This window comes from Lathamus discolor, chromosome 2 (genome assembly GCF_037157495.1).
Source record: "Lathamus discolor isolate bLatDis1 chromosome 2, bLatDis1.hap1, whole genome shotgun sequence".
In the NCBI taxonomy this organism is placed as follows: domain Eukaryota; kingdom Metazoa; phylum Chordata; class Aves; order Psittaciformes; family Psittacidae; genus Lathamus; species Lathamus discolor.
Window position 1 is genome coordinate 38,379,276 of NC_088885.1, and position 288,358 is coordinate 38,667,633.

At 40.9% G+C, this 288,358-nt stretch overlaps 4 protein-coding genes across 17 annotated transcripts; 1 reads left to right on the top strand and 3 right to left on the bottom strand.

Moving 5' to 3' along the window:
• Positions 1–4,797: 4,797 nt before the first annotated feature.
• On the bottom strand, positions 4,798–152,564 carry CUBN (cubilin). Of its 2 annotated transcripts, XM_065666495.1 has the most exons (67): positions 152,431–152,564; positions 152,162–152,291; positions 151,701–151,793; positions 150,830–150,868; positions 149,947–150,048; positions 148,928–149,031; positions 144,045–144,171; positions 142,435–142,603; positions 141,199–141,330; positions 139,937–140,032; positions 139,258–139,379; positions 137,205–137,391; positions 134,635–134,753; positions 133,130–133,364; positions 132,407–132,588; positions 131,531–131,693; positions 131,138–131,328; positions 126,666–126,822; positions 125,866–126,044; positions 125,205–125,367; positions 124,750–124,966; positions 123,690–123,820; positions 116,603–116,789; positions 114,062–114,222; positions 113,354–113,535; positions 112,572–112,728; positions 110,001–110,188; positions 94,660–94,819; positions 85,039–85,220; positions 78,332–78,506; positions 76,516–76,697; positions 69,325–69,481; positions 67,492–67,608; positions 65,095–65,208; positions 63,707–63,832; positions 63,294–63,426; positions 60,893–61,098; positions 59,719–59,900; positions 58,109–58,298; positions 57,182–57,379; positions 56,688–56,834; positions 54,406–54,596; positions 53,937–54,120; positions 52,481–52,655; positions 51,678–51,856; positions 49,768–49,977; positions 49,328–49,468; positions 47,333–47,514; positions 45,947–46,118; positions 44,881–45,087; positions 41,702–41,851; positions 40,756–40,877; positions 38,667–38,892; positions 36,211–36,398; positions 33,684–33,840; positions 32,006–32,155; positions 24,414–24,614; positions 22,046–22,175; positions 20,932–21,149; positions 11,134–11,339; positions 10,116–10,278; positions 9,463–9,671; positions 8,654–8,801; positions 8,356–8,537; positions 7,146–7,311; positions 5,521–5,756; positions 4,798–5,124 (listed from the first exon to the last, which is right to left on the bottom strand). In XM_065666495.1, exons 1-67 carry the CDS (start codon positions 152,547–152,549, stop codon positions 5,017–5,019), a joined length of 10,902 nt encoding a protein of 3,633 aa, XP_065522567.1. In that variant the 5' UTR covers positions 152,550–152,564; the 3' UTR covers positions 4,798–5,016. The 2 variants fall into 2 exon arrangements, with proteins under 2 accessions (XP_065522567.1, XP_065522565.1); XM_065666493.1 differs by lacking the exons at positions 4,798–5,124; positions 5,521–5,756; positions 7,146–7,311; ... (7 more) ...; positions 152,162–152,291; positions 152,431–152,564 and having other exon boundaries at positions 8,398–8,537; positions 141,199–141,261.
• Positions 152,565–158,727: 6,163 nt separating this feature from the next.
• TRDMT1 (tRNA aspartic acid methyltransferase 1) lies at positions 158,728–187,993 on the bottom strand. 11 transcript variants are annotated; one of them, XR_010609919.1, is made up of 12 exons: positions 187,882–187,993; positions 179,388–179,497; positions 177,632–177,708; positions 177,135–177,206; positions 173,343–173,408; positions 171,771–171,840; positions 170,797–170,880; positions 169,938–170,308; positions 169,646–169,857; positions 168,514–168,580; positions 165,926–165,983; positions 164,917–164,947 (listed from the first exon to the last, which is right to left on the bottom strand). XR_010609919.1 is itself a non-coding variant. In XM_065666497.1 (11 exons), the coding sequence occupies exons 1-11, from the start codon at positions 187,943–187,945 to the stop codon at positions 159,354–159,356; spliced, it is 1,203 nt and encodes a 400-aa protein (XP_065522569.1). In that variant the 5' UTR covers positions 187,946–187,989; the 3' UTR covers positions 158,728–159,353. The 11 variants fall into 11 exon arrangements, 6 of the variants coding, with proteins under 6 accessions (XP_065522569.1, XP_065522570.1, XP_065522573.1 ...); XR_010609922.1 differs by having other exon boundaries at positions 169,646–169,753; positions 187,882–187,992; XR_010609921.1 differs by having other exon boundaries at positions 164,918–164,947; positions 168,501–168,580.
• Positions 187,994–200,974: 12,981 nt separating this feature from the next.
• On the top strand, positions 200,975–209,159 carry VIM (vimentin). Its single transcript, XM_065666504.1, has 9 exons — positions 200,975–201,621; positions 201,771–201,831; positions 205,695–205,790; positions 205,931–206,092; positions 206,589–206,714; positions 207,431–207,651; positions 207,764–207,807; positions 208,193–208,278; positions 208,792–209,159. Exons 1-9 carry the CDS (start codon positions 201,080–201,082, stop codon positions 208,831–208,833), a joined length of 1,380 nt encoding a protein of 459 aa, XP_065522576.1. The 5' UTR covers positions 200,975–201,079; the 3' UTR covers positions 208,834–209,159.
• Positions 209,160–229,685: 20,526 nt separating this feature from the next.
• ST8SIA6 (ST8 alpha-N-acetyl-neuraminide alpha-2,8-sialyltransferase 6) lies at positions 229,686–271,065 on the bottom strand. 3 transcript variants are annotated; one of them, XM_065666507.1, is made up of 9 exons: positions 270,768–271,065; positions 270,399–270,494; positions 260,976–261,074; positions 255,743–255,829; positions 244,613–244,757; positions 242,198–242,310; positions 240,903–240,995; positions 236,340–236,812; positions 229,686–231,335 (listed from the first exon to the last, which is right to left on the bottom strand). In XM_065666507.1, exons 1-8 carry the CDS (start codon positions 270,860–270,862, stop codon positions 236,344–236,346), a joined length of 1,197 nt encoding a protein of 398 aa, XP_065522579.1. In that variant the 5' UTR covers positions 270,863–271,065; the 3' UTR covers positions 229,686–231,335; positions 236,340–236,343. The 3 variants fall into 3 exon arrangements, with proteins under 3 accessions (XP_065522579.1, XP_065522578.1, XP_065522577.1); XM_065666505.1 differs by lacking the exon at positions 229,686–231,335 and adding an exon at positions 231,771–232,065 and having other exon boundaries at positions 270,768–270,952; XM_065666506.1 differs by lacking the exon at positions 270,399–270,494 and having other exon boundaries at positions 270,768–270,952.
• Positions 271,066–288,358: the final 17,293 nt, after the last annotated feature.

The window sequence follows — 288,358 nt, forward strand, 5'->3', positions numbered from 1 at the left end:
TGCATGGTGTTACTTACAAGCTTAAAGAGAATAAATAACCACAGAAACCACGATGATGAATGTAAAAGTACCTAAACCAGGAAATGAGAAATACTGCTGGAGGTGCAGCTTTAGCTTTTCCTTTTTAACGAATGTAGGGATTTAACTCTGGGTTGCAGAATTGAAGCACATTTATTGATAAGTGATGTTTACTACACTGAGTCCTTTCCTCAAGTTACAAGCTGTCTTTCTTACAGAATGCAGCTGGAAGAACTTCCTTTTATCTAGGTTGCTCACCAGAACACATGGTCACTCTGATGTACAAGACAGTGACATACAGTTCCTCTTTGTCTGCAGGAACATGAATTCAAACCCCTTTCCTGTCTAAGAAAATGCCCTAATTGCCAGTAGTCAGTTGTCCTAGAGACCTAGGTGCCAGCATGTGTACTGTTCTTGTTTCACAAAGAATGCATGACTGCAGGCTTCATTTAGTAGCAAAGGGTTAGGCTCTATTTTATAAATCTGTTGTCTATAAAATATAGTCCTAACTTGCTTATTCCAACAAACAGATAAGCACACGTAACTCTGACAAGATACTCATGAAACAGTGTCTTCATGGCTAGTGAGAAGCTCACCTGGCTTCTTACTGCCCCATTTATGCAGTAATAAAAAACAATACCCTATTACATTGTACGTGTCCACAGTCTAACCCTACTATAGAAGTATTTAACTACTCCCCACTTAGTAAACATGTTGCTATTACTGCCTTTTGTCAGGATTTGTTTGTTTGGGTTTTTGTTTGGTTTTGTTTGTTTGTTATCATGTACCTAATTTCATTATGTGTAAATAGTTCATGTATCACTTGCACATTCTGTGTGATCTAATTTGGTTCCTGCTTTAGCAAACCCTTCATCTGAGTCAAGGCACCAATCAATACCTTAGTCAGATCCCCGCTGGATTTGGCAAAGAGGAGTTGCTATCAAGCCTTCCTGTTAAAGCTTCTCAGCTGCTCATGAAGCACTAAATATCAATTATATGAGAAGGAGGATGGATAAGAAGTACACATGCCATGCTGTCTGAGGGTCACATTATTCCTCAATCTTGAAAGCTTAACTTTCAGGTTGCTCCATCAGCAGTCATACTCTTGAAGAGTAATTTCTTGCAGAGTGCCTGTGCCATGGCAGTAGCCCCATCTCCCCTCTCTTACCGTGTTCCAGCTCTTCCCAGTACATCCAGTTGTCTCACAACCCCTTTGACTCCAGATATCCTTAGCTCCTTCTATACCCCCAGCTAGAGGCTGGTCAGCCTGTGCTTGGGGACTGCCCAGTGAAGCTCTCCCCTCGTGTACGGTGTTTCAGCTCATACATAGTACAGGCTTTTCCAATTTAGACCTCGCTGTACTTCCAGCTACTGATTTTTTGCTTATCAAACAACTATAAAACATCTCTGATATCTGTCAGATTTGTTCTAAGTTTGTCACTTTCTTTAAATGTCTGTAGAGCAAATGCCTGAATTCTTTGCCAGAGGGTGACATGTGCCTTTTGTCCTTGGGACAGCAGGCTGACATGGGTGGCTCTGAGGTGGATGCGTGGCCAGGATGGTGTGGCAGAGCTGTAGCTGCTGTGGAGTGGTAAGAGAAGGGATAAGTTGCTCTCTGCATGGGTTCCCCTCAACCTGTTCCACCCAGGCAGCAAGAACTGGATGTGCCTTCCCTCACTCTGCTGGGGAACAGCAAGGGGATGAGCAGCTCCAATGCTGCCCTTGCTCTGGCTGGCCTAGGTGGCTCTTCTAACCAAGGAAATGAGGCTTTGCATTATTCTATTTATATCTCCTTTTTTCCTCTCCAAGAAAAGCTGTCATAACAGTTAATGGGGGGTTAGCGTACCATCACAACAATGCAGCAGCAATGTGCATCTGCAAAACCAGTTGTGTACAGCATTACAGTTGTTATGTGTGATAACTGGCACGTAGTATTTGTTTTACTGACCTTGCCTTGTAAAAGCAAACTTCTAGAATTTAGCCTTTCTTTTTATTATCAGCTAATAAATAAACATTTATTTGTTAGTAATCCTGTATTGCTGCTGCTGTTATTATGAGTAGTCAGTGCTGTGAGGTTTTGTTAGATTTTATTTTAATCAGGACTGCAGAATAATTCTGTGGTTTTAGTTTGGCAGCTAACAAAAAAATAGTTACAGTAAATGTGTTAATTCTGGTGCCTAGGACACTTACCTTGAATTACTGTGGGAAACTAAGACAGCTCCTTCTTTGCTTTATGAGCGGAGTGAAGAGTGTTTTTCAGTCAAAACTGCTTTGTAAATTCAACTAAAATTAGCTAACATTTTAATTTGACCAGCACCATGATTTCTAGTATTTTAGCTGTATATCTTCTCTCTCCTTTACTTCAAGTAACTATAACCCAAATGATCTTGTTGTTGTATTACTTCTCATTTTTTGTTTAGAAAGAATAGCCCTGCCATGTGGGAAGGGCAATTGAAAAAATACTGTTTCAGACCTTTTAGATCTTGTTCTTCAATCCTAGTCTTATTATTCATATATAACTGTCTCAAAAATATACCTCCATATAAGAACAATTATATATAGTAACATGTAGAAGACTATTTACATGTAAGTTAAAGACTTGCAGGCTCTAGGAAGTGAAAACATGCACATTCGTTATCTGTGCTTTGTCATTGGCAGGGGAAGGTTTTTTTGTAGATATGCAGGTATTCAGACATGTACAGACTTGCAGTATTCACAACTACTAAGACATTATTTATAAAATAGACAGCAATGTGCACAAACATAAAAGCAAAGATATTCACAGCAATATTGTGAGATGAAGCCATAAATATTATTAAACACAGGCTGGGTCTTTTGAATTGTACACTGCAAAAAATACATAGAAGTTTCATGGAGTAATTATTCTTAAGTTATCTGTTGTTCCTGTTTGCTTTTGCTGTGCATTCATTTTAAAGCAAGTGTTTTAAATGACTCACCTTCCAAGGCAGAAACATGGCTTAGCATCAGCTCTCTCCTCTAAGGACCTCCACTTTAATACTTCTGCAGTGGTATTTCTGTTGTGGTTCCTCATACAAAATGTTAGAGGACTGCAGTGGGTTACTTTGTTTCTGTTTTTTTAAAGAATGGGTTTGATAATTTACTCTAATTTTAGACTTTGACTATTTTTGGCAAGAGTCAGTTGGGCTAGATCAATTGAACCTTGTACCAGCAGCTTCATTCAACAGTCTGCATGTGCAGAAATTCTCTGCTGGACTGTTTGTTCTAAAGAACCTTAGGCATTTTACTTATTTGTAAATAAAGTTATACACAGGTATGGAGTATTTGTAGCGTCTAAAGATGCACCAAGCACTAGTTATTGTTTGATTTAAAAAAAAAAGAATCTTACACATTTCCATTCATAGTGCTCTTTTGTCTTCTGCAGAAGCAAGTATTTATCATATCAAAAAGCGTACAGAAACATTTCAAGTGAAACGTGCTTTTTCTGTTGCTGAAACAGATCTTTCTGAAGTACAAATTTAATTGGGTTAACTGTGGCTCCCCTCTAGAGATCAAGGCCAAAGGTTGTGTTAACAGATGGGCTCACGCACATCACAGGTCACCAGATCGCACTACGCACTATTCTCTTAAGTCATCAGCAGGCCAGCTGCAGTGTGGTGAGCATGGGCATGGGGTTGTCCTGGGGAGACTCACCTTTGTGTCCATCAACTGTGACACGTGGCTGATACCAGGCTCGCAAAGCGATTAATGAACTTCATTCATTGAAACACTGTATAGGTTTCCTTTTTTGTCAGTTTATGCTCTGTCATACTCCTGATCAGGCCAAGGTTTAACCTGAGAACCTGTTGTCTGTCAGGGCAAAATCCACTTTTAACAGGGGAGATGAACATACTGCGTAGCACCACCTACAGTGGCAGAGAGCTGTTTGGGAAGACATGCCCTTCTCTTTCACCTGTGCTTTCCAGCTGAGCTATGCTCCAGGCTGGTGAAACGCAGAAAATGACAGTGTTCTTGACAGTGTGATTCTTGCCTAAAATCAGGTGCTTCCATGACCACCACCTAGCAGCAAGAGACAGCAGCCACATCTTGAGAGGATTTTCTGCCCTGCGCCAAATCCACGATTATTCAGAGAAAGGTCAAAACAGACGTTCACAAAGCCCTGTGATGCAGCCATCCACAAGGAAGAAACAAAGTCTTTCTGATGTCTGCAGGAAAACAGCTGAGGCCATGCTTGATTGCACTTGCAGTGTTTCACATCTTCATCTGCTATATTCAGAGCTTAGTTTGTAGCTCTATCTCCAGGCAGTTCAGATGTTTGTTTTCATTACTGCTTACTGTCCCCTTTATGGGGTTTTTAATAAACTTTATGGACAAAATTTGCATCATGCCTTGATTGCAGAAATGAACTCAGTTTGGTGTGGTCTCTCATCAAAAGTTTTCTGGGCTACTAATCTGAAAATGTTTGATTTAACTATATGTTCTACTGGAAGTTCTTCAGCAAAGTTATGTGTGTAAGTGCTTGTAGGCCAGGGGCCATCTTTTAGCAATTTCTAATTCTATTCTAATTTTAATAAAACTCTTGCTAACATTTCCAAAGATACCTGGGACAAAATCACATAACTCTGTAGAACTAATCAAAAACAACTTCCTATTTTACATCCTCTTATCAACTTCATGTTGAATATTTTGTGTTTAAATTTTATCCTGGCTAATTCACTTTTCATAGCATTAAATGTAAAACTTCGAAATTATGTGGAAAAACATAAAGAAAAATGTGTTTCAAAAAGTCGCAAAGCCTCATTTTCCCAGTTGGGTAGATCAGAGTTTAATTTCAGTACAATGGGAGATGACATTTTTTTGACAGAACTCTAAATTCGTAACAGCTACACTAAGAGTAATTTTGAAAAGGGCTTACTTACTTCAGCTGCAGTTATCATAACTGGATTTCAAACTTACTTTATCATGTAAAGTCTCTTCAGTATATCAAGGAATGGTAATACATTTCTCATAAACAGTGTTCTAGCTTGTCCAGCTTAACTGGAATCCTGATGGTAAACTCACATATTCAGCATGAAATTTTACGCTGACTTGATGAGATGTAGCAGTAAATGGAGCGATGTTTGTATCCTAAAAGTAGACAAGAAAAATGAAAAGCTTTATTGAACATCAAGATCCTTTGGAAAAGCTAGTCAGAGAGTTAAAACTGAGGCACAAATTGGATCATGGTTTGGAAGTAACCTTAAGTCTCTCAAGTCTGTGCTAGATACTGCTGTTCCATTTCTCCCTCAGGTTACCACAAATATTTAAATCACAAATACAACTAAATACAGAGCAAAATAGCTTGATGCATCCCACTAGGTGTCACTATAAGGTCTGCAATAGAAGGCTTCTACATGCCTTACGCCTTCACTTATATTCATGTATGGGGAATTCAGGCCAGTACTGGGGAAAGAGTCTTGAACCTGGAAGAGTAAAGATTCATTTTAGTAACTTACAGGGTCACAGACAATAGGCAATACATACCATCCCACAGTATGGTCCAGCTGAGGGATAGCTGGCATCTGGCCCGTTGTAAAGGATCAGATAGTTGCTACTGCAATCCCCTGGGTCATCGATGCTGATGAAATCAAAGTTCACTGTGACAATTCGTCCCTTGGGCGCAGTAATGGACCACTCACAATCAGTGTTGTTGTGGTAAGTTGCCGGATAGCTGGGACTAGCAAATGAGCCAGTTCTGCCATATAACATTCCTCCACATCCTGGAAACAGACACTGATAATTAGCCTGGAAGGCTTAGTTTCACAAGGTACTACATGATGTAGTACATTAGTACAGTATTAGTAGTAGCACTGAAAAAGAGAGACACTGGGAGCTGGAACAGCCAATGTGGCTATCAGCATTATTCCAATAAGAGACTAAACTTAGGCTCTGGCTTCAGGAGCCTGAGAAGAATATGCAATGAGCATTAGACCATCACTGGATATTAAAAATTGAAACTCCCAAAACTGTTTGAAACAGGAACCAAAGTCTAAAGTCTGTGCCTTGGTCAGTTCATTTCCCAGCTTCTTCACTAGAAACAAATTGTTCTTCGGAATGAAAAAGTAATGAATCCTCATCTGATAGAAGAATACAGAGAACAACTCAGAGAAAATACTACATAACATAAAAGGCCATTTATATAAAAATTCAGTCTCCAAGAGTGGGCAGAAGCAGACGCTCTGGAAGAAATGCAGGGGTTTAGAGTAAGAATAGGTATGTGCAGATCACGCCTGAGATTACTCTCTCAGTTTCAAAATTTCTCAGCTCACATTTCCCAGACACGGCATCTTTGTATTAAATCATGCTTATCAGATGTCTTCCATGAACTTGTTCAGGTAGCCTTTGAATCCCTATAAATTTGTAGCACCCTATGGGAACGAGCTCCACAGCTTAACTGCATACTGTGTGAAGGACTGGTTTGCTTGGTTTACTTTGAACCTACCACCTCCTGGCTTTATCTGATGGCCTCTGGTTCTTCTGTGGGAAATGTCAGGGAATAGCTGATCACTATTTATTATCCAGTATCACTCAATTCTGTAGACCTGAGTAGTTTCTTAACCAGATTGAAAGTCTAAGCATATCTCACACAGAAGTCATTTTGAATCCTGAGCCCTTAGTTATAATAGTCCTATGCCATTTCGTAAGCCATTTATGAATGTATCTATGATATAGTCACTACACAGCATTATAGTTAGGTTGTTTTCTTGGGGCAAATTTCAGTCCCCTTCAGGCCTAGTAGTGCCTAGATCCTAGGACATACTACGGAGCTATTAATGGAGTAGGCTGAGTCACCACCACCATTGCTCTGTGGATCCCAAGACAGATGTTTCTGATATTAGCTGACTTCCCAGTGAAAGAAGTAGGTCTTCATCTTAAGTGGACAACCTCCTCTGGGGTTGCTATAGTCAACATTATACAGAGGGAATTGCTTTCGTCACATAAAATGGATCTCTCCCTACTGGTCTTGGGGAACATCTACCTTTCTCCAGTGACTGAATAGGTTGGGCTATGGGTGGTTGGAAAGGCCTTAAGTGTTGACAAGGAAGGGTCCAAATCTACATTCATATATTTTCCCCCTATGTGGAATTACTTTGTAATTACAGTCTTACCACTTGATGATGAAGTCCAAGTAATTTCATATCCATCATGAGCCCCGGAAAAATCACTCTTGAAACGAAGGTAGACAACATGATTTTTTGGGAAGATGGGACTGGGCACAGTGTTTCCACAGAACCTGCCAAGTAGTGGTGATTGCACATCACTCCCATTTCTGACCTTCAATGGACACAAAAGACATTGTCAACATTAAATCCCTGTGCCAGTTATACACCAGTACAATTATGCAGTGACACAGGCACAGCACAAACTATGTAGTGACTTACATGCATACTATAATTAGCATTTTGATATTGTTATTTTTCCTACTATATATTCTTGAAGAGAAGGAAAAAGAGACCATTAACCAGCCTGAGTTTAGTACATAATTGCATAGACCAATTACCATCAGAAGCAGGCAGCTAAATTTTATGGTGTGGTACATGTCCTGACTGAAAAAAATTACTTGACTAATAGCTAAGATGTGCTTTTGCAATTCAAGCTCATTTCCATAAGAAATGTTAATATTCCAGATGAAAAGATGTGCAGGCCACTCGCATTAAGTCACCTATCATATTACATAGCGCAGATGTAATCTGTTTTTTTCCTGAGCTCCAATAATGCTGGTGCTCAGATCTATTTCTTGAGACAGTAAAGAGGATATGAAAGGAGAACTAAATAATGATTCTGCCACAGACATCTGATTTTTGTCATCTGACCAGTGAATAGGGAAGCCTTCAACAACAACCTTCAACAAGCATGAAAGGACAGTCACTTCTTATTAGAGCTCCTTTTTTTTTTTTTTTTTAAGAAAAAAATGCACTTTTTTTGAAAAAAAAAAATCTTTATAAGAAAAATATCAAGCAGAAGGTATCTACTGCTGGAATGAAGGCACTCAGATTTATGGTGTTCTGTTCATGCACAGATGTTAGTATCAGATGAAAATTATCCTGGCTTGCTCTGTTAACTGTGTAACATCAGCAAGAGCTAGGTAAAGATGAGTTAGCTGATAATGAAATTATTTACTTACTGGTTTTGGACTTAGTTTAACTTTTTAGTGTAACATCTGAGTAATCTGATCTGTTAGTCTGTTACCCATAAAACAGTAACAATAAATGAGTCCCTAATGTCAGTTCATCTCAAGCTTGATCCAAGTTTATTAATATCCTCTGAAGTCAGCAGATTTTGACCCAGGCCCACAAAATATGTATACTTGCTTGATACCTCTAGGAAATCATGTGAACACTGGGCACTGTCTTCCAAACTGAAAGCATGGAAAAACAGAGAAATTGTGTGATTCAGGGGAGCTCGTAGAATGATGGAACAGTCCATATTATTGGGGTGATGACCAGGCCAGCCAGGGCTCTTCAGGTAACCAAATGGTTGGTTATATTCTCTGCTGCAACCTTGAGACAGAAAATGAGAAACATGTAAGCATTTCAGATCTCTTTATTGCTTTTCACTGTATGAAATAAACAAAAAGAATGGTAGGTACATTTTTTAGATGTTTCCTCAAGCTTACCTGTAGCTTGATAGGTAAATCTGACTCCATTATTAGTCATATATTCATCTGATTTGAAAGTCACAATGGCAGTGCGATCATAAGAATAAAATTCAGGGACTGGAAAAGTTTCAGTGCCACAAAATCTATGGACTGATCCTTGGCTGCGCTGGAATTCAATACATGTCACAAGTTACTTAATGGTAGAATTCGGTTTTCTATTTCCTGAACTTGAGGTAAAAAAATCTCTTAACACTTTCTATACCAGTTATGGAATCACATTTTAAAGTTCTCATGGAAATCACATAATAATGTCTCAACATTTTGTGTTCAATTATTATGAGAAACAGATGAAATGCAACAGGTATTTTCATGCCAAAATATGAAAATATGAAAGAAGGTTTAGAATAATATAATGCAAGGGACATAAACAGGTGGGGGGGTTTCTGGTGCTTTTAACAAGCACTCTTCTAGGCATGAATATTCATTTTTATTATGGTTCTTGGATGAGACAAAGTACAATTAATTTATGAAAACTTGCTGTTGGGCAGTATTTTCTGGGTCTTGAGTCTGGCAGCCCTGTTACTTGGTACAACTGTGAAAAATTGTCTTAATATTTACCAGGTCTATTTGAATATGTATATAGTGTGCTTCCATGATGTCTGTGTACCAGTTAACACACCTTAAGTGGAGTAGAGTGCATAATGCTTTGGATGTGCCCTCACAGAGAATTATCAGTCTGTTACCAAATGGTTGATTTGTCCTCTCTTTACAAAGAGTGAAGGGAGCTGAATATGAATGGGAAATGGTATTTCTTGTAAATTTCTTACTGTTGGGGAATCCTGGAGCTCTAGATAGTTCTGAGAGCAGTCCTGGCTGGAATGGAGGTTGAAGGCGTCTATCACCACTCTGACTTGCTGTTGTGGAGGCGCATCAATGACCCAGGTACAGAGAGTAAATGGTGGATATTCATTTGGGAAGTTAGGAGATGTTGCAGTCAGGGATGTAGAAGTTGCATTATATATTCCTCCACACAGTCCTGTGTAAAACAGTGATAAATGCATCATAAAGTGAAAACCTTTCCTACTGGGAAAGAATATTTATTGAGTAAAACCACACTGGACAATATACTTTTGTATTTACCTGTGAGTCTCTGGAAGAAAAGAAGTAAAACACATGTTAATGCTGTGTCAATGTATGTCATCAAAGTAAAATAAATGTTTGTTCCCTATATTGATGTCTTAACTATCGGTGACTGTTCCTGGTTCACACTCCAGACTGACAGCCACCCTGCAACCAGCCAAGACCAAAGAGAATTGCACCAGGGTCTAGCAGTGCTTATAAATGCTGTGATAAAGACTGTCTTTGCTCCTTCCTGAGCCCTGTATCTAGAATGAATTTTCATGATTTATTATTTAAATACCCATTTCCATAAAGAGTCACAACAATATATATGCATGCATATATATATGTGTGTACTTACTATCCACTGTGGTGTAGGTAGCATTGAAACCCTCCCTTTCCACAGAATTGTCCGTTAAAAACTTCACAGTCAAGGAATTACGGGTAGAAAGAAAAGGAGCTGGCACTGTAGATCCACAGAATGTGCCAACTAAATTGGCATTTTCATTATCTCCATCATAAAGCTGAAAGAAGAAAAGTATATAAACCACTAATAGTTTAGGCGCAACAAACAAATAAATAGAAATGAAATTCTCTGACCCCTCCAGACATTACAATTTCTTTTACTTAAAAGCACAGTACATGCTCTCGTGCTTTAACAGGATGTTCTTGATGTCTATAATTATTCATTGCTATATTAACTAATCCTGTTGGACAGTGTAAATCTCATTATGGAATATTCTGATCCTGTCTTAGCAAATCTATCAAAAAACTATTCTAATTTGGCATTCTCATCTCTTTTTTATATGTAATCTCAAAGCACTTTTCAAGAAGAAAAGTGGATTTTATTCACCAAACTGTAGAACTAATTTCTAATTTCACTGAGCTCAGTGGGATCTTAGAATACTCCTTGGTGACTCTTGTTTAGCAGCATTCTGCTATCCTACAGTTTGCAATTTGCATTTTGCTCCAACAAAATAGCTTTCGCAGGTGAGCATTGAGCATCAAGGCATATTTATTTATTCAAAACTTAATACATTTTATAAATTAAAATCCTTTCAAGCAGTTGTGCATGTTAACAAATCTGCAAGTTTAATTTCAAAGTGCTTGAGTTTTGTTTCTATTCTGTAAAATAAAGGCTCATTTATGTAGGCAGTCTAAGACCAGAAGTGTGTCCCCATAAACAGTAAAACTCTTACTGGTTTCCAAAAAGATAGGATGTCATCTGGAATAGTAATATAGCCCCACAGAAAAAAATTGATTAAGCAATTTAATTTCTTCATAAGACCATTTTCTATTAATTAAGTTTTAGCCCCACTGAGAGGATAATGGATTGCATCTCAGTCGTATTTTCTTGTTAAAGTGTACAGCTGTCTTACTTGGACATAATCATATCGGCAAGTCTGAGCAGATTGTGCTTCAAGCATGAATGAAGTGAAGGTGAGATTGATCAGTTTGTTTGCAGGTGCAGTTATGATCCAAACACAGTCCAGATTTCTCTCGTATCTTCTGGTCACATTGGAGACTGGAGAGCCAAAGCTATAAGGTGAATTGGTCAAGTAACCACCACAGCCATTCTGAGGTCCTGTTGAAGAAGCAGAAGCTTTTTAAAAGCAATTCCTGGCATTTATTTAATCTTCAACTCTTTAATGTCAAGCCAGCAGTTTTTTTCGGTGGTACAGAATTTTACTGTCCTGTCTCACAAGGACTATCTAAAGGATCAAAAGGCTTTCAATGCAATGCGTTAGATTGATAGAAATCACAATTAGATTTGGCAGAGTGAATTAAGAAAGGCTCATGTTTTCTGTTGAATATGAATCTTAAAAGGGATTGTCTGAAGACAGAGGGCAGAAATTAAATCGAAGAATAGTGGTTAAAAGGCCTTTTAATGCAGTTCTTACCTGCTAGTTGCAAACATTTGGACAGTAGGGGGCACTGGGTTGTTGACTTTGAAAATGCGGTTAAAACTGAAGTTGCTTATTTTGGCAATACGACTTCATTCGCGGAGGATTAAATTTGGCAGCCCCACGCTGGGACCAAGACTCATATTCATGAATCTAGCTAAAAGTGACCTACTTCTGGAAGCGTTTTGCTTAGTGAGAACTTAAAACTCCTCTGAAAAGCAGCGTGCTTTTCATTTGGATCCCGCAGACAGAGCCAAGTCCTGGACTTAGTCGCCGTGAAAATTTGAACCCTATAATGTTTTCAGTCACATTGAAAGAAAAGCAGTTATTAGAAGATCAGAATCCTTTTATTGCAGCTAATCACAAACAAGCAAAAAATACTATCTGAAGGGATTTTTATTTTTTTATTATTTTTTACTTTTTTATCAGTAGTTTGATTTGCAGAGGTTGGACTGAGCTAATAAATCTGTGCAATTTATTTACTTCCTTCCAGTCTGGGTCTCCTACCCAGTTATTTAACTCAGGAATTCAAATAAAATGTAGCTCATCCTCTTATTTTTGAGTCTGAGAAGGAGCTTTTGTAAACTGCACAGAGCAAAGCAGTAACTGCAACCAGCCTGGTGTCTCCCACAGCAAATCCTTTTAAGAGAATTTGATAAGAAACAAAGCTACAGCAACATGAGTGGAGTTTTAGAGTTTCATCTGCAAGTGTGAAATATGCTTGTCTGGTGGACATACAGTGACTTAACCTTGACACACTGACACATGTCCAGTCATACAAAACTGTGCCCTACTTGAGCTGCAGTATTACGAAAGATCACTCCGGAGAAAAATCAGCATACAAGTGTCAGGATTGCGGCAGAAAGAGCCCCGTCTTGCAAGACTGTAATGGTTAAACTGGAGTGACTAAGGCTGAATGCTGTCCTGCTCTACTAACCAAAGCCGGAAAAACCCCACCCTGCAAAGAAGTTTGCTTAACACCAAAAGCTTAATAACATCAGATTAAAGCTTTTGCTATAGCTAAAAGTGAACAGAAGAAACATTACAAAGTGAAAAAGTCAGGAATTAATAGATTCAAGTCCAGTTTTGTGGGCTGTTAATGAAGTTACTGTTCATTCCAATGCCACCGCAGAAGCCAAGAGCAGTGGGGGAAATGCAAGCAATAAATAAGGTTCTTACAAATAGTCTAGGAAGGAGGAAAATGTCAGACAGGAGGGTGCCTAGGCCTTATTTTTCACCCTTCTGCACAATATATTCAGTCCTCCTGGAACAATCTTGCTGGAGCCGTTTCCTGCTCAGCATTCTGGACACTGGCTACTAAACATAACATTAAGCATATAATCATGAGGCATAGATCATAGTCAGACCTTCCAGCTTTGCAATACTGAGCCCAGAGTGATACATGGATCAGACAACTTACAAAGCTTCCCTTCATCTTTTTCTGGGTTAGAGCTGCAGAGATGCCAGTCAGAGCACTGCAACAGGAGGCAGGGAATTGCCACACAGGCATGCAACAGCAAGGCTGTCAGTGCTCTTTTGGATATCAAAAGTCTGGACCTTTGCAATGGTGCACTTCAATGCCAGCTGTGCAGCTGTAAAGACAGGCCAGATGACAAAAAATACATTTGTGGGTAAGATATATTTGTACAGCACATAAAATGGACCTGACAGAGAAACAGGCCAAATCCTCATTATCAGAAAATTTATTCTAGCTAGTAGAGCCATTAATAACACCTAAATGGAGATAAATAGCGAAAAGCATGACTTACAGTTAATAAAACTGAAGTTTCGTCATTAGCTTTCACAATGCCTAGCCTAGCCTGCTCAGACAGGGTTGAGTCAAATGCTTGCAGGACAGTACATTATCAATATTGGCTAGACTGGAAGCCAACCAGATATAAAGTAGGCCTGCATCAAGTCAAATAAAGAGCAGTCCTTGTTGAAAAATCTATCCATCATGGTGCTTTTTAGTACTGATCAATGCTCCATCTGATTGCAGCCACTAGAAGTTACAGAATAATGAAGCTGTGTAGGTCGAGGGAACACCCAGAAGTAAATGAAGGATCAGCTGCTTAATAGGAGGGAACTCACGCTAAGAGAAACACTATTGCATTGCATTGTAGCCAGGACAAAACTCGTTGTTTGAAAAATCAGCACCACTTCTGAATAGAAGGCCAAAGAGTAGCCATTCAGCCTGCTGGTGATCATTAGTGGAATGATACTCATTGCTGGCTAACACAGCCAATGAAATTGTAGCAAAAATTTAAGCCAGATCTGGGACTGAAAAGTCTATTAATCTGTAGAACAGGCTTTTAGATATTAAAGGCTAAACTTTGTAAAAATAATGAGAAATGTACCTTATAGAACAATTTGTGTGGGGGCAGATGGACTGACTACATGGCTGACTGTGTTGTTTCAGTCTCTGGTTTCTTATTTAAAATGAAAATCATAAGGTCATCGTAAATCAGATTGCAGTCTTGTCCTCCCCATAAACAGCTTGCCAGGGAACACAAATTATCAGAAAAACTGGGGCACACACTGTCATCACTAATTGCTTTTGGTGGGAAGCATTAACAAAACTAAAAGGCTGAAGGACCATTCAGAAAAGAAGGACTTGAAGGTTCCCTATGGCAAATATAATTACAGCAGAGACCAAGCACGTTTCTCTGTTAAGTTACATTCTGTAGATAGGGAATGAAGATGAATCTGTGAAGCTGTCTGCTTTTGAAATACAGCCAATGGTAAGGTTCATTTACACAGGTATGGATGCAATGAAAGGGAGCCTACTGAGAAGTTTTAAATCTAGCAGAAACAACTAAACCAATGACATTTCAAAACACAACAAACTCATTTTGCTGCCCTTCACTTCTTACTAAATGAGCAACTACTAGAAGACAGAAAAGCTCTAACTCTGTTAGAAGAGTAATAAAAATCCTCTCCTAGATTTCTGAGTCACATTTGGTCTCACCTCTGCCAATCCCTGGGAATTCTAGGCTTCTCTGTGGTCTGAACTGAAAATCGGAATAAGCAAAGATTAACTCTGCCAAGACTAATTCTTCTTTCCTGATGGGCCTTATTTCCAGTGCAGAGGAGTGGCTGCAGTAGTTAGCTCGTAGTTTCTTTGGTTCATGATTTCAAACTGTAAAGCTGAGAAGGACAAGGGGCTGGAGGGAAAAATTGTACTGTTATACTTTGTCTCATGGCTGATACTGAAGGTTGGTAAATCTTTGCAAGCTTAGCTGAGCTGTTCCTGTGTTTGGCAATCATTGTACAGACATTGTGACTTCGGGAGGCAGGATGCTGACAGCAGTGCCAGCCTGACCGCAGTGCCTGCAACGTTTCAGGAACAGCCTTCACAGGACTCTTTTTAGTCCTTAGCCTCGCCTTTACGCAGAAAGGATTTTTTGACTGGACTGGTGCCCTGGCAATGGTACCAGCAGTGACATTCAGAATTATGAAGTCGCAGTCCCCTGCTTTAGCAGGATTTCACAAATGAAACAGACAAAGTTTGTATTCTTAAGTTTTTAGACCATTGGCTGATCCCAAATATAACTGTTGAGACCTGCCCTGTGCAAAGCCTGCCCTACTTCTGCAAAACCCTAATGTATGTACCTTCCTGTCCATCTCCTTGATACTTGTCTGAGTGACCACTGGCAGGCATGCAGTCTGGCCTCATTCAAATAGTGCATTAATGTACTTGTTGGCATCACAGCCACCCAGGCCTTTGCAGATCTCTCTGTGATATGAAACAGAAACTTCTCCTCACCCTTTGTTTGTACACACCAGAATAGATATTCAGCTAAAGTCATTGACTTCAGTCAAGCTAAGACAAATCATACCAGCAGAGTTCACCCACGCCTGTGTAAAGTGCCTTTAATCTGAATATCCCAACAGCTTTTAACCATTTAGTCACTGCAGTTATATTTAATCAGTGTCTGAAAATAATTTTTCACCTCATTTTATCAGATCTGTCAGAAATGTCCTACTTAAATGTGTACCTCTCTTCTTGTCTGTCTGGTCTGAGTATGCAAATCACTTCTGTTTATTCTGCTGTGGGAGGAGAAATGTCACAGACATTAAATAACTGACATTTCTGAGAGGCATTTGTAGACTATCCCTTAGCTCAACAGTTGTATTCTTTTCAGACATATTGAAGAGATGTATTTTCACACTGCAAGTGCTTTCTGAATTTAATCCGATTTCAAGCTGATGCATATTTTTATATTTGAACCCCAAAATATATTTAGAAACAGTCCAGGAATTGTGACTTATTAGTATATATTTTGAGCTTCTTATGGATGTTCTTATTTTCATAGACTATAATAAGATTAAGAAAAGATATTATTAGCCAAAATTCATTCATTATTTTAATAGATTAAGCTATACATAGTTAAGCCATGACAATGTAATGAATCTTGAAATGTGTAATATTAATGTGTAATGCATTTTGTAAAAAGCTGTGTGAACCAAAAGCCCAAAGAAAGTTTTGCAAGAAGACTTATGACTTTGAGGCAAGTTGATTCTCAGATTTGCCTCTACAGCACCAGGTTCTAAGTCTTGATATCTTGAGATAACGCCCCTGGAAGCGGGTTTTAATGGGCTGTGAAATCTCTGCCAGGCACTGCTGCTTTTCCAAAGGCACAAGAAGGTGCAGCAACACTCACATGCCACAGCTGATGGCCTGGAGCCACCTACAGCAGGTGCTAACATCATTTACATAAATCAGCGCAATGAATTATTCCTGGTGGTGTAAGAATCTAGAAATGACTCACAGTAGAACACCTAAACATGACCTATGCAACGGAATAACCAAACCAGTGTTTTACCTTATATTGCCAATTCAGAACTGGGTTTTCTTGTCAGCGATTCTGAATAATCCAAAAGACCTCCACAGCAACTGTGCTTGCTGAGCACAGCTGAAAATCTGCAGCTAGAAGCTGAAGACGGAGCGAGCCAAGCTTTCAGTTTGCAGGTCAGAACTGGACTTAGAACTATATTAAGAATTTTTTTGTTGTTGTTGATAAAATAAAATAGCATAAAATGCCATGAAAATTCTACTGGATCCATTTTTTAAAAGTACACTTTAATTTCATTAGGGGAGAGCATAACACTAAACCCATTAGTGATAGGCACTTGCTGTATTGTATTCCAAACAGGAAATAAGTAATTCAATACACAGCTAATAGAATAAGGGCAGGGAGATACCTCCGGATGATTTATCAGGTAAGTTACAGATCATTTTTTTCAGGAAGAAAAGCATATAAATTATCATCTATTGCTATGACAGGCATACTAGATTATTTATATGAATTACCTATAGCATTTTTCTAGTATATCAGAGAAGATTCTTTTTTCCAACTGTTTTTCTTGTAAACTATACTTACTTATGGTGTTTTCCCTATGTAAAATGATTAAAATTCATTCAATAGAAATGCTTACTTGAATAAAAAGGAGAGAGGGATCCTTGAGGATAAAACTGGGAAAACTGAGGACAATGCAGAGGACAGGGTGTTTTAACAACTTCACATTCCAACAGCCTAATGGTTGCCAAAGGTTTTGGAGGCATTTCTTCTGCCTAGAATACTAGTTTTCTCATTGTTGCCACCCTATTCTTCTTGCCTGTCTCTATCCATCTGGTTTTCCTCATCTTGTGTTTAAATCATAATCTCTTTGTGACAGCAAATTGTTTTATTCTGCCTGTGCAGTGCCTAGCCCAGTGGACTCACAGTCCATGAACTCATAAGCCCCAAGGTAATGCAAACAAGGGATGATATTAATTCAGTACACGATACTGCTCGTTCACAAATCATGTAAGTTCTTCTGCATGCTCACAAGAGATAGTATAAAAAAAGGGAGGGGAAAGAGCTGGCTGCAGCTTGAAGTCAAGCAGGATTTAGGGCTGTAGAGAAAAAGCAGGCAGCCTTCCTGCCCCTCTCCACCACACCTTCCCTACCGTCCCAGCTGTTTCAGTTTTGCCTGTACTGTGCGAAGAAAGCTCAGGAAGAGCTTTCTGACTCAACCTGTTTATTTAACCATGTGTAACACTTCTTGTAAATTCATATGGATTCCTTAGACAGCCTCAGTGAGCAGACCTGCATTTCAGAAAACTACATCCTTCTCCAATGGTTTAGAATGTGATATGTATTTCATTACTGAGACAACAGAAGTATGTACATGAGCAGAGAGAGCTGCCAAGGAGAAATGATGTGCTGTTAATAAGGTCACAGCTACATTTCCCAACAGGCATTGCTGACTCTTTAAAAACATGAAAACACACAAAACCCATATATGTCTTCTCAGCCTTTGTATTGTAAGCCTCAGAGGCATCACAAACTGGGGTGAGAGGGTCACTCCATTGCCACACGGGAATAGGCAAAAGTTCCTTTTATCACCAAAGTGCAAAGTCGCTGCTATCACAGCAGAGATGGCAGAGGTATGTGCGGACTCTATCCCTACCAGCCAGGGTCAGCTGTAAAGCTCAGGTCTCCCCTTAGAGCTGGAGAGGTAATCAGAAGATCTTTGTCTGAGTCACAAGCTCAGTACATACAGATCTCATTCTTTGGGGCAAAATCTTAGCTTTCCTTCCTTCACAGAGACATCTCATGTAACCAAACGCCTTAAACTGATATTGATTTATCTCTTCTCATCCTTTTATTGATTGCCTAGAGGAGCACACGCTTGCTGTGGAAAGGAGAAAGAAAAGACATTTAAAAAAGTAAAGGTGAGATGTTGCTGTACTATCAAATTAATACAATTTCATATTTTATGTTAGTCTCCTTCTTCTGACTGGGGGGGACCTTGAATATACTAGTGGGTGCAGGATCAGTGATGCAAACAACTTGTAATTAAAACAGCATGTTTTTCTACAGATATTTCTGGGTTTACCTCTTTGAATGCCTGGTTACTGTCAGTCTTGCTATGCTTCTCTATCCTCCCACTACAGTGGTTGTCAGATGGACTTCCTACTAATAAAATTCACAAGAGAAAGAATGGCTAACCCTGGATTTTGGCAGTACCCCTGAGAGAAGCCTGATCAGGAAAGAAATTGGAAAAGCTTGTGAGGAAAGGAAATAGCTTATTTTGCTACATATGAGAGTACTGTTTCTCCTCGCTTCTTTCCAATACATCATCAGGGTCACTCACAACATTAAACAGAGAGCAATAATTACATTATCCAGTTGTGCTTCCCTAGGGTAACTACAGAATAATACACTCACTGTCATCCAGCAGAGAATGGGGCCTCTTGTTCCTCTACAGATACCATCTTCCTTATCCAAGTGATTTATCATTATTAATTGTCATCTGATTACATTTGTACCCTGTAAAACCACATGGGTTTTATCTTTTGACAGATAGGAGGGAGCTTCTCTAAAGTACCATTTACAATAACAGTCTTTTAGATCTTCATGGTTTTATTCTCTTTCATTTGAAGCAGAATCTCCTGCCTCATAGTATAAGGATGTGTCACAGATTTTCCTGGCTCTGTTTCTTAGACAAGTCAAACTGGAAACATTTGTAGGACTATGACTCATGTTTTCTTTTTATAATATACTTTTCTACTTTTTGGCCATTCTGTACCAGTATGGGACTGTCAGGGTCCTTCCTAGTGGCTGTGTGGTTTAGTCAGTGTGGTTCGCTTCCTACCGTGAAGAAAGAAGACCTACTATTAGGTTAACATTTGGATTCTATGATATTAAAGGTCTTTTCCAGCCTAAACAATTCTGTGATTCTATGATCATGCATCTTGCCATCATGGCCTCTTCATCACATTACCCACATGTCCACATGACCATCTTTTCCAACTTGCAACTCCATTGCTCCTGAGTAAACTCATGCAACACCACAACCTCCCTTTTCTTGGGAGCCTGCAGAAATGACCCTCCAAAACTGAGCCTAATAGGTGTCAAAGTTTCTTCATAAAAGGCTTCTCCTCACTCTAGGAAATTGTCAGGCACGGTTCTGACTTGACAAGCTTGGCTTTTGTTCTGTTGTGTGTTTAAGCAGAATCTCTGACAACTCACACAAGTAAAACCAAAGTCAGTGGCTAAAAAAAATTGACTATATGCCAACAGGAAAAGCAAGAGCTTGGGGAGTTCCTCGTGATCACACCCTGGAAACAGGAACTCAGGCTGCAGGGAATCTCTGATAACTGATGCCTAAGGGTTAAAAGACAGCAACATGTGAAGCAACATTATGTTACTTGAAATAACAGTCCACAAGAGTGGTCTTAAGTATTCTTGTAGCAATTACTTTGAGTGAAGCAAAGGAGGAGTTAATAATAGTAATGACCATGAGGTTCTGTGGGAATATTTTTCCTGGCAAAGCCTGTAGAACCAGTTATTTTCTTTATCTGTAAATACTTTCTCAGACTGTATCAAATGAGAAAGTGGCTGGCCAGGGGTTGGGAGGGGATTCAATGACTCAGCAGAAGACTATGTTTGTTCTGCCACAAAGGCCTTTCATTCCGAACTGTGTGAGTGCCAGCTTTGTACATGGGACAATTACTTCTTTCTAGATCTCAAAAACGTAGAGTTAATTACACAGGAAACTAGTAGTGGTGAAATGAAATCAAGTTACATGTAATAATCATTTGCTGCTTATCATCCCTAAACAATTCAGATGTTATAAAAAGGTAAAAATCTCCTTTTACACCTTAATCTTAAAAATACACTGCTGAGTTTAAAACATATGTTAAGGCAATATTCAAGCTTTGCCCCTGACTCTTGTGTCCATCAAAACATTAAACATCCAGTGCCTTCTTAGAATGATCCCATTAATGTTATAGCCAGATAACCATATTGATCCCACAAAATCACAGTGGTGCCTGCAGGGGAACCCCAATCTTGGCTGAACTTTACTTTTTTAAAGTGTGATGCAAACTGCAAGGAAATGGAAGATAGATTGAAAGGAGGCATCTTTAGCACACCACCAGCCTTTGACTATAGAAGAATTAGAATTCTCCGGTATTGCCAGATTTCCTCTAAAAGAGAGGGCCTTTGGGTGCTGCTAAGGTTTGGTCACCCAAGAAATGCCTGTTCCTTCAGAGAGGCAGGAAAAGGTTAGCAAAGAATAAAAGGAATCAGTTCAGAACCGGGGCTGGAATGCAGGGATCCCATAAAGCCTAGTATTTATCCTAGTTCAGCCAGTGTTTTCAAAATCAGAAACATTCTTTTGTTTCCAGGACCCTTAGTGAGAGAGACCATAACCACTCCTCACCAAAAGAAATGACTTACCAGCAGATTCTTGGGTTTAGGAGTCTGATCATACTCTTACCTAAGGTCTCCCTGAAGGATGCTTTCCATCCCCTATCTGCTCCAAAGAAGTCTGTGTTAAACACCAGGAACAAGTTATTACTGGAGCTCTTAATATTCGGAGGCAGTGTGGAGCCACAGAATTTCCCGAGGAGAGGAGCATGGGTATCTGAGCCGTCATATACAGCCACATAGTCTTTGTAGCAAGAGGGAGATATTTCAAGTTGGAAGCTGTTGAATCTGTAAAATACATTTGGAGCTCTAGGTATCACATTTTTATTTCTATTCCTGTGTTATGTGTGGTTTTAGTGTTTGAGGAAGGTCCAAGTAACAACAATAGCCAAAGCCATACACAGACAAATCATTTCTCTTCAGGAACAAGCAACCAGAACTACCAACTGCATGGTAAAACATTCCAGTCAACCAGCCTCAGAAATTGCAACCCTCACCCAAGGGGCTCTTTGCAAGGCAAACTGTCAGTACACTTCAGGTTCCTGTGAAGCAGCAGACCTCCCATGTGCAAACATACCCTCTGTCACTTCTGCAAATTGTTCAGGCTGCAATTTCCTTGGGTACGTGAGGGGCATTTAAAATGCAGGCTCAGAGTGGAGGCCAGCTGGGTCTTCTGCTTAGCTGGGAAATGTTCTCTTAATTCTCTCTCTCACCATCAGCATATATGTGACAGAAGAATGCACCCATCTTTTACTTTCTCAGTGGCAAGATTTTGTGGCAGCCTTATCCTTCTTTTAGGCAAGACAGCACACACTCTGTATACTCTTTCCTGGGTGGGTATTTACTCGGGTTATAAAGTGAGTACCAGCCTCCTAAAAGATTTTTTTTTTTTCTTAGATAAACTCACAGGAGCCTCGTAAGTCCTCAAAGACTGACTGAATCCTCTTGATAACCAAAGTGAGAAGTTAAATTGTGGTGATGTTTTTGCACAGAACAAGTTACAGAGAAATATGAAAGGGAACCTGAGGTTAATAATGATTCCTTCAGTAGCCATTTGTCATTTTAGTGACACTTTCCCCTTGGAAAAGGAAAGACAGAGAGAAAATTTTCCATAATTGCTCTCTTTAGTTGGAATAAGAGACCTCCCTTTCCCCTTGATGACAATCTGAACTTGGATTACGTACTTGAGGGACACTACTTTGTTGTTTCCGACTGTGATGTAGTACGAACAGTTCATGTTGTTGTGATAATCAAGAACTGAATGGGCTGGACTGCTGATAACACCAACAGAGCCATAGAAAATGCCACCACAAGCTGTAGGGAAACAGAAAAAAAAAAAAAAGTGATTAGTTTCTGAGTACTAGTTTGGTCCTAATTCTCTTATTTTTTGCAGGAGTTTTACCATAAGGAAAGAAAAGCCCTTGGCGGATTAGGAGCAGTCTTCACTGCCATGCCTAGAACTGGTAAACATGAAAATGTCTGTCAGGTTGTGCTTTGCAGTGGAAAACTAGTCAGTATCAAAGTAACAGGCTGTTACTAGTCTATACCAAATGACAACAGCTCTGTGCTGGTGCACTAAAAGACTGAGCCTGACTTAGAGTGTGCTGCAGTAGGACCAGGGAGCAGCAGGATGATGTGGGTGTGCCATGCAGCAGTGTGAGTGACATGTGTCTGGAGTAGCTCTGCACCCGTTCTAGCTTGCCATGAGAAACATGGTTGATATGTGCAAAGACATCCCTTCATCCAGACCCGGGTCCCGTAGAAGCCTCTGAAATTTTGGCACTTAGCCCGCTCCTGACTTTTCCGGAATAACTGTATGCAGCTCCCCATCACCTTTCCACCTCCCAGCAGGGCTGGAACATTCCTGTAGCATTTGCTCTGTGCAGAAAGGCAGAGAGGAGTCCCCAGGTATCACTAACCCCTGGGGCTGTTCCCCACCTAACCTTGTGCTGAGACTTGTCAGCAGTGCAGGACTGCATGCTTGCTGCCTGGCTGAGGAGCAAGTTAAACTCTGCAGCCATGAACTAAAGGGACTGCTTGGCTTCTCTGGGTTTCACACCATGGATGCTGACGAGGCCAGGATGTGGCTAATGTTTGTTCCCAGCTTCAATGCTTGAGGGAACAAAAACTATTATAAAACCAACTCTAATCACTATTGTTAGCTTCAGCCTTTATTTTACAATCTTAACTTAGGAAAAAATGTTTCCCTGTGTCCTGTTGATAAATAGCTCAAAGCCATGCACAGCTTTTCATGCTTTAAAGAGCATGCCATTGCTCAAGCCACCACCTTAACAAAGGGAGTCCCATACAGGGTGCTGCTGGCTACAGCTCCTCAGCCGCACGAAGGCTAGCAGCCCGAACCACGGGCAGATAAAGGACAGGAGCTGGGAGGATAAAGAATCAGCATTATTCTACTCTAGGAGGGGGAAGCATTTTCCATTTTGTTTTCAGCAAACAATACAACTAGAGGGAAGAAGAATGTTAATTGCTAGAATCTGCTTTGTATACAACAACAAGCTAATAAGGCTGCAGTCATCTTTCTTAAATGTCAGAAGTCACAAGTCAGCAGCAACAGTCTTGAGTGTGTTATGAAGGCCTTTTCCATGAGTAACTGCACACTGTCATTACTCAGTGCCATTCCCTCTGTCTTATCTGTATAAGGCCATTCATTTTATATAAAGAATTTGGCCTTATGCTTTTTGCTGTGGCTTTGAACATAAGGAATGCATTAAGGGAAATACCAAAGCTAAGAACTCACACTTTCTCTGCAGTTAGAAAACGATGCTTTCAAAAATCCAAGGACTGTTTCTACAAGCTAAACCCAGAAAATACTAAAATTGGTTTTGAAAAGAAAATTAATCTTTTGGGATATTTGTATTAGTGCAGATGTAAATTCTAAACTCGGTTGGAAACTTCTTTTTCTAATGCGTATTTCCACTTCAAAACAAAAGAGATCTCATGCAAATGACAAAAGGTTTTGGTGAAAATATTTATCAAAAATAAAAATATGTCTAGATGCCAGTTTTTATGGACATTAATTCCTGGCACTGCAAGAGGGTCATAAAATGGAGGCATATATCTGGGTCCATTTAAATATCTTGTTCTGGTTCCTATGTTGTATAATGTAGTTTTAATACAACTAAGGTTCAAACCATTCTCCTGTATGTGACACAATCTTCTATTTAAACCCAGTTAAATAAGCTGGTGATGTTTATCCTTAAACACTGTGAGAAGCCCAACCCAAAACAGACAAAAAAACTCTCCTAAAATGGGTTGCATTTATTTTCTACAGCAAAGGAAAAGGGTTTCAGTTCCTGGCTTGGTCATATGTAGTGTCTTGGAATTGTGAGATAACACACCAGTCAGTGAAAACATGCACTAAACAGTCCCACATCCTGCTACTGGGGGCTCTTCTGGGCAAATGCCCAGGGAATATGAACCACCTTTATTCATGTAAGATATTCGCAAAATGAGGTACAACATTTCCTACACTGAATCATTCTCCAGCTGGAATATTTCCACCACCTAAAGCACAGGACAGTGTCTACTCACCAATTGCTCTGTATCTTGCCTGGAATCCAAAGCCTGCAATGTGGGAGTCGGTGTAGAAGTTGAGCAGCATAGGTCCAAAGACACTGACTGGGGCAGGGAGCTCATTACCACAGAGCGTGATGAGAGGATGTGGGGTAACCATTGTCCCACTGAAGATGCTTAATCCATCATAAAGACAAATTCTGCTCAAGAGTGCTGGGGCTGCATGGACATATAATGCAGAAGCATTAGCAGCATATTTTGCATGTGAGAAGTTTACTGAGCTGCAAGTAGCTAGACCTCACAGAGGATAAGAATTAATTTTTATATTAGTTTCCATTCCAGTAATGGAATCTCATTGGCCTGCTGAGGAAGCAAATGTCAATTTTTAACATGCAAAAAACCTGAGTCAGAAGAAGGCAGAGACCTTGTATACAAGACATCAGATTGGGCTCATTCAAGAGATCTACCATCTGGAAAAGGCTCCAGGCCCTTTGAGTTCATGGCAGTTCATAGCTGAGTAAACACCATCTATGAGGAGATGAGAGTATCTTAACAGAAGCCTGGATCACCTCTGCAGATCAAAGCAATGCACCTTTTGTTACAGGCAACCAGATATAAGGTATTTCTTCCCCCTAATGTAGAAGTCCTCACTCAGTGCAGGGAATTTTAAATTATTAAGAGTGAGAATTTTGGAAAACTAAAAAAAAAAAAAATAAATAGTCCACACACTGACTTGTTTCAGAGCTTTCTTTCTGCCTAAATTCCCCCCAACTTTGCAGTAGCTAAACCCAGATTATTCAGATTGAGTTAGAAGACAAGAAAAGTGTAAAATTAATCTTGTAGTTTGCCAATGAAATACTGTAACTGTGTCAGTCAGTGGAGATTTGGAGATAACTGAGCAACAGCAAAAAAACCCCAATGACTTTCATGAACAATCTGCTTTAGGGGAAAATCTGTGCAGATTTTAGGGTGAGTGTAAAGCTGCCCATTCAGAACCACTAAGAAACGGAAATGGGAAATGTAATATTCTACTATTTTTCTCCATTGTTTTTTAGTTTCCCATGTGCAGTTAGGTTTCTGCAGGAATGAGCCGTTCCTAACTCCCTGCCTTCCTGACTTCCCAGCCACCTCACAATTTGCAACCAGATTCAACTGAGACAAGAGGTCTCAAATGTCCTGAGTGCATACAGTTTTCACAAAGGCCAGTATCTGACTTAGCGTGCCAGAGGGATGTCCCCAAAGAAGGACAAGCTCTGCTTTCAGTGCAAGGGCTGTGAGTTCAGTGCAAGGGCTGTGCGTTCAGGCAGAGACCTTCTGAGCACCAGCCACCAGCACCCTGGGAGCTCAGAGCCATGTCACCACCTCCCTTCCCAGCTGGAAGCCATAAGCATGGGGAGAAGCTGGTGGTACTCAGGGTGGTACCCCCAAAGGAGCAGAAGGGACCCACATGGATTATAGAAGAAAGCTGGATTAATGCTGTCAGTGAAAGACACAGCACATCTACTGAAAAATGACCTTCATTAGTTGTTATGCTTTTAGAACAACTTGATGTTTGCTTTATCATTTACAAGCATAATGGAAGCTGGGGTGGCGCATGTTTGTTGAGGTTAAGTTACCATGTTTAGCGACCTGTTAGCAACAATGGGGGGGGGGGGGGCAGTTACTTAAACTGCAAAGGATTAATAGGGAATTATCTAAATTTAACAAGAGAGACGCTGAGCCTACTGTTGCAGTGGAGTGATTCCTGCAGATTGTCCAGACCAAACAAGCTGCTTCCTAGATTTGTAGGAAACAGGATAGCTCCTATTGAACAGAATGACAAATAGGCATGGGGTGATAATCTTGTTTTACAAGAACAACAGAGTGATCCCAACAGTCAGATACATTTTAGATCCTCTCTGGAGGTTTGATTCCTTCTCTCTTAATTAAGACAATGTATTCTAACATGCTTTACAATTATGCTAATATGGAAATATGGTGCTTGTCTGACTCTAGTAAGAGCATCTAAGCTGAAAACAACTAGCCACATCAGATAGATGCTTGCATGGTTAATAAATTAATTAATTAAAAATATTCTTAATGCCCTACCCAATTATGAGAATAATGCGATACAATGGAAAAACAGAATCAATTTTAAAATACAAAAAAAAAAAAAAAAAGGAGAAAAGTGCAATTTCCAAATAAAAAAGATTAGAGAAAGCCACCTGGGTCCCTTTCTGAAAAGACTTCAGAGAAGGGCATAGAGCAAAAGGTATTTCCCAGCAAAGCAAAGGTCCACAATACCAGTCAGTCACAACTTGTTTTGAGCTGCTGCACTGGAAAGAATAAGATAGTTGAAGTTGTGAGCAAAAGGCTTAATGTGTAGCTTTAAATCCTCATTGTTTGTGCCAATATCATTTATGACCAATGAATCCTGTCAGGACTGATGGCTGTTTAATCTCTAGCCTGTAACTCATTCTTTTGTTTCCACTTTCCTTAATTTCTCACCATACTGAATACATTATTCTGTAAATAATCCCCAGACTCAGGTTCCTCTATTCAGTCTCCTCTTGTACTTCCATCCTCTACACATAGCACATCATCATCAGTTCTCCTCTGTGGTTTATTTCCTCTAATTCTATCATCTTGTATGTTTTCTAGACCAATTTCTGTCCCTTGCACTACAATGGAACAATTTCTATGAGTCTCCAGAGCGTGTTTCTTAGCCAGATGTCAGACCCACATCCTCTGAGCTGACAGGCACTTTCCATACAGCTAGCACTGATTTTCTTTGTAAAACCTTGTATACTAAGGGCTTTTGCTCATCCTTCTGGTATTACTGTATTCTCTCTTCTGATTCACCCATGAGGATTCAGTGAGACATCTCCTCTCCTGACTTTCTCTATGTCCATATTAGCTCTGCATAATCCCATTTACAAGGGCAGATGCAACTACTATCTCTATGCTGATGACCCAATAAGTCTACTTCCATCCTCCAGGCCTCTTCAGACTAAAATCTTATTTATGTCTGTCAATGAAACCACAGGAGAGCTTTTTTCCCCTCTCAAATCTTCCCTTGCATTTTCTTTCTTTATAGCCTCATCATTTTGCCTGCCCTCATTAGATCCATGCCTATAATTTGGATCTCTCTAGGTCTTCACATCCATGCCAGATGTAAATATTGTCAAATGTTTCCAGTTATTATCATTAAGATAAACTCTTTGCTACCCTTTCACATATCTATGACTTTCACCTGAGAAACAGTGATTTTCCTAACATGGTGACGTGGTTTAAGCCCAGCTGCCACACAGCCCACTCGCTCACTCCCCCCCCTCCCGGAGGGACGGGGATGAGAATCGAAAGAATGTGACTCCCACAGGTTGAGATAAGAGCAGCCCAGTAACTAAGGTATAACACAAACCACTGCTGCTACCACCAATGGTAATAATGATAAGGGACATAACAAGGGAAGAGAATACAACCGCTCATCACCCACCAACTGATATCCATCCCGACCCTAGCAGTGATCTCCCCTTCTAGGTAAGTGCCCCCAATTTATGTAGTGGGCATGCCGTGCTGTGGTATGGAATACCTCTTTGGTTAGTTTGGGTCAGGTGCCCTGTCTCTGCTTCCTCCTGGCTTCTGCTCCTCCCTAGCAGAGCATGAGACTCAGAAAGTCCTCGGTCAGAGTAAACATTACTGAGCAAGAATTAAAAACGTTGGTGTTATTAGCGCTGTTCCCAGGCTGAAAGTCAAAAACACAGCACTGCACCAGCTACTAAGGAGAAAAATGACTGCTACTGCTACTGCTGAACCCAGGACACATGGATACTGTACCACTTGTTCCTCTAGCCTTGAAAAAGTTTCTTCCAAATAGTGTTGGATAGATGAATTATTTGGCCTGACTTTACGAACATATCCCTCTGTCTTTGAATTGCTGAGTGTATTTTCTTTCAAGGCCTTTTGTTATCTATCTGCACTCTTTATCGTCTCTTGGTACCACTCAGCATTGATACATTGACTCCTGCCTCCAAAGTTCATATAAGAGCTTCCGTTGTCCTCACATTACATTCTGAAATAGACCTTTGTGTTATCTCATCTCCTTCACATTTAGCAGACATGTCTTCTCAGTCTCATCATTATAAAGTTATGTATTTGGTATGATGCATACACAAAAACCTTGACTGAATTTGGCCCCCTAACTATCTGATCACTAATAAGTGTCCTTTTTCCATCTTTCTGTCTATAGCCATAGATTCTGTTTAATTTGGTATTGAGGCAGAACCTGTGGGGTTTTTTAAAGTCTGTAAAATCTAGAATAATAAAATTTTGTTTCACAACTGTAGCTTCTGGTATAAATAGTAACACAATTTGTAATTACTAATGTAGGGGAAGTATTCTGCAGTTATATACTACTGTGCAATATATTAACCAGCTCCATAGCACAATATTTTGAAAGCAAGGAATTACAAGTTTTTCATATATATATATATACACACACTACGCATATGCACACACATATATATACCTCCTCTTTCAAAATAATCTATTGCTAAACCTATTTTCTGAATTGCCTAGTAACAGCTAAGCAAGCAGTTAGAGAAGACTCCAAAATGAAGCTGTGACTTTATCCCAGATTGCAAAATTACAGTTGCATGTTAAAAAAGAAAAAGAAAAAAAGGATAAATAAGTTACTAAAACATTTTCCAGGTCAACGTGTTATCAACACTGCAGTTGTTTTGTATGGACAGAGTATTAATATTACAGCATTCTAAAAGCAGATATTGCAGACATATCCCTTAATTTCCCATTATTTGGAACTCAGACTTTATTGGATGTTATACCCATACTTGAAATGCATTACAGCCCTGTCATAATACAGTACTGTAGCTGTCCTAGAGGTGTATTTGTAGGGATGTTCATCTGAATTAAGCTTATGAATAAAAGGTGGATGTTAATTATTATTTCTTGGATAGTAAGTCTACTGAGATAAGTTTTTTTTTACTAATTACATTTTATTTATGCAGATCTTTGATACAAGGAGAGGGACAGATGGAAAGTGACATTTATCACTGTTGCAGAAGTGGTGCTGAGTAAATAAACTCATCCACGTTTGTTTGGTTATTTATAAAATAACTAAGCAAACAATGCAGGTGGTACTACCAGAAGCAAATGGCAACCTATGCAAGTTCATGAATCAGTCAAATCAAAATGAGGCGATAAATCTAGATAGATGATAATCTAAATTAGATGTCTATTTTCAGGGTCCCAAAGTCAGATAAAAACAATGTTTTTACTAACAGCAGACAATTTAGATTAAATTTTGATCACAACATTAAAAAATGATTTTTCCTCCAGTTCTCTTTTGCCCAGTTACTTGCTATATTTAGGCTTAATACATATTTAATATTTAGTACATGCATGTCATGTCCATTTGGTTCCAGATACTGACATTGTATTGCTCCTGTGGGTCAACTGCCTCATTTGAAGTCATTCTTTATAATCAGAACAGGTGTTTCATCATACTTGAAAACATAACTACTCTACAGCAGAGATCTGTGACTTACCCTTGAAGTCATACAATTTGGTACCAATGTGTCACTGCACTATAGCCAATTACCTTCTGCCTTCTAATTTTCTGGAAAAGATCTCTGAACCAGTTAAAGGCAACGAGATGTATGCCTTGAAGGCATCATTTTGTATAATTCATTACATTACTAAACAGCCACAGAAAAAAAATGGATTTCTTTTGAGAGGTCAAATAGGTAGTAAATTGGACATGTAGCTAAGCTTTAAAAACCCAGTTCAGAACATCTGTACTAGTATGGTTAAAATTTTAAAGGCCATACTCAGTGACAGTCTCAGCAGAGTATGAATATAGAATAGCTAGAAATGTTTTTAACAGATGCTGCCAAACATTCTCCTGCCTTTGCAAAAGAACTAAGGGAATTCATGCTGGAAACCCTTAGACACATGTGCTAAACATATTGAGTCAGACTGCTGAGTAAGTTTTCACTTCTGCATGACAGTTTGTAAGATTGTAGAATCATAGAATCGTTTGGGTTGAGAAAAGACCTTTAAGATCGTCGAGTCCAGCCATTAACCTAGACCTGCCAAGTCCACCACTAAATCCTGTCGCTAAGCACCACATCTACACTACACATCTTTTAAACACCTCCAGGGACAGTGACTGAACCACTTCCCTGGGAAGCCTGTTCCGATGCTTTACAACTCACTTGGTGACGAAATTTTCCCTAATATCCAAATCTAAACCTCTCCTGGTGCAACTGATTATATTTCCTCTTTTATAACCAGATGTCCTTTAGCTCATATCCAGTTATTTTCTTCCATGTGACTAAGGACTTTTAGTTTGTTTAGCCTAGGAAGCCTATAACAATAAAGGAGCAAACTGACCTGCAAGAAGTAGAATATTTTTAGTATTTGTTTAGCTCTATGTTTATTATTATGTCTGTATCACTTACCTCTTTGCTTCAACCTTCTTTAAAATAAAAGCTTGAATCCATTTATAAATTGAGTGCACAAACAGAATAGAGTTCAGTAATGTATTCATAAAGTTGTCAAAACTGGCATCATCTGATTCAATGAATGTTTAGTCTGTCTGCTGGTCTTCTACATAAAGAAATTCTGTGGTTTACATTTAATTAAAAAAAAAAATCTTAAAGTAGCAGTTTTAATTAGGGGATGAAAAAAATGTTTCAAATATAATATAATCAAATCTCTTTCTCAGACCTAAATTCAGTTTGGGCCAGAATACTTTTAAATTCAAACCAGTTTGAAAACATAAAAAGAAAACAAAAGCAGCCTATTTTCTGACTTTATTGCTTGGTCTGAAGGAAAATTCAAATTACACACCCCATTTTAGTAACAAATTACTCAAAAATCTCTTTGTCTAGGTGACTTCAAGGGAACAAAATTAAGATGGCCTCAAAATATGTGATGCCACCCAAATAATTCAGACATGCTGATTCTCTGTGCTATCAACACATCCCACCAATAAAAATTTGATCCTACCAAAGTTGGGAAAGTTTTATCATTCACACCAATAAGACCAGGATATTATACTTGTTATTTCTTGGCTAAATGCTTCTGTGTTTTCAAATCTCAAGAGGAACTTTTGTTCATGCATATATATAGGGTAGCAACTTTTATATGTTTTCAGTTACTGTGGTCTTTCACCTAGTTTCACATTTATATGTATGTATATCCTTGTAAAACACCTGAGTATATTTATGTCCATGTTATTTGTTATGGAAGCAGAAGCACTGAAAAGCAAAACAGGTGGCCTATGATGAAAAAGACTAATACTTAATGGTGAAAAAAAGGCAGGAATAAAGACCAAAATTGGCCACAGTCACTCTTACACTCCAACAGCACGGCAAATCCACAATTTCATTTTTGCAAGATATTGAGTAGGTGAAATGTATCTTCGCTCTTCAGTGACACAAAACTGACCCCTGGAAACGATCTCTGTAAAAGTTTGTCTGTAATGATTTTCAGAATGGGCCAGCAAATTTAACCACTAACTGTCTTCCATGATAGAAGACTTGTATTGTTTTCAAGTGAGAAGCTGCACTTCACAGTACATACTGAAATTATCAAGAACCGCTTACCTTCCAAGTGGAAAGTCTCAAACTCCAGGATGACCAGTGACTGTGGTCCCTGATCTATTATATAACTGCAGTTCAAGTTGTTATCATACCGACTAGGATAGTTGGGAGAGACAATACGACCTGCAGGGCTGGTGAAATTTACTCCACATCCTGCAAACAGAAATAAATAAGACACAGTTATAATCCAGGTGATAACAGCATTTCAGTTTTGTAGTGAGAAAAACAATAATGTACACAAGGGCCTCATCTCTCCTTTAAGAGGCTGGTAAAAAAAGAGAGTAGTATATATCATGGTAGCAAAGGCAGCTTATGCACACACAGAGCAGTGTTTTGGGGAAATGCAGAGCCTTCCTGTCTACAACCTCACACAGGGTCTTGGAGTGTCTTGGATAAGACTAGCCCATAGCCCCTCAGCCCACTGACCAGAAGGACACAGCACTGCTGTTCTTATAGGTTTGGAGCCTGCATGTTTCAAAACACCTTAGTAACTGACAAATGCATCTGAATTGGATGGGAGGTTATTGGGGTACATCATAATTTTAGCCTTATTTGAAAATGCCCATGTTAGCCCAAGTGGTACCATTCTTGCTTCACACCCAACAGCTTGGAGGATGAAGTCTGCTCTAGAGCCATCTCTGTGTTGTTTTGCTACAGGCAGAGGAAGGAAAGGTTTGCCACCTTAAACCTCTCAAGCACACATAACTGTTCATTTTCACGGAGCTCCTGATTCCAATGACTTGTATGGCCTTGGGGTTTCTCTTTATTTTAAAATACAGGCTTAAAAGAGTACAGTGCACAGTGAAATGCTGGTATAAGATTAGGAGCAGGCGTATGAAACCTGTCTTTGCCTTTGCTAAGAGGTTATTAGTTGTTACTGACAACATTAGCGCAGACACAATAAAAACAAAAGCAGTTTCAGTTCAGAATTCTGTATACTTCAATAATGTCTTCTTCTAAGCACCTGATCTCTCTCTGTTTTAATCTGAATCCAGTGAAGGGAAAGTGGTTTCATTTGGCAGCATCCTACAAAAAAACCCAAACAGTTGATGGCAATTGAGCACTACCTCCTAAACTTCTGGTGGGTTTGACTGTCATGAAGCACACGCCATGGTTAAAAAATCGGAGAGGCCCACCCAAGAAAAGCCACTTGGGCTACATGAAATGCAAGTACAACACAGCAAAGCAAAACAAAGGCCAGAGCAGATGGTGAGGAGTCATTTCTTCTCCTGAGAGCAGTTTTTGTGATGTGCATGTGCTACCCCATACACAGGAGAAATTACCGCAGTTTCGGTGTGTTCCTTGTAAAGAAGGAGAAAAAAATCCTAAAGGAGGAGCAGATCCTGTTCCTTTTTAGGAAGATTATAGCTTTAGCTTCCAAGCAGTTCAACTACAGGGAAGAGAGTTCTTAAAATTAAAAGCCTTTTAATTTCTTTTCAGTGCATTGAAAAGGCAAAGGTGTCTATGAATAACTGCAAAGTTATAGCTGCATGGAGGGGGTTTAGCAAGTCAAACACTGGACCACACAGTAGCTCCATTGCATTTGGTAAGTAAACTCTTGGTTTCAAAAACTGGCAGAGGCTTCAGTGCCTTGTTGGACTGAGGTCTGAATTACTACACACAGATCAAACGAATCCAGAATGGACTAATAAAGCAGCCATCTGGCTTTAATATTACTTACTGCTTGTGAAAGATGCAGAGAAACCTGGCCCTGGAGCATCCTGAGACTGAAATACTGTAGTTATCACATTGTTTGGAGCAACAACAGGATCAGGAGCTGAACTTCCACATCCTGTGGTTAACAAAGCTGCTTTTTCTTCAGAATTTCCTCTCCACACCTGACAAACCCAGATGGAAATGGATTAGTGTTTTCAAAGCCCATGCAGTTTGTGGGGACCCACCAGGAACTGCATATGCAATTGTTCTTTCCATAGACTTTCAATAGGTTTCAATCTCAGAGATTTAAATTGGAGCTAGTCACTCTGCATTTACTCTGCAGTCAGTGGAGACAAAGGAGAGTTCTCCAAGAAGTGAATCACAGTGCATAACAGATTGCCAGGGATCTCTGAAGGTCATCTAGAGGTCATTTGCTTGAACCACTGCTGATAGTGAGTCAACACAGATCACGTCCAGAGAACCAGAGAAAAACATTTTATGCGCATCATTATCTACCCCCATTTTGTCTCTGCTCACTTATCTCCATACACGCTATGAACAAACACCCATGTATACAATGAATTATTAAATGCAATCCTTGTATTATTCATAAGTCAATAAAAACCAAAGCTGTCATGCTAGGGTAATATAGAGGCTCAAATTAGAAGATCTGGATCCTTAATATCTAGTCTTGCTGATCACAACTTATTCCCATTTCTGTTATGTTGCATTTAGTTGTTCTTGAATGACAAGTATCAAATAATGTAGAGGATTAACAAAATAATTCACAAAAAATATAATTAAGAAAAAATGCTTTTTTTTTTTATATTACTTCAACTGAACCAATAGTCCATTGAAGTTCAATCAAACCATGCATTCAAGAAGCACATGCAAGTTTAGGTAGGTATTGAAATGAAACCCTCTTCAGGCAGTTACTTATATGTGTACTGGAGGCTCACAGTTTAAACACTGGATTTCAACACATATAAAGTGAAACATAGGCATGAATGCTTAATATTTCTAAGTGCTTAAATAATTTCCTGAATCAGGATGTTTATTGCCAAACATTTAAAGTGGTTTAATTTAAGAAAAAAGAAAAAAAATATTTAGTCTAATAATAAATTCATTTTTTATCTATGTTTTTGAACAGATTTTTACTGGTAATGCATATTAAATATATATTGAAACCAAATAATGTTTGTTTTTTTAAAGAATGTGTTAAAAGAAGTCTAGTGGAACTAGAACAGCCACATGAAATTGTGATAGCCTTAAGAAACATTCTGGAAAGAGTTAGCCAAGGGTTATTTTGTAAGTATAGGCATATGAATCACCTCATTCATCAGGCCAGGTGTTTGAGGCAATGGATGCTCAAAGGATTAATATAAACAGTCTATGGCCTGGCCAAGTTTTTGCAAAGTCACTATTGATTTTGGATTCCTCTTTTTTGGCTGCTCAGCTTGGAATGTGTGGAAGAAACTTACACATGTTCCACACTTTTTCATATCCAGCCACCTTCATACACCTCAGATTGGGCATTCAGAAATGGAGGTGGACATAACCAACATTTTCATGTTTTTCTCCATGGAGAATATCTCCAGTTGACATAGTTTGACCATGTCATTTAGGACAGTTTATAAATTTGAAATTAAAGCACCTTTACTGGGTGGCATTAAGACTTTCATACTAGAAAAGTTTATTGTAACATATTAATTGTTACATCATTATTGTTACATTAATCATATATAACATCAAATTATTACATTAATTATTGTAACATCAATTAATCAGTGGAGCAGGCTATGAAAAAGCAAATCAAAGAGTGTTCTTTTCAACAGCCTTAAAAAATTAGTGTGACTGTGGTTTGTCAGTCAGTAGGTACAGATTAGATGTGCAGCTGCTCAAGTCTTCCTACATGTTGTCAAATTATGTTTGCCCTTTATTTCAAGTGGGAGTTGTACTGCTGTGGAGAAAATGAGCACAAAATCACTGAACATATGCCAAATGCCTGAGAAAAAAAAATGACACTGAAAAATTCAAAGCATGTCCATTCCATTGTATTGCTTTGAAAACAAGTGCCTCTTGACAACCTATGAAAGATAAGAATGCTATCTTTGTTTTTTGAACCAAAAAAAAAAAGAGGATTAGTGCAACTTGGACAGTTTGTACACTTAGGAAGAAGTTTTGTAGAACTGTAGAGTGAAATTCCTGGGTTTTTTTACTCACTGGCATAACTGAAGGGTCTTTTCTTTACACTATATTTTCTTACTATATCTTGTTTCTGAAGTCACGTAATTTTTTCATATTTTTCATTTTTGGAGCAGTATGTAGGGTGATGAGACACTGCTGGAGGTGGAACTTCAAGAACTGATAAAAATTCAAAGTATATACAAGCCAGTTCACAAGGCAAACAGAAAACTGATGGTATTTGTACAAGGATTTCAGTTTATGTTTTGTGCCTTGGCAATCCTAACCATGATAATGGCAAAACAGGATTCTGGAATTATGACTTCTTAAAGCACTGCTCTGCTGATCTAGTGCCAAGATCATTTTACCTTCACATAGCTGCTCTGGCAGCTCCCATTGCTGTCTGGAATCTGGAAGTTATTGTGGAAGTTCACCTCCAAGTGTTTGCTTTCATGCGTAATGATGGTCCATGTGCATCTGGTGTTCCTGGGGAAGTTTTGAGGCCAATGTGGAGACTTGATCATACCATTATCTGAATGAATGATTCCACCACATCCTGGAAAAAAAATAGCAATAGGTGGGAGAAATATTCAAATATTTCCTGTTGGCATCAGCTTGGAATGGCTGCTTGCTTCTGTGGCTGCAGGAGTGAGAGGGGAAAGCCCCAACACCCAATCAAACTTCCTACTCCTTGCCAGTTCCTACCCTTTTGTTTTGGTCCATCTAGATACTCCTGAGAGTCAGAAGTGAGTATTGCTTAGAAAGAGAGAGAGTAAGGGTCAGAAATACATTAAATGAGGATCTTCTCTTAGTACTGTGCAGGTTCCTTTCCACACCCCACAGCACGCACATCATGACTGAAAGCATTCAGAAACGCACCCTAGAGAAATAAAAAAATCTCTTCATCTACTCCTGAATTCTTTTTATTCTTTCTCTGAAACATGCAAATATTGCAGTTCCATATGTGAATCTACTCAAGCTACATCTGTTTACCATGGGTGAAATGGTGACTTCTCCTCCAGCCCAGGCAGCCCTGAGGATCTCAATGGAATTATGGAGAGGGCTGAAAAACATGCTTTTAAAAGTTGTTAACAGTTTCATTTATAAGGGGGCAATAGCTGGTTACAGCTCTGTGGCACCTCATGTTCTTATACATAATATGCTTAGTTACTTTGAAGCATACTTGCAAAAATCATGCCAAGAATAATTTACTAGGTCTATGCAGAGAGTACTAGCAACCCACTGTTATTTCAGAGATGATGTAGTAAAAGGCTGAGTAAAGAGCAAAAAAAGGTTTCTTACATTCCTTTTTTTTTCTTTTTGCCTCAACTAAAAAAACATATTAGCTTTAAAAGAAAGATTATTTTTCATTCTTCTGTGTTAAAGATGCCAATTGTGTTTAGAAAGATATAAGGCCAAGTTTTGGTCACACATACAGAATGTAAACTCAGAGATTCTCAGTGGACAAATGAGAAGAAAGCTGATGAAAGGAAGCCAGGTATATAAAGAAAGAAACCTCCTTTTCAGAGAGAATGATGCCTATGCACACTGCTAATGTCTACTGCGTCACTGAAGAGTGGCCTTCCTTGTACGTGAAATCTCAGTGCCAAAACCTGCTTAAGTGTCAGTGTATATTCATGCAACCACAGACTACTGATACATTTAAGAAAGACACTCCATCAGCTGACTGTGACAATACTGCTAGATCATTGACTGATGGAAATGCAGTCAACATCAGCCAGGTTTGCAGGTGGAGGTGACAGCAGGGAACACATTGCCAGCTCCTTACTGAGATAGGAAGGCAAATTTTGCCCTGCCACCAGCCAGGACATCTACACTTGCCTTTAGTCACCTCCCAAATGACAATAAGTGAGTTGGCTTTTCCTTTTATTTGTTTGGTTTTGAGTTCTTTTAATCCAGAGAGATGGTAATTCCAACAGAAGGAAGGTAGCTTTTCAAAATATACCAATTCAATCCTGCGTGTGTACTGCCTTCAAAAGTGTACCAACATCTCCACTAAAGTGGAATAGTTTGAGGCTGTTGTCAAGTGTGCTGTTTGAGAAGTTTTGTCTGCCTCTCTGTCTTAAAACTGACCTCTTTGTAGTTTTAAGTGTTTAAACCAAATCAATCTGTGAAACAATTGTTATTCAAGAAATGAAATGTCTCATAGTCACTGACAATAGATACCACTGCTGGGAGGATAATGGGCATGGTATCAATTTACAGGCATCAAGAAACAGCCAGTGGGAGGCTTTAAAAGTACAAAATCAGTCCAAATTTAATTTCATTGTGTGAAATCAGACAACACTGGCTTAATACTTGATTTTTTTTAGTGCTGGCTTCTCTCAGGAATGCTGAAAGTATTGGCATGTATTTCTTTTATTCTTTAACCCAAACTTAATTAAAAAGGAGGAATACTATTTCATTGAGAAAGCCCTGAGGAGAAAGACTTGACAAGAAGCTCAACAGGCCCCAGCATGTGTGCTTGCAGCCCAGAAAGCCAAGCATGTGTTGAGCTGCATCACCAGCAGTGTGGCCAGCAGGTCAAGGGAGGTGATTCTTTCCTCTGCTCTCCTGAGACCTCACTTGCAGTACTGCATTCAGCTCTGGGGCCCCCAACACAAGAGGGATGTGAACCTGTTGGAGTAAGTCCAGACGATAAGGGGGCTGGAGAACCTCTCAATGAAGAGAGGCTGAGAGAGTCGGTATTGTTCAGCCTGGAGAAGAGAAGGCTCTGGGGAGATCTTAGAGCAGCCTTCTAGTGCTATATATTCATGATGTACTGCGAAGTTAGACCTGACAAAATCAGTATTTTTTTTCTTACCTAGAGATTCTGCTGTCCATGTTGCATAAAAGCCACCTCCTTGAATTGAGTGATCAGAGTTAAAGATGACAACTAGCTTGTTGGAACCAGACCGAATAGTCCCAGGGGATGAGTTTCCACAATACTTTCCTATGACAGGAGACCCAGGAGATCCACCATTTAGGACAGTAACAGAGTCCCACTTACAAAGCAACTGATTTTCGACGTGGAAGGCTGTGAAAGTCAGCTGCAACACACAAAAGCGACATTCAGGAGCTAACCCTAACCACTCTAGTGGGGGTGTTAAAACAATTTCAGCCAGATCTTGTAGCCATCCTAGCACAATGATTTCTGGGTATGCTCGTAAATCTGACCCTCACTTCACATTGATGCTTTCCTGCAAGTACTGCTTGGTGTCTTGCCACTATAAGTAACAGCAGCTACTTAGCATGAAACCAGAAATGAAAGAGAAATGCACAGGTTCAAACCTGGTGTTACTGAGACTTTACCTTATATTTGAAGCTAAGTATATGCTTCTAAATGGTCTTGAATATGCACAGATGTCGAGCCACTTTCCTGCTCTCAAGGCTTCTGTCATGAAATCTGAAGTTGCAGATTCAAGTATGAGTAGCTACGTAAGCAGAAAGCCTTGGATTTTTTTCTTCCTGTTATTTTGAATCAGAGTACTCCAGCAGCAATGATAGTTTCAATTAAATCTGAGAGAAAGAGTTGCATGTTTTGTTCCTATGGGCCTTGATGCATCACACAGATAGGCTGGGCTGTGCAGGCAGCTTCTGACCCTATCTCCCTCTAACACTGATGCCGCTTGTCCTTGGAGTAATATGCACGAGTGGTATTTCCTGTTCAAAGATTTAGTTTGCTGACCCAGTAGCCTTCTGGATTTGTTGATGTTGAAATATTGATGTACACTAATGACTGCCTGGCCTTGTTGCAATAAGGTATTTTTTTACCAGTTCCAGCATATGGATCTTTGTGGAAAAGTTTAGCAAATATACAGTACTTCTTCCTGGGTGTATTAATTTCCAAAAGAACTCTGCCTGAGGCAAAAAACAAATTTAGCTCAAATGGTTTATGTTTGGAACCTTACCAGCAACAGAAACTGCCAGCTTATACTGGAAAAGGTTTGTCTGCCTTTGCTGAGGGGCTGTTATTCAGTCCTTTTAAACCAGAAATCTACTTACATCTGATTCTGATTAAGATTAGTTCTGCTTTAAACAAATCTGTGGCTTAAATAGAAATTTTGTGTTCAACTAAAATAATACTGTATTCTCTGAAATAAGTACCTAAGCAATGGTCAGAATATCATGCAGAAAAATTAGGACTATAGGTTTGCATTTCTAAGAAATAATGTTTGTTGTTGTGAATAAAGAAAACATGATAGGGAAAGTAGTGAAAGACATTACTTATGAAAATCTGCAATTTTTACAGAATTGCTTTTCAGATATTATTCTGACCTGACCCACAAACATCACTGATTGGACCTGTTCTCCAGAGGATCAGTCAAATAATTAATTGAAAGAAGTTTAGTACTGCTTGGTTATAAAGTAGTGGACCGATTTAAGCACAAATTGGTCTCTCGACAGTTTGGCTCAAGAAAAGAGCACCTCAGGCAGCCTGTTAATAGTTATTGGGAAATAAGAGGAGCATCTCATTGATTTAATTTGTACCAGCAATCATATCATCTTCCAGACTAGCCATTAAGGCATGAAAATAACTTTCTAGTGGCTTGTAACTTTTCTGCACAGATGAAAAGATTTCAGCTTCATGTTAATTCACGTGATAGTGAGACTATCCATGCATATCTAATAACAGGAATTATTTTAGTTTCCTAAACATAGAAAGTAATCGTTTAAGGGAAAAGTTGGTGCTATGTTTTGAGGTCAAGTTAGACCAGAATCCTTTTCCTGTTCAAAAAGCACAATTTAGTTCAGTTGTATTATCTTTGTTTCCTCCTCTTTCTTAGGTAAGGCCAATGGGGAGATATTTAATTCCTCCACATTTCTGATTTTCTCAAATGTGTTTGTCAAGACTCAGAGGGTGCTTCTTACACTGGCAGCTGTACACCCAACCATGATGTTGTGTTACTCACAGTGATGGTTTCACCTTCAGGGGCTTCCAACAACCAGGAACAGTGATTCAGATTGCTGTAAGGCTCTGGGTAGTTAGGGCTTGAGATAACTCCACTTTCACCTGACTGTATACCACCACAGGCTGAAGAAAAAAAGTGACATTTCAGTACACTTTAGGAACTGAACACTGTAAGCAAATAAGTGGAAGATTATTCAGCTTGCAAGGAGGAACAATTTATCTGGGAAAATTCAAGTTTTAAAATCTTTGTCACTGAATAGCGAGTAAACAGATCCAATGACCTTGAAACTTTGTATTTATTCTGATCCTTAATATAGCTCTGCAAAACCTGTGCCAGCTGAAACAACTGCCTCTTCCGCCTTATCTCCAATTTATTTATCTCAGACTCCTAAGCAAACTAGTGCCACTCTTGGACCAACACAATCAAGTCAAAAACTTGCTGATGTGTCTACATAAGCACCAAGGCTAAATTCAGCTCTGACAGGAAGAACAGTTGTGCTGGAATGTAAATGGCAAAGTGGTGTAATTTGCACTGATACAGTTTTAAATGGATTTCAAAATGAGTGCAAAGGTTCAAGCAGAAGAATGCATTTCAGCCATGCTAGCACTCTGGAGGCCTATTTGAAGTAAATCAGACTTGGCTGGTGTTACCTGTTACATCCCTATTCCCAGGAGCAACCAGCTGTTCTAAGTGTTGCACTGCATTGCAAAAAACTCAAACTCAGTTCAGGGAATGGGAACAGTAATGCAGAAAATAAATCCAAAAGTTCAATTGGTAGTATATGTGTACTTTAGATGGATATACATAGGGGCAGACACTGTGTAACTTCTGAGGAACTCTTTCAGAGTTGAGCCCATACTGTGTATTCTCAGTATCACCATATGGATGGCAACATTCCCCAGAAGTGCCTCAGTCAGCAAAGGCCACAGCCTGTCAAGCCATTTACCTTCAAATGTGTAATGGGCCAAGAATCCTTTATCTTCTGTGTTTTCATCGCTTATAAAGTGTACCCAGATCTGGGGGGCAGCTATGACTAGTGGCACAGGTGGTGCAGCCTGACCACAAAGTCTAGCTATTAGTTCTCCATCAGCATCCCCTGTGTAAAGAAAGAAAACAAAAAGACACTTTTTGAATCCTAAAGGAGCTACAATAACATAGATAGGGAACAGAGAGGTAAAACATGCATTTCATTTTGGTTTGACAAGAGCAGTACAGACAAAGGTACATATCACACTTAATAACAGATTATTTGTTATGGGTATAGGTAGAGCACTGCAGTTCATTGCTAGGATCTAAATCTCAACAAGGAAATTCCCTCTAAAGCTGTAGTAATGAACTTTTTACTATCTTGTGCTTCTCTCCCTTCAATGCCACCCTGAACACTTTCATTTTGTATGACCCATCAGTCCCAAAACCACAGAAAATGCCCCAAACTTGCAGACATTTTGGGGCAGAACAGTGGGAAGAAATGCCCTGAACACCTGATGTCATGGAAGCTTATTAAGCCTATGTGGTTTTGACATCCTCATTAAAATCAACAGGGATTTTAAGTTTTCTACCATATAGGCATGTTACAGGGATTCACATCCATGAACAAGCTGTCATTGCTGTATTAATAGTGGGCATCTCTTTCAACATACCGCCAGCAGTTGCTCAAATCATTGAGACCTAAAAGGAAAACACAACACAGACTGCTGCACATCTGTGACACTGAATGTTTGCTCAAGTTGGTGTAATGTCTTATCCATCACACTGGTAAAAGTATCAGTTTCTCTTTATTACTGATTATATTATATACCGATACATTCACAGGAGAAGGAAAATAATGTTAATAGCATTTCTCATGATATCCAGGCAATGCCATTCCTACATTTGTTTCTCTAATAAAAGCATGCTGCTGGACTTAAAAATCTCTGTTCAGTAGCAACTCCTAGGTCCACATAGAGTGGCAGGCTGTTCTTGTGAAGAAGGCAGCAGAGCAAGAGGGAGAAACTTTGGGTGCTCTTGAAAGCCTTTTCGCAGTTATTCCAGTTAACGTGGCTGAGTAAATTCATCTTTCCATCATATACAGTGACACAGCCACTGCAATGCCTTGAAGCACAGAGATAAATGGTGACATATAATAAAATTCTATTAATGTAAATTACACAGAGAAATGCTAAAACCTGCCTTGTTAACATGCACTAAAAATGACAGTGAGCTGTACAAGCAGAAGATGTTCATGGTAAATTATGGTTTGGAATAGTAATAACTACTTTGAGCATTAGAATGTGAAGTGAACCTTCATTCTTTGCACTTCTTGTGAGGTGACTGAGTATGTGTCAGGTGTGACCCAGATCACTCAGTCTCTACTGCGTGAAAAGAGACACCAGTCACTGCTTTCATGAATGGCCAGATGGCCAGAGACGGAGGCTTCTGATAAACAGAAAATGTAAACAGTGGGACTGTGCTGTGAGATTGGGTTCAAACTGAAAGGAATGGTCTGAAAGGCAGAATCAAGAGGCTTCCGCAGAAGTCAGAAGTTAGAAGTACATTTCACTTCAGCAATATGCTCAGCTGTGCTACCATTTACAGACTACATGCACATGCCTGATAATTTAATAAATCCTTACCCTAAGGAATTTGAAATATTTGTCTATCCAGATTAAATATTTCTCAGTGAATACACACAATTCTGCCTTTTTTTCCTTTTTTTTTTTTTTTTTTTTTTTGTGCGGTACCATGAAGTGTGTTGCATGGGTAACTCAAAAGAATTTTACACATCTCATCTTCTTTTGGGGTCTCCTGGTTAACTTACCATTGAATTGGACCATTCCCCAAATTCACATCTGTTTTGATGAGAGACTTAAACAGCATCTGCCTGAGTTTAGTGATACTATGCACTGTTTGCATCTCAGTGCTCATGAAATGTTACTTGTCAGCACAGATGAATTAGAGCATTTTGCCTTTGACATGAGACTGATTGTGAAAATGAAGGTCTGTTATCATGGCCAAAATGAACATTACTCTTTAGATAACAAAACTGTGTAGACCAAAAGACAACTACATTTTTATCTCTTTCTTTTGACTGTATTGCCTGGAGGCCTGAGGTTCACAATAAAGTGAGAGTAGTGGCAACTGAAGAGTAATAGGACAGATATATTTTAGTATTTCTTTATCTGAGTTGTCTTTCTATCATTTCCCAGTTCCAGCACTTACGTGGCAGGAAACTGATAGGTAATGCAGCCGTGCATGATTTGGCTCTAAACAGGACAAACTGATGCTATACAACCCAGAACTCTCATTCAGTGAGTGCAAAGAAGGATGTAACAGATTCCTGCTCTCAACTCCCCCACCACCTTTCAGAAAGAATTTACTGGCAAATTAGAACTTGTTCTCTCTGGGACTCACAGATACAGCCTGTCAGCAAAGACAACAGCTGGAGCTTTCATACTACATTTGGCATTAGCTGAGTGACTTTCATCTGACATTTCCAGTTGCTTGTTCCTGCGGATAGCTAAAGATGCTCAAATATGCAGAGATATTACTGGTGCATTAGTCCTGTGACTGTTTTCCTTTTAAATGCTGTAGTTGGTATTTTGTGATGCAGTCTTATGGGAAATACAGATCTGCTTTTGAAGAATCATCTTTTAGAGTACAAAAACAGGGTATGAAGTGAGTATATAGCCCAGAGGCTATGAATAATTGAATTTACTCCACTCCTGCTGTCTCTGGAGATATTTCAGGAGCAGGAAGAGAATGGGCTGTGGACCAAATAAATTATTTGATGACTCCAGCTTCTGACTGCCATCTTTCAATGGAGATGAAGTGAAATTCACATTGTCCTTTGTAAAGAGAGGATCAGGTGTGTACTGCAACCAAAAAAATAATTTATCCCCCCAAGATACCTATCCAGTTTTCCATTTTCTGCCCTGAAAGAAAGGGTGACCAAATCCATGCATCTAGTACTGAAATCCCACTCCTGGTCTAGGAGGCAACGAGGACCGAATGCATGTGAACACCTTCTCAAATGAACAGATCCTACAACAATCACTTTCTGCAAACATATATGAAGAAGATTTGGCACACAGTTGCACATGCAGAATCTTGACAGGCTTTACCCATGCTCCTGATAAATGTACAAACCTATTCGTAACTCCAGGTAGTCGTACTGGCAGTCCTGGTGATGTTCCAAGTGAAAATCCTCAAAATACACATATATGGATGAATTATAGTGGGAAGGGTTTTCAATGGTCCATTCACAGTTCAGTTTACTTGTGTAATTTTTGACTCCATCATAACCAGGAGAAGAGAAATTCCCACCTGCATATCCCATCAGGGTTCCACCACAAACTGCAGAAACAAAATAGAATTTATTTTAAATTAGTAATAATTCTTGCAAGAGGAGAAATCTTGCCCCTGTTTACTCAGAGGCTTGCTCATGCAGCAAGCAAATGTGCCGATTAGATCAAAAGTTCTTCCATTTTCTTCCTTTTGTTTTTTTTTCTATAATTTATTGACATGTACAAGAGAATTCTCTCCTAATGTCCTGGAATTTATTGACTAGTCTTTAAAGACTTGTAAATCAAAGAACAACAATTATATATGGTACCAAATAAAATATTTCAGCAGCACCGTCAATACAAGAAGTATATTTAACATTCTCATACAATCCCACTGCAGTTCCACTTCAGTGTTGCCCCTACCCATTACCTAATTCTAGACTCAAAAGAAGATTCTTCTGGAACATACCCTCAAGCACAGTGCACTTGTGCTATTATAGGATGCTCCTGGGGGAGTTGGAAAACTCGTTCTACATTAGGATGCTTGGGGAGGAATTGGAAAATCAAGTTAAAAAGCGTTAATAGTAAGGCTCTGTCAGCTGCCTCCTCTCTGGAGGCTGAGCTTGCAAAAGTAGGTTAGCTGCAATCTTTCACAAGCTACAGTAAGTTAATTACCCTCCTGAGTAATATGGAAGCACTTGAATTATTCAATTTGTCTATGGCACTATGCTTTTTGGATCTTTTAATGGAATAAGGCCGCTTTATTACTCAAGACTAAGTACAAAACAATAAATCAGTAGTAATGTAAGAGAAGAAAAAAGGTATCAGAGATTTTTTTATCTGTTTAGGTTATTTTTTGACATGTGCCAGTATTTAGCTATGAAATGAATCACCAAAGATCAGTCGCTTAATTTAAAAACATACGCTACCTGCATTTTCACTAGATGTGTATGACACACTGAAGCCTCTGGTTGCATGGGACATATCTGTCACCAGAATTACTTTCATTGTGTTTCCAGAGGATTTCACCTCAGTGCCTGGATTTACTTCACCACACAGCTTGGCCAGGCGGGGGGAGTTCTGTCTGAGGCCATTGTAAACCTGTTGGGTCAAAATCAACTCTTATGAGACCAAAATACAGTCTTATAAGCATCTCTTCTATCAATTAACAGTAGTTCACATCTTTAATACAAGGTTCATTGACATCTCTCAGAGTAGGCTAGTTCCCAAATCTACTCAAAACCTTGGAACAAAATTCCATTGCCTGGAGTGGATGAGGATCTGAAGTAAAACTTCAAAAATGCCTTGCTTATTTTGGTGAAACCCAAACATATTCCCTCTCTCCTTTTTTCTTGGGGAAAAAAAAAAAAAAGGAAAAAAGAAAAAAAGAAAAATAAACAATTTTATTGGAAAAAATACTGTATTTTAGCTTAATATTTATATCTTCAATCACTTAATAATGCCAGCTACTGATCATATTCATTCAAACAATCATCTTTGTATTCTTGTTAAAGCCAACATCAACTTTATAAAAAACTCTTCCAACATATTGAGTGCTGGTGGGCATTTTTTATTAATTCAAGCATTTCACTTCTTGATGGTCCAGAGGTATTTTTCTCAGTTTCTTTCATACAGCTTTTAGCCTAGGAGTTAATTTCCTTCTTTCTACTATGATCTCAGCTGTGCGAGCTAGGCAGAAATGATGTTTCCCACTGAGATTTGGAATATGTTAGTGTTGAAGACACAAAAGCTGGCAAAACAGATCTTCCTTTAAGAGATCATTACTTCATTAATCAATGCAAAGCCAGCTCTGCATGGTCTGCCTACAGCATCTGTGAAGGAAAACAAGGCAATTCATCTATGAATCTCAAGGGAGGGCTACTTCACCCTGTCATACATGTACATGGCCTAGCTTCTGATCATACTAAAGCGAATTCTCATGTTTGCACTACTAATCTGAACAAATGGGAAACTTAACTGCATCTCCCATTCCTCAGTTTCACAGAGGAATTGTATTTTTGAGGCTTTTGTACATTTGACCAGGTCCAGTTCTGTGTGCCAGGTTTGATTTCTTTTTTTTTTCACTAAATAACCAAAAATCCAAAATAACCATGATAAAGCAACCCATATCTATATTTTTGGAAATAAGGGGTGATAAAGAGGAAGAATTTTCTACCTGTTTTTCCCAGATTAAATAATAATTTGTATTAAAACCAGACATAGACCTATAAATGACATTTCAGCTCTATTACAACCATTAAGGCTCCGAAAATGGATTAGGAAGATCATTTTCTGCCTTCACACCCAGTACTCACAGCCACATAATCTGATGAGCACCTCCAGTGTTCTTCAGTTTTCATGTCATTAAAGGTTAGAGTCACACGTCGGCCTTCTTCCACTGTGATCCTCCATTCACACACTCGATTATGTGGGTATAGGTTGGGATAGTTGGGTGAAGTAAATGTCCCAACAGGGGCAGTAAAATCCCCACCACATTCTGAAATACCCAAATATTGGGACACTTAGAGTGAAGCATTGCTTATAGAATTATAGCAAAAAACCCACAACACATTCATGATGCAAGAAAAAGAGATGCTAAGAGGTTGGTTTGATGTGCCTATCCTGTCCATGTTTGCCTGAACAGCTAAGTTCCTGCCAGTTTTTATCATTCACCCATAAATTGACCATAGAAGCTCCTGTTAGTCTGATTATTAATGTTCCCTTCTCTGAAGGGCTCATGCCAGGCTTCAGAAGCCAGAGTGACCCACAAGCCTTGATGTCAAGTGATACAAACCTCTAACTGTGACAGGAATGAGAATTTCTGCCTTTCAGATGACTAGGCAGAGCTACACTGACTAAGCAGAGTCTTAGACTGGGTAATGATGAAGGATATGTTTTTCCTCTGCTGGTTAATAGAGGTAGAGAAAAAGGAAAAAGCTTTCAAGGATTTTAAGTAACACTTTTTCAGTACAGTTGTATGTGGTTTTGTTTTTGTTTTGTTGGGTTTTTTCTTTTTTTTTTTTTTTTTTGTTTCTTTGTGTTTTTTTAATCCTACTTTTGTATGAATATCAAATTATTGCTCTAAGAAAAGAGGACTAAATGCCTTGGGAATACAGTGCATTTTTCTTTTTCTGAGATTAATGGTATAATTTTACCAGCCCACATTTGGTTTCCTTTTAAAATGAAGACATAGTTTAATGGAATACAGTGGGAAATTTAGTCTTTTAGTCTTACAGACTCCTGCAAAATAGTCTGATCTGTGTATCCACCTGCATTACTTTTTGCTAATACAGTTTCTCTTCTATGATTGCTAATACAGTTTCTCTTCTATTGATCTTCTATTGGGAGTGGAATAACATTCTTTTGGCATTTGTTTCCCTGCTCTGTTACTTTATTGCGGAAGCAAACATCAAGAATAAGGAAGCTTCAGCTGAGCTTTTAAATGAGCTGTAAGGAGTTAAGAGGGCTTGGCAGGAGATTTTTCAAGACCACCACTGCAATGAATTTCTTTAAAAGTAGCCGTATTGTGGCAGGACAAGCATTGCATGGACACTAAAGAATGTGAAAGAGAAGTGTGAAACAGGAATAAGTCTATGTCCTTAGTCCTGGTCAGAGCAGCTCTTTGAAGGCATTGCGCTCAGGGTAAGAGGCAATGGGCCCAAATTAAAACACATGAATTTCCATCTGAACGTATGAAAACACTTGCCACTGTGAGGGTTGTTGAACACTGAAATGGGTTGTTCAGAGAGGTTTTAGAGTCTTTATTCATGGAGACATTCAAAACTCAACTCACCACAGTTCTGGGACACTTCCTCTATCTGCCCCTGCTTGAGCAGGGGGGTTGGAGGTCCTTTCCAACCTCAGCAGCTCCCCAGTTCTGTGATTCTGCTTAAAATCTATTGGTTAAACCTTATTTTTAGGGGGATTTAAGAATACTACTCACCTCAAAGGGACAGAATATCATAAAGGAAAACTACAGGGTTTCTCTACCTTCCTCCTCATCAAGAAGGATGTGGGGAGGGATGGTAGGACATCTCTGGACTGATTGCTGGAGAGAAAAAGTGTGGAAGAATGTGCTTTTTTGTGTGAGACCTACCACTGACAGCAACATCAATTATAGTGGGTGGCTGCTTGCTTGTCAGCATTTCAGCTCAGCTAAGTAGTGATCAGAGAGCTCCATGCATATCCCAGAATTTAAATTTAAAGGCAAATACCACTCCAAGAAAAAGTGATCTACAATATACACCATATTAGTGCCATTATGGTGTATGTTGCTTCCTGAAAGTAACTTGCAACCTTACAAATCCAACCTTCAGTACTGGAATCAAAGCGCAGTCTGAATCCTCGGGCATTGACTGATCCGTCAGTGACAAACTTGATATAAGCAAAAGTGTCAGAGGTGTCCACAGCATCAGGAAGAGTATTACCACAGTACCTGCCCAACAAATTTCCTGCAAATATCACATATAGAAAGACAATTTTATATTAATATATTATATTTTTATTGAGGGATCACTTTTCTATTAAACCAGACAGGCAGGAGTAACGTCAGGTTATTGCTGGGAAACAGAAGGGGTTTGCTTGCCCTACTTTTCTTCAGCAAGCAAGGTAGTCGGAAGCAAATACTTTGTACAAATGTACATTGAAAAGGCTTACTTTGTACTCAAAGGGAAATGCTTTCAGGAACCTCTGGTGAGGTTTTGGAGTAGTACTCAGGAAGGAAAGACAAACACTGAAATAATTCTCTCACCAGAAGCATTGTATTCTCGGATCTCCACAAAGTCATTTGTGCAGTTGGAAGAGTGTTGAATATCTAGGTCTTCTAGTCTGATGGTAAGATAGTGGCCCCTGGGACCCTGCAGAAACCATTCACACAGCAGGTTGTCTTGATAATGAAGCTCAGGATACCCCATGCTTTCAATGATGCCAGTTTGTCCTATCACTGTCCCGCCACAGGGAGCTGCAAAAAGAAGAACATTGTTTGGCTGACTGAAGGACCTCAAAAGGATTATTTTCCTCCGAAACAAGACTTAAAGCTAAAGCACAATGGACTCATTTTCTACCTGTGGTAATAAACCAGGAGTTGTCTTCCAGGTAAAAGTCTTCTATATTCTCTTCTAAATCAACCAGGCCTACTTCAGACATTTTTTTTCCCTGCACAGCCTTTACCATTGGAAGCACCCCTTCCTCTCTGTCATATCTATTATTAATTTGAAAACTTACAGTTTCAAGGTCTATATCTAATCTCTACCCGTGTTGATGTTTACCAGAAGATCTTGGAAAGAGGTATCAGATAATTACAAAGAAATTTAGTTTGCTAAATGTGGATCTAAGTCTTTTACGACTGACAGAAGTCGGTTGCTGGTTTGAGTCCCAGGCTGTGGTTCAGATGCCTCTTTCCTGTAGCTGCTTCCTTTTCATATTCCACTGTTTGCAGTGCTTGATAAGTGATCACTGCAAGATTCAGGAAGCAGCTATTTATTTTTAATTTTCTCTCAGAAAACTCATTTCTCTGTGGTACCTGCAAGCATAAGTTCACAATACTAAGGCTTACAGCAAATAATATGCCCAGGTGGAATTTAATGGATTTTACAGTGTATTCTGCGTGTCTACTAGTTACAATCTTTTTGTGGCAATAACAGTAGTGTTCATGCTGTCTGCTGAGTGATTCGTGATTTGTTTCAGGATGACTGGCATACAGCTGAGATACAGTAAATGTGTTATGGATAAATATAAACTGTGTCTGTGGCTTTGTATACTAACACCGTTCTCATGCAAGTTGCTTCAGTTTTCACATTCAGAAATATAACAGTACACTATTTTGGCTTAAGTGCTTGAGATCTAACACAATCAGCAAAAAACTTTGTAAAGCAATACAGTCCACTACTTTGCCTTTGAGAAATTAAGCCCTAGACTTTCCTATACGAGTGATACGAACATAACAGCTGCTATTCTTTGAAGATTATTAACATTATCAAAATAAAAAGGTAGCATATTTCTGAATCTGATCAAAGACATTTTTATTTCATTTTAAAGCTTTGCTAGTGTTTTCTAATCCTGGTTTGGTTTGTTTTGGTTTTGTTTTTTTCCAGTTTGAGAGCAAATAATTTTCCTTTTCCAGAAAGTTATTTCTTTTCCCAGCTAGCAAATAATGGTTCTCACTGTTCATTTCTTTTTCAGCCCATTGTTGTGTTGCCCCATTTGTCTAGCAACATTGTTATTTACATTTACATAGAGAAGCTCCTAATTTGTTCTTCTCCTACCAGCTCTCAGCTGATCTTTGCATTCCCCTTCAGGATCCTGCTCATGAAAGTGACACGAAGTTTACATGCTGAAAATCAAACCATGTTACGTTACTTTATCCATATTGGCTTTTTTTTTCCTACTCCTCCTTTGATAATTGCCAGTGACGAGGTTATTCAGTTGTTGTTTCCACTGCTGCAGACCTATGAGCACTTTCCTATTTCTATTTCTCCAATTTTCACCTCACGCTGAGGTTAACCCGTATGATGATTCTGATGCCTTAGCTCTAACACTAACTGAAAGAGGCATGTATCTATCAGTCTACCTTATAGGTATGATTTAAGCCCTATTACAAAAGCCTAACACTTCGGACCAAAATCTCCTCTAAAATAAGCAATTGATAAATGCAAGCATTACCAATGGAGTATTTGGCAGTGAATCCCACGTGCGTGGCACTGTTGTCAGACCTGAACCTCAGGTACATTACAGCTCCTGAGGATCTCTGTAAGCCCGGCATCAAATCTCCACAGAGCTTGGCAATGATGGGGGCAGTGGAGTCAGCACCATTACGTAGCTCTAGGTAACTGGAACTGCAGCTAGAAGAGGAGAGATTTTTCGGTTCAATGTATGGCAGTAATAGTTTGAAATCATCTCAGTATGTGCATAAAGCCAGGAAGCTGTAGTGATTTAGATCAGTTTCCATTCAGTGTGACTAGGACAGAATCAACAAGTTAATAATCCGTGACAGTTATGTAATATTTGAATCAAAAGTGCTAAAAGCATGGAGAAAGATTGATTCCAAGCCCAGTCTATGATCAGATCAGATCTGACAGAAGCAAGTCCTGGGGAGGGGTATGAGCAGCACTCTTCAAGTAGCTGTGACCATCATTAAACTACTGGTTTTGGCAGCATTCAGATTCAGCAGATATTCCCTATTAAATCTCATTGATGACTATTGAATTAAGGAACAGATATAAGACACATGAAGGGAATTAAAATCCAAACATGAGGTCTTACTTAGGTGGGCATAGAAAGACCCAAAGTATCTGCAAATTCCTAAGAAAGTATGCCAGTGGCCTGATAGATTCAGTGATCTCAATAATTTCCTAACCACTTTTGATTGTAAATCTGGAAGTGCACTCTGGGGGGAATTAAGAGAAAGTAAAAGGGAAAGAATGGAGTCTCTGAAGAAACACAGGCAAAATAATGTGGATATATACTTTGGTGAAGGTTCAATGTAAAACTGATCTTCAAACTGCAGCTCTACTGCATGTCCATTAGGAGCAGTTATGGTCCAGACACAGTCAGCATGTGGAGGATAATTGCTTGGATAGTTGGGAGAAGATGTATATCCACTGGGGTTGAAATCATTGATATAAATATTCCCTCCACAAGCTGGGAAAGAAAAGATCACCAATAAAAACCACATGTTAGGGAAACGTGGGAGGCATTAAGTACATGAGTTATCTCTATATTCCAACAGTTTCTTTGTCATATAGTTATATCAAAACCAAATGCATTTGACTGCTTACTATAGGAAAACATTTTAATACAGTAGAAAACTGTATTCCTGTGCTCCAGCTTACCTAGCCCTCCTCATTTTCAAATGTTCAGGGCCCCAAAATCAACTGCTATTAGTTCTTCCTTGGATTGCTTCTAAACCAAGCAGGAAATGTATTTCTTGACTTGTTCCTACCCCAGTTCCCAAGAGCTAGAAAGCCCGCAAGTCAAACCCATCAATACTTCTGTGAATCATTCCCCACTTCCGCTTTCCAAAACCTGAAATCTCTGTTTGAGACAATAATGAATGTGTGAGGAATGCCAGTCAGAGCAAACATAAGGATTTCTTCAGGTCCTCTATCCCACAGAAATACCTTTATTTTGACCAGAACCTTTCTGTCAAAACCCCCCACTGTGTTCTAGCAATACTGGTTTAACACAGGGTTTTAGTCAAGATTCATAAATCAAAGTGGTAGAAATACTATTGTACAGCTTCACTTATTCCCTTCATGAATCCCTGACAGTAATGCTAAGAATGGTTCCTTGTGGGAAAAGTTGGCAGAAAACAAGCACTTAAGAATTTGAGTAGATTGACAGGTGGCCTCAGTTGTGTTTAACAGGACATCTCCTACTGTCCTAAGCAGCATGTGTCATGAGTACAGTGGAATAACTGCAAATGCAGACTCTGATTTATTGCTAGAACCTGAGTGTCCATCTTCTTTGTTCTTTCAAAAATGTTAGCTCTCGCAGGGAATGTTATTTTCTCAGCTGAGAGTAAAACTTGTGAGAACTGTTGCCACCTTTCTAGACACACTCGCCTAAATCATTCCTGGCATCATTTAGCACTTGCACTGTGTACTGTGTGTTCAAAATAATGTCCTCATTGCCAGATACGTGTTTTGTTTTGTTTTTCTTTCCTGCATGAATTTTGAACATCTCTTTCTAACTATAGCTGCTACTTCCCTGCTAAAGGGTTTCCCGTTAGTTTTAGGGTTTTTTAACTTTAATAACCCCAGGTAATCTAGAGCTATCTATCTCTCTTTAGAAGGAAACAGGACAATCTTGCAGACATCTGATTTTACCAGGGTTGAGACTTATAACAAGAACCTCCTTTAAGAGGACAAGCTCCAAGCTGTATCTATTGAGCAGCAGAATTTTTTTATTTCCCAGACTTACCTAGACTTTTAGCCTCATATTTCAGTTTGAATCCTTGAGCCTCATTGCTGCTGTCAGAAACGAAGTGAACAAAGAGCTGATTGTCTGTAGTATACATGGTAGAGATGGGGCTGCTTCCACAAAACCGCCCATTCCCTCTTCCAGACACCAAAGGTGGGGCAGCGTTATCTAACCCATTCTTCAGCTAGAAGAAGAGAAATCACTAATGTCACTCAGGCAAACAGCCCTGGGATGTAAATTTTGAGCACATACCATCTTAAAGCTTCCAGCCAGTGTATGTGTGAACAATAACCTACTGATTATTTAATGCACAGCAATATAAAAGAGGGAAAGAGAAATAATATCTGTGATATTTCTCTTTGGTATTCCCACCACCTGACAAGCTGGGCTGTCTTTCTGACAGTGAAATCTACAAGATTCAGTGGCTTTAATACCTTTGAGGATTTGGTGAGCTAGCCAATAACCTCACCTCTACATAATCTCCAAGGCTGCAGGAAGTATCCTCACTCTTAACCTGGAAAGGCTGTACGAAATGGACGGCAATAATAAATCCAGAGGTTACCACTACATGCCAGGAACAATTCAGATTAGGAGCATAGTCTTGAGGGTAGTTGGGGGATGTTATCACACCCCTGTCTGTATGTAAATAGCCTCCACAACCTGAAAAGTAATGAGTTGAAGCAAAGAATATTAACACCATCTATTCCCATATTCACAGAATCACAGAATCACAGAATCCCAAGGGTTGGAAGGGATCTCAAAAGATTATCTAGTCCAACCCCCCCGCAAGAGCAGGGTAACCTACAGTACATCACACAGGAACTTGTCCAGGCGGGCCTTGAATATCTCCAGTGTAGGAGACTCCACAACCCCCCTGGGCAACCTGTTCCAGTGCTCTGTCACTCTTACAGTAAAGAAGTTCTTCCTGATGTTAACGTGGAACTTCCTATGCTCCAGTTTACACCCATTGCCCCTTGTCCTATCACTGGATATCACTGAAAAAAGCCTAGCTCCATCATCCTGACACCCACCCTTTACATATTTGTAAACATTGATGAGGTCACCCCTCAGTCTCCTCTTCTCCAAGCTAAAGAGACCCAGCTCCCTCAGCCTCTCCTCATAAGGAAGATGTTCCACTCCCTTAATCATCTTTGTGGCTCTGCCTGGACTCCTTCAAGCAATTCCCTGTCCTTCTTGAACAGAGGGGCCCAGAACTGGACGCAATATTCCAGATGCGGCCTCACCAAGGCTGAGTAGAGGGGGAGGAGAACCTCTCTTGACCTACTAACCACTCCCTTTCTAATGCACCCTAAGATGCCATTTGCCTTCTTGGCCACAAGAGCACATTGCTGGCTCATGGTCATCCTCCTATCCACCAGGACCCCCAGGTCCCTTTCCCCTTCGCTACTTTCCAGCAGGTCAACCCCCAACCTGTACTGGTACATGGGGTTGTTCTTCCCCAGATGCAAGACTCTACACTTGCCGTTGTTAAATTTCATCAAGTTTCTCCCCGCCCAACTCTCCAGCCTGTCCAGGTCTCGCTGAATGGCAGCACAGCCTTCTGGTGTGTCAGCCACTCCTCCCAGTTTTGTGTCATCAGCAAACTTGCTGAGGGTGCACTCAGTTCCCTCATCCAGGTCATTGATGAAAATATTAAACAGCACCGGTCCCAGCACCGACCCCTGAGGAACTCCACTAGTCACAGACCTCCAGCTAGATTCTGCGCCATTGACCACAACTCTCTGCCTTCTTCCTTTCAACCAGTTCTCGATCCACCTCACTACTTGATCGTCAAGCCCACACTTCTTTAGCTTATCTATGAGGATGCTGTGGGAGACAGTATCAAATGCCTTACTGAAATCAAGAAAAACTACATCTACCGCTCTACCATCATCCCTCCACCTAGTCACTTCCTCATAGAAGGCTATAAGGTTGGTCATACGTCTCCTAAAAGGAAGATGTAAATGGCTAAAAGCAAATGTTGAAGCAAGTGTGTGAAGAGTAGAGGGGCATACAGCAATGCACACAACGAATGATTTCCTAAGTACAAGCTAGTAGCTTGCAAGATGACACACACCAAACATCCTGACAAGTGAGACCGAGTTCTCAGAGACTTAACAGATGAGTAAGCAGGCAGCTATGCCAAGGACCTCCCATGACATAAGCATATTGTTACACTATTGAGTACTTTGCTTCTAGCCATGGACCAAACTTCTGTCACCTTCTCAGGCTTCCAGCCAGAAAAACTTCCCCTGGCTACCTATTGTAACCCTAGCACCTTCCTTGGAGCCTCAGCCCATTCAGGAGGAATCTGTTACCATCCCTGGGTGCATGTGGGAGGAGTGCCACTGAAATTGCTGACATTCCTGCTGGAGCTTACACAGCTTTCTGCATCTCTCTCTGTTCTGTGTCTGGGCCTTGAGTCATTTATTTCTCTCTCTTAGCTGGGCATTATTTCACCCTTCAGCTCAGCCATTATAAACTTACACATACACTTTTTCTACTTCTGAAAAGTGACTGGTCTGGTTGAATCATGCTTTGTTGTATTACATTGCTGGGAAAATAGCAAATTTTACCTTTGCAGAGTCAGACATTTAGCATGCATATTCATGAATGTGAGTAGTTGGTTTATGTGATTAATCAGTTATAGACTGTAGACAGCTGTTAAAAATGACAGAGTCTTTTCTTTCCTTACCCCATAGTTAGCAGCATGGCAGATATTTATCTGGGGAGAAGAAAAACAAATCTTACTTTTCTGATAAGAGGCATTAAACCCAGCTCCAGTAACACTTGCATCTGACATGAAGTGGATGAACATCGCCTCTCCAGATGATCTTATTGGCCCAGGAGGTTCTCGTCCACACAGAGTAGCCAGAACTGGAGAAAGACTAGTGTCTCCTGAGATCAAAAGAACACATTAGTGTTAAAATCAAATCAGTTCACATCTGCCCATTGGTTGCTGTGGCTCACACTTTCGGGCAGGTGTTTTTCAAAATCTTTAACTCCTTCCAAACTGAGAAATGTTTGTATAGACCATAGACCACCATGTATTTTGCTAGACTTGGCTAGATTTTACTACTTTATTTTAACTAGATAATGTCACAGCACAGAAGAAGAGTACTGATTTAAAGCATGTTCTCACTGATATCTAGATTGCTTAAGCTCAAGGGATATGAAAATTCCAGGTATTGGGACCTTGGGTGTCTACTACATGTAGTTGGGGCAGGGCAAGATTGGCTTCTCACCATCTCGGATAATAAGTTTGTCATAGTTGCATGAGCTGTGAGATTCTATGTCAAGGGCCAGGATGTTGAACTCCACGGTGGATCCAGGAGCTCTGATAAGCCACACACAGTCAGCAGAATTTCTGTAATTCATGGGCCAGCCAGGCGAGAAGAGGAATGAAGGTGTTTCTTCAATTGTTACAGCCCCTCCGCATGCACCTGTCACATACAAGAAGAGAAAAATGAAAGCATCCTCTTTTTAAACTGAACACTCCCTCACATCATTTAAGATGACAGTCCTATAAGCACAATGGGGGCACAGTGAGGATGTGTGTGTAGTCACAGGAATGCATTTCTTCAACTTCAGTTTGGACTGGGAGTACAAAACCTGAAAATCCTGAGCTATAAGGATGTTCCTGTGCTACCTGGTGCAGCAATGATGTGACTTATTTTACCACTAGGAATACCTAGCAAAAGACCAAAGATCATCTACACAGTTTAACGCAGGTTGCACATCAGAAAGGAATGGTACCCATATAACCAATTCTACACCTAGTCTAGTGAAAGGTGTCTTGCCTATAGTCCCTTGCAAGCCAAACCATTCTATGATTTTATGTCACAATGGCCAGTGATTTAAGGTATTGCAGGAGGGATACTTCTTCATGACAGCATATAAACTGTTTAGCTTTCATGAAAATACCTGTGTAAAGAAAAACGCCTCTTTAGCAACATGCTTATTTTTAATCTCTGTAAAACAGTACATCTGAGAGTCTCTATACATTGTTTTAAAAAGCTATTAAGATGCTTAATTAAAATGTCAGTGAAAGCTTTACCCTTCCCCAAAAGAAAAGGGCTTTCTTTTGTGGGGATATTGGTTTGGAGTTTAAGTAAAGCTCAGAATATCACTGGCTATATCACTTTTAACCACATAAACAACTGAAAACCCACCTCTAGCAATGGTGCGTGTAACAGCAGAAGCATCCACTGCATACCACTCCAAAAGAAAGCCTTTTCCAGACACAGATGAATCTGACTGGAACTGGATTGTCATTGAACTGCCAGAGGATGCAAAAGAAGCAGGGTCTGCGCCACAGTATGTTGCAATAGGAAGATAATGGATGGTGGGCCCATCATAAACCTGCAGAAAGGACAACAGTGCCATTCTTCACACAGGCAGATTTTAAACCAACCAATACTCAGCAAGTTTCCAAGGAGAAAATTACTCTCTTTAAACGACTGAGGGATCATTCAGCAAATTCCAGTTAGAGAGAAGCCTCTCAGAACAAAAGGAACAAAATCTCCCTTTCCATTATATACTAGTGTTAATTGTGATGCTTTCAAAGAGGCAGGATCTTAATGGAAGCCATCAAATTCAGCTCATTCCCCATTACAGAGCTGCTCTTTGGGGACATGGACTAGCATCCCACGTTAAAAAGTCCACTGATACAAACTTGTTCCTTGCTGAGGAAAAAACAATACGATTTCCAGAAAAAAAAAAAAAAAAGAAAGAAAAAAAAGGGGGCATTGCTTTTGGGTTTTGGTTGTTTTTTGTTTTGGGCTTTGGGTTTGTTTTTTTTTTTTTCTTTCCCTGATGAACACATATTTTAAATTTTATAAGTTAAATACGCAATAATTATTTTTTCTAAATGTTAAATAAACATTCGTATTACACTGAAGATCTCATCCTTGAGCCAGGATAAAGGCCAGGCTGATTCACACTCACTGAATGTCTAGTTGATTTTGCTTTCAGAGGGACAGACACAGAAAAGCAGGCTGTTAGAAGAAGGAAGATGCTGTTAAAACCTGACATGAGATGAAGGAGAGTTATATTTCCTTTTTGATCCTTTTTGATCAAATTTGGATATCAGTGAATGAATAAAGAATTGACTATACTGAATATACTGATCTAGTACTAACTAGTGAACCAGACAGTTAATAAAAAAAAAGAAAGAAAAGAAGATATATACCTTATTTAACTAAGTATTTATGTTTAGATAAATTCAGAAACAACTTGTTCCCTCTATTGTTCCATTTTGCTTAGTACCACATGTGCTGTAGTTTTTAGCCAGGTAAAAAAAGCTAGACTGTATTACAGAAGGGTACAGAAAAACAACCAAAGAGGTACTTTCCTATGGCAAACAGCAAATTACTGATGTAGAGAGCAGAGAATGTGCAAGTAAAGGATTGTCCCTTGTAGGATTTTAAAAGAAACTTATTTTTAAAGGCACTGAGATGTTATTATCAGTGTTGTCCTCAACTGGATCAGCACAGAGCAAAGTTCAATCTGGCATCTGACCTGAAATTCTTTGATTTGCATATTCAGGATTGTACTATCGTGGACTTCTGTAAATTTCAAACTTACAGATTGGAAATATCTGTTAGGGAGATAAAGGATATGTGACCCTTCCTATAGCTAATAATTATTGAAAAGATGACACAGCAAAAGCAGTAAACCACACCAGATCCTTGGAAATTCTTCCATTCCTCTCGTAGGTTTCTCAAGCCATTATTTTTATTGAAGTTAATTGAAATAATAAAACTTCTCACAATGAAATCACCTTTAGCTTGTCATACTGGCATCTGCCAGAATTTTCAATGTCCATCTGCAGGATATGGCCATGGATAACTTGTGAATCATTAACACTTATTCTCCACTGGTAATTAGAATCGTGAGGGTAACTTCTGGGCCACTGTGGTGAAGCTATCTGTCCACTGCTTCCCACAATGTCATTTTCATACACTGAAAAACAAGAAAGAGACAACTAATGCTTCTAATTCACATAGATCAAAAGAAGCACCAGGGCCCAGCCTGGAATACATTTTCCATTGTGGCTGATCTGACTTAATTTATTTAGGATTAGACAGCACTGTGAGGCATAGACTTGTGCCTCAGACAGTCCTAGGATGCACATCTAATTATTTTCTTGTTGATAGGCTGTGGATATTTAGCTTCAGCAGTCTGCTCATGCAGCAAGTCAGACCAATGTTAGCAATGACCCCTTGAAATTTTGTACCTATGAGCTTTCCTTTTTCTTCTAATTCTGCTGCCTGATTGATGTCATCTAGATCCAAACTGGAAAATACACTTGACAGAAAATAGAGCTGTACTTCAAAAGCAAAATGAAACACTGGGAACTAAATGTTTTTTTCTTAATTTGTCAATTGCCTGAGAAATGGAAACATAAAAATTAAATACCATTCCTCACTCACAGGTAGCAAAGACATAGGGTGGGATATTTTTAACTCTAACAGGCTACTGGTAAACTAGGGATGCCATAGAAATTTTTAGTATATAGCTCTTTTTTGCATCTTCACGGCCCAATATTGCTGAAGGAAGAGTCTGAAAACCAGGTGATAAACTGTTAGAAAGCAGTCAATGAAATAGAGGACATTTTATATAATCCGTGAAACTTTCTGCTTTTAGAAAGGAAATACGATCAATCTGAATAAATATTATCTGTTACGACCATTTAAAAAGATAGAACGTCACACTGAATTCTTCTGGTTATGTTATATTTAACATACATGCACATGAGTTCTGATTTTACGTGTTTTAGATCATCCCTTTACATCCAGCAGACATTTCACAGAATATTTTTTAGGTGAATTTACAACCTTACTAACATTAACAAACATTATCTAATAGATTTTACAGGGCCAAATGATCACTTTTTTATATTGTTTCAAAAGTGTTACAACAGAATAGTTTTCAGTTAAATAACATTTACTTACAGTGAGAGAATGTGGCCCTGAAGCCAGTGTCAGTGCCTGAGCTGTCTGAGACAAACTTGACCCACAGGACGTGTCCAATGACAGATGTATAATTTGAAGGTAAGGAGCTCCCACAGAATCGTCCCACCAGCCTGCCTGTATCATTCCCTTCACGAATCTCCAGATAATCTTTGGTGCAGCCACTACTATCTTCCACCTGAAATGCTCTGTTTCAAGAGCAGTAGAAGAACATTAGCAGGCATAGAACTGGCACATGCCTCAGAGTTTGCCCTACCAAGCCACTAATCCCCCTGAAGCTGATATCCTACTGCAACAGTTAAGACGGCAGCAGCAAACCCCTCCAGTCGAGGGAAGTCACTCTCATCACCTGGTAGTACTGCAGATACAGGGCTCTCTCTTTTCTAGCCCGTTGTTTTATAACAGAGCTTCAGTTTGTAAAGCTATAATTTTTAAAGAATTCTCAAACCCTCATAATATTTCTTGGTTCTCCAACAACACCCATGAAACAAAGAAAGTCCTTGATACATAAACCAGATTTTTAGTATAAGCCCAGGTTAGACTATTGACTGGGGGCACATCTATTGGGTGCAGAGAATACTTTCAGCCTTACAAATCAGTCTGCAGCCCCTTCATATGTATGTTATTTCAGTACACTCTCTGGTGAGAAAACAATTGCCAAAAGCCTAGATTAATTTCTAGTTAATACCTCAGAGCTCAGAAATCCCTTAGCGGTTTCTCCAGATCTGTGAAATACTGCTGTTTCTTTGGCCTCTCTGAGTATCACATAGCTGGGTGTGCAAAACAATAATAATGATTGCTATGAACTGTTCTAAACCAATTTTTACCTTAGAAAAGGAACAGGATTTAGTAATCAAATTATAAATTTGTAGTTATTGCACTAAGCTGAATGATAAATATATTCAAAAAATCATGATCTGTTATTCTAAGTGAAGTGCTTTGATCCAATCCAACGTATTTTTCAGAAGAAGGCTTTGAACATACAGTAAAGATTCCAGAGAGTATCTCTTGTAACCAATGCCCCAAATATTTGTGTTTTTTAATTTTCTGGCAACAGCTCCTCCCCTCTAGTCCTGAATATAGCCATGTGTGTTCAGCATACACATGCTGTGAAATGGTTCCAACCACTCATCTGGATATCCTTCAGACTAATTTAAAGCTAACCCTCAATGCAAGACAGGCATTTCTGTTCAGACTGAGCTGAAGAAAATGAATGCCTCATGCCAACGAAACTTTATAAACTCCTAATATTAGATTAAATAAAATAAATATTGCTCTCTAACACAATTACTCCATGCTTTCCCATATTTTCAGCTTGCCTTTCAGCTATGTGTAACTGAAGAAAAAGAGTTTACATTTACTCAGTGTCACTTTATATAACTGAGTACATGTTCCACTGAGTTTCTGCCTCACACTAGATTTCTGTTTTGATTCTAAAAAGCAGTTATTCATTATTTTGTAGCAAGTATCTTGGAAAATGCTTTCAGGCTGTAGTACTTTTCTCTGCTTTGGTGAGTAAAAGAAGGAACAGAATGTCCTTTTTATGGCATTAGTGAATCAGTCCGTACCTCACAAACTGCACCTTATGCAGTCAGCATGTTACTGGGCAAATTTTCCTTTTGTTCTGATTAACTGTAAATGCAGGATTCAGAATTACTTTTCTTTTCCTGCTCTTTCTTGATTAGCTGACTGCAAAGGGTCAGTGCTCTCCTTGGCAGCAGCCACTGCTAGATGCCCGGAAACAGAGAGGCTCAGAAATCCACATCACGGGTAGAGAACAACTTAACTACCCTGCTAAAGGAGTCCACATTGTTCTGTGGATCACGTGTAACTTTCCTGTAAGTCTTCAAAGGAAAGTTACTTTGCTGAAGGGAAAACAAAATTCCTTCACTCTCCTGGCCCCTCTTGTACCTCCACTGTTGTAATTGCTGGAGAAGTTTTGAAGAGTTTCATATCAATTTTAACCCTAGAATCTGTGGAGTATCTTGGTCCTCTATATTACTCAGCTATATAATAAATACTACAATGAATTCAGTAGTTAGGGAAACAGTAAGAATTTTCTTTTCTTTACAATGGCAGAGAAATGCTAAATTTCCTCTTGTTCAGAAGTGAGTGAGAACTGGCTTCTTCAGCATCCTGTGTTGCTCAAACAATAAACCGTCTATTTATATAATGCTGTATATGTCTTAGTATAAGCAATGACTAACATAGGAGAACACTGATTGCAAGCTGCCACTAACCACTGCTGTGTTCTCTTTCCAAGTTACTCTAAAAACATGTTCCAGCTTTATCATCTGGTAATCACATTTCCTAATAAACATAGAGCATCCCCTCCTTCAGGTCTGTTAAAGGGCTGAATAATAACCCCTGGCAATGCTTTTACACGAAGGACAGCTGGAGCCGGTTGCCAGGGGAACTGAGAATCGTCCAGACACACTCGGTGTTGAGTGGATATGGTTCGGGATAGCCAGGGCTGTTGAAAGCTCCTCTGTCCATGTGGAAAGCACCCCCGCAGGCTGCAAGAAGAAGGAGACAGCAGAGGCTTGAGAAGGATGACATCAAAAAAACCCACCTTGGCAGAACCAGAGCATTTGCTAATCAAGAAAGCATTTCTCTTTGTCTTGTTTGTCTTGTTCTTTAGCCTGTTGATATGCTTGCTGAGACCTTTGCCAAAAAGAGGAACGGCAACAGAGGATTTTCGAAAAGGGTATGTCAGAGAGACAAAGTGATACAGGATCTGTTCTTTTCCTTAAAAGTCAGGGGCATAAGGTAGCAACATCTGTCATATGGACTTACGTGATGACGATGCAGCATAGGTGGCATGGAAACCCCTGGCAGAAAAGTTGTTGGAGATGAAGTTCACCACCAAAGCATTACCAAAAGAAGTGACGGGATGTGGTATAGTACTGCCACAGTAACGGCCTGAAAGAGAACAAGCCAGAGAGAAAAAAAAAAAGTGTTCAGCATGTAATTACTATTACTAATTTAACAATGACTGACAGCAACCATGAGTAACTTCTGTTCTGTACAACTGCCGCTGTCAATATAATCTACATAAAAAATGAAATACTCCATTTCATTTACACAGAACTCAAGTCTGGTGGCAATTTTTGTTAACAGAGGAAGGACCTCCTGCACTCCAGGCACCCTGATCACTGGCTATTCTGTTACTGAGCTCTTTTGTGTTCACTCTATCCAAAAATTACAGCCTAATTGAAAATTAAAATAAAATCCTATCAAATGTATCTGACGGTAGTTTCCATTTCATTCACTGGGTTCTGATTAAAAAAAAAAAACAACCAAGAAACAAATAAGAGATCAGTTCTCCTGTAATGGATTGTAACATGGGGATTAAGAATATGAGTCATGATCTAGCAGAAAGGCATCTGACAGAAAAAGAAAGATAGCAGCTAGTGTTCTGGTCCTCTTCCCAAGTCAAAGCCAAAGGCAGGAGACAAAAACCCAATTCTGCTCTTAGTTAAAAGCCATTCAAATTGAGTGCAGCCTGACTCCTGACAAAAGAGCATATACAGAAGTAGAGTAACGAAAAGCGTACTCAAGTCACAGATACTCCAAATTTCACAGGATGGAATCTGAGGCAACCTCAGGGATGTGAGGGGAGTCAGGACCACCCTGCGGCCAGGGCTTTCTCAAGGCTTCCTAGCAGTATAAGCACTGAATTTTGCTGCCCGAGACTCCTGCCGCTTGAAGGTGATGGCTCTGAACAGCTATGTCAGGAGAAAGCTGTAGAAAACTTAGGAACAAGCAGAAAATCAGACTTTCCAGGGTCTGAGGAAAATCCATTTTCTGTTCCCAGAAATCTGCAGCTTTCTTTACCTGCATTTACTGTGAGCTGTGCTTATGTGTGGGTTACATTATGGTTTTGTACAGTTATTTGGGAATTCAGTTTAAACTGAATTGCTTGGTTCCCAATATTGTTCAGCTGAGGAGGAAGCAAAAGGTAGCTGGAGTCAACCCTAAACTACAGGCTAGTAGGAATACAGTCAGAACATGGGAGGACTGTGCTATTCATAATTAAGACATTCTCCATTCCCAGTCTCCTGATAAAGGAGCTTCCTTTATCAGAGAAAATCCATGAAGCAGGAGGACATTCACAGAAGAGCTTCTCCTGCTCACCTTGGGTGTAGTTCTATATATAAATGAACAAGGCAAAGGTACAATACCTTGAAGAGGAGCCTCGTAGTTATTCCCATCCAAAATTTCCACAAAATCCATTGTGCAGTTTTGTCTATTGCTTCCAATATCAAGGTCAGTGAATGAGAGTGTGACGTGGTTGACTGGCAAAAGTAAAGAGTAAAAAACAGAAGTTTGGCATTTCACAGAGAAATTGTTACATGTAAACAAATGAAATAGTTTATTCTGTGGTGCGTGGAATGAATCTGATGGAAGTACATTAATCCTTACTGAAAAGGTCCTAGTAAATCTCTTCCTATTTCAGTGCTTTCTAGTACAATTGACATTAGAAGCATAGGATTTAACACATACACATGAATCTAAGTTTCCCGGTATCTAAACAGGTTCATTATGTACTGAAAATATCAGCAAACACAACACGGAAAAATCTACACACATTCAGAAACAAAACTTCTTTCTACGTATCCATGACCTTCTGTCCCTTTGCAATCTATACCATAGATCCAGACAAAATGTGAATTGACACTGCCCTGCTCCAGGCTTAGAAAGAGCTGATTCTTTCATCGTTTTGTAACATTCCAAATGCATCAATTGGACTGGTTAAAGGATCATTAACGACCCTCAGCTATATTTGTACAGAATTGGATTTTCCACACCCTTGGACAGCAGGCTGCGTCCTGAAAAAGAGGATTTCTGACTCAGGGTAATTTTGACCCTCGTGTTGCTCTTGCTTGTCTGATATGAACAAAGGTGAAGTCACAGATGGAAGAAGAGAGGCTGTCCTCAACGCCAGTCTGTGACAGTAGTTACATCTGGCTACAGAGCTCCTATGCAGGTCGAGAAGGTCAGAAAGTCTCATGCTTTAGAATGTAACTAAGTTTTTTTCCCACATTGGCCAAGCCTGAATTTGACACAAATATTTTGCTTCTTTTTCGCTACAATTAATTAGCTACAACAAAATGAAGTGACAGACATGGGTCCAGGCGCTGCATTCAGCAGGGTGCCACTGACTGGCTTTCAGCTGCCTAGTCTGCCTTTTTGGCACTCCTTTGTGCCCTGTCCGGTCAATCAATTACAGCTATCAATGAAGGTCCTCAGGATACAAAGCTAAAAGGATGAACACAGTGGGTGGCAAAGAGCAGGAGACTTGCTGGCCTTCTCCATAAAAGCAGAGCAGAAACTCCGCGATGGTTTGTCATTGGCTAAATCTATTGTATATGGTTGTGTAATATACAGTATGTATGTATGTATGTATGTATGTAATGCTGTGTGACTGGCATGTGGTATGTAGTTGTCCTGGTGGTAAGTGGAGGAAGCCATTACATACACAGGCTGCTACTTATAAAGCATTTTTCTGGTCATACTTATTTAATTTGGGAGACAACAGTTATGCACGAGTTTTCTACCTGAACCCAGGAAAAGATTGTCTTTAAAAATAAATGTTGTGTAGGTGAGGAAGAGCTTTGTTGATGTCCTTTTCATGTATATGTATAAGAAACTATGCTAAAAAAGAAAAAGAAAAAAGTATTGTCTATCGATTTTTGTGTTGGTGCTTTCTTTGGCAAATTGATTTTCATTATATAACTTCTCAAAATAAACTTATAAATGTGGCTGGAACATTCTATGTTCTTAACAACAATGGCTAAATATCAGATCTATAACTGAAGTTCAGTAGTTGCTATTTAAAATAAATGTTTATTTTTAATTATGTCACCAGGATATTATTACCCAACTATAAATATTTTTTAGGACTCTTATACAAAGTTAAGGTAACACTGGGTATTAAAGGTAGCAGCAGTATCTGACAGCAAATACCTGGTGCTTTATGATCAATCATAAATCTGTATAAAAATTGACAGGAACATCTGAGAGGGTATTTGCAGACAAGACCAGTTTGTTTATTTTTTATTTGTACTTGAAACTGAAATTCCTCTGTACCTTATCTCATTAGTTAACTGGGCTAGGGTTGTTTGGTTTGGTTTTTTTTGTTCTCTTTTTGTTGTTGTTGTTGGGGGTTTTTTGTAGTTGTTAACAGCACAGATTTGATCTAACACAACTCTAGCTTGAGAAATCCAGACCAAAATAAGGTCAGCTAAATAGGAGTGCTATAATTGTATATAAATCACTTACTTAGATTTTCTCACAGACAAGTCCAACTTCACGTAGTATTCAACACCTCACTTATAATTGCAACACTCGAGTCACAATAAATCAGCTAAGATGACAGTTATAAACTGTTTTCCTCACTATGCACTGAATCTTTTACAGTAGAATCTGATTTAGGATAGATTAGGAGAGCCACACTCTCCAGCTACCAGGATGCAGAACTTCCTACAGAAATAAAAGAGGACTTTGTATTGTTATTACAGAAAAAATGGTGAGGATGTTAGTCATTCTAGCTAACTATAAAAGATGTTTTTACTTACATGGTTCCTGAGCCTGAATAATCCAGCTGCAGTTCTGATTTTTTGGGTATTTGACAGGATACAGAGGAGAGGAAATTGCTCCCCCAACTGAATCTGACTCAATGAAACTTCCGCATGCTTTAGAACAAAACAGACACACACAGAGAGATATTTATGTATGATACACACATATCTTAGATTCTGTAATGAAGATGAATTCATAAAATGTAACATGCTAAATCAATGTGAAATGAGGATCAAATTCATGATAGTAATTTATCAAAGGAGACTTGAGGTCTAGCTCAATGACCCACCAGCACTGGGTGTACATTCTTGACCTGGATCCACAGGCCATGCTACACCTGGATGACCATGTGAGAGAAGCCAGAGTGACCTGGGAACAGACCTCATCTTTATCAGCTCCTTATAGCCCAGAAAAGCAATCTTGGGACCATAATAACTTGGCTGTAATATACTCGTACACCCATTTCTCTGATCATTTGCCTATGTTGGCAACTGAAAAGAAAAAAAAATCATAAGAAACTCTTCAGAACATTCCAAACTCCAGAACATTCTAGTGCCCAAGGACGGCATCACATTGCATTGGCGTGATCCTCTTGCGAGCTGCTTCAACAAAACTGCAATTGTGTGAAATGTTACACATGTGCAAGAGCTTGGCTGGCTGCATAACTTTTGCTAGCAGTGCTGAGTGCTGCCATGCCTCATTTCTTGCCATACTGACTCATCATAACCCCCCCACATCTGAGTTTAACAAACAGCTGCTTTAAACAGCAAGGAGGGGAGTTAGGTACCAAAGACCGAGATTCATTTATCCTGCTGTGTTGCCTAAAACATCCAGCAGGAGATAAGACTTGCAGGGTTTCCTCAGGAAGAGGAAAGCTGGGTTGCATACATCCTAGCCAGGAAGAACTTGCTCACCAGGCATGTTTTGTACAGGGCCTAATCCAGTAAATGTGTTCTGAGAATGTTTAAGAAATTAAGCTCTCATAGTTGTTAGTCAGAAATTCCCAGTTAAAAACTTTAACTAATACTTCAACAACTGTGGTTCCCAAGGTTTTTGTTGATGCAAATTTCTGATATCTTTATTCTAATTTCTGCACAATATTTTCAAAGAAAAAAAGCATTTCTGGGAAAAGTACTAATTTATAGTGAAAAGAATCCTAAGAAAATGAGAGAAAGAGATTGTCTCTGCAAAATCTAAGTGGCTGTATCTTAGGGGAAAAGTGCTTCCGAAGTTATTGTGGAAAAAAAAAAAGGAAAATCTCCAATCATAAAATCATACATAATTTCATGAGAAGTTCTGCCCAGTTGGTGCAATTCTTCATTAAAAAGGAAACCATGTAAAGTACCAATTAGTCCTTCACAAATAGGATAGTTGATACTTGGCACAGCTTGCAGGCTGGAATTCATGGACTTCATCAACAGCACCACACAAAATTCTTTTATAGCTCTTCAGATTCATGCGCATGGATGAACATATAAAACGTTCTTTTCTCACTAGGTCAGTGGAAACTGCCAGTTGCACATTTGTCTCAGGACAGTTATGGGTAGCTTACCTTCTAGAGAGTATTAAAAAGAGGCAGCTGGCCTGTGCTAGATGCCTTGCTATAAGTACATTTTTTCCCCAGTCAAAGAATCTAAGATGATCCTTAGATTTTAAATTCCTTAATCTGCAATTTGGAAGAATTCAGTCCTGTTTAAGATAAGATACACACTGGTAGGCAGTATGCATAGAAACAAAACCTCACGTTATCAGCTGCGTTAAAAGACTGTGACTAATACAAACAAACTGGTGAGTAGACAAATACATGTTAATGTAAATGACAAAATTACCTTCAGTGAAGCGCGCACTGAAGCCCCTGTGCTGGATGGTTGTATCAGAGATCATTCGGATGTACATCAGGTTCTTGGAGGATGTGATAGGAGGAGGAAGCTGAGTTCCACAGAGTTTTCTAAGAAGTGGTGCTTCACTGTTAGGACCATCAAAAACCTGTTATGAAAAGTACAAATGAAGTATTTGGTTTCAGAAGGAGTATTGAGAAGGCTTTTATTTCTTTCCCTCTCTTTTGTTTTTACATTTGGATCCTGATACAGCTCTGGCATGGGCAGTGCAAACAGACAGCACATTGCCTATCTTAAGTCTGTGGCCATTTCAAAAATATACATGTATTGCAGGCTGAAGCTACTGTAGCTTTTGTAACAAAAATGCATGAGGTAACCATCTTCCTGTGTGTATCTGATACGAAAGCACCTCTCCTTTAACAATCCAGATATCCCTGTATGTTTATTGTTTTCTGTGAATGGCTAACATGAGTTTGCATGTAGCTTTTATTCAGTTAAATCCTGCACCTTGCCTCAGTAAAGACCACTAAACTGCTCCTATCATGAAACTAGTGCACTGGTGGAAACCATGAAAAGAAGACAGTAGTACTATGGTTTAAAGATATACACACCCAGTACCCAGGATCAGAGTCCATGTATAAATGCTTTACAATAGCTTGAGGGTGCTGAATTACACACGTACACATGAAGCGTTATTTAAGCAGAGGGTAAAGTTAAAAAAAAAAAAAAAAAAAGAGAAAGAAAGTAGAGGTGTTTGCAAACTTCACTTTTAATTTTACCACAAAGGCCTTCCTTTGCTTCCCCCCGCCCCCCCTACAGCTGATAATTTTGTTTCCTTCCTCTCCGTTTCACAATCAAGAAAAGAAGGAAAGTGAAGTTAAACCCAGTGAGTTTCTAGCTTAAGCGACATCAAAATTATAATAACAGAAACCACAGAGAGGGAAAACCAGCACATCTCAGAGTCTCCCACCAACCTTCCCTAGCACTCCAGCAGACACGATTTGTTGCTGCTGTGTTTGAAGCCACGGGCCAGTCTCAGAGCCCTTGTGCCTGGTTGCAAACAGTGATGAGCACTGGAGCCATCAGCACAGTTGCATGAGCCACAGAGGAAGAGCCTTTGGGCTACTGGGCAGCGACAACAGTTGAATTAAGTTCCTGTTGCAGCATTAATGCCCTACATTACCACAGGCATGTAATTTACTATAATCTGTGACTCAGCTACCTATAACAAATTGGAGGAGAATATGGATAAAAATATGGGTAGGAGGACTGGAAGATATTCTGGTGCTAGGATGTTAAAAGCTACCTAAAAGCCTGCTTTGAGCAAAATGTCATTGGTTTAGAAGAAATGTACTTCTTATTGAGATTGTCTTCTTTTACTTCAAAATGCCTCAAATTCCAGCAGTGCAGTATCAATGAATAAAAGATTTCTAATTAAAACTGTATAATGCAGTGCAGTGTTGCTATATATATATTTATATATATCATATATAAATACATATAAAACAGTAGCTGAGATAAAGGTGACTAGTCTCAAATAAACCTCAAAGCTGAGAAACAAAGGACAAAACCCCTGCTTAATCTACTGACGTACTCTACATAGCCAATGCTGTATTCATAAATTAAACATTTGCCCTTGGGCCTATAACACTAGCTACCTGTGTGGGACCTTGTGATGGAGTATTAAGTGTACGGCAAAGTCTGCAAAAATGAGTACCTGGTAAAGAGACCCAAAACATCCATCTATTCAACCTTCTTCTCTTGGCATCCTGCCACTATCAGCCCTGTAATACATAGTGTGCAGTGTTTATTCTTCCTCTGCACATATATTCTGTATATACAACAGACTAGAGTTAAAAACTACAAACCATGGAATGTGAAAAGAAGTAATGACTAGCAAAATAACCCTTAGGATTTTAGGTACTATCTTTCCCTAGACAGTAGTGAAAGGATTTTACCTGAATGCTCGAACTGAGAATAAGTATTGCATTGACAGAGTGTAGAGAGAGTGCCTGGCTACACGTAAACTCCCTGTTTATGTTTTGTTGGATCTGCGCCACTCTGCACAGCTGAGGGTATGACCGTTGACACATGGACTGTGGTGAGACTCTAGCAGTTGAGCTTTCTCAGTCAGTTGGGATGAGTAACACAGGAGACTAAGCAGACGTTTTATTCCAAGAGCTTTTTGGAATAATGAAGTCTTTCTGTGGTAATACTGGGAGATGAGCATGAAGTCAGCTTCTAAATCAAACGTATTTGCTGTTTCTGCGCAGCTTGCCTGAAGATAGTACTGTCTCCCCTTTCAGAAACCTGGAAATTATTCCACTTGCTAAAAATCTGATTCCAGAAACAGTTCAGCATAAGCATTAGCGAGATACAACAGCAACTCTTAGGAATTACGTCAACTACAAAGTTAAGCAGGAACAGTAACACATGGATATTTTATGGCTGCATCATTTTTGCTCACCTGCTATTTATTAGCTTAAACTATTTCATAGGGAGGATTTCAGTCTTGAATCTAGATCAGAAACCACAATATTCTCAGGAACTATCAGGAAAGAGTTGTGTCTCTCTGCAGTTTCTTAAAGTTATTTTGGAAACATCTGTGAACTGTGTTTCTGCGGCTGGATGTGTAAAGGAAAATGATGCATTTGCTTACTTAAAAGACAAGTTTTCATTTGCACTGTGCAGAGCAGCAGTTTGCTCTTCCTTTTCCACAACAAGCATAACTGAGTGATTCATTGCCTTCTTGTTCAAATGTGTCCTCCATTTGGCAAAAGCACATGACAAAAAGAAGATCATTTTTGTCTTCTGAGCTATAAAACCTCCACATTTTTCTAGCTGTCCTCTCTTGCAAGATCCTCTCTGCCAGCACCTGGAATAAATGAAGTCATACCTGCTCTCTAGCTCCCAGAGGCTTACATGTCTATATGCCTGCACACTACTTGTTACACTGCAACAGGAAAGAAAAATAACATTTACTTAATCAAAGCCACTGAAAAGAACAAACTATTTCTCCCTTCCTTTTTCAGTGCCTTGTGCTATAAACATTGCTTTCTGAGCCACATGCTCAAATCTTGAGTCCTCAAATACTTCAAACTCTTGCTGACCAGTACTCCTGGTGTAATGTCTGATGCTATACTGGTTAAACACATGGGGGAAGAAAATGCAGGAATTAGTTCATTCACTAGTTCTTTCCCTCTATTTTCTTTCAAAGAAACGGATTTGTTTGTTGTAAGACACACTCTCCAGGTAGAAATGGGCTGGTACAGAAGGAGAGATTAAAACTTTATTCCTTATGTATGGTGACAGTGACAACAAAAAGTCTTCTCAAAGACTTTATGCTTTCTACAGAATAACCGAGTTGTATTTGAAATCAGAAAAAGCAAAGGCTATGTATTCTCATTTAGTAATGAAAACATGTTCATCTCTTCTGAGAATAGATAAGGTACAGAACTGAGGCACAGAAACTGAAGAATCAACTAAATTTAGGCATCCAGGTGAATGAAGAAAGTGCTTGGCCTTGACTGTTCTCTGTGCACTCCACCCATTGACTCTAGAGGGAGCTCAGAGCAGTTACACCGTGGTTTACCATTACAGGCTTGGAATTCACTTGGCTGAACCTGCATCTGTGTTCAAATTCACTTATGATCATAGAGCTGAGCTGAAAAATGCACTAGGCTTTTTGGAGTTGCAGCATAGCCAAGAAGCAGCAGACATGACTATTTTCCCTCCTTTCATTTTACTCACATAACAAATGCACAATATGAAACATTACAGGAAAAAAAACCCAACCCAACCAACCAACCAACACACATTTTCATGTGCTCCCCATAGAGAGGAACTCATGGTAGAAATATATATTAAAAACAAACAAACAAACAAAAAAAAAAGTCTAGGTCATAAAACAAGGACGAATGAGTGGATCCCAAAAGGGAAGAATGAAGGAAATGGCCACTGGTACACTCAAGGGTGGAGGGAAGCCTCAAGAGAGCTCACAGCACAAATAAACTCCATAAAATTTTGAGTAAAAATTTGAGAAACAGAAAAGGATGGAACCACTGTGTTACTCCCACCTGCTTCCTTAGCCCATTTTTTCCATTTACACATCTTTTGGAAAGCAGTTCCTAAACCATTCACTAAACAGGCTTCCACTTACACGTTTCCAGGCGCTCTGTGCCACTCACTCTGTTCTCCTATGAGTGAGGCATATAGGAAGCCTTGGAATAAGAGGAACACAAATCACTTCCAGGTGTTGGTAACAAGTGGTTCTCTGCTTACTGGCATACCATGTAGAGAAAGAAACCCCATCCACTCCTTTCTTGCCCTCCTGATTCCTCTATATTAGCATTGAAAAGCCCTTCTCTACCTCAAACACAGAGTCCCAGAGCCCTTTGCTATCTCTTGGCTTCAAACCAGCATTCTCTGTCATCAGTTTTCAAACCACCTTCTACTTGGGGGTCAGTGATTGATGCCTGCATTAAATTTAAATCTTGCTCCCTGCACACATTGTTCTTCAGTTGTGTTTGCATAGCTGGAGCTGATGGGCAACTTCTTCCTCTACCGCCTCCAAGAAATCAAAAAGCAGAAGCAAATAACAGATACACATGTGGCAATAGAGGACAAGGGGTGTCACTGCACTGCAATGGTCTGTAAACTCCACTCATGCAAAGAGCTCTGCCACAGCCATCTCTTCTGACAGCTGAGGACTGATGCCTCTCAATGGTTAAAAACTCAGCGCCTGTATCTGGTGCATAAAGGTAATGGGAATTATGCCTGTAACTGCATGGAGCTTATGGAGTTGAATGGTCTGCAAAGTTTTTAGATAGATGTATACATCCATTGGCATCAAATTTAAAAGAGAACCTTGTATATTAGGTGTTATCGGAATTTAGCCCTTGATTTCTGAATTCTTTTTGGCATTTATACCAGTGCTGGTATTTCAGATGGCCTGTGTTTCTGTCAGGCAATTTGATTTTCTACTCCTGTGTTCTATCATAGAAGCCTTGGAAGCTTTTCCAATAGGTTTTTGCTTGCAATGACCCTCCCTACTGTAGTTAAACAATTTTTTAAAAAAAGACCCATATTTCCCTATGCTTCAGAATCAGAAAAATAATTAACAGTCATTGTACAAAGATGTTTTGTGGCCAAATGAAATCTTGGGACATGTTTCCTTTTTTCTGGTTAGGTACATAAAAGCTTTAGGAGGCAATGCTGTTAAAACTGATGTTGTTTTCAAAAGAGTTTCAGTTCCTGCCAAATTGAGTTCTCTGTGAATGACAGTTTATCAAGGAGAGGAAAGCTGGATTTGGGGCTACAGCCACTGTGCTTTATCCGACTGGTACTGATCACGCATGCCTTTGTCCCGAGTGAAGCGCAATCTGACATCAAAGGTCAGGATTTCATGTCCCTGTTCCCAAAAGACCAAGTGGAGATGTGGGTTGTTTTTCATTGTCATGCACTGATTGAGCAGCAACTCGGATTTCTGTGACATCAACAAAAGCTCACAAAACAACAGCAATGTGAAGCTTTTAACAGAGCAGTGGCTCTAATGAAGCAATTAAACAGACAGTTGAGGAGCACCTGAATAGACAGTGCATACATAAAGAAAAGCAGCCAGCCACAATTCCCTCTGGATAAAGATTTCCCTCTGTCCTGAGTTTGTAAGACTGTGCAATCTATTATATATGTGGGCAATCTGGGCTATGGCTTGGAGCAAGCAGTAGTAAACTGCACTAAAATGAGAAAGAAGGTCATAAACCCAGCCATCTATGTATGAGGTTATTCCTGCAGTACTAAATACAACTCATACCACCAAAAGGAAAAATAGAATCATAGAATAGTTAGGGTTGGAAAGGACCTCAAGATCATCTAGTTCCAACCCCCCTGCCATGGGCAGGGACACCTCACAATAAACCATGTCACCTAAGGCTTCGTCCAACCTGGCCTTGAACACTGCCAGGGATAGAGCACTCACAACCTCCCTGGCAACCCATTCCAGTGCCTCACCACCCTAACAGGAAAGAATTTCCTCCTTATATCTAATCTAAACTTCCCCTGTTTAAGTTTTAACCCATTACCCCTTATCCTGTCACTACAGTCCCTGATGAAGAGTCCCTCCCCAGCATTCCTATAGGCTCCCTTCACGTACTGGAAGGCTGCTATGAGGTCTCCATGCAGCCTTCTCCTCTCCAGGCAGAGCAGCCCCCCTATCTTCACACGGGAGGTGCTCCAGTCCCCTGATCATCTTTGTGGCCCTCCTCTGGACTTGTTCCAACAGTTCCATGTCCTTTTTATGTTGAGGACACCAGAACTGCACACAATACTCCAGGTGAGGTCTCACAAGAGCAGAGCAGAGGGGCAGGATCACCTCCTTCGACCTGCTGGTCACGCTCCTTTTGATGCAGCCCAGGATACGGTTGGCTTTCTGGGCTGCAAGCGCACACTTAAGCCAGCTCACGTTCATCTTCTGATCGACCAGCACCCCCAAGTCCTTCTCTGCAGGACCGCTCTGAATCTCTTCTCTGCCCAACCTGTAGCTGTGCCTGGGATTGCTCCGACCCAGGTGTAGGACCTTGCACTTGTCATGGTTGAACTTCATAAGGTTGGCATCAGCCCACCTCACAAGCGTGTCAAGGTCCCTCTGGATGGCATCCCTTCCCTCCAGTGTATCAACTGAACCACACAGCTTGGTGCCATCGGCAAACTTGCTGAGGGTGCGCTCAATCCCACTGTCCATGTCAGCGATGAAGATGTTAAACAAGACCGGTCCCAACACCGATCCTTGAGGGACACCACTCGTTACTGGGCTCCAGCTGGACATCGAGCCATTGACCACAACTCTTTGTGTGCGGCCATCCAGCCAGTTCTTTATCCACCGAGTGGTAATATGCCAGGATGCAACATGCGCTGCTTTCAAGAAAAGATCCTTCCACATATAAGTGGGAACTTGAAAGAACACAGAAATACATTTGTGAAGCCTGTTGCAATGGTGAAGCAACGGGAACTAGATAATAACTATTTAGCTGTAAATTTAAGCCTTAGATCATCAGTGAATAAATATGACCATGCAACTAGCAATCTGAAACTATCTGCATCCTAGGTTGCACAGTAAGCTTCCTCTTTTGTAAGCATTTCACCAGACTCATTAAGGAAACTTTTGAAATTTCTATTGTTACTTACTGCAACACTGTCATAGTAACAGGAATGGTGATTTTCGATGTCAAAATCCGTGAAATTCAGTAGGACTCGGTGGCTGGAATCAACTTGGATAAGCCAAGAACAGTCTGTGCTGTTACCATAATGTTGAGGATAGTTTGGAGAATGGATTTCCCCACTCGTAGCTTGGAAAATACCACCACAGCCTGAAAAAAAACATAATCAATTTTAATCACAAACACTTCTGCTCTGAGTGAGATTCCACATCTATTTTTAAGGTACCAACACTTCTATCTTTATATTTTTTACATTAAGCTTCTTCAAGATGAGTGCTCCAACTGTTCAAGTGTCCTGTCCGCAACAAAATTCAATGGAAATGACTATCAGAAAAGTATAACATTATCATTATTTGTGAATATACAGTAACAATGCTTGTGAATAACATTTCTTTCTAGTCCCAATCCAGTAGTAGATGTCATAAAGGCTGAAGCGTTTGTGCTGGTATTCCTCTATCCTAGATATTGTAAAAGTAATCAAAAATACCATCCATATGAATGTCACAGACCTAGCATACTGAGAAAAGCAATGACTATGCCCAGCTGAGTATAGGGCTGAGAAAACCATTTCTGAAAATACCAAGGCAGCCAGGAGTTCCACTTTCTGCATGAGCAGAAAATAATGGCAAGCCTTGAGTTTCCACTTCTCTCTCCACACAGCTGAGGGCTTCCCAAGGACTCCACCCTCAGGTATTTCTGACCAGAATAGCTCCAGTGCTCATGAATATCTAAATAGCCTGGAAGGATAGATCCTGTGTGGGAAGCGCCAGGGCTTTCAATAGGACTAAAACAAAAAAAATGAAATTTTGTATGCTGGAAAGGGATGGAGGAGGGTGAGGGAAAGATACTGGGACTGCTGTAGATGGAAGCAGTCTGCTGGAAGGATAAATCCTATACTGTTATTTCATTCTGGTCAGTGAGTATTTTAGAGGCTAGAGAGGGGTTGGAGTACAACAGGCAAGGTGCCATGAAGGGATGCGAAAGCTTCAGGGGGCCTAAGTAGAAAACATAAGCCAGAATGGGATTAATTCAAAGGACCATTGTAGACCTCTTTTATTCAAAACAAAATCTTGTGCCTTTCTCATAAAACTTGTGAGAAAGGAGACGTATAAACCTAGACAAGCTAATGAATTAGTGTGCTTAATCAAGCAAAACTGCAAGAATTAAAATCTGCCTCTACTTTTCATTGCAACTATTTTCTGATAATTGGCCTTTTCATAAGAACTCCCATGTGGAGAGACATGTGGTCAGGTCTTTTGAGCCTGTCTCTTCTTTTACTGATTACCAGTACGGCTTTGAACAAATAATCACATGTGGGATGGACCTTATAGAGTTCAGGTATTTACTAATCACTCCAAATATTTTTGGAGTCTGCCGAGTTCTCCCAATTAAGCCACGTTCCCAGATATTTTTCACTTCACAGTTTAAAACCAAGAGCATTCACCTAATAAAGGAATCTGTGTGGGTGAGTGGGTGGGAAGAACTGCTGGCATGCAGAAGTTCTTTTCTGATTACAGGAATGTCTTGATTAATTATGTAAAGAAGAAACACCACCAAGGTAGACTGTTACAAAATACATAAACAGGCCCTGTTTATCTGCTCTAGTCAGACAATTTTCTCCTCTGTGTGTTTGTCAGCATCTCTTAGTGTTAGCAAATCCAGCAAAACCCAAATTCTCCTTCAGCTTTCAGCCCTATGCTGTTTGCCTACTTTAAATGCTAGCATGGCTCATCCTTGATTCTCAGTCTTCTTGAATTTCTCATCATATTAATCAGCATACTCACCACCAGGATTTTCTTGCCAGGAGGCATTAAAACCTTTCTCTGCCACTGACTGATCTGTCTTGAAAAGGACAGTGGCTGCATTGCCAGTAGTAGAGACCCTCAATGGGTTCTGTGCTGATCTTGGAACACACAGCTGGGCCAGTCTAGGAGAAAGGAAATCAGAGCCACCATAAACCTATAAATGAATGGAAGAAACACTGTCAAAGTTTGTCAGAGACCATCTGCCACGCAGGATACATGAGAACTGTTTAGATAGGAGAAAAAAGAAATAATCGAACTATTGAAAGTGATTCCGCATTTTAAAATGTAAAGTAGCTAATAAAGTTATTTTCTCTGCAGGTTTACTTGGTACCTGAACCACCTGGCACAAGTATGAAATTCTAGATGGTTTCCAAACAGCCATGCATTAAATAAGAATTTTCTGCTATGGGGACTTTGTCACATTCTTTTTGCTCCATTCTTGCAGGGTTGGCACCTTGTTTCTGTGGGGATATAAAACCAGGCTTTTTGTGTGTTTCTGCAAACAAACCGTTATCAGCCTGTGCTGATATTTTGCACCCTTTATGTTTAAAAGCGCAGCTAAGACTGATTTTTAAATTGAGGACAGATTTTATCACTTTTTCAGATAAGACAAAAAACATTGCAATTTTATGGACTTCAGTGGCAGAATCAACATCTGAACTGTGGGATTTTGGTGAAGTAAATAATACATGTGTATTATAAATACATATAATTAAGCATTTTGATAATACTCTTTGGAAACAAGGATATATATCATACATATTTACCAGAGAAGACTTTTAAGAGTAATTATTTCCTACTCAGAAGGCTCTGCCTCAGGCAGCTATAAATCAGAAAACCACCTCAAACATCACCAGCAATATTGTCTACTTTATAATGCATTTTTAAACCAATTGAAGTGAATTAGGTGGCAGTGCTAAAACCTAGTTAATCCTGTTTCTTGTTTTCCAGACTGGATGTGGCATTTTAATTTATGCCCATTTATAACTGGTGGAACTGTCTCATCTTCCTTAATCTTCCTTCTCAAAGCTGAAGAAAACACGCCTGCTCAGTGTGATTTTCAAATCCAGTGATTTTGGTGCCTATTGCCTTCAGCGGATGAATTTTTTTGGCTTCTTGCATGCTAATGAAATGCAACCTGATATTAAGACTCTCCCGCCTTCCATTGGTATGTCCCCGGTAGGACAGCAGCTGCAAAAGTCAGCCTGACAGTAACCTCAAATGGGAAAACTATGAAAGAGATACACTGAACGAAGAGTGTGCTATTGTCTTTCAGCAACTGAACTAGTGATAGATTCTCATTTTATCAGCATATGTTATGTATAAATCCTAAAGCTACACTAGAGAGTGGCGAGTTCTAACAACGAAAGCAGGGAACAGGAAGATAAGGCAAGAAATCCCATCAGGGTTTTCCCACCAGTAGCATCTCGAGCCTTCTCCAGTATTTTATTAGTCTGCTAAACATCAAAAAGTTCAAAACCAGCAATCCATTAATCTCCCTCAGAAAATGACAGTACTATAAGAACCAGCCTCCTATATGGCCCTTTCACCTCTGATCACTTCTAGATGAGGGAAAAATCAATATTTTAATAAGCTGTGCTGGATGCTTTTTAACCTCAGAAGAAGTTTGGGTTCTCTCCGAGCTAAATATCTGTGCAAGTCTTACAAATAGCTGAGCTAGTCCCACCACCTCCAGGGCTACGTGTAGTGCATTGCTACATAACTTGATTGATTGTGTGCTCACTTAACTGCTCATGGTGCCTGACACTGCTCTGCCGTTAGAGGTATAATGGAAAGAGTTTTTCTTTAACTAGGAAAACTACTCAGTGACTCCAGAGTAATGTGAGGCCTCAGAAGCTGAAGCTTGCACCCCCAGAAGACAGAAGGAGGAATTAAACTTTTATGAATGTCACGGTGTGTTAGATGCTCAGAAGACTGTGTTTTGCTTTGGTGGCTGCTTACACAAGCTTAATAGCTTAAAGATTTTTATTTTGACTGAGACAGCACTTTTTTGCGTTCTATAGGGAGGCTGCATGACTTGAATGGATAATGGTTCCTATGTCTAATGGATCATCTCAAGGCATTCAAGACAAGTCAGTATGGATGAAATCGCAGCTCAGATTAAGAATCTGTAATGAAGCAGTCACAGTCTGGGGAAGAAGCATGTTACTGTTACTGAGCTGCAAGCTCAGTGCCTTCAGAAAAATCTTACGGCTTGACTGCTTGCGGGGCTCCGTGACAGCTGCATTTGTCAGAAGTCTGTTCAAAATGTGAATTTTAAAATGTGTTTGTGGTATAGTCCCTGAGTCAGAGCCACAGCATGAGATCCAGCAGGAAAACATGCTCTTAATCATCTAAACCAGCCCAGAGAAGCAATGTGGCAGAGGAAACAGCAGGAATTTCTAATATGCATCTAATAATCACCATGGACCAGCCTCTCATATCATCCCTGGTGCCTCCCTGGGGCCATCTGCGCACCATGCAAGGGGACCAAACCCAGCTCTGACATAAACACTGCTGACTTCTAGTATTACCTCAGAAATGAACACTTATAGTTGACCTATTGGAAGACAGAGATGGGAAAGAAATACTGATAGAAATCTGAGGTATGTGGGTCTCCTTTGCATTGTAAACTGTGCGGCAATGGCCTTCTGCACAGTTTCAAAATAAAAAGCTCAGTCAACGGCATGATCTTTACAGTTAGGAGTGTATTTTCTTTTTTTCTTTTTTTTTCCCTTATGCCAGTTCAATTAATCAGATGCTTTCACAAGGCACAAAAACAAGTTAGAGTGTTTCCATGACAAAAAACAATAAAATGTTACTTTTGGCTACAAAGAGGAAAACCAATAGTTACCGCATAAAAAAAAGAAGAGGGAAAGAGAATGGATGGAAAGAATGAATTCCAGGGTGTGGTTCACAAAGAATCACAGGATGTCTGAGCTGCAAACAAATAAGAATAAAAACATTTACTCTGACCAGAGTACCTGATCCAGAGATAAAATTTAGTTGGATGGCATAGCAGAGATGCACGACACTGCCATAAAGCCCCTGGTTTTAATCTGTTCTTATCATTTGCTTCTGCCCCGTTAGCTCCATTTATTGCTAACAGTCAGCATTCCAGAGTTATGAGCAACAGAAAGCTGTTTTTATGCAGTTGGTCACCCTCATGACACAGATTTTCTGGGAATAAAACTGATCCCCACTCAGATATAACTGCCAGCAAAGAGAGAGACTGGCTTTGACAGAGAATTAAGAATTATGGTAATACTTGATGGTTTTTTATATTAAAATGAGAAGATCAAAGCATCTAATAAAGACTTGGAAGTGCAACAGATTGTCAGGGTAACCTCCGTTTTCAGCTCAGAGCTACATCTTGCTGTGGCAGAATATAGCCATAGTTCACAAAAATCTGGTCCATGTTAAAGAAAGATGTCATAATTCAAGAAAGCAGACATGCTCATTTTTCTCTATGTACGTATTTTCAATAGAAGCCATTTAAATGTAAAGATTTTCCTTGTGTCCAAAATGATGACTTCTATTTCCATGAAACATTTCAAGAAAATATCTTTAAGAACAATTTAAATTTTGATTCTGGATGTTTGTAAATGGAATAGAACCTGATAGGGAAGAGAGAATGAGTGTAAGAGTGTCATAAAAGAAACAAGGAGAAGGACAAAAGAAGAATATGTCAAACACTTGAGCATGCGAAAGCCACATGGAGAACTTGAGGATTTCACACACAAAATTTTTATTTAACTATTGTTGCACAGTCTTGTTGAAACATATGGCAGTTCTGGGATACCGACATGGAAGGGACAGCTTGTTTAGGAGGCATTGACAAAGGGAAGGGAAGGAAGAGAGCTGCTGCCTTTTACAAGAACAAATATGCTTCAGAAAAATGTGCAAGAGAAATAGTCAAGAAGTGATGGCATAAATACAAAGTTAGTGGCAAAGGTGCTGTAATGGGAAAGATCTCTTAGAATGTTCCTACAATTCTCTGTCCTCACAAAGGGATGAGTGTGTTTCTAAGCAAAAGTTAAAGGCATCCGTGTGAGCAGGTTTTGTGATTACTGGGGAAATTTTATTACAAGACAGCTTCTTATTTCAGAGAGTAGCGAGAGTTAATGGGACAGGGAGCAGGGTGCGAAGCTACTTTAGTACTGATTTTGACTTCCTGTTAAAACTGGAAAGTTATTTGGCTTGGAAGAAAACAGGAAGTGGTAGAACTATTCAGAGATAAGGAAAAAGTGAAATCAGGAGAATAATTATGAGAAAAAGCAGATTTTAAAACCTGAAGAACTGACAGGATACTCTTGGGAAGACAATGTGAGAATGAAAGAAGTTTGGAATCTTACTGATCATTGAAACACAATGTGGCAAAGGCACACCAGGAATCTCTTTTTTTTCTAGGACTTTTCAAACATTTGTGTGTGGTTGTTGCCCTGGACCTATGTAGACAACTACAGGAAAAAAGATGACAAGGTAGAGCAGCTCCTGAAAATGGTTAACCCCATTTGGGGTTTTTTCCCCACTAAATCTGAGTTATCATCTGTTCTGGGCAGACTTTATCAATCGTGCTGTGAATATGTAATTCTATAACAAAAGAAAGAAAGTATGTATGTGGCAAGGTACATAAACCTCCACCAAATACCTGCAGTTTGTCAGGGGAAGCTGTTTGCTGCCAGGCAGAACCTTTGACCTTGCACTAAGACATGAACCAGTTTTCCCCAGTAAGTTGATTTATGTTAGATTCTCTGCCAGCAGATCAGAGACAGGTGTTGGGAACTGGTTAGGAGGTACGCAACTTAAAGGCTTGCCAATTCTGAAGGCAGGGAAGTTCAAACAAACAAGGTGGGCATTTGTGCTGATGAATGAGTAAGGTTAGAAAGAACTAAAAGCACAGCAAATAAATTTGAAATCGTAAAGAAAGGGAACCCCAAACCTAAGGCGAATACCTTGCTCAGGGATAGAGAGCAGCAAAGAGCAGGATCCTCTTAAACAAATTCTTTAAGTAGTTCATGTCTGGCAACCCACCCACTGGTTTTAGGTCAGCCCTCCCCACTAGTCAAAAGATTGTCAAGCAAATGGTTGCCAGCCATCTCTACACTTACTGGATCATAGTAGCACCTGTGTGCCCACCTGCAGATGTAGGCATTGCCCTTGCACTAGTCAAGAAATGATCAACTACAGCAGACTTAGATTTGTAGCTGTTTAACGGATTCCTTTGGGCAACAGAGGCATACCTGAAGATCACAGGCAGATTAGCTTCAATCTTGTCATTTTAGGCATAAAGAGCAATGAAGCTGCAATACAACAGGCTTCATCAAAATCCAAACCAGCCAACACAGGCCACCTACTCACAGGCACTGGTGTCAGGAATGTGACATACAGTCATACTTGCCAATGCTGCTGCTAGAGAATTCATGGAACGATTTCGTTACTCCCAGATCCTACAAAAGTCCCAAAGCCAATAGGATACTCAAAGCACAGTGTCCACTTGGTTGATTTCCACTTCATTGCTAAGCTAGGGAAGCCTGCTTCAGAGCTGAAAAGCTGGAGTTTAGTTATACATCTCTTCTACTCATATAAATGCTTAGCAATCATCTATCATCAACTGTATATTTAGGATCTGAGTTAAGTCTTCCAGGAATATTGCTGATGAGTGCACACTAAGGAGGAATCAAAGCTACAAAGGTCAGAATAGGCAGCAGCGAGTATGTGTAGGTGCTGGACAGAAAGCTGTCTAGCTGTATGCCAGTCACACATCACATCAGCCAGGAGAAGAGTAGAAAGGACCCAGTGAAGTGATATCAGATCACTTAAACAAAATCTTTTGTGTTCATTACAAAAACATTTAAATGTCACCAATGTATTAACATTGAAAGACCCAACAACTGTACCTCCATTAGTGACAGCAAATGTCTCTAGTGAGCGTGATCTAGAAAATCTATACTTCTAAAGAATTTCTCCATGAAATTATTTCCTGTCCCTTCTTCCTGCAGTAGAAGTTTATCCAAATCTGTTAGCTGGGACTGGTCACCTGGCTACTTCCCAGCATGAGCACAAAGATAATGTATATAACAAGCCCATCCAGTTTCATGGGTCTCTGAAAGGTCACTAAACCCTTAGAGAGGTCCTTTTTCTCCTTGTCCACCACCTTAAGCAGATTAGGACACTGCCTCTTCTTTTACTCTTTTTTCTGTGTAAAAGGAATCTTCCTAGCTTTCAGTGCTCAGAGTTATAAACCTCCCCCTTTCCTTGAAAGGTCCTACACAAGGTCTCACCTTAGTTACCCCTCGGTGATCCATTATCTTCCTTTACATCAAAAAAATTAATCTCCATGGTACAGCAGCCTACACTTAGTTCTTTGTAAAAAGTGGACTTTACAAGACTGAGGTTTTCAAAGCGGTTTTGTCTCTTGTTAGGAAGTGTACAGTGTCTAGCATCATTATTCATTAAGGTATACAGACTCCAAAGGCATAAAAGCAAAATATAGTAAGAACATTGTGGCTTCTGCGACAACACCTGTGGAAACTAACTGTAACCACAGCAGAAATGGGAAATTGCAGTAGAATTCTTTGTTGTGCTTCTGCAGTTCTTGGGATTATCTTTTCCAGACAAAAAAGCATGTAACTTCTTGAGGAGTAAAGCATGTATTTTTTGAGGAGTAAATCTAATGTTCTTACCTCTAAAACATCATAGTTGCAGTCTGGGTGATATTCAACCTTAAATTCCTGAATGGTCAATTGGATGCTGCTGCCAGGTGCTGTGTGAATGTACCAGATGCATTCCCTATTGTTTGGGTATCTGTTGGGGTAGCCAGGGCTGTGAAATGAACCAGAAGGGCCAGAGAGTTCTCCTCCACAACCTGCAAGACAACAAAGCAGCCCATCAGTGAGGGGCTCTGGAAAATCTCACCAACAGCTCTGCAATGAGGACAGGCGTTAGCATCCATTTCATGCACAAATGTGTATAATGGGCTTGAGGATCTGCTCTATCACAGGGAACTGAAGTCTAGCGAGGAACTCAGAAATGGCAGGGTAGACCTGCTGGCACTTCCCGTGCAGTGAGCACTTTGCCTCACGGTTTGGCATGTTTCTCACCATACCTCAGCATCTGCTTTGAAAGCTGAAGAAACGGAGGTTCAGAGGAAAAAAACAAAAAGAAAAAAAAGACTTTTTTTTTTATTATTATTGGCCTCTAGCTTAGCTCAGCTCTAGAAAGCTGAACCAGATCCTTCCTAAACGGTTCCTCACCTCAACTAATACACAAACTAAGTTATCATGGGGAAGGCTTCCTATTGTTGTAAAAATGCCATTTCCCACTGCTTTAGAAATCATAAAATGAAAGACAATGCAATTTCCTTCAACCCACGGAGTGTGATCATAAACTGCCAAGTCACAACGGACAGACTGGCTTTCTGACATTTGGTAGATTTAATATTCTTTTTATTCAATTGTAACTGTGCAATTGTAAGACATGGCATGTTTGAAAAGTTAAGTGTTTTCTTTTCAGATAAGAAATTATTGTCCTAAACTCACTCCTCAGCCCCTTGGGTGAAGTCCTTGGATATTATGAACTAGATTTAAAAAATTAAAATATGCAAAACAATGGATTAAATGCAGGCCACAATTTGACAGGACAAAGCAGCTGAAAACCTGAGACTGCAGTTTTGTGGAGATGTGGCACTGTTCTTCTTTCCTTGAATTTGAGGGAAAATGCTCTCCCTGACCCCATCCCTGGATGCAGATGTTAACAGGGTGGGAAGGACAACAGCCCTTCCCAGTGTTAGGGCAAATTTAGATCAGCTGCATTCATGGTGAAACCTCACCTTTAGAGAAGCCAGTAGGGTGGATCTATATCTGCCACATGCAGAAAACAAGAAATTGTGGGTCTGATCTACTTGTATGGGTGTGTTGCTCTGCCTTGCAGCAATATTTTTTTCCCCTCTCTACATTACAAGCCCCCAAGTGCTTCATTTAGGGACTAGCTAATCTATTGCTTACACAGCTTTTATGGGGTCACTCGAGCATTGTAAGTAAAGCCCACACTCCATCAATCTCTTTGGCTTCATCTCCAGAGGGAAGGTTCTGTCACACAGCGAAAAAGCCCCCAAATACTTAAAATCATCTAATAAGCCATGAGCTCTATATTCCCAGAAGCAAATACTGCCTCTGGGTATGTCAGAAGTGATAAATAGTATCTACATCAGAACTTTCAGTTACAGGAGATATTTTATAACATAAACCAAATGAACTGCCTTTCTCACCTGCTTAACTAATCCACACAGATGTGTGAAACTCGCCTAATCTCTGTTCAGTCTATGCATAATTTGAACAAGATATTTTTGGCCATTACTCTGCTTAACACTTTTTTTTTTTTTTTCTTCAGGAAGCTATAAATCAAGAGCTTAAATTAAAGGCAGATACTTTCCTCTGCACCTTCTGTGACAAACTTGTGGTTATGGAAAAGTGACTGCTCATCCCCAGATGCATTTGCCATCATATCTACCATGGGGTCTTTCAGCTCCTCGCTGGAAACTTCCGTTTGGCTTTGCCTGGCTTTGCCTAGGACTTCTAGGACTGCATAATACAAATCTATGAGAGGAAAGAGCAGCAGGCCTTCAAGGGAGCAAAGCAGTAAGGTATTTTAAACTAAATCAGTGTCATCTAAACACAGATGTGAGGAAAAGTCCAGCCATGCCAGCAAGGTAACACAGATCTCTTTCTATCATCCAGTACTCACGGAAAACCACCTTTTAAACACAAGAATTCCCACAGTTGAACAATAGTTAGCTATAACCCAGGAAAACCTTTACATAACCGATGTTGACCTCACAGATTAATTGGTACAGGCCCAGCTCTTCTCCCTTTTTCCTCACCTTGCTGCACAAGATTCTCCATAACCCTGAGGAGGCCTCCATAACCTTCAATCAAGAAATAAAAGAAGCTTTTAAGTGTATCTGAAACCAATCCTGCCTTCAGTCCCTCTGGAGAGAGAAGCAGAAAAAGGTAGTACACTTACTTCCTTGAGGCCTGCCAGCACCGCTGGGTAAATGTTAAACTCCTAAAACATTGATATCCATGAACATTTCAGCAGAGAGAGAAAGGAAGAAAGCTTCAGTGTCACCCACCACCCCATTTTTTTCCCCAGTGCTATCAGAAGATGGCCTAAGTTTCCTCAAAAGAAACCAGGTCATTGGGTTTTTAGAACTGGAGAAAAAAAAGGTGTTGGCAGGGGGTGAGCCTTCGAGCTGAATTTGCAGGGGGACTTGACTCCCTTTCCTTTCTCTCAGCAGCAGGAATGACACGGCTGCTGAGGACAGACCTCAGGAGGGGAGAGCCGCCTCTCCAGCTTGGGAAACAGAACAATTTCTCAACAGACTTGATGGCTGGGGTCCTGAGGGGGTGGCAAGGGGAAAGCAGGGGAGTTTCAGCAGGCGAGAGCAAAGCCAATTGCTATTTAGCTCAGCCTGAAGAAAGCTGGGAACATTTTAAACTAAACAGGCAGTTATGACTCAGCTTCTCCTACTAAGAGTTTCCTGATAGCCACAAAGACATGGTTTTTATTTAAACCCAAAATGGCTCAGACGAGTGGAAAGCTTGTGTGCTGTGCTTTGAGGCACAGACCTTACTTTCTGTGCAACCCTCGCAGGTAGCATTCAGATCACTCACATTCCCTCTCCAGAGTGGTTTATATTTTCTCTGAGCTCAATCAATATTCTCTGGATGGGGCATGTGAAGCACATGAATAAGAATGTCAAGTTGTCTTTAATGTGCCATTCCTTTTCTTCCAACTCTAAATGTTCCCAGAAAAAGCTTTTTGTTACAAGAGAAGTGATTCTTCTTAAGTGCTCCAGTAAACTGGAGGTAAAGCCTAGATCTCTGTGATTCAGTTCTTATAATGAATGTGCTGAACTCATGTTGCCAATCATTTTTTAATTGTTTGCAAACAAATCAAAATTCCTTGAGTTTATGCCTAAGTATTCACTATTAAGAGGTAAGAAAAGGACTCACTGATCTTTGCAAATATGTGAACTTCACACCTGAACTATATTGAGTGACCTGCATATGCAAGCAGAAACCTCCATATCAGAGCAGAAACATAATCTCTGAAGTCTCTGGCCAACTGGCAGAAAGTCTATACATTACATTCCTGCTCTTACATGGATGAGGTAGGGATCAGTTCTGCTGTCCATTTTTTAAAAATACTGATACTAGGTGATTTTAACAAAATATTTACAGGGAAACTCCAGAGATTAAAACAAATGTTCCCGCCTTTAAACTCAATTACAATAGAAAAACTTGTTGAAATGCTTACAAACATTGTATGTGAAAGACTTCCAGGCTTAGAATGGAAAATAAATAAATAAATGAAAGGAATTGCCCAGGAATGTAATTTCAAAATGAGAAACAAACGTCTATCCAACATTGCAGCTTGTATTTCAGTTCCTGGAACATTGCTATTCACAAATGTTTTGCCTTGAATATTTTAAAAAGGAGAACTTAGAACTGATCCCTGATTTATTCAGTGTCTTCCTCATTTTCATTACCAACAAAATTCTTGTAGCATTATGCATTTCTGTGATTGGATCACAGATACAAGCCACGAAGGAAAACTAAACTGCAGGTGTTTTTCATACTGTTTGTGCATTACCTGTGAAGACAGATCCCCTGCCTTAAGATGCTTATTCTAGGCTTTGATATCTGCCTTGGTAGATACTTAAAATAATTAGAAAACATAGAAACAAATTACATTCATACGAATGGTGGTCAGGCTGAAGACGTAGAAGTAGATGCAGATGCCTGTTTATTTATATACATATGGATTTTGCATTTAAAGGGAAGACTTAAAGGAGAAATGCCAGTGCTGGTTTTTTGAAGCATGCATTTGCATGTACGATATCCTTTTCCTATTCTTTGAGCAAGCGAAGAAATACATTTTGATTTAACCTGGAATGTAATTTCCCTACAAAAGTAGCCTTCCTGCTTTATTAAGATTTTGAAATTGGACAAGTTTAAATGGAAATGTAAACTTCTCAGCTAATTAAACTTCTTCCATCTCTGACATCACCATTAAATGACTACAAGCCTTCTCCGAATGTTTATATTTGCCTGCAAACATCAGATTACAATTCAGTTCTATTCAAATAAATGGGATTTCTGCCGTTTATGATAACCAAGTAAAAACTATTTGGCCTTTAGGGGTAAATAAAAATGCGGAAGCAGAGCCTATAAATTGCTGCACGACTTCAGCTCTCACTGAAATAATAGTGGATAATCTGAAACCATTCTGTTCCTAGTGAAACATCTTTAAAAGTTTTTCTCAGTACAGAAATACACCGTCTTGCTTTATGTGGACAGACAGACCAACAGCTGCATTGCCGAAAAGTTTCTCGCAGCGGAGCTGCATGTGGCATATGCTCACTTTGTGCAGTCATTTTGGAAACTTCAGCCCTGCAGTTAAACTGAGGGGAAAAAAAGGAGGGGAAATACTCTTTTACTAGTGCAAAGGTCCCGGAATTCCCTTGAAAAATGCTTAAAACAACTACCTGACATGGTGTTAGTTGCTAGGAAATCAGACAACAAACAGAAAGCTCAGGAAACATGTATTTGGTGACTTTGCTTTCCTCTGGATAAAACTCTAAGTAGTCATTGAAGATTGTGCAAGGGATGATTTATAGATCTTTCCATATTACTTACTGTCTGTCTGGTTAGCAGATGGTGTTCATTAACCAAAGAAGAACCCCTATTCTCATAAATAATTATAGCTGAATAGAGAAGTGGAAACATCTATTATCTGCAAGATTTTAAGATTTATTCAGGGGTATGTTTTAGCCATATGCTAGAAAAATCCCCTCCATAAAGTTTAAAGTTAAGTGGCACTGCTCCTGTAAAATCAGAGTTAGGGAAATAAAAGGATTCAGAGTTCCATTTGTTGTGCTCATGGTAAAATATTTCAGTAACTGTTAACTGACTCTAGCTGCAAAGAGTACGAATACTTGCCTGTACTACACCCATACTTGCATGAAGTATAACTTCAGCTCAATTCTAATGTTTTTTGCTCTCTTGAGTAGGTTTAGTTCATAGAATACCACCCAATGGAGCAACTGGGACTATTTTTGTGGTGATGGTTTATGCAAGAGAGTAAAAATTCAAGTGAGAATTTGTTTTGTTTGTTTTTTTTTTTCTTTCTGATTTGTTAATCACATCTATAGCTTTGGTTATTGTTTTATCAGCTTCCTGAACCCTGGTATTTTCTTCAACATATTCCAATCTGAATTCAGTAGGATTGATAATAAGTAAAGATAGACTACTGGGGCCCAGAGACATAAAGGCAAATTGAGGCATTTAAACAGGAGCTGAATAATCCTCCAAGATAGATAGTAAATGACCATAATTCCCATATCAGCTGCCAGTGTTCAGTGTTGAAAAAAGCATAAACCCAAAACATTTTCTAACACTGACTGAACTGTTCAGCAACAGGCATTTTAAGAACATTTTGGCCTCTATTCTTATATATTATTTTGGAGAGGTGGAAGTTCCAGCTTGTGGAAGAAACAGAAATGAATTAATTCTTATCTCTCACAGAGAACATGTCCATGATTTTAATAGCCAGACTGCAATACAAAAAGCTAGCTCTGAACAGGGTAGCATCAACAACTCAGAACAACTGCTCAGGACTTCAAAAGATCAGAGCCTGTGCTTCCTTAGACTTAATGTGTCAGAAAGGCACTGAAAAGGTATAGTCACTTCAAAAAATGAACAAATGGCAATTTCTCAAAGGCTGAACAAAAAATCAACAACACAGCTATGATTCAGGCTTAGAAAATCTGGGACCCAGCCCCCTCATTGACCTGCAATGCAATATTCTCTCCAGCAATCCTAACGGATGCCTGGCAAATGTCTGCTGTGAATGACTTCTGCATCCTAATCTTATCTTTGTTTCTATTGTGCTTCTCTGCAGAAGTAAGAAACTATTTCACACTTCACCTGACATACATACTGAAAAACCCAGTCTTTAGTTATTGTATGCCTTTTAACAATTTTCGTCTTCTGAAAATACAGACCCAGATTAATGTAAACTTCTCATGAATCTAAGTGGCTTTCTCCATACCCTGTCCATCAAACATTTCCTAAGGAAATACAGCAGGAAGAACATTATGGTGAAGGAAATAGTACAATACTCTGGGGCTATGTAATTCTTTTCTCAATAGTGTTCTTTGCTTGTCTTTTAGAGGGGGAATTAGTATGTAACAAAACAGCATAGTGGGCACAAATTCTGACTATGCTGAGAAGAGGCAATTACATTTATAAGCTCTGCTGATAATCAAGCAGCCAAATGAGTAAGCTTCCAGTGACATGCAGATGTATATATAAAGCAGTCAGCTCCCACACACGCATTGCTTAATAAGGTAAGTGACGGGTCTAGGAAATATGTGTCTTCTCAGATAGTGGCAGTTGTCACTGGTGTAATTTTGCACTGAGAGACCTTTGTCCTTTTGGCCTCCTGATTTTTTTTTTTTTTTATTTTTTTCAAGGCAAGCAATTCACTTGGTGTGCTGCCTCCTGCAGCATCCAGACTGTTACCAAGAGTTTGTTCTTTCTCAAAGGGCCAATATATGCCCCCAAATGCATTTGCCTATATGAGGCTTCTTGATAAACAGCAGAAGTGTAATGGGCACCTTGCAGATTCAGGCTTTCCTCTGGTGAATAATCCTACCGAGGCCTTGGCTGCAGAAGAAAACATTAGTGATTTAGCCAAACCACAGCCTCATCAATGAAAGTACTTTACCTCAGATGAACAGTGTTATTTCAGAACCACAACCATGTTTAAGCTGAATCCTATACACTACAGCTTTCCATCCAATTTAAATTATATAGGACACTTTTAATCATAAATAACAGTGTTTTCCTAAAATCAGTTACTAATTCTATTTTTGTGAAAGCCTAAAGACTGGATTTCCTTCAGCAACCCAGATCAGCAATTCAGCAACTGAAAAATAGTGGCCCAGCAACTGGAAAGATCAGATGCAAATATTTCAAATCAAAACACTTCAAATTTGTGTCACATGTGGCAGGAAGGGCTCCTCACGTTACTTATCAATGAAGTAAGCTTTTGGCTTTTTTTAATCAGCCTGTAACTACAAGCAGAGCTGCCAGAAAGAGTGTCTGAAGTTAACATAGTATCAGGCACAGAGTGGCAAATGTAAGTGCTGCTCTCTTTTATCATGAAAGCATGTGAATGTCCTTGATATATATCTCATAGATGCTTCACCATTGCCAGCACATGGACAGCCTAAAAAATAGTTCACAGCAGCTTGAACTCTAGAGCGCACATTTGTCACTTGAGCAGAAGTAAAAGCTCCTCTCTCAGCAATATTTATAGCCTTGCTATTTTCTTGTCAGGTGAGATGTTACCAGATACAGTTTTAGATTCTCTTGGGGATTTGCCTAAGAAATACCCAACTCAAAGGCTGCCTCTCTTGATGAGTTCCCCTAGACAAGGAGACTTTCTCCAATGAGGTTTTTTTTGTGCATTTGAAAGATTTTCAGAAGGGAGAAGCAAATATAGCGCCCTTACCACAGGAAAATATCTGATTTTACCCAGGGTAGGGCAACGGTATATACCCAGACAATTCAGCCATCAAGGGCAAGTGGAATACCTATCTGGACATTACACAGACTGACAAAAAAAGGAGGTGCCTGCAATGAACAAAAAGACAACCATAGTCAGCTCTGGAAGAACTTGCACTTATATTACAGGCTATAGTGAGTCACAGCTGTGATGTTCAGAACCAGCAATGACACTCCCTAGGAGCCAGGCCTATCTAAACCCACAGATACTGCTCTGCTGCTTAGACACAGCCCTGCATTAGCAGCCTGAGCCCTGTGCAGGGTCAGGCCACAGTTTAAAGTCCAGGACTTAGCAGAGGGGCAGTGCTGTCTGACAGAGAAGTGAATGTGTCAGTGCAGAAAAAGAGTACAGGGGGGTGGGAGAGGGCTGGAGAGTCTGGGAAATGTTTAGAAGGGGACGTGGTGGGAAAGCACAAGATTGCTTACCATGCAGACAGATTCTGGAAAGCTTTGGGAGCTTTAGAAAAGCAAGTCAGCCCAGCACCATGGCTACTGTATGGAGCTGATGTCATCTGGCTGTGCATAAAAGCCTCCACTTTTTCTTCTTTTGTGCAGTCCCAGAATGACATCACCTCGAAGCACAAGAATGTACCTTTGTGCTGCAGCACTTCCCCTGCTGGCTCCTGCCACACATCTCACTCCTCCCTCGTATGTCCCTCCTTTGCCCAGAAATGCTCCTTGACCTCCACTGAATGCAAAACACCCCTGTCTAGCCAATGAGAGCCCTTTGGGAGCCCACAAATGCCAGCGGTCTGTGGCAGCATGGAGGAGCTCCTATTCAAACAACATACAGCATGCCATACACCTCAGCAACCCACAGTGGGGCCTCTGCAGCTGATTTCAGCTGCTTTACAATGCTGCCAAAGCTGAATGGTGTGAAGTGATTAGGCAGACAGGGCAACTGTGGCGATTTAATTATTTTCAAGGTTGGATCCTATTTGATGGGATGTACAATGGCACACTATTTAATCTTGTTACAGCCCAATATTGCTGTTAAATAAGCAGAGTGAAAAAGTTGCATTTGTAGCCTCACTTATGTAGAAACTGAAAACATAGTTTGCAATTGTACAGTCATTAACAGATTTGTTTATAATTAGCACGCATGCTTGCCTATTTAATAAGGCCCACGATGGTGTTTGTGGCATACAAGAACAAGAGAAAAATACCCAAGCCCTGGCCAGTGTTATTTCATGCAGAGAAGAGGGGTGAGGGGCAGCTGGAAGTGAATGCACTACCCAAGAAAGCAAGCACCACTAAATAAAACTAAAGAGAAGCCTGCACAGAAAACACAAGTCTATAGGAATGGGGCAAACTGAGGGCTCAGTGTTTCCCATTAGAAAGCCCACGTACCCCACGGTTCCCCTGTAATAGCACATATCTCCTGTTCAGCACAGAAATTATGCAGATGCAACTCATCCCTGTGCCTACTCCCGCAAATGAAAGTATATTTCACTTACAGCTTTCAGTCCCTGATTAGGTGATATTGAAGGTGTGCATGTGCAGAAACATCCACTGGGAAAGTATGTCAGAAATTATGAGGAAATGCAATGTTTTTAGAGCTGTAATGGGTTATTTCTACTTAGATGGCATAAGGTGGCATAAGCTGTGACTCCATTACACAAACAGGGAAGAAGGAAACATATCTTCCCAGAGGAAACCTGGCTAACTTACCATTAACATTCCACAGCATTTGGAACCCACTTCTAGCATTCAGTCCATCCGAATAAAACTCCACATGAAGGCTGGTCCCTGTAGTGCTCCCTGCCAGAGGAAGAGATTGTCCACAAAAAGTGCCTATCAGGTTGGATTGTAGATCAGGCCCATCATAGAGCTGAAATGAAGCAAAAAATGTATGAGTAAGTAAAGAGCAGCTCCCAACTCTAAATGTCTTGTGCAGGATGCCAAATAAAAAGCAGTAAGACTTCTCACACTGGCCACCTTTGCACAGCAATATGAGCTCTGGGAGCATGGAAAGATTTGTAGGAAATGATGAGCAAATATAATTGCGATATGTCTTTAAACCTGGCTGCACACTGTGTCCAGTAGGAAGGTCTTGCTGTTTCTGTTTTGGTGTGTATTGGGTGTTGTTGGGGAAGAAGATAAAGGGCAAATGGCAATGAACCGAAATAGAAAGAAAAGGAGGATGTCACCAGCCTGATTTGACCATGCACTGATCCTGATAGTGCCTCCAAACCCCTTGGTGACAGCTCTATTTACATCTCCATTTCTTCAAGACTGCACTCGGATGATTTCAGGACTGATTGAGCTTGTGATAGAGAAAACCAAGCAGTCAGCATCACCAGGGCCTCCCAGAGTAGTGACAAACTGAAACCCAAAACCATAGTAAAGCCTCAAAAACCACAAGGCAAACTTCACAGGTGTTTATTTATTATTTCATGACCTTATCCTGCTTTGGACTGAGACCTGCGTTCTGAACTTTTGTACTTAGAAACACTTTGTTTGATCACCTAATCATATTCTATGTGATGGCATTTTGACAGACAGTGTGTTGGCAGCCTGAAAATCTTTCTGTTCCCCAAATACAGACAAGAAATCGCCCATCCCACTCTTAAAACATCACTGATCTAAAAAGCCCCAATGAAACAAAAAGAAACCCCCCAAAAATGCTAAGGAAATATTCCTAAGTATTGACTAAGTATTCCTTAGTGTTCCTAGTATATGACTTCTGAGGCTAGTAATATTACACATTTAAATTAAAACATTTAATACATGTTTTGATAGGGTGATAGTGAATGCTTAGAGCTTTTTAAGCCTCTTTACATTAGTTGTCCCGAAACAGGTTTAAAGGACTTTTCAGATTCTAATTTTGTGACTTTGTCCAAATCCAGTAAATCACACTGAATCCACATCAATGTTCCTCACCAAATGGTCGAATTTGAGATCCCCAGGACAGTGAGAAGAGCATGCAGCAAGCTCACTGCCCTGGATTTCAAAAGAGCAGACTTTGGTCTCTTCAGGAACCTGCTTAGTAAGGTTCCATAGGATACAGCCCTGGAGGGCAGGGGGGCCCAAGACTCTTGGATGATATTCAAGGATCACCTGCTACAAGCTTAGGAGTGTTGCATGCCAACTAGAAGGAAGTGCGGCAGGAGGGCCAGGAGACCTCCATGGACGGATAAGGAGATGCTGAGGAAAATCCAAAGGAAAAAAGAGGCTTATAAAAAGTGGAAGCAAGGACAGGCGGCCTGGGTAGAGTACAGGGATGTTGTCCAGGAAGCTAGGGACCAGGTTAGGAATGCTAAGGCCCAGTTAGAATTAAACTTGGCCAGGGATGTTAAGGATAACAAGAAGGGATTCTACAGGTATGTAGCAAATAAAAAACAGACCAAGGACAACATAGGCCCCCTGAGGAAGCTCTCAGGAGAACTGGCTACACAGGATTTGGAGAAGGCTGAGGTTCTGAATGACTTCTTTGCCTCAGTCTTCACTGGCAAAAGCTCTGACCACAAAACCCAAGTCTTAGAAGGCAGACGCAGGGACTGTGAGAATGAAGACCTTGGGCCCACTGTAGCAGAGGATCTGGTTCGAGACCATCTTAAAAATCTGAACGTGCACAAGTCCGTGGGACCTGATGGAATCCATGCACTGGTCCTGAAGGAGCTGACAAATGAAGTTGCTAAGCCACTGGCCATCATATTTGAAAAATCATGGCAGTCAGGTGAAGTTCCCGATGACTGGAAAAAGGGAAATATAACCCCCATTTTCAAGAAGGGGAAAATGGATGACCAGGGGAATTACAGACCAGCCAGTCTCACCTCTGTGCCTGGTAAAATCTTGGAGCACATTCTCCTGGAAGGCATGCTAAGGCACATGAAAAACAGCAAGGTGCTTGGTGACAGCCAGCATGGCTTCACTAAGGGGAAATCCTGCCTGACCAATCTGGTGGCCTTCTATGATGGGGCTACGGAACTGATGGACAGGGGTAGAGCAGTTGATGTCATCTACCTGGACTTGTGCAAAGCATTTGACACTGTCACACACAACATCCTTGTCTCTAAATTGGAGAGACATCAATTTGATGGATGGACCACTCGGTGGATAAAGAACTGGTTGGATGGCCGCACACAAAGAGTTATGGTCAATGGTTCAATGTTCGGCTGGAGATCAGTAACGAGTGGTGTCCCTCAAGGATCGGTGTTGGGACCGGTCTTGTTTAACATCTTCATCGCTGACATGGACAGTGGGATTGAGTGCGCCCTCAGCAAGTTTGCCGATGACACCAAGCTGTGTGGTTCGGTTGATATGCTGGAGGGAAGGGATGCCATCCAGAGGGACCTCAACACGCTTGTGAGGTGGGCTGATGCCAACCTTACGAAGTTCAACCATGACAAGTGCAAGGTCCTACACCTGGGTCGGAGCAATCCCAGGCACAGTAACAGGTTGGGCAGAGAAGAGATTCAGAGCGGCCCTGCAGAGAAGGACTTGGGGGTGCTGGTCGATCAGAAGATGAACGTGAGCTGGCTTAAGTGTGCACTTGCAGCCCAGAAAGCCAACTGTATCCTGGGCTGCATCAAAAGGAGTGTGACCAGCAGGTTGAAGGAGGTGATCCTGCTCCTCTACTCTGCTCTTGTGACACCTCACTCAGAGTATTGTGTGCAGTTGTGGTGTTCTCAACATAAAAAGGACATGGAACTGCTGGAACAAGTCCAGAGGAGGGCCACGAGGATGATCAGGGGACTGGAGCACCTCCCGTATGAAGGTAGGCTGAGAAAGTTGGGGCTGTTCAGCCTGGAGAGGAGAAGGCTGCGTGGAGACCTCATAGCAGCCTTCCAGTACCTGAAGGGGGCCTATAGGGATGCTGGGGAGGGACTCTTCATCAGGGACTGTAGTGACAGGACAAGGGGTAATGGGTTAAAACTTAAAGAGGGGAAGTTTAGATTGGATATAAGGAGGAAATTCTTTCCTGTTAGGGTGGTGAGGCACTGGAATGGGTTGCCCAGGGAGGTTGTGAGTGCTCTATCCCTGGCAGTGTTCAAGGCCAGGCTGGATGAAGCCTTGTGTGGGATGGTTTATTGTGAGGTGTCCCTGCCCATGGCAGGGGGGTTGGAACTAGATGATCTTGAGGTCCTTTCCAACCCTAACTATTCTATGATTCTAAATATCCCACTGTTCAGTGTCATTTTTCAGGGGTGAGGAGTACAATTTTTGCAAAGCTGGTAAAAATAAGACATTTTAGCTAAATTGCCTTTGATTTATAGTATCAGTTTGCTAGCTTTTGTAAAGTTAGAAGTTCTTTATTATGTTGATTTCCATTACTATAATTCTTAAAATTTAGTGAAACGGCAACCTTCATGTCTTTTTTATCACTTTGCCACAGTTCATCCGACCTTCTGTCTCCCAGATCACATCTTCCTAACGCAAATTCCAGCACAAACGCTATGTCTGAACATTCGCATTGTGATTTTTTTGGCATGCTTTCTTCCAGAATTCCAACAACAACTTTTTTTTTTTTTTTGTTCTGAAGCCATCACCATAAAGTTCTCTCCATGCGAAGAATCAAAACTACAGTCTCTAGAGAAACAGCTAAGGTTTGCTTGTCTTTGCTCTCCGTTCAAATCTCTTCTCCAAATATCTCTGGTTCCACTAAAAATTCTCTTACACTCAACACCCATAGTATGGAAGTATGATATTACAGTAAATAATGATTAACCATGCTAGCTACTAATTTTCGCACGTTTTCTAGCAAACCCACATATGGAAATGAGTAATAAAACTCTCATCTTTTCTGTTTGAGATCCTGGTCTTGCAGAACCTTCAGAAATCATCTTGTTGATTTAAGACATAGTTGGGGGCAAGAACTCTACACAAAAGGTTTCAAATCCTCAAGCAGATAGTCTAGTTTGAATGTCTTTTTTGAATAAAAAATGAACTGAATGTAGTTCAGCCAGAAGTTAGGGGCAAATTGCAGAAATATTTCACTGTCTATTTTATGGCTGGTGACCATGAATCTTTAAGGTTTTCAATCCTCTAATACAACCAAAGGCTCAGAGCATGAGAAGTGTATTGGAACTTGAGAACTATCACTCCTTTTGGTATGATTTCTCTAGGGGAAACTGGAAAAGCTTGAAAGTTTCTGATTACAGACACACTGCTGAGTTCTTGCAAAGCTCTGATCAGATGTATTTGATAACAGATATGAAATTGTCATAAAGAACAGATGTTAAGAAGTTGAACATCCACCTGTATTCTTTCCAAATGTAACGCTTGAAGGACCACCTGACAGACAGATGAGCTGATCCATGCCCAACATTACAGTTATGACCTTCCTCCAAGACAGGCTGAGAGCTTTACGCATTCTTTTATGGCTTAAGTTCAGCAAAATTAAATCAAGTCAGATCCAATTAGATTTTTAAATAATATTTCCTTTGACAGCTCTGTGGTATATACTACTCATATTTCTGTGGCTTCAAGCTATGGAAACCTTACACCAGAAAAATATGAATGGTGAAGAATGAATCAATGTGGAGACCACGAATCTGTGCTCTGAATAGAAGTAAAAACTGTGTTAAGACTCATATTCAACGACCAGCCATTAGCTTTAGTGATGACAAATTAAAAACCATTCTAAAGAGCTATGGACCAATTCATACGCAGAAACTTTCAAATCCAAACAAACAGAAACCCCAACCTTCACGAGTCTCCTGCAACTTTGATTCATCAAGGGAATGTTAAATTTATCTACGACTGCAAATGTCACATTTCTATGTAATTTCCCCTTGAAACAGTTGGTCAGTTTTGCAAGACACAAAGAGTGGTTACTATGGCAATCCCTTCATGTGGCGCTGGCCCGTGGGTCTGGGTTCAGAGCAGATCTTCGCAGGAAATTCGAGTGCCTGGCCAGCTGTAACTCATTGAGGGAGGCAGAACCGCGACCACTAGAATTACTGTGGTGTTTTTTGAGCTGTCTTTCATTTCTAAATGAAGGGAGCAGCTGTGTGTTTTCACAGGGCATTCTGAACTTCTCAAACCACGTTTTGCTCTCACACAAATTCTGGCAAGTGAAACTGAAGCTGAACACAGATCTCACGAGACAGAGTTTCTCTTCTGATCTCTGAGATAATGTTTCTCATCTAAGTGCCTGCTTTGTCATCTGTGCTATCCTAAACTGTTGCAAATCAAGGAAGGATTCTTCCCCAAGCTATATGAGGCAAGGTACTCCCTTGGACTGTGCAAGACAATTGAATTTTGGAACAATTTATTAGCCACTCCAGTCCCATAAGACTCTAGAAACCCAGGACTGGGCTCTGTCCCAGCTCCTCATTGTGAAGAAAGCGCTTGCTCCCCTTCTGCGTGGATATTTGTTTCGTAATTTATTTATTTGTTCAGATCTTTTGGCCTCCATCATAAAATCCAAGGGCTCCGTAATCATTTTGGCAGACAATCTAACAGACAAACTATGCAAACAGCTGCAGCACATGATCAGATCCTTAGACTCCTCTCTAACTGAACCAATTACCCATCAGCATCCAGAGCTCTCCTTTTCATCAGGCTGCAGACCGGCACTGGGCCCAGGAGGGGATGTGGTACATTCAGATGAATTATTAGGCATGGGCTCAATAACTGTTACAAGAAACTCCTTATCAGGCTGCCTAGGAGCAAGCGTACAGGCTGACGCAGAAGGTCAGAAGGGGAGGTACTATCTCTCTAAGGAATGAATCAAGCTGTGGGACTGCCCTCCAGCAAAGCGGCAGCTGAAGAACATCTGCTGTACATTGGAGTGTGGCTGAAACAGCAGGGCTAGCCAAGGCTGCAGCAAGGGCTCGCCTTGGGCAGCAATCCCAGAGGAGACACCATGGTCACCAGTATTACATTTTGGCTCTTCTGACTCTTCAGCCTGGAAATATGCCATTGACACCCGTTATGGTGCTCTGGAGGCCACAGCTTCTCACGTCTCTTTGGAGGAGAAAAGCAAAGCAGCATGATCTGTGCCACAGAGAAGCTCATTGCCAGAACTGGAGCAAGGGCTCAAGGACTGAGCATATGGAAAATGGAGTTTCTGCTGTGTGGAAAGAAATTACTCTCAAGCAAATGGGAGGAAAGAAACTTTGAATGTGTTCCATTTGGGCATACTTGAAACAGGGCCATTTTTCCAGCTGAGCACCTTGTCAAGCTTATTCTTTCTTGCAAAGTGAGAATGGCAGGAGCCTTCCAGGTAGTAGGACTCTATCTGTTCCGTTTTCCTGTCAGAAAACTGATTTATTTTTATTTTTATTTTTTTTAATTTCTTAAGGCAAGATTTCAATTTTCTCCTGGAGAACTTTATTTCAATGAAAATGAATTTTTCATCAGGAAAATCATTACAAGGGAAAAAACCACAGCCTAACCTGCTCTGAGAAGAAAGCTGCTTACATACATTAGTTAGGCATAACACATACACTGGGCTCTATTTGCAAAACTCAGAAAAGGAGGTTGTGCCTGGATTGGTCCGGCATATCTGTGAGTGTCCCACCCATTGCTGGAGCCTCTAGGACATCCTCGGAGAGCTGTTCTGACACACACAAATATCTCTTTCCTCTAATGGAAAGCGGGAAACTTGATACGGGATTGTTTTGATTGATCTAAGCTCTAGAGGCAGTGATTACCAGTATCTGAGCAGCTCTTCCTGAATGGGTCAGGTTTTGGAAAGGAAATTTTTATGTCATCGCAACAAATATGTTACAAGAAAACAAAAATGAAGCAAAACCCAGACAATACAACCATCATCCGAATAACAGAATGCACTCCAAAGTGAGATCACCATTAATCACTGCAGCAAGAATTAACACAAATAAAAATAAACCATTTCTAAGCAACACATTTCCTTCTAGAAGAACTAGAATGCAAGCTTAGAAACCTGCAGGTCTGTCAGCCAGAGGAAAAAAACCAACAAACCAAAACTCCAGGATGTGGCACATTACGCTAGTTTAGCACCACAGAGACACACTCTTCATAGAAACAAAAGCAGCTTAAGACTCTGACTTACTCTCTAGAGCCTTGTTATGTCTGCACAAACAGGAGAATACAATAAGATTATGTTTGTGCTTCTGTGATGAGAAGTATTTGCAATTGCCACTAGTAAAAAGCCCTCCTTAAGAACTCAGTCTAAATAATGCTTTAATACGATTATTTAAATATGTTTATGCCCCAGATGACCTTTCATAAAACTCCTTGCTCTGACCACTGTACGTAACTTTCTTGTCTCCACACAATGACATGCTTTCATTATGCAACCATTTTATTCTACAGTACAATGGAGTTTGATATTGTGCATCACTACACATAAGCGCACTAGTTAATCTCACTGGGATTTATCCAACATATGGAAACACATAAATGTCTAGTTTTCTAATAGTAAGAGTTGCATCTGAGTCTATGTTTTGGCTCATAACCTGAGCCTGAAACACTCAGAGGCCTTTGAAAGTTTCAAGCACTGTTAAATTCCACACTGGACTGCAGTGATATTTTTTAAAAGAATTTTTCATCTCATACATTAACATTCGGTATCTGCTCAAAGAAGACAAGAGGTTTTTAGGGGCTGTAGTGGCAAGACAAGGGGTAACAGGTTAAAACTTAAACAGGGGAAGTTTAGATTGGATATAACGAAGAAGTTCTTTACTGTGAGGGTGGTGAGGCACTGGAATGGGTTGCCCAGGGAGGTTGTGAATGCTTCATCCGTGGCGGTGTTCAAGGCCAGGCTGGACAGAGCCTTGGGTGGGATGGTTTAGTGTGAGATGTCCCTGCCCATGGTAGGGGGACTGGAACTGGATGATCTTAAGGTCGTTTCCAACCCTAACCATTCTATGATTCTATGACTCTAACCACAGGCAAATCTGCTCATTGCTGTCTTTTTAGGAAAGGCTTATTTCTGCAAATGATATAAAAATAATAATTTTCTTTCGCAAGGCTCTGGGGTTATTATAACAATGTAAGAAATGCAGGGGTGTATCTTTGGGTGAAATCTTAAGATTGTTTTTGATACAGAAGGAGAGAACAACTGCTGGTTAAGAAAGGAATGCCTAGGAGACATCCACCTTGTTTGTCAAACCCAAGACCTGTGCTGAAAACCTTATTTGTTGAGCATGATATTTTAAATCCTGAAGCCTGTACAAGGAGAGCACCTTCACCTAACTGCCATGCTGTCTGGATGGAGAAGGTCTCAGCCACCTGCAATGGGGCAGTCCTGGAGTTTCCTGCATGCATGCCAGACAGAGCAGACTGAGTTGAAAACAAGGCAGTCCAGTGTAGGAGTGCGTCCAAAAAGCCTGCTTCTCTGCTAACCACTGTGGGTGCTTTGACCTCAAATCATGGCCACATTGCCTGGGGCAAACCCAGACTGTGCCCAGTCTTTCTATTCCTGACTCTGTGCCTCTTCTGAGCTGCAGGCAGAGGTTTTGTGTCAAGGCCAGCATTCAAATTGTCCATGAAGTGTCTCTCCTGCCTTTGCTGACCAAGGGGCTGCCTGGGGATCCACAGCTTTGTGGCAATGAGAGCACACCTGCCTTGTCACAAGGCTGTGGCTATTTTGATAAAGAGCCTGCTTGCGTCAACGCCTCAGAAACTCAGGTGGTTCCTTCACAGTGAGAAGCTACTCGTGGTGAAGGGAGCAGGACTGCTTTTCAGCTTGGGACAATAATATTTCCAAACTTATTCTTCAGCAGAAGGCTGCTACTGCGGGAAAAGCTCCTTACAAAGAGATGGAGCTGTGCCTATGGACACAGCAGTCAGGGCAATGGAGAAGGTGCTCATAGTCTGAAAAGGGCAGGGAGGTCTGAGCAGTTTGCAGTGCTGCTGACTTAGGTGCAGGGCTGAGTGCTGCTCCTCACATGCTTCGCCGACCCGGATGAGATGAACTGCTGGAGCAAGCACCAGAGGCCAGATGGGGCAGGATCCTCTCTGGGAATCCCCTCATGTGAAAGAATTTACATCATACATAACCATGGTAACTAAGGAGAGGTAAAGCTTGGTCTTGACAAAAGAAGATGGGAGAAAAGGGGAATATTCCTGACTCTTAGGCTTTCAGAAAATCATGGGAACATGGGGAGAGGAAGGACAAGACCTTCCTTAAAATTACATGTGTTTTTTTTCTGAGTCATCTGGGGACTTCCCTTTGATGATGAGAAGCTTTGACCAATTCAGACTGGGTTTCTCCAGCCACCATGTAATTTTGTATTGCGATGCCTGGGCTGAATGGGATAAGCCACTTCATTGCACAGACAGGCTTTCCAGCAAAATTTGGAATACAGAAGAACAGAGGGGAGAAGAATCCAGCTGCTACTTAGATGAGTCCATTCCCCAACAAGTGCCATTCACACTACCATCATATGGTAGTATTTCACAGTCATTTCATTGTACCGTGCTTTTTCCTGAAGGTACAAGCAAAGTCACATTGCTCTGAGCTGGCAGGGTGTGGAAAATGCTGAGTCCATGAAGGTCTGACTCATTTTGTATGTGTAACAGCAAAGTCTGTGCTGCCTTCACTCGTGCTTCTTGTCATTTGAGGTTTATGTAGGCAACATGCAACCCTTTCATTGCAGACAAATTTAGCTGTCTTGAGGGGCAGGACTTTTTGTGTGCAATTGTAAGCCTGCTTTAAGTAAATTTTCAAACATCAAAGCCAAAGTGTACTTTGATTCTGTCAACGCAGGCAATTGGGGAAACAAAAATCTGAGCCCTGAGCCAGTCTTCCCTAGGGTGGGTAGCTTTTTGGACCAACACTCTCCTTCTAAGCATCTAGATGTCTTACTGAAATCAGTGCAACAGCAAAGATTTCCTTGTGTACCAATGGTGAGGTTGGCCACAGAAACACAAGAACTGTCGCTTTTATCCTTACAGTCTTACACTGAAGGGCTTCTTTTGGAGGCCTAGAAAACCCTGAAGGAATTCAAGGATAAGCTGGCATACTGCCAGCTTGCATGGTAATAGGTTAATGGATATGACTGCAGTCTGGCCCGCCGGCTGTAATTTGATGTCGGTCTGCAGAACCTGGATGGGTATATTTAATATATCATCTGCTTCCCCAGGGTGATGGACCAACGGTGATGTTTTGTAAATCAATGCACGGCCACAAGCAAAGTTATACTCTGTGCTTGGAGAATTCCTGCAGCAATTTCAAAAGACACACTCATAAATAACATGTAATAATGTTAATCTCCTAATATGGTTTAAACATATTTACTAATTACAAGTACAAAAGGGAGTAAAACTAGAAACAGGGTAAGCTTTGTTTTTCCCTATGATCAGCTAATAAAAAAAGAGTATGACCAGCTGAGTGCAAGAAACAACTATCTAATGCAGTATTCCCAGATGGAGAAAAAGGATATTATGGCACATCCCTGGAATCCTACTGTGGTTTAAAAAGGGAAAAAAAAAAAAAAAAGGACATATCCTGTTACCAGCAGAAGGAAATGAAACAGTTCTCAGGAGCAGATGTCATATTAATCACTGTACTCATAAGATAATATTCCACGTATATGGGTGCAAGAGTATTTTGACCACTCTGAACCTAATTGCTGAAAGAGTCTGGACTGCTTAAGTACACTGGCAGTAACCAAGCAAGGAAGTGCTTTATTTCAAAGAGGAACTCAGTCTTGCCCTGCAGCAGAAGGGAGGCTACTGTTGTTATCAGGCAGTTGTGTGCCCCCATAAGATGTTCTTTTGCATGAACCCAATGATAATTCTGTCCTTGACACTAGATTAATGTGCTGCACAGACAGAAGGGGTGAGACTCAGAGAGCTCTCAAATTTATCTTGCTGTGTGACACAAGTTTATTATCTGCTTATCAGGCTGGTGGCGTCTTGCAAAAGGCTGGCCAAGGTCTTCCTTATTAAAAGCAGATGCTTCTTCCTTGTATTTATTAAAAGCAGACGCTAAACAGACTGGACTTCAAGGGACAGTTGAACTTTGTGAGCAGAAGAACATAGAGGGAGATTGTCACTGAAGGACAGAAAGATTAAGTGGGTTTCAAATTATATTTCTCTTGGATATGAAAGGAGTAAATTCCAGTCCTACTGCAAGATTCTAATCTTTGGGGCAATGACATGACATTTTTACTTACAAAAAAGCTTTGCCTCTGTGGAGATTATGTTCTGTCATACTAAATAAGAAGCAAATTCATGATTAAAGATGGGGAGTTAAATATATTCTTGTTCAGCTAACAACCTGGTGAATGTAGAGGAAGGAATGACATTTCTATGTCATTGTCTGCAATATCTCACTTGCTACAGCCTGATGGCTCCTCTAGAAAGACTAATGTTAGGTTATTAAGCCAAGACAAGGCACACAATATAAAGACCATCCAATCTAATTACAGTTAGTGCTGCATCACTGAGAAACAGTCTGCTATTTGGTATGCCTTGTATTACATCATTGCCACTTCTGTATGTCTTTATCAGAAGCAATTCATCTCATATTCTTGAAACTTTGTTGTAAAACTCCTTCCAAAATGTCGCACATCCCTTGAGCATTACTAGCAATCAGACAACATCTTCTGACAGGCCATGAAACACTGTATGCTGCTCATTTGTTGAGAAAGTGCTCATATGAGATTCATGCTGGAGACTGACATTATAAAAAACCCAGTTTTGCCTCCCTCCCACACTGCCCCTTCTCAGTTTCTGGCATTTATGCACAGGGGAAAAAAACTGCCACCAAGTCAGAAGAAAAGGGTATTTTCCTTCCTACCTGACACAGGTATAAACAGTTGTATGTGCTGAAGCAGTAGAGATGCCTGCCCTGCCCAGGTCAGATTGAGTCAGAGTAACTCAAGGCTCTCTGCAGAGAGGGAATGCTGCTCACCATGAGTAATACCAGGCAGCTGCTACAAACAGCAGTCTGGCTCACAAGAAGCATCCCACGGTCAAAGGACAAAAGGAAATAAGTAGCACAATGCATAGCTGACTTCTCATTGTACAGCTGTGACCGTATTTCAATCTGGGACAGCCACTGACTGTACTGGCATTTACTTGTACTCTTTAGACATCTGACTATCTTTTTCCTTGACCTATATCTGAAACAGTTATTTGCTCTAAGTGATGATAGTATCTTTGATAACTGACAACCACTAGGAATACTTGTGTGTAGAAGAAGGTTTTGGTTTTGTCACTATTCTACATGTTTAATTTCTGACTTTTATGCAGACCAAGCCAGGGAGCAAATAGCAAATTAATACATTCTGTGTATATCAGACTGAATTAGTCATGAGACAAAATGCTGCTCTTGAATACTACATGTGTTCTTGGGTCAGAAGTGTAAGTAAGTCACAATTAAACTCAAAGCTGAAGAACAAGGCCTTTTCCAGCATGGAAACTGGGACCAAACCCTGGGAGACCAGCAGGCGAAGACCAGCAGGATTTAGGAATGCACCTTGCCCAGTCTAGCTGACCCCACCCCACCAAGCACCATGATTTTCTCCTTCTGAGTTCAGAAAGACCTCAAAAAAATCAGAGCTCTAGTTTGAGACATTTGCAATGTCATAATAGTATGTCCACATGCATTAAATCTGTTTCTCTCACTGTTTTTTTTGGGTTTTTGTTCCAGCTGCCATACCCCGCTCAGGCACGTCAGCTCTGTGCCATAACACCCCTGCAACATTTAACCTCCATCACATACCACTTTTGCTTACTCCGTCTACCACCACAACTGTGATAATCACCTTATCCCACCTAACAGCTAACTCATGTCCTTCCCATCCCCAGCGTTCCAGCAAGTAGCAGCAAATATTGTCACCAAGCCTGCCATCTGCTAGTTGCCACGGAGCACCTCAGGCTGCTACTGTCAGGGCTGTCATAGAGCTAAGGAGACAAGTAGAGTGTTGCTGCCTGCTGCAAGGGGCTGAGGTGGGACAGCTGCTGCCACCAAACCCAGAAGGGGCACCTAAAAGCTCCTGGGGAAAAAGAGCACCCAATCAGCACCAGTGCCCACTCTGGTTTGTAAGTGCAGATACATGGAAACTGCCTGAGCAGCAGCTTCCCATTTCCCCCAAGAAGGGCTCTGGCACATGGTCCACTCACCACTCACTTGGACTGCAGTGAACAGGATTATATCTCTATTTTCCCAGTGTTATACTCAGCCAGGGAATCAGATCTTTCCCCTTTTAGGCCTCTTTGCAATAAAAGAATCTCAAAACTAGTATGTGGCACAAATTAAGTTTACCTTAGCTGAAGAGCTAGAAGTTGGTTTGGGTGTTTTTTTTATTAACCTTTATTCCAGTTTGCAGTGGTGTCAGACCCTGCATGGATTTCAGACAGACAAGTCCCAAGTATCTGCAGTCCACTTAGAAAGTGAACTGCACACTTGTTTCAGCTGATTCCCCCTTTCCCCTACACCACAGAGCACTCAGATCCTTGCCAACATGCTCCCCTTTCGCAAGACACAGGGTGCGAGCAAACACTATTCAATTCTCTGGCTGGTTCAACCTTGTTCTCTTTTTTACACTATGGCACATATTTGTGCAGCATGCAACAACCAAACGAGAACATCTTTTCCAAGTGGTATTTCTTATTGGTATTTGGAGAAACATTTGTAAGTAATGTCACACGAATTGCAAATTAAAGCCTCCTTAACACACTTCTATGACTGTTTTTTCCTTGCATTTTCCTCTTTATACCCTCTTTGAGTCTGTATTTTCTTTGACTGGAAGCACTGAAAAATTAAAACAAAGAGTGCAAGTACTTTTGTGCTCCCTGTCTCCTCACTCCGTCTGATATATTTTATTTCTGTCCTTTTAAAAGCTTTGGATGAGGTCTTGCCTCTGGCACTATTCCTTCAGCCTTGACTTATGTCTAGAATAGCGTCTTCTGGCAAGCCTCTTGCTCCTCACTGGCTGGCTACTGTGTGCAGGGCTCCTGCTTTTCATGGATCAAGGGCTTAGGCATCTTGAGACTAGCACTGGCCTCTCCACTTGGCTCCAGTGTTTCCTTTTCAGTCTCCTCACAGAAATGAACCAGGGTTTAATAGTTTTCAATACAGTGCTCCCTTGTTTATTTTCTTCACGTCTATTCTTTTTTTTCCATTCCTGACCACAAAGAGAAGAAAGCTGGAAGAACACCACTTTTGCCAGTTTATTACCAATTTGTGAAATCTGGCATAGTAAGGAGGTAGAGGGAGCAAGGGAAGACATCTAGAGGGAACAGATTAGCCCTTCACCAGGCCTGTTGGTGGACCTTCTGCAAGACCCCAGTATAAGTAAGCGTCCCCAGAAATGTGGGCATGATTCCTTAGCCCTCTCTTTGGCTGTAAGTAGTCTTCTCTAACATATCTCTAAGCATCAAATCCTCTTGTGCAAAACCTAAGTAGAGTACAGGGGCTAAGTTCTGTCATCCTGTACAGGGATGAGATCTGAAGGATGGATTAGTTCAGTGAAACAGCAAATCTGTGGGCAGGAGATTATAATCCTCAGTACAGTAGTGGTCATAGCTACACTCTACTTTCCACAGTACAAAGTACAAAACTGAGAGAAAATATCTTTTCAGTTGCCTTAGAAATAAAGATTTTGAGGAAATGAGAATAAAGGGTATTTGGCTAAATTTTTTTCATTCTGTTTGTGGGTAAATGCAGTTTCTTTCAGTTCCTTTAAAGAAGCAGATAATTTATGAAAGGGAAAATATGAACAGGAATCAAAGCAACCCTCCCTTTAAAAATGCAGAAATAACATGTTTTAAAGTTTTTAAACATCCCCCACTCCTTCTCAGATAAAAACAAGAGGAAAATAATTGAGTACATTGCTTTTTTGCAATCAATTTAGTAATCTCAGGATTTCTTCTTCTTTCAATGAAGGTGTCATGACATATCACTTCAGCCAGAAAAGCCAGCACAACCAACCTATGGTGGTAGCTAGATTCTCTGTAGCAAATCTAGGCACCTGCAAAGTGATTCATCTTCCCTGTTGCAGACTTGTCTTTAGGCAGGATGAACTGCTCTCTGACAATGCTTCACACCCTACTGATTGCAGAGGAAACAGTTTCAATTTAATGTTTGAGATTTCATGGCCAAATTTAGATAAGATAATGCATACCTTTAAGAAGTCACGGTCACAATCATGTCCATCTTCTAAATCGAAGGCTATAAAACTATAGTTGAGTGTGTTCCCCTTTGTAGCATGGATAGTCCAGTTGCAGTGCTCATTTAATGGGTAGTCATTTGGATAATTTAAACTTTCCAATATGCCACGGCTACGATTAACAGTCAGTACATTCTGGCAAACTGAAAAAGAAGCGATAATAAATTGTATTTGTGCAGTGCTTACTAATCCAGTATCTCAAAAAATTACCAATTGAACTTACTGATAGAATTACAAGGTGAGAAATATTTTTACTCACAGATCAGAGAAGAGAAATCATGAAGAAAGAGAATGGTGACCTATTGAAGAACATATGCATATGATGCAACCAAAATCTAGGCTTTCCAAACATGAATCCTTCAGCTCTGTGATGTCCTTCTTTTATGACACTTGCAGATTCATCAGTTTGGGAAGGATGCTTAACAAAGACTGACTAATGGATTAAAGTGGTTTATTTCAGCAAGCTGAAAAAAAATTGTAATGCCTGGCTAAAGCAATGAATTGAAAGTATGCTACTTGTATTGGCTTTTTTAGCTTCAAGAACCAGAACTGATGATTAAATTCTTTAAAAAGGAGCCACGATTTTCCTTGTGAATCATCCAATAGCATCCTAATATAAGAACTGGATGATCACCTGGAGTAAAGACAGCTTTCCTCGAAGTGCAGAAACAATAAAAAAACTAAACTAGATAAAGAATGAAATTGCATTAGGTCAGTGAGTCTCATTTTCCTGTACCCCTCTTTCACAGAAAATACTGATGTGAGCAGTCCCTCATCTGGAGACAGCATACAGTGAATAACAGGAGCAGACCAGTGTAATTCAGAGAAGTTGTTGGCAGGAAGCGGGAAGTAAGACTTGCTGTTTGCTCTATACAGCAAATCTGCATTGTTTGAACAGCAGAGATAGCTGAGATGAGCTCGCAAAATTCTTCTACTGTCTGTCACTAGGGACAATGCACCTACCTCCTGCAAAGTTTTTGATTCTTTCTAAATTATTTACAGAGCATCAAGGTCTGTTTTTTTAGGGCTTCAAAATGCACAGGATACAGCTGAAGGTCAGGGTCAGATGAAGTGGAGCTTGTCTGCAAAGCTACACTGAAGCATACAACTGTTTGAAAGGACAAAAGGACAAGATGAAGAGCACAGAAGGGATTTTGAAGAATGCAAGATGGGTAAAAGCTGCTACCCCCTGCCATCAGGATTTATCACAAACATATCAGACACAGTGGTGCCTTTGAATGTTAACCCGATTTCATGTTTTCGTTTGCAATGATTTTCAATTCATCATTACATTTCTTTCATGTACACATAAATGCATCTGGCATCTAAGCATCCTTATTTTAGACCACTACTTCCTACATAATTTTTAGCTTTTGGGTAAGATATTGAAAGCTTTCTCTGATGCATTTTCAGGAGTTAAATATGAATGTAAAATGTAGTTCACATTATCTGATAGCTCAGGTTCTACATCTGAGTACTTTGAAAGTGCTCTTTCTATTTAATTAATGGAAGGGGGAGAACCCTTTTCTAATAGATCTTTTTGACTTTGCCATATGAAAAGTACACGGTAGATGAAACTGTGATACCTTTAAGGAATGAGAGAGCCAAAGTTCCTTCTCTCTTCTAATTATTTTATGTGCCATGCATGGATGAATAGCTTTAGGTTTTTTATAATCCATTTACTATTGTCCAAAACTAGGACAACTCAACGTCTATAAACCTGCAGCAATCCCTATCACATATCATACTTAGGGTATGCAAAAATGCTTGCAAATCATTTTGTGTGAAGTATCGTCCTATATACATTTAACCACATATGCTAGAGAGTATAAGGAGAAAAGTAAACACTGGGATGATGTTCAAGCTTATGAGTGAGAAAAAATAGCTTTAATTTTCCATGTGTCTTCTTGGATTTTTCTCCAAATGCTATTATTCTGATACTTCTGGGGTAGAAATATTTAACAAAAGAATGTTTGCAAGAAAAATGGAACCTTTTCCATAAAATATAAAAAATGAAACTTTTTGAAGCATTCCAGGTAGGCTAAATGATCCCAAGCACCCACAATGATCGTGGGTGGCTCAGGGTAACTCATTTATCCTTCGCCATCCTGCCTCACAGGCAGCTAGAAGGGCAGAGAAGCTTGTTGTATCTGCTTTCTCTGTTAAAAAAGTCAGGAGGCTGGGCGGGCAGAAAAGCAAGAGCAATCCAGTCTACTACATTATGGACTTCTAGCACTTGTTACTCTGAGTAAATCTGGAGTGGTAAGTGCTAGTGGTGCAGGTAATAGAAGTAGAGCCACCTCACCAGCTTTCTTTCAGGGAGGAGATAATCTCCATCACAGGTAAATGGGCAGATAGTTTTTAGCTCTCTGTTCTGTGACCGTAGCAGACGAGAAAATCTGGGTCAATAATATGCTCTATACATTGTCCCCTGCTCATAAATAGGCAGCAACATGGGCTGCAAGAATCAGTTTCAGGAACAAGCTGAACTGTAGAAACAGGTTCTTCTCATTTTCTTTTACTTACCTTGTTTGTATGTGGCTAAAAAACCTCCACCTTGTAGACTGCTATCTGTCCTTAGTTTTACATACACGTTCTCTCCACTGGAACGGATGAGTTGTGGTATCTGACTCCCACAGAATTTACCTAGCTGTCTAGCATTACTGCTGTTGCCATCATACACCTAAAACAACAACAAAAAGAGGATTTAATAAAGCTGACAGCATTACAAATACAAGTAATTTCCCCCTGACAAATGTCTGCTGAGTGCATTGTTACACTGTATAGAAGAGACTAAATTCTATTTCTGCTCAGAGGAAGCCTGACAGGCATTTCGGAAACAAGCAGATCAGTAGAAAAACAGGAAGCCTGTAGCCAAACAGTGGTAAATTTTTAGGGGCTTATCCACCAAGAGGGGGGAACTGCAGCCCATTTCAAATCTATTAAAAATATTCAAATTATTTATGCAGCAATTCAGATATGAAATTTGGGATTAACAATAGGGTTACTGACACTGTTGTGAATTTTTCCTTGCAATTTAGCAAGAAAGCATACTAGCGCCTTGGCCCAAAACACAGGAAATTTAAAATGTATAGGCAGATTCTTGTTTCAGTGGCCTGTTCTATCTGGACATAAACTCTTGTCTTACCAGCATCTACACAGACACTGCTGCCTTACCTCTTATTGCTCTCATCACATACATCATTTTGTATGTGGTGAAGTTCCATATTTTCCTACATGCTTTTAACCATATATGCATGTTAAATGCACATATGCATTTATGGAGCTAATTGTCACAAGGTACATACCGCAAGGTAATCAAAGTTGCACTGTGGGTGTTGCTCTAGATGGAACTGTTCAAACTGGATTTCAAATGGGGTTCCTTGGTTTCCTCTGAGCAACCAGTAGCACTCTGAATTGTGGTAATATGGCATAGGGTAGTTGGGAGACATCAAGATACCAGAGGCTGTTATGAAAGTTCCACCACAACCTGGAAATGGCAAAGAAACCAAACCAACCTTGAACACCTAGAAAAGCAGAGAATCAGACATGTTGTGCAAGAGTCACACTACTGACCTTCATATGCCCTGAACACCTTCAATGATGCTCCAAAAAGGTGCACCTTACCAACAGTGTTGTGAGCAGAAGACAGCCAATAGCACCTAGAAATATTAACTACCTAATTTGAAGAGTGCTCCTGATTCACAGTTTATCTTCAAATAGAAACCTCTCCAATAAATTCTTGGTTACTGTTCTCTTAAACATATAAGAACATTGATGCTACACTTTATCTAGGGAATAGTATATCTTTCCCTGTGGAGAAAAAGAAAGCCTAAGGATCAAGAAAGTTGTATCCTTGATCTTAACATGACTATATGTTACTATGCAATTAGCAGACAGATTTTGGAAGATGGGAAGCAGAAAAGATGTGGGGAAAAACGTGAGAAATTAAATACATATGGGGGATCAAAAATGAGATGTGTAAAATGGCTTTATATTTGATGTGGTCTTTTTACCTGATGATGTACCGTCCCACTCTGCTGAAAATCCCCTTCTTGTGCCAAAGCTGTCACTTACAAACTTTATCCACAGCTTGTTACTATGAGAGATTATAAGAGGAGGCAGGTCTGTGCTACAGTATCTTCCAAGAGAAGGAGAAGTTTCATAGCCTCCATCTCTAGAATGGTAGACAAGAAATACCTTTCAAAGAGGGAAACCATGAGAAATGTTAACAAATCAAAAATCTGGGGATTCTTTCAGGCCTGGGAAAGACTAATCATGGCTCTTCATCTTCCACAAAAATACATCTACCAAATACTGGATGAGTCCTGCTACTCGCAGTAAGAAGTCCCACTACAAGCACCTGCTTGCTGGGTATGTCCACCCTCTCATCTCAGCAGCCTGTCTAGAGTCTGTCAATATAATGACTTAAGTGTCTCAAGTAGACTTGATGCTGCAGAGGCAGGACTTCCTCCATATTCTACGAGGTACCAGTCATTAGTGTAACCAAAATTATATCTTCTAATTTGAAGAAATAAGATTGCTCCCTTCTTACTGCTTAGTCTGTCATGAAATCAGATGAACTGACATATTAAAAAAAATGCTTATTTGCCACCACACAAATGGGAACCCATTTCTCAGAACTGATATGATGCGTGTTTTAAATACTTTTTTAGCCTTCAAAATTGTTTTTACAACCACTCATTTCCTATTTTTAAATTAAGTAATATTCCCTAGTACCATAATCAGGATGCACATCTAATGTTGGTTTGCTACATGCCTCATGGGATTAAAAAAGATGATGACAACCTGATTATCAGTTGCTTTGATACGATCATAGAATGCTTATGGTCGGAAGAGACCTTAAAGATCATCCATTTCAATCTCTTGCCATGGGCAGGGACATCTTCCATGAGACCAGGCTGCTCAAAGCCCCATTCAACCTGGCCTTGAACACTGCCAGGGATGAGGCAGCCACAGTTTCTTCGGGCAGCCTGTGCTAGTGCCTCACCACCCTCACAGTAAAGAATTTTTTAAACCTTATCTTTAAGCACTTTCATATTATAAATACCATACATAGGAAAATAATAAATACATTTACACGTGCATATGAGAGTGATCTTGATAGAATGCTTTTTAAGTGGACAGAAATACTTGCAATTACTTTTTCACATGTTTATAGCTGGTTTTGAGAGAAATTTCTGTTTTGACTTTGCCACTCTGATTTCTTGTCATCCTTCCTGCTTAAACTGCTCGAAGGTGTCTCAGGTTACTGGCAGTTGAAGATCTGTGCCAGAACCTCCCCACACTTGCATCACGGCCTCTGCAGCTCTGGTCAGATGAACAATTTTCTTAGTTGACTGAAAGCAATTTATCAGAGGACACCTCAGGACAAGAAACCGGAGTGGCACCTCACCTAAGACTTATATAGCTGCTCCATTGAACAGTATCAGATTTGATGAGACATTCTGAAAATCCAGTTAGGGTAGAAGCCATGTGCTGAGTTGCACGTAGCAGTGTTCTGGCCATGTCTTAAAACCTCTTTAATGCTGCTGTGCTCTTCACACTGAAAACAGCATTAGATTTATTCCATAAATGAATGTTTTCAGTTCTTGAGGTGAAAAAGATAAAAGAACCCCAGACCTGGGGTTTAACAGGTTTAACAGGCATTAACTGTTAGAATAAATTAGATTAAATTTAATCTCAGATAATTGTTATTTTAAAATTAAAAAACTTGAACACTTTACTTAGAAAATACTGAAAAAGCCTTTCAGTTTTTCATAACTTTCTCCAGTTTGCATGTACAGCTGAAAACAATCTACTCTAATTCGTGAGGAATTCAGTGGGAATCCAGAATCTCAATACTGCAACTTCTGCAAGCAGCTTTTTGCTTGGTTCTAAAAAATAAAACACTGTTTACCAAAGAATAACCCGTATAGAATATCTGGTATAATATTCAGAATTAGTTTTATTGTGGTGCTTAACAAGGCAGTGGAGATTCATGGCATGCTCAGAGTGAAAAAACACACTGGCATTCTGCAGACATGGTTCCTTTAGAGAGCTGGCTTGTGAGGATAAAAATGGGTACACAGACACTGCCAAGATCTGTTCCCTGATCTTCCCAGGCACAGAGGTGAGGCTGACAAGTCAGTAGTTTCCAGGGTCCTCCTTTCTAGCCTTTTGAAAAATGGATGCAATGTTTCCCCTTCTCCAGTCACCAGGGATTTCACCTGCCTGCACGACTTTTCAAATATGGAGAATATGTCACAAAACAGGCAATAAAACTTTTTTTCTCCGCTAAGGAAACCAACCAGATGCAGTACATGGGAACACAGTACACATACTCTGCTTGCTCTGAGAACTGGAATTTAAGCAGTGGAAAAGCCAACAGAGGAACAGAATGAGAGGAGGAAAAGGTAGCCTTGAAGGTTCCCTGTTCTTTCCCCACATTGACAGCACAGGTCTATAGTTAAAAATTAGCTTCTGAGCATTCCTAAGTGGATTTGGACAACTTCCAGGTTACCAAAAATAAGGACAAAAGAAATAATTAGGCTTGCCTGATTTCTACATAATCTTGTGTACAGCGTTTATTCCCTTCCAAGGTGAAGTCGGTGAAGTTCAGAACAATCTGTCTGTTTATTTCCACGGTGATGGTGTATATGCAGTCTGTGTGGGTAGGGTAGTTATTGGGATAGTTTGGAGATGTTAGCACACCAGTTTCAGTACTGTAGTTGCGTGAGCACACTTTGAAAAGAAAAGAAGTATGGATTAATTTAACATGTATCTCAAATTAACAGGAAATTTCTATTTCCAACAGACAGAAGAGCAAACATCCTGTGCTCCTGTGTGTTACAACTCTTCCTGGACACATCTTGCTTACTGTCATCACTATAAACTAAAACCAGAATACAGCTGTTTATATGGATCTCTTATATTTCAGTTGATTTGTTCAGCTTTCACCAGAACACTGTGTCTAAATAGGCAACGTAAGAGTAGGCTCAGCTGCCTAAATTGGCTTTGACCTAAAACCTAGGTAAGCAGAGAAAAAGGGGTGTCTTGACCAACACAAAAAAAAATACACACAAAATTGTGGGCTGGATCTGATGACCCTGGAGATTCATTCTGATCTTCCATTCCCCTGCTTCAGGTTCTACAGGTTGTAAATATAACAAATGAAAGTAGATTTCTTAAATACTATCTATCAAATACACAGGATTGGACTAAATATCAAACGCAACTGAAAAAGCAAGAAAAATATGATTATACTCATTTTAAGCTGGTTGGCACAGATCTCTGTAATCTTTCTCACACAGCACAGCTGCAGTTTAGCAATGCTTGTGCTTACCACTTCAATATGCATAATAACCCGGGGGAGAGAATGAAGTTACAGTTCAGGCCCTCCATGTCTAAGGTGGGTCATTTCCATGTCTATTCTCCATTCATTCTAACTACTAAAATGCTTTGGCTCTTATAGGTGTCTTTGTAATGGTATATTTCTCCCTTCTTGGTCATCTGGAAGGCCTCTGTTGAAAATGTTTTCTGTGAGATAAATAGCCCCAATGCTAGCTACCAAACTCAAGTTCCTAATTCCTCACAAGGAGAGGAAAGAATCATGACACAGAAACAGGTCAATAATTTTCTGCCATTGGGCTGTACTTTGGTATAGACAAGTAAAAAAGTTTTCATGCCCTAGTTTACCTAAAATTATGATCTATTAAATCCTCGATCTAGGATTTTAGTCATTTTTGTGTTCCATCACAGATACACTCTAATGTATGCATATAACAATTAGGGTAGACCTGGTCATCTTAAAAAGCTTGTGATGCTTTAGAAACCTTTATAAGTCCCTTGCAGTGCTGCCAGCTCCTGTGGTGTTTCAAGACATGTAGGGCTTACCACCAAACCCCAGATCCTTAAGTCATATGATTTCTTGAGTAACCTGCCTGTAGGATTAGAAATCTGACCCAAGTTCTTTCCCAACAGCTAACTACACAAATGCAAAATTAAAATGAAAATGTGTTTATTAGATTATTTACTTTTAACTAATTATTTCTTTCTGATTTTGGAAAGGTAAGTGCCTGACTCATGCACACATAGTGGTTAGAGCTGTTGTAATACTGCCATTCCTTATCCACTCAGAGGCTAAGACCATGAATACTAGCTTTCAGCCTGGAGAATATTATCATTGATGTACTAGATAAGGGTCTTTAGGGTAAAATGAGTAACATAGAAGCCACGATATTTTTATCAACCCCTTTAAGAACAATTTCCACAAAATTGTCCAGGATCCCTCCCTCACCAGTTTGCTTTCTTGGGAACAATCCATACAGAAACTCATATCCCATGTGTGTTTTTTTAAACTGGATGCTGCATATTGCTCTACACTTCACATAAGAATCTTCTTTATGAGCTAAGGGATAAATACAGAAGGTAGAACAATGACTGACTGAGAAATGTCAGACTTCTGACTGCAGTGAAATAAATCCAATTGTAGACAGAGCATACGCTGCTATGAGGATTAGGAAAAGCATAAATGAACCCATGGTTTTTGAAAGCCAACTCTCTTCTGGTAACTGGATTCATCCATTATGTTCTACTCTCAGCAGTAAAATTGACACTCCCCTTTTTCACTCACCTCACTGACACAGCATTTGGGAGTGTGCTTGGGCAGTAATAGTTCTTCCAGTGAAAACTGTTAGCAAAGTTAGCAGAAAAAAGTACTCTGACGCATTTGCCAAATTTCAGAATGCAGTCTAATGCCACAATGTGATTATTATATGCTTGGAAAAAGATGAATTGAGTTTAGTTTGAAGACATTTACCACAGCTTGTGAAAAGCAGAAAGAGGTGGCAACTGTCGAGGACAATCACACATCTTGCTTTGGCAGTGTGTGAGGTTTTAAAGCTATCCAGTCTGCTTCTTGGTTTTGATACTGACTGCGTGCTCTTCTGAAAAAGATGCCATAAACGGCAGTAACCCACTGTAATAGCCAACTGTAACCCATGTACAGTAACCCACTGTAATAGCCAATAGCGGAGGAAAATGACAGGTTTTGTACCACCCACTTGTGCAACCATGCATACTGCAGAAAACTATATCCATGTTTTTTCCCATAAGCTGCGACAAATCTAATTAATCCAAAATAAAACTACAGTTTAGTATGTAAAGTGGGAGTTTTCTTTTGACCTCACTCTGCCAAAGGAAAACTGGGATCCCTAACAATTAGATCTTCATGTAATATTATGAACTTTTAGAAAGAAAAAGTAAAAACTAGCACATGAAGTATGTGCCTCTCCACAGGCAATGGAAAAGCACATCTGCACTTCAGGGCCTTCTGTTACTGCTGCTGGCAGATACTAACAGGCTTAATTTTTACCAAGAAAGCACACAGAGGTCCTTCGTAGCATTTCAGATCCAAACTCCTTGGAAACACTGGGTACAGCTGTTCAAAAAGCATATCTGACCATCTTCTGCTATTTTACACGTGAACACCCATACTATAGAGTCGCATACGCACAGACAGGCCTAAATAAGCAGACTAATACCCTGGTCAAACATAACCAAGTTACAGTGGCCTAACAAGTGGTCAATGGCCAGGTGATTGAGCTTTTTTCCTGAGACTTGGGATGAGCTGAGTAGATGCCCAAGATGCATGCAGGACTTCAACTTTTTCTTCTGTCTTAGCTCAGCCCCATTCAACTATGCCCTGTATCTGCGCACACATATTTATAACTTTCCATTCTTGTCATTGCCCATTCAGATGAAGAGAAAAGCGAGCCAGCATCCTCGCTGGGTTCAGTCAACAAGATGGCAACTGTGATCTCGACTTGCACTCAGTATCAATAAGTTAACAAATCTATACATTGATTTCAGGTGCACTTTAAAGCTCGTGGGTTCACAAACGTTTTTCTGTCTTTCCTCATCCTTCTCAAAGTCTGACTTTTCCAGTCAGTCACTGTCAGCTAACATACACCACACAATTAAGCTATTTAAAACCAAGTCACCCCTTTTGAGAAATAATAGGAATCACAACTTAGGATGAAAAGGAGGAAAAATCTAATCTTTCACCAAAGCCAAAGAAAGATCAGGAATAAAAACTCTGTCAATAAGGCAGTCTGTTAAAAACCTTGCTAAGGCTGAATTTTCTCAGCAGAAAGGATGAAATGAAGCCTCTTTCATGAAACAAACAAATGAAAGAAAAAGGAAAAACAAAAAAATTTTCCATCCAAAACCTTAATTCAAAGTAAAACAAATAAACTCCCACTTACTTCCTGAGGGGAAGAAGCTGAGGACAATAAAACAGATACAGTGACCCTAGGGCTATTATTATTGGAAAATTGTGGCCTGGATCTTTCAAGACCCTGAGCCCTTTCAAAGACTTTTCGGTAACTCTACATGGATTGCTTGTGGTGTGGTCAGCCAAAACGGGCAAAGGAAACCCCTAAAATCTATCTTAACACTTAGGTGGCTGTTGTGGTATTCATCTACCTGGTATTTGAGACCTGGACTCTAGGAAGTAACTCAGAATATTACCGTCCTTTCCGTGCGACTTTCCCCTTTAAAAGACAGACAGACAAGAACTAAGCACTTGAGGCACAGATAGTTTCAGTGGGCGATATACACTTAAACAACTGTGTATCACATGGTCATGTTTACTGAAGGATTCCATTTGCATTGCTGCCATATATGCTATGCATGGCTACTACTTGGCAGAGTGTTAAAACAATTGTTTGCACTTCATGGATGATGGCCATGACTGTATCTTGAGGCATTCAAATTTTTTGGCAGAAAATAGAGCTTTGCCATTATTTTTAAGCTAGTTTTCAACTAATTAATGTATCACAGATAAACTATGCTAACAAAAACAGTGTTTGCTAAGATGCAGGGAGAAAAACATTAGCTTTGTTTTACTTAAAAATATTTTTCACTCCTACTTATCCTTTTTATTTAACTCTTATTTTTTCATTTTCTTAAAAAATCTTGTCAATTTTGTTAACAGTTCATTCTCTGTAAAACAACCCTAGGCAAAAGCCTATTGAAATGTCTAATATGAATCAGAACAGCTTTGACCAGTTCTGATATTGGTTACACTCTAGCTGCCTAAGAAACCATAGCTCAAAAATATGAGTCTTACTGCACAAGAAACATTATTAGTACCATATTTTCCTTAGCAGAAAAATGAAAACAGGCAGCAGATGTAAAGAAAAAAAAAACAAAACTCTATATAGCTTTGGTAAATCTCTCAGATATGATTATGTTCAGCAAATTGCTACCTTAGTGTAACTGGTTGTACGCAAGATGAATATCAGGCCTAAACATCTTTCAGTGGGAAAACTAAACTTGATATGATTTCAGGGAAGTGGGGAGTTGCTTCTCACAGCAAAGTCCACATACACACATCTGCTTGCCTTCTCTCAGGCCATAGAAGCTTCAAAACACTTTATTCTTAATTAAAAGCAAACAAGTGTTAGCAGCCCAGTATTTATGACAACTTCATAATATTGCTATGCTTGTGCTGAGACCAAAAGAAACAAACCTGTGTAAAGAAAATAGATCATAATTTCAACCTCCATAAGTTTATTACTCTCAGTTTCAGTAGTTACCTGCTTCTTTGCCATATTTATACAAACTACAGTGCTTGAAATGAAAAAGCATATACTCTAGGGATCATAGTTCTAGGTCTAAGTGAGAGTAATTGAGAGTTAGACCTGTTTAACTGAAGATGATTAGAGATATATGTGTTAATTATGGGAAAAAAAATCATGCCTGTTGTTTAGAGTTTGGATAAAGGTGTTCTATAGTTCTAATTTCATATAAACATTTTATACAGTGTCTAGTTGTTGACAACATTAAAGAGAAAAGACTTGCATTTTTAAGGCACAGTTTGAAACCATTCCAGGGACAGTGTTGATGCAGCTAGAACCTTGCATGATGCATACAGCATTGTTCTGGATAAAAGATGAGAAAATCCAATCACCACGGTGGTGGTAAAGGAGGGGAATATGGAAGAGAGGAGGTAGAGCAGCAAAGCTGGACAGCACTAAGGTGACTAACAACCAGAGAAACAGATGAGGTTACACAGAGACAGAAACAGATATTAATGCTGAGTAAAGGATATTTTGATCTTGACAAGCTGTGAGAAGAACTGCTACAAGAACAGTCAGGAAGGAACCAAATCTACCCATGAAATATTAATCTGAGGGAAAAGGAAAAATATCTCATATTTGCAGAAGTTAGTCTGCATCTGCAAAAACAAGATCATAAAAGATTTTATAAGGCTGTCAATTCCACAATTTCCTACTAGTAAGAACTCAGGTTTTAAACTACAGAGTCTTTCTTGAAAAGATTTTCTAAAAGTAGAACTTGGTGTTTGGCCTATTACTTTCTAACAAACAGAAATTTCCTCGTTGGAATAGTTCTCATTAAATCTCAGTTGTTTTTACTGGCTTTTTGGTTTTCATGCCAGATAACTCAATGAACGAATGCAGCTGAGAAAACTGATTACTTGGATCTGTAAGTTATCTGATAGTGAATAAACACATAGTGGCAAAATCTGTACCAGTCTCACCTACAAACATGCTTGAGAGATTAAATAATAGCGAAATTTTCCAAGGTGTCATCAAGAAAGTTGTTATATTTCACAAGGCAGAAATTGGAATTTTTTCTAGTTTTAAACAGGTTGGAGAAACTCAGAAAGTAGGAAAAAATAAATTATTGAAAACTAAGGGCAAACAAGAAGCAGCTGTAAGTACGATGAATTTCGGGTATTCATCTAATAAATCGCTCATAGTCTGCACTCATACACACAAACCACCTAGAAACTGATTAATGATGGATACGCAAGTAACCCAGCTACTTTTTTTTCATTGTCTTACTCTGCGTCTTCTGCAGTTTAATTCTGCTAGTAGAACTGTCCCTCTCCTACTACAGATCTGCGTGCAGCAATGAGTGGAGCAATAGCAGACCCATGGCTATTGGGTCTATGAAACTGGTAATTACAGTCTTTTACCAAAAGGCTGCTTTTCAAAGTGCAGAGAACTAAGGAAACGAATGGCCCTTTTTCTCTTCAGTAGTCTTTTTCCCCTTAAAAGGGAATACTCAGAACAGTTTTAAGGAGCCTTGAACTAGTGGAGACAGAAACGTTGCATTCTGTTGTAATGAAAAGAAAGACAGCTTGAGCTTTCAGGTTATTTTTCTGCTTTATCAAATTTCATCCTATATGACCTTTTCTGCTCATCATCAATATCGAATCTTAATAGCGACTAAATAAATTTTATGGCACCTGAGACTCTCCCATGCAAGTGAGCTGTTCACAGTAGCAAAGCTTCCTAGATCACACATACTCAGCTAAGAATGGACAAAGCAAATTCAGAAAATATTTTGCCTAAATAATTAACATAGTTCTGCCATGTCAGCTCTTACTGGCTTTTTAAAGAAAAAGGCAGTTTTGCTTATAGAAATTGCTTTCTGCTTTTCTAGGGAAGAAAAAACTAGTGAATAAAGCAGGATAAATAAGAAAGGGTAGAAGAGGCATCAAGCAGTCTTCTGTTAACACAGAAAATAATATTTCTGCTTTGCATAGTAGTTATTTACAGTGACAAATGAAAACATTTAATTTGCATAATGAACAGACTGACATATTACCTTTTGATGCATCCAGGGAGATATAATTAGCTGAAAATCCCTCAGATGCAATGTTGTGATTGGTCACGAAGTATAATGTCATGATGTTGCCACCACTAGTGAGTGATGGTGGAATTGATCTTCCACAGTACCTGCAGCAAAAAAATGTCCCAGATCAAATAGCAGTACTTAATGAAACGTCTCTATTACTGGAAGGGGACTCAGCTTTCCTGGGAAGTTTGAACAGCTACACATACACAAATTTCTCCTTTGTATGGCACAGATCCCAGCCATATACCCTGTATCGTGGGACTAAATAGCACATGTACAAGGAAGAGTACAAGTCTAACTTACGGCAAAATCAGAGAAGAAAGAGTTCATCAAGTTGCCAAACTCATATTGAAATTATTCTATGCTGTACCTACAACATATTCTCTTCTTTTGTAGGAGTCAGAGTGGCTGGCCAAAGACTATGGCTGCAAAACACTCTCCATTATGGGAGTTGTTTGCTTCTTATTTTCCAAAATACTGCCATGTCAGCCAACTACTTTACAGTCTGTAGCTGCATCTGAATATTACTCCCAAGGAATACAGATGTTCTTGAATTCTATGGTGGCAAGAAAATCCTGTGTATACCCCAAGTGGAGAAGGGGGAAAAAAAGAAAATATTCTTCCCTAAGAGAAAACCACACATCAGCAGAAAGTGAAAACAAATTCCTATAAATTGCAGATTTTGGTTTAGATTTTGCTGAGATCCAAGTGCACAATCTTTTAATAATCTTTGTTTCACTTCTGCAAGTGTTTCACATCACGTCTTTCCTTGGGCACAGATATATTAATACTTATGAATTTATTTCCCATAAATCAAAATGTTAATAGCACTGGACAATGCCAGATATTGAAACCTGTCCCTAAAAAAGCAGCCCTTTTGACACAAGTTAGTTTCAGTATAATACTTAATAAATGTTCTTCTCATTCCATGATCAAAGAAGGCAAGCTGCTTTGAACTTGGATGTCGAGACCTACAGAACAGCACTCACTCTACAGTAATTCAGCTCAGTAAGCTAATGGACATATTCACCTTCCCAATATTTCCACAGTGATGTTGTCATATATTTCAAGATATTCACTTCTGCAATCATAATCAAATGCCAAGTTAAATGAAGTAAAAGTCAGGCGGATAAGGTAGTTGGGCTCAATGTTGATAATCCAGGTACAGTTAATACCATGTGGGTAGACATCTGGATGACTAGGACTTGCAATGGTTCCTTCCGGCTCAGTAAGCATCTCTCCACATACTGTAGGGATTTAAAATATCAGGTTAAATGACACGTCTATAAAAAAGTTAGGACTTACAAAATTTGTTCTCTTTCTGAAATTTCATAGTCTTTTTTTCCCTCGATGCATACTATACGGTAATTGATTCGCAGTTTATCTCCCATCACACCATCATAAAACTTGATGGCTAGCTGTTTTCAGTGTACAGCAAAATCTGGTGAGTCCCAACACAGAAAAACAATTAAAAAAAATCTTTACCTGTATCTAATGGCCAGTACTCAGCTCTGAAGCCAAGGTTGGAAAAAGAGGAAGCTCTGAATTTGATATAGAGATTGTTCCGTGTGGATTGCACTCTAGATGGTACAGCTGTACCACAATATTTTTCCAAAAGAGGAGCATCTGTGCTGTTACCATCTCTGACCTGAAGAACAATGCATTAAAAATATCCCATACAAACTTCTATTATATCAAAGTTTTAAGCATAAATGAATTCATAAGAACTATATGAAGGAGACCCTCAGTAAGTCAAACCCTACACTTTCCTCAGCATGGTTTCTACTATATGCACATGCAATGCGACCTTATGACTGTCAGAGGAACACTCTCCTACACAAAGCATGTCACATGAATAAAGCCGAGATGTTACACCGTCAACAGTAAGCAGCACATAAACCTCCAAAACCAGGGCTGTCTATTCAAAAACACCTCATTCTTGTCTCTGATTATGAAAGCGATCATACGATCTTCAGAGAATGAAGAAAAGGTTTAGGATCCCATTATGAACCTGGAAGAGCTTTTATAACTCCTAGAAGAACTGCTTGCCTGTCAAGCAGCTCAGCTTTGGTGGAAAGGACTACAAGAATGAATATACAGATAGGAATCTATCTACTATTCATAGTATATGTGTATTATTCTTTACCTCAATGTAGTCCAAGTCACAGGTGGTTGTATTTCGAATGTCAAAGTCAATAAAGTTAAGAATCACCACATTGCTAGCTGGCTGGGAGATGATCCACTCACAGGTCTTTGGGTGAGGGGACATCCTGGGGTAGTAAGGTGAATGGATGGTGCCTGTTCCAGACAAGGAGCCTCCACAGGCTGCCAAGATACACCAAGAACAAGTACTTGTGAAGAATGGTTTCAAGGAACGTATAACATGATGTCTATAAATATCACTATGAAATTAGAAGAAAACCACCCCTAAAAACCTATCTTCTCACATCATCTACCACTGATCATCCAACTAGTATTAAAATGTATTTAAAATAGCATATGTATAGCAAAAACATGTATCTACAGATACTATCAATCTTGCCGTACCATGGTAACTAATGGATTTGACTCATTTCTTTCAAAAACACAGATAGATTTGTTGGTGATTAAGAACTGAAATATAGGAAGATATAAAGTAAAAATATTTAGTAAAAATTATAGCTCTATCATCTTTAGTATGCTAGCAGTAAGTGATTTATCATTAATAGAGGCAATGAGGGGTGCACTTCCCAGCAAGCATGCTAGGAGTGCTTACAACAGACCTACTTCAGACATCATCTTAGCATTTCCAAAAATAGCAATAAATAAATAAATTGACCTTATTTTTTTCTTTTCTTTCATTTGAATTTTGTCTTAAACCCATTATATGGATAACATAACACTGAAATGGATGAAAACATCCAAATTACAGATCAGTTCATTGTGCAAGTCACCAGTTCCTCTTACCAACTTGATAAATGGCCCTGAAGCTAGCTCTTTGCACAGACGCATCAGACTTGAACTTGATCCAGAGACTGTTGCCGGTAGAAGTGATTGGAGACATGAGTGTACTATGACAGAATTTGCTAATAAGAGAAGAGATCTCATTGTCACCATCTCGAACCTAGTCATCGAAAATAAAAAAAGAAAAACATCAGACCAGAAAAGCATTGGGATCTGATATGCAGACAAAATTATAATCTCACTAAGGATACTAAACAACAAAAGGAGTAACTAGTTTACTTATTTATAAGAGAGAAAAAGAACCATCATAGTAATCAGCACAAATACAAGATTTACAAGAGCTCAAAAGAAAGATTGGATGATCAGCACAGAAGACACATACGTTACTATCATAGGACACAAAGATGAAAGAGGTCTTCTCTGTGAACCACAGCTTTAACACTATTTGCTGTCAAAAGTGACACCTTTAGCATGAAAGAGCCAGGCAGAGTGCTCACTAGTGATAGTTATGAAAATCTTGCCAGTACTAAAACCTGCTAGGAAAAAAAAAGGGGGTGGGGACTTGGGGGGGTGGTGTATTTGTGATTTTCTTGCTTTGGCCATGAAGCTTCTAGTGATTTTTCAATGTCACTTGTCTAGAACAAGTACATGTCCAGTCACACCCTTACAGCAATGCAGCCAGACAGCTCACTTACAGGAGATGCAACTCTGAGTCCCCAAAGCAGCGAAGAGGTATACTGACATCTTTCTATTACTTTATCTGAAGGGTCCAATGCATAATAATGGTAACGAAGGGAATCACTTCCAGCTTTTACCTTCTGCCCTGCCACTCTACTGACCTCAATCAATTTGCTAATCGAAGGAGAAATGTATCTTGTGTGTTTTTCTAGAAGCTGATTATAAACCTTGATAATCAACGGTACTAGAAAGGAAAGAGGTATTTGCATATCTGAACTTCAGGCCCTGAACCCACAGCCTGTAAGAACAGGTGCTTCCAAGGGACCAGGCAAAGCACTGGGATAGCCAAGGAGCATAGAACACTCTCTGAGGTGCCCATCTAATTCCAGGTGGGCAGCCAACAGATGAAGTCCAAAAAAACAGGTCCTCTGCTATTTACTCAAGCAAATAAATGCATTTTTTCTCCCAAAGATTCTCCTGAAAATAAAACAGCTCTTTTCTGCTGTAAAAGTGGTGGTAGCTCATGTAGCTGGAACCGCTTTTAAATGCACCTATGTGCTATTTATCCCCAAAAAATCATTCCAGTGAAAGCACTGGCAAAGACAGAGACATCCAGTTTTCAGGGCCCCTCTCATCACCTCTTTCCTCAGTTGTATTCCTGCACAGGCTGAAAGAAGGCAGGGAAGCCTCTGGTGAGTAGGTGGCAGTGGCAGGCCTGCCTGCCCAGCTTTGGCAATCTCAAGCTGGTGAGACGGCTTTCTGACTAACAGATGTATTTAATTTCCCTGGAACTCGAGTTTAAGGTGACAGAATTGTTCTGATTTACAGTGCAGCAACTGGGATCAGAATTTGTGCTGGAATGTTTAGAAAATCTTTGGACAGCAGTGAAATTTTCCAGAACTATGGTTCACAGGAGTTTACATTTTTTTTTCTTGAGCTAATTCTCCTTATGTTTTTGGTTTATAAAGCTCAGTCAGTAGTGTTAAAAATAACAGGTTCATTAAAGTATGTCAGTAATTGCCAGCTAGAAGAATGGCATGGAAAAGAGGCTGTCTTGGTTAACACCTTACCTCTGCAGCACCATGTCTCAGTCTTTCTTAGATAAGTTTTATTGTCTCTAGTTTCTTATTGCAGATCCTTGGTCCCAGGCTGTTCCTTCCTTAGTAAGAGACTAAACATCCCTCCCTAAGCAAGTGCCCGTGAGCTGTGTCTGGTCCCTGTGGAAACTCTGCAGGTTTCCTGGTATCACCCGGGACAGGAAAAATCTGCGCCTTTTCAAAATGACAAAACAGGTATTGGAGAGTGACTTTTAAAGTACCTTAAGCACCAAAAAGCTACCTCCCTAGATGATCTTCCTTACAAAAAGCACATATGTGGAAAATCAGGCCTTCATAAAAGAACTCAGTGCTTTAGTGACACTGACTGTCCTTGTCAGAAAATGTCGGTCCTGTTTCTTTGCCCTGGGCTGAGCCACTGAGTGAGAGGACAGGAAGAAGGGAAGGACAGAAACACAGGGACACTGAATGGCTTGTGACTGATCCACAAACAGTGAGGTAACTGCCTTGCTGAACTAATACAAACCGACTGCATTCAACAGAAATGGTTTTGTCTCTCTGGCTGCTGTGAATTTAGCTGCTGTTCTGCCAGCAATTAGGCAAGAGGAGTACTAGGCCAAACAAACAAAAGCTGTCTGTTTTCATTAAACACACTTCCCCTCTCATTCCAGAAATTAATTACACTTCATTCCAACCAAAGTCTCTGCACTGGAGGAGGACGGAAGGGAACTATATCAGCACAGTAACATCTTTTAAAAACAGATTCAGTACCTGCATCTCACAGGAGCCTATTCCTGACTTGATCAAGAAGAGATTAAATACAAAAGCAAACCCGCGCTGCCACTTAGCTGTGTAGCCAGCAGCGGGGGACCCAGCCCCAACCCCTCTGGGCTGCAGCGTTTTCTTTTAGAGCACAGGTCTGGTGAGGAATGGCTGAGGGAACTGGGGCTGATTAGCATGGAGAAGGGAAGCCTCAGGGGAGACCTTACTGCTCCCTACAACTACCTGAAAGGAGGATGGACAGGGGAGGTGGCTGGTCTCCTCTCCCAAGTAACAAGTGATAGGATGAGAGGTGACAGCCTCAAGCTGTGTCAGGGAAAATTTAGATTGGATATTAGGAAAAATTCTTCACTGAAAGGGTAGTCAGGTATTGGAACTGGCTGCCCAGGGAAGTGGTGGAATCATGATCCCTGGAAATGAAGAAACATGTAGATGGGGACCATGGTGACATGGTTTAATGGTGGACTTAGCAGTTGTGGGGTAACAGTTGGACTTGATGATCTTCAAGGTCTTTTCCAACCTAGTTGAGTATATGATTCTATGATTCTCCTACCTGCTTCAGTTGTGGCAGCACCTTCACTAACAGTTTTACTTCTGTTTACCTCTGTGTGGTACAGCCACAGCTTTATAGAAGCAGGAGTACCCAGGAGTCATTCCATGTAGGATGAGGTAATACGGCAGTATGGAGAAATACAGGTATGACAGCAGACATCGACAGCTTTGAGTTGGGGCACAAACCAGAGGAGAACAGGGACAGGATGACAGGAGAAGGGTCACAGGGCACCAACATAAGGAGCCTTCCAGGCCCTGGGGGCACCATCAGGACTCACTGACAAAGCCCTGCCTCTCCCAGGACCCCCACACCCTGCCCAAGGCCAGGATCTCATGTTGACCCCCAGGGCCATGAGTCCCCACCCCAGCAACACTGCAGCAGGGAAGCCTCCAGTTCCCATAGCCCTTCCTGGACACAGGCTCTGATAAGCCAGGCTCACTCGCATGCCCACATACCCGCATGGCCGTGGTCCATCCCCATCCCCAGAGAGGCACCTGATGTCCAGGGCTGTCCTGCTCACCGGCCAGGGCAGAAGGCCCTGTTTTGCCTCTCCAGGGAGGCTCCATGGCCCCTGGGAGCCCAAGCCAAACCTCTCCTACTATCAGTTAAAGAAATGCAGACTTGGAACTGGAATGCAGACTAAAAACTGGATGACAGAAAAAAAACCCAATCAAAAAACAAACCAAAGAAACCGCAAAAGGCACCCTATGGTAGCAAATCCAGATATAACATGAAGCTGCAGACCAGTGAAGAGAGAGCAAACACAGAAATCGCCTCAAGTGGATCCCAGTTAGTACTAACATGGCTATTCTAATTATCACATTTTCCATAGAAACATTCTAATGGTACTATTATTTTTTCTATAATTAGATTTAGACTGATAGCAATTCTTGAATTAGACTTATAAGATTTTAATTATGCTAACAATAAACTCCTGGTTTTACATATGTATATATGTACATATGTATGTGTGTGTATGTACATATATGTTTGTATATATACATACATACATACATATATTGTGTGTTTCCTTTTTGTGCCAGAACAGGATTTTCTGAATAACACCATGACTCCAGAAAACACTGCATCGTGGCTATGGTATTGTTTCTATTTTCTTGTGTTTGGCATGCATTTAGCAAAGGTCCAAACTCCAACTTAATCATATATAGCCAATTAAGAATTACTGTTAACCTAACCAGATTTTCTTATTCTCTTGCCTTTGCTTCATTCCAGATGTAAGGTCATGCTTTTTTAGCCCCGGGGACTTTTGAACCCAAATAAATTGGTATAGTTAGTCCTATATTTAACTACACCTATTTCTGTAGTGGCCCTTGGGACAGAAATGATGCAGTATGGTTTTGTACACACATGTAATCAAGCTCCCATATCAACCCATTGAGAGAAGTCACCTCAATATAATTTGATGAACAATCGGTGTGACTCTCCAGCTCCATATGGGTGAAGTTGAGGTATATTTTTTCATCCTCTGGTTGTCGGATAATGTAGATACATTGTCGGTTGCTGATATAAGGGTTAGGCCAGAAAGGGGATGTGATAACCCCTTCACTGTCTGTATAATTTCCTCCACAACTTGGATCTGCTATATTAAGAAAAGAATAAATCAGTTGAGATATTCACAAGTATGGTAACTCTTTCAGTTTAGGCTGCCTGTGTACAATGGCTGCAAATCAAAGAGGATTTCTGTATTATTAGATAGCAAATGTTAATTCCATCCATTCATGTGTTGTTGGCTATATCTTGGAAACGTCACAGATCAACCTTTAACACTGAATTTTACTTACCAGGAGATGTTGTATAGAGAATGTGAAAGCCTTTATCAGTAACAAAGTCATCAGAGTGAAAGTGAATCCATGCATATGGACCAGTGGTTTGGAGAGGAGGTGGAGTCCCAGTACTACAGTATTTAACAAGGACAGGGTCTTGTGGAAGAAGACCATCTCGAATCTAGACAGAATGATAAAACAGCATTTAGGATTATTAGATTTGTGCCAACTGTGAACAGTACTAACACTCTTAAAGTTATCTCAGGGGGCCTAGGAGATATTGTAGATGGTAAGTGGAGGGAAAGCTCATAGGAAGTTTCCTCCAAACACAGGGGAACCAAGAAATAGACCCACCAGCACAGCTGTGATTGTGTTCCTAGGAGGAGTTTTGTAAAAAGAGAAAGAAAGTATCAGGAGATATGCTGTTGAACTGCTTTCCTGAAATCATTGTCTGCATTGCCCAGTTTTGGAGAACATGCTATTCTAAAACAGCTTCTCATGTCCACAACTGGATACTGGTGAGTTCTGTAGCCATTACACTTGACAAAATGCCTTAAGCTCACACATCAAGTCATAGACTGAATCTATTGATGTTAGATTCCTTTCTGTAATAGTTTACCTTAGCATGGTAATATTCTGTGGGCTGACATCTGACAAGGAGTTTGGAAACTGAACTTTGTAAGAAAGTGAAAGCTTCCCACCAGGGAACAGGCTCTCACCCCCTTTCTGTTATATTGCCTGTATCTGATGGTGCATTTATGGCTGAAATAAGTACAAATGATCATTTCAACCCAGGACTGAATTTTCCCTTCTGTATGTACAAAAGTTTTGAAATATCTTGTTTTGCAATAACATAGCCATAAAATGTTGTCATAATCCACAATTACACTTTACCTCTAAATAGTCGTAACTGCAGTTTTCATGGTGTTCTAGGCTTAGTGTGCCAAAAGCAAATGTGATGAGGAGGCCAGGACTGGTTGAGATGGTCCAGAAACAGTTCCTGTTTACAGGATAGTTACCAGGGTATCCTGGAGAGCTGATTGAGCCGTAAGTACCCGTCAGCTCACCACCACATTCTAACAGAAAAGCAGACGAACACCACATGTAAGGTCAGATGAACTCTCCAGTAGTGTCAAAACAAAGTACCACTTGGGATTCAAAATAAATTGAAAGCCGAACATCAAACCGAACAAACCAACAAGTTACTTTATTTTTTTTTAATTTTACCATTAATTCTGCATCTTGGCTATAAAAGCATAACTGTTCCCAGTTATGATGGAAATATCTTTAGGAAAATGGTCAAAAGCACCATGTTTTGGATTGGATTTAGAAAATTAATCTGAATTTCTGTACTTCACAATCAGTGTCCATGTTTTATCCTAGCACAAAACTGTTTTCATTGAAAACCAAAACAACAATTCCAGGCAAAGCTGATTTATATAGCTGTAATCAGAAAAAAATTTGGATTTTAAATATTTTAAAGTGACATTTCAGCTCCACTCCCTAGTGAAATGCTGTCCTGCCTCTCCTAATGCTTCCTAATCAGAGGAAACAAGTCGTTCATTTTGCTTCAAAGTTGCAAAGATGCTAAATTACTCAGCATTTCATCAAACTTACCAGGATCTCGAGATTCCCACTGAACAGTAAAACCTCCAGATGTAACAGTGTGGTCTGAGTAGAACCAAATATACAGGGAGTTGTGGGAACTGAAAAGCTCTGCAGGAGGTGAGGAGCCACAGTATTTCCCCAGCATGTGCATTGACGCTGAAGGCCCATCGTGGATTTGAAGGAAGTCAGAGTTACACTCACTACTTGACTCCAGATGGAAGAATGGGAAAGTAATACGCAGAATCTAATGGGAATTAATAAAATAAGAAAACTCTGGGTTTTTTTCATCTGCTGAGACACCCTCTAAAGAGCAGATACATGTGTTCATGCAGCTGTGAGAATCTACAAGCTTTGGAGCCATTATGCCATTTCCTGAGAAGTTCCAGGACAGAAGAATATATTACAGAATCTTGAAGGTCAAAAGGAAAGAATTAGGAAGTTGTCTGGAAGGAGAATTATTTCTATAAACTAATAATTGAGACCATTTGCCTGTGTTTGTTGTATTTGTGAAATATAGATATGTATCTATTTCAAGCCATGTGAAAGGCTTGACATACAGCATAAAATACATTATTTCAGGTTCCCCATGGAAGTTTTCTCATCAGATAAGCAACATTTCTCATTCCTTTTATGGTTAAAGTATTGTCATGGCAGTTAAAAAGATTAAATTATCCTTTGTTTTTTTGCACACATAAAAGAGTGTATCCCAAACCTACTCTGGATACTTAGCAACATTCACAGCTTTATATATATATATATGTTCAGATTCCTCGCTGATTTGCGCTAAGATAGCTCTGCTGATGACAGGAGTGGCTCTCAGGCTTAAAGCTGAGGATACACATTATATATGCATATATTTTATACATATATATAATGCTGTATAAACCACTAGCAACCACTGGTTTATGAAGCTACTTAATTCATGTCATGAAATGTCAAAAATAGATCAAATATTTAGATCCCAAGTAAGAAATCTAAGTGCTAAAGTGTGAAATAACATATTTTATAGCTGTTATTTATACACAAGTAGAACCGTTAGTTGCAGATCAGAATCAGAATGCACATTAAAGTACAACATTTAAAAATTAATCCTTAAATTTATTCAAACACTGTCACTACACAAAGCCATTGATAATACGAATTCCACATTTCTGGAGCTCAGAAATCAGAAACATAAAATTTTTTTGGGGTCACTTAGGTCATGAACCAACTGTGGAGCCCATCAGAGCAGAGCTTTTCTCATGCAGCTATTCACAGATCACATCATAAACTAATGGCACCTTCTCTAGCTGGTGGTAGATGAAAAAGCCTGAAAAGGTAACCCAGGCAAATTCTTTAGCTAAGGAGCCTGATGGCTTGTAGGGATCTGAAACTTACTCTTTTTGCAAAGCTATTTATTCTGAGGGGATTGGATGACAATATTGGAATATGTGGCATGAAGATGGTTGTGTTTGCTCTGATGAGCTGCGGGGTCCTGCAGAGTGAGGGTCTCTTTAACCTGAGCTCTATTTTACCTTGCTGGAGTTAGCTTGGATAACCCAAGCACAGCTGACTCCACTGTTGGACCGCTGACTGTTTGGGTTGTTAGGATAACTGAAAGTCCCCCTGGAGCCTGAGAGATATCCTCCACAAACTAAGAAAAAGACAGAAAATTAAATGAATTAATTTGTGCTATCACTGTACAGACTTAAACAAACCCCTAACTTTCTAGCTTCATACACATCTAAAACAAGGGTGAAAGATACATCTATAAAAGACTCCAGGATTTCCTCTAAAGTAGAATGACATCACAAAATACTGAGCAAAATTATTCCCTGAGAGAAAAGTAGTCCCTGGAAAAAGAACAAAGATTTTCAGCTGGAATATATGGATACTGCCAAGAGATGTTGATTCTATCTCAGGAAAATGTCCATAAACTAATTTGTTTCCAAAAGGCTACCTCCAGATTTATTTTTTCTCAGAATTCTTTAAATTCCTTAAAATTTCTCCAGAGTCTTTAAATTTTTCACCTACAGTGAAATAACATTTTGAAGCTAACATAATCTAAAATTGTCTTTCTCAGTAGTGGTCCATCATTGAAGTTATCTTTCAGGTGTTTTATTGTCCCATTTATTCTTTTTGGTCAGATTTCTGGGTCTGATGATACCTCTCATGAAATGCTGTTGTCTCTTGTCTCACTGAGTCATTCAGTGAATGGGAGCTGTGAACTAGAAATCCCAAACCTACAGAAAAATATGTCTATAAAGCACCCAAAATACAATGCATATATAGCTATGGTGTACAGCAAGCAGCTCCAGTTAAATGTTGAACTGATGCTAAAGAAATACTTGATTCTCAACAAACTGAAGTATTTTGTTTCAGTGAGTGATAAAAAGAATCTAAGTGTCCACCTGAAACATATCACCATTTCTCAACCACATCCAGAATTAACATGTCATAAAATGTATTATTTTTCCCCTGATGAGGAACTAAACCAAAAGTTGATACTTTCTCACTGGATAAAACTTGGTTTTATATCCCTTCTATTATGAATGGTTAAATATATATATACACATATTTTTTTATATGTGCTTGATAATAAAATATTATTAGTTAGATATTTAAGGAAATAGGAAAAAGCCTGAAGTAGCATAGAATCATAGAATCATAGAATGGTTTGTGTTGGAAAGGACCTTAAGATCATGTAGTTCCAACCCCCCTGCCATGGGCAGGGACGCTTCACTCTAGACTGTCACCCAAGGCTCTGTCCACCCTGGCCTTGAACACTGCCAGGGATGGAGCATTTACCACTTCTTTGCTCAACCTGTTCCAGTGCCTCACCATAGTAAAGGACTTCTTCCTTATAGCTAAACTTAACTTTCCCTGTTTAAGCTTAAATCCATTACCCCTTGTCCTATTGCTACAGTCCTGGCTGAAGAGTCCCTCTCTGGCATCCTTGTAGGCACCCTTCAGATTTGGAAGGCTGCTCTAATATAGACCATATTTCACAGGGGCTCAGTGCAAGTTTTATAGTCTAGATTCTGTGAAAATTTCATCTGCTTTCTTCACAGCAACCTGCAATAAATACAAGCCATCTAACAGATGGTTGCCACACGGATGCTCACTGAAATGCTATTCTGACCTTGTTTAATTAAAATTAATGGAAAAAAAAATCCCAGACAAACAGAAAAAGCGATATTGAGAAGAAATGTTAAAGACAGGACCTTTCAGTCACTCTATAAAACTCGGTCTCACATTTTCGGTCATAATATTTCTTTCATTAAATTTATGTTTGGAAACTGTTCCTGGCTTTCCCTCTTGACTAAGAATGTCAGGACATCTCAGCTTCACAACAAATGAAATAGTATGCATAAAATAAACATTAATATATTCTCTTGTAAATCTGTTCTGCTTATATCAGATCTTAGAATCGTAGAATTATAGAATAGGTAAGGTTGGAAAGGAGCTTAAGATCATCAAGTCCCAACCCCCCTGCCATGGGCAGGGACATCTCACACTAGACCATGTTGCCCACAGCTCTGCCCAGCCTGGCCTTTAACACTCCCAGGGATGAAGCATTTACCATTTCTTTGGGCAACCCATTGCAGTGCCTCACCATCCTCACAGTAAAGAATTTCTTTCATATATCTAACCTAAACTTACCCTGTTTAAGTCTGAACCCATTATCCCTTGTCCTACCACTACAGTCATTAATGAAGAGTCCCTCCCCAGCATCCTTATAGGCCCCCATCAGATACTGGAAGGCTGCTATGAGGTCTCTGATCTTCTTTCTCAACCAGCTTACCAGACCACTTTCTGAGGAACAGAGATCTGATTTTAGTATATCTGGCATCTAGTCAAGGCCAGTGTGCCTGCAGATCAATTGTTACACTCCCACAGTTAAACAAAGCAGCTATAAACAAAACTCATGGAAAACTCTGACATCAAGGAACTTTGGCTTGGGACCTGTAATCCACTGACAAGAAGACTGGGTTTTTTTTCCGTCATAACTTGTTTCTTATTCACATATTAATCATACATATCAAGCATCTACTCTCTGCAGTCTGGTGGCCCATTTCTCCTGGGGAGGAAATTCTGGCTGTACCTTGTTGGGCAGTCTGGCACTGTGGTCCTGTCCAGGCACTGGTGCACTCACAGGAGTAGCCATTGACCTCATCGGTGCAGGTCCCTCCATTCTGGCATGGGTTGCTAATGCATTCGTCAATGTTCTCTGTACAGTTAAGGCCTGTCCAGCCCACATTACACAGGCAGAAATATCCAGAGATCATTGCCTACAGATATAATCAAATGCAATAAACTCGATGAGAATGAATCACCTAAAGGAATCACTGCAGTTGGCAGAAAGATTGGTATTTACACTTACTTTATGTGGAGATACCAGAGCAAAGAAAAAAAATCTTCAGAATTTAACGGCCTTGATAGTCACTGGTGAGTTCCAAAATAAACCTAAAGCTAAATCAGATTATCTAGCTCTTTCTTTTTCTATTAAGTTATTTCTTTGCAGGGCTCTTTCAAATTACTTTCTAAAAAGCCAAAATCTGTATTCATTTAGGCATTCAGGGAGCTGTTTTCTTGGCATTGAAACAATCACCCTATAAACAAGTCAATCATATTATCTAAACCTTATAAATAGCAAGTCAAGATAACAGTGGTTTATACGTCATTTATGTCAAGCCTGTTTTCTAAGAAGTCTGCACTGCAGTTATGTGGGCTGTTAACTTTCATTTTCAGCCTGAGGGATATTCAATGGAAACAATTTTGTTGCCTTCTCTGCATTATTCTTTATTCTGCATGTCTCTTCCATTTCTTTGTCTCAACCTTTACTACTTTTCCTTATAATCAGGTCTTTCTGTATACTTATCTGTTTTAATTTTATGTCTCCCCTTATACTTCTTGTTTTAGAGGCACATTTTTTACAAGTAAAGAACAATGTGTTCCAAGGTACATGCTAACAATCCCACCTCTGATGACATACAACCAATGTTCCATATTCTCTATTTCCTTCTGCGTTCTCTGTTCATGTGCTTTGTGTCCTCTGTTCATGTGCTTTGTGTCCTGAATAGAGATCTTCGATGTGATGGAAGAGGATTTTGATGTGTATTTAGTGCTCTGAATGCTGCTTTAGAAGGTGAAAATGTGTTTTCTTATATTTAATGAATGTTACATTTCATTTGTCATTACACTGGCCAAATGTAGCTCTGCAGTTTCTCCATTTTATATGTTCTTGTAGTCCCTTTACTGAAGTATTTGACTGTGTTGTTATCTTTATGGAGCAGTTCGTAGCCATGACTGCCTACAGTTGTATGTTAGGGTAAATTTAGGGGAAGACGTAATGTTTTTTAATAGACTGACTAAAATAAATAGTTCCTAAATAGTCAGAAAGAGTAGATTAGATTAGATCATCTGTGAGCATTTCTCCAAAATCATCATCATAAATGTCCTCCAGAACAGAATTACAAAAATCCCTAGGTCTGTAGCACAGACTTTCCTGAGCACAGCGCACATGGCTGAGAAAGCCAAAAGGCCTTCACAGTGTCCATATGAACAAACTAATGGTTGCTGTGCATGAGAATGAATTCACACCACCAGTCAGTTAAGATCCAAAACACTTGGCTACCAGCAGGAGTACAACCAATCCCCATGAAGTACCTTTTCCATATCCATATATACAGCCTGAGACTCCAGGAGGGCTCTCACAACATCGGCCTAGGCACACATAACTAATTGTACTGGATATTGACAGTCTGAAGTCAACAGGGTATTGGTTTTGTTGTCATAGGTAACTCCCCTGTGATACAAGGTGGTAAATTACTTCCCTGTCCCACGGGGGACTGCCGTTCATCAGTTCTCCCCTACCAGCACCAGCATCCCATTATTAGCTTGGGGTACCAGCTACAATCTCTCAAGTTGCTAGTGCCAAGATTGCTGCATCTTCTTCAAACACAAAGAAATTGCTTGTGTGCCCTGAAACTCACTTTTTTCCCCAGCGATATATCTGCTGATCTCCCACTACCCACTGACATTGCCTCATTACATTTAGTAAGTGCGCACTCAGCTTTCAGTCCCACCAGGCTCCCTGTTGTTGCTGGTTAGAACTACATTACATTGTCACTAATAGTCAGGAGCCAAGCACTTACCAAGCACTGCCCATTTGAACAAGGGTTTTGCAGCTGACAGATATCACTGAGAGGAGAGCACCCGTTTGGCCCATATCCACTTCCAGCGTACCCAGATGTGCAGGAACAAAATGGTATTGACCCTTGGGAAATGAGACAAGATACAGAAAGTAATTCAGTTCTTGTTACAACAACAATACCAATGACAGTAAAGGTCCTTGACATTTTGAAGCAGAGCTTTTATATAATTCTAACTTATTTTATCTTCTGATACATTCCCTGGTCACTGTTCAGTTTGACCATGGAAATATCTTAGTGTTGCTTTGCTGGGAGCACCTGAGAGCCCAAGGTCAACTTCATCAGAAGTATTGGGAGTAGTCAAAGGATATCAATAGAGAGGAGAAGAATAGTAAAAGCAGCTGAAATTGGAATACCCCATCAAAGAGGTAAGGTGAAGATCTCCACATGTTTATGATTAAATCTGCACTTTGATGGAGCCTAAATCTGTTTCTGTCAGTGTTGGTTAAAAGGCCTGCTGGCTTTAGCTAACCTGCCTGTAAACCTCTTTTTGATGAAGCAAAACTGACTGTGGAGAAGGGGCTGCAATCTAAATATGTTGCTACAAAGTGGATTCAGCCTAACCAAACCCTCCTTGGGGTTCACATTGGTATTACTTACAGTTCGTAAGAGAGCATCATACCTGGACCTGAGGTACAAGTAGCCAAAGGATGGCACCCTCCATTATTTATTGAGCAGATATCAACCTGCGTACATGTTTGTCCATCTCCCTCATAACCTGTTCAGAAGTAAATAACAGTTAGTCTGTAACAAACTGTGCTCTCTGAGAATCGACATCAAGGTAATCATCTGGTGAGCAAAAGACTAATTTGTGGTGTAAAATCATAGTCTTCTGCAGCTAAAAGGGTGGAGATAGCCACTGAAGTAAAACCTGTTTTTCCTCCATTGCAGGGATGGATTCTGATTGCAACTAAATCCTCCCATGATTTTAGAAAAAAGTTGTATTAGTGCTAGACAAACACAGGCGAGTTCAGTGAGTCCATAGAAGCTCTGCTGTTTCAGTCACCATGTGCTGCCCTCCCTATGCATCTGCCAACCACGACTACCCCCAGGCTTCCCACTGCGCATCAGAGCTGCTCTCGGGTCTCAAACACAACACACAGCTCCTCCTGGGAGGCTCTGCGGGAGCGAAGCACTGGAGCACAGACGCTGCACTGCCAGAGATGAGATCCGCTGCACCACATCAAAACTCATCCAAGGCCACATTTCTAGCATGGTGACAACCCTGCAGCACTCAGTAACTGAGTCTTCACTACCTGCAGTCCACTGCCATTTAAATAGAAATTGGAAGGTCAATTAGAAAGCTTTTTCCTGCTAGTCTCTCTAGTGTTGGTTGCACGCATTTCATACAATATTTTCAATCATAAACTACATATTATAAAGATGTCATGACTTCCACTGTATGACTTGTACCGTAACAGACATACTACCTTCCTAGACAGCATTCAGAGCTTGAATTATCAAGGGTTTTTTAAGACAGACAATACGGCTGATTTATGGCACACAGGATATTCTTTCAATTAATACAGACAACAAAATTACTATCATAGTTATGCAATCTTTGTTTTCCATTAATAATCTTAGAAAGGAAGTACTTCATCAAATGAATGCTCACAGAGAAAAGGGCTACCTAGTACAAAAGAAATGCATTTCAGGGGATCATTGTTAGAGACATACTCTACAAAATTTTCATTAATAGCTGAAACAGTCTGAATATATGTGTACTCTGCATTCTATATTACAGTATTGCTTTGCGTACGTGATACTTCTTTACAGAAAATCAATCTTCAGCTTCTTAACTCTACCATAAGAAGCTCAAATGTGTTGAATCTTCATCTTTTAGGTCTTTCTATAGTTTCATCAGCCAAAAAAAATCCATTTTACCTGGTGGACAGACCCCACAGTGGAAGGATCCCATTGTGTTGACACATTGAACCATCGGTGCTGTTGAGCAGCCTCCATTATTATTTTCACATTCATCAATGTCTTGGCAACTGTAGCCATTTCCTTGCCAGCCTAAGAAGCAGCGCAGGAAAGACGTTAAAATAGAAAATGTGTGGCCTTTTCATTTTCTGCTTTGACCAGATCTTTTCAAAAAGCATAAAACTGTGACTTCTGACACTTCACTAACACAAGAGGAGACCTGTCCTTCTCATAACTGATGAAAATTAATACTGGTCTGAAAAAAAGGTCACCAACACAACAGGGTGGAGATTTGCTTGCAGGAATGTTTTATTTTTAATGTACCCTGGATATTCCACACTTTAACTTAAAGAGGAGACTGTTCTGGTCTAGTGCACACATGTACAACTTGCAGCAAAGCTTTATCGGAACTCTGGTTAAATGCTTCAAATACTCCTCCTATACCCACCTCAGGAAGAGGAATCACAGGTTGTACGGCTTGAGGGGACAATTAGATTTTTATATTGCCTTAAGGCAGTGAGCATAAGCATATAAAACTGCTGCAGACATACTACATGAAGGTAATAGGACATGATGAACATAGAATCATAGAATCATAGAATCATAGAATAGTTAGGGTTGCAAAGGACCTCAAGATCATCTAGTTCCAACCCCCTGCCATGGGCAGGGACACCTCACAATAAACCATCCCACCCAAGGCTTCATCCAACCTGGCCTTGAACACTTCCAGGGATGGAGCACTCACAACCTCCCTGAGCAACCCATTCCAGTGCCTCACCACCCTAACAGAAAGAACTTCCTCCTTATATCCAATCTAAACTTCCCCTGTTTAAGTTTTAACCCGTTACCCCTTGTCCTGTCACTACAGTCCCTGACAAAGAGTCCCTCCCCAGCATCCCTATAGGCCCCCTTCAGGTACTGGAAGGCTGCTATGAGGTCATGAAGGTACCTCTACACATGAGGGTACACCAGACCTATTTATATGCTTAGTTTAGGATGGGATAAATCATACATTAGAATAGACTGCCTGTGTTACCTAGATAAGACACAACCTACAGATATTTATTCTCTAGAACACAGACCAAAGCATTTCACGGAGTTACTCTCATCTGGATCCCGTGTCTGTGCTTATGACATAGAGGCAGTACTCCCTACAGCCACCCCCTACCCACCTGAGAGTATGAAAGGACATGATACCTGTGGGGCAGAGACCACAGGAGTATGAGCCTGGTGTGTTGAGGCACTGCACAAGTGGATTCTGCGAACACGGTGGATTAGGGAGGCTGCATTCATCTATATCAGCACTGCAGGCAGGGCTGCCAGGAGGGGACATCCAGCCAGTGTCACAGATACAGCGGTACTTGGGCTGCCACAGTAAACATCACATTACATATTTAAGACAGAACAGACAAGAAAAGCGCAGGAGGAATTCACTTTATAAAATGTCTTTTAAACTATATCAGGAAAGCTTTCAGAGCATTACATGGTTTGCACATTCTCTTTTACAAGTTGCTTTGGTAGTTTTCTTTATGTCTTCCTCTGAATATATCTATTTAGATTACAGAAGCAACAACAGGCTCATTCATTATGTTCATAAAAGAAACCTGCAATTTACCCCAAAGCTCCCAGAGAAAATGAACGGCAATTATGAACTGTACATAAACATAATTAAAAGTCATCAACTTGCTTTTTAACCAGGGTAAACAGATCAGTGTAAGCAACCTGAAATCAGCTCGTCTGTTTTCTTTAAGGAAAACTGCTCAGTATTCTGTGCAGTGTGCAGCACTAACATTAATTTCAAATACATGTTTTATTTGAGGAAAATAATTTTCTCTCTGGTAAATTGTACTAATGGCCAGATTTCAGCATTTATCTTGCTTTGGTCCAATTAAAGCTAATGGGAGCTTTGTTGTTGACTGTCACAGGAGCAGACACTGTTAAGCCAACACAGAAACCTTTTGAAAAGCTTCTTCCACAAAAAATAGGCAGAAAACAACTGATGAGTTGTGAACACTTTTACAAATTGACCAAAGAAGTTATTTTACAGTACAGCACAAAGAATACGCGGTGTGTCTGGAATGGTGCTTGGGTATATAGGAGTGTTAAGGAGAAAAGGTTTGGCAAGGTAGTTTAGGAGGGCTGCTGGAAGTGGAAAGAATCAAAGCTGGCATGTTCCATATGTCCCTTTGGAGTGAACACCCTGTACCCAGATTCTGTCCCAAAAAGAATGAGCTGGCTTGCTCCAGAAGACCATTCAAGTGTATGCTATCATCCACCCAGTGCAGACGCTTGGAGAGCTTGGGCCTGGAATTTGGGAACAAGTCCAGCTGACAGTGAGGAGCACCAAAGATAAGCAGCAGCCGTGCAGCTGCTATGCAACCCCAGCAGCTCCCAGGCCACAGAGAGTGTTCCACAGGTACGACTTTTCCCAGGAAAAACAAGATTTATTATGTCTGTCCTTCTTAATCATTTAAGTAATAAAATATTCTATCAACTTAGAATGCCTCAAATAATGACCACTAAAGATATTATGCTTCAAATCAGATTTTGACTTATTCAAATTGTATTCCTAAGCTCTTTATGATTAGTAGTAGATCAGATACTGTGACAAGTACTTCTAACAAGACACAAGGCATTTTCAATCCTTTCTGCTGTCCTCAGGACAACAGAGAAGTTAGGTTATGTTTTACAGTGGCATTTCTTGCTGGTTTTCAGCAGCAGTATGTGCTACACAGTTCTGTGGTGCTCAGCATCGGTTTATTCATGCTGTGCTGTAAAAGGAGACTTACTTACACATTGTTCCTTACCTTGTTGGGCTGATCCCTGTCTGCATCTATGCAGATGCCATGCCCACAGAGTGTCTCAGAGTCTCCTTGGCAGTCATCAAACTTCGAGGCACAGTGAGGCCCGTAGGTTTCTGGAGTACAGGAGCAGCTAATGGTGAAAGCAGACAGAAAAATCAAAATGCTTTCTTCTCATAGCTGTTAAAGATCATATATTGCCACAGTAAGAGACCATTCCCCACTCTTCCATTTATCATAGAATCATAGAATAGTTAGGGTTGGAAAGGACCTTAAGATCATCCAGTTCCAACCCCCCTGCCATAGGCGGGGACACCTCACACTAAACCATGTCACCCAAGGCTCTGTCCAACCTGGCCTTGAACACTGCCAGGGATGGAGCATTCACAACTTCCCTGAGCAACCCATTCCATTGCCTCACCACCATTACAGTAAAGAACTTCTTCCCTATATCCAGTCTAAACTTCCCCTGTTTAAGTTTGAACCCATTACCCCTTGTCCTGTCACTACAGTCCCTAATGAAGAGTCCCTCCCCAGCATCCCTATAGGCCCCCTTCAGATACTGGCAGGCTGCTATGAGGTCTCCACGCAGCCTTCTTTTCTCCACGCTGAACAGCCCCAACTTCCTCAGCCTGTCTTCATACGGGAGGTGCTCCAGTCCCCTGATCATCCTCGTGGCCCTCCTCTGGACTTGTTCCAACAGCTCCATGTCCCTTTTGTATTGAGGACACCAGAACTGCACACAACACTCTGAGTGAGGTCTCATGAGAGCAGAGCAGAGGGGCTGGATTACCTCCTTCGACCTGAGGAGGGACACTACTTGTTACTGATCTCCATCCAGACATCGAGCCATTGACCACAACTCTTTGTGTGAGGCCATCCAACCAGTTCTTTATCCACTGAGTGGTCCGTCCATCAAATTGATGTCTCTCCAATTTAGAGACAAGGATGTCATGTGGGACAGTGTCGAATGCTTTGCACAAGTCCAGGTAGATGACATCAACTGCTTCACCCTTGTCCATCAGTTCCGTAGCCCCATCATAGAAGGCCACCAAATTGGTCAGGCAGGATTTCCCCTTAGTGAAGCCATGCTGGCTGTCACCAAGCTCCTTGTTTTTCATGTACTTTAGAATGTCTTCCAGGAGAATCTGCTCCAAGATTTTGCCAGGCACAGAGGTGAGACTGACTGGTCTGTAGCTCCCTGGGTCTTCCATTTTCCCCTTCTTGAAAATGGGGGTTATATTTCCCTTTTTCCAGTCATCGGGAACTTCACCTGACTGCCATGATTTTTCAAATACGATGGCCAGTGGCTTAGCAGCTTCATTTGCCAGCTCCTTCAGGACCCGCGGATGGATTTCATCAGGTCCCATGGACTTGTGCACGTTCAGGTTCTTAAGATGGTCTCGAACCAGATCCTCTCCTATATCCTCTCCTTATTGGTATTCCTTATGGAATCTGTCTGTTGAGCTATACTGGCAGCCCCACTAATAACTATGCACAGAAGCAAGGCTCCTGCTCAGCAGAGATTCAAGAATCACGTGGGACTTGTGCATACCCATGATTGTCTAATCCTATGGGTGATTCCACAACCTTTAGAAATGTCCAGCATGAGCCTTCAACAGAATATGAGCCTGGAAATCTGCACTTCAGTCAGAAAGCACCTAAACTTTGTGTTTCAGTTTATGACACTTGCGGTGCCAAATGCCTAACCCTTTACCCCTAGCAATACGCAGAAATGCCATGTCTGGGCTGTCCTGGGGAGTGGGATACCTTCACACCCACACCTCTGCATGTGGCAGCTGCTGTCTCAGCAGTAGCCCAGCTCTCAGGCAAGCATGGTGGGCAGGAGGAAGCATTTGGGGTTCATGGGGTGAAAAGAGCAAAGTAGTGGGCTGAAGGGAGGCATTCTACTGCGGCAATCTGGCTTGCAGATCACGTTGTCACTCATAGGGGCACACTTTAGACACAGCACTGTACATATGAGGTGGAACTGAAATTGGGAACTTCTGCGCCATCAGGTAAACATTTCCCTTTTCTGTGGCCCTTTATTTTCACACAGACCTGAAGCTCTGACATACAGCTGAAAGGGACACAAACCTATAGGAAGCCTCCTCCAGTTCACCAGCTTTTTATTAAAACGACAGTGAGACACTTATTTGGATGCAAGTTATATGCTGCAACATCTGCTGATGTCTGCTTCTCATACAGATTTATGGCAAGCGATCCTTGGATCGCTTTTAAGCTGGCTAAGGAAAAATACCCTATAAAAGCATTTATCTGCAGAATTTGAATAAAAGGTATTTGAGTGCAGCTGATCTGGACCTTGGAGCAATATCTCAATAGGCTGCTACTGTCCCTGCCAATGTCACATGCTCAGCTGAAACACTAGTTTGATAAAGCAGTTGCAGGTAACTAAAGACTGCACCCAGGACAAGCAACCCACATAAACTTAGGTTTCAAAAACCCACGACAGCTTAATGCTTAACTGCAGTCTGCAGTTAAGAGTGAGACAGCAAGTTCATTATTGAAGAGATGCCAGAGAGACCAACACCATCTTGCCAGTGCAGTAGTTCAACCAGGGCAAGCACAGAGGCAACAGATCAGGGAACCAGATCACCTTTATATGTTCAAAGTACATTCAGAGCTTCATGTTCAACTCCAAAGGACACAGCAAGGCAATCTCACTGGCTCCAAAGGAGGAGGACAATGGCACTGTCTCCTGCCTGGTCTGACAAAGATTAACCTGCTACCCCTCTGAAGTTTCTCAGAGAACAGCTTGAAGAAGTAAGCCACACTGCAGGGAGCTTCAGCCAGACTGTGGTGCGCTGCTGCTTGGCACTGCTCCGGTTCTCTCCCATCGCTGACAGCACATTGTGATGAGGCCCCTGTTATTTGGATCCTGACACAAAAATGTGATAGACTTGGGGACTCTCACAGCCTTTCACCCAACTAATGCAATGTCTCCTTAAATGTCTTCCTTTTTCAGGAAGGCATTTCTTGGATACCTGTTCTTTTTCTTCATACTTCAACGCTTTCCTGCATTACAACTTGAAGCATGCAGGTGAAGAATCTGAAGAGGGAGTGAAGACTGCATTATGCTCCATTTCACAGTACCTAATCCAGAACTGCCCTTCCCCTGCCGTTATCTGATGGGAAGTTAAATATCACCTTTTTCCTTCCTCACACTGGTGAATGTAACTACACTACAGCAGGAGTGGGGATACCTGGGTTGCTGGGTCCCGGAAAATCTAGCAACAATGTTCCCACAGTTGCTGAAAAGAGCTGTGTCACCTTGTACCTGGGTTTGGATTTAGCATCTGGGGAGTGCTCAGAAATAAGTATGGGAGACTGTGAAGGGAGACTGTGAAGACAGTACAGTGGGACTGGGGAAAGGACCAATCAATAATCCTGAGGGTGCAATGAAAAAGCAGTAATATTAAGATTTGGATGACTGATGAAGAGGTCTTTGCTCATTTCAGGAGGCACTGATTCAGCAAGTACCAAGGAGGACAAGGATTACACTGGGGAAAAAACTTACAAGAGTCATGACTGCACTAACACAATGACCACATTAGTGAGAAAGCAGAGGGTTTGTCCTCACAAACATTAATTTAGTCACACACCTGAGCTCACATCCCTGAGCTCAGTAAGAAACAATAGGTAAAGGCAGGCTGCTTTGTGTGTAGTTTCCTTGGCAAATGTCAGTGCTGGGGACAGCTGCAGGCAATCCTTTAAAATCAAAGAAAAGCTTACAGGAAGGATCACATACCAGTGACACCTCAGCAGGCTCTGTGCTAACGCTGAAGTGTGAAGAGAACAGCAGGAGAACTTCCTTTGCATGAGGCTCTTCCAAGAGCTGACAGAGCACTATAAGCCTGTGTGATGCCAAGTAAGTATCTGTGGGCGCTAAGATTTCCAGGCTGAAGCAGGAGTCAAAACTCCTTGCAGAAAGCCGTGGCACACTCTCCAGCCTGCTTGTTCCCATTGCACAGGGACACTTCGTATTACATCTGAAAGTTAGTTATTTACCAGATTATTTGATGTTTTGGCAAATAAGATACAGAACACTCAGGCTGGCTTGCCCTGTGAACAAGAGCATGTTTCTTAAGGAGCTGAGCACAGCCAGAGGATATGGTTCAGGGACCTCGTGCCTCTGGGGCCTGCAGACAGGCAGCCCAGGCACCCTTCTGTCCAGCCAGCTGCACACAGCATGCCTCCTCCCTTTCACCCTGGCAGCATTGTGTGTTGCTTGCTCTGCTGCAGTCTCAGCAATGCCTGCATTTCTGGAGGAGTGAAGGCATTTCTCAGGGTTATGCAGTCTGCTGGGAATGCCAGTGATCAAGGGTACTGATATACTCAGGAGGCTTCCAACAACACAAAGCCTTTGCTGGGCCAAAACTGTTGACCTCCTTCATTTCCTCATGCCCTTTAGTCTCAAGGGGTAGGAGCTAACAGAGGGATGACAATGTGGCTGTGCTAGGTGGGCATGTTGACGAGTGCTGATTACTGACCAACATGCAACATCTCACCGCCCCATCTATATCCCAGCAAATTCCTATTAAAGCATCTGCGCCTACAACAGAGGGACCGGTCACTGGAGCCAGCCTCCAGTTTGCAGCCTTCTTCCCCAGCACTGCTGTGATAAACCTAATTCTTGCTGCTCTTCTTGAGTCACAGCAGGCAGTGGCTTCATGGGGCCTTCTGTGCCTGCAGTAGGTTTGGTGTAAGGTGTATTAAGGATTTTATATTCTCTCAGACTGCAAGGGATTACAGTGCATAGGTATTAAACAGACTTATTCCTAAAACTCGTGCTGCAGGTGTGATACGGGGTACAAAAATAGCAAAGTATTTTACATAGGATTTTTGTGTCTATAGTTTTGGAAAGTTACCTGTAGCTGCCTGGTGTGTTCACACAAGTGGCTCCATTCTGGCAGGCTAATGCTGTTCCAGCATAAATCTGGCATTCATTAACATCCACTGAACACAGGAGGCCCTAAGATGAAATGGAAAACCAGTTTATTTTCCAAATAACTGAGAAATGAAGCAAACCGTGGAGCCAATGTTTAATATAGTTTCTAAAGATACACAAACCATGGGCTGCTATCAACACAGCTTGCCTTATGATGCATTATAACAAAACTCTATTTTTCAGCTGTGTTTCTGTGACCCTGGTTATCAGCCAGATGGGGGATAAAATATTTCAGATGCTTGCAGAAGGCATATGGACGGCACAGTACTGTCATCCCCCCTCCTTCAAACTCGCTAGCAAAAGGCTCAGAAAACTTTCTTTCAGACTGTTTGATTAAGACTGAAAGTAATTTTGACCTAGATCTTGCTGGGACAGCTTTCAAGTTGAGAGACTGTGAGGAAGGTACAACTTTTCCATCTCTAGTGCATATACCAGCACTATGAAAGCCTTCTCCAGTGAAGTCTTTGGGTTTAAAAAACTCCTAATGGGGTTGATTACTTACACCCCTATTTGTCCTGTTTGTCTGAGCTTGAATAAATATCCTCCTCTTCCCCCATTCTCTCTCTATCCCTGTGAAAGATCAACAGCAAGGCATGCAGTTCAGTTCACTGCTCAGCAAAAACCAAAGGCTAATTCCCTGCTGTGGGAACTGCCAAGCATCACTGACTTCATGGGCCATCACACACATACAACAGCGCAGGGCCTGCCCTGATGGTTCGGACTTCGTCTTTTTTTGGTATATATTGACATTGTTGAGAAGTTAAATGTGTTGCCCTTCAACTAAACAACGAGTGTGATACTGCTCCTTTGCTGTTCAGTGCAACTCACTCTGTTCTGAGCAACCTTAAGACGCTATGCTTCATCAAAATTACCCCGAGCCAAGTATCCTTACAGTTAAAATATACACTCTCTATTCAAAGAGTGAGGCTAAAGACTCACCTGCCAGTTGCTGGGACAGAGGCAAAAGAAACCATCCAGAGAGTTTATGCAGGTCCCAGAGTTCTCACAGGGGTTACTACTGCAGGCTTTCCTCTGGATAGCCTGAAACCCAGGAAAAGAGCAGAAAATGAGGTTCCTGTTTATTTGGGGTTCTATTAGCACCTATTTTCAAAACAAACTTCTTTTCTTTTTTTCATTCTTTGTGCCCTCCCACCTTCTTTTTACTTTTCAGCAAGGCTGATTTGTAAAGGTTTTGAGCTGTTTCACTTACGCCTGTACAAAATAATGCCTGGTACGATTGCTCTTACACAGAACAGCCAGCTGCAAACACTAAGATGAGAAAAGGCCTGTAACAAGTAAACATTAATAGAGACTGCTCTTTGGCAGTTGCAGACTGTGAGACTAGATGCAGGGATATCTCACCTTTTTGATTCTATGGGTAACTCATCTGACAACTGCTTCTAATGGCAGCTCTAGCTCTGGCTTATCACAAGCTCAGTGAAAAAGCAAGTCACAGTTGAAAATTACTTATCTCCAGCACAATATAAAATCCAGTTTGTATTCTCAGTCTTCATCTTGACAGATCAGTGAAGGAAAAGTTTACTTGTCCTTGGGATCGCATTGTTGTTCTTGAGTCTACAACTGTTTTTCCTTTAAAAAATGCAGGCTCCTACACAGTTTATGTTTTGTAAGAAGGCATTTCACCTCCTCCACAAATCTTGGCTTTTTTTTTTACCTCCTGTTATCAAAAACAGTTTTCCTGAGTAACTCATCAGAGGAAGGAAATAATTTAGCTATTTAATCATTGCATTTAATCAGCACTTTATTGACTAGGGGCTGGGTTTTTCTTTTTTGATGTTTAGTTTGCTTCCCATTTACTTACCCGCTCTAAGCTTTGAAGTTGGTTATCAAGACTCGCAATCTGCAAGAGAAATGCAAATACATTGTGCTTGGTATGAGAGTGACCACAGAGGTACCTACTGGATGCTGGAAGTCAAATAAAATTATTTCCTTTGAGAGAATAGCTGGTATGTGAAACCAGTAACCTGACAATCAGGTTCAAATCCCTGCCCATGGCAGGGGGGTTGGAACTAGATGATCTTAAGGTCTTTTCCAACCCTAACCATTCTATGAAATCAGGCCCCATTCACTTGGATTTTGGTGATTTCAGCTGTGCAGAAAATGACAGCTTGAATATATCCCAGTTGGACCTCAAAAAGCCAAGACTCAGTCTTGTGAAGATGCATTCAGATGCTCAGCACTGAGAACATGAATATTGCAGCTGGACTGTTCAGGTGCTCATGTGCACATGAAGGATGGAGGTCCGAGACAACACACCAAAGCCAAGGAAAGGCTCACAATAACTCAGTGGGCTATAACCACAAACAACAAGCTGAAACTGAACCAAGGAATATGACAGATACGTATTAGCACAATTCCCTAAGGGTAGTTCTCTTAGGGTATAAAATATTTTCCTATGAGGAACTTGTGGCACAACTGTAACAAAAGACACTTGAACCAGGTCAGACAAAGGTTTCGAAATCTTCTGTTAGAGAAAACCTTCAGTAACAGGGAAGAGACAAAACTACTGCACAGGTCTTTCCCCCACAAACCCCTATAGCTCATTTCACCTATGGAATGGAATGTCTGTTCCCTGGGGTCTAGAAATACTAAAATGAAACAGGTAATGATGTTAATCCATGGAACACAAAATTGGGAATGCTGGAGGAGGGTAACACAAAGATATGGCTTACCCTGGAGGTCAGCAGAGAGACCTGCTGGGATGTGTTCTGAGAGGTACCACTGGCTTTTTTAAGTTCTTGAATCTCTGTGTTACTTTCTCTCACCTGAATAAGAGAGAGAATGTGAAACAAGCCTGGCTTTTTCAAAAGCTTGCAAATGTAAACAAGCTTTGGTTTTTCAACAGCTGAGGAAAGTTTCGTTCTTGCTTAACTTTACTGTTATAAAGAACAGTTCAATAGACAGACCTCTGTTACATATGCAACTTAGTCTTTTAATTATTTTCTGTACTGGCATGATTACTTTACAAGTCTGCAATAGCTTACTTTCATACTGGACTATCAATGTAGATAATAGAAAATAACAATCATAAAAAACACATCAAGCATTTGCTAGGACAAATTCTGAAGACAATTAACCTATTAATGTGCAAAAGTGAAACCAAAACTGTATTAAGCAAAAGTAATTATATCACCTGGCTAAAGAGTTCTGCAAGGTCTTCTTCATTGAGCTTTATTTTCCCCAGTGGTCCCGTTCTAAACTCAATGTTTTTGCTGGAGCCAGCACGGAACACTAAATTACCCTGCTCGGAGGACAAACGAGGCCTGTTGTATTTTGGAAAAAAAACAAGATCAGTTAGTTACACATATCTGCCAGAAGAGCTGCAATAAAGCCATTCTGTTCCCATTACTGGCACTCAGAAGCCATCATCTGACAAATGTGTTTGCAAGCAATGGTACTTACTGGTCCTCATAAGTGGTTCTCTTCTGCCTCTTATTTTCATAATGGTTTGATTCACAGCTCAATCCAGAAAGTAATACTAATGCCACCAAAAGCCCAGGAGCAGGAGCAGCCCAGAGCATTGCTCTCCTCCAGCTGTCCTGCTCTTGAAGTGAGACCGTTAGTGCTGAATTGTGCTGTTGTGAGTCTGAGTGCCCTTTGCTCTCACTCAGTTCTTTATTCACAAGGTGCCCATTCTGCTGTCTTGTCTTGCAAAGGTGAACTTTATCTCGGGTATCTCATTTAAAGATTGACAGCATGCAAATCCTCTAGATACTGAATGCATCTTTCTGTTGGTTTCGGAAGCTTCAAAAGACCATTAACTGAAATCTACTTGTATTTTATCATGATGTCTCTGACCTCTGTACAGCTGAACACCCCTAAGTACCTTGGACTCTGCAGCTAGCTTGCTGCAGTAATAGGGAATCTGCAGCAATGGCTTGCTCTCCTCACATGCTGTACCACATGGGTGAAGGAAAGATTATTTGGCAGCACTAAAGGACCTAGACTGTTACCCAAAAAAAAATCCCCTCCAAACCCACATAAAAAACCCCACAGTGGCTGGCAAAGTATACTCGTACTGAAAGAGAAACTTCCAGGCAGTGATTTATTTGGCAGATGACACAAACAACTTTGCAGTACCAAACAGCATCCCATGGATTACAACAGCAAACTACAATTTTAACCAAATATGGTTGCTCTGAATCAAGGATGACTCGGTCCCCAGATGCTGAGGAGACCATCACACACTGCAGTTAGTTTGGCATGTGTAGGCTGTCTTCACTGCACACAGTAGGGCTCCCAAATTCAGGGCCAGCAATAAACAATGCAGAAGACTAAGGAAGAACTCAAAGGAGGCTCGTAAGTGATTGAAAAATGCAAATCAATACGTTCTGACAGCCAAAATTTGAATCTCAATATATATTTTTCTCCACCCTTCAGCAGTACCTCACAGCCTTCACAAAAGTGTCCCACCAGATGCTTGCTGGTGCTCATCTCTGAGGCCCAGGCTGTTGCTGCTGGAAGGAGAGTCCATGCCCACCTCCCCTTCGCTTTTGCCAGAGCCTCCATGTTCCCCTTGCTGTGCTTTCCCCCCACTGCTTAGGGGAGCTTTGCGTATCTTTTCCTTCCCCATGCTAGGAGCTACCTGTGCCTCCAGGCCCACAACCATTCTTTTAGTTTTTACTAGTAGACAACCCATTCAGACTGCTCACATTTCAAATCTCTGCTGGGAAGAAAAGAGCCAGAAGAAGTTACAGCTGTAACTGGTCCTGCTGGAAAATAACAGTAGCCACCATTCACTGATCCTTCATGCTCCAGACCTTCCTGGGGGCCACAGAGCTCCTGCACTTCCTAACCCTGCCCAGTCTTCCTGCCTCATCCAGTTTGCAGTTGTTTCCTACAGCTGTCCCACAGATACGCAGGAGATGCCCTGGAGCTGGGGGACTGAACAGCTTTAGTTTTCACACACAGAAGTGTTACAAGGTCAATGTACCCTTGCAGAGAATGGATGCAGCAACAGAAAATATTCATGTCACCTCAATAAAGAGACTGCTGTGGACTGTGAAAATGGAGGTGAAGCCAGGACAGCTCACGTTTGTGGTGCTGCTGCAGATGGTAACTTGATCTTTACTGTAACTACAATGTTCAAGACTGTACCAGCTGCATCCCACCATGTTGTCTGCAGAAAATCTACACTTTCATTACATTTTATTAAATGTATTATTTGAAACATCTCGGAATTCAGAACAGCATGGTCCTGCTGACCATCTTGGTTGTGTTCACACACCCTGTGGTGCAGGATACTGCATCAGTTACCCCGCAGTTACTGCTGCTGCCTACAGATCTGGAAGGGCAGTGTGAAGCTCCTCCTGAACCCATGGCAGACAACCTGTTCCGTGCAACTTCTGCTGCAGTAGCATCAGCTCAGCTCTCTGGACATTCATCAGCTCCACAGCAGCCTGTAGCTCCAGAAGACTAAGTCTATCTGCTGCACTGCTGCCAGAACATGAGGAGGAATTTCCATGTGTTGTCTTTTACCATTACAGGGGATAATGTTTACGTAAAAACAGAGAATTATATCCTCAGTTATTGAAAACTATCCCTGGTCCATTCAATCCAAATGAGCTGTGATATTTTACACCAACTGATAAACTAACCTCCATACTTCTTCATTTACTATTATGCTTTTTGCTCTGAAAACTGGAGAGCACATACAAATTATCAATGTTTCCGTCTAGCCGAGAGGACACCTTCTGCCTCTGGCCATCCTGGTACTGTCTGTTAAACTAGTGCTCACTGCATTCTTCATGTCAGTTCTGATGTCTGCCTGGGGTTGGGGTTTTTTCTCTCTTTATGTTTTATTTTGTTTTTATAACTGCTAAGTGTCAACTTCAAGAAACTGAGCCAACGAAACCTGCACTTCTTAGCAGACTGTTGACTGTATGCATACTTCAGGGGCTTTCTTTCACAAAGTCCAGTGTATGCTGACCAATTTCAGGCTGGACTTTGGCTGTGATCCACAAAACCCTCCCTTTTCTTCCTTCCTTTCCTCTATTAACTTTCACACACTGAGCATGCATTGCCCCTCTCTGCTGCCCGTCTTGGATTCAAGCTTCTACTTCCAATTAATTATCTCCAATACACCAAATGACCAATGAGCAAGAAGCCACAGAGAATGGGGAGAAAGCTACTGCAATGAGGAAGAAGAAATCCACCTTCTCTTCATGCAGGCTTTATAGCTTAGAAAATGGTTGACCTGAAGACCAGGTGACTTTGACTATGCACAGAGAGCTCTGGACATCTATGTAAACTTTGCATGACACGCTATTTTCCATTTCATTAGACCCGCCAGATTTTAGTTAACTTATTTCTTATTCCTAATGGATGCACCTTAGGCTGGCCAAGTTGGGAAATCTATAAACCATCTTAACCAGGAAAAATAGGTCCACACCTTTTAATTTTACCAAAGTACATAGGACTGAGGCATCATTTCTGGAGGAACAGAATGGAAACCCTGCAAATGTCTGGCACAAGAATAGGCACTGTTCTTTGTAACAAGAAGAGCTGGCAAGAACCCCTCCTCTTGGGACAGATCATTCGTTACCTCACTGACATGATGGCTGAGGAAACACCTCTAAAGAGTGTAGGTTGTGCACAGATTTGGCAGGAAGCAATGGAGCATTTGTGTCTAGCCAATTCTGGTTGAAGTTCTTCCTGTACTAGCATGAACTATGAATTACCACCATCTTGTATAGCTGTGTGAAATGAAATGGTGGCTCTCCAGCAGTATGTGCTTGCAAAGGCAAGCAATCACTGTAAAAGGCAAGAGTTGACTCAGGTTATAGCCAAAAATTTAGTAAGCTTTAACTGCACCTAGGAAGTCACCTCAGATGCAGAACATGAGTCCTTGACAATGCTCCCTTTTTATATGGGGGAAGAGCATATTGATGTGAATCCCAACCTGGCAAAGATTTTAATGGAAGACTAACAAATACTCCGTTATTTTGTTCTACAGATGCAAAAAAAATCCCTGCTATTCAATGTTATGACTCAAATATTTGGCAATAGTTATAAATCCAGCCCTGATGCTGGTTTAATCCTGAGTAGTGCACATTTACCTGAGTTTTCCCTGAGCTGAGGTCATGTCTCCCAGTACTTTCACCTTCACTTCACCGGATCCTCTTTCCTCTTTCTAAGATTCCAAGGTTCAGAAGTGACACGTGATATATGAAGCACAGTTGTTACCTCCATGGTACAAGTGTGCAAATTGCTGGTGTAAACAATGTTCTGTATTGAATTCAGCACTTTCTGCGTGTCCCTATGGCTCTAAGACAACCAAGCATTAAGCTGATTATTAGCCCCTGTACAGAGGATCAGGAACCACAAGGTTTATATCAAACAAGGGTGGCTCAGAAAAACGACATTACCCTTTCTATCCCTTACTTACAAGCACCCATCATCTCTTCCTTCCTTCTCTTTAAGTGTGTCTGGAGAGTTTTATGGCCACAACAGCTTCCCCAGGGGATACAGCCAGTGCACAACTCCAATTCCCACACCATTCCTTAAGGATGTCTTTCACTTCTCAGCATACTGCCCGCTGACACCTGCCCAAGATTTTGCTCCCTCAACACGGCTGATGGAGTTAGTAAGTTACCTGCTCATGAAGTTGAACTAACCAGCTGGGAAATCTAGGGTTTCCGTTTTTAATAGCAAATAACAAATACATGAGTTCTGATCTAGTTAGCTACTTCAGCTGGAATTGATCTACCTTCCTAGTTCTCCCTCGGCTCCTTTATCACAATGAAGGCAGTTACAACATATATTAGGTTTTTAGTTTCATTACATTACTATTTTGGTTCCTCTGTCTTTCTGAGTTTAATTCCTACATGTTGTTTCTACAAACCACCAACTACTTTGATGCTTCCTATTTTCTGATTCATTCTTTTTTGAAATTAGGTTCATTAAGAGTTTCCAGGCAGTTACATTGGCTTTGTTCTTTTCTATTGATTATTCCAGCCCTATTAGCACATTCCAATTGCTTTAACATAGAGTTATTTTTAGTGACTTCCATTTGCATAGTCACCCTTTACCACTAATAACCCTAAAGCCATGAATGGACATGTCTGCACAACCTCCCTCAGATTCATTCTGTTCTGTGCTGTTGGCTTTATCAAGAGGCTTAGATCTAAGCCAAGTCCAAAAATAACTTGCTGTGTATTGATGCTGTGATTACAAACATTGGCATTCTGTCACCATATAAATATAAGGAGGTAAGTGATCATCCTGGGTTACAAAAAGATCCATCTAGGTCAGTACCCTATCTTCAACAGTGGCCAGGAGCAGAGAGTTAGGAAATGGTTAGAGGAAGAGGCAAGTGCATACAGTACCTCTCCTAGGTACTCTCTTAAGCCTCCATTTATTTGCAGCTTGGGAACTTCTTCAGCCAGAAGTCTACCTACTCAACACCCCCAAAGATTTTTGTTCCATGGACTTGTCCAGACTTCTCCTCCTCCCCATGCTTCATCTTACATACAACACAGGTACAGTTAATGAGTAGTGCCACATGATAAGCAAGATCAATAAACAGTCAAAATGCCACTCAAATACTAATTCTGAGTAGAATCCCATTTCTAAGTAAGTGTCATATTTACAAACAGAATGGGATTAGTTTCTTTCAAAAAATATATACAGGGCAAACATTTGAACTAATCAGAACTACTGATTACTGCCTAGGTATCACAAAATATATCAGCACCACCAATGTGCTTTGTTTCCAAATGCCAGGTTGTAATTTAAAAATGTTGGCGTTACAACAGCACAATGCATGGACAAAAGCACAGGCCAATGAATTAAAATTCATTGACAATATGTTTTAGATGCAGCTAGGGAACTTTCAACTTACACTTTAATACTGCTTACTTACAAGTGGCAAGCAAATCATTAAAGCATGTTTTACACATTAAGGAATTGAAAACTAATTGTTAATGGAAACATTTTACCAAATATTATTATGGTGAGGCAAAATGAACAGACTACTTACATGGTTCAGCAGAAAAGAATCCCAATTTATACATAAAATTGACCTCCTTTGGTTTCATTTCAATGTTTGGATCATGTTAGATAGCATCAGATCTTCCTTTTACTGTCTCTCTCCCAAGAACAAGACCATGTAGCAGCTAGTTATTGATCTGGCTGATAAATCTACACAATAACCACCATATAAATAGATAACTTTGGTTCATGACACTGTCAAAACCACACGTGTCCTTTTGCAGTTTTCTAGTAGGCACAGCCTAATGTTAGTACTTTTTTGCCGTTAAGTACTATAAGAGATTGGGTAAAGAGAGAGGCAAAACTCAACCTTCTCTAGAGCCTAGTCCAGAGTTCTTTCAAGAGAATCCATTCTCATTTCTCTTTTGTAGCTGGAACTTCCCAGGAGGCCCAAATGCTCTTGGAGAGTAAGACAGATCGAAGTAGGTCAACCCAAGCTTTTCCTGGTTCCTGGTTTAACAGTCCAGCATGCAAATCAAGTCTGAAGAAGAAATGCACAAGAAGTGAGCACAAGACCAAGCATGGCACAAAATAACAATACCAAGCTCATAATTTTTTCAGGTGAGAACAGCTGCAGTATCTCTGTTCTCTGTGGTCACACATGGAGTTTTTAATTCATTTATTTATTTATTTTTGTCTTTTATGCGTAGGTCTTTGTTAAAGAGCAATCAATCCTGAATAATATAAGTGAGAACAGAAACAGGCAAGTTATTGTCAAGGTTGTGATAATCCTGAAATATTTTATTCAACTGCACTTAAACAAATCATTAATGACAAATACAGTTAGGCTCCAGAATCCTGCATTTAGAGAGGCTGACACTGAGTCTTCTTAAAAATCATATACAAAATACCAAATTTAATCATTTCATTAGCTACAAAAAAACACATCAAAATTCCAGATCATATATACAATAAATCTTTTGAGAACAGATCACTGATATTTACAGATGAAGACATTTTATACATAGACCTTGGTCTTTGCACTTAATTAAAACAGCTTTGACATTTAAAGACTTTTTATACTGTACTGCAAAGATGGTTTAGTCTTATCCATTTTCATTTGAGGTACATGTAAATGCTGCTCTTTTTCATTCTGCAAACTAGAAAGGAACTTTAAATAAAGCAATCAAGTCCTGTAAATTTCCATTTAAATAAAACCCCTACAATGCAAATCCACCATAAAAGCAAGGTATTTAAAATATATCAGAACTGTTCAAAGTGTCAGAACAGAGACTTTGGTATATGTGATTTTTGTTCAGCTGCCATCAGCTTTGTCTTGAGAGATGGAAATATTTTCTGTCACCAGTCTGTACTCGTCAGATTCAGGGTCTAAATTATCCCAGTAGAATGGAGATGAGTTTTGCCACCACGTGTACATTGAGACTGTTTCCCAGAAGACGGTAGCATTGCTTTACTGTCACTTTGTCGGGAAAGCCTACAACAAAAACATAGAGTGCAACACCATTAGTCTGGGTTTGCCCCTAGCTTTTAGTCTGCTCCTTTGTTCAGGGAAAAGATCTTAATGCAGTTATCACAGGCTGCAGCAGGGCTCACCCCCTCCCCCACCACTACCATTCACGAAGTTACAAAATCAGATCCCAACCAGCTCACGGGATTTGAGGGAATTAAGATTCTGTGATTTGCATCAGTTCTTCCATTAGCAGCACTGCCAGCTCTCAGGTTTAACAAGAAGCCCCAGAACATTGCTCTATTGTGTTACTAATGCTGAGCTCCTCTTCGCATAGTACAAAACACCCAGCAGTTGCAGGGAGGGGCAGCAGCACCTCAAACACAGCCCAACATCCACAGAAGACTGTGGCTATGGCAGAAAGAAAATGTGATAATTCTGCAGATGAACTAAACTGTGTTTCTCAATGAGCTTTATATTGTACTTCCCTTCTGAGTCCCTCTAACCAACTGAGGCAAACAAATCCAATGAGTCTTGCAGTGCAATGTACCAGTACAGATGAAGCTACAAGCAAGGCTTATTCAGTGACTGGTGAAGCAGCTGAACAATTTTCCATGTAATTCAATGCTAACCCTGACAAATGCACTCAGAAATACAGACAGCATCAGAAATGTCCTTCACATGGTAAGTGCATGGGCTGGCAAAAAGAAGGAAAGCCCAGAAAAAATTAAAATGGCCCGACTACTGCGAAAGGGCTCTGTTGTGTATTGAGCACATGGTCAAAGGTGAACGAACTTCTGAGTATGAAGAAGCTGTTCAGCTGTAACTGTCATTGCTTGAACTCTTTGCTTACTCCAGCTGTGAGTTAAAGTGCCTTGAGCTTCAACCTGAGTTAAAGATGAACAGCAGTGGTGATTCAACTGTTAGGGTCATTTGCCAAGCTGTTGAAACTTGATCACATTCAATTATTTGATCATTCCCCAAGAAGAAACACTTAAATCTGACTCTGAAATAATCACCACCCAGTTTAGCTTTGATACATAGGCACAATGTATGCAAGTAGTGATACATGTGTTCTGAAATCTGCACAGCACTTCAGAAAAGGTCCTCTTCCAGGGATCGCTCAGGAGAGAACACAGTTGGACAGTTGCTGAGCCAGGGGTGGAAAGCTGCGGAGGAGGTGTCTGGGAGGTGTTGTTACATCCTTCTCTGCCAGTTATTAATGCCTCAAATGTGGACTACGTTGGTAAACACATCTTCCGCCAGCTCCATCCACTCTGCCCCGCTTCCTGGCACCCACATTTGGGCAACCGTTCCTGCTTTGGAACAATCACTTGCACTCCCACACACGCTTCCTTAGATGAAGTTTTCCATGTTACATCACTGAATAAGGTACAGAATCTACACATTCTAAAAGAGTACATAAAAATACCTATGTATTTATGCATACACGCGTGCACTTACTTATAGCCCAAGAAGCTTACCAGAACCCTGAAAATTTCAGTTTCTCCTTCTGCCTCTTGGCAACTGAAAGCCTAAACTGATTTTCAGAGCTCCCATTCCCTTCACCTCAAGCCTCCTCCATCTGCCTGCACACATTGTCTCACACCTTCTATCTTCTTGGCTCAAGAGTAGCCTATATCAGAAGGTCAGATTTAACAACTCACACTACGCTGGCACTTCCTGCACAGCTCTCACTTTATCATTTAAGTTATGCATGTTACTTGATGATGTGGTCTTTGCAATACACACTACCACACTGTGCTAGTTTTCCATGGGGCTGCCATTTGTTTCCTAAGAGCTTACATACATCACAAATGGGAAAAACGGAAAAGGCATCCTGACATCCCCCTCATGAAAGCAGGTCACAGGTGCAAGAATGCTCTTATCACTTTTAATGGTATTGCTGTGGGACCCACAGCAGCAACTGAGACAAATGACTGCAGTATTTCATTGACCTGCAGTACAATTACTATTTATACATTTAGATGTTAAAAGCACAAATAAATCTGTTAAGAACAGACAATTTTAACTCTGTATCTCACATACTGGAAAAGGCCATCAGTTTGTTAAAATATAGAACCATTTAGAGACAATCATGTTCCTTGTGAGAATACTTTAGCTGCATCTAGAAACAGCATCTGTTACAAAGCTTCCTGATGTTCTCTTCATTTTCCACTTACAGTTTTCTCATTCTTTAGCTCTTAGATCAACAATATACTTGCAGTGGGTACACCCCCAAGATTCCTGTTGTTGAAAATTTCAGCCTAAATGTTGCTGTCACTACAGAACATGGACACAGAGAAACTACAGCATATTTCTCTCTGAAAATACCACACTTCACAGAATTACTTGGAATTTAACATGGAAGAAATGCTGTCAGGGAAACACCCTTTGTGTAGCCATAAATACAGCAACTCTCAAAAAGCCCACCCCATAGTTTGCAAACCCTCAGAAGATTATAGTACCTGAGATTATAGTACATAAATTCACCAAAGATTTCAATCAGCCTAAAGCTGAGTAACACATTGGGGGTTCTAAGTACAAAGTAGGAAATGTCTTAGATTAAGCACAAAGGAAAAAATGTCAGACTTGTGAGTCAGTGAGCTGGGAAAAGCTTGGTCTGCCTATGAATCAGGAGTATATGTGAGTGGAAACCACTAGATGAAAAAAGCTTGTTTTATGTGTTCTGAAAGCTGGGAAAGTAGTATAGAGAGGCAAAGAACTGCAAGAACTGAAAAGAAGGTCCTATGATTCAGACAGAAGGGTACTACCCTCAGAGGTGGAATCTATCCCTGTCCTTCCCTCCTCAGTTCCTGGGTCACAAAAAACAAATTTGCTACATCAGCACTTCACAGACAGATGCCCTGCATGCTCTTCAAATTCAGGAGCATGACTTGTCTTCGGAGTTCAGTACTGGTTTGCAAATATATTGAACCTCACAGCTGTCCCTGAAGATAAGCCCTGAACTGAGAAAGCACGGAGTATTTCAAGCACTCTAAAATAGTAAAGGTCAGGTTTCACAAACTCATCACCCTAAATTAATGGAGTCTTCCAAACATAAATTTCTCCAGTGTCTTGGTACCCCCTCTGTAAAAAACAAGCAATATTAACTCTACTACACCTCTAAGTGATGTTGCAAAGACTGATTTAACATTTGGAAAACACAAGCTGCATTAAAATAAATAAAATAAGCAACTTTGTGCTCAAAAAAGATCTTGAACAGTGACATGGACAGTGGGACTGAGTGAGCCCTCAGCAAGTTTGCCGGTGACACCAAGCTGTGTGGTTCGGTTGATACGCTGGAGGGAAGGAATGCCATCCAGAGGGACCTTGACACTCTTGTGAGGTGGGCTGATACCAACCTTATGAAGTTCAACCATGACAAGTGCAAGGTCCTACACCTGGGTGGGAGCAATCCCAGCACGGCTACAGGTTGGGCAGAGAAGAGATTCAGAGCGGCCCTGCAGAGAAGGACTGGGGGGTGCTGGTCGATGAGAAAATGAACATGAGCCGGCTTCAGTGTGCGCTCGCAGCCCAGAAAGCCAACCGTATCCTGGGCTGCATCAAAAGGAGCATGACCAGCAGGTAGAAGGAGGTGATCCTGCCCCTCTACTCCGCTCTCTTGAGACCTCACCTGGAGTATTGTGTGCAGTTCTGGTGTCCTCAACATAAAAAGGACATGGAACTGTTGGAACAAGTCCATGGGAGGGCCACGAGAATGATCAGGGGACTGGAGCACCTCCCGTATGAAGATAGGCTGAGAAAGTTAGGGCTGTTCAGCCTGGAGAAGAGAAGGCTGCGTGGAGACCTCATAGCAGCCTGCCAGTATCTGAAGGGGGACTATAAGGATCCTGGGGAGGGACTCTTCATTAGGGACTGTAGTGACAGGACAAGGGGTAATGGGTTAAAACTTAAACAGGGGAAGTTTAGATTGGATATAAGGAAGAAGTTCTTTACTGTAAGGGTGGTGAGGCACTGGAATGGGTTGCTCAGGGAGGTTGTGAATGCTCCATCCCTGGTGGTGTTCAAAGCCAGGCTGGACAGAGCCTTGGGTGACATGGTTTAGTGTGAGGTGTTCCTGCCCATGGCAGGGGGGTTGGAACTAGATGATCTTAAGGTCCTTTCCAATCCTAACTATTCTATGATTCTACGATAAACCTATACAAGCCCAATGCAGCCCTGTTTAGCTTATTTCTTTTCATCAGCCTAAATCAATACAGAACAGAGCTATGCTAAAAACCAAAACAAAGCAAACAAAACAAAACAAACCAGGCTGTCTGCAAAAAGAACAAATCTATTAAAGAAGAGTGTCAATGAAAAAATCCTTTATGTGGGCATATAACTCAACACAGCACAGTCCTGCAAATATTCTGAAACAAATAAGCTTAGTACTGGTAATTCTAATTGCAACCTTGATAACATTCTTTGAATGTAGCAATTTTCAATATAAATGTAAGGAATGAATGAGAAGACAAGCTAAAACTGCAAAAGAAATAAATATGTAAGGACTATTAGCACTCCTCAAAGCCCTAGGTCATCAAGGAAGTCAAAGAAAAGCATAACAAACTACTCAAGGTCAGTCGTGTCTTATTCTATGGATGCTTGTGTTGCTCAGAGACAACTGCATGCACTGATGCGATGGCAGTAGGCCAAGGTTCACAGCAGCTAGTAACAGCTACACTTTCTTGCCTGCTTTCCTTTACAATTCTGGTGAATTTATTTCAGGCTTAATTCTGGTTGACCTGCGTCCAATGTAATGGTACTGCTGAGTCTTGTTCCTTGACTCCTTCATCTTCACAAAACCAGTTAGACAATGAAGTGACCAAGGGCTACAACTGCCTTTTCTAGAAAATAGAGATGACTTAGAAGATCATTAACTGAACAGTTCGGCTATTCTTGAACAAAGAAGTATCTGTATCTTCTGAATTTCCCTTTGTCAGCAGCTGCAAATGTGTGGAAGGGAGAAAGCAAGCAGATCAAACACTGAGAACCACTAATAGAATTGCTAAAACTGGCAGAATATGTTGATTTACCAGTTGTGAGTAATGTTGGCTGCTAAGTAAATAGTTTGAACTTTAAACAAAGGTATTCCTTCATTGCCATTCAGTAATAGAGCATTTCTCATGCCAAAACTTTTTTCTTAGTTTATGAAGATAAACCTAACCACAGAATCTGCTTCTTATAAAATATAAAAAACCTAGTGCAAATTCAGAGAAATTCAGAGTTAGCTTAATAACAAGAATCAATCATAAGAACTGAACAGTCAGGGTGGGGAGTGACGGCATGGGGGAGGGAAGCAAAATAAAAGCATGGGTTACTCCGCAGTAAAAAAAGGGCATTGGCATTTATAAAGAATGATGTAGAAATAAGTACTTTGCAGCACGTACCAAATTCCGAAGGGAATCCATGAATATTTGCTATTTCTCTTGGGGTGAAGTATCTAAGTTTTAGTGTTGACAATTTCATAAGCTTCTCTTCTTCTGGTAACTCCTCAATATGTTTAAATGCTGATTCAAGCTATGAAGAATATCCAAAACAACAGATATCAGCAATGCAGGCCAAATATGTAAAATTTAAGTCACATCTTAACAGAGTATTTTTTTAACTATCACAGTTTGACCAAAGACAAAAAAAACATGTTTTGCTTGAAAGCACTACTGGTGGTGTATTTTTGCAGCCAACATCTCATCTTACGGACTTGCAAGAAAGAAATCAATGTTGCCATGAGGGCATTCATCATTTCTTTCTCCAGTTGCATGCTACACCAATGCTTCATGAGGCAATCAAAAGACTAGAAATATTTGTTAATAACAGCATAGTGACTTAACTCAATAGGACACCATCTACACAAATTGAGCTGTACAGATTCAGCTGTTTTAATACATTCACTTTAAGATTATCCTGAATTCCAGAGCTGCATTCTTCTTATGTGTAGAAATGCCATATATGAGTAAGCAGCACAGAAGTGCTAAGCCTACTTTGCAGTGAACTTGGTATCAACAGTAGAACTTTTCAAAATACTATGTGTTCCCAGATAAATAATACATTTGAAATTCAAACATGTTGACTATTCAAACAATTTGATTATTTACTGGATCATATGTGTACAAAAAATGGCCCTGGATTCATGATACTGTGCTGTAGTTTATCCATAGAATTAGTCATTTTTAGTAGCTTCACATACCCCTGTGAAACCTCTGTATGACACCACAGATAATAATAGGAACTCATTCTCCATACAGAAAGGTGCAAACATAATTTTGATCTAAATAAACTGTTAAGTACACAAAGTAAATCAATTGGAAACTCAGATGCCACAAAATACAGTTTAAAAAGCTTTTTCATTCTAACATTCAGTATAACAAAGCAGAAGGCTGAAAAAAACCCCAAGTTTTAAAATAAGTCTCAAGTTTTTAAAAAAATAACTAGATTATCTTCAATGTATTTTCAAATCCAAACCATTCTATGATTCTGTGATAGTCTACACATTCTTACCTGCACATCTAATGCTGTCTGCAGAACTGAGCCTGTCCCTTCTACATAGTGCCCATACCTTAAAAAAAACAGTAACAAATGAGTATTTTCATCAGACCTCATAGTTCTGACAACTGCAAAGATGCAGGGAGGTTGCTAAGGTTGTTTTGCTCTGGTTAACAAAAAGCCTCCTGGATAGATAATGCAAAAGGCCTTGTCATTAATAATGCTATCCCATGGAGTGCAGTAGTCTCTGACCATGCTCTCTGGAGATCAGCCTGTAATCAATGCACAAGGGTTTATCCACACTAATGCCTTATATAGGGCAACCAGGCAACTATACAAGGCCAAGGAATAAAAGTGTAGTATCACCAGAAAGGGCCAGCTACATTGCACAAACCAATTTTACACTAAGGTAAAAGGCATTAAAGGTCCTAGAGGCTCAAACTTACTCTCCATATTCGAAAGAGGACCATTAGGTGTGAGCCTCCAGCTTTTATATCACTCCATTAGGAATGAAAGGGTTCACTCGGGTTTAACATTTGGTTGTATGTGGATTTTCCACAGAGGGATGGGAGATGGCCAGGCATTTATGCAGAGCAGTAGAAGAAAGAGACAAAAGAAAGAAAAGAAACCTAAATCCAGCTGAACAGTAAGCAAACTTGCATTCTAAAACCATATGATAGCTTTTTGGATGCTTTGTGGTCAATTGCATAACATGTTTACCCTGTAATCTCCTCCAGGCTATCATTTAAATATAATTATGGGTTTTGAGAAACATGCTCTGCTGGTCTAACTACGATAGTGTTTGAATGTTCTGAACAGAAAGAGACTGAGTCAAGACAACTGATGGCTTCTGCACTGTGGAAGAACTTCAGGAGATCCCCTGCATTAGAGGGATGTGGTCTACATCAATCATTTGAAGATACTCTTGAGTTTTATCTGTGCATCTATAAAGACAAGTATAAAGGTCTCTTCCTCCCACTTGGGGCTCATTCTAAAGCAAGGCCCCAGAACAATTTTTGTTTCGAGCCTTTCTAATTCCATGATGAATAAAGTAATACTCTCCCTTCCAGCACAGACACAATGACCCAGCATGGCTCAATCATGAGAATCTCTTCTTTAGCTGGAAAAGCCTATGAGCAGTTCTGCCAATACCAGTGAGAGCAACACTCGTTTTAAAATAAAGTGCTTGCAAATCTTCCTTAGGATCAGAACAAAAGGCCCTAAACACTGATGCAGATTAAAACCACATGGAATCAAACCACCTTCAATTGGTTAGTTGCATTCTGAAAATTCCCCATAACACACACAGCACTGAGGAATCCTGATCATCGTCATCTTACCGTATTTCAGATTAACATATCTGAGCCAAATAAATAAATAAGGATAAATTTCAAAGTCGTATTTTAGGGTTTTATTGGGGGACAAGAATCTTTTAATAGGATCTATGTTATAAAAAATACTCCAGTCTAAATAATCTGCACTGGAGAATTCCACACACACACACACCCCCCCAAAAAAAAAAAATCTAGTTGGTGTAAAAGTGGTTTGGGAGCAGACGAGGGGTGGGAGTGGTGGCATTTTTAACACAAATGTGGGCAGATGGCCAATGTTAGCTCTATTGTTATTAATTATTATTGCAGCTGCTGACTACAGAAAAATTAACATTCCTACCTTACACTCAGAACGTAATTAAAGATGGGAATTTTTGCCACAGTAAAACCCAATGCATTGATTTTCTGACATTTCATTACAATTATAATGACAGAAGCTGCCTTAAGAAATTACAGTCTTCAATTTTCATCTGCCTCAAGCGCTTTTTTCACCCCTCAATTTCTGCAAGCTTTCAAAAAAAGCTTTTAATTTTATACACATGATATATTATTTCTGGGTATACTGTGTCCTATATTATGCCTAACAAAAAGGTAATTTTCACAACACTAGAGTGTTTCTCTAATACTACAATATTTTTAGAAGGTATTGCTTCTTTTGACAATAGTGTCAAGCACTTGCAAGCCCAGAATGATCGTTATCTAAAGAAGTAGTTCTCATTTGCTCTGCCCTTTAAAATGGACAATCTCCTCTCTCAATTTCAGACACTACAAACATACTCCTAAAAGAAACCACCGTGTTTGTAGTCTTAAGGAACTCAACAATCATTTTCCAATTGCCTAGAAGTCCAAGGTCGGAAGGGAACACAGGATCATCTGCTCTATCCCTCATGCACCACAAGCTATTACATTTTGCCCTATACTCCACCAAAGCCTTCTGAAGACATACTGGTATGACAAAGGCAGAAAGACAAAAAGCACTGACGAAATATTGGTGAATTAGCAAGGACTGGAAAAGGCACACCCTGATCACTCTCATCACATCAACCTTGATGGAAATATCTGAAAACCAATCAGAGGGAAATTTTTCTCCCATTCTCAAAGCTGATGATCAGTATGATTTAGAGGAAAGACACAAGGCAGGCATTTCAGCAGAGATATTCTCTGTACTACTTGGAGTGCTGTTCTGCCCCATTCATGGTCCTCTTTCCTAAATCTCATACTTTGGAAAAACATAAAACCAGAACTCCTAGAACACATACAGCAGAAACTCACTCTTGGCCTCAGAAAGTGATCTGGATGAAGTCCGAGTTGTAATTATAATCCTTCTGTTAATGCAGAGCTGTAAATGAGATGATGTAAAAAAGGGGGAAAAGCCTCTCAAAAACGTGGAACAAAGGCAGTAAATCAGATTTCTACATTTTGAGCCAAGAAGAACTACCACAGCTATCTGGCCTGGCTCCTTCCACATCAGCAGAAGAGCAACAGTCACGTTCCACGTCAGACTTCCCACCGCTATATAAAAAACCTTCATATTAGCTACTCAGGAGCCTCCTTCAATGTGATTTTGATAAACATGACCACAAACTACCATGACGTATTCTAGTGAAACCACAAGTGGCCTATTTATTTTTGATGACACTCAAGGCATACAATAGATACAGAAGAGATCATTCTGGCCTAAGGTTTTTATTTGACTATTCTAGTTAAGAAATAGATCCCATGAGATGCTGACTCCCCCCCAGCTCAAAAGATTGAGGGCAGAAAAGGCATGTGCCAATGGGAGCTGGGGGGGGAGGGCTTTCCTGTTACCCATATTTTGAACTTTTGACATTCTCTTTTCAGCTGTTTTATTGTCTAAAAGTTAAAAATCGAAAAACCTGCAGGAACTCTATCTAATTTCTATGAATTAAAAATAAAAGTTGTCATCAGCTCTAAGTCATCAACTATGCCATTTTGTTGAAACATTCTGAGAAGTCAAAACAAAAACCCAATCTAATTTGAAAATACAGCTGATACTAACATTTCCCAAAAAGTTCCAGGCCCCAACTGGCATTTTCCAATGTAAAGGCATTCAGTGGAAAAGCTCCTGACCAGTTGACTGTGAGATTTCAGAACTCACCAACCTCCAGCTGTCAAAATTTAAATTGCAAGGTACAAATCAGATAACTACTAGACAGAAACGCACTGATGGTCTGCTCCATCAAATATGATTTGTAATGCAGCAGCCTAACTGGTTTTAGGATTTATGAGCAATCCACAGCTATTCTGACCTACACAGCTGAAAAATCCAAGAAATCAATAAAATATACAGAGGAGAGTTTTAATGAGGAATGGATCTGTCATGCATGACACTGTAACTTCAACAAGCAATATAAAGAAATTCATTAATGAATCACTACTATACCAGTCTACTGGAACCATATTTCCGCAGGGGTAATTAAGCTTTTGTGAAGGTCAACAACGAATGGCACTGTCTTCTGTGAATGCCTTTCTGGAGTGGGCACATGATGTCCTGCCAGACAGATTCTCATGCTAGTATTCCACCAGACCAGTGAGCACACTGTATAAGAGGATTTATTTTTCAGAGGCCTGGCTGGTTTTGATGAAACGACTCTCCTTGTTTTTAAAGGAAACAAACAAAAATACAGTTAAAATTTCAGGACATGATTCAGCAAGATATTTTCTTTGCAGCTTACCCTTTTGTAAAGCATGTGGATCTCCGGCAGGTGGGTTTAACAATGTCTAATAAGAAAGCATAGCGCAACAAGGACTTTGGTGGTATGAAATACTGACTCATTTCTTCATTTTCCTCTTCCAAGAAAGCTTTAAGCATTTGAATTGAGGAATCATTGTCCTGATCATGTTTCCTTTCCATTTCTTCTACTGTTTCAAGTTTAAACAGAAAGGCCCCTTTTGGTAAACTCTTCTTGCTGCTGCCACTGGCACCAGTGTTTGGATCCAGATTCTTCTCTTCAGAACACAAGGGAAAATAAGCTTCACCGACTTTGTCAGTGACTTTGGCCTTGAGTAAGTTTTCTAGATCCTGATCTGGGAATCTTGTCAATATCTAAGAACAAATTGTGAGAAAAAAATTGCATTTGACAAACAACTTGACAGCCAACTCTACAGTGAGTAAGAATTCCTTCACAGATGCTCAGAATAAAGCAAGTAACTGTTTGATGTTATTTTCATGAAGATTTAAAAAACACATTAGCACCAAGGTTTGCTGACCTACCAGCAGCGGTGTCAGGAACAACCACAAATAATTCCCTTTGAAAAAAGACTTTTCCAAGGGTGTGAAAAGGATAGCAGAATGAATTGTTTTCTAGCCCACTATTAGCCATTGTCCCACAACTGTTTAAACCCATCTAAGGCAGTGGCATGCACTTCAGTACTTAGAAAACTCAGTATCCATGCTGAAAAAAAGACAGAATTTAACTTTTCAGTTGATATCACCTATCCCTCTCTCCACCATTAACACACACTACTAAACTGAAAATTTAACCCTCAATCTTCATGACACAAAGCAAATTCAAATAACGCTAACAGACTCACCTGACCAGGAGCTTGAAAGGAGAATGGTTCTTGGTGAAGCTTTGCAATTAGAAAGTATCGCAGCCTTGAATTGGGAATGCCAAGCTGTAAGCAAAATCCACAAGTCCATGTGAGAAAGAGACAAAAAGTGGTCTGTAGTATCATACAAATTATCTGCCATTATATGCAGTAACAGAACTATTACACATTAATATATTTTACGACTTCATAGGTATTGGTATTAACTGATAATATCTAAACACTTACAACTTCCAGAACCAGGTTTTGTCAAGGAAACGAGTGGGCAATTATTCTTTGTACCTCATGCTTTTGACTTTGTAAATGAAGAGGAACATAAACAAACTTTCATGACAGGTAAGAAGAAAAATTACATGCAGCACAATTTCTTGGGACAGGTAATACCTTTTTCTATAAAAAAGGAAAAAGGTGTCACCTTGCCTTTTTGAACAGCTAACAATGAAACAAATGCACCACAACTGGTTTTTAAGCTAACCTCTGTCAGCTTCTCTCAGATATATATAGCAGTTCACTGATTCCATTTAGTCTTGCACAATCTGAAAGCTCCCTCAACTCTTTTCAGTTGCCAGGGAAACCTGCAAACAAAGCTCCACCTCCCACAAATAACACAGTCACATTTTCTGTGCTGGGAAATCCACAGGCATCAGCACTTCTGAAGCAATGAGGCTCCTGCAGGGAAAACCACCTTCCTGGTCACACCGTAAATTCATGCCTTCTTAAAAAGTACCAAATGGTAGCACAGCAATATGGGACTAGACTCTGAACAGCAACAGCAGTATGATTATGCCAGTATAATGCTGAGAAATCAGAAGTCATGCCCAATAGCTTTCTCATCCAAGAGTATTTTCAGTTCTGGGCATTATTCTCTCTTCTAATACAATAGATCATTTTCAAATGTTCTTGGGCTCAGTGCAGTTTTAACAGTTAAATGATACTGGTGCAATTTTTGTACTCACACAGGTTGGAGATAAGAGAAATTCTTGATATGTAAATCCACATGCTGATAGTGTTCGCAAAAGTTCATTTCTGGCAGTGAAAAGAATAAAAAAGCAATTACCCTCTTTATACAACCTTTTAGACCCTTTTTTATCCTAAATGAAAACATATTGAATGCAACACCCTGGGTACCAAGATATTCAGCACAATCAGTGAAAAACTGGACAGAGAATTTCAGATATGAAGTCATCCATTTCTGAACTTGAGGAGACAATATACAAAGTTCAGTGGTACTGTAGCAAAAAATTACTATTACACATTCACAGGTATCTCACAGGTATTTCAGTGAAAACACCCCTCAAAAAATACCCCCTTTAGAAAAGTACTTGGAGTGTATCCACATGGAAAATAACCAACATTCTTTTTACTGTGAATTATAAAACAGGAGATTAAAACCACTACAAATAGCTCACTGCTTCCTTCTGTCCACATGTATGTCATCAGCTAAGCCTAACAAAAAGGCCAATTCAAGGGATGACAAAAATTGGCTGCTTTGATAAATGAGGTGTGACTTTATAAAGTACACCAAAATCTTCTTAAAAGAGAGTTATCTTTTAAGAAGACTTATCTTTGTGGAATATCCACGAAGACTGCACTAGGCTGGAGCTGTGAGCTGTACCTAGCACTGTAAGTCACATTGCATCCCAGGTGTTGTTAAGAGAAAGCAAGGATCCTGACAGGGGTGTTTTCTGAAGTACAACTTGTTCCAAATGCTGGCCAGCAGCAAGGCACAGACTGGAGATTCACAGGGCATCCTGCACCTTTAACAGACTGTCCAACTGTTCACAGCAGACTGCTGCATGCTTAGCCAGTAAGAGAGCTGAACATGCCTCCCAGCTGTCTGCCATATTTGTTAAGGAGCACAATATGCATGGTGGCTGCTGTGTTGGTACTTTACGGAATGCTATAGAAAGATCCTACTCTATTCCAGCCAGAAATTAGAAGGAAGACCACAATCATGACTCCTACTTTGCCCACAAAAGAGGAGAATGCTCCTGCTGTTATTAGGTAACCTTATTGACAACTTTCCTCTTCCACATTTCAGACAGAGGTTATGTTATATACAGTCTTCATACTATATATCTGGACAGCTGGATGGCAACCCTGAAGCAGTGGTAATCTACTATCAAGAAAGATACTGAAGAAAGTCCCTATACTGTGCTGTGATTGTAACACAAGACGTCATGAGCTCCTGGTGAGGGATAAAACCCCAAAACCTGAATGTTGTATTTACTGTTATTTTTCTTTGAAAATTAATATTTACCCTTTCTAAAGGACACAGGATCATCAAATGAAATCAATGGAGTCAAATTGTCACAAGAGTTTATCTGCTTAGAGAAACACATAGTTATTTATCAAATTCCTTTCACAATCTAAGATATTCATTCCAAAACTAAAACAATACAGCTGCTATCTGTCCTATCTCACCTTATGTTGTTAACTTAAATTCCAGGATATAAAAATCACACCTTCCCCTTCTAACGAAAAATGTCCTTTATTAAAAACTAAAACCTGCATAAATTAGACTTTACCTTGCAGAAGAGGATTCAAATCCTTTAACATTTTCTAAAAGTATGTATTTTGGAAGTTTCTGAAGTCTACAAGGGATGAAAAAAAAATAAAAATCACAAATCAGAGTAACAAGATGTAAACTACATTATATCCATTCACAGATTTGTTTAGCTACAAGAAAGATCAAAGTATTTTCACATCATGCTAGCTGTTAAAAGTTTAGCGTCCTTAAAGTATCTCAACTTTCAAGGTTGCCTAGCTGAAATAATTCCCAAGTGAACAAAAAACATGGTCTGCTGGTGATTACAAAACCCAACAAAACCCACTTACGTTCAGATGGACTGCTGTACCCTCCAGTACCCCATGCATGTACTTCTGAAAATGCTTACCACTGTTCATTTCCTAAAGTATAATCTTATTATTCAACAGATTGAGTTTGTAATAGGAAAGATAACTGTTTGGGGTGTTTAGCCATGGAACAGAAAACTTTTGTTTTAAAGTGCTTAAACCCAAAACCAATGTCAACATGCCACATCAGCTTTATTTATAACACATCAGAACCAGTATTCATCTAACTGCTTTAAAAAATACAACATGCTTAGAGCTCAGACTGCAGATGTTCTGTTTTCTATACTCAACTTTTTCATTTTGATGGGGGAAGGGAAAGGAGATATCTGAGGTTTAGCAAGAGCAGTGCAGTGGAAATAGGCTCATTCCAAAACCAGCGTATTAAATCTCTGGAGAAAGGAACATACCCAAACTGTACCAGTGATCATTCCAACAATTTAGAAGCACAGATGATATAAGTCTCTGGGAACATTCCTTGACACTGATTAATTCTCTAGTAAAGCTAACGTAGACATAGTATGTCTGCCACACAGTGGGATCTGAAAACAGCACATAGAAACAGAATACTAATGCCACCAGCAAGTGACTTTGGACTTCCACTGGTACAAATCACAGCAGAATTTGTTTTAGCGTGTTCTTAACTACCACCAATTACAGACATTCACATGAATTAAGGACATAAAGCATTGCACAAGAAATTGGGAAACATACAAGATACTACATCAAATTTTAAAATACTCAAAACAATGCTGAAAAAAAAAACCCAACAAAAAATACCCCCAAAACCCTAAACTGAAAAAAAGCAGCAGCAGCCAAATTGCCTACAGAGGAATGGAGAACATATCCACTGGTATGCTTACCTACACATTATTGTCACCTGCTTTAAACCTTATTATTAAATTAATGAATCCAGAACATAGCCTCAAATGCAAGAGCTCATGTAGGATCAGCAGGTCACAAGACAAGTAATCACTACACAAAGAGTGTTTTAAGTACTTGGCAGGTATTAACACTACAAATATGCCTGTAAAAGCAGAACTTTTTTAGCATTAGATTTCCTGGGTTATGGTTTGGACGCAAAAAACAGACAGTATCCGGACCATCCGGGTCAGACTGTTTGCTGGCTGGGTGCTCCAAGGATTTCCCCAGTCTTTCCAGACCTTGAAACTGTCCTTTCCAGATCTCTAATAATTGTCTTTCCAGGCTACCTTTGAGCCTCATTTCAGTGACATTTCATGAGAAATGGCTGCAATAGCCAAGGATGAGAAATCATATAGCTTCCATGAACTAAAAACTCATGTTGTACCAATTTAGACTGCAAAGTGATAATTCCTATATTAAAAAATTCCCCTTTTTGGACTAAAATACTACATAGTCAATGTCTGGCAAACATGTCATATCCAAAAAATGCACAAACACTATCTCATTAAAACATAAATCTATTGGAACCGAGAAACTCTGCAGAAGCTACCATCTTGAACGTATTACAGATGTTCAAGCAACCTGCCCAAGGGAGATAACGGACATCACAGAGTCTCGTGGGGTATTGAGATAAAGTGCCACAGCCAAGCCCAGCTCCTTTGCATCATCATGATGGAAAACATATGTCCTGCAGTGTCTAAAGCTTTGGTTTTGAGAAAGAAAAGCTTCTGACCTTTATTCAGCCAAGCCCACAGCAACCAGGAAGCAACATTTCCACATTCATGCACAACAGCAATGTCCCCAGCCTCTTAACTGTGTCTCAGTTTAGCAGAAAGGAATGCTGAAGTCAGGATCCCCTTAAGGGTCAGGAAGGTACTATTATTCCATACTATTATATTCTATACTATATTATTATGAGAAAGATATAAATTATTAACTCACACACTATCTGCTGGTTTTAATTTTTCATTTTGAAAGGTCAGTCTGGAGGACTGACTTACATTCCCTGTTCCAAAAAAGACATCCTTCACAACTTTTGGATGCCCACATTACCTCCCTATTTTTGTGCCTCTGCCAGAGGCCAGGGAGTAATAGTAATAATCTTTCTTTTTACCTATTTATTGTCTAACTTGCAAGGCCACAGAATCCGTACTGTGTTCTCTGTTTTGTGTTCTCTGCCACAGATTTCTTAGGTGATCCCAGCCAAGCCACTCAGCCCTTCTGTGTCTGTGTTGTATATTTGCTGATGACAAGGGCAAAAAGGTAGTCCCATCTGATGGCTGCAAAAACGTTTCTTCTGGAAGAAGGATGAAGACTGTTTTCCCCCAGGGTTAACAGCAGTTTGAAAGAAAGGATGTTATTGGTATGGGTTTCCTTCAGTGCAGAAGGCTCTCAAAAAAAAACAAACAAAAACAAAACCAACCCAAACCCAAACACCAAAAACAACCAACCAAAAAAAAAAAACCAACACCCACCAAAAACCCAACCAAGAAAACCTCAAACAAACAAAGAGACAGGCAACCAAACCTCCTTTTCTCCTCCTCCAATTCTGAGAGCAAGATTAACCAATGAGACCCCAATATTTATCTAGAGAACAGCTGTCCCAGGCTCCAGCAGACACAGAACTGCAGGAATGGCAAGTGTCTGCTGGACTGTAACTGATAGAAATGCTCAGGCTTATGCTAATTGGTATCCAATGAACATCTCAATCCAGAGGCAGAGATTTCTGCTGGATAAATCTCCCTGAGTAACTGCTTGCTCCACTTCCCCAGGAAAGGTTCTTACAGTGCTTTGTATTTCTTCCCCAAAAGGACTACAAGCATTACAAGGCATAAGTAATACAAATAATTATGGCTATTAGGAACTGGGGTTTAACTGGGCAAAAATGACAGCTCAATAGAAAGACAAGGGCACTGTTCAAGCAATGCAGGGCTATCTGAATTCCTTAGTATTACTATCAAAACAAGGGACTGTACTACAACCAAAAATACATAATCTGACCCAAGCTATCTAAAAGTAGCACCAAAAGACAGAATACAGTTGAAAAAAGAAAACAAGGGGACAGAAGACTGTGCTGTCAATAACATATTTAAACAAACTTTCAAATGCTACCTAGTGAATAGGTGACTTAAATATTGAATTAAAGCCTTTTTTAACTTGGTATTTCAACTAATATTCATGTTTCCACAATGCCCATCAGCAAACTACTATACTACCTACTCCTGCCTCTACATAAAGTCAATGCAAGTTTGATGTTGAAAGGAAAATAACTCACTTTCTTAATTTATGATACAGCCACAGTTTAAACAGAAACACAGTAAAAAGTAAACCAGACAAATGAAAACATATACAGTAACTATGTGATTATAATGGCAATAGTAAAGTACAAGTATTATAAGTTCATGTGAAAACAAACAAGTAATACAACACAATACTAGCTATACCCTTGTAAAATGTTATAGATGACTTGTCTCACTGAAATATGAAAGACCTACTTAGTTACTACAAAGACCTTAAGAACTGGGGCAGAAGTTCATTCATACCTTGGGAGAATATCAAGGATATAGAGAAAGCTCTTTGTCCGTGGATCAGATGTATCACCTTGCAGGCCAATTCTAAGAAAGAATCAAGAAATATCTGTGTATTACTCAGAGCAGACTGACACTTGACTTGCCTTTTTCTACAGAATGCTGACACATTTTGCTTTCAGTTTCAAAAAGGGACTCTGCAAAAGCATCATGTACACACACAGAGGAGCTGCTCGCAGACGCAGTGTCCCAAGGAATGCTCTAAGCAATGAAAGGTCTCTCCCTGGAGTTCATTAGCTCACCGGGAAGTTAAAATTGAAGTATTTAGTAAGGACTATTTAGTATTTCTTTCTCCCACTTCACTAAACATCTCAGTGAACAGAGCTGCAACATTTTTGCTTAGGAACAGAAAGATACACAGATGAACCACACATAGTGTCACTCTTGAAAATAGAAAATACTCCTTTAACAGTACATACTGTAGTAACTGCACTTTAGTGTGCTATAACTACCTTGTAAATGGCTGACATGGAGGACTCATCAAAATCATATCAAAGCATAATCTGTCAAATTCTTTCAGTGTTATGCCCTGAATAAGGAAAAAAATAGAAGAATGTTGAGTGCTGTAAAGCACATGAAACTCTCAAGTCATCTTTCAGAAGAAACTACTCCTCTTACTCCCATTATATGCTTCATCAGCAAAAAACTACCTCATCTCCCATTTGACCTAATAATATATATCTTTTTTACCTTGGCAAGTCATACAATACAAATATGCATTAACTGCTTTGAATATGAACCAAAACCACTAAGTGTGTTAGCATCTATACGTAAACTTGAGGTTTTTATAAACCCATTCTTTCAGAAGAGGTGTACAGTGATTCTTTCAGTAGATCACACTGAAATACTGACTAGTTATGTCTCCCCATCCCTCCTCCAAATATATATCATTCTTCAGATATGAAGCCTTTGTACATCAAAACCAGTATTAATATATTCAAAACAGGTAAAAAAAAAAAAAAGTTACATCTTCTCAAAAGACAAAATATCTGAACAGGAAAGAATCTCAAGTGTTAAACATCATCATTTTTACAGGTCCAAACTGTGGGGTTTTAACTCTTAGGAGCTCACTACCCATGTATCCTGTAAAGTTTACTCCATTCTAGTTTTTATCCAGTAAAAATCCCTCAAAGATACTACGTGGCTGAAACCTCTACTCTTAAGAAGTATGTCTGTTCAGAGAAGAAAGGCCTGTGGCATGAATTAATTACACAGTTAGAAGTTTCTCTCGACTAAATTTTAACCAGCACTAGAAGGACAACATATTAAGGGGCCAAGGACAGAAGGATAATGACCAAACAACTATGAGCTGGACAGAGAAATCACTGCCTTATATATTTTGAGGTGTATTTACACAGCAAATGTAACATAACTGCCCACAAAGTAAAGCTGCCTTTTTTTGTTTTTTTCAAATAAATTTAAAGATCTTATTGACTGTAATTTGTGCTTATGTACTGTAAGAAGACATGGTCAAGCATTCTTCTTTCCCCATATAAAACTAAACTGTCTTTTACAGTGTTATTACTGAGTGCTGAATAAGCATTTAACCTTTAGCCACCTATTTAAGTATTACATAAGCTGGTGTCTTAAATATCTTTCTCACGTTGTAAAACTCAAAGAAGATCAAGAAGCATAAAATAATTTCTAACTAAACCCAGGGAAAAACACTATGCCTAACTCGCTCCTCATCTATTAAAACTGAATCCAATTTTACCTGCAGTCTTCTTCAAATAATCTGGACAAGGGACAGAACTCCTAAAACATTTGATCTATTGAGCCTACAAAAAAATGCAAGACTGTCCCATCCCGTGTATTTTCTTGTGTTTCACTGAGCTCAACTATAACTACAAAACAAATCCATGCCTCCAAGTAATTTTATTAAATTCTTTCAAAATACATGAAAATATTTTCTTTGAATCTAAAAGTATGATTTTTGTCATTCCTGTATTGGTGATAGACATTCCTCTTGATATTCACATACACTTCCTTAACACAGCAGTCAAGACTTTCAGGAAAAGACTGCAGTGTGAGTATCTCTCTAACTCTGACAAAGAACCATGGCACAAGAAATCAAAGTTATTGTAAAACGGATATATTCATAACAACAAAAACTAAATACTTATGTTTCTCTTATTACTGATAAGAACAAGGATGAGAACTTACTACTACAAACGCCAGACTAGAGTAAAAAGCACATTCACCACTCACCTCAATTGTCTTTGCCCATAATGGCGTACTGGGAAAGTTGTACTTATAAACTTCATTGGCAAGAGTGTTCACGTCAACAGCAGCAACAACTTCTGCAGATGCACAGCTTTCTAAAATTAAAAAAAGAACTTGAAAACTGCAGCCCCTTTTTGCTAATCTTGGAAAAACACGTTTGTTCAGCTGCATTGCAGCTATGCTCAAAAATAAAAGGGAAGTTACATGGCCAAACTCTGCTGTGCTGCCTTTAATTATATGGCAAATACTTCCTTATATATCCAAAAACAGGAGCTAACTGTGCCCTTTATAATTTCTAGATACAGCCATATATAAACCCCAAATAGGGTGCATCTTTACAACTTTCCCTTCTCCACCCAGTTGGTCTCTGTGGCCATCAAGATCCTCAGCTATAGGAATACAGTCAAACTGCCGAGCCCCTCTGTCACTGCCTGAAGCTCTCCAGCCACTGACAACTTGTAGAAACTAAATGTGTTATTTCAGCAGTATTCTACTTCTCACTGTGAAAAAAAATGGCATCAATAAATACGTCCGAAGTACATCTACTCTTGCAATACAACTAAGAAGTTGCCTGAAATCAACTGTGCTTATGCTCCAGTAAAATCTCAGGCCTTGAACACAACTGCTGCCTCCTTTGAGTTCAAGGTAGTCAAAACACCAAATTCCTTGAAGGGCATTTGGCAGCTCCTCTTCTCTAGGTATCAAAGGAAGTACATCTGGAAACTTAGAGGCATAATTGAAAAGAAGAGAACACAGGGTAACAAATCTACTGATAGATAAAATCCTGAAAGAAAAATACACTAAAAAGAATGTAAACAAGTAATGGTTAATTTATAGAGTAACAGAACAATAGTTTCTGCAGAAGCTAAAGACATAAAAACAACAGTGTTTAATCCAGTGCTTATCATGTGGTTAGTAGTAATAAATAGTGTGACAATACCTTCACTGAGGCTTTTTATCCAGGAAGATAGGCTGTGTTCACTGTTACAGCCACAGGCAGAAAACAGTGACTATACTTCCTGATACACAAGACCAGTTTCAACCACCAGGAAACTTAGATTATGGTCATATTACAAAGCCACAGATGAAACTCAGGCAATTCAATAAATTATGTTTGAAAACCAAAAGAAACAAGGCAAATAGCCATATGCCTTTGAGAAGTCTCACAACATGCTCAAGTAACACATTAACAAATGAACTCATGAGACATCTTATGAATTGCTGCTATTCACCTAATTATTTACAGTTTCAGAGGATGAAAAAACAACTGTGATGTCGCTAGTGGATTTAATTTTGAGTGATACAGTTATCACCCATCTACTATCTTTCAGGTTTTCAAGGCCATCTTATTCAAACCAAGATGAAAGAAATCTGGTTATTGGTAAGATTGTAGCACACATTTTAACAAAGACCAGCCTGGTTCTCCTGAGCTTACTTGATGCAATAGAGGACAAAAACAGTAAGAGTTTCACAAGAAAAAGACTTACAGATGACCGGCTACTCAACAGGGTCAACATACAAATCATTATTTGCATTTACTGTCTTGACTTTTAACCATAAATTGTAACTGAAGTATTAAACACAGGTGTATCCATGAGGACAAGAATGACACCTGAGATTACAGAACAGGTATATTAACACTGACACCTAGCGTGAAGAGAATGTCCCTTAGCAGGCTGACTGTCTCAATTTACAAGCATATTCAAGAGCCAACACCTTTATCTTCCTAAAACAAAGCTGTAGCACCTAATAGGAACAAACTTCACATACTGTTTAAGAGACTACTTTTCTCATCTATTCTTTCAGCTCCTAAAACATGTAGTCCTGACAAGTTGATCCTTACTATGTGTTCCAGGCATTCCAAAAATAAAAACAAAAATAAAGAACCTGAAATTATTATGTAAAATAACACACAGTTTAAAAATAACAATTGGAAAGGCAGGCAGTGTACTTTCTCTCACAACTCAAGGCTCAGATGCTCATTCTTTTTACTAACATCAATCCAATCTCTCCCTGCATACAAACAACAAAAGAAAGAAGCACTGGGGATTTGCATCAAGGGATTTCACAGGCCTCAATGCCTGGAAATACTGAAAGCGAGCATGTAGCTAACAGCCATTTATTGAATCCCTTGCAATACAATGCTCAGTCTAAACCACAGATGTTAACCAGCATGTAAAAGGAACAGGAACTTTTCCTGAACTATTCCATCCAACATGTTCTCCTCCCAATTCAAAGATCTGATAACTTTTTCAAAGGGTTTCACTCAAAAACTGTGGCTCACTTGGGAGTTCCTGTCACAGAACAGACTCCCTCTAACAGCTGATTAAGCTTATTTGTGCGGAAATACCCTAGAAACGCACGAAGGAGCTCGAGCAGACAAGCAGATCTCACACATCCAACCTAACAAAGAAAAGCTTGTGTAAATTTCAAACAGTGTTAAAATGAAACATTTTTAAAGAACTCCTCCCCCTGAAATTTACATAACTTATCAGTCAAACTGTGATATTTGATTTTGCTCAAGCAATTATCTCTATCACTTGAAAATGACTGTAGGAATGTATCATTTAAAAAGACTAAAAAACAACAGAATCAAGACCATATTTAACTATCTCCACTGACAAAAGGAACAAAAGCAGCTAATAAATATGAAAATGCCCCTGAACTGCTGACTTAGTGAGGTTAAACCAATTCCCCAAAATACACAGCAGAAGAAACAGACACCGCTCTGGAGACTTTTTTTTGTTTGTTTGTTTGTTTCCTCAGAAAGACTATGTCAATTTTTCAAAACAAAGCCTCTTAAGAGAATTAAAACTCTGCACTAGGTTAACTGTGTTTAATTAAATTAAACAATATTATGCAGACTAAGAAAAAACTAACACACATTTTTCTAAGTGAAACTAAGTAGCTGCTGGGATACTTGATTTACAGTATTCCTCAACACCACCAAGACTTCACATTTCTGAATGAGATGTTGTAGCTCAAACAGAAGCTACAGACATGATGGGGAAGTTACTGAGAGAGGTGTTAGGACTTATTTTTAGGCAGACTAAATTGTAGTAACCTCTCTTGGCTGAAAGCAGGTGAACTCAAATTTGTAGCTCCTATTAACATAGTATGATTCTCCACTTGAGGCTTAAAACCACACAGAATCCACACAGAAGAAACTCTTTTACTGTTATTTAAATTGCCTAAAGAGGCAGCAATCAAACTTTGGGTCCCAATTCTCTATTTCATTGCACACACAATGCTTATGAGCCATTTCAGCTATGTAGCAGTCACTCAAGTGAAAGGGATGCTGCTGTAATGATTGTAAGGTGTGGCATTTGAAACAAAGGAAAACAGGATACATCCGTTAGCTTTCTGATTTGGAAAAAAAACAAACCCAACAGGTCTCATCTTTAAATGCCAAAAATAAAATGTCTTTTTCCACTTCAGAATCAATTCCTTTACTATGAGGTTCTGGCAGACCTTAAAATTATCATAAATCTGTTTATATTCACCATTGTACTTTTGTAATAGAATCATCAATGTCAACAGAGCACACGAAACACAGTGTTGCACCAAGGGCACAGCCTGGCAGATCTCAGCATAATTGGAAAATCAGAATCTTTTCTATCAAGCATATGGAAACAGATGGTAAAGGGAAGATTAGTCACGTTTTGTTAGTCCTATTTCCTTTTAAAACAGAGCAAAGATTTTATTTCTGAGTTGTCAGCTCTAACATGAAATGATTAGGCTGAACTGCCCATGGCTACAGCAAACACAACTATCATTGACAGTTGCTTCCTGCAGGATACTTAGCAACTTTTTTCACTGATTTATTTGTACAGAATTTGTTCATGGTCAGCTATATAAATGACATAAACTTACATGTCAGCACAACTGGCACCATCCTATATTAAAGGTGTCTGTATTTTAGACAACAATTACAGCAAAATGAGTTTAGGTGTAAAAACCTGCTCAAAACAGCCATATCTTTGTTTTGCATTGCACCGAATGCCAAAGCCTCTTGACAGTTTCGTCTCTGCCTCTCCTCCTAAGATAGTTACGCTCTGTGTAATTTCAAACACCAGTTTATTATGCTATGCAATCCATAGAGATAATGAAATAAAATCAATAAATACAGATGACAGAGTACAAGAGACCCAAATTCTTACTCTGTAAAACTGAAACACAACAACTGCAGAGGAAAAATGCCACCAACTTCATCGCTGTAAAATTACAGTATTTTTTAGAAGATGTCCTTTCATGTTTTATGCACAGAGACATTTTTCAGTGACCTGGCAGATTACAAATGCTTGCGGCAAAGACCTGGAACCCACTTTTCATGGGAATACTGCCTAAATTAATAAACCAGTTTAAGTTTGTTTTGGTTGGGAATGAGGCTGTTTGTTTCACAGAAAGTTGCTAAGGAAATGAATTTGTAGCCATAGGCTTTGTAAAACTAAACCACTATACTTCATTGCAGAAACTCGGCACTTGATATATAAAGAATACATTCACACACATATACATATAAAGTATGGTATGTTTAGACATATATGATCTAAACTTCAACCTTTATATTCTCACAAACTTTAGGGCACAGGGTGGGAAGAAGGAAGAAATGCACTCCCATCTGCTTCAGTCTTTCAAGAGTGTGAATATGAACAGACCAGCTGACTTCTGATCTTAATCAAGATCAACTTTCTAAATTATATCTTTTAAAATATCTAAAATTCAAAATTCTGCATATCTTGAATTATCTACAACTCAAATATCAACACAGAGCTAGACTATGCCCAAGTTTTGTCTTCTTCACTTCTGAACTGAAGCCTAATTCAAGAACAGCCTTCTTTTCCCTGTCAAACAGGGCCTGATTCAACTATGTACTAGTAACTTCTATGCACTGTTACTAAACAAGTACTTAGAGTAAAAGCTTCCATGAATTTATTAAAATTTAATTATTTCCTACTGCAGGCAAGGACAATCTCGAAAACCAATTGCCTACTACTTGGTGACAAATGCATTCTACTGTAATGACAGCTGCCAAAACAATGAACATCCCCATTCTGCAAGTGTAAGTACACATCCTGTCCTAAATTAAGTTTATGAAAGATCACAGCCAAAAAGGGCTTCCAGGTAGAAAATACAGTGTCAGATTTCCTCAAAAACGCCTATTTGCCAAATGAAAACACTGCCAGTTTCATAGAGAAGTAGAAGGTTGGACTAGCTCTGTTAAATACAACTGGCCACAAAAATGGCTATATGACACAGCCAGGAACCAAAACTGAGCCAGAACTTGACAAAGCTGCAGAATGCCTTTTGTAGAACAAGTAGCTTTCCTGGAGTGCTTCCACTTAAGTATTCCATGCTCTCTCTTTTCTACATGTTCCTATTTTTCTTGGCTATATAGATTCACTAAAAACCATACCAGGAAAACAAAGTATTATACATAATCTTCATCTCTCATGTACCTGCTTTATGAAAGCACTGGCAAAATAGAAGGTTTTCTTTCAAGCTTCCTACTTATATGGGGAAAACAAAACAAAGAAAGCCTTCTAATATTTCCATACTTGATTTTAATGGAAGGTGCCAAATAATCTGCCATTTGCTAAATTATATAAAAACCCCCATTTTTTTAGACATTTCCAAACATCATGGTTTCACATCCACATATAGGCCAAAAACATATAAGAAACCCTATTATTAAAGTAGTTACAAAGGAACATTGACTTTTTTCTGTCCCATTTCCACATAAAAGCAAACACTTAAACCCCCATGACTTCACTCTGTCTGTTTAGAAACTGTGTAAGAAAACTGAATCCAGATGTCTATGAGACTTAAAAAGTGAAAACAGCAGAAAGGATCAAAATGCCTGACTAGATCAGCATTACTGAATGCAATACAATTTATCAAAACCAGTTTTGTATGAAGACTTGTCATTAAATGCTTAACTTGGTGCAAACTGCATGGAATCCTTTTTATTCAAATGGCCTGATTATTAGTTTCAACAACACCCAAACCAAGATTTTTGTCTAGAAGTGTATGGTTTGGAATTTTTTCCAAGATAAGACAATGCCTATGGGCCGAGTTCTCATATGCTTCCCAGAAAAATAAGCTCCCAGATTTGAAAATAAGTTATACTAACTGTAATGTAAATAGCATTGTATCTACCCACTTTGCAAATTTCAATTAGTATTTAACCATTTAGTACTATCTAGGATCATTTACACAAATAACAACTTGTCTCTTCTTATACACCATCCCTTCATCTGCTTCGGCTGGTGCTACTACAAAAGAATCTTAGTCGCACTATTCATATCTATTGTAATTTCTGCAGTCAAAAGTAAGCCCTGAAGAACAGAAATTACAACATGCACTAACACTGATGCAGTTGTGTCCAGCAAGCTCAGAAACAGTACGCTTGGAAATAAATGTACCATTTCAGGAAATAATACAAGGGTTCTGGTTAATTCCCTCACCCTACAAACTGCACAAAAGGTGATATATGATCTCTAGCCTTCATGTGCACAGTAACTATACACTGGAACATCACTCAATCAATCTGTCTTTTAGATACAAGTCTACAGTATCTAATAATCGTCTAAGGCTGCATTCTCAATAGTCCTATCCTTACAAGTATCTGTTGTGTTGCAAATGACACCGGCTTAAGTGGTCATACACATGGTATCACATCTGACATTACAATTTGCTAGCTATTGCAGCACATTATCAAACATCTATTATGACATTAGGAACATAGCTAGATAATATTCAGTGAAGAGTTGCCACATACATCCCCACACATGTCCTGTTTGGCCAGGCCAAACAGTCAAGTGAAGGACCAAGGTGTAGGCTAAGGTTCTGGAACCAGTCTACTTTCTACAAAAACATGGAAATTGCCAATAAAACACATAGTTCCCCATCACTTCATAAACAAGACTACTAGAAAAGCAGAGTATTACCATTACAGCTATATATAGTAGATATAACACCCTCTTCTCATTCCACAAAAACTCCAAAATCTGTAGTTCCACACAAAGGTAAAGTTTGCTCTCAATATTCTGTCTCTGCAAATAAGGAAAATGCATCCTTACAACAGGTGATTAGGATTATTTATAATAACAATGCTGGTACCTATTTTGGTATGTTGTGTATATTTATATACTATAAATACATAAAACATATACACACACTCAAGCAAAAAACTGATAGTAGAAAAAATGCTTCACTGCCAATTGTATGTTTTAAGTAAATAAGCAATGCTAAACAGATTCTACTCTGTAAGCATAACCTTCTAATATTACACAGCTCCCTGGAAAAAAATAACAAAATAAGGTGAGTTTTCACCTGACGTTTTTATGTCAAAGCTGTCTTTTGTAGAGTCTAATAGAAGGGCTGCTAATGCTTATGAAAGCTGAAGTATTTGAAGGACTGTACTTAAGAGTTAAAATTATTGTGGTGATTCTCGTAGATTATACAAATGTGTGTTGAAACCTGGACTTCAAAGTAGCAAGGCCCAGGGTACTTCACAAAGGAAATCAATAGCCCTGGCTCAATTTTTTATATGAAGAAGCCAGGTCACGGAGAGGCTACAGGACTTGCTGAAGGTTATCCAAGCCATGCTTTTAGCAGCTCAGAAAACTGAGCTCCAGGGTTCCTTGTACCAGATCAAACACTCACCTGGCCACACAGTCTAGCATGAACTCTCTATACCAGTTCAAACTCCATATTCAGTTTCCCAATTTAGAGAATGTTATACCAACCTCATGTGGCCAGGCTCACACTGGATGACGTATCAGCTGTTTACTTAACAAAACATCATGAAAACCAGGTCCATGTGCATGCATGTCTACAGGATACCCTGGTTAATTTGATTACCATCCTCTGTATCTCCGTAATGCTAACCCTATTTGCAGGAGGAGTGCGCCAGTGTTGAGACAGAGCATGCAGTAATGAACACAAAACCACACTCTTTCCCAGGAGCAGCTGCATCCCCGATTTCCATCCCAGTACGCTAAATACCTAAGGCCACCCAGCAGGCTACGAATGTTTTTAGGCACTGCTCAGTTTACAGCGACAGACCCCCTAGCACAAACATATCACTAGCGAAAACCCAGTTACACACCCCCCTTACAACTGGCCTCCACACAGCCCCCGGCACCAACCCTACTGCCACCAGGTCAGCTCCCTGCCCCTGCAATGAGAGCTTGTGCCTCCGGGCCCTAGGCCAGCCTCCCGTCCTAAAGCTTCCTTCCGCAGGGTGCTTGTGCAAGACAGCTGGGGAGAAGCGACACGCTGGGCTGGGGAAGGGCCTGCGGCCGGAGAGGGACCTTCTTAACCCACCCCCATGGAGAAGAGCGCGCCCTCCAAAGCCTCGCCTCGGGGGGTGGACCCCACTGAAAAGATGGCGCCGCGGCGGCGGGGGCGCACGGCAGGGCTGCACGGGAGGGCTGCGGAGGCTGACGCGCCGGCGGCGGGCGTTCGCCGGTACCTTTCAAGGCCTGATGCATCCCCCCGATGCCACTGTAGAGCTCCAGCACCCGCAGCGGCGCCATTCTCCGGCAGCCGGCGCCCGGCCTGGCCCTCCCCGCGGCCTCCCGAAGCGCCGCCCGCCCGTTCCGCTGCTCTTTCGTTCCCCCCTGTCTGCCCGTCTTTCTCAGGGCCGACAGCATGCAGCCGCTGTGTCGCCCCGGAGCAGCGGCTTAACTCGCCTTTGCTAATTGCTCGCTAAACGCCATAGTGGGTTTAGGCCCGGAGATCGGAGCCACCCCCTGGTTTAGATGGCTTTGATGCCCGCTGAGGTGTCCGTGGGGCTGGTGCTGGCCAGCAGCTCTAACATCCTGGGAGTGAGGGCTGAGGATGAGGACCTGCTTCCTGCCATAAATCCTCTGGGGTCAAGGGCTCCTTTCAGATAGCAATGAAATTCCCAGCCCCACTGCCCTTCCTCAGGCCCTGCATTAACCAGTGGAGGCCAAGCCCGGTGGTCAGGGCAGCACCCAGCCTGAAATAGATCGGTGTGGCTTCTGCCTGGCCTGGACACACGAGAGAAGGGGGAACGCAGGGCACCAAAAGGGGCTTATCCCTTTGTGGGGCTGTGTGTGCTGTCCAGCTGGTGCAAATGGCCCTCGGCAGTTTTATGTGTTTAATCATCTTGTGATTTCATTGTGCAGTGATGTTTTTGAGAAGTCATTTCAAAGCCTGCACCACTGGTGGAACAGGAAGGAAGGAAATAACTGATGAAATGGTTCTCATTTGCCCCAACACAACGAAATTGCTGTTGCTACATTGAAAAGGAAGAGACGACTCAAAGACATTGTTGCCCATGGAAAGTAGTTTGTTTTTAAAACAAATGTTAGACAGATACATTTGCATATATATATATAGTAAACAGAGTATTTTGCACACTGTTATGAGGGTTGCCAGCCACATGCAAGTAGACACTCACCTATGCCTCAGTTTGCAGATTTAGATTGTGAAGATGAAACATTTTTTTAAAAAAAGGAGAGAAAAAAACCCTGTGTTTCTGTGATTGTTTCTGGAATTAATCATATTTCTGTGAAGCCACTTAGAAACCTGTCAGAAATAAGGTGGATTTGAGAAATGTTTGTTTTTTCTTAGAAGCTGCCTCATACAGGCTGTCATAGTAGCTCCTACCTCTTACCTTTCGGGGGGGGGGGGGGAGGAGAGAAAATTTTTAGGTGAAACTGAAGGGCAAAAAAGAGAGAAATCTGCTGCCTTTCAACATGCTTCTCCAGAATATGGGATTCATCAACTGCAAAAAACAGTGGAATTAGAAATAAAATTGAAAAGTAAGAATATTGGTCCTTGCCAGCTTGTTCAAAACAGTCCTGTCATTCACCAGTGGATCATCATCAGTCTGGAGCTTCTGCTTTATTTGTCAGTGATGGAAGTAAGCAGGTGACTTAAAACAAGAGGTCCAAGGTCTACTGCTAGAATTTCTGAAAGGAGGTGCAGCAGCCAAGGTACCAGAGGAGAGCAGCATGCATTGCAAACCGTGGTGGGGCAGGCTGACTGCACAAATGGCTGATGGAGAACTGAGAAAGGTGGGTGAATTAATGGCGTGACACAACCAGGAACGTGCCAGGTGGAGAAGACAGTCATGGACAAAGAGAGTGATGGCTCTGAAGAAGAGGGTTCAAGATGAGGAAGGTGGCTACAAAGATCAAAGTTATCAGCGAAGATACACTTCAGTAGGACCCATTCAAAATGTAGATGCAAAGTGAAGGGAAAGAAAAGGGCAGCTTTTCGACTGCTTAGGTTAGTAAAGCGATAAATGCGTTTGAGCTCCTTCATGACTATACAGCACAGCAATGCTAGATACTGTGGTGAGTGGGAGCTGTAGGCAGCAGGGAGTAGTTCATTTTCTGGGAGCTGCTCAGTACCTGGCGCAATTAAAGCTACAGAGAAGCAGTACTTCCTTGTGTGAGACAGGAAGACATAGCTAAGCTCTGTTTTTCCCTCTTGTTTCCTTGCTTCCAAGGTTCACACTTGGGAAGGGTGGAGCCCGTGGAGAAAGTAGCAGAGATGTCTGTACTATACTGGTAGCCGTAGAACATTTCCTGCTCAGGGGAAATCCTCCACCTACCTCCTCAACCAGTAAACTGGAGAAGCTGATCAACACGCCTCCCCGCTGGCCACAATGAAATTCATAACCTAGGTTGGGATTTTACTGGCTGCTTTTTGTGAAGAATGGGGAAAAAAAATCTCCCTAGTGCTCATTTTTAAACAACTGCCAGTATTCAGTTTTGTAATTCTGTATAACTGTGCCTGCCCTAACCTGGTTCTCATTATTAATTGCTGCAAAAAAAGACCAAAATGAAAACTTGACGGTTACTTTTAGTGCTCTTCCCTTTCTAAATGTAAAGAAGGCATAATATTAGCAATCATACTTTTTGGATCAGACCTTATATAATAAGTGTTAAAGCTATGCTGCTTGTTTCAGAGACGGAGGCAATGGCTGATAAGTGCTGAGATCCATGGCCAATGGCAACTTGTGTATTTCTTCTTACAGAGGATGAGCCCTGTGAAAACGATTGTTCATACTTCACTCAGAAAATCTTGCTAACACTTGCTGTCACTGACACAGCGCAGCCTAAATTGTTGCTCACTCTTTATCTTGTGACCCCAAAGCAGTCACGTCTGCAAGATTTCCCAACTGGATCTTCATGACTTCATGACTAGGGTGGTGAGGCACTGGAATCGGTTGCCCAGGGGGGTTGTGAGTGCTCCATCCCTGGCAGTGTTCAAGGCCAGGTTGGATGAAGCCTTGGGTGGGATGGTTTAGTGTGAGGTGTCCCTGCCCATGGCAGGGGGGTTGGAACTAGATGATCTTGAGGTCCTTTCCAACCCTAACTATTCTATGATTCTGTGACTTGACTTAATGAAATTTGGATTTTGTGACAGCTTCTTCTTTCTCTGCTCTGTGCATATAGGATTAATAGGAGTCCTGTAAATCTCAATGAATGTTTCATTTGAATAACAGAGGAGATTGATATAATAGAGTTGAATGTCCACCTCAGAACTCTTACATTTTTTAGGACACAGGTATGGGCTATTTCATATCTGAGTTACGGCTCAACAGTATAGCTGGCTTTAAATAACTATTGATAGGCTTTACTAAAAAGATCTTACTTTACTCTGAATGAGCATATCTATAGAACTATGATAATGCATTGATGAAGCAGCTATTTTCTTGACTGCAATATATTTATAGTAAAAGATATTTTAAGCAAACTGATTATTTGACATTTTTAAAGCATGTGATATCAGCATGTTGAAAACTCCTGCCTCCTAGCAACTAGCAGCATTTCCTCACTGTGGAAGTTTCCAAACTGCCCACATCTCTGATGAGGGGTATGATACAGGTAATCATGCTCGATCTGAAACTGTTGCCCTGGTAACTAATAAACACAGCCAGTGAAACAGCTACATATGGTAAGAGGAACACTCAAACAAAACCAGTGCAGTATTTTCTCTTCTTAAAATGCTTCAGGAGTGTTAAAAATGTTACAGTCATAAATGCTGCCAAAAAAGTCTCAGAAACATGCAAAAAACACTGCCTTAAGATTCTGCATTGTACTTGGCAACTGAAAGATAAAATTGCAGACTGTGACTGGACCATATACTCTTGTCCTCAAAGTGAGAAGAAAATATTTTCACTGTGGTATTTCGGTAATTCACACCAGCAACAAATGCATACAACAAACATGCAGAAAATATTTTATAGGCATCTCAAGCCTTCTGCCATTACACGTAACTCCTCTCCCTGCCCTCCCATCTGCAGCAGAGCAGAGACTAACATGGCCAGGATGGCCTCTGCCTGCCCCGAGCTGTAAGCAGGAGGTTGCCAGTCTGCAGTGCATGTCACGGGATTTTATTGATGCCACAATAATGCAGCAGTACAAATTGCTTGAAGTTTCCTTTGAATGTAACCCCTCAACATAAGAGTGTAGGTAATGGCAGCTAGCAGACCTGTAGCTCTGAAGTGTTTGTGAGCATTTGCTCTATATTCAAAAAATGGAGATATACACCAGATGTTAACAGTGCATTCACAGTGATAAGCCAAAACTTCCACTGAGGCAAATGTAACTGGTGATGGATGAACAATGCTTCTTGTGTCTGACTGTCAAGTATAACCTACTAAACACCTAAGTGAGGATCAGGAAGAGTATTCAGATAGCTGTCTAAAAGGGAAGCTCATGTTCTGGGTCAGAAATCACTGTGGCTAGGAAAGAATGTGAGGCATGTAATGCAATCGTTGAATTGAAAAAAAAATCACTGAGGATGTCTAGCATAAATTGTTTCCATAACCATTGGCCCACTAGGCTACTAATAAAACTGAAAACCTTTTGCAGCTTATCAAAATTGTTCTGTACTAGATGTAATGTCTCAGGAGGGAATTTATCAGACTTGGTTTCTGCTGAAGTGATGCTCAGTAAAGGTAGCTGTCTGCCACAGATGTGGCATTTCTGGGAAGCCTGCTGGGCTGTGCCAGTATGGCTACCAAAGGCTGTGATTTTCATTTATAACACCACGCATCTGCAAGACTAGAAGTGAAACCCACATCAAACCAGGGTTGTTAGCCTCTCGCAACGCATTTCTAAGAACTCTATACAGGGGAAATTTAGCTGAAATTATTTGGAAGAGTCATCAGACACAAACATTTTTAACCTTTCTCTTTTCAAATATATTAATCTCTTCATCTGAGTATTTTATTTTCAGGTTCTGGAGCTATGCATATACTCTATAGGGAACAAGGAACAAAAAGACATTGCTTCTCTAATTAAATCTTCACTGTTCTGGTTTAAGTAAGTTTAAATCTAAATAAATCTGTCCTGTTTGTTATGTTTGGCTTGCAGCGGTCACCCTGGCTGTATGAGACACATATGTTTATATAATGTTATGACTTTCTTGTTGGACTTAAACATTCCAGTGCTTGACCAAAAAAAAAAACCCCAAAGGATAAAAAGAGGCTAGTAACAAAAAAAAAAAAAAAAAAAAATAAAAGGAAATAGATAATAAATAAAATAAAATAAAATAAAGTAAAACCTTCACTGGACTGACAAGACAGACTCCAAGCTCTATAAGGCCTGCTGCAGTCAGTCAGATTACTGCTGCAATTAATGTGTTTTGAATCACACCCGTGAAGGGTCACAGGAGATGGGTGACAGCAGGCACAGAGCCAGGTGTTCCTGAATAGGGGATCAGATCAAGCCGCTCCGGCAGGATGAAATAGTGGCATGGGGGATCCCAGCTCACTTGCAGGGGCAGGAGGAAACAGCATGATGCCTGCTGCTCTCTCAGAGCGAGGGAGAAAGAGAGAAAAGAGAGAAAAACAGTACAGATGGTGAGCCTGGATGTGCCTCTTACCATTTTGCTGAAGGCAGGAACTTTCACCTGCAGCATCGCTGTATGATTTGCAGTCTATAGTGTGCAAACCAAAAAAGACTTGTAGATTTATGTTGGTATTGCTCATGCCTCTTGCTCACAAGGCCATCTAGTATCACCTAAAGCTTTCTGTGTACCACAGACTTGTCTTTTAAGGAGTCCAGACCTTGCCCAATATTTGTTTGTTTGTTTGTTTTTTTTTTAATTCAGTCCCATGTGATGAGTTTAATCTTTGACTAAGCTGGTAGTTAGCACAGGAAATGAGATCTCTTATGCTGAACACCATGGTGGTAGGATTTCAGTAGCAGGGTTTCCTCCAGAGAGTAAGAAATCTTTAATGCATCTACAGCAGAGCTGTAACTGTGGACTTGCTGAACTATCTTGAAATGAGATAAACCACAAGTGCACACCATAAGTACCATAAAATCTGCCCAAGAAGATGAGCACTTGGTGCCTAGGCAGCACAGATGTGTCTCACACCCTGGCTATATTGCTGCCACTTTGCAAATGAGTTACTGTAAAGCTAATGTACAGCTATTTGACATCACTTTTGAACTGCAGTTACAGAAGTGATTGCACTGTAAATATTCTCTTTATCACTTTGGATATGTCTATAGATGTCAGTATGGTGGCTGGGAGATAGCTCTTTTCTACCAGAAAGTCTCTTGGAAAATGGTCTATAGAAAAGCACAGATTTGAAGAAGTCACGAGATTTTGTAAGGATCAGCTGAAATGAAGGATAAATTGAGAAGTTATTCTGAAAAGAAAAAAAAAAAAAAAAAACCAAACCCACAGCTAAAATACTGAAGTGCCATTTTTGGGTGCTAGATCTTTGGGGGTCCCTTCCCACAATTAAGTATTGCCTTAACTAAGAACAAAAAGCTTCGGGTTTTCCTAAAGTTGAAACAAGCCTTTTTTAGAACAAGGGCCATGAATGTAAAACACTGTTTTCACTGAGATAGTCTGGAGAGAGAAGCCTCAATAATTCTAACCTAAATGGGTCAAGAAAGCCTAAAATAGTTCTTCCTGAAGAAGAGAAATCTTCTTGCACAAGACATAAGCCAGTGTGGACTGGCAGTGTCAGTATTCAGCTGTAGGGAGTTGGGCTGATTTAAGACTCTAGCAAATATGTTTCACATAATTCATAAGAGGAATACAATGGGAAAATGTTGGAACTGTCTATCAGGAACCCTGCATGTCAGATAAGTCCCTGAGGATGACTTCATCACAGTTACAGTGCCAAGTCAGATGTAGCACTCATCTCCTATGGTATAGGACACAGTTATTCAAAACTGAACATAATTAAACTCAAGTAATTAACTAACTTAATTGTGCATAATTCCTATTGTCATTTCCAGCCCAAGCATCATTTATATTGTTGTAGTATTATTGTTCTACAATAATATTATATTACTAGTATTATATTAGTATTATTTATAATACTAATTATAGTCCTTCATCAGCAGGATATATCTCAAGATTTCCCATGATACCACAGGTGATTATTTTCAGAACACAACTGCAGGACAGAGTCATTACTATATGCAGGTTATCCCATGCCTCTGTTTTTGAAAGATCCTGATATCTGACCTGCATGATGTTTCATCCTGGTGTGCTTCAGACTTACATAACAGGCTTGGTAACTTCCATATCATGGAGTTTATGGGAAATGCCTGGTCCATGTCAAATAAACAGCCACAAACATTGGCAAAAGTCTTTAGTTGGCAAACTAAAGCATCTACAAAGCTCCTGCTTAGTTGCTCGTCCTTCCTCCTGTCGTCCCTACACAAGCTCCTCCCACCCAATGACCAAATTCTTAGGGAAAATTTCAGGTAGACAGTGAATTCGTCTTTGTAATGGGAAGCAGGACACCTTTCCACCGAAAAAATACGGACGCCTCCTCTCTCCCAGATATTTGCTCTTTTCTTTCTCCAGCCATATGCACCATCTGCTCTACACATACTTAATAAATTTTACATTCATTCCCTGTAGCCACAATACTTTGTGCATACTATCAACTTAAATCTGGATCATCTTCCCTCCTCAATCCCAATTGGATTAATTAGGTATAGAGCTGAAAATTGAAAATTAGGGTAGAAAAAAATTAGGCATAGAACTGGCATGTAGAAACAGCTTATCTTTTAGGAACTTGGTCTTCTCAGCTTTGGGGTGTGTGCGCCACCGCCTTCTCCCTTTGTAAGGAGCCAACTAATCTCAGAATGGCTAACACAATGTACGCTCAGTTTATGAGTCTCATTGGAACCAAGGATTTGGCACAAGAACTTGGACTGAGGAATCTACTAAAAACTTGGCCCTCGAGGAGCTCATACTATTCTGCTTGTCCTGGGCAGCTCAGAGGAAGAATGGAACAATCGCTGCATGCAATTAACAATTCTATTGCTGTGTCGTGCCTCTTCCTCAGAAAGGACTTCATCATTTCCTGGTATATCATGGCAAGAAAACATTATGCTATTTATGCTTTGTGTATGTGATGGAACTGGGGGAGAGAGAAGAATGAAATAACTTCTCAGATTTAATTGTTTTTTGGCTAGAGTAGCTCTTTAAAGAGTTTGCCTTGAAAAATGTCAGCCAAAAAGAAGTAGTAAGTGTCTAACTGACAGGGTTTATTAATGACATACTAGAATCACTTCTTTTAGCTTTTTCCAAAAGAGAGAATGAATAGATGGACTTCAAATTTAAAACAGTCATCCCAGACTAAAAGCAGCCCTGCACATTACACAACATTTTACACAGATCCTGCTGAAAGCTTCAGCTGACTATGAAAAGAATCTGGTATTTAAGTTAAATGGTCTTACTAAAGTGCCTGTTGTGATCCTGTGTGAAACCAGGAGAGCTAAAATTTCAAATTATCTACTTTTAGGCACCAAGATCAGCACTGAGGGGCTGTGTATTCTGGAAATTAGTTTTGCTTAAAGAGTTTCAGGTTGAGCATTGAGCCTCAAACCATGACAAACCTGTTGCCAGTTTGGAAAACCTTGTGCTTTACGTCTCAAGACGTTGCCAAATGTATTGCTGACATTCAGCAGTCAGTGCTATTGCTATTAAGTTAGATGGAGTAAACAGGCTGTCATAATTATTTTGTTGTTGTTTAAGGGGTGGATTAAATAAATTGCAATGCCTGTGATAGAACTGAAAAACTTATCTTCCCTATGTTGCTAGAACTGTGCATGGTATTTGAGACAACCGTGGGACTCAGGCAGAGGGTTGTACTGGCTTTGAAAATGAGTACCTGATTTGGTACAGAAACGTCCTGTTTCGATGCAGAAAACTTCCTATCTTGGCAGTTAGAAGCCATAGGAGAGGGAAACTTTATGCACGACAGTAGTAATTTCTGGAAATGTAAGTCATGCAACTGGGTGGCATGAGTCATGTTCAAAACACTTCCCTAGTGATGAAACCCCTGCCAGTTTCATATAGTTAATTTTACATTGAAATATAATATTGCCAATATTGTATTTCCAAGAGAGACTTGGCTTGTTTAATAATATAACCAAGACAGACCTAGTTAGTTTTGAGTATAGAGCCTAGTAATTTCCTTGTAAAAGTCAGCAGCCAGTCACTCCAGTTTGATGTGCTTTGCAACACTGGCAACAACTGTGGGCAACATCATTTTAAAAATACATTTCATAAAAGAATTTGCCAATTTCTTTCTTAAGACCATAATTAGTCACAGAAGTTACTCACAAGGGGAGACTGCAATGCCTCCACATTTAGATGTTCTGCAGCCCACTGGTATTCAAAAGCCTAAATCAGCTTCTCCCGGGCAGTGGGCCGGGAGATGTATTCAGGGTTCAGGAAAACCAGCTCTTCCTTGGATGCACTGGCCTTTCTTGGGGGCCCCTCAATTACACCTGGCCCCCAGCTAAAGGGAGGGACTGGCCCCTGCTGAAGTTTTAGAGCTAGAATCCATTTTTTGGAAACAGGAACCTTTCTGTTTTCGAAACCATAGCAGTCTTAGTCTTTTCATATTACAGCTGAAGGAGGAAGTGCTCTTTCAGAGTAAGTGACAGCACTCTCTCAAGTGATAGGCCACAGCACTTGCTGTGGCTGTGCATTACGGAGAGTCCCTGTTCAGTTGGCTGTAGGATAACAAGAGTCTTTCATACCCTCATGCTAAAATAGGTCCCCTTTGCCTGGAGTTTGTTCAATATTCATGGAGCCGGGGAAGTGTCTATGGCCCCATGCATACCAGGGCTTAAGGTTCCTGTATGGTACTGACAACAAAAGTGATTGCATTTGCATCACAGAATGTTTTTCGTGGGTATTTAATATTTATGGTTCATTTGACACCTCCTGGAAGCAGAAACTTTACTAAAAGTGCATAAATCTGACTAATGAAAGCACTCACATCTGCTTAGTCAAGGTCTATAGTCAGTGGAAAGCACATTCAATATTTGGACTAAATTTCTCTAGTTTCTTACTGTTTAAATGAAATGGCAATGAAAAAAAAAAGAATGACAATTTTTTCATGGATGTTTTCAGACCAACAGGTATTTGTGAAAGAAAATCTGACTGTCATAAGGACCTTTTCATTTTTAGTGTAACAGATGCTCAGTATAAAGCCATTCAGGCACCCATACCCTCTCCCTGTGCACACACAGTTTTCCTTTTAATGAGTTACACAACAACCCATTTTTTTTGCTACACTTCTAGGGCTTGATTCCATATGTCATTCTTGGCAGTGAACCAATGCATCAGTTCTGTGGTAAAGAAAAGCCAAAAAATGCCAAGATCAATTTTGCAGTGTGAGCTGAAAGGCTTACAATAAAAATACCTGTTTCTTTTTTTAAGAGTCCATTGGCTTATCTGTGAGCTACCCTCTATTAGAGGTAAGTGACACTGCAAGCTGACCAGGCATCTTACTGACTACACACTGGAATTGCAAATGCAGGCATCACAATAAAAAAACACAAGTGACACATAACAGTTGACGAATAATCCCCAACGTGGTGTTTAGTGATGCTGTCTCCTTTGTGAAAGACATGGTCAAGATCCTGACCAGCCACTGAGAGTCCTGTAGCACTGAGATAGAGTCTTTCCTGACAAGTACTGTGGAGATCTTTTTGCATTTGAAGAGGCCAGTTTTTGTTCCCCTTTGGGGTTTGGGATGCAAATGTTTGTTGAATTTATTAGAGCCTTACAAGAAACTTAGAGCTTTCTCCATTTATGCCAACCAGCAAAAGGCACTTAAAGGTTTATTGTAGTCCTGACAGCTGACAATATCTTAACATTTCTAGAAAAATTTCATAGTGAGAAACAGCAAAGAGGCAGGTGGCCAAGAGTACATATGGCAGCGGTGACATAAACATATGGAAACTACATTTAAAACATGGGGGTGTGGTGTCATATTTATTTGCTAAAACAAACGCCTCCTTGCATTTTAGGGGCAAAGCAGTTTTTGAATGAAGGCTGATTGTTGCATGTGTGTGCCATTAAAGGTTATGTGGAGTATAAGTAAGTTGTGCTCCATTAGGAAAAACAGATTGGATACAGCACACCTTTAAAAAAACAACAATCTGCTACAACTGTCAGTACTTCTGAGTAAAATATCTTTACTCTGTGAGGTTGTTGGTTATGTAGTGGTTTACTTTTTCGCCTGCTCATAGAAGGAGTGTGTACTTTTCTGCCAAGGCTCACAAAAGCTTACAGCTCAAACTTGATGGCTTAAATAAAGAGCTAGGAGAGGGCCAGACAGCGCAACAGAACTGATGCATGGGGCAAAGCAGTTGACATCGCCTACCTGGACTTGTGCAAAGCGTTCGACATTGTCCTGCACAACATCCTTGTCTCTAAACTGGAGACCCATAAATTTGAAGGACGGACCACTTGGTGGGTAAAGAACTGGCTGGATGGCCGCACACAAAGAGTCATGGTCAATGGCTCAATGTCCAAAATGGAGACTGGTAACAAGTGGTGGCCCTCAGGGGTCAGTGTTGGGACCAATCCTGTTCAACATCTTTGTTAGCAACAGGGACAGTGGGATTGAGTGCACCCTCAGCAAGTCTGCCGATGACACCAAGCTGTGTGGTTCGGTTGATATGCTGGAGGGAAGGGATGCCATCCAGAGGGACCCTACACGCTTGTGAGGTGGGCTGATGCCAACCTCATGAAGTTCAACAAAGCATGAAGACCTCACAGCAGCCTTCCAGTATCTGAAGGGGGTCTACGAGGGTGCCGGAGAGGGACTCTTCAGCAGAGACTGTAGCAGTAGGGCAAGGGGAAATGGTTTTAAACTTAAACAGGGGAAGTTTAGATTGGATATAAGGAAGAAGTTTACTGTGAGGGTGGTGAGGCACTGGAATGGGTTGCCCAGAGAAGTGGTAAATGGTCCATTCCTGGCAGTGTTCAAGGCCAGGCTGGACAGAGCTCTGGGCAACATGGTCTAGTGTGAGGCATCCCTACGCATGTCAAGGGAGTTGGAACCAAATGATCATAAGGTCCATGCCAACCCTAGCCATTGTATGAGCCTATGATTCTATGAGTTATGCTTTGGCCACTCAAGTTCTAAATTATCTAAATGACAGGGATTCTGTCATCTCCTTTAAATAACTTCAGCATCCCGATTGAAACAATCTAATGCTACTTAGTCTGAGTTTTTTTCTGTTAAATTTTATGCCATTGCTGTTGCCTTGTACATCATTCTCCTCTAGCACTGGTAGCCCCATCTTGGCAGTAAAATTGCTCTTGAAACACTGGGATTTTTGTATGGCTGTTTATGCTACACGCATAGAATATTTGTAGATCATGTCTAATGAATAATTAGCATTTTATCTATTGGGTACAGGAGACAAAAGTCTGTTGGGCACAACAGTGTGGAGACAAGCCTCTTGTTAAAATCAAGTCTGCCACTATCCCAGTTATTAGAAGGCTTGCATCCAGGAAAAGATCCTAATGGCAGCTATTTCAATAATGTTTTGTCCACACTGAAAAAGAAAACAGTTATTGCTGGGATCCTTGTTACAATGATGGCAGAATTAAGCCTTAGTTGTGTAAATGCTCCTTCAGCTACACAAAAGAAAACAACACACTTAGGCTGTAAGGGTTGTATTTTCAGCCCAGAAGTGGAATCTAAGATTGCTGCGGTGAGGGAAGCTTAAGACAGAGACATTATTTTTCAGACAGCTGGCAGCCCTTTGTGAATAGTTAGCATCACTCTTCCCTGATCTTACTCTCTTTCAGAAAGCTAAGAAAGAAAAGAAAGGAAACAAGTTCTTAAGAAGATACACCTCATACCTAAAGAGGATTTTTTTAAGCACGCATCCTGGGTTATTTACTTTGCCTGTCCCGTGGCACAGCATTAAGTCTGCCGCCCCTCCCTGCAGTCACCGCGCTAACTCTGGGGGGATACCGCGAAGCAAGGGGGAGCTCAACGCCCGCTGCTGTCACCCCCCGTCCCCGCCTTGCCGGGGCTCTCCTACAGCCCCGCGATGAAACCTGCGGGCCCGGGGAGCCGGGAGGCGCTGCACCTCCTCCCGCTCCGCAGCCCGCCTTTGTGTCCGCAGCCGCCCGCGGCCCCCCCGCATCCCCCCTTGCCCCGGGGCCGCCGCCCCCTCCCCGCGGGGCGAGGCGCGGTGCGGGAGAGCCGGCGATTGGCGGCGGGCGGCGGAAGGCGGGCGGGCGGCGATCGGCGGGGCGGGCCCCGCTGCGGGCGTCGGCCCCCCATAAGAAGGGGCCCCGGCCGGGGCCGCCGCCCTTCTTCGCCCGCCGCGCAGTCGAGCCGCTCCGCTCCCGTCCCGGATTACAAAGCCCGCACCGCCGCCATGAGCATCAGCACTAAGAACTCGTCGTACCGCCGCATGTTCGGCGGGGGCAGCCGCCCCAGCGCCGGCACCCGCTACATCACCTCCAGCACCCGCTACTCGCTGGGCAGCTCGCTGCGACCCAGCACCGCCCGGTACGTGTCCGCCTCGCCCGGCGGCATGTACGCCAGCAAGACGACGTCGGTGCGGCTGCGGAGCAGCATGCCGCCCATGCGGCTCCACGACTCCGTGGACTTCTCCCTGGCCGACGCCATCAACACGGAGTTCAAGGCGAACCGCACCAACGAGAAGGTGGAGCTGCAGGAGCTCAATGACCGCTTCGCCAACTACATCGACAAGGTGCGCTTCCTCGAGCAGCAGAACAAGATCCTCCTGGCCGAGCTGGAGCAGCTCAAGGGCAAGGGCACGTCCCGCCTGGGCGACCTGTACGAGGAGGAGATGCGGGAGCTGCGGCGGCAGGTGGACCAGCTCACCAACGACAAGGCACGCGTGGAGGTGGAGCGGGACAACCTCGCCGACGACATCATGCGGCTGAGGGAGAAGTGAGTGTGCGAGGGGAGAGCGGGCAGGGCTCGGAGCCACCTCCCGGGCGGGACCCTGACCATCCCGAGCCGGGCTGGGGGCGGCGGGAGGCTTAGAGGGGGCCGGGGGGACCCCCGCATTCTCCTCACCGCTGTCTCGGCCCTTCCAGGTTGCAAGAGGAGATGCTTCAGAGGGAGGAAGCTGAGAACACCCTGCAGTCCTTCAGACAGGTTCGAGGGGGCTGGAGGAAGGGCGGGAGCTGGAGGAGAGCCCGAGGTGGTGGTGGGACGGGAGGGTGGGACTGCCGGAGTTGGCTTTCCTCGCACAAAGGAATCCCGTCGGTTCTCACGCAAACCCTCCTTGTTTTCTTTAGGGGGATGCTGCGGTCTGCAGGGAGGGGAGGGAGACCATTGTCTTGCTTTATCCAAGTCTAGCCTGTTTTACAGAAAGCGCTCCGACGTGGAATCGCTTTCCGATCCAATAAAAATGAAAGGGGGGCCATCTGCTCGCTTGGCTGAAGGGTATTAATGGTTTCTATGGGATTCACCGTGGAATGCAGATACAGGCATTATGGCAAGTGTGGTGGCAGCAGATTGAAATAATAGATCCCTTTGTGTCGGAGGGGAGGGTGCAGTGGGCTGAATTCTTACTACATGTGTAATGGTGTGAGCATATTTCTAGCCGAAAGTGCCCATCATGTGTATGGTCCAGTTTTTACATAAACCAGAGCTCGCTTTTAATGAATCACATTGGTCAGTGCATGACTGGACAGCAGTTCCAAATTTAAGTTTTTTCATATGGGTGTTGCCTGCTGACATGCAGCAGACGATTTGTTCCTTGGGGTGAGGTCGCAGCAGGCAAGCCTGCCTCCTATGGATGTCCCTTAAGAACACAGAATTCATCCTCTGTAAAAGATCTTAACATAAGAAACAAGTTGCCTTAAGTGCTTCTCCTCTGTAGGATGTTATGTTACCAGGATAAACTAAAACTTATGTGACAGCCAGAAACAACTGTGCAAACAGTGTTCGAAAAGTGTTAAGCTCAGGATTTCACATATGCCAAACCAGCTTTCAACTTGGATTAAGCCTTGTTTGGAGTAGGAGGTATTTTGGAATGTGCTTTCTCAAAACAAGGTCTCTTCCCAAGAGCTGCTGGTGAGAAACGGTATTGGTAGCATTCCTCCTGGCTGGAAGTGATTGCTGTTATCTCCAGACAGCTGGACATGGGCTGACTTCATCCCAAAAGCCTTCTTAGGCGTTAGTGATGTCACCATTCAGGAAATCATCACTTGATCATTACTTGATTGTCTGTTTCCCTGGCTAAGGCTCTTGACTACAGTGTATTTATAGTCTCTGAAGGAGAGCAGGTCTCTTGGTGGAGACTTACTCCCGTTTGGAGTCTGGGAATTCAGAGTCTGTGCTGGGGAGACAGAAGCTTGAAACAAAATGGTTTAAGATGCTGCCTTAACTTTAGCTTCTTTTTTTTTTGACTGCTAAGCCAACAGAATGTCCCATGCAGAAGCACTTAAGCTTTAAAGAACCTAATCGGTTCTGATTCCTTGCTGAATTCAGTTGAAGAGTCCTGTGACTTAAGGCTGGCTTTTAAATGATCTTTCCTACTTAACTGGTGTACTTCAAACTACCTCAGTTTCAAACTATCAGCTAAATTTCATGAAGGCTCTAGGCTTTTAAATGAACTTGGCTTCGTGTATATTCCACGTTCATTATCCAGCTTCTCCCTGTGCTGTGGAAAAATCATTCAGGAGCTGAGCCCCTAGCAAATCTGTGTGTGCAGTACAATCAGAACTGGATCCACTTAACCTCCTGAGGTGTAGCATAAGAATCGTAAATCATTGTCTGTAGAAACACTGCACTAAATCTACTCATGATGTAACTGGTGCATTCAGGTGTGTTTGATTTGAACAACAGTATATTTAGTTTTTCCTTACAATGAAAGGATAGGCTTAACATCTGTTTCAGCATAAGTATTACTGTCCTGCAAGTGAAATTAAATTCAGAGGACACGGAAGTTGAAACATCCTTTACTTCCTATCCTACACACTCTCAGTTGTAAAAAAAAAAAAAAATATATATATATATATATAAAAAAGCACAGCTCTTTATTAAACAATTATATTCTTGAATTTTGCACTGGAAAGTTGTGTACATTAATTTGGAACACTTCAGCAGATACTTTATTGCTCTGGTGTAGCATCAAATTTACTTGATGGAGCAGTTGTATAGTTAGAAAGTGAACAAATGTTTGAACTTTATATTTCTCAAAGCTGCTTGCTTTAGAGACTGTTCAGCTCATATGTACTGTGAATTTTAATTTATTCTCCTGAGCAAAGATATGATTTTATTCATATGCTGAGGGCTGTACTGCATAAAATGAAGCTAAAGGCTCAGTGAGATCTTCTCTTTGGGACAAAGTAAGCATCACAGTTAGTGAGAAAGTTGTTTACAGCAGCTTTGCCAGTTACTCTGGCAGCAAAGAATAGGTCCTGAACCTAGGACAAGACTAACAGGTCTGCTCCTGGCTAATGTGAGGTTTTTCCAAAGTAACCATGGATGCTCAACCCTGCAAACTGTGTCTGGCATTAAAGAATCTCCTAGGATAATAAAGTCAATGCGTTGTCCAGTTGCATGTATGGATGCCTTACACTTGGTTTGCTCAGGCTACAGGTAGCTTATTAATTTGTGTTTCTCTGTACATCTAGGAAGTACAGATACATTGATTCTTTACTCCCTTGCTTAATGATAAGGTATATAGTAAAATACACACCATGCAGTCTAAGTGTCTTCAATTTAAGATGCCTTGAATTTATTATAAGCTACTAAAAAGCCTTTATCTGGTCAGTTGTCCTGAAAAAATCGATAGGATGTAGGTTTCTGTAAAATCCACTGGAAACCCTTTGGATGTCTGTGCATACATGTTGGCCATAGCCGTATAATTTCCTACCAAAATGATATCCAGTTTCCTTGGGGTAGGAGAACAAATGAATGAGAGAATTCTCTGAATTGAAAAACAGAGCCAATAAGAACAGTGTGGGTGTAACACTGAAAATGATAGGGAAGTTCTGGGGTGTTTTACTGGATAAAGAAAATGGAAGAATTCTTCTGGAGCAAGAACCTTACCCCAGAGTAAGAGGGACCCAAGGAATGGCTTTCTAAGAGTCCAAAGAAAACACTCCTTATTTCAAAAGTGCCATAAAATTGAGAACTGCTGATTAGGAATGTTTATGTATTGGGCAGTCCGAAACAGCTTTAAAGTAAGCTGTGAAACCCTGGTATATTACCAAGTGAATGTAAGCAGGAAGCCCTGTATTTAACTAGTATGAAAGTAACAGTTTTCCCCTTTTCAAGCTAATTGTCCTGCATGTTTAAAATGTAAGAAGTTACCCATCAATGTTTAGTCTTAAATTATGTTTTTGAATTCATTCAAGCAGCTCCCATGTAATATTCATGACATAGTTTCTGTTAAGCCTTAAATGAATTTTTGCTGTTGATTAAGACTATCTCCATCCAGCCAGAGGTGGAGTCTTTGGCAGCTACAGAGAGGGTGTAGGCAATGATGACTAACTGTGTCTGCGTTTATGGTCATACCTTCCTTTTCTCAAGGGACATCTGTCAAGCCACTTGGAACCACAGTAAATGCTTGCAGTTCCTGTATGTGCCTCACTAGCTTTATAAGTCTGTGGACCCAAAGGACTCTGTAGTTGATCACCAAGGAGTCCATAAGAAATTAAGCCATGTGATAGGCATGTAGGCACATGGGTTGTAATTCAAGCCCCCACTGGAAAAAATGTAATTTTACAAATTGCAAGACTAACTCTTTTTCAGTGTATGCTCTTGATCATGCTCAGCAATACACTTCAGATTCTGCATAGTTCCTGAAATCACAATAAAGGTGCACATAGTGGTCTCTGAGGCTAGGGGAGGAGGTAGAAAAAAGGTTTTTCACAGTTCTTGGTTTCATATTGTCTTGCCAAAAAGCTCAGGTGTAGCATCAGTCTGTATGCTACTGAGCCTGCTGTAAAAGACTTCTCTGCATTAGTTCTGTAAGATTGCTAATTATTGTTCTGTCTGGTCAGGATGTTGACAATGCCTCTCTGGCACGTCTTGACCTTGAGCGCAAAGTCGAGTCCCTGCAAGAGGAGATTGTCTTCTTGAAGAAGCTTCATGATGAGGTAAGCTGAATAAAAAGGTTTGTGATTAGATGCAGCCTAGTGAGCAAGTAAGCTCTTCACTAGCTCTGGCCCAGAGTCTCAATCTGTGTACGTTCCATATGCTGTCATGTAGTAACACTGAGTGTCTGCTTCTCTCTAAGGAAATCCGAGAACTGCAGGCCCAACTCCAGGAACAGCACATCCAAATTGATATGGATGTTTCTAAGCCTGATCTTACTGCTGCCCTGCGTGACGTTCGCCAACAGTATGAAAGCGTTGCTGCTAAGAATCTTCAGGAAGCTGAAGAGTGGTACAAGTCCAAAGTAAGTAAAATCTGTTCAGATGCATCAGGCACTCTAACTGTACAGAAGAGCTTTGCTGTAGCTCAGAGGGAACTTGGTGTTCCCTCTGTCTCTCTACTGGATATGAACACAGCCGTGGCACAGTCTTCTTTAAACTCCTAGTCTAGGAAGAGTGCAGCTGGAAACATTCTGTCCTATAGAAGTACAGCATCAGAGTAATGGGTCCATACTTGGAGTCTTCCCTATATTGGATGAAATACCAGAGAAAGGAGTGAATGGGTGAAAAAATGGTGAAAAGATGGGTAATAGACAGGGCAGGGAAACAAATATGAAAGGTTTGATGACAAATTCCAATGTAACAATTAGAAAGGAATTTTAAGAGTAATGCTAATATTTAAATGTCTTGGGTGTTAAGACTTGTAGTGGCTTCAGTTGCCCTCAAATGCTGTGCTCAGAAAAAGCCTGTTCTACCATCTATGTTGAAGGGTTATGCTAACCAAGCTGGGGATTTCCACAGTTTGCAGATCTCTCCGAAGCTGCTAATAGGAACAACGATGCCCTGCGCCAGGCCAAACAAGAAGCTAATGAATACCGCAGACAGATTCAGTCTCTCACCTGCGAAGTTGATGCCCTTAAGGGAAGCGTAAGTAGAAGACAGGAGTGGCTGGGACACTCTCCCCTTTGCAGCTTTAACACTGCAGTTTAATTGTTAATACAAATGTGAATGCAGCTGATCACCCATACAATACAGCTGCATATTAGTACTTTGCAAAAGGATGCTGTGATCTCAGTTTGTCCTACTATGCACTGGTTAGATTGATTATACACAACTAGTCCTACTTAAGGTATAAATGACAAGTTCATTCTTTTGCTACAATATTCACTGTTCATGTAACACTTTCTGGAAGTGTTTATGGCTTCTCTGTCAGGTACAGCTGAAGCTGTAAAAAAGGCTGGAGGAGCAGTGGAAAGGAGGTGCAAATCTTGCGACTGCTAGAACCTGTCTGCCTTAAAGGGTAGCTTGAAATAGGCTTAAATGTATAGTAAACCTGCAAATCCCCTCACTGAGGGCTACCTGCATGTTGAATTGTACTGCATGTGTTGGGCTTACTGTAAGAGATGGCTTTGCCACCTGGTAGGACAAATACATGGCACACCTCAGGTCAAGTAACAGAATAACCCGCCTTGACTTTCCAAGGGGAAGATAAGGTGATTAGAAACTTGGGACATGTTTGGGCACTTTCAGAAAGAATGCTAACACAACTCAACTTTGCTTTTAAAAAGAAGAATTTAAAGGTCTTGAGGGTGGGGAAGAGTGGCTGAGCTGCAGCAGGGCTTAACTTTGTTATTCTCTTCCAGAATGAATCCCTGGAGCGCCAAATGCATGAAATGGAGGAGAATTTTGCTGTCGAAGCTGCTAACTACCAAGACACTATTGGCCGTCTGCAGGACGAGATTCAGAACATGAAGGAAGAAATGGCTCGCCATCTCCGCGAGTACCAGGACCTGCTGAATGTGAAGATGGCTCTTGATATTGAGATTGCCACCTACAGAAAACTGCTGGAGGGTGAAGAGAGCAGGTAAATGTCACGTGCAGACACTTTTCTAAATAGCAATTACTAGAAGACACTCTAATGTCTGACTAGGCACCATGTCTGACTGTATCCATTTCTTTTTTTTTTTTTTGCTCAGGATTAACATGCCTATTCCAACCTTTGCTTCTTTGAACCTGAGAGGTAAGCTGTTTTATCATTAGCAAAAGAGTCCTGAACAATTTCCTTTAGTATTTGAACTTGTATAGGTGCAGTTGTGTGTGATTATTTCTTAGATATAACTACATTATTTTCCATTACTTAAGCTTGGGTGGGAGGAGCAACTTTGTTCCTGGGCACAGATGTTTTTAAATATCAGTGCATAGTGGGTGATTGGTTTAGATGCCTGCTGAAAGTGCTTTAAGGGGAACAGACAGAAAATGGAGAAGATTAGCTTATTATTCAGAGCAGGAGACTTCTTCATATATAAATTAGGATTCTGAAATTAGGCACTAAAATCTGTTACCCTTCATTTCTTTGAGGAAGGACTTCATCTAGACTATGACTAATGATGCATTCTGTTCTGCAGAAACTAACATTGAGTCTCAGCCAATGGTGGACACTCACTCAAAGAGGACACTTCTAATTAAGACTGTCGAAACTAGAGACGGACAGGTTGGTGGCAACTTTATCACAGCTGGTTTTACCTTAAAATACTCTCTAAATTTGCTTACTGGTCAGTGCAGCCTCTATAGGGTATTAGGTATTGAGTAGAACAGCATCTGTCAGTCTGAGCTGCGTGACTGAACATACAAATGTAGCAAATGGCTTTTGTGGAAACAATTGCAAAATTCATCCGATAATGAAACCTTAAGTGGCTGACAGTTACCTGTGTAGTGAGTGCTTAAGTTCAGCTGAGTTAGCAAGTTCTCAAAAGATTTCTCGCATCACCCGAGGAAAACGTGGCGATAAAGTGGTGCTTGTTTGGGACAAGAAACTGCTTTCATACCAAGCCAAAGTTTAAATGGTTTGTGCACACTGTTTGCCATCTAGAACTTCTCATCTAGAAGTGAGAGTTGATACTCATTTGTTCACACTTCTGTGGTACCAGATGTTTGAATTCTACCTGTAGAAAACCCAACAATCTTCCTACTAAAACTTAATGCAAGCGTCTCTGTTTATCAACAGGTTATTAATGAGACTTCCCAGCATCATGATGACTTGGAGTAAAGCTGAAGTGAAGATGCATACTTATAAATGCAGGAGAAATTCTTACCAGCAAGATTTAAAAAGTCCATGTCTTAAAGGAAGAAACAGCTTTCAAGTGCCTTTCTGCAGTTTTTCCATGAGCGCAAGATTATTATGCTAGGAAATAGGTCTTAGATCTTGCAAACTGACTCTCCCTGAAAGATTAGAGTTTACAATGGAGTCTAGTTTACAAATAGCAATATCTTGTGCTGCAATACTGTTTTTAAGTATCTGAATTCAATAAAACTGCTTTTTCCAGCACAGTATGAGCAACCTGTCGCTACTTCAATAAATCTTTGGAAAATGGCTATTGATGTGTTCTAATTTGTTAACTTCATGACTTTCTGGAAAGCCATAACATCATAATGCTGGAATTACTATACGGTTGACATCTAGTACTGGTTGTGTGGATTGCTGTTTTTTTCAGTTTAACTAGATAAACTGTCTTACTCATTTACTGCTTAGGTTTTGGAACCAACTAAAATGGACTATAACTGGCAGATGCATAATGTATTATGATATTTCTTATCACTTGAATAAAATCTGATACTTCAAGCTAATAAAAATTAATCTTGCTTTCATATACTAGTTAATCCAGTTACTAAGAGCTAAGAATGCCCAAAATACCTTAAGACTCAGCTCTATAAAACATAGTAGTTAAGTGGCTGTGAGGTAGTTCACGCAAACCCTTATCTACAAAAGCAGCTTTCATAAGTTAACAGCTGACTTCATTTTCCAGGAAAGACTAGTTCCCAAAGGCTTGTCTGTATTGCAGAAGTTAAATGAAGGCTTCAGCTGAAGTGAGGGTTAGGTGTACAGAAAATGAATGTATAGAGAGAATAACTTGCCTTACTGCTGACTTCATTCCAGGATTTAAACCCCTTTAAGTGGAGCTCTCCTTTTCAGGGGAGCCACTGTGCTTTGTGTTTTCTACTGAACATCAGCCTAACTGCAGAAGGGGGAAGAAAAAACTTCTGTTTGGCCTGCCATAGTCTTCTAGGAGACAGAAAGGAGAGGTTGAAGTCCTTTGTGAACACTTTAGAAGCTTTCTTCTGCAGAGTAAGGTATTTCTCGAACACATAGTCAAAACCTCAGCACAGCTCTTACCCCACAAAAATTGCTACTCTGTTCTGTATTGCTCCTTCTGCAAAGCCTGCTTCTTGTAAGCTTTCACTTGGACACAATTTTTGTGCAGTAAGTTCAAACTGGAGTTGTTTGGCAAGCATGAATTGCATTCAGTCTTTATTCAAGGCAATGGTAATAGTCCCATATACAGACATCGTCACAAGCACTCGGGAACTGATCTGTAAGAAAAACTACGTGTTTGTCTTATAGGTAAGTTACTGTTACCCTCATCTGATAGGGATGAGGGTAGCATCCTTGCTAAGCTCTTCCGTTTACCCCAGCGCATGACTAACCAGATGCAGTGCAGGCACTAGAGTAAGGGGGCAGTAGACTCCACTTTTTGCATCCCGGTTGTCTGCTGCGCCAGGTGGAGACCTGCAGGGAGGATGCTGAAGAGGGAGGTGAGCAGTGCCTGGGGTGTGCTGCAGTCCTCTTACGGCTCAGGCATGTTGGTGTCCCAAAGCCTGCATGTAGGGGCTTAGGCGTGGCTGCAGTTTTCATCTTTGACTCTCCCAGGGAGAAGTGCTGAAGCTGTTCTTCACTGCAGAAAAGCACCCCATTTTCCAAACAAGGCATGGTGATGCTGCTCCTACCCTGTTTTTCTCTAGTAAGTGATCACAGAGGACTTCAGCCTCTCACTTCCACCTCCCAGCAAGTCAGAGGGAAGTTTCCTCTTCCCCATTACACTGCACTTGGGCTGATGTTCAGCAAAGCATACAAATCTGTTCTGCTGGAATACGTGCCTCTTGCGCTTGGTGCTTTAGGTGCTCACCTGAGAGAGAAGTCCTGCGCTGGTCCTGCTTGTTCTGGTGACTCTTTCACACAGAAAGGCCAGAAGTGACTCCAAGGAGAGTGCCCAGACCCAAGCCTCAGGCACTGCTTGCTGCAAAGCAGAGAAGATTCAACCTGGTCTGCAATGTGGTGAGACAGTCACGTTAAAAAGTAAGAGCGAACCCAGCCTCCTTCCTGCTGGGGAGGTTACAGACACCAGGTTTTCTACCACCTATTGACATGCAGAACGATAAAAAAGCACAAACAAGCTTGCATGGGAGATACTTTCTGTGATAGTGACAACTCTAGGCATTTGCAATAGCTAAATGTGAACACTTACTAAGCTCAAGTGCGTACCTTTCAGGATAAGAGTGAGATAAGGTGCTGGTGCCCTACCTATTGCAGACTGCTGCAGTCTTTTTCTGGATCTGGGCACTGAAAAGGTTGGGCCAGTGCTAAGTGTCCTTTCTTGCAGCTGAAGCAGTGTGTGAGCCCTGGGTGGTGGCACCTGGCAGCGGGTGGGCAGGGAGAGTCAGATCAGGGGCAGTGTGAGCATCCATGGCTCTGGGCAGACACCCACGGCACAGCGTGCTGCCTGAAATGCACACTGACTGCTGGAGGTTGCCTCAGTGGGACAGTCTTTCAGGTATTGCTTCTCCCTCTGCTGCCAGCTATTTGGCTTGTGGCTTTCTGTTGCCTTTGATTGCTTCACCCACTAGATGAAAGAAGTGACTGTATGCATCAAGCGCTGACTGTGCAGCAAAGGAGTTATTTCTGGATCTCCTGTGTTTGGGGTTACCCAGAGCAGAGAAGCATGTGGCAGAGCTTTCATTGCTGGGAATAAATACAAGAATAAATAAAAATAAATAAAAATAAAACCTAGTTGCCAAGGGGATAGGAAGATTGCAGGAAGCCTCCAAAGCCTGCGCTCTGTGCGAGTGTGACAGTACCCTCATGGTGGAAAGGAGAGCAGATGGTGACTGTGACAACTTCTCACTGTTTGATCTAGGCACGGCAGCCTTGTGCTTGTATAAACTCACTGAGAACTGCTTAGTGCTGAGCCAGCAGCTGGCCTCAGAACTGCTGTACCATGGGGCAGCCCCCAGAGTGGCTGGGCACTTGTCCTACCCTCCAGTGAGCTCTGTGAAGCTGTTCCCTTGAGCTTAAATAGCAACTACCACCAAACGTGTGAGCTGCACTCACAGTAAATGCTATTAATCCTTCAGATAATTGAGTCCTTATATTTAATTTTGCTTTATGGAGACAGAAGCTTGCTTTCCTTTCCTTTTCTTTTTAATAATCCTGCAAAATATGGAAACTGTTAGCAGAGACTCCGTGTTCCAAGCCCCTGGGAACATGTAGGTAATGCATTTCTTCTGCCATCCAGTTTGACTGCTTCAGTGTACAGCAGGTGTAGTTTTCCCTCCTTCCACTGTCCTTCTTCTCTCCCTTCTGTTTCTGCCTTCTTCCCTTCCCTTAAGTTGAGGAAATAGCTGCAAGACTGCTCTGAGGTTCTGAAAACTTGGTTTACATGTGAGGTTTAAAGAGATCAGGACACTTCAGATGAGGCCTGATGGCAGTATGGTGGAAAGCTGTCCAGCAGCAGTAGTGGAAGGGTGGTGGCATCGCTGTGCTGCATGCAGCAGGATGCTACCCCACACACTGTCAGGTGTCTGGGTGCTTCATGCAAAGCCATGAAAGCACTCAAGGAACAGAGAACTTCAGAAAACTGCTCATAAGCACCTGCTTATCCCAGCCCAGTATGAAACCTCCACATGGAGGCTGGGCCAACCCCACCATGCCAGCTGCCTGTGATGAGGGCACTTACAGGGCTGTCCTGGGTTCAGCAATAGCAGTCATTTTTCTCCTTCTTAGGAACTAGTACAGTGCTGTGTTTTGATCTTTTGGCCTGGGAACAGTGCTGATAACGCCAATGATTTTAGTTGCTGCTCAAATGTTTGGTCTGACCAAGGACTTTCTGAGCCTCATGCTCTGCCAGGGAGGAGGGGAGGCCTGGAGGAAGCAGAGACAGGACACCTGACCCAAACTGACCAAAGAGGTATTCCATACCACAGCACGTCATGCCCAGGATGTAACAGGAGTGACCCAGAAGGGCTGGGACTGCAGGGTTGGACGAGGTATCGGTCAGTGCTCGGCTGGGGGGAGTGGGGCGAGTTATTGGTTGGCTGGTGCTGAGGTGTTGTATTCTTTCCTCTTGTTATTTCCTTTATCATTATTATTTTTGGTGGTAGCAGTAGTGATTTGTGTTATACCTTAGTTACTAAACTGTTCTTATCTCAACCCGTGGGAGTTGCATTCTTTTCGATTCTCCTCTCCGTCCCTCCAGGAGCAGGGGGAGGGCAAGAAGGGGGGGGGCGGTGAGTGAACGAGATTTGTGGTTGGGTTTAAACCACGACAAGGGCTCATGCCAGAAGTCTTATTTGCAGGTGTAAAAGTCAGTTACTAGGCACTCTGGGACTGGCCTGTTCTCCATTAGTCAATTAAAACGTGCTGTAGACTCTCAATCACCTTTAGAGCATGAAGAAACTTGTGGCTGACATCTCTGTCATAGGGCTGCTGGTGGCAGTCACCAAGGACCCATGTGGTTGTGGAGATCGTGTCCTGCTGGGGTTCACCTGCTCCTGGCCGGCACTTGCTTATGCCAAGTGGTGGAATGGGAGCTGCCCAGTGCATATGAATTCCCACGTTTGGAGGTGCTGAGCAGCTGAGTGTCTGGATAGAGGATCCCACTGGTGTCCTAACAGCAGGTGAGTATTGGAGATTTTAATTGAAAATCTCTCCACAGGGAAGGGAAAGGAAGCCTGGATATTACTGAAGATTTAAAGGCATTTGCATACAATAAACTGCTCTAAGAGATGTTTGCCTGAGTGCGGCCACGCATGCAGAATTAGGAAGTGCCAAAAATAAAATGACATCTTCAATCTTCATTTGGTCCCTTTGTGCTCATGCATAATGCCACAGAATTCAGCTGCAGGTTCATGGGCCTTGTCTCATTCAGTGCACATCCCCAACAGCGCTTCAGGAATCACCGCCGCTCACTGCTAGAGCATTTTCAGCCCTCCTGCCTGTGTGTTCCTACAGTTTATCTATCTGCTTTAAACAGTCTGAATGTTTAATTTCCTCTGGGCTACCCTCTGTTGTTCTTCAAGGTTCTTCACAGCACCCCTAGGGTATTATCAGCCCTGTTTTACACAAGGGGCCATGGTGCGCAGTGCTCAGGCTCACAAGTGGAAGCTGAACTTAGGGGTCTGGTTAGCACTTTTAAGGCACTTACTGATATCAGGTCCAGGTACTTTCCTAGTCTGGATCTCAGCCTAAGTTCCCAGAAAATTAAGCTCAGACACTGAGGGGTACCAAGGCAAAGCACGGTTCAAGTGAAATTCCCAGCCTTGGCAGGAAGCAGGAAAAAAATCCAGTACCTCCTCTCCAGCCTTAACCACAGGCCCCTTCTCTCTCAAGAGCATCCTTCATTCAACAGTTCCCTTCTGCTGCAATAAGGGCAGCAATGCTCTTGCCAACAGGACCCCTCACAACCCAGCCCGAAGTCATTCCCCAGGCTCATGTACTGGCCAGAGGTAAAAGCAGCTTATGGGTTGCAGCCTGTATCAACCGCATTGCTTCAGAAGAGGGCAAGCCCCCAGCAGCCAGCCCTGTGCACGGTGTAACCGTGTGTAGTAGCTCCCGTACAAACTCCTCAGCCGGGCGTTTTCTGCCCGTTCCTTTTCAATGGACGTATTGCAGCTGTCTCCCCGCGGTGGCTTACCGGAACTGCAAGGGGCAGGCAGCCTGCGCGGAGCGTTTCTCCTCTCCGGCGGGTCCTTGGCTGCAGTGTGCCACCCGGGATGCTGTGGCTGCAAAGGGAGGAGGTGCGGCTTTCCCCAGGGATCGCCCCGCAGTTGTTCCCTTCTACTGACTGTGATTCTGACGCCCATGAAGTTGCTTCAGGCTTGGCAGAGAACAAAAGCAAACATGTTGGGGATGAAGAAGTATGGTGGGTTGAACCAGCCGGCAGCCAAGCACCCACACCGCTGCTTGCTCACCCCCATCACCCCTGGTGGGACAGGGGAGAAAACAGGAAAAACAAAGCGAGAAAGTTTGTGGCTGGAGATAAAGACAGGTTAATGGGTGAAGAAAGAGGAGAGGGGAACCCCAGGAGAAAACAAGGCAATCACACACCACCTGCCACAGTTAGACACATGCCCAGCTGGTCTGCGAACAATGGCCACCTTGGAAGCCAATACCCTTCCTTCTTATTCCTTTACCTCAGTCTTTATTGCTGATGACTGAGCTGATTCAGTGTGATGTTGTGTGGTATGCGACATCCCTTTGGCCAGGTGTCTCAACTGTGTCCCATCCCCAGCCTACTCATTGAGAGGGCAGAGTGCGACACAAAGAGAAAGCCTTGATGCTGTGAGAGCACCCCTCAGCAACAGCCAAAGCATCAGTGTGCCACCGATACTGTTTCAGTGACAAATCCAAAACGCGGCACTGCAGGAGTTGCTGTAAAGATGATTGACTTTACCCCATTCTCCAGTAAAAGAATTTAGCAGCGGTTCGGATGGGTGTGTGTGTCTCTGTACCTGGCAGCTGGGCTGAGGCTGTGTATGAGGGCTGGGAAGGACCCAGGTTCAAAGTCCATCTTTTCCAAATGAGGAGCAGGATTTTAAGCCCCAAATAAGACACTCTATAGGTTTTATGGATGTCCAAGAAATGTACATGCTAGAAAAGCCCTGCCCTTTTATATAACTAGCTTCATTATATTATATGGCAAAGTGAGTAATACAGGGTGGTTTTGCTAGCTGTGGTGCTCCACGTGTTGACCAAGTTTCCACACCCATCCCTAACTAGTATTTAAATACTGTAAAAGCACCCTGGCTCCCACCTACTGTAAGCTAATTCACCTACTGTACCCACTTACTGTAATACTAATTTTGTAGTTTTAAAGCTTATTTTGCACATTGAGGATGGTAATTGCAAACATAGTTTCTGCTCTGGCAGCCCTTCTCCAGTGATGCTTGCTGGAGTGTGACAGGTTTGCTGCTCCCAGCTTTCCCTGGTGCCCTGCAGCTAGGTGGCTGTAGAAGTGCATGCCTGTACCGCTCCTGTGAAACACAGCACAAGTCTCTTTCCCTGCTGCTTTAAGCTAAAAATATTGGACTGTGATGTAGGAGAGGTCTGAAGTGGTGAATTCTTGCAGCAGGGGGATGTGCCTCTATCCTGACCAAATCTTATGCTCATGTTCTGTTACTCTCAAAGTGAAAAAGTTGCTTCTTACATTGAAACAGAATTTCCTGCATTTCAGTGCATGTCCATTGCCTCCAGGCCTGTTACCAGATACCACTGAGGAGCGCCTGGCTCTGTCTTCTGTACCCCCTCCATCAAGTGTTTATACACATTGATGCGATCCCCTTGAGTCTTCTCTTCTGCAGGCTGAAAAGTCCCAGCTATCTCAGCCCCTACTTGTATGTCAGATGTTACAAGCCCCTCACTGCCTTTGTGGCCTTTGGCTGGACTTGCTCCAGTGCATCCATCTCTTGTACTGGGGAGCCCAGACCTGGACAGAGCACTGCAAAGGGTTCTCATCGTGACTGAGCAGAAAGGGAGGATCACATCCTGCTGAAAATCTAGCTCATCCTGTAATCCTAAAATCCTAATAATCCTCATCAGTCTTCCCCTCATTTTAGTTCTGCTATAATCTATGTAAAACAAGGTGACTAAGACACAAGCAGTTTTCATGACGTGCTTTGAAGCAGCACAGAGTGACATAATGGGAACTTCTATTTTGTGCTCAGTTACCTTCAAAGTAGGTAAAAATATCCCATCTACTTTTTTGATCACTGGGCTGATGTTTTCAGAAAGTTATCCACAGTGACTCAAAGACCTGTTTCCTAAGGAATAATAGCTGCAAGGTTTCTTTGCCCCTCTACTTTTCCATCACTGACATAAAATTTTTATCCATTGTTTGATTGCCCAGTCATCCAGGACTGTGGTATCCTTCTGCAACTTTGAGCTTTGCATTAATACTGATTGCCATTAATAATTTTGTGCCAACTGAAAACCTTTGCTAGGTCACTGAGGAATATATTGAACAGTAAAGTCCAAAGTGCAAATACGTGTGCGAGCCCAGCGCCAGCTTCCTTCCACAGTGAAGGCTCTCATTTTTTTCTGCCATCTCCTACTTTCTAGCTTAAAATAGGGAGAACCTGCCCTTTGTACTTCTTAGGAACCTGCAGTGATCGCTTTGAAAAAGCTTTTGACAAAATCCTCCACCTGCATCACCTTTGCCCACAAAGCTTGTGAAATGCTATAGGTCTTTTTGCCAGACTCATGAGGCATGACTTCCTTGGGTAAAAGTGCTTGTGGAATCCTGCCCAGCACAGCTGCTCTTACAGTTCCTCCTGATAAAGCCTTTTTTTCTTACAGATCTATTTCTCTGTAGATTTCAGCATCACCCTGGAGCCTTTCTTAAAGAAGGAAGTTACAATGGCCATTGGCTGTTCCCCTGACACCAGACACGTTGCAAGTAACAAGTTAGCTGTTTCATGCTGAGTTACTCCGGAGCCATTTGATGATTGTCATCCTGTCTACTCACTGGTCAATGTACTGGTTTACTTCAAAATCTCTTCGGTTTGAGATTGTTCTTCATCTGTCACAGCAGGCTCTATCACTTTGTTCTTAATGAGATGTGTTCAAGCAAGTCTTTTCCTATGGCCTTTGCTGTGTAATTCTTCTACCTCTTGGCTGTCTCACTTGACTGCATTTCTGGAAGACATCATGGTTTGGATGTGTCTGAAAGTGGTTTCTGTTAGCAGCTTGCATCGAACTGGTATTTGACCCATCTCACTGGAGATCTACATTTCACTTGCCAGGTTTTCCTGGTTTTCCCATTTGGACATGACTTGTTGTCAAGTTCTAGTAGCTCCCTCCACTGTCTTTTTTAATTGGGCTGAGATTTTTGTGAGGGTTTTTCTCTTTTCTTTTTCTTGGTAAGAGGCTTTTCACAAGCCACTCGGCAGTTCTCAGTTAGACACGGTATCTCAAAAAGTCTCTTTGGCCTTACCAGCATTTTCATTCTTTCAGCTTCTAGGGGTTTTTTTTTCTATCTTTCTTTATTGCTGCCCACATTTGAAGCTCCCTTTTGACGTTCTGCATGTTAGAAATGGACTTTTTTCCTTCTTGGCTTGATTTCAGTACGTGCAACTGCTACATCATCCTCACCACTAACCTCTTCACATTCCACACAGGCTGTAAAGTACTTGTCTCTCTCTGTCCTTTGCCAGAAATGGTCTTAGCATTTCTGTCCTTTAACCCATAATTATCTAGTCACCCTTTCCTTTAGGTAGTGAAGCTCCTATGTACCTAATCAAACTCAGAGCAATTGCTTGAAGTTCATGGCATCTATTTCAGATATGAGAGGAGCTTTCAGATGAAAGCCTTTCAATTTCCCCCGACTTTATTAGGTGGACTAATAAAACACAGGGCCTCCATCCACAAACCTTGACCTCCATGGAAAAGGAGGTGCCTGATGTAGAGGGGTGTGTGCTCTGATCAGGAAGAACAAGTAGGTGAGGCATCGCCCGCTTGTGATGGTTCTCATTGTGCTGCAGCCTTCCAGGCTGGCTGGTATTTCCAAGCAAAACAACAGCCATCACAGGCTTCTCACAATAGATAGAGTCCTTTATATTCCATATCATCAGTCTCCAGTTGGAGAGCTGCACTTTACTACTCCACACTTCGAGATATATTGACATTAAGGTAAGGTAAAATCCGACATGAATAAATTCTGCAGGGTTTATTTGCCTGCAGTCTGAACAGAGCCTGCTGGAGCTGTTAAGGGGGTGAGAGGGAGACAGCAGCGTTTAAGCAGAGGAGGTAGAAGTGCCGTAGGACTCAGAAAAGAGACTGGTATAGGCTTGGAAAACCACTATTTTATGCATGAGACAAAGCAAAATACTGGGCTGGCCTTCTACCTTTGTTCAGTTTCTTTTCTGTGTACACAAAGCAATTTCAAACAGATGATTTGCTTTTCATCTCTCAAATATTACTTCTGTTCATCCAAGAAGTCCTTCCCCAATGCACCGTATATCATTAGGGACCTGCTCCACACTCCAAATGTTTTTTTCATGTAATAAATACTTGACATTTAGAAAAAAGAGCTTCTAAATTTACACAGTGCAGAGCTCCCAGTTTGAGATTACCCTCTAAACACCCTCAAGTGCCAGGCGCATAAATAAATATCTTTGCAAATAGATTCTCATTTATTAGTTTTGCAAGTGTATTTTCACTTCTGGGGGATGGATGATTACCGCAGGAGGAAAGAAACAGCTCCAGTTCAAATTAAATAGGAAGAAAGTGGAGGAGAAAGGCTAATCAAAAATGTTAAATTCTCCCCTTGTTCTTTTGATTTGTTTTCTGTCTTTGTAATTCAAATATCATAATAGTGCTACTATACATCTAATCTGTCCAGTTGTGCTTTATGTCATGGCCAGCCAAGCTGAAGCAGCAGCAAGAGATAAACTGCAGTTTTTAGAGAGTGGAAAAGCTGTCTGTCTGCAGTTCATACATGGTCACCATCATACAGAACATAATCAGGTCTTCAGATGAGGTGCATTTACCCCCTTAACACTACTGGGAGAGGACCAAGCATTGCTGTCCCCATTTTGACGAGGGAGTAACAGATGAGCTTGGCCATAGAGAAATCAAGGGACTGCTCTCTACTCTCCTACAGAGATATTAGATATAAAAGACCCTACAAAGGAGTCCTTCCCTCTGAACTGCAAAGTCTTGCCTTATTTCCAGGTGTATGGAAAGAGAAGAAAGAAAAGATTCCTGATGGTCACAAATTGGTTAGCACCCCTTCTTACCATCACAGAAGACCCGATGCCTGTGCTGCAGAGGCTGGAGTACTGATGCAGTTAACAGTGCCATGCAAAGATATAACCAGTGAGCAAGGTGACCCTTTCATTTACTTTGGCTGTCAGAAAACTTAACCTCTTGTTCAAGTTGTCTCTGTTGTCAGTGGAGGCATAACAGCACTGTGGGGGGTGAGATAAAGGGCCTGTTTTCAACAGCCCGCTGCCTCCAAAAGAAGGCTGTATTAGCCCAAATGGTCAGCTTAAGGCAGGCTGTATAGCCAGTCTCCTCTTCAGTACAGGCTGAGCCTTAGCAGTCAAAACCACAAGGGACCAGGGATCCTTAGCCGTGCTCAGAGGCTGAGGGCCTTCAGTTCAGTGACTGTCTGTGTTTGTCCATGAAGTCTGTGAGTCAGTAGCAGCGATGACCATGATGATTACTGACTTTTGTTTTTGTGTGGATGTGCCAAAACATTGTGTCTTGGTCAAAAGTCATCACTTCAGTGAAACTGAAGTAGTTTGTCATTTTTTTCTGGCAAATGGCAGATGAAGCCATGGGGAACAGATTTGAGTGTGCAAGTCCTAGTTAGCACAGAATTATGCTCTTGCTACTGCCTACCTCTTTCTGTGAGCATGGATATCTAGATTCAAGGATATGCTGCCCTGCAAGCTTCATGACATCCTCTTCATTCGTGTTGTATTACACTGAGTACTGCCTATTACTTGCCTCCAGTTTTTGTTCTCTCAGGAAGATCTAGCCCATGGGTCCCAAAGCCCCCTCAGACTCACAGTTACTTTATGTCTTGCTAATGAACTTATCCAAGCAAAGCAGTGACAATCCCTAAGTGAAGGCAGTTTTACTTGCGCTGCTAGACTGCAGAACTAAGCTAAAACCAATCGGATTAAGCTACTTTTAACACACCAATTCAGGGCTGAGCAACAGTTCAAGTACACAAATCCAGTACTGATTTCAACAGCGAACATTCGAGAAAGAGCTTTTGCATTCTGATTAATTTCTTGTGACTGTCAAAATTGTTCGGAGATCAAATAAACAAAGTCTGCTATGTCTGTTATTTGCAAAGGTACAGATTATTTCAGAGAATCCTTATCAACCTGATCTCATTATATGCTATCTCTAAGTGATAGTCTGCTACCTAGCTACTATTCCCCTAGTCATGAAATGTAATGCCCCAGGCGTAATGATCAGGCCATAGACAAGTCCATGACTTTGTATGAATAAGGTAGATGGTAGCTCGGCCTGAGGTTGCACCTGCCTTTCACCAGCACTGTCCCTTATGGTGGAGCACTGAACTACAGACACCATGGCCCAGCTACTCAGCCCACACTCTCTATAAACCAGCATGATTTATCACATCCTAGTGTAGGTTACCAAAAATAAGCCAGATTAATTATTCTCCACTTCTCTCCACAGACCATAAAGGGAACTTACAGTGATGACTTTGAACTACAGTGATGACATCTGCATTCAGTTACATGGAGACCACCTTTGGTGCCAAAATGCATCTACTTCAGGTCACTGCTAGACTACACAGCACTGAACTCCTGTGCTGGGCCACATCCCCAACTCTTCTTTTCCCCCGGTCTGAGGTCACTTTGCAGTGATCTTCCATCTCAGCTGATCTCTTGCTGTCTGGCTTTTGAAATTAATATCCTCAGCAAATCATTTAGCTCCTGTGGAGCACATACAACACAATCAGTATAATTACTTCATGTCACACCTCAGTTGTCACTTCACTTAAATGGACTGCAAGTAAGATGAACTTGAAAAGTGCTCTAAGTTAATGTTCTCAGAGTTTCTATTTTAGACTCTTCTGAGAGATGTTAAATATAGTCAGAAAAAGAAATTTCATCCTAAATTATTATCTATATTATAGCAGAGGGAATAGGGCCGACAGAGTTCAGAGCTCTATGATTAACACACAGTTAAAAAACTTTCAGTGTAGATGGAGAAAGGGTAGGACAGGAATGATGGGACTGATCTAGTAAGTTTAGGTATTCATGATGGAGAAATTTATACATGAAGTAGTCACCCTGACTATGAATTAGCATCCTGTGCTACTTCGTAATACAGGTCGCCCTACCTTGAATTGAAGACGGCGGGTTGGTGAGATGAGTTACAAGCTATTTCCTTCTGCTGCCAAGGTCATTATCAAGGCAGCAAACCACTGAGCTCAACTTCTTCCTCTCCTATAGGTGATTCAGACCCATGGTTCCCAATTGCCTGGCAGGAGTCCTAGGCACCCAGCTGCTGGGGGGTCTGGTGGGAGTTGGTGGCAGCCAGCAGGCAGGAGCTATGCCTATGCAGAGAAAATGGGACTGCAGCCTGCTCCTGGGTTCACGGCAGGTTTTGCACGATGCACACTGTTGAACGCAAAGGCTTGTTTTAGAGGGGCAGTTCAAACTGAAGGGCTGTTACTGGGTGTTTTTACGCTGTTAAAACTCCACACATAATACAAAAGCAATTATTGTCCTCACAGAGCAGAATAAAAGCTAAACAAAAAGAAGTCATGCCCCTGCAAGTCTGGAGTTACACAAGCAGCACTGCGCTTAGAGTTCAATCAGATTGTTTTCCCCTTAAAAGTCTCTCAAAATACCTAATAAACTAATTTTGAAGATGAAAGCTATTCCATTTCTAGTATTTATATCCTTTTCCCAGCACATCCAGCATTTCTGCCTCCATTGGCAGTGGCAGCACATGAGATTCTGCACCTGAATTGGTTCAGAACTGTTTCCCTGTGCTGTGGAAACCAGACAGCAGCTTAAATTCAGTCCTTGCTGTGTTCTCTCTTTTCTCACTTACATGATAAAAGAGTTTCATCTGCATTTATATACTTAAAAGCTAATACTTTCATTATGGTGTCTCCATTAAGCAGATGGTTTCATCTATCAGTCAGCACAGGCTGTGAGACTTCACCACTCCTATTAGCTATTAATTGGCTCTGGCTGCAGAGTGAGGATGAAGCAGACACTTGATACAGGATGGAAGAGACAAGCTAAAACTGAGACGTGCGTCTCAAGCGCCAGACACATCCAGACACCAGAACATGGGCACACTGGGATCCTTGGGGAGGAGGCGGTCTCTCTCCTCTTTTTAAACAGCTGATGATCTTCCTCAGCCCATGTGGCTGAGGCCATGACCCCAGCTCCCCTTGCCCACTGCCATGGCTGTCAGCTTGTAGACCAGGCTTTGTCCATTCTTTTCTCCTGGATGAACCCAGTGTCCTTATGTTGTACGATCTCCACATGACACTTTTTGCCTAACAGCATTTTGAGGCAGAAGGAAACCTAACCTGGCCTTGAACAATCTTGTTGCTCCTGGTAAAATTCCTTCTTAAGCCCTTCTAACAGCAGCGGCCATGTGTTTCTCATGGCAGGAGTGCCATCTTCATGGGGGATGCTGTGCCCCCAGGAGAAAGGTTTGTGCTTAGTGAGATCAGAGGTACTACAGCTGTTTGACAAGCATAACCTCAATGCATAACCCTTCTGCTCTCTTCTTGTCCAGCCAGCTTTCCCAGATTCCTCCCCTTCCAAGCAGGGGATGAGGAAAAGGCAATGCTTTGTGTGGAGCAGCACTCACTCACTCTGTATCTGGACCAAGCAGCCCTAATCGCCAGCCAGTGCTGCTCCTTCAACATCTAGCTATCATCTAAATATTTGAGATGCTTAATCTTATTCAAAGACACTTCCTTTCCACAGCAGAAATCACACTTCTGCTTTAGAAACTGCTCTGATTATGAGGACACATTTGCATCTGCATCACTCATATGCAATTCCAGCTGTCAGCGCAACAAACAAAAGAAAATCCTTGGTTTTGATCATCTACGAAAGACTCCTACTATATGGGAAGAAGGGAGGCCACAAAGATCCGGATCTTAATCTTTGGGCAGAAGCCATTTGTTTGTCTGTGAGGCCAAATAAAACCTTTCAGTTCTAATCCTCTGTTCTGGCTGTAATAAAATTTGGCAATTGCAGTTCAGTCCCTAGAGGGCCCTAAAGGATAATAGTCCACATCATAAAACAGCTCCATGCACTTGTTTGCCCTGATTGGAGGAGACAGCCAAGTTCTATTTGGAGAAGTCACGATAAGCAGCACAGAAGCTATATGGCCGCCTTCTGGCCAAGAGTAAACACTCTGAGGGAAAATTTCTCTGCAATTCATCTGTTTGAAATCTGTTCACTGCAAGTATCTGTGTATGTGACCAAAACCTATACTAAGAGAAAATCCATATAATCCACTAAAACATGTCCAGAGGTCTAGTAGATACACATCTACTAGACATGTACCCATGGTCGGTATTTGCATGAAAAATTCTGTATCAGTGGTTTACTATTTTCAGTTCATCACTGCTTTCAAAGTATTCAGCTATTTTTAGAAGCGGTTTTTGAATTTAATAGATATTTTTATTGTTTGCTTCTTTTCCTTGTTTGATTTGTCTTCAATAAATAATTCAAAAATTATTTGAAATCATTAGGAGTAACAAAAGAAGACAGTTAACTGTGTGGAACAGAAAAGACTGCAATTACATGAAAGTATTGTTTAAGCAATACGTATTTATACATGCACACCTCCCCCATACCTGTTTTAAGCACAGCTTTCTTTTTGCCTTGTACAATTTTAAGGAACCGTCCATATTTCTACTGTCAGTTGCTAGCACTGCTGTAAAGGAATCAGAGTAATGCATTTTCTACAGTGCTGTGCCTCAGAAGCCATGTTTCTGATTGTTAAAAGTCTCGGGAATCCAAAAAAGAAGAAAATAAATCACAATTATGCCTAACAAGTCTTTATTTCCAAACAGAAACTGCAAAAATATTCTATTACAGAACAGGTAACAAGTGCAGAATTCTAAGTACACGTTATAACAGTGAAACCATTGCCTCCTTGACAAACAAATCATTAGGCACTTAAAACATGAAAACAAAGTACAACTTAAATCAGCCATAACAGATGACTCAACAATACAAATTCATCTTGATTTTCTGTAATAAAGCACACACACGCTTGAGGGGCTTCCCATGCCTCCTCCTAAATCCTGCGCAGAGACACCTCTATGTTATACTGCACACATTCTACTCAGACAATATCGAGTTCACATCTGAAAACATAAATAAGTTCAGCGTTGAGAGAATCTGAGAGAACCTTTTTGGGAACAGCAGTAGCAGAGCCTACACTAGCAGCTTCACACAGAGCCTGGCGCATGTGGAGGAGCACAATTATACCAGCTCCAAGGGGGATAAGCTCTGCTTCCACAATTGCACTGAAAAGAATGGAACCAAGATTAATGCAAGCATTTTAAGAGACAATGAAACCTCCGGGCAAAAGCTATTGTGGAAACTTCATGGAAATACATTTCTGACACATGGAACAGTTTGAAATAAAACCATACATTTGCCATCCCTTAGGAGCAGCCCTGCGTAGGACCTCTCCATTCTCCCACCTTCTTGCTTGCAGGTCTGGAAGTAAATCAGAAGCAGATGTGGCCTCTTAGACCCACCTTAGAAAGGTTCATCTAAGAATCAAATGTTTAAATTACAACTTTAGATACATTCTGACAGATGACAAATTTGATACAAAAGTACCCATCAATAAAACAGTCAGATGATACCCTAAAAAATGATTTTGGGTTGTATCACTGGTTTTTTAGGTGACATTATGTAACTTCCCCCACAGTTTACTCTGGTAGCATAGAATATGAATATTTTAAATATTTTTTATTGGAATCGAAAAGAAAAAAAAATCAACATAAAGAATATATACAAAACTGCTATATAAAATGTGCACATGAAACATGCTGAAATGGCAGCTGCTAAGCTTCTGTTTCACAAGAATTTAAGACTGGGTTTGTACCATAAGCACTTCCAATAAATAGACCAAGGAGGTGACCTTAGGGACTAAGCTCGCATCCAAGCCAAGAGCTGAGAAGCCCAGCAGGTTGTTGAACTACAGACTTGCTGCGAAGAATCTCCTTTTGTCAGGGACTAAAGGGTATAGTGAGGAATTTAAAACCAGCAATATTGTCTTAGACTAGACTATCCTGTCACAACCATGAGCATGATTCATTCTAATGGCATCTTGCTATGATACCATGAATTCATGGTAGTATCATTAAATACTTCCACCACACAATTAAGTTTTCTCCCTCACTGGAGAAAAGAGGGATAAAAAAGAAGACAGGGCGCAGCAGTACTAGGTGCAGCGACAAACACCAATGTATTGCTGAAGCACTGTCAGGATTTAGCAAAACACAGATGTGACTGTTTACCTGATGACATGAGGATGTCACTCCTTGTATTTAACAGCTAGGCTGTTTTCATCCTTAAACCAGTATTTGCCAACACCCACCACCAAACGGCAGCTATTGCTCACACACACAGGAACGTGAGCTCAGCCAATTGTACATCACAGTATGAAGTTTACTCCTCAGTCTACAGCAACCCCAAGCTGGTGTACTCACATTGTGTTAAGCTCTTGTCACAGTGCTTGAACTTGCTGGACACCGGGAGCGTACTGAAAGTCTGCTACCCCAGCTGGCCCCAGGGTCATCCCCCTGGTGAGCCAGTGTTCCCCAGAGAGGAGGTATTCTGAAATGCTACTTAATGAAAGGGGACCAACAAGTAACTGCAATGGTTCCTTTGTTTAGTGGCATGCTGCAGATTGTTTCATGCTCTACTAGACCAGTATGATAATTTAGAGCCAATTAAGAAATACTTTATGAAAATCTGGAACAAAGCTTAATAGATATAAATCTGCCCAGTCATTTGTGCTGTAGCTGAAAGGCCAAAATGATTTTTCCACAGTACCCTGAGAGATCAGCAGCCTTTGAAACTCGTCTGTCCAGAAACTCAGAGAATGATGATGTTCCTGCCTAAAATGACTGAATTCAAAATCAAGAGGGCCAGGCTTTATATGTGTAAATACATATCCCTTTGTCACTGTTCTTGGCTAGCAGACCTAGAGATGAAAGAGATCAGCTGCTGAAGTACCACAAGATGAAGGATTACCTAGCCATGAATATATATATTAACTAACAACTTCTTGTATACAAAGTCTGCTGCTCCAGAGCGTGCAACAAGTGGCTATCAGCTGTCTGAAATAAAGCTCTTTCAGAATAAAGCACTTGCCAGAATATTCTTTGGGCTTGAACTCTCACAGATTCATATACATATATATATATATATATATATATATATATATATATATATATATATATGTATGTATGTATGTATAAATGGATGTGTGCTTTGTGGACCTGAGAGTCTCTGGAGAGGCTACTGCACAGATGTTCAGGATCTCACTCCACAGATTTGTCACATGAGAGTGAATGACAGGACAGAGAAAGATCTCCAGGTCAAGTCTAGGGTTTTTAAACCTAGACTGCCGACTCAGGCTGGAGCTTCACCATAGTCTGTGCAGGCTTAAGGTCTAAGTGATCAATTAACCGAGACTACTTAACCAACCCAGATACCTGCACTGGATAAAATCAAATAATACATAACAACAGGAATATTTTACTAGTAACTTGTGGAGCCCACAGAAGGTGCCAGGGCACCTAGATGATTTGGTTCATTTTCCTGCATCACACAGGACAGAGAATTTCACCCTGACTCAAGCATGGCAATATGTCAGAAATCTCACTACTGTACAAAGGTAAGAGAATCCGAGTGAGATTAACTGGTCTCAGAATTACCAGACCCTGCGCAGCTCTGTTCTCTGCAGATGCTGTTGGACATGCTGGGATTGGCAGACTGAAAGCATAGGCATGCTGAATAATGAGCAGGTGCATGCAAGTTTACTGTTAGTGGACTGAGAAACAATATTTACAGACAAAAGGGTTTGGTTTTTTACAGTTATAATTTCTGAACCTGCTGGCGGTGAACAGCTTGTTAAAATAACTGTAATGAGAAAGAGAGAAGACAGACCAACCATCAACAGTGTAGGTATATTGAGTTCCTAACTGGTTTCTGTCACCACAGGGAGAGACGGGCTCCTGCCCGCCAGAGCAGCCACCATGCTGTGATTTGCCCTTGCAGGAGCCCTTCTCTCCCCAGAGATGCCACATTCTAGACTTGACCAAAGTTTCAGGGGACCATTGGGCTTATCCAAGAGCTGTCAGATAACAAATGACCCCTGAATATGTCCGTACAGCCCCACCTGCATGGTCTCACCACCTCCTTGGCTTTGACTCTGAAATTCTCCTGGCTCTGTTGGCATGAACCAATTTTTCGCCATGTCAGCTTTTTTCCAGCTCAGTGTGCCAAAACAGCTCAGTGTAGGATCAGACAAGAGCCAAAGACGGCATGAAGGAAGTGGTGCAGCGCAAGAATGAGGACTGGACTGTGAGCCAGCCATTGCAGCTAAAGCCACTGTGGAGCTACAGCCCAATTTTAGCACCTCCAGTTATGCAATGTGAATATCTCACCACGCTGTGCCTTCCTTGAGCTGCAAACCGAATCATTTAAAGTATGCTTTACTATGCTGCAAGCATAGCAGCATTTGATTCATAGCCATACAAACTCCCTAACAGACACTAAACAGGACTACATAACGCCCTATGAAGGGAAGAGAAATAACCAGCTTGAGGCAGCACTAGGTCCTAAAGGAAGATGTAACATTAAAGATTCAGAGGAGAAAAACGAATAAAAGCAGCCAAGCAAGCTGTAATCTAACGATGCTGTAAAGCAGTCATGTGCAAGGACACTGTCAGCCTCTGCAAAGGTACACTGGAACTATTAGCATGTTGTCAGTGTTCCTATCTTCAGAATTAATCTCAATATTCTTTCCACAGCATGGGACAGATTGGAGGCTCACAAACCCTAAAATTATTATTCCTCATGTGAAGTAGAGGGAACTGAAAGGCCCTTCCTAACCTTTGGTCATGAATCCTTCATGAAAGCTGCACTTGGCTGAGTCTTGCAAGTGTCATAAACATTCCCAGCTAGGGAATGGATTCAAGATCCATTTACTCATCATTAACTTGGCACAGATGTAAAATCAATGAGAAATCATAGATGTGAAATAAAGAATTTATTTTGCTACCTGGAAAAACACCCTTTCCCACAGGGACTGTACTTCACCAAGTCTTGATCAATCTCACTATAACCTGTCACACAGAAACACCACTATTAGGTTGCCCAGCCTGTGCACAAATTAACACGACCTAGCCACCAAGCACACAGCAGCAACAGCTGTAATAAAGCCCAGTACAAGGTCTGCACTCCTGTGGAGTGAAGTGGATGCAACTAGCATCTAATTGGAACTTGATGTCTGGAGCAAGGCCCAAGAAAGCTACATTAAAAACAGGTTCTTAATTTAAAGTCTAATAAAGCATATTTTAATTTTACGAGGAGTTAAGAGTATTTGTGGGAAAGGGCAGGAAATGTTAACAATTCCTCCATGCATTTCTTGTTAGGCCTGTGCACCACACAAATCACTGAGAGCTCAGAGAGCACAGAGATTCAGGTCTTCAGGTCAGTGACAAGTTTAAACAGTGCTAAAAAGTCATAGTGTCTGTCCATGCTACAGAGCTTTCCATTTGCTCTCATTTGCGAGTGCTACATCACACTCCTTCAACTATGACCTCTTTCTGTTAAGGAAACTAGAACAGTTTTCTCCTTTAGCTAAACCTCTTTTAAAACGTACTCCAATAATCTTTCCAGTAACTAGTACATGTATGTTATAAATAACACGGCTGCACAGAAATGGTCCAGACACACGACTTCATGATGTGTCATGGTACGCTGTACGCATTCACTGAGATAATGGAATACACTCAAAACTAACTAACAAACGCTGCTGAAAGAAGTTGCTTCTCCATTGCAAATACATTTCATTTTCTCCTCTCTACATGTCCTGCTTATACACAAACACGTTTTGCCACTTCAGTCACTGAGTAGCTCATTGAATTTAATCTGAGCAACGAATGATGCCCTTTGCATCATCTCTACATGCACACAAAGCACTTACAATTGTTCTGGATACAAAGAAGGATCCTCTGCCTCTAAAAGATGTATGATTTTTTCCAAATCAAACCATGTAGCTTCTGCACAGCCACCTCACTGCACTGTGCTGGACTGGAACAAGTCACAGTCCTTGCCTAGACAGAGGTGCATCTTTGTCTCTCTAGATAAAATAGGACGTGGTTCTCCTCAACCTGTTTGCATCACCCAAAGAACAACTATGTCACATTGCACAGCTTCCAGCTACCAACACTCTGGGATAGCCTATATGAGTGATAGGTATTCCTGTGGTATAGGAGGAGCTCTTCTGGGAGCACATTTATTTTTTATCTACAACTAGGACTTGCAGTAGGCAATCATGCCTAATCACTCACAACATGGATGCAGAGTCTTGCAGCAGCCAGCTCTCTGCACATGAGCAGCAGATGCCTATGGCCAGAAACTGGCACAAATTTCATTGCTGGTGAAGATAAAATGTGGACGTGTGGTGCTGGAACCATAACAGATCACAGTAAATCAAACCCTTGTGCTCGCCTCTTTCAGTCACCAGCTGGTAACACAGATGTACTCATCGACTTTGTTTCCATTAAGAGCCCTGCTGATATTCAGAGGTCCACTCATGTATTAGCAGTGTCATTCAAAGCCTCAAAGCACCATCTACTTTTTAAAACCTTATTTTAAAATATTTACTTTATTGCTGGTGTTTACAGCCAGGAATTATGGACACTTCTCCTTGGGTAGGAGTAGTATTGGATTCTGATATCATTACCTTGGAAATGGATCACAATGCTGAATGTGTCTGAACTAAGAGACCCGCAGCCATACTGATTGATTCTAAAAGTTTCAGGACTATTATGTTATTATAAAATTGCTGCAAGTTAAGCTTGCAAATATTGCAACACAGAAATGCTCTTATGAAGTATCAGTTTAAAACATGTTTTAACCTTGTAAGTTTTGATTCATGTAAGTAGGATTTTTGTTTTGCAGATATAATCCTCAATGAGTGGAATATTCAATGCTCTTTAAAACAGTTGATTGGGGAATTACTGCTACAGCGGCAAAATGAGTTTCAGTAAACAAAATACCTGACAGTATCTGTAAAAAGAAGAAGGAGGACACTATATTTGAACTGATCTTTCAAAAGACTCTCAGAAAAGCGACTGAAACTGAGGTTACAGGAGCTGTTATCACAATTTTTTGTTTGGTTGGGTTTTTTTCTGCAGGAAAACATATCAGCAATAACATACAAGCAGCCACAGCTAGGGCAACAACTGCTCATGGTAGCTCCTCTAAATGTTAATGTGACTCTTTCCACTGGGCTGATATTTCACTTTCTCTAGTCGCAGGATGTTGCTCCCTGGGTACTCTTGGACCATCTGGAAACTTAAAGCACAAGAACTGCATGGGTTTTAAATTCAGGGACTGTAGGGTCTTGTTCTCATATGTTCTGCTACAGAAGAAGAATTTGGGGTCGACTATAAAAGCAACATTCTTCTAATAATGCTTAATGCAGTTTCCTTATCTGTAGTCACATATTGGTCTGAGCTATGGTTGGTGAAAAAGCAGTAGAAGCAATGATAGGTTTGGTACCTATCATTTTTCTAATGAATGATCCATCTCATGTCAGCCGAGATACAGAGCTGGGATTGCAGGAACGTGTGCAAAGTCATGTCCTACCAAGACTCTGGGGATTGCAGCATGGAACCTAGTTCATTGTTCTCATTTGCAGCTGAACGGGACCTTAGACAGAAACACAAGCAAGAAGATGGATTTAAAAACAATTATACAGCTCTGGCCCTTCAAACACTTGTTCACAAAATTAACATCACTCACACATATGAGTGATCCCCTTAAAGCCACAGCAGTATCTATTTCCCACAAAATGAAAACCCACAAACAACTTTACTACCTCCAACCTGGGGATTTTTGAATCTGCGCACCCTGGAACAAACTAAGAATGACATGGCTCAGAATTAATTACTCCACTGTAGCTCTTCCCATCACCTTTCTCATGTAGGCAAATGCTAGTGTTTATAGGATCAAGTTCTTAATTGAAAATTTCCACTGCCAACTCATGCAGCTACCATACAGAGACTGTTGCCTGTATTACGCGATACTAACAAAACCAGAGATCTCATGTCAAAATATTTAATGATCTTTTAAGAAGCAAAACATGTTGAAGGTCACATATTGCCACCATCCTGAGATTGTGCTTTGCTGCAACTAAACCAATAGGCAGGAGTTTCAGAATTTCCCAAATAAATGTTATTTTGTATTTAAAAAAAATGATTACTTGAAATTCAGAAATGTAGCAGTCACTGTATGAAAAAAAAATCACTCTCTTTTCTCCCCAAGCATAAAATGTTTCTCTATTGTAATAATGCAGCTTAATGCTCACAAAACCCCATCAGCTCAAATCCAACACTGAACTGCTGAGATACACACAAATTGCCTCCTTAGGATCATCACCCTGGAATTAAAACGGTAAAATATGTTATTGATACTTCTTGTACACCAGCAAAATAGCTTATTATATTCAAAATAAGCTAAGAGCTTAGTCTTGTCTGTGTGCCTTTCATCTTCTGCATCTGCTTTTTCATCCTTATTTCAGACTGGGACTCTGTGACATTTATTATACAGCACCACAGACTCACAAAATTCTCCTGGGTAAGCTGGACTGCTAGTGCCAGATTTAGCTTTAGTGTCTGCTCTTTCTAAAGGAGGACTCCTTCATTAGAACACCCCCTGTTCACACTTACCCCTTCAGAATTCCTAAGACAACCAAGGCTGGGTCTAACCAGTATCTTCATGGGACACATCCACTGCTAATCTATGCATATGTTCTAAATTCATTACCTTAATCTTATTTTGAAATAGCTAGCGATTGAAATTATTCCGTTTCTTCAATAGGCTAGTTCTGCTGTGGGAAACCAAACCAAAACCAAACCCTTCTAGATCTCTAAAGACTTTTTTATTTGATTCAAAAATAAATGTAAATTCAAATTTGCTTTTATCTGTATTTTTCTATTCTGGTGGATTGTAACTAAACCACACACAACTTGTTGCATTACTGACATTATTCTTCATACTCAAAATTAGTGGCAAAAGTACATGCTTAAAAGCTATACTGCATGGGCACTAAAGCAGACCTTTCATTCAGTGTTGTATACAGCTAATAATTTCCTGCTGGATAATATTTGCCCAAGTCAAGGACAGGCTGAAATTTGGCTGCCTGACAGGAACCTGGAGGTGTCCTTATTTTTAAAATGTGGTATCATTTTTCTCAAGGTAATTAAAAATTAACTGTGGGGCAGTTCATATTTCTCTAGCTACACTGAGGCACCAGAAGCATGAAAGAATTTCAGCAGAACTTAAGCTCATGTTGGTATCCTACTGTTATATAGATGGGTTATTTATAACAATTATATTTATAAATGGGCTATTTCTAACAGTATTTATCACTTATTTGGATTGCAGCAACTTTCAAGATGATTAAAAAAGATAACATGCTGATAAGAGTTTGGAACAAAATGATTCTCTTTGATGTTAATTCCTGAGGAATTAAGCAGGAAGCACCCTGATTTACAGGATGCTGCCATGTTAACTCCAGCCTGAGTGGAGGGCTTCACTGCTGCTCTGTCAGAAATAGATGTCTTTTAATCATCTGGTTGGAATTAAAAAGCCCAGACCCAATTTTTACTTTCTAGATAAGATACACTCACACTCAGTCGAAGGTTCAGCAGTTCTCACTCCTTAACCACCAGCACACCTCTGCTCAGCCTCTCCTCCTTCAGTCCTTCTGCTCGGACGACTGAACACTATTCTCTCTCCCAGACTCACTGAATCTCAGTTTCATTCTTCCTTTCCATGTTTGTTTTTTTTTTTTTCCTCTGTTGACTGACTCCTTCGAGCAGCTGCTTAATATTACTGTGCTGTATGTCAAAGCACCACATACTCATTTTCCCTGCTGTCTCTTTGTAGCGAACAGAAAACTTGATGGATTCTTGGTCAGGCAAAACCTGCATCTTAACCAGGCTTCTGGGCAATCAGATTTTTACCAGTTGGATCAATTTATCATCTGACAATTTGTGTAATCAGATTTTTCTGTCTATTTTTAAATATGAATCAGGCCATTTCCCCTCCTTGAACGTATGTTTACTTTAAGCTAATGACATGCCCTTCAGGCTTATCAGGTTAAACCAATGCTCAAACAAGACTTCCTTCAGCTGCAGGGCCACAGCAAAACTGATTTGGTAATGTAATAAAAAATAATAAAGACCATTATTTTAATTACATTTTAAGATTCTGGTGATGTCTCACTTTCCATTTTACCATCTATGATAGGTATGCATTTACTTTAGCGGAGGAGGTATCGACACGCCTGTTGAACATAACTGTAGAGGGGCAGGAGCTGATAATGAAGGCAAATGGAGCTCCCATGTTGTTCAGCACCACCTCTACTGGACTCTCATCCAAAAGTTCACCTTTACAATGGCAAAGATGGTGCTTAGGAGCAATACTACCAAAATGATTCACTGGGATGCAGATATGCTCTCCCTGTGAGGTTCCAGAACGTGCTATCTGCTTGCAATATAGGTGCTTGCAGCAAAGCAGCTTCCTTCACTTTTTCTTCCTAGCACCAAACTTTCATGTTCCACTAATGGGTCTGCCTGAGACTTCTGTGGACACCCAGTGGTGTAAGGAATCTTCTTCAGCTACTCACTAACAGGGAAGAGCACAAAGCAGAGAGAAGAACATAAAAGGGAAATTGAAAAGAGCAAGGAGATTGTTCAATTTTTAGAAAAGGTCATCTTCAGTAAAATACACTCATTATAGAATTTCAATTATCTCTAATAGCTGATAATAGTAGCAGAATGGTAGCTCATACTGAAAGCATTTAATTCCTTTGGTTTTAAAGGACTCACTTTTCTTTGTATTAATGTAAATTAGGGCAGCATATCTTACCCTTCTGGTGGTTTTTTTCTTTTGCAAATTTGGCAACAGAAGTGATTTTCAGTCTGTCAAGCATGGACAACATTTAATTAACCCATACAGACGCTTAAACATTTTTGTGGCTTCTATCGGCTTCTCCCTAGATTAAATATTCCTAATGAGCTGCCTTTCATTTTCTTAGCTGGTGTAGTTACTACAGTTAAAATTGCATGGTATGTCTCCAGCCATTTATATTACAGGAAGAATGAATACAATGGAAACTGCAGGGTATAAACAGCTAGGGTATAAACAGCCACTAGGAAAAAATGCATTATGTATTTCTTAACGTTTCCAGTATGCTGCAACTTTTCACAAGTGAAAAAGCATACCTTAGCCTTGTGAAACTGCATACACATACACCTCCTCCTAGGCAATCTCCAGCCACAGACTAGGAGAGCAGATTCACTAGATTGCTTCTAAGGTCTCTTCTTACACATTTTATATCATTCTAATAATGTATGAAAGCAGTTTATTCTCCAAATAAAACCAAAATTAAATAAAACTGTGCCTTCTTGGTACCAGCAATCTGCTAGTTTAAAACTTAGCGGTCTCTGACGACGAACCAAGTGTGAATGTATCTTTGATGGCACGTTTTCTAATTATCATCAAAGGAGACTTTCAAATAAATTTCACATAGCCAGAAGAAAAGCTTTTGAACTTAAAATTTCTGGCTTGAACAAGTTGATGCTATTTTCATTTATTTAACCTGAGCAATAGAGTTGTGAGTTTACATCAGTCCAGTTAAAGCAAATTGTATACAATGGTAGTTCTACCACACATTACACTTACTGTTACACTAATTTGAATCCCTCGGAAAAATACAGGTCTGTAAAAGGCACATCTGACAACAGTATTGTGAGCTGGAATTTGAGTTAGCTTAAAAGATGGAAGTATTTATACAAATTGATCACAAATTGATCTTATTTTGTGAACTGGGCAAATCAAGATTAAAAACACAGAGACAAATATTTTCAAAGTAATCTATAATCTGTACACGGTAAACTGGTTTAAGGTCAGAGTCCAGACTCTGGGCTGCCTTTCCCTGAGGCAATACATAGAGATCCAAGGAGGATGGGACAGTTAGAAAGAACAGAAGAAAGGGAATGACACTTCTTCCTATATTTGTAACTTCCTATATTTGTAAGCTGCCTCAAGGTAAAATCCTCAGCAAGATCTGCTGCAGTGTATGGCAGCTTCCTCACTGCTGTCCACAAGCTGTGCTGCATCCGCTGCTCTGAGAGCTCACTGCTCTAAACTCATCTTTACCTAATGAGAGGGAACAAGGGTGCATATGCATGGTACTCCTTCATGGGCAATCTTAATCCTTAATCTGCCCCCTGTACACATCTGGAAAGGCTGTGCCAGGATCAGGCGTCTTCTCTTGTACATTATGGTATGTGACTGCCTTTAATAGAGTAATTCACAAAGGAGGCTGATTCAGGGGAAGTGATCTCAAACCAGACACAGGTTGCTAGAGACACATATCTGAGATAAGGAAACAGTACCGAATGACTGTGAATTATGGTGGCAATGTGTATTTACCATGCTCCCTACCTAAAGTTCACAATTAGAAAACATTCCTCTGTAGTATATTTATTCAGAAAACTCTAGACCTTTCACTTATGAACACAACTTTCACTGAGTGTAAGGCAGAAATGTCTTCCTAAGGAAGAACAGACCTATGGTTCACAAAACAAGTTTTCCCTTGACACATTACTTAAAGACACTTTATGTGGTAAGAATGTGACCTACCTTTTTAGTCTGATTCACATTTACCAAACTGCAACTTCAAAATGCCTTTGCCATGAAGCTGAAGAATCTGGTTGTACTCTTTGGGCATTGCATGGAAACCTGGTTTAGGCAGCTGGTTGTCATAATAGTGGTGGCTGATTGGCATCTTCTCCATGGATTTTGAGAAAGGCCAGAAGCCATAGAGCTTCACATTCTCACAGAGCTCAAGGGCAGCACTAGTGATCATAAAACCAGATGACAACCGGTAGGCTTTCACACCCTTAGTTCTCCAGAACTGGGCAAGACTTTTCAGGTAACTGGGGTGAAAAAATATTGCCCTTTGGGTTGCTTTGAACTCTTGCAGAGTGTGATACACTTTAAAGGAAGTGGCTGTGTTGCTTCTGAAGGAAAACGCTGGCAATAAAAGCAAAGCATCTCCATAGACCGCAATGTTCTCCAGAAATTCAGCCTTCTTTTCATTTAGTTTGTTGTATCTGCAAAGTACAACATTTCAGGAAAAGACTGAATGGAATGTTGGAATAGTTGCATATATGAGTTATGAACTCTGCTGCACCAGTTCAGCCTGTCTATACAGTCAATTTATACCAACCTGTTGTATGTTGTCATATGTGCAGTTATGAAAATCAATCTTTATTTTATAATAAGAGCACATTCCATAGGATTGAATTGGCAACATGGGAGTTAGTGAAGCAGATCAAACTCACTGCTAGTAAGACCAGGACCTGCTTACAGAATTAATCAATTCAAGAAATTTCAAAGAAGAATGGGGAAAAAAACACCCACGGCATTTTTATTTCCTGTGTTTAAAAATACATGCACTATGTATTTTCATACTATGCAGAGTATGATATGTACTGCATGTGCTTGTGAAATGTGTTTCTTACATCAAGAAGTATATAATAACCTCTTTTCAAAACCTGGGTGTCAGCCCCGTTTGTAAATGCATGTAAGTACGCATATGAGCAGTCTTGGAGCATTAAAGAGTAGTGTGTGCTCAAGTTTCACAGAGTCTTAACTGCTTTTGATATACTTTTAAAATAGCTAAAAATATAAGCATATCTATTTATCTCCTTTGACTACAAAGGGAACATATGGAGTTAAGAGATCTAACTTCACAAATAAATAGGATTTATTCTCAGATGCTTCAGTTCCCAACAACCAGCAAGGAGACTTGAGTTCTCACAACTGACTAATTCCCATGCTCCCCAACATTGAACAGCGAACCTTTAGAGTTACCGAAGAAGTGGTACAAGACACAAGGGGGTCACTCACCTAGTTTCCTCTATAGATCTGAGTTGTCTGAATCACGTGAACATATGGCACTTGAATCCCTTTTAGGATTCAAAGCACTGAGTCCTCTTTTGTAGGTAGTTGTCTATCTATCTGAGCCATGTACCTTTTAAGGACTACAAGAGCCCAGTTTTCACAAATGGCTTCAGCAGAAGTTGGAAAATTTGGTTTAATTTCTCTTCACAACTTGAGTAAATTCAAACCCTCTTCCTGTGGAGCACTTCAAGACAGGGGAGAGCGGCTACCATCATTTCCATTCAAAACCCTCAGGGAGGGCTTGGTAGTTACCTCTTGAACAACTGAACTCCTGCAAGGAGTTGTCGTGGTTTAAACCGATCCACACAGCTCGTCCACTCCCCCCCCGCCCCGACCCTCCCCACTCCCGGAGGGATGGGTAGGACAGTCAAGAGAATGCAACTCCCACAGGTTGAGATAAGAACAGCCCAGTAACTAAGGTATAACACAAATCACTCCTGTTACCACCAATGATAATATTGATAAGAGAAAATAACAAGAGAATACGATACCACCGCCGAACGAGTTCGACCCCCCCCGAAGAGAGACCGTGCCCTTCCGGGTAACTCCCAGTTACCTCCCTGGGCATGACGTGCTGTGATATGGAATACCTCTTTGGCTAGCTTGGGTCAGGTGTCCCACCTCTGCTTCCTCCCGGCCTCCCCTCGTCCCCGGCAGAGTATGAGACTCACAAAGTCCTTGGCCAGAATAAACATTACTTAACAACAATTAAAAACAATCGGTGTTATCAGCTCTCTGCCCAGACTGGAAGTCAAAACACAGAGCTTGCACCAGCTACTAAGAAGGAGAAAAACAGCTACTGGTAAACCCAGGACATGAGTGATACTCCTTCTCAGGCTGAGGGGATTTAAACTTACAGCTCTGCTTCCCCCAGAAATGCCATTATGTCCTGGCTTCAGCAGTAGCAGTCATTTTTCTCCTTAGTAGCTGGTGCAGTGCTGTGGTTTTGACTTTTGGCCTGGTAACAGCGCTGATAACACTGATGTTTTTAGTTGCTGCTCAGTAATGTTTACTCTGACCAAGGACTTTCTGAGACTCATGCTCTGCCAGGGAGGAGGGGAAGCTGGGAGGAAGCAGAGACAGGACACCTGACCCAAACTAGCCAAAGAGGTATTCCATACCACAGCACGTCATGCCCAGTATATAAACTGGGGTCAATTACCCAGATGGGTTAGATCACTGCTTGGGTCAGGCTGGGTATTGGTCGGCAGGTGGTGAGTAGTTGTATTCTCTTCCCTTGTTATTTCCCTTATCATTATTATTATTGGTGGTAGCGGTAGTGGTTTGTGTCGTACCTTAGTTACTGGGCTGTTCTTATCTCAACCCGTGGGAGTTACATTCTCCTGATTCTCCTCCCCATCCCTCCGGGAGCTGGAGGGGAGGAAAGGGGGAGAGTGAGCGAGCGGCTACATGGTTCTGAGTTACTGGCTGGGCTTAAACCATGACATATTACCATCAGAGTCTGAAGCAAAATGAAGACAACTCAGGCTCTCCTGTTGACTCCAGCCCCCTGTGCATGCAACAGCCACACAGCCAAAGCAAGCAAGAAATGCCCGAGCATGTTTCTAGGAAGAATGGCTGAAGGGTGAACTTCACGCCTTTACTACAAGAATTTTCTCTATTTCGACTCAGTGTAAAGTACATAAAGAGCCTTCGGGACACGATTCAGATCTGTTTTTCCATAGCTAGAAACCTGTAAATCTCAACTTTATCTCGTTTTGGGGGTTGGACTAGATGATCTTTTTAGGTCCCTTCCAACCCTTGGGATTCTGTGATTCTGTTTTCTTTTTCAGCTCTGCCCCTGTGAGGTGCAGTGTAGCCCAGCTCCATTTGGACACATAAGAACTGTGCTTCTCTCCCCCAAGAGAGTTCACCTACATTGTACACCTTGACAGGCACAGTTCAAAAGCTGATTAACCTTAACAATAACAGCAGACACACCCAGTACCCAAAGACAGAATTAGAAACTAGAGTGAGTAAAGTCAGAATAGGTCTTCTGAGGCAAGAAAAAAAACTTAGTTCTGCTAAATCGTGCCAAGTTGCTTCCTGCTCCTCTTCCAAAGGCATTTACAGTGTTCTCTGAGAATTCAATTATTTTTTTAGATTTTTAAATCTTAAAAGTCCTCCCAATCTCATTTCAGCCTCACGCAGATTTACCTCCTGTTTCCTTCAGTGTAACTGCTATGAACCCTGATGTGACTACATTGGGTTAAAATATGAGTGCAGCTGTGGCAGAACACATTGATTAAGCCCAGACAAATCATGCACCAGGTCAGTAGCCACCAATGATGCTGAGTCACTGGACAAAGTTTTCCTGCCTCATATTGCTGTGCAGCCCTTCTAACATCAATAAGCTAAATCTGGTTTTGGGGAAGCAATAACTCATCTTCATTTAAGTCAAAAAGGCCTGGGTAAGCATTAAAATAGTTAGTACTGACTGCAAAAATCACGTTCTATCCTTGAATCAATAACAAATGCTTGTTAGCCATTTCTATGCTCACTATAATTTCCCCTTCTTCCTTTAAAGGAAAAAATAAAAAGCTCTGATGTTGTGTATTTGACAAACACAGCTATGACAGACAATAAGATACAGTAAGATCAGTAAGCAGTAAATAACAGCAGTCCTTTTCATAGATAAGCCGCAGTTCCAGCCTGCTGAAGATGTCAGATTACTCAGCCTGGCCTTATTAGATTTTCTTTTCATCAAGAAGGTGCAAAAAAAAGAACTTTGCTGAGAAAAAAAAGTGAGTGAGCAGCTTTTACACGGATTGAGAAAATGGATTGCAGAAATTGGGCCGACATTCAGGAAACAGCCTTCATCAGAACAGCTTCTAACATGTGCTTACAGCCCTACCAACAGAGTCAGACACACATTTCCAAGCTTTCCAGATTTACGATTACAGTTCCTTTCTTATGCTGGGGGTCATAAGGGTCACAGGGGGAAAAGAAGAGGCTTGGGCTTGCAATCGTCAGTTTTACTGTCATAAATTGTGGACTGATGCTAACCAAGCCACTTGCTAACATGGGTATTGCTGACTACTTCCTGCTCCATAAAAGGCCAGGTTTAACAGATTTCCATTTACACTGGTACATATTTTACATGGAAACTAAAGCTTAATGAAGTAATCTGCATGCACTGCTCTCTATGCTGGTACCCCAACGGACTTCCAACAAAATCTAAATCATGTCAAACAATTATGCAATATTGCACCAAAACAGATTTGCAGTAGCACTTACTTCTGAGCGATGATACTCGGATTAACAGTCACAAGGTTTGTTTTATTGCCAACATCTTTGCTAATGCTTCCCACGGTTGGAGGGAGGTTACACCTGAAATTGAGAAACATTTACTTTAACAAATGCATACCAGAAATGTTGTACAGTTAATATTTGCAAATTCCTCTCTTGCACAATGACACTTTCACGTCAGCTCCCAGAGATCTCTAAGCACTTCACAAATATTAAATAAGGCTTACAGCACTTCCAGTAAAAATATTTAATCTACTGTACAGATGGTTAAAATAGGGCACAGGGAGCTCATTTTCACAAATCATCTCACAAATCAGGAGCAACGCTAAAATCCCAGAAGGCACCAGTGTATGAATGCCCTCTGTTAGGTGCTAAGGCATAATTGCCCCTCTTGCCTAAACAATGCATTTCTTCTGGAAGTCTTCTATTATGTCTTCTACAACAACAATGGAATAACTTGACCAATTGCAGGAACAGTGGTTTTGTAAAAGGTAAAGAAAGCATTTTTTTTCAAACCAGTCAGTAAGTTTAGCATCTTACTATACCAATTTCCCATTTTTATGAAGACAGTTACATAACTGGAAAGATTGGTGGGGTTTTTTTTATGTTTTGCTTTGTTTTGGTTTTGTTTTTTTAATTTTAAAAGCCCAAATATTAGTCAAAAGTAGGAAAGGAAATAAAATCCAGCAGACTGAGTGACTGGACATCACTGAGAGAACCTGCATGCTGTTACTCTGTTCCTCTGCATGAACTACAAAGTGTGACTCACACACTAAGAGAGTGCGCCAAACTACCCTCTAAGAGCGCCTGATTTTCTCCCCATTCTACAGAGGGAGGCAAAAAACCCCACTTCAATTAGATTACTACATTTTTAGATGGCTAACAGAAGGTGAGACAAATATTGGGGCAGTTAAATAACTGTACTAGTGAGCCAACATAAGGGTGTTGTTTAACAAAGGGTTTGTAAAGCCTTTGTTAAACCAAAGGTAAAGGTAAACATGTGACATTTAATGCCAGTCTTATTCAGTTTCCGGGTTTTCTTTATTCTCTTATCTTGATTAAAAATAAATATCCCTGCAATCACAGGTCATGCATGTATCCCTATAGTCCTCTCTTTACTTAAGAAGCAGTGTTGTGAAATCTACGAAGCATAAGGGTATCCTTAGGGAGGTAGCAATAAAGAATGGGCAAGATCTTGCTACAGACTGGCACTGGCATGCTTCCAAGCCTACCAAGTTTTCAGAAACACTGGACACACTTCAGTAAGAAAGAGCAGCTCTTACCTAAACACAAAGTCAGAATGATCAATTTCAGCTCCACAACTGGAATTTTTCAGAATGCCCCCATTTCCAACCACAGCACAGGTCTTGAAGGGATAGACTGAAAGAGGAGAGGACTGCAACAAATGAAAAGACACAGCCAATGCCTTATAAATCCTGCGATTTTTTCTTTGCACCTTCAGTCATTTGTCCTTGTAGGTTTAATTCGGGAAATCCCAGTGAAAGCATTCACCATTTAGCACACACGGTTGCCATGCCTGGACAACCAAGAGCCAAAACTAGGCACCAACAGACTGAGAACTGCTACTTCTGTTGTCAGAACTTTGAAGAAATAACACAGGATTGTTAAAACTAGATTAACATCTTTTAAGACACATAACACAAAAGTTACCCAGTAGTGGACTGAATGTTTTACAAGCTAAGGACCTAACTTGTACTGAAGACAGGTTGAATTTACCCATTTTCCTTTGCACTGTAACAGACTGGGGGTTGTCACAGTCATTGAGTTTATCAGCTAACAGAAGGTAACTTTGTAAATGTGCATTACTTTGTCATCACACAATTACACCTGATGTAAAATAACCAGTTTAGGGGAACCTGAAGATGCTGTTAAGGACAGTCATGTGCCCTGGTTTAAGTTATGGCAAATGTGATAGCTAACTGAAGAAGTCACTGTTTGTGGCTGCTCACCCTCTACTCCTCTCCTTGTTGGAGGTTGCTGTCTTGCAGGGGGAAGCTGAATGGGGGCTAAGTGCAGCCACTTGTGAACCAGCACAGACCACAACCTAGCAAATGAATGTAAATTGTTGGCTATTTCATTTGACATTAATATAGTTGGCTGTTATCCCAGGGCCTCAGAAACATCTCATACATCTTATTCAGCCTTTCCTGCTGTGGAAGCACTGACATTCAACAGAGAGGCCAATAGCTGGACTACTTTCACCACAGAAACTGAACTCACTTGTAAAATTGAGTCAAAATTTGCTTACAGAAAGCATTATTCTTCCTCCTTCTCTCAGCAGCTTACCAAAAGAGAATCAGGAAGTGACACTGTTATGAACAAGGCAAGAAGTATGGGGAAAGTAGCAGAAATCAACAACATGTTCAAATGTTTTGCTCAATTCTGAAAAGACAGTAGGAAAACACAAAGGCCAAACAACTCTGGCTAGCTTAGCAAGTATACATTCAGATAAAACATACCACTTTTTTCTTCCACTTGGTTTAAATTTGGAGCCATAGTAACCTCTGTTGCAATGAAGTTTTTAGTGATTCACAGTGGCATTAGAAAGGACTAGACTCGTAGCTGGCATCTCACAAATTCACAATGGGTAATAGGGCTCCTTTGTGCTCTTACTTTTGAGAAATTAAGTACATATCTGTGCCCATCTTTGTCTCATTTTCAGAGCTTGTATGTCTGTAAGCGACTGTAAGTTCCTTGTACATCAGGACTATAAGTCCTGATCTACAAAACTGCATTCCTCTGCTCAACCTGTGTTTCTGGCTGCAAAGGCTCCACCCCAGTGGGCAACAAAGCTGGTGAAAGAGCTGGAAGCAATGTCCTATAAGGAGCAGCTGAGGACTTTGTCATTGTCTAGTCTGGAGAAAAGGAGGCTGGGGTCAACCTCTTTGCCCTCTACAGCTTTCTGAGGAGGGGATGTGGAGAGGGAGGTGCTGAGCTCTTCTCTCTGGTATCCAGCGATAGGACACATAGGAATGGTTCAAAGCTATACCAGGGAAGTTTAGGAATAGGAAATTAGGAAGCATTTCTTTACCAAGAGGGTAGTCAAGCACTGGAACAGGCTCCCTAGACAGGTGGTCAATGCCCCATACCTGTAAGTGTTTGAGAGCTATTTGGACAATCCCTTAACAACATGCTTTAACTTAGCCCTGAATTGATCAGACAGACAAGATGATCATTGTAGGTTCCTTGCAACTGAAATAGTCTAGTCTATTCTGTTCTGTTCTATATCAGGTTTACCACCAAAACAGCTTTCTTAAGTTATATGCCCAGAAATGCCATGGGAATATGAGGAATATGAAATGTTGTTCCATACTGAAATGCCTTTGAAAATGGGAATGAGAAAAGCAAGGCAAACATGCTCAAAGTATTCACTCCTGAATTCAGCTGGCTGCCAAATCAGGGTGCAACTTGTGTTCGTTAGCAACTCTGCCTACAATCTGATCTATGGTACCCTGTCCATGCCTACATCACTGCAGAAAGCAGTTGAAAAATAGGTCTTATGAGGTGAATGAATACGTGTATACAGGAGGTGAATGGCCTCTTCCAGAGGAATCAAAGAAAGCAGTTCATTTACTAACCCAAAATATATATGATACTGCAATTATAATAACAGGCTCTTATACCTTATTCTTATACCTCATAACAGTTTCTTTATATCTTATAAATACAGTTCTTACCACAGGCAGCATCTTAAAAATGTCCTCTGTAATGAGGATGGTCTTTTTACTGTCCACTTCATAACTCATGTTACTTCCCAGTGGGCTGTTGTTTTGAGAAGCAATAAAATTGTGAACTGCATCACAGCAGGAAGCTAATTCTGACCTGCAAAAAACCCAAACAAAACCTGCTCAAAGACAGGCAAATAAGAAGGAAAATGTCGGTAGAGAAGTAGATCAATGAAAAACAGTTCTAATAAACTAAGCAACAAAATGCTATATGAACCGTTGACTTACTTTTTAAAGCAAGTCCCTTTTCACAGCAAACGTTCAGAAATAATCAGACCAAAAACCTCTTCTCTTATCCTGTTTTTCTCTCTTGGTCTCCCTTTCCCATCCAGAAAAAGTTGCAATTGGTCTTCTCCTTACTATTACTCGCTTCAGCCCCCAAAGAATTAACAATGTGTTTTCTATCCACATAGAATGAGTGATTGTAGGAAATTAGAAAGCTGAAGAAAGAACCAAGCAGATTAAAGGAACGGTGATGGGAAGTACTGCCTGTAGTACTTAGCGAACAGTTAGATGGGCACAGGCCAATTAATTAATAATTCATTACCACACCTGTTCAGCACACTTTTTCTGTGCACAGTATCACAGATAATAAATAGATTACATCACAACTTGAAAATAAAGAAGACAGATATCTTCATGGTAGAGACAGACAGCAAAGCTGCTCTCCAAAACAGCTAGCAGAGGTCCTTAAATAGATAAGACTGCAAGTGAATCACTCAAATTTTATGTAGGAGTGAAGGCTATCACCCATCTTACAATTCCTGCTACCTCCAAACTTACAAAAATATTACGTGTGCAAACATCCTATATTATTAACAGTAAAATGCAATAAAAAGCCCCATCATACCTTTGAAATCAGACATGAAATGCTGTAATTTAATTCTGCTTTAGGGAACAATGCTCTCTCTGCTGCTACCTGATCCAATTTTCAGACTGTAAGGCTGAAATATTCATGGCCAGACATTATCTATCAATTATCAGGACATTAGGTGAGATATTAAGAGATCTACTAACCATTTAGGGCAGGAAATTCATTGGTAACAGAATTGCTTGGAATTCAGAAGAAGATAACAGAGCACGGAATTCTGTCCTAACACTGAAGGCTACTTGTGAAGAAAAAATACAGACATATTTACAGTTGGAGCCAGAGGAATAGAAAAGCTTTATTTCACACTTTTTCCTTGAGTAAGGCAAAGCAAGCCATTGGAACTACTTAAACAATACAGGCCAAATTCTGGATAAGCTGAATTTAATAGGGTAACACACAGCTAAGAGAAGTTGCTTCATTCAACTTTATCAACAACATACACAGAGCAAATATTCTTATAATAATATAATTCTATTTCTGATGGAGATAAGACATAGTCCGGCACATGGAAGAACCTAAGGATTATGTTTCCTGGAAGACAAGGAAGATAATTAACAGATCTGGGATAACTCTCAATCTCACTTCTCTTGAAATAATGGTCAAAAATGGAGGAAATAAAAGGTGGGAAAGTTGATTTGATTCATACATAAAATACCAAATGAAAGATTACCATTTCAGTTGTCAAACTGCTTACTGTACATATTAACCCATTTTGATTTCTGAGCTCTGAAACTCCTCAAAGTTCCCAGATGTGTGAGGATCACTGGCAACAACTGAGTGCTGCGGTGACACAGATCTGAGATAATCATACTAAGAGAGCTACCAGGAAATGTTAACTGGGAATACAGCTCCTGAGGGTGGAAACAGTAGGGCTCAGATTTCCACAAGCCATATTCAGCTCCACTCCCTGAATGCAGTGATTTCCACTGCCTTGCTCAAAGCTTTAATGACAGGGCAGGTCTGTGCTCAATTAAAACCACGAGGTACAAGGGTGGGGATGGAACCAAAACTATGCTCTTGTGGGTAAGGAGGTACACACATGGTGAAAACAACTGAGCGTACAGCGTACTATTTTAAGCACATAGAAAAATACAAATGGAGCAATGAGGCAGGAGAGGAGAGCACTGGATGTTATTGAACCACTCTTGACCAGGGTCCACTTGCTTTTTTGTACACTTTTTCCTATAAGCAGCTCTTTCTAACCTTAATATGTACTGCAGCAATAGGAGGATTCAGACATCACTGTCATGCCCTGAGGGCACCACTAAGCCTCACTACCCCTGTCCAGCCCCTGGGGCCATCCCCATCCTGCCCATGACCCTGGGCCCCATTTCAGCCCTCCAGAGCCATCAGTCCCTGCCTAGCAACACCAGAGCAGGGCCACTTTTCAGCTGTGCCCATGCTGTCCCATGGCACATGCCCATGTTCAGGTCTAGGGCTGCCTCACTCCTGGTTAGAGTGCAAGGAGCCTGGCTGCCAGAGTCTGCTCTGCCAGCAGGTTATTGCGCTGGGATCCCATTCCCTGTTCCTCAAGGAGCAGACATCCCTCACTGCTCTCTGGCAACCACATGGAGATAAGAGATCACAAACCCCATAATTTGGGGTTTTTTGACTTTTTTCTTAAAGCTAAAAAGTAGCTAAAAGGCCTAAATATTATGTGTAAATCACAGGAGGTTCAGAGGAGAAGGAATAACACCAAAATATTCTTGCCCAGCTTTAGTTCTGTGTGTGATGGCAACCAGAACCTGAAAAAGCAAACTGATGACAGATAACAGTCATTAATACGGTTGATGTGAGTTTGCTTTCTATTACTCATTCCACAAGAATGAGTTCTTCAATAAAAGCAGAAACAGTCTGGACAAAAAATGGATATCAGAATTAATAAGAAAATAATTGTTTAAATTAATGTTATGGATCCATTGCAGAAGTAAAACAGAGCCAGGCTAATTCAGAAACACAGTGAAAACAAGAGAATACATACTGATTAATGATACCTATTCTGATCTTACCTAAGAGCATACATGCTAAAAATTTGGAGGTAACAATAGAAACCTCCTACTTAGATCAAATCATGAAACAGAGTCTCACTGTACCAAAGCATTCATGTACAGAACCCCATCAGGAATGCATGTAACTGCAGAAAGCAATACCCACTAACAATATATTTAGCTATCTGTTCATATAGGATTTTGTACATATGATACATCTACAACTGACAGCAAAGAATAACGAGGAGGTAGAGAGAAGGCAGTTCAAGCAATCTGTTACTGCAATTGTCATCATAGTATTAATGTCATATGTGGTCTGTCATGAAGTAATGACACCCTGAAGAACATGTACTTCATAAGATTAAGACATGTATCGTACAAGTTCAGAGGAGGACCACAAAGACAATCAGAGGGCTGGAGCACCTCTGCTATGGAGGCAGCCTGAGAGAGTTGGGCTTGCTCAGCCTGGAGAAGAGAAGGCTCTGGGAGACCTTAGAAAATCCTTTCAACACCTAAAGGCGGCCTACAAGAAGTCTGGAGAGGGACTGTTTACAAGGGCATATAGTGATAGGACAAGGGGGAATGCTTTAAACTGCAAGAGGGGAGATTTAGATTAGATATTAGGAAGAAATTCTTCACTACGAGGGTGGTGAGGCACTGGCACAGGTTGCCCAGAGAAGCTGCGGCTGCCCCCTCCCTGGCAGTGTTCAAGGTCAGGTTGGACGGGTCTTTGAACAACCTGGTCTAGTGTGAGGTGTGTCCCTGCCCATGTCAGGGGGGTTGGAACTAAATGATGTTTACTGGCCCTTCCAAACCCAACTATTCCATGTTTCTATATAGTCCACTCTAGTGCAAGTCAGAAAATACCTGCAGGACCTAAATATGCTGATGTAGTTTCTTTGCAGCTCCTGTAGTAACTCTGTAGCTAAGAAGCATTTTAGCTAGTTCAGTGCTTGCGTACAGGCTGTATGTGCCTGCTGATAAGACACAGGGCGTACACATCTGCAAGAGACTGCAAGCATCTCAACGTCTTCTGACAACTCAATTTGAACCAGCCATAAGGGCCAAAGCAGTCAGCAGTTAGTCTAGGGCTAGCAGTTTCTCAGCTGGTCCAAAGATCAGAACTGCCCTTATCCTGAATAAAAATGGCAAGACTCTAGAAGGGTGAAATCTGTCTTTATGGAACAAGCTTCTACAGAGTTTAAAAACTTCCCTCTCCTCCAAACTACTGATACAAGCACCAAGACGACCTCCGATTCACCCTTCTTCAATAAGTAGGATTCTTTTTTCAGAACATGTTCTTTAATTAGAAACGCTTAGCCAAAGTAATTTTGTTCTAGATTTTTAAAAATATTTTATTCAGATATGTATCTGGTGTGAAAATGCACTTGTTTCAGCACCAAAACTTTACACAGTCTCCTACTCTGGGACACAGGAAAGACAATATAGCACTGGAACTGCCTGCTCCAGCCTAAAGCTGCGGCACTGGGCTAGCACAATTAACCGTGATCCTCAAGGGGCTGCAGTACTCCCAAGAGAATGTGAGCCTGCAGGACCTGGCAAAACTGTATGAACTTAATAGCATTTCTTTTGTGTAAACTATACTTCAGTGTGATGCCAGTGCCTGCAGACCTGGGGCCAGAGGGTATTCTTCATTGTTGAGGACAGTGTGAACTAATTCACTGTCATTATACACTGGACTAAACTGAGGTGGGAGGAGGGGAAGAGTGGATGGGGATGGACACTGCATAAGTATCAAAATACACAAAACATTCCTCTAAATAGTAGATGCTCAACTGTCATCTAAGGCCACTCAACACTGGGGACAATGAGGCAAATAATTATAATTTGCACTAAATTTGCTTAGTTCAAAGTTAGGAAGCACAATGAAACAGGTTGCCTAGGCAAGGTGCAGAATTTCAACAACTTGAGACTTTTAAACTTCTTTCAGTAGTGGTCTCAGTCCATTTGACTCTAACTCACCTATTTACTAACATCTGTACAAGCAACTGGTTCTGATGTCCTCAACATAAAAAGGACATGGAACTGTTGGAACAAGTCCAGAGGAGGGCCACGAGGATGATCAGGGGGCTGGAGCACCTCCCGTATGAAGACGGGCTGAGGAAGTTGGGGCTGTTCAGCCTGGAGAAGAGAAGGCTGCGTGGAGACCTAATAGCAGCCTTCCAGTATCTGAAGGGGGGGCTATAGGGATGCTGGGGGGGGACTCTTCATCAGTGACTGTAGTGATAGGACAAGGGGTAATGAGTTAAAACTTAAACAGGGGAGGTTTAGATTGGATATAAGGAAGAAGTTCTTTCCTGTGAGGGTAGTGAGGCACTGGAATGGGTTGCCCAGGGAGGCTGTGAATGCTCCATCCCTGGCAGTGTTCAAGGCCAGGTTGGACAGAGCCTTGGGTGACATGGTTTAATGTGAGGTGTCCGTGCCCATGGCAGGGGGGTTGGAAGTATATGATCTCAAGGTCCTTTCCATCCCTAACTATTCTATGGTTCTATAACTGTTGGCAAAAAGAAATACCAGTGCTGTTATAAAGCACTTACACCTTATCCACACCAGCAACGCTCACACAGACATACGTCTCTGTGGATTTTCAGTTACCCAACACACATAAACACCACATAAAAGGGATAAACAAACCCAAAGTAAGAATAGCAGATATTTAAAGCTGTAACTCCTGTAAGCCTCATGCTAAGTGTATCTCACAGCACAGTTTGTAATATCGTTTGAATGAAGGGCAAAGTACTCCAAGCAATAAAAGTCTGAGAATTATTAATAACCAGATGAAGTCTATGCTTGACTAATAGCTTACATTAATACTTCACCTAACTTGGGTGTTTTTAACCATTAGCTCGTGAGTTATGGTACTGTACATGTGAAGACAACAAGGACTTTGAGGTTTCATATTAAAGAGACTGTCTTGTCAGTACGGAGAAGACCCCCACCCCAAAAAAAAAAAAAAAAAAAAATCACACTGTGTAACAGCAAGATTTCAAGGGTGTGACTACAAATAGTGAGACTACCTTTCATGTATGCCCACTGCTGCAAAAATCTTATAATGAGCAAGCAGTTATCTTACTGCACTGCACTGGGGGATCTAGACAACCATATGGGTCAGGCAGGCTCTTGTCAATCCAAGTCAACAGCATCAATGTGCAATGAGGCATATTGTTCCAATCTTTTAGAAAAGAGTGGTTAAATCTGGTGTCTGAAACAGAACGTGTTGAAGGAGAATGCTACTCCAACAGCTCTTAAACTGTCTATAAATGAAGTACCATCATAAATGTCTAAAGCAATGAAAGCCAACAGGGTTGAATCTGAAATCAAGACTGCATATGTAAAAAGTGTAATAAAATTGCCAAACCAAGGACTATTTAAAGAGTCTGCCATGAAGACATAATTAACTCAGTCTGATTCCAAATTAGGTTCCCCTCACAGGAATCCTCCAGCCTTTAGGAAGTATATAGTCTGTAGAGCAATTAAAAATTCAACCATTTCTCCAAACTGTCCCCAATTACTATCTCTCAACCCCACCCCCCCCTTTTTCTCTCCTGAAATAGAAATATGTCTCTGAATATATACTCCTGATTTTACATATGATCTGTTAAACCTATGGAGCAAATGTACTCTTAAGTCACACTGTAATCTCAGAGTTCCGCATGTTTTCTCGCATACTCCAATGGAAGATTTCAGACAGTAGAGTGGAATTATTGACCTGTTTAGTGTTAGGAAAGCTATTGATTATGCAGTCGTGTAAGCTTATGAAAGCATAAATTGACCTTGAAGGGTATTTTATTTGTGTTTCAGCTGTGGTTCACTGCAGTACACAGATGTTGTGAGCAGCACTGTTATTTATATACCACAGTGTAGCAGACTACAAATTCATCTCTTCAAGGAGTGGGATTTTATAATCTGCAGGAATGTTTAACACACTTTTCAGAAGAGATATTAAAGTGGGAAAAGGGTAATAGAGGTCAAGTGGAATAAAAAGCAGGAGGGAAATTACAGGGCTAGGAAAATGGTTTGATCTTTTAACTATTCTTTTCAAGATCCAGGTTTTTTTAGTAGTATTGTATTCTTTTAAAACAAGTTTAAGATATTTTGGTGGGGTGGAGCAGTGTGCCAGCTAAACTGCAGGAATTTCCTTCTCCCTTCATTATCAGATGCAAATAAGGATTGTCAAGATAGTATATCTGTGGGCAGAGGGGCCATTATCCACAGCTCACACCGGGCTATTTCAGTCTGATACCTCTCCTGAAGAACTGTTTCGCGGCTTTGCCAGGCTCCAAGCTCAGCAAGACAGCACAGAAATACAATGCCCAGAGGCTTCACTGAAACACAGCATCTGCTTACCCTTTCTCCATAGCCTCCCTCCCTCCCCCCACAGTAATTTTGAAGGCTGTTGTAGCTATTTCTTAGCTTCCAGAAAAAAAACAGGAGTTGCAACTATTTGGAAAACCTGCAGATTATTTGCCACCATGGGTGTGTAGCCAAAATGAGAATAAATCAGGCTTAGAAATCTGTAAAGCAAAGGGATGTGGAGGCGTAAAAAAAAAAATAAACCAAAACGATTACAGCTTGCACCTAATTGGGCTCTGTAATTTGTTGCACTAATGAAACATTTCTTTTAAGTGGAAAACCTTTGAAGAATACTAATATAATAATTAATATTCAGGTTACCTAGGGAACCTGAGACTCCACTGTATGTAGCTAGAAGGGCCTTTTGCAGAGGAAGCTATCCAGCACAGCTTTTTTTCCTGGAGCTTTGAGAATGACACTTCCAGGCAGCTGTGGGATTACTTCCCCTCCCTTTCTGAGTTTCTACCAGTCTTCTCTTATAACCAACAGATCTGAAGACTTGCTTTGCCTAAAAGAAGTTAAAGCTGATGTGAATCTGAAAAGGGAGGGAGAACTCAGGTGGGCTTAGAAACAAAGAGGTAATACAGAGATGCTTGATGATTGTAGAGCCATAAAGAAGAAGAGAAATGGGGGGAAAAAACAAACAAACAAACAAACAAAAAAATCAAGAACAAGCACAGCTATATTTCATAAAGGAAAGGTCTGCATAACAAAATACTTAACTAGTTCTCTATATGTCAGTAGCAGTAAACATCAGAGAAGGCTTTCCCTAAACCGCTGTTAGTAGGATGCCACTTATACCACTTCTGTTGTGTTCTGTTCTGCCAATGTTGTGAAGTTAGATAGAACCTCTTTAGCTATGGCTGACAAACACTACTGTGGGGCACAATAAATCTTGACTAGGATTGCAAAAGCAATGAATCCAGTGCTTGCACTTTCTCTCTGAGGACAGCCTAAATCTGGCAGTGCTGATGTCAGCATTACAGACTCTGAAATAAGCGAAGGGTCAGGAGCCTGGTTCTCTGACAGAGGCTGGACAAAAAAAAAAAAAAAAAAAAAAAGAAAAAATCAACCAGAGAAGAGTGACTGTGGATATGGGAGGTATTCAAGAGAAAATCATGGCTTGTACTTGCCTCATGATTCTTCTTGATTTTGAGAACCACATGGCTAAACATTATGGAGCTGTCAAGAACCACTGACCACTGCCAGACAGCAATCCAGCCAAGTGCATGTGAGCCTGCACAGCAGAGGATCTTTAGAGGAAGCCATCTGGAAAAGGAAGAGGGCAGCTCTCTGCCAACAAACGTACACAGTTTGCACAGCTGCATGGCAAAGCTGAGCTAGACAGTAGAGGGTCAACCTGGAATCCTGCACTCTGTTAGTAAAAGCACTGTGGTTCGTGCCATGCATGGCTGTGAGTTGTAATGCTTCTGGCAAATATAACGACAAATATTTCTTTCCTTCACTGCAGTTCTAATTCATATTCTTTTATTTGGCCTGGATCTGCTGGGAGTGTGGCTTACAAAGAGAATCAATGTGTACTCATTGGCACACAGTGCTGTCTTCGAGGAATGCAAGAGTTACTGGCTCAGATCGTATATTCCCTCACTCCACTACCATGACAGTAGCCAACAGCAAAGACTGCTGGAAAACACAAGAAAGGTTCTCTGAAAAATTCACTACCCCACAGGAAGCTGGTTTTGAACCTTATTAATTAGAGGTTAGTTTATGCCCTGAAGCATAAGACATTAAATCCCTTATAAATATGCATGCCTGTTCTTCAGAACTTCAGGATAATACAGAGATGTCATAAAATTGACACCACACCTGTGAAGCATGAAAGTGCTCGCTCCATTTAACAGATGGTCAAACAGGAAAAGAAGTCAAGCATGTTCTCTGCAGTGTAGTCAGCAGGCAGACTTCTGGTGGCACTGGCAGGTGAGTAGTATGACACAGGCAGCTTCAAGCTCTGCTCCTGAAGGTGGCTAGCTATATTATCCAATGCCTGCTGCACAGCCCCTCCGAGATTAATTTCCTCTTCTGCAAAATGGGTGTATTTATCTACCTACTCAATGAGATTTTTAGAACTGAGTAATACTTGTAACACACAATTATTATGCATTACTGACACTAGGCAAAGTTAGAAAAAAGAAGAAATGTACTGCCAAGGGATTATTAACTCATTTATTACACCACATTTCTAGAAGCTCTGTACCCCATAGAGCTCTGTCAATGCATCATTTCTCAGCTAGCGTGTCCTCACTAAGCTAGTTTCAGGCTCTTGTGCTTAAGATAAAATCTGATTAAAAAAGCATGGAGTGTACACAGATTTATACAGTAAATTTTATACTGAATTTGTTTCTCTCTTTCTTTAATCATTTTTTTAAAAGCCTCTATTGACCAACTGCTAAGAGCCTTGGAAGTCTCCAGTAGGGTATGGGACCAGGGATAATTGCAAGATTTTAATGTCCTATTTCTAAAAAACAACAGACAGGAGTTTGAGACAATGGAAAAAGAAAAAAGACTGATGCAAAAGCACGCATCTTTTGTAAAATGATCATCTGCAATGCTCTACACTGAAGTACCAGTCCTTGGTCATAGCAATGGAAATTTTGGATGATATCAAAGCAGATCAAATATCATAGGGACAGAAGAATATGCAGTACTGCCATTAGAATTGCAGCATGGGCTGTATCCATATGAACAAATTGCTTGCAAGTGGTGACTGGTCTGTTTGGAAGGAAAAGTTTAAAAGAAAAAGATTGGACAACAATAAGCCTAAATGTAAGCAGGGTGAAGAGCAGATGACAGCAGCTTCACCTCTTGTCAACTCTGTACAGGACACCTGCCTGTTCTTAAACAGAACGGGCTGCTTCTACAGCTCCTTATCAACCTCTGATAATCCCTGTGCACAGCTAAAGCCTGTCCAAGTTAATTGTAAGTTTCTTAAACCGTAACCATGTGTGTATTCTCCTACCTCAGCTTTTGGAAACACAATTAGTCAGTTACAATACACAACAAACACAGCAATCTATGTAACACAGAAAGCTTCGCACACACACCTCAAAATTACTTCTTCCAAAGGTATCCTGCTGGGCATGGATATACAGTTTTCAGTGCTGGTTAACTCCAGAGGTGGAAGACAGGTCAGTTTATTTTTAATGATCATGACAGAACCTTTAATTCTGTTCCATGTAATAATGTAATTCAAGAGAGAAATTCACCCTGGAGAAAACAGGGTTGGCACAGTGAAGCTGCTGTCTAAAATCAGCACGATGCACTTCCAAATGATAGTGGAAGCTTTTCAGGGACCACCGTCCCTACTGAGCATGTATTTATGTGCCATCCTGAAAAAGGACAGATGTAATCACATGCTTACATGCTCAGGGGTTTCAAACCTAACATGCAGCATCAAATCTAATGAGTGCTTTGGGCATTTCTGTAATAGAAGCAATAGCCTTGGGGTAAGAAATACACTGCTTCATTACACAGTCTTTTACCAGAGTGCCAGCTCAGATGGACAAAATCACATTACTGATTTTTTTTTAAATATTGTAGGCTTTGTGTTAGGAATATTTTAATCAATTCTACCGAAGTTAGTTAGCTATTCATTACAGTGGAGGTGGGTGAAATTGCTTCATTTGCATAGGTTTGTCCTACTCAGTTTGCACAGTTCAATTCAAACAAACAAGAAGAGCCTCAACAGCAAAAGGTTAATAGAAACGTATAGCTACAAATGTAGTCTAAAAGCAACACAGAATTATGTTTTCAGAAGGGAAGATTTAAAATTATGGCTTGTTATACAAATCTAGGGTAAACTGTTTTTCTAAGTGAGACAATGAAAATTACCTGAATTTCATAGATTCTTCTGGTCTCCTTATCCAGGTGCAGTTCTGCAGTTTTGTGACAATGTGAAGATAATAGTCTTCTGTATATCTAAAAAAGGCAACAGTAACAACATCAAACACTAGACTATAGCTGTATATATATTTAGAAACAGTCTCTAAAACATTCAAATGATGAATGTATTAATAATAATGTGCACGGTGCATATATAATAGGTTGCTTTTAGAACTCTATGACCCATTTTATTTTTGTAATTTGCAACAGTACTATCCTCATTTAATTAACGCGACCTATTAAACATCTCTTCTTAATAGTGATGCCCTAATGAACTTTTCTTTTCAGAAACTTTCCAAAGTACACTGGTTTCAAACTTCAATATTTGATCACTAATACCTTCAAGTTATTTGAAATAATCTCAAGTGCATAAGTTCAAAATAATTCAAAAAACCCTCTTACATTTGGTGTTTCAAGACTTCAAAATGTTTTCAATTGTGGCTCTTGCAAGCCAAGATAAAACATGACACTTCTTATGCCTTTTCCTCCATTTACCTTATAGACTCCCTAAAGCCCAGTCCAATCATCTAAGAACACAGACCCGTATTTTCAGATGTAAATTTCCTTCAAATTATCTCTTAAACTAAACAATCTATTGTTTTACAACAACCAGAACTTTGGTTACATTGTTACATGTAACCAAAGAGCTTTCACTTCCCTTTAAACCTTTTCAGGAGATTCGTATTTGTCCATATGTTTAATACTTCAGACCACGTAAGTTAAAAGAATGGAGACATTTCTTCCCCTATAGGCTTAATGTTACTACTTCTTCCATTTGTGCCTGGATCCTAACATAGTTTTGAAAAGGACGTGGGGAATGGGAAGAAGAGATGACATGGATGCAATGACTACTAATTCTATGGGACTCACCTCTGCAGAAAAGATCTACTTTCTATTATTTTAGCAAAAATGGCTTAGTGCTGGCCCAAAACCAAATGATCATGAGTTTATTTAAGCTGGACCTTACAAGTGAGTATTTTGAACAGTTTTACAAGAGTTACGGATGGCAAGAAACCTCACTGGTTTTTAAATGGAGTATAAGAATTGTTAAAAAGGAGTATTAAAAAGGCTGTGGGGGTTTGCAGCAGGAGAGGTTGACCCAAAAGCTTCATTCTCTGTCTGTGTTCAACACGCTTTTAGTACCAAAGCTTTATGGCAAACATTTAAAAAAACAGATCCCTTTTTTTGTTTGCTTCATAAAAGTACTCAGCTGCTAAAGATGACTTGTTTATCTACCCCTGAGTAAAATCATGTCCTATTTCCACATGGAAAAAAGAAATTAAACTACTAAGAGGAATACCACATTGGAACTGGTCTTTGTCTCAAGTTTCCTCCTGTGACATGTATGATTTTCATTCTCCAGACTTAGCAGACTCTTAACAGAACTAGATGATTGTGACTAAACTGATTTTACTGAGCTCTTGCTCTGCTCAGAGAGAAGGAATGAACAGGCAGAAGAGAGAAGAGCAAAACTAGTTTCATTGCAGCTGTAGCTGATCTGACCTGGTGCAGCACATGCTTCGTCCTTCCAGTCCAACTCTGAATCTGTTGTCTCCCTTGTGCCACTCACTTACTTGACTCCACCTTGGTTTTATTTCTACCAGCTTTTACACTTGTCAAATGCCTTCATAGGACACTAAGTTACTACCATGCCAAAAAAATCCCACCAAAATCAACAACCTCAGAAGGAAAAAAAAAAATAAAAAATATGGAAATAAATTTTCTTTAGTGTGTTAAATGAGATCAGGAAAGATACCACTGACGAACACTGCCACTATAAGCAAGGAGTGATGGCAGCAGAGAAACTGGGAACAAGGCCTTCCTATTTTGGCAGCTGCATGCTGGTATGTTGTATTAGCAGCCCTGGAACTGCAGCCAGAGAAAATGGAACTGCTTTCTTGCTGAAGCTGCTACCTAAATTGGCTCACCATGGCATCAGGGAAGTGTTAGTACCAGCACAGGGCAGGAAGGGAGTGTGTGTTGGGGGGAAGATGGGATAGAAGCACAGGACCAAAATAGGCTACGCTAATATTTAATCATTTATCTAGTTTTACTCCTTAGGGCTAAAGGATAAATAACTCTTAGATGCTGGGACTTCTGTATAAATTCCAAAAATTAATAGGATAACAGAGCATGAAGAGTTACTTAGACTATAATTATCCAGGAGAAAAAAAAAATACAGAAAAAGCAAATTCCACCCTAAAGACATTGATAAGATGAAGATCAGACTCAGAAATGAAAAGAAAAATTACCATCATCTCAGAAAGAAATTGCATGCACTGACAAGTTATTAGCAACTTACAGGGAAACATTTAGTAAGGAGAAAAATCAAAGCATCACCAATAATGCTAGTTCTGAGGCTTCATGAGAAACACAGGCACTCACTGTCAGAAACTGTAAGGACCTTCCTATACATGTAACAGAAGCTGCACCTATGGTAAAAACACCAATTACAATGCAAGAACATTGCTGCCTTTCCACTACTGTCTACTGGATGGAATCACTCTTGCTCAGCAAGAGGTTTCTAAGCTCAGCAGCTTACCCAGAAAAGCACCACATGCAGGTTTTAAAAGGCAGACCACCACCTCTGCTCACCCCGACACATCCAGTTTTGCTCCTTTTGTGACTTACAAAGGCACAATGGACTGTCAGAACTCATCTTTGCCAGCGCTGGCAGAGACATCCCAGCAGCACGTGCTGGGGGACAGGGGACAGCTCCCAGCAACAACAGGTCTGCAACACAGCCACTACATCTGCTCACACCAATATAAGGCTTCCATGCAATGAGCTCTACTTTAACACAGACAATATTCCCACTGATTAATTTTTTTAGAGACTCAGAGTGAAGCTCTGGGATTTGCTGCAGCTGGGTTTACAGCCCAGAAAGCTTTGTTTTCCTCTCAGAAAGCCTATTTTAGCATTCCTGCTTTAAGGGAGCCTTGGGGGCTCATTCCTCCAATCGAAAACAGTCCAGAAGGACATCAGGGTATCATTCCACGGCTTTGCTGTAACCCAGACAGTCCTCCACTGTTCCCTTTTAAAGAGCTGGAACAATACCTATATTTCCACTGGCACCCAAGTGCTTACAGCACTTATTCACTGATGCTAAAAGGGGTTTATTGTTAAGATAAAAAAGCTCAGGTAAATTGAACTATGAAAATATGCAGACAAGACAACAATTACAGTGCTGAGAATAGTGAATGAAACACATTTTGTTCTGGTTTTGTCTACCACTTGCACCACAGCCATTATAATAACTTGCTCTTGTAGGAAATTCATACTGTAAGAGCCTTGCTGACAAATAACACCTGGAAGGGTTTTTTGTCTATAGTACTTGTCAGGTACATAGTGACCTTCTATGTTAACTGCAGTGGCTAAGGTAGAATCATTATGCACAGTTGAGGCACTGACGAAGTATAAGTACCTTCTAATTTCTGGCAGATATCTAAAGGACAACAGCAAGGACAGAAGTGTTTAGAAAATAGGGAGACAATAGGTAAAATGTTAGAACAGGAAGACAGATGCAGCCCGACTGGTTACTTGCTAAAACTAAGCAACTACTGGGGGAAGGGGCGGGGGGGGGGAGAGGGAAGAGAGGAAATAGCTATTTGAATTAGAAGGAAAATTGAGCAGCAGGAGTGAAAAAAATGAGATATTCCTACTTGGCAGCTCATGTTCAAGAAAGAAGCAAATAAAAAGAGAAATAACTACAGGAAATGCAAGAAAAAAGGAAGGTCCCTTTTGCCTTTGGACACTTTAATAGTACCAAAACAGCTGTTAGTTTTTAAAGCCCTCAGGAGAGTGTGCACAGGGCTTGCTCTAGAATAAAAATGGAGAATTGCCAGCAAAACTCAGCATTTCAGGCTGTTTATCACCACCAGCACATACCTGCTGTAATAATAACAGCTTCCCACTTACATCGTGTTTTTTACTATCAAATCATTTGACAAACTTTAAACTAGTTATTTTTTCCCTTTCTGCCAACTTAAGAGGAAGGAGTATCCAGAGTGTCCCTGAAAGTCTAGAACTGCAATATAGAGCATTTATATACCATGCCTGTGGGTCACAATTCAGAAAAGCAACACAGATCCCTGAAGCTCCTCTCAGTGAAAGGCGATGAGTTGCAATATTCATGGCACAAAGCAATCCCTTGCTCCTTTGTTCCAAGCATGTTTCTCTTCCTACCTGCCTAGTTCATCTTCTGCCTTGTTAAATGGCGCAGCTCCTTTCTCTTTAGCCACAGAATAGAGGTCTCACACTTCGTAGAGCTTCTCCTACAGTCTCAGCTCCATACTTCTAGGTATGAAGAGCTCATCTGCATTGCTGCAGCCTGTACAATTTTCTACCACATGGAAGAAATAACAGCATTTATATTGCTATGGCTGGATTTTGGAGGCACTAATGTGACTAGTTGTCCCCCTCAAGAGCTTTCAATCTTCCAATTTTAAAGTAATCATGTAAAATAATTAATTTTAAGCTAGAACCCAGTCTTAATGGGAAGCCTTTCTCATTTACAATGTTTTATTTACTGGTGCATCCATATAGGCAAAATGTTACATGTCAAAAGCAATGTGCTGCTTCTCCCATTTTCACTTTAGAAAGTGGCAAGGAATTTGAGCAGGGCTGATATCAAAGATCTTTTTTCCATGTTGGGAAAAGGCAGAACAGAAGATTAAAATCCAAAATTAATTTGGGATTTTTTTTTTCAATGTAGCCAAAATTGAGTATTTTTTTCTTGTGAACCATTCATTATAACAAGTAAAATTAATTAGCAAGTTTTTATACTAGTACATTTCCATACTTACTCTAGTGAATACACTGAAAAGAACCTATTAACTGAGGTTGCTAATAGCAGGAGTGTTCACCAATCAGGAAAAAGACACTCAAGAATGAAATTATACCTCACAGATTCTGTACAACCTTTTTGTGACTATCTTGGAATAAAACATTGCTAACTGGCAAGGAGAAATCTTGCTTATATTGTGAAAATAAGAAAAATAAAATACAACCTTGACTAAATCTAATTCATGTGAAAGAAAAAATGCAGGCAAACATTAGTTAAATAATTTCAGTTTCCTGTTGTATAGCTCCACATTAATATCATCAAGAATTATGTGAAAGAGGGCAATTTTCTACCCTCCTACTTAAAACAAACAAAGCAGAAAGCACAGCAAACACCTACCTCTTCTTCTTGGTAGATGATGACAAAATGTTGTCCTGAATTGCCTTACATTTTGAAGTCTGCTCAAACTGGTAAATTCCATTTTTATTAACAGCTGTTCTGTTGGGGGGGGGGGGGGGGAGGAAAGAGAGAGACAAAAAAGCAACAAACTTTAGAAGACAGAACATACCCTGACAATGCTGTCACATTTTTTTTGCTATACCAATATGATTAATAACCACTGATTTAGCTGAAAACATTAGCAAAGAAATCTTATTGACTTATTGTGAAGCTCTTGTATAAAAGGGGAGTTTGCTGCTAGTGACTATAAAAATGTTTGATTCTTTAAAGTAACCCTATTTCATAGTCTGAATTATGTTTTCTGCTTCACACTGTAATCAGAAAATGTAATTAGAAAGAGAAATGAAATGGGAAGCCTCTGGAAGATTATGTTCTGCAGATATTTAAAATATTCACCAGTAAAATATTTAGCAGATGCAATTTCCTAAACTTGTTGATGAAATGCAGTATTCAGAGCCAATATAATATATACAGGAAACACCACAGGTGAAGTGGATCTTTCTACTTGGACCTTAACTTCTTGAGCTTAATACTTCCTCCCTTGCTTATTCTTTATTTATACAGTGAGGATAAACATTTGTAAAAGGAGCCAAGGCAAGTGCCAGACAGTGATCTTTAAATTCTGTTGCCTTATTTTTTCCAAGCTCCTGTGTGGTCCCCTTGCCCTGGTAGCCCTAATAGAAGGCTGAGCTGGAAATTAGTGAATGACCAAGATACCAGTGTCTTATTCCATTCACATCTGTTCACCCTGTATCTAGGTTCAGTCTCATACAATCACTCTCTTCTATCACCAGCCTTCTGCCGTGTGTGCTGTCTTTTATCGTGTTTTTCCTCCAGCTTTTCTATTTTTCTTGCTCCTCTTCACCCTTCCCTCTTCCTCCCCTCCCCTTTCCTTTTGGGCTCTTTCTACTGATTCACTACTTAGACCACTTGAATATTGCAACCTATTAGGCCAAACCAGAAACAGAAATACAGAAGACAGATGCTGTGTCATTCATTCCTGGGCGTGAGCTGCAGCAGTGAACAGAACCTGTGCTGTTCTTAGCAACACAGAACAACCAAGCCATCTCTGTACAGAGGCACTCATACACAAAGAGAAACAGTCTTTCTGGTTTGTACACAATGTGTCCTGCTGCTGAACCATGATTCATTTTAACAACAAGGACCAAAACTCCATTGCCTTCACCTGTTAAAACATGCTGACCACTTAACAAGATTTCTGGCAAGCTGATTTTGAAGTTTAGTTGGGAAAGATGCCATTTCAAGTCACGGAATCACAGAGTGGCTGAGGTTGGGAGGCACTTCTGGAGGTCATCTGGTCCAACCTCATGCACAAGCAGGGCCACCTAGAGTCAAGTTTCCCACAACCATCTCCAGATGGCTTTTGAGTGTCTCTATGGATGGAGACTCCACAACTTCCCTGGGCAACCTGTGCCAGTGCTCAGGCACCCTCACAGTGAAATAGTCTTCCCTGATGCTCAGAGGGAAACTCCTGTGTTTCAGTTTGTGGACATTTCCTCTGGTCCTGTCACTGGCCACCGCTGAGAACAATGTGGCTCCATTCTCTCTGCACCCTCCCTTCAGGTATTGGTAAGGTCCCACTTGAGCCTTCTCAAAACATCTTAAATAATTCAAATAAGAAAAAGGCTGACTGAAGAAGAGAGAGCAGAATAAATGCTTGTTAATTTTGCTACTGAATTGAGTGGCATGCTCATAGCTATGACAGGGGAGGAAAAGGAACAAAGCACCTGTCCTTCTCTTTCCATCACCTGTGAATTTTTTAATGACTTAGTCACTCCATAGGAGCAATTCATCCAGAATACAGGCTGCAGAAGCCCTCTCCCTTTATTTCCACCATGAAGATCTTCTTCCCAGTATACCTTCAGTGCCCCTAAGGAACCAAGCAGTCTGTATGCTCCTCGTTGAGGGTAATGGTAAGACAACACAATGTAAACCTCTGTCCTTTCAGTTCTGCAGTGACTGCAATACTTAGCAACAGCTGGCACTACCTACCAAGAGCTCCTTGGCTGGTCTTGCATACAGCTCCTCATCTAATTCCTTTTCAAAGAATGACATATAAAGGTGAGGACAGAAGGCTCTCAGAGCACACAGTTCAGAGCAAACAATTCTGCAGATCTCACATAGCAAGTGCCAGCAAATATTCTGCTTACACCATTTATGAACGAACACAGGTTTATTGTAGCTGGGTCTGAATGGTTCTGTCTACACAGAAGAACCAGATGGGCCCTTTCACTAAACAACCTAACACCAGTTCCCAAACAAATGTAGTTAGCACTAAATCATGTTTCCTCCCTTTTGCTTCTTTAACTCAGCCAACTCGAATGACTGGTCTGCAGCTGCAGCTTAAAGTAAGGGAAACGGCTAAAGGCAAAGCTTAGCTGCATAAGCAGCACCTCGAAAAAAGAGAATTGTTGATATCATAATTGCAGCAGTAACATGCACTTGGCTTAAGTTTTTCATTACAACTGAAAATCAAGAAGCTGGCCAGAGAAGACCTCCTTTAACACACAAAGCCTGCCAGGAAGATCAGGAGGTTAGGTTTGATCAGATCACTGTGAGGTATGTTTGCAGCATTGTCAGACAACCAACATTATTTCACATGCAGGTTTCAACACCGTACAGAGAATCATTACAAGGTCCTTACAGCTTACTATTAATTTATGTCCTGAGATCACTGGGGCAGTGAATAAATATTCTCTCAACCAAACACAAGCTTTACTCAACAGCCATTTAGTCTTTTTAAACTCATAGCACTAAGATCAACCAAAGGAAATTGCCTCTTTTTTCAATATGCAATCGCTTTTTACGCACACATTTTCAAGACCTGAAAATTTCAAAAAGGAAGAAGTCAGATAAAGAACGATCAAAATAAATTCCTGCTCCGTTTCATCATTATATCCTGCCAATCACTTTTACAGCAATCAAGGGAATAAAAAAAGAATAAGGAGTCTTCCCTTCCCATGACAAGTAGATTGGTGAAAATGGCACAGCTGTGGAGAAAACCAAACGTGAACTTTAAGTTCTTTATCCATACAGTGCAGGCACAAGATAGATCAGCAAAATGCTGCTTCTGTGGCTTTTTCCACACAAAATTCACTCAACACTCTATTTATATGGTGTAAAAGGAAACAAAACCAAAACAAATTATCTGCAAGACATGCAAAGCAATGACTCATCCAAGTAGAAGTTAAACTTCTGAATTTCTATTTCAGTGTCAGAGTAGCCTCTGCTTCTCATGAGTGAAAGATTTCCGCATTCAGAGAAAAGGGGTGTGCAGGGGGCAGTCCAGACTTTTACTGCATTATTCATTGCACAGTTGTGCAGACATCAGGCTCAGATTAGATTTCTGAACACTTATGACAATTATGCTAGGCAACATTTATCACTAAATGAATTTACCTGACCTAGTGCATGACAGTCTTTGTTCAATACTTAGAACTGCACTAACATTTCTGCAATGAAATCAGGTAACATGCTCAGCAACACAGATATCAGGCTAAATTCAACTAATTTTACAGACGCTGGATGAGAACTTGAAGTGGAAACCTTGTTATATCCTGTTGTCTTGAACTCATAAAACTGACGAAACAGTGAAATTTCTGCTGCATTTCCCTTAGGGTTTAGATGTTCTCAAAGGCAACATCACTGGCCAGAATCTGAAAAACAGGGGTTTTTTTTAATCATATACGAACAGCTTGAGGACCACATACTTCCTATGGTAATTCTAGGAACTCTGAAAGTACACCATCTGTACTTTAATAAATCCACAGTAGATTAAGACCATGTGCCATATTTATCAGCAAGTTGTTATTCTATATCTTGCTCTCAGGAAGACGGCAATTCCTTTAACTGTAAAATTCTTTAAGATGACTATTGCACCCACACTTAGAATAAGAAATACAGGAGCTACATGGCCCCTTTTGCTATACCTGTAGCATGCAGCCCTGAGACTCTATAGGGAGCCTTAGTGTAAGGTATCACCAAACAGGCAGGTATACTGAGGGAGCAGTGATGTAGGGAGAGAAAGGAAAGCTCTTTGAAAACAAAACCAAACTAAACGCCAAACAGTTACCAGAGTAGGAAAATGGTTGGACAGAAGATGGATGAAAAAAGTATGAAGGGGGAGACAGGGACAGGTAAAAATGGAAAAATAACATCAAGTGCTGTGAATTATGCTGTAACATAAAGACATGCCCAGGACTGAAAGGCCAATCCTCCAGAATTCCTAAAAAAGCAGCTGGAAACAACTCATAGAATGCAGGGTGAGCTCAGAACTGGATTGTCTGACAGCACTAAAAGCAGCAAGAATTTCACCCCTAATTTCAGCAGGAGTTAAGCCCACACTGAACACATGGAAAAATCTCACTCACTGACTCCATTCACTCCATGCCCAGCAAAAGCAGTTGTTACACTTTTCCTATAGCTTTCTGCTCTTGTCTGCCTGAAGCAGCACAGGACCTATGATCCCTGCTCCAGCTGAGCATCTCCAGCTAAAAAAGGGTAAGTTCTGCATGCAAAACTGTACATTTATATCCTTCTAGCAAAGTGGTGCTCAACAACACTATCCAGACTGTGAACACCTTCTGTCTAAATCTCTCCCTTGAACAGACTAATTTATATTTGAATCTCTTAGTCTATTAGTTGAATACTGTTAAAAACCCGTAACCCATACTTCCCTAGGAAGGGTGTTCTAAAGTGCTATCTCTGACACTATTTCAAATTAATCAGATGATAAGAATATAGTGACATTTTTAAGGTTCAAAACACCTTGATTAATAAGGCAATACACAATTTAAATGCTTGGTGAAATGGACTATTAAAATGGCTTTATCAAACCACAGAAGTAAGAGTTTGTCTTGTAACATTAATCACAGTAACTGTGAAAGAGACTGATTCTACTGTCCTTGTTCAAGTTCCCATGGCGGTTTTGCTTATCTAAGGAATGCTAGATCAGGTCTTTCAGACAAGCTGCATTTTGAAGGAAGACCTTCCAGTGTATTCAGTTATACATCAGACACTTGCTATTTCTAAAAATCCATAAACCGCATGACAGGTAATATGACAAGCAACATGCAGAGTCTCGTGGTGGGTAAAGTGAAGAGAACAGGTACTTACACTAAAATGATGTTACAACAGTACGCAAGAGACAGAATGACATAGCAGTTCCACTAGGACCAAGTAAATGGAAGGAGGCTGGGAAACCTGTCACCACTGTCAAAACATAAATGTGTCCTGGCAGCAGCTTTCAGTTGAACACCTATTCATTTAGACAGAACAAACACATGAGGCCTGTGTTCGAACTGCACTCCTAAAAAACATCTACATGCATCACTCGGGAATGAAGGGAAAAAAATACTGAAAAGGGTAACAATAGTGAAGTGGGCACCAGTACTGACTAATCTAAGCTCTATCAAATTACGCTGCAGTATACTAAGCTGTTCATAACTGTGGTCTGTCTCTTCACTTTCTGACTGCCTGAATGCAGTATTTTGACAGGAGACAGAATGTACAGGTCTCTGTAGCATAGCTAATTAAGTATAGTTGTTTATTCCCTAGGCCTGCATAAAGATCTGCTGCTGAGAGATGAATGGGAGAAACAAATACTCTTTGAAACACTATATTAATACTAACTTGTTTACTCATAGCTCCTCAATCACTTCCTCCCACTGTTCAATTACCCCAACAGTCTCTACACTGTGCTTCCCTTGGACCTGCAAAGGAGGAGTGTAAGTTAGGGAAATAGTAAATAAATGCCTTAAAATTGGTGGCACTAACAGAGTAACAGTAGTGATATTCAGTTCTTCAGGGTATACTGCTGCCTTCTTATTACTTGTATACAAAGTATATAGAAATAGTGCTTGAGAAAACTGTTCTCACTTCCTTTGTAGGAGCTGGCATTATTTATCTGCTATGTATCCCTGGACAGTACAAAAGGAGCTAGAATTTCTGCACAAGCTTAACATAGTATAACCTAGGCCTCATAACAAAGACTACCCGATTCCTTTTACTACTATCACCTTCTCTGATAAGCACAAGCAGTACTGAGCCCTCTATTTTGCTATTAATGCTGTGACTACACAAATACTACAGAAAAACACAGCTGTGAGGGGAGGACCAATGGTCTAAAGGTGGGACAAGTGCAAGACGACTTTTTTTGGCTGTATTGTTGGCTTCAGCATATTTAAGGTGTACTTGCAGTTACAGCTTAAAAACTAAGATGCTATGAGGCAGTGACATGAGGATTTTCCAGAGAACCATAGTACTGCGATATGAATGCTTCTGGTTCCATGAATAAATCTGGGGACTACTAGAGAAATCTTACTAACACTGGCCTTTTTTTTCTTTTAGGAAGAAACCCTACTAACAGGGGTTAGTTAACTAACCCCTACTAAACCCACAAGAGAACCTGGAAGTTACACGTAGAGGCAGTCACATTGTTCAAGTGATCTAACCTTAACAAGCAAAAGTGGTAAGAAATGTCCTGCAAGAGACAAGCCGCATCTTCAAGGTCAGTTACTAAGACACAGATCTTCAGAGAACTTTAGGTGGCTGGTCACTATCTAATTAAACATTGCTGTGCATGACAGCTGCCTAAATGTCTGTGACAGTCTGAACCAATCCCCTGTTTTTCATTCTTTCATCCTTCAGTTTTATCCTTTTAGAAGAATTACTCGAAGTAAAATAACAGATTAACTTTCAGTATTGCAAGCCAACAGAATAATAGGGCTTTGGAGATTCTTCAGGAGATGTCTGGTTACAAATACGCCTCCAACAGCACAGGAAATTGTGATAAGAAAGATTAGCTTGCGATTCTGAAGATTGTCTAGATTACTTACACTTACAGCTGAAGAAGGGCAGTGCCTTTTTTTTTTTCCTTTTCCACTGAAGTTGGTGAGAATATCTTAGCTTTCCAGACAAACGCATCAAACTGCTGAAGAGATCAGAATCTAATCAAACATCCATGCACATCCTCTTACTCTGACGCAGGAAAGGACATTGGTGTCAGCAACACAGCACTGCTAATCAAACTATTGGGATACTGTAGGAGAACCATATTTGCACCAAGAGATTGTCCTAGTTTCATGCAGCAACATACTCACATAGCCGCATCTGATTCAAAAATTCACTAACCCCTGTACAACCTGTTGCAACAAGGGACTCTTCTGTGCTTTTGCTATACTTACAAATACTGCAGCAAAACCCCACTGCGAACTGCAATCTAAATTCTATTGACCAGACCATCCATCTCCATCACTGAGGGATGGGTCTGAATCCCCTGAATGAGTCCAGATGCTTTCTGGATCAAATCTCTCCAGCATGGCCCTAAGCCAGGCCCAGTCCAGCTGCTGCCTGGATCAAACCCCTTCAGCATGGCTCCCTGCCCAGTCCAGCTGCTCTCTGGATTAAGTAACAGCTCCTGGTCAGTCCAGCAGCTCGCTCTCCTTTCTCATACACCAAACATGCACCACGAACTCCTGTCAGGCCAGCTTACTGAGCATAGCCACTAGGGTGAGAAAAAACATCCTCTCTTGGATTCAGCCAGCAAGCCATCCCTCGAAAGACACCACAGTTACAGGAGATGGAGTGAAACTTTCATTGGTGAGCAATTTACTTGTCACACTTTTGCAGTCAATCACAAAGAAATACAATTTCAAGTTGATCAAAACTAGTTCTAAATTAGTGCCCAAATCCTCCAAGTAAATTAAAGAAAAAACATGTATTTAAAATCTCATGCTCACTTATTACAGAGATTAAAAATTGACCCATACACACCACGGATTTTCAGCCCACTTCAGTATGCGTTGCTTACCCTTTCTTTGCTCCAGTTGTGAGTGTACTAAACAGCAGATGGAAAGTAGCTAGACTGCTCTCCGAAATGCTGTCTGCCAGCACTTTCAGTCAGTTTGACTCCATGGTTTAGCACACAGAGCTGAGTGGAAGAAGACTGCAGCTCAGAAACAAGCAGGGAAAAGGAAGGGTCGTAGAAGATGGGGCACAGGGAAACCACAAACATAACACAAAACAGGGTGGAGAGGAGAACGGAGTGACAGCTACAAAAAACAAAGCAGAGCAGGGTACATACTGCAAACCCAATAGATTGTAAGGAGTGGAAAATAGAGGTAGAAAGGGAAAAAATGAGCACAGGAAAGAGAAGCAGCCTAGGAGCACGTAACAGCAGTCAGAATTCTGCACGTTCCTGTTCCTTTTGTTTCAGTCTAATTTTGAAAGTCATTATAAACTTACAGCTTGTGAAAGTTTTACATTTTGAGGCCGGAGCACAAGGGTGTCTCACTGGAAACACATAAGAAGCCTATTGTTAGGGTACACTGCAATGGTTAGTACAACTAATGCCACTTGCATTCATTTAGGCAAAGTATATGTTGTTTCAACCTCAAATTCAGCTAGATCAGGTGAGATGGCAGCCTCAGGTAAGGCTCACCACTGACTTCAATATAACCAGGACATCACAGTTATGTCTAATTTTTATCATGTGTTTTTTTTACCTGTAGTATGTATTAACATATGATATCATTAAAAACATATGATAATCACTGAAACTACAATGGTAATGAAGCCATATAAAGTAAAAGAATAGCAAAAATATTTACAAGCTACTTCTTAGATAGCAATATCTCATGTGAGGATTACACCACCCTCTTCTGCGCTATTAGTTTTCCTACGGTGTGTGAAGAATCAAGAGCATGAAAACACAGTCATTATAGTGAAGCCTGCATGTGAGACATAACTTGTCTCACAGCTAATTCTAACAACTATTTTCATATTTAACTTCACAGTATAAAATAAGAGGCAGTAAAGCAAAGCTCAACACTGATCTAAGACCAAGACATGGAATCAAGTGGAAGAGCTCCCACAAAGTAAGATGCTACACAACATGAAAAAGGGCTCATTTGTCTCACCTTAATTCTACGAATTTTAAAAGAGAAATGGGTATTTTTAACTAAGCACTCATTACAGAAACGGTAACAGTATTACACATCTCCAGCCCCACCTTCCTGGAAAGAGTAATAAAAGATACCTGGAAGATGACATACAACAAGCACTTTTTTGCATCGTACGTTAACAAAACTGCTAAACGCAACATTTTATTGGGCTCAAAACCAACACTGGAGAGAAACCTGCCATTAAAAGGGCCGATGAGCAGATAATTTACTGCAGTTTGAGTGAATTTTCATTTTCTTAGCCTGGTAAGTCTCTAACACTCCCCCTGATGAAGCCGCCAACACAAAAGGCAGGACGAGTCGGAGCGCAGGCAGGGTTCTGCCTCTGCGGACCCTTTTTCACGGACCCCGCTACCAGCGGCTGGTGGCGGTCAGCCCGTACCTGTTCTCGGTCCGCGGAAGGGGCGTTAGGGGCGGCCTGAGGGCTCGCACCACTTTCGGCGTGACAGCAGCTATCCCCGCATCCTGCTCCCAGCCCCTGGCAAGCAAGACGGGAAAACAAAGTTGTCAAAAGCAGTGATTAAACATCACCAGACGGGAGCGGCGCCGCTCTCCTCCCCGCCAACCCTTCACACGCCGCGAACAACCGAGCCGAGCCCAGCCTGCGCCGGGCGGCCACAGCACCAGGCTCCGCCGCGCCCCTCTCCCGGCGAGGGGCTCACCACGTCCCGCTCCTTCCCCCCCAGCCGGCGCCACGCTCTCCCGCCCTGCAGCCCCACCGCGGAGGGAGAGGACACCGCGGCCGCCCTACCTGGCGCGGAGGGGCTGCTGCCCGCCCAGCCGCAGGAGGCAGCCGCCGAGCAGCAAGCTGCCCAGCGCCGCGGCCAAGGCGATGACAGCCCGCATAGTGCGCCCGGCGACAGCACCCACCACAGCTACGGCCGCCCCATAGTATTTAAGGGAGGCTGCGGGGAGGGGGAGGCGGCCATGGCAGGCACAGGGTCTCTCCGCTCCGCCCCTCGCCCGCAGCCCTGCGCCGCCGCTGACAGCCCCCCCCCCGCCAGCCGCCGCCTTTCCTCCCAGCGCGGCTGCTGCTCGGGGCCCTGCCCGCTGGGGCGGCCGCGCTGACGGACGGGGCCGGGCCGGGAGAAGGGGCAGGGCTGCCCGCCAAACTTTACCCTCAGGCGAGGAGCGCGCTGTCGCTGGGGCCGGTTCCTGAGGTGGCTGCCCTGCCCTGCCCTGCCCGGCGCTGCCCTGGCCGGCGCTGCCCTGGCCGGCGCTGCCCTGTGGCTGGTGCGGTTGGGTCGCTGCAGCTTTAATAGGTCTCTGGTTATACATAACACGCAGTGCGTTACTTGGGTTTTTATCGAATGCGTTTGCAGCGGGTTCGGTGAATAAATATTTGTGCGTCTTTTTACCTGGTAGTGCATTTAATGGTGTTTTCACGAGGCCACCTAGTGCCATGAGAAACCTAGTAAGGTGACAACCTGCCATTAAGCCCCCTTTATTAACGGAGCAGGTAGTGGAGATGCTATACTTGCTAACAGCCTTTAGTTGTAGCCAGCTGACACCTTGTTTTTGCAGATTCTTCACTATTTTCTGTGCCTGCAGCCCTGGGGCTGCTCCTCTTACTCTCAAACAAGGGCTGGAAGGCCGCACAGTGAGATCAGTGCTGCAGCTGTATAAATGAAGTAACAAGGGACTTGACACCATGACTGGTAAGTGGCTAGATACAAGGATGGGAAGCAGCATGCCTATGGTGCATCAGAGGAGCAGCACAGCCCCAGCTGCGATTGGGTATGCCAGGAAATACCTGATTATTTTTTAGGGTGTTTGTTACCTCACTGGTTAGTAGTGCTGTGGGTGCTGGTGGGAGGGAGCTAGAAGCCACTGTGGGCTGGTGTCACTGTGGGGTGGCACGTATCGGATGGGCTCAGTGCACAGTCCCCCTGAGCACAGCTCAGTTGTCCTCTTGGCTTTCAGGTACTTAGTTGTAATCAAGAACCAAAGCCAGAGATAAGACTTTGGAAGTCTTGAAGTTTGCTGTTTTGAGGTGCTCATGAATCCTAGATGTCTTGAACATGAAGGTGTTTCATCACCATTTCAAAAAAAACTTACTTCAGCTTCAGGCTCATCCTATAAATCCAGCTGACATTCTATATGAACATGTAGGGGCCAACAGTGATGCTTTTCAAGGTATGTATATGTTCGCTAGGTAGCAGATACTAGAAATTTCAATTGCACTGTTACTTCTGTAAAATGTGAAGGCTCCTGCTTATGTTAGTGGATGTTATCAACTAGTTCATAACACCCATTAAATACTTCATGTAAAATAATAAATCTTTCATTTTGGGAAGTCTGGTGTATTCTATTTCAGCTCTGAATAAAAGATGTGGAATTACAGTCCAGAAAACTGTTCTTTTCCCTTGCTGTTATTTCTGTCTTCAGTACACTTTTCCCATGAGTCCTGAAGCATCACTGTCAGCTAATCCATGGGAAATTTAGTGATGTCAGTAAGAACATCGTATTTCAAGTTAGAGGCCTGCTGCCAGCACCAGTCTATAGTATCAGCAGAGATTTTTTTTTTCCAGATCAGAAGGTTAATCTTTGTGTCGTGTTAAAGTTCTTGAAAAGAAAATGGGAAGATTATACACCATATCTGTTTAAATTGGACTCGGCACTTGGTGCTTGTTGTTTACCAACAACTTTACAGACACTTATTGATTGATTGTCACAATATCTCTAAGGTGTTACCAGCCTTAATTTCCTGGCAGAGCAACTTAGTAAAGAGATTAAGTGACCTAACTAAAGGGCAAGTTGAGAATCAATGGTAAATCGGGATTCAAATTTAGGAATGCTGGATTGAAATATCAAGTTTCTCTTGCATCGTGTTGCCATGTTGAAGTGATGGTGTCACATAGCATAATGTAGAGGGTCAAAATGATAAAGGCACAGGGGCCAAAGATGCCACACAGGAAAAGGCAGAGACCGAACAGTGTACACTGAGACTGTGCCCCATCCCATCCTCCTCCTGACAGCTGGAAGCTGCTGCATCTTGGCACCATCCCCCAGCCGCTGATTCCCATTAGCTTCTGAAGTCAGTGGGAACTGATAATTGCTGGCTTGCACAGAAGGAAGAGATCACTAATCAGCCAGGTGGTGTCATGATGACTTTGTTGCTGAGCTCCTACAACCCTGCTTAGCTGCTAATTTGGAAAAGTAAAATGTAGCCTTGGGTGTCATCCGTGAATGGCTGCTGCCCCCCAGGTTGACAGGATTGCATCTCCAATAGTCTGGTGGCAGTGCCTGTAGGGCTGCTGGTCACATGGAGCTAGCTTAGCCGCCTTATTTCCAGCAGCTAAATCATATTAAGAAGCAATTAATGTTCACTAAATGCTTTCCTAATGCTGCCTTCTCATCTCAGCAATGGCTGTCACAGGGATATTAGTTATTGCAAATAGGAAGGGAGAGGACTGGCATAACTAGGAAGAAGAGAAAGGTGCTGAAGATATACAGGGAAAGTAAGAGTCCCGAATTGTGGCAAAGCATGAGGGTGCCCAGAGTGAGGAGGTGGTGTAAGACTATTATTTGGATATTTTTAGTGTAGTTGTCAATGCAAGTGCTTTTAGCAAAAAAAAAAAAAAAAAAAAAAAAGGGGGGGGGGGAAAACAAACTAAAGGAAAAAAAATCCAACAAACCCACAAAGCTAAACCACATGTCTTTCAACTGAGAGAGAGTCATCAGTTCGTTGCATTTCACAGATTTTTTTTATTTATTTCCACCCACAGTTTTGAGCAAGATGGTTTAAATAATGATAAACAGCAAGAACTGAGGTGCTGTCTGCCAAGTTCCAGGACATCAAATTGTCCAGATCATTTCATAACAGAAAAATGACAAAACCCAGTGCATTCCTGTACCCCACTAAAAAAAAGGAATAGTCAAATCCAAACCAAATAATCACCTTGTGTGGCTGTTGCTGCTTTTTCAGTCTTATCTTAATGGTTTTGACTTTTTTCAGGACAGATGTGTTTGTTTACCCCAGAGACATCCATCAAGTGTGCCAGTGACCACTTGTTTAAGGCGGCACTGTTCATTGTCCAGAGAAGGGCAAGGCATATGGAGAAAGCTTCACGGTGCTGAGCGTCACCTAAGATGTGACACTTATGGTAGGACTTGCCTTGAAAATAACAATTTTTCACTGCTGTAAACTGCCTATAATTTTGTCAGCATAATGTATTCTCTGTGTTTTGCCAGATTCCTCTGCTTAGTTTAACCGAGTAACCAGCTTTTCCTCCTTAGCCAATTGTGACCCTACCCCATGGCAGACTTTAAAACACTCATTGCCAAAAATGCATCTTGTAGTTTACACAAACTTGAGGCCAGTTTGTGTAAACAGACTGCAATAAATCAGTCCTTTTGTGCCAGACACTGTGCAAGGCTTCAGCCAATTAAGGGCACCACGGGCACTGAAATGCCCATGATTATAGTGCAGTCCAGTGTGTATGCTCTTCCTAAGGAAGCTGATGGGGTTACGAGGACCTGAATTCTAATTAGATACAAAGGAGGATTTAAATGCTGAAAATCTTAACACTTACAAGTTGTTAACCTGAAGGGAGATATTTTGTGGGGTTTTTTTCTCTGTTCTCTCTTCCTAAGTGCTCTCAGCATGACTTCTTAACGTGACACCGTAAGAAAGGCCGTATTAGGTCAGACTAGAACAGTGTGTTCTTCAGGCAGTGCCTAATAGGAAACTCTTAGAGAAGAGCTGTGCAGTGATCTGTCCCTAGGATAATTTCTTAGCCTCCAGCAACCAAGGGCTCAGGGAATATCTGAATCAGAGTTATCTGTGTGTTTACTCGCCTTTCATGGATTTTTTTTTCTTCCATAATTGTGTCTAATTACTTTTTGAAGCCATGTAAACTTTTGGCATCCACAGCAGCTTGTGTCAATGATTTCCATCCAAGCTGAAATCCTTCCCATTATGGTTAGTCCAGGAACAATTTGCTAAGAAAAGTCTCTGTTGTTGTTTGGAAACTCTGATCTCCTATGCTAAAGGACATGAAGCACTAAGTATTCTTTTGCAAAGAGTTTTACTACGCATTGCACAAATCAGCACTGCTGTTAATACAAATTCACAGCATCCATTACTAGAATTCAGAGTGAGCTATTACAGAGCACACTGTGAATGCAAATTAAAAATAATGCACAACACTCAACCAAATCCTAATGGGCCAATGGCACAATGTCAAATACACTGGGAGCAAAGACTTTTAATATTGTTATTAAAACCCCAAGCAAAGAAACAAAGCAAGTAAATCAGCACTGACAGAAACTGTTGGAGCAACATTTACTCGTCATAGATCAGCATGCAGACTGATGGTACAGCTCCCTGAGGTTCTTTAGATGCCTGCATGGCTGAAGGGGGAATATGCCTCCAGGGATGTCACATAGTGAAAGGGTTCTCATCAGGCACTGTGGTTGATGGTTGAGGTAATTATGGCAAGCTAAACATTTCTTTCCAACAGTGAGTGTGGCACAGTGTGTCCAGCTGTTTATCTGTAGAAAAATCCAATTTGGGATCACATGTTTGTTGAAGTGTGTGCATTAAATGCTCAGCAATAGAAATGAGAGGCCATAGCAGAGTTCAGAATCATCCTTAATGATACATGTGAAGGGCTGTGGTGGTCAGTCAGCATCATTTATGCTTATGGGAAATCAGAGCCACAGTTTAGGAAAACATAAATGCATGATGCAAACAAACCAAAGCAGGGGTTACTTGGAAGAAGAAAAAAGAGTCAGCTGTATGAGAGCCTAATCTTAGAAGATTGTCTATTGAGTTTGATCCAGGATGGTGGTCTGACAGCCCAGCTCCAAACTGGCTTCTTGGGATCACAGTGCACTGAAAACAGCTAGAGCCTGGGGTGGGTTTTTTTTGGCATTCTTACATTTCCTTTGTTGAAATTCACAGAGTACAGTACATAAAAAAAAATAAGGAAGCATCATATGCTGATGTGTGGAGATAGACTGCTTCTTTGCTACTGAAGAAAACAGAAGTGATCCAGAGCACCATGAACTCATGGATTTGCAGGTTTTGGAGAAAGGGAGACAGGGCCTCTGTCTTTAAACTGAGAAAATGCCATTAACCGTTAATACTTAGAATCATAGAATAGTTAGGGATGGAAAGGACCTTGAGATCGTATACTTACAACCCCCCTGCCATGGGCACGGACACCTCACACTAAACCATGTCACCCAAGGCTCTGTCCAACCTGGCCTTGAACACCGCCAGGGATGGAGCATTCACAACTTCCCTGGGCAACCCATTCCAGTGCCTCACCACCCTAACGGGAAAGAACTTCTTCCTTATATCCAATCTAAACCTCCCCTGTTTAAATTTTAACTCATTACCCCTTGTCCTATCACTACAGTCCCTGATGAAGAGTCCCTCCCCAGCATCCCTATAGCCCCTGTTCAGATACTGGAAGGCTGCTATGAGGTCCCCACGCAGCCTTCTCTTCTCCAGGCAGAGCAGCCCCTACTTTCTCAGCCTGTCTTCATACGGGAGGTGCTCCAGTCCCCTGATCATCCTCGTGGCCCTCCTCTGGACTTGTTCCAACAGTTCCATGTCCTTTTTATGTTGAAGACACCACAACTGCACACAATACTCTGAGTGAGGTCTCACAAGAGCAGAGTAGAGGGGCAGGATCACCTCCTTCGACCTGCTGGTCACGCTCCTTTTGATGCAGCCCAGGATACGGTTGGCTTTCTGGGCTGCGAGCGCACACTGAAGCCGGCTCATGTTCATTTTCTCATCGACCAGCACCCCCAAGTCCTTCTCTGCAGGGCTGCTCTGAATCTCTTCTTTGCCCAGTCTGTAGCTGTGCCTGGGATTGCTCCGACCCAGGTGTAGGACCTTGCACTTGTCATGGTTAAACTTCATGAGGTTGGCATCAGCCCACCTCACAAGCATGTAGGGTCCCTCTGCATGGCATCCCTTCCCTCCAGCATATCAACTGGACCACACAGCTTGGTGCCATCGGCAAACTTGCTGAGGGCGCACTCAATCCCACTGTCCATGTCACCGACAAAGATGTTGAACAAGACCGGTCCCAACACCGATCCCTGAGGGACACCACTCGTTACTGGACATTGAGCCATTGACCACAACTCTTTGTGTGTGGCCATCCAGCCAGTTCTTTATCCACCAAGTGGTCCATCTATCAAGTTGATGTCTCTTTAATTTAGAGATAAGGATGTTGTGTGCGACAGTGTTGAACTCTTTGCACTGTTTACTTCTTAAACTGTTTGCAGCATTTTGAAGTTAATGCTGACAAGGCTGTGGTGCAAGAGAGGTACCAAATGGGTGCCGGTGTGCCTGAATCCCCCTGCCCTGTCTGCAGCAGCCTTGCCAAAGAGAGGGACATGGGGATCTGCAGTGAGAACAGCAGGATAAGGTTAGTGACTGTGAGATGCCTCACTGAGAAGCAGGGGTAACCTGCAGGTCCCAAAGGTCATGGGGCTGTGTAGGAAGTTACTGGTGAGGGTGCTTGAGAGCCAGGGACCAGCTCAGCAAGGTCCTTCAGCTTGGCTGCAGCTTTAAGCATAGCAATATGTTTCTTAAACTGGGGCCAGCCTCGTGCTTCTGGTGAAGCACCTGCCTGAATCCTCTGAAAGTTTAATGTGTCTCTGCAATGTAACATCAGTGTTTACACAGGGCAGGGGGCACTGTGCAGTGATGGGGAGAAGCAAGGCAGTCACCAAACCTTCAGCACACCCTGGGAAGAGAAACGATGTAGGAAAGTAAGACGTGCCAAAACCTGTTTCTCTTAGCAGCAGGGTAGCCTTCCTGGTTCAAGACCCTCAGTGAAACCAAGGGGAAAAAATGCAGACAAGTCTTTATTTCCATTTGTCTTGTAAGGCTTTGAGCCATTTATAAACCAGCACTGAAAACCTTTACCTCCAAGCAGGAAACAGTACAGCATGTTTCCGGTTCATGAGCCAGCAAGATATGCAGGTGTTTGAGAAGGCTTCTTGTAAACTGGGGTTGTGGTTTTTTTCTCCATTCTGGAGTAATTTCATGTCTGAATGATACTAGTGGTAGGCTGGAGTCCAAAATGGGCAAATGCTTGATGGTATCCATTCATGTGTGCTGACCTGGGGAGAGCCATCTCAGCTGGTGCATCGCATTGCTGTCCTGCTGTGGGGCAGAGGTGGCGGGGCAAAGGGACTGGAGCCACCCCTAGCAGGCACAGAACAGCACGGCCCCTCTCTGGCACGGGGAGCAAGTGACAAACCTTGACAGCCTGTGATATGGCCAGGGGTGCGAAAGGCAGTGCCCAAGGGAGGGATCACTCTCGTAGCAGATCATCACTTGGTCTTAACTCTCTGTCCTCAAACACGCAGCACTAGGCAAAGAACTTCATCACCACAGTGAGATCCTTTGGTATGTAAATATAATCTCCTCTGTGATTCATGAATTAATTAAAAATAACAGCTATTTTAAATGTTACATTCTCCATTTCAGTAAATACGCTGATAGCCTGTGCCTCAGTGACAGGCCTTGCTGATCTTATCGCACTTCTGGCTCACTTTCATTAGCCTCTGCAAATATACTGCCATTGTCACAAAGTCTGTGTGCTGGGTAAGCCAGAATCTTTCTTATGGTCCTCAGATAGCCACTTATGTATTTGTCTCCCTCTCAATTACTGTACTTTCACAGAAAGCACATTTTGGTTTATTAATACCCAGTCCTGTCAGTGGCCTGGCAGGAGAGAATTAAGATCTGGCAGAGGGGAAAACCCCCTGTAGCCTAGGAAAACTGAGTGCCATCTGAACAGAAGAGATCAATATATACTCTTAATATGTAGCATTATTTTCAGAACAGGCATTCAGTACCTGGCTCCCAGGTGAGACTTTTCTGCAGCACACGGTCATTTTCTTCTTGCAAATTGATCAACCTTATTTTTAACCTTGAGGGCTGTAACACCCATAGTAGTTATTTAGAGACCTGCTGTGTGAGGTGCTGTTAGGAACGCCCCAAATTAACAAGTCCCTCTAAACAGACTAAGCTTATAAATGTATGGTTTACATAAACCATTTTGAAGTTGTCTTTATTCAGCATTCTTGGCTTCACCTTCAGATCTGAAGGAATCTGAAAACATGTCAGTGGTTGGGAGGACAACCCAAAGGGGAAAGCAGAAGTGAGCAGGGGAGGACAGAGGCTTCAGGGTGGTGAGGGTGTGCATGTGGGGCTGCAGGGGCTGAGATGCAGGGGACAGCTTACTGGCATGTGAGGGTGTATGGAGCCCTAGGGGAGGAGGGGAGGGAAGAGGAAGGCATTTTCAGTAGAGGGAAATGCTGATGCTTAAAGTACCATTATCATATGCTGGAGAGATGTGCATTTTAAGTACCAACATTTAAAATCCTCTGCCTTTAATGTTGTGTTTGCATATCGCATGAGTATGCATTTGACCGAATAGCTGAGCATGTGTAAAAGGCGATTCTAAAGGAAGGAATCATCACTTGAAACCTGCAGCTGGAGAAAATTCATTCAGGCTTCCCAGATGTACTCAGGCTGTGCTTAAGAGCAAACTGAGAATTTAACAAGAAAGCAGTATGTGATTTTATTGATAACTTGAGAATGGTCATGAAATGACTGAACCCTGCTGACAGCTGACCACAGGGTAATACAGACAGCAGCAAGGTGACACCATAGAGAATCATAGAGCCTCTCTGAACTGTCCCAGACCTCACTGCCTGGATCTTCGCTGCTTCAGCCTCTGCTCCACTTTTTTCCTTCTTGTGTGACTCACTCTTCAGTAATGTGTATGGTGCAGTAATTTTGAGGTGGGGGGAGAGAGAGAGAGAAGGAGAAACCCCACTGGTCCTTTCACCAGGGATGTTTGAGACCACAGATTCAGTCCACATTGGAGGAGATGGAACAAGTTCCTTTCTCAACCTTAGTAAACCAGATTATCAGCACTAAATTGCTTGTTTTCATTTCTGTGGCACATTAGTGTCTAGCTAAGGTTGAAAAACATGTAGTGGCTGATATCTGAAAGAGCTGCTGTACAAGGTATTTGCATATAGCTTTCTGAGCCCAGTAAGACAGGAACCAGTGGTTGTCATGGGGCCCGTTTCTTGTCTGATCCAGTGATGCATGTCTAGATCTAAAGGAAGATGATATCTGGTAATTCAAAATTGTGACATACTGATTTCTTTGTTCAGACACTGTGTCATTTGCAAAGCTACAACGCAGTGCTGTAAGTCAACGTTTTGCTCTGTAATGACTGGTCAGTAGCCAGTTATGTATACTGTTTTAAGATTTACTGAGATTTTACATTTCTTGAGGATATATTTTACCTAGGCTCATAATGAGAGTGCAGGACCTTCTTTAATGAGCACAAAACTATTTCATGCTGAACAAAAGAAGGAATGCATGGCTACAGGAGTACACTCCTAATGAGTGATGAGAAGGTGCAGGAAATTGGGGAAGGAGGTGTGAGCCAGGGAGCTGTGAATGGAGAATTGCATTGGTAGGGCTCTGGTGTGAATCTGTGCCCTGGACACCAGCTGGCTGAGGTCCTGAGCCTGATGTGAAGCGGGTGGTGGTGCTTTGAGCTGCCCACTTGTTTCCCCCACAGAGGCATCATCCTAATACCATATCCTGCAGCAGCTGTTGGAGGGGACAGTGGGGAATTGTTTTTCCCAGGCTCTGGGTGATGACACACTGAGTGAGATGTGGGGTTATCTCAACACACCCTCTTCCTTACAGTGGAGTGTGATTTTCCAAGCACTCTACCACTGAAATCAAAAGGAGTTTTGCTGTTAAATTTCCTAGAGAGCAGAATTAGTTGGTAGGAAATACTCAGAAAATCTTGCCCCCACCAGAGTAACTCATCCACATAGATGTGGGGCACATGAGGATCAGATCCCTTTTGGGTTTTTTGGTTATAGCAAACTGGAATAATTTTTTTCAGACTATAGCATCTGCACTCCTGGGTCAAAGTACTGTAACAAAAAAGTGACAGAAGTCCCCCGTTGACTGTACTTGGTCTGTTCTGCAATCAGAAGGTTAAGATTGTATAATATTTGGAAGCTTCTGCTAGATTCCTGATTCTGTATTTAGTCACTTCTGTTTAAGTACGGAGAATATTTTGGGTAAGTTATTAAATATAAACTTAGCTTCCCATTCACATCTTGTTTTCAAATAGCCTATAGATACTGTGTTTTCCTAGGCAGGGTGTAAAATAAATAAATGATGTACAAACAAGCCAGGTTTGCTATTTATAAGTACAAAACCTTCTAAGGGCTTCTGGTTTCAAAAGGAATATTAAATTATACATTTTTCATGCAAGACTTCACCCTCGTTTCATCTATTTATTTAAAAGGTCTTTAAAAAATATCACACAGCTCAGACACCATAGCTGGGTTTCATAAAATCAGATACAGTCCTATTACATGTATACATCTACATCTGAACCAGTCACCCTGGCTTCATTTATACATAAAAGAAAGGTACTCACTTCTGGGGAGAAATTTATCTCATCCAAAAATGAACATTTTTAAGGTCAGATTTATTACTACACATATAAAAAAATACTAGAGGCTGTTTCAGCTACAGGTGAGATAAAGCCCTCCTAAAGCCCTCCCCCCTGATAATGAGATATATTTAGGGGAATTAAAAGCATTCCTGTCCTCATTTGAAAATACAGATTGTTGTCTTTATTCAAGATGAGATGGGGCAAGCTTTTAAATGAGTATTTGTGATACAAAAATCACATTAAAACAGTGTCTTGGTAGAAATGTCCTGGAAGCGTTCGAGGCCACGTTGGATGGGACTTTGAGCAACCTGGTCTAGTGGAAGGTGTCCCTGCCGGTGGCAGGGGGGATGGAACTGGATGATCCCTTCCAACCCAAACCATTCTATGATGATTCTATGATTATAATAATTCTATTTCTTATATAGCCTGGTACGCAACTACTGAAGATGCAAGGTTGAATCAAGTGATATTTTAACATGGACTAGGCTTGATAACTCTACATTTTAATTGCACTTGAATAATTAATTATGTGGGAAGAATAATTTAGAGACTTCGTACAGTGCCTGCACTCATGCCCTTACTGACATGAGCTATTTTACTGGTGGACACCCTTCTACATTCACACTGCCTACTTCAATTTCCCTTGCAATTAGATGCAAAACTTGCCTTTGTCTTCCTCTTCATGTAGAAAATGGCTGCCACAATCTCTCCCTCGTCACCCTCTTCCTTATAGCAGGGTGGGATTTTCCAAGCACTCTACCATTGAAACCAAAAGGAGTTTTGCTGTTAAATTCCCTGGAGAGCAGAATTAGTTGGTAGGAAGTACTCAGAAAAATCCTACCCCCACCGGAGTAATTCATCCATAGTCTGTGAAGGGCTCTGGTACTCCAGATCTGGCTGGCACCAGCTTGCACATCACCACCAGGCTTGTTGATCACTGTGTTTACATTAAGAAGATCACACAGTGTACGGTCTCTTTGGCAATTCAATTACTGAAAGCCCATTCCCCTCAAAGTTATTCTTCCCCCAGTTATCGGAGCCTTGGAAAGCATATTGGCTTAAATTTTTATTTACAATCGTGAGGGGAAAAAATATTCCATGAAAGGCTGGGTTCTGAAATGTTCCAGAAAGCTGAGAGAGGAGCAAATTACCGAACTCGCATTCTGTCAGCCTGAGCGTGCTGCTTCAAGAAAACAAGCTGCCAGAGGTCTTATTGTAGTAAGCCATAAATGTGCAAGGTGATTATAGCAGATAAAGCCCTCGAACAGAGCTCACTGGCTCATGCACAAAGAGCGCTGAGATATGCTAAGCGTGGTGAGTACAAACGCAGCCTGGCCGTGCAGGAGGCCTTCCTGGGCGGCATTATAGCTGGAACGTCTTCCTGAACAAAGGGGAGCTGAACTCCTTAAAAAAGGGCTGGCAACAGTATAAAAAAGCCTTAAGCTGAAAAAAAAAAAAAAAAAAAAAAAAAAACAAAAACACCAAACAAATAAAGACAATTAAAGCAGGGCAAGAAAACTGTTTCCAAACCCCTCCTGTGGACCTGTTTCAGGAACTTCGTTGCATTTGAGTCATTGTTTTGAGTTACAGAAGAGGAAGTGTTAAAAGAATTCCCATCATGCAAAACAATCAAAGCTATTTTCATCTCATAAATTTCTCTTTAAGAAGTAACTGTTACAAGGAAGGGGAACTAGCAATTAAGGTAGATGCCGCTGTCTCAGGACACATAGTGAGCTTGGCTGCACAAAGAGTTTGTTTCATGATTCTCCACCTATTACCTTTCTCAAAACACGTTGAGGAGCCCTATTAGCTTGAAATCATAGTTTTTGCAGGACTTCTTCAATGTGCATGCTATCCTGAAGTTGAAAAAAGAGAGACATTCTTTGAGTAGCTGTTCAATACTTCAGTCTATGCTGTATGTAAATAAATTTCATATTTACACATGAGCTGGGATCAGTAATTTGCCCATGGTATAGCAATGGATTATACTGCCATGCAATTAAAAAGCAAACAGTTTGGTCATGACTTGTCTCCATTGCAAGCCCTAAATTAAATTAGATTAGATTAGGAATGATTGCTTTTCCCTGGCCAGGATTAAATTATTAGCTGCTTTGGAGAACAGGAAAATATTCGCAAGACAAAATCTCAAGAAACTGAAGGAGGCCTGTGATTTAGTTATGAATCTTGTGATATTTAGTGTGTTCCCCACTGCTCAGTCATGGGAGTCATGAGATTCTGAGAAGCTGAGCTTTTATTATCAGTCCCTAAAATTGCTGAGTTAAAAAATACAATTAATATCCTCAGTGTTAATGAAATCAGAGATAAGAAAGTTGAACTATTTTGGAAGAATTGGTGTGTTCCTGTGCAGGTTTTGAAAAGCTGTGTTTGATAGCATGAGCTGTTTCTTCTTTCTGTAGCAGTGGTAAGCAACTGGCAAGGGACTTGGGGATCATTTTTAATGGGGATCATTTTTAAACCATTCTGTGCTGCTTGGTCCTTAGAGGAAAGCCCCAGACAAATCAAGATCAGGCAGGAGAGCCCCAGCCTCTGCTGGAGCAGAGCCCTGAGACATCTCCATCCCAGCTTTAGCAGACGGTGAGTGGCACATGTGCCAGGTAGTGATGTGGCACAGCTGGCCCTGGTGCTTCCTGGCAGAGAGTGATATTTGCAGTACTAACAACCCAATGGCCTCTACCCTCAATCAGCAAGCAATATTCATGTTTTCCTATAGATTTCACAGCCACGCTCATGTGCTGGGACCAGATGCTTACACCAGGCTGCCCAGAAGGCAAGGGGAGAAAGAGGAAGGGGGGCTCCAGAGCTGACACACGTACACACTGCCCCCATGAGTACATGGTGGCACTAGGTGGAAAACAGGGCAATGACTAAGAGACATTTAAGATCAATACCTCTCCAACCACGTCCAAAAGGAAAAGCATAAGGAGAAGGGGATAAAGCCAGTAGACTTTCCCTTAGTGTAACCCCTCAGCACTGTGAAATCTCTGAGTTACTGGTGATCTTGGGACTGGCTTGTTGAAAAGACTAAGGGATTTCTTTTCCAGGAATTTGTCTAAACTCCTCATGAGCTCACTTGCCATGTGGAATTGAATTCCACACTTCAGCTGGGCATTGAGTGAAAAAGAGTAATACTCTGCAATATCATTTGCATTAAATATCTGGTAATTTCACCACATGATCCTTACAGTGTGCAAACAGTGACTAACATTTCCTCATTTATCATCCTGGTACCAGTCATTGATTTAAATATCCCTGTCTGAATGTTCCTCAGCTGATGAGCTCTTTTCTAGTTAATTTGGTTTATATCTGGAAGCTATTTTCAAAAAGTTTGAAAAAAACCCCAGCCCAAACCACAGCTTGCAAAAAATCCGTTTTTTCCCATACCTGTCTTTAGGGCAGTTTTCCATTGCCCTTGGTAATTAATTTGCCAATACTACATGCTACATTTCTAAAGAACTCATTTCAAAATTCAATTCAAAATACAATAACAGAGAGCTGCCCATCTTTCACCTGTGGCTGAATGAAAGCATTGTAAAATAGCCAAAATCAGAACAAAAAAAGTTTATGGTTTATAAAGGAAAAAATGTTGTACGAGATTGTATCTTTTACCAGCAGTAGGGAAAAAAGAAAAGAAATATCATTTCAACGTTTTGTAGAAGGGTCTAATTTGAAGAAACTATTTATAGGTGCTGCATATTATATTCATTTGGCTTCTCCTGACATACAAAGGCTTCCTTTGAGAGCTTTTATAATAAAGGAAGGAAGAAAGCAAGGGGCTCTCGTAAATAGAGTTATGCTAAAAGCTGCTGCCATTATAACAGATCACAAGAAAGAGAGAAGAAAATGGTGAGGCATCATTCATCACTTTGAGAAATGCTCACAAACAGCTCCTGGTTAGGCAGGACTAGCTGCAATGTTTATGAAGAGGGATATGTTATCAAAGAACGCAATTTTTCTTCTTTGCAGACTGCTTACAAACTCATCCCAATTTCTGCCAGTGTATTTGTCATTTGCAAGAATTTATTCAAATACCTCGTCCAGAGCTGTAAGAAAGAATTCATTTCTATTTGAGAATAGACTTAATTTCCCTGAAACATTGCTGGGGTTTTTATTGTTTTCATATAAATGGGACATAAGTTTTCAACTTCTAGACTGTATGCAAACAGGTCATTGTAAGTGGGCTGTTTTCACTATATTGAGGTCATTGATCACACTGCTTTTCATACTGCATAGCTGTATGCATGAAAAACAAGCTTTTTGATGTGAGGAAATAGACCAGAACTGATGAACTATTGACAATGAATATAAATAATAGATAGCAAACAGAAATGATCTGTGCATCATAGAATTTCAGGTTGCGTTTTATTTTTGATGGCTTAAAGGGGATAGTGGCACTCTGGCCGCCTTCACTGATTGTTTTACTCATAAAAATGCAATTTTTTTCAGGAAGGGAAAAGAAAATCTTTACAAATGAATGTCTGCAAACAGCAAACACAATATGGATAGAGAATAAATGTCATGTCAGAAATTATGTGTTCATGAATGCTGCTTTGTGGCAAAGTTCTTTTCACTGCCACTGCAGCGGCCATCAGAGTTAACCCTTTGCATGGTGAAACAGTCCCCTCACCATGTAGATATCTGCTAGAAACGTGATGTTGGTGTAACTTTATTTAAAAGCATGAACACTAGAAATAATGCACTGGGAGCTTATTTTGACTTCTTATATTTATCAAGGTATTTTCCCATTAGCCTGTTGGCATACACTCAAATTCCAGTGCTCAAAGAGCAGCTCACGTCCCAGGTATATGGCACAGCACCATTAGCCACTGTACGGCTCTTTGGCTGGTGCTTGCAGGGAAGGGGAGGGAGGTAGGAGGTGCCAGGCTAGCTGTTTGCCCGCACATGAAGTCCATCCACCAGCTGCTGGGGGTGGTCTGGGAGGACCACAGGGGGTTTCTGTGGCACAAGCGGGCATGCAGCAGTGCCCCAGGGGGTGCACAAACCACAGGGGTACTGACAAGACTTTAAAGACTAATTGCCTGCACTCCAAAACCATCAGACACGTCCTGTTCTGTATGCTGCCCATGTAACATGGGCATGTAAGACAAGAGCTGAGGCTCAGAAGAGCCGATGCCTGTGCAGGTGCTGCTGGCTGTGGTGGCTCTGCCACCTTGCATAGGAATTTTGCTGCAGTTTGCACTGTCTGGTGTTGACTTAACATCATCGCAGACATTAGTTAAATAAACTCATATCAACAGATCACATCTTGAGCCAGGGAGTCTGCATTAAGACCAGATATAAGGATGTGTGTAAAGCAGTCTTACCATCCCTTTTAATTCTTTCTCCTAGCACTAGTCTGCAGACAGGCTGGAGTCACATAAAATCAGGGATCTTGTAATTTTTCAGATCGGTGACAAAGTAATCAATAGCTGCCAATCAATGATATGCCTTGAAACGTCACCATCACACTAATCTTCTTTGAGCTGGTAGCTGATACCAAGACTGCAGAGTCCAAATGAATCCTTCTGGGCATATGGTTAAGTCAACATAATTTCTTGTCTTACTACCCCATTCCTCAAGGGTAGAGGCAGAGAACACCCAGATCTCCTGCATCCAATTATTTCCATAACTCCCAAGGACAGAAATACTCTTCTACTTCATATGTCATGAATAGGGTGTCTAACCAATGTCACTTGTAGTTGGACAGGAGGGGACAGCAAAAGAGCCCTGGCTTCTGTGAGGAGCATCCTTGCACACACAGAAACACTGCTCCTTAGCTTTGCCCCATGCATTCAGGTTCTTAAGTAACTTTGACAGGTTCTTTCTACAAGTCTCTCCCTCCTACGCTAATATCAGACAAAAGACGAATCTTCTGTTTCATGACATTTAGGAGAGTTTCCACCCATCAGTCTCTTGCCTTGGAAGCTGGCTCTTTAGGCCTAATAAGACATTTCTCTGTCTAGGTATGATTGCAGCTTTTGTGTTATACACAACAAATTTTCCTAATTAATACTTTAACTGACATTACAGATTTGGTTTATCTATTTCGTAATAGAATACAATCTATAGAATATCTCAGTATAATTTGAAATTAATATAAAAGTGCTGCAGGCTTTAATCCTGAGAGCCCAAGGAAGTGGCTCAGATACCAACTTCAATAAGCACTTCTGAACTGGAGATAATGAGTCTTAATATATCCTCTCCCATTAAAACAACTTCTCAAGGTTTAAGAAGTTGCCCAAGCCTGGATTACTTGCTGAAAAGTAATTCAGATTAAAAAAGGGACACTTTCTTCCTGCTAAAGCACCTGCCTTTAGTTTTTGTTCTAGCATTGTTCAGGGTGGGGGTCAGAGCTATTTAAACAAGCTTAATTCTACAAGGGTATTGAATTAATTTATATTCTTCTGTAAACTATATTTACCACTTTGTCACTGAGACACTCTAAGTCTTCAGTTGATGCAACCAGATAGATAGAATTGAATTGGAAAAAGCTGACATTTCCAAACGTGTCCAAGTAGGAAATGATTCAGTGGTTCCAAGGAGCAGAGCCAACTGTGAAAGACCATTTGCAACATGATATATGTGGAACCCTAAGCCACCCTTTTGTTTTATGAGCTTCTAATCCTTCTATTTTAGTGTGTGGTGCTTTCCTTTTCCATAGGAAGACTTTGATCACATTCTGGTTTCTTTTGTATCTGCTGGGAAGAATTTGCATTGTATCTTTCTAGGGAACTCATCACAAGGGCAGCTGCTGGTCCCTGCCCTCTACAAATCTCACCGGATCCCAGTCAGCCCAGGACCAGCTAGCAACGTATGGTAAGGCATACATCTAAAGAAGCTA

Coding starts and splice junctions, on each gene's coding strand:
- CUBN (XM_065666495.1), bottom strand. CDS start 152,549: ATGCTCTGGGCTGCTCCTGCTCCTGGGCTTTTGGTGGCATTAGTATTA. Junction 63,833..65,094: donor CTACGAGGCTCCTCTTCAAG/GTATTGTACCTT, acceptor GTTCTCTTTCAG/GCCGTTACTGTGGCAGTACT. Junction 52,656..53,936: donor ATATGAGGCTAAAAGTCTAG/GTAAGTCTGGGA, acceptor TTTCTTTCCCAG/CTTGTGGAGGGAATATTTAT.
- TRDMT1 (XM_065666497.1), bottom strand. CDS start 187,945: ATGGCGCCGCTGCGGGTGCTGGAGCTCTACAGTGGCATCGGGGGGATG. Junction 173,409..177,134: donor ATCCTTGATATTCTCCCAAG/GTATGAATGAAC, acceptor CATCCCTTGTAG/ACTTCAGAAACTTCCAAAAT. Junction 171,841..173,342: donor TTTGAATCCTCTTCTGCAAG/GTAAAGTCTAAT, acceptor TTTCACTGCCAG/AAATGAACTTTTGCGAACAC.
- ST8SIA6 (XM_065666507.1), bottom strand. CDS start 270,862: ATGCGGGCTGTCATCGCCTTGGCCGCGGCGCTGGGCAGCTTGCTGCTC. Junction 270,495..270,767: donor CAGCAGCCCCTCCGCGCCAG/GTAGGGCGGCCG, acceptor CTTGCTTGCCAG/GGGCTGGGAGCAGGATGCGG. Junction 242,311..244,612: donor TTTTTAAGATGCTGCCTGTG/GTAAGAACTGTA, acceptor CATTTGTTGCAG/TCCTCTCCTCTTTCAGTCTA.
- VIM (XM_065666504.1), top strand. CDS start 201,080: ATGAGCATCAGCACTAAGAACTCGTCGTACCGCCGCATGTTCGGCGGG. Junction 205,791..205,930: donor TGAAGAAGCTTCATGATGAG/GTAAGCTGAATA, acceptor CTTCTCTCTAAG/GAAATCCGAGAACTGCAGGC. Junction 208,279..208,791: donor TCGAAACTAGAGACGGACAG/GTTGGTGGCAAC, acceptor GTTTATCAACAG/GTTATTAATGAGACTTCCCA.